Source organism: Ambystoma mexicanum, chromosome 13 (assembly GCF_040938575.1).
Source record: "Ambystoma mexicanum isolate Mex_15411 chromosome 13, UKY_AmexF1_1, whole genome shotgun sequence".
Lineage (NCBI taxonomy): Eukaryota > Metazoa > Chordata > Amphibia > Caudata > Ambystomatidae > Ambystoma > Ambystoma mexicanum.
Window position 1 is genome coordinate 779,638,462 of NC_090938.1, and position 288,358 is coordinate 779,926,819.

Here is a 288,358-nt window from a genome sequence, read left to right on the forward strand (position 1 = left end):
CCCAGGGGCCTGTAGATCAAGTGCATAGTTAGTGTGGCTGTGTGTGATAAATTAATTTTTGCTGAGAGTATTTCGCCCGAGTGGAACTCAGTGTTAGATTTCTCTCTAATGTTGAGGGTATTTTTAGCGATAATAGCTACTTCCCCTCCTTCGGCCGTGGGTCTGTCTGATCTGTAGATCATGTTGTTTTCTGGGACTGCCAGCGCAAGGGAGGGTCCTGCTGCAGGGTGAAGCCAAGTTTTGGTAATTGCCATAAAGTCCAGTTTCTCGGTTGTGATATGGTCTGCGATGTCTAGTGCATGTGCGGGGAGAGACCTGGTGTTAATGAGCGCTCCTCGTATTACCTGGTTCACTTTTCTGAGGTTATTGTGCTCCTGAACTTTGATGGTTGGGCTGGCGCGCCGAGTAAAGGTGTCAGATGGGTTAGGACTCGAGGAGGGGCATTGCGATTGGATGTTGGACGGGAGTTTGTCCTTAGACTTGGTGACGTTCGATTTGGTCATTTTAGTGGGGTTTCTAATGGTTCCATGGCTAAGGTAGTAGTTTATTTTGCTCGTTGTAGGGGTGACGGTTCGGGACGTGGCTTTGCTGAACCTGGTTCGCAGTGCTAGTGCGTGCACCATGAGCGAGTACAGACGAGTACTGTCAGCTGTCCTGCTGCAGACTCTGCTCGTCTCTGGATTGCTAAATTGCCGTCTTGTTTCATGGAAAAGTGAGCTTTGGCTTAGCTCTCTCCACGCCCTATCTGGACCTTGACCCTTGGCTCCGCCCCTTCATGTCACACGGAATTCCCATAAATCACAGTTCCTGCGCACACCAGCGCGCGAGTACAGACGAGTACTGTCAGCTGTCCTGCTGCAGACTCTGCCCTCGCTGGATTGCTGGATTGCCGTCTTGTTTCATGGAAATGTGAGCTTTGGATTAGCTCTCTCCACGCCCTATCTGGACCTTGACCCTTGGGTATATATACTGCATCTTTATACCTTAAATACTTTAAAATCATCTTTTCTGAACAGCGTTATACGCCTTAAAACAATATATTTTCTTTCCTTTTGTAGCTCCGCCCCTTCACGTCACACGGAATTCCCATAAATCACAGTTCCCGTGCGCAATAGCGCACGCGCACCACGAGTGAATACAGACGAGTACTGTCAGCTGTCTGCTGTACCGCTGTATCGCTGCTTGACTCTATAACGCTCCCCCGTTACCTGCTCCATTGTGTACAATCCCCCTGCTTTGCCAGGTGAGAGCGTCCTTTTGTTTGTCTGACGTTCGACTTGCTTGTTACATCCCATTTAACGAGCGCTGGCTCAACTAAGATATTGCCGACATTGCTGAAGTGCGCATACATATATTCTGCATGCTACATAGGTTGATTTATTAAAAAATATAATATATATTAAAAAAAGAGGACTTCTAAATACTTCCCTGAGCCCCACTCTTGAAGCATTGCTAAAATGATGAGACTTACCACAGGCATGCCTTCCTGCTACTCGTATCGCATGTCGGTAAATTAAAGGCTGGGATTTTACATTTCTGCCTCTATGGATCACTCAACGCGTTTTCCCGCTCCATGTTTTCCACTTTTACGTAATCAAGGAGCTCCTAATGTTCATTTCGTTGTTTCCTCCAATGAAGCTTCGCAAGCGCAATTTCTCTCAGATCACACTGTGCATGAATACGCTTTAGACCAAATATCTAGACCTGTAGATTTTGGCGCCCGCGCAGCTGAGGTTCCTCCTATACATTTATCTGACTCGGAGTCGGAGTCTGGAGCATCTCAGTCTATGATTCCTCCAACCCCTAACCCTTTGTACTCCCAGGTTCTGTCTGGATCTGTTCTTCCGATTAATCCCGGCAATTTAGGGGATGTGTCCTTACCTCAACATCATAAGTTACCGCAAATTACGAATGTTCCTTTAGCTCACTCTACGCAATTGCCGGGTGTTGTTCCCCTTCTCACTGCTGTGGACTCCTGTGCCCCTCTCAAGGATTCCAGACTTTCAATATCACCTGACCTTTATCCAACTGATGGTCCTGACAACATAATATCACCACCCGATTCAAGTGTCTCATCAGCTCCCTCTTTTGCCAAGCCAATGGCTCGTCCCTCTTTTGGATTCCCTTCGGTGAACAATCCTGCTCTGGAATCGGCTCTAACAGCCATTAACACTTCTATCTTTACCCTTACAAAATTATTTGAAATAATTGAAACCAGAGCCTCAACACAAGAAAATGTAACATCAATATTGACTAACAAACTTGATTGGCTGGTTTTAAATCTTCCTAATATACAAAAAAATGCACAACTCTGCTCATGTCATGACGTTGTTCCAAATGTACCCTCAGTGTCTTCTCTAGAAGCTGAGCAAATCACTGTGATTACTCCGTCTCCGATGACCAAAGAGAACAATGTTCCTGTGAATATTGCCCTTGAAAATAATATGCTACCTCTTAGTAGTCAGCATATGGAGGTTGTTATACCTGAGCCTCCTGTCCCTGAAGTCCAATTATATGACGTCTTTTGCCGTCCATCTCAAAACTCCTGCAGAAGAAGAAAAAGGAATAGAAAAAGGACCTCTGACCGGGGTATGGATCCTAATTCTTCCTCTGATCAGCCCAAACAGAAAAAAAACAAAAAATCTCCCTATTCCTAAAAAATACAAAAAAAAACAAATCTAAAACAAAAGCCTTTGTGGCTAACCTTTCTGATTTGAACCCTTTGCAGGACCCGTCACTTAATTGTGAAGCTGCAAAGAATTTGCATCCCATCTCGAGTGTGGAAAGCCCCTTGTCTCCTAGATTGGCCCTGCTGAAAGAGAAGACACTGGAAGGTCAGAGGCTTATCCCGGCTATTGTAAACCTTCTATCTGCTGTGTTTGATTCAGTAGACGACTCTGTCTCTAAAGAAGAACTGATGAACCTCTCTGTCTATTCTCATAATAATTCAACTATTCAGAATGCTATTTATCAAAGTTTACATGAAAATAACCCTGGCCTTCAACCTCAAAGTCCCAAGTTCTGCGTCAATTTAAATTATGATGGCTCCTCCTTTAGAACACCTGATCTCCTGCACCCAATCCCGATGATGGCAGCCTGAGTGTGCCTTTGCAGCCAGATCCAGTCCCGATTGCTGCTAGGGCATCTGTGTTAGAAGCTGCTTCTCTACCATCAATTGCTGACCCTAACTATCTGGAAAATTTGAAGGATGAAACATTAAGAATCACTATGGTAGACAGAGTGTTCTCCAACCCATTTCCTAGCAGAGCCACGCTTTTGGCAGTTTTTCAGCTCATTCCAGCCCTACGACATATCAACTCTAATGCTATCTTTAGGGTATCCTACCCTAAGCCAACCTATCAGGACATAGTTGATATTGTAATACCTTCACTAATAATTAAGAACTATGTCTGGCAACAGAGACACCTTCTGCGTGAGAAAGGCTTAGCTCTTGAAATTGTCGCCCCTCCGATAAAACCAGCTACTTCAACTGCGCCACCTATGCTGGCGGGACGTAAGGAATCCTCTGATCTGATATCTGCAAGGTAGAAACACATACGTGCTGCAACTGTAAATCTGTTCCTTCTATTCCCCCCCAAACTGTCCCTTCAAAATGGGCATGGTTAGCTCACAGTAAGAATGGGGTTGCCAATAATCACTAGCTCTCAGCCTCATTAAATTACCACGAGTGCTCCATGGTTTCTTGGAATACTCGTGGGTTTTCCCATTTAATAACATCCAAATCAAAACTGCTCAACCAGTATGACCTAGTATTGCTGCAAGAAACTTGGATGATGTCTCCTTGTTACAGACTTGATGGTCGTGCAGAGTAAGGATACCTCCGTCCCCAAGTACCGCACAGACAACACCAGAAATACTGCCTGTGTGGTCTTTGAGGCCACAGGTGAAGTGGTTCGTAGGCCTGGATTCGGGAACAGCCGGAAAAGGACCCCTCGAACGCTGTAAGGCAATAGGTTATAGGATAAGCACAGAGCTGTTGGCAAGAGTAGAACCCCAGGGAAATGATCCTAAATGGCTTACCTAATGTGTTGGCAAAGATGTTCAATGACAGCAGAGAGACGTTGGGAGTTCCCCAAGTGGTGGAGGGCAGATGGTGGGTATGCAGACAGGCAAGCGCCCAGCGTGAAGGCCAGAGGCCAAGAATCCAGGGCAAGAAACAAAATCCGTAAGGCAAACCAGGGACAGTCCAAGGGTCAGGCAGCGAGAAAACGGTTCCAAAACGAGGTAACAAGAGGCAAAGGCACTAGGAATCCAATGTAGCAAAGGTAGTCCGGCAACTGGTGATCCAATGTCAATACTTGGGCAAGGCAAAGGCAATCCGTGGTACAGAAAACGTGGTCGAGAAAATCCGTAGAGTCAGCAATAGAACGAGCGTCACGGAATCCAGGTGGAAACAGCTGTGAAGCGACGCTCATTGACTTCCGGACTCTTTTATCCAATGACGGCGTATCACGTGATGGGGAATGACAGAAATCACGTGATACGGAAGTATTGCTGCACTGGAGAGTCACGTGACGCGTGACGCGCGGATCCTCCGAGGTCCATTCAGGGCACCCTGGTGACATGGAAGCCTCCAGTGTAGCTGCCAGGAGCGGGAGGGAAGGTAAGTGCCAGGTGTATGAGTAAACCCCCGGGTATGATGACTGAATGGGCGCCTGAACATGCGTGCAATCGGATGTGTATGTGAGCGAGTGGGACGGCAAGAGGCCGTGGGTGGGGGTGTGGCACCCGCAGAGGGGTTGTTAGTTGTAAGAGACGTAACACTCCTCCTGTTTGGCCTGACCATCTGGTTGCCCTAGTTCCGGCCTCTAAGGCTGCATGGGGCAGACCTGCTGCTAATCGCGGTCCGTATCGATTCCCAAATATCCATTGATCAACTGTCGTCCCCTGATCATGGAATTCAACCTGTCATCATTCGAACTACAAACAAAAATCATCCTCTTTTTCCGATGTTGACGGTTTTGAATATCTACTGGAACCCTCTTTCACCAACCTAATCCCAGTTTATAAACAAAATTGAGACCTTACTAGATCAAACATTGCTAAATGTTAATAATGCAATTACCATTATTGCCGGGGCTTACAATATGAATTTAATTATAAACTCCTCTTCCAACTATAATCCTAGAGCTGACAATTGGACAATGCTAATGAAAATAAGGCAAGTTTCTTACTTGAATGGAACTCATAAAAGATTCCCCTCCCTAGGCCACCCGGTCTAGAGCTAACTCTCACTCTATTCTTGACTATGGGGGTCATTCCGAGTTGGGCGTTAAGGGAAAAACGATGCCGGTAAAGGATTACCGGCATCGTTTACCTTTACGGGCCATCCTGACCCTCTAGACCGTTATTTACGGTGCCGTAAAGTACAAGGCCGTAAATAGCAGTCTCGTGGCGCGCGCATGACACCCCATGCCAAAATTAGCGGCATGGCGTAAACCGGAGCTGATCCCAAGTCATGCGGACATGCAAAAAACGGCCTCTACAAGGCCGCAAAGTACCTTACCGGCATGGAGTAAATACCGGCATCGCCGAGAAGGTGTTAAGAACCCTGAGCAGTGTTTCCAAGAGGCACAGGTGCACTCAACCAGCACAGGTGGAGGTAATGGAGTCTGGCACAGCACAAAAGGAGCATACCCACTCACCACACCCCCTCCCACACCAAGATGATAACAATTGTAGCAGGATTACTGGAGCTGGAGGCCCTGCTTGCAAGGCAGCAACAACAACAACAACAACAACCACAGCCTCCACCACAGAGGATACACAGGAGGAGAAGGAGGGTGAGACACAAGGGACTACATATCCCTACCCTGGACACCCCAGGAGATATTGGATATATAAGTTGCCTACCATGCACTGGCAGGCATGCCAAATTGCATAGGTGCCCTCGACTGCACCCACGTGGAATTGGTCTTTCCACATGCAATGGAGGTGGCGTATCGCAACCGCAAGCAATACCACTCCATTGACGTCCAGATGGTATGAAATGCCAGTAAAGCCATCACACATTGCTGTGCCCGATACCCCCGATCAACACATGACCCCCTGGTCCTGCGGAACTCCATGCTACCACGCTATATGGAGCAACACACTGGACAACGTGCCTGGCTGCTTGGTGAGTCATCTGATTGGGCCATGGCAGCAGATTGGGGCCATGAGTAGGGTGGATGCATACCCCAACTTGGTGGGAAGGGGGGGTGCATACTACACCTGTGTGGGAATGTTGACGCTGGTGCACGATGTGCACCCACAGAACACCGTGCCCCAAGGCAATCGATATGGCACATGACTGCCTAACCTCACAGCGGTGCTAGAATGTAGAAAATACAACACTACTCGTCCAACAGGTAACCTGGCCCAATACCACAACACAAGCACCACTCATCGGCGGACCTCACACACCGTAAGGGCATCCTGCACCATGCACTGCATATGCACTATCTCGCAGCCTCCTGCATCCCACCACACAAGACAGACGTTCCTGGGAGTGCATAGAAGTGAGCCCAACAGGGATAGAGCAGCGTGTCACTTTTTCCGCACACCCATAGTAGTGGTGCAAGTCAACATGGTACTGATCAGTGCAGTAAGACAAGTATGCTACTGACTACAGTCAACACCCCCTGCCACCAAATCTCACAGAACCCAACACATCAATGAATTCAGGTCAACACTGCTGCACGCATATTCGGTGCACGTGCAACAAGATGTGAGTGCACACCATAAGCCATCTTGAAGAAGCTACCCCTCCATCATTCCATGGCACAGGACACATAGCCGGGCCAGTAATGGGGTTGATGCAACCAGGGACATGTGTGTATTGCCAGGAATCACCAGCTGCCATGCAAGATTGCTACAGTTCGCCACCATCAATGTACAAACACTTACCTTCATTCCCCTTCCATGCAGGTGATGGTGGCTACCCTTTGAAGCCGTGGCTCATGGCCCCTATCCGCAACCCACAGAACAGGCATGAGGAGGACTACAATCGAGCCCATACCCGTACACGGGTGGCCATAGAGCAGACATTTGGCCTGTTGAAGGCACCATTTTGTTGCCACAGCCGTTCGGGTGGAGCACTCATCAACAGCCACGAGAAGGTGGCCAGGATCACCATGGCATGTGTAAGGCTGCACAATATGTGCATCCGTCGGGACGTGCCACTGCCCCCTGACCTGGGACTGCTACCACCAGATGATGATGAGGGGGTGGATGAAGAATTGGCAGGACAGCATCACAGTGCAGATGCACAGGAGGGATGTGCCGTGTGGCAATCATTGATTGGACAATATTTCTGACACTCAAGTCAGCTGAGGGTGTCAGGATGACAGGGCATCGGGCACTGGTTGTGGGGATACATGTACACCATGCACTGTGAGTCATTAAAAGACACATGCACATTGATCTATGTCCACTCTGATATTTTTTATGCACAACCGGTGTATTGGATTAGTAGGTTCACATGTGTACAACAAAACCTCCACCCTCACCCCCCTCCCCCCAACTCCCATACACACCCTCACCCCCCTCCCCCCAAATCCCATACACACCCTCCCCCCCTCCCCCCAACTCCCATACACACCCTCACCCCCCTCCCCCCAACTCCCATACACACCATCACCCCCCTCCCCCCAACTCTGCAACATTAGTCCTGTGTGGCACATTGAGGCCACATGTGGCAGCATTGTCTATTGATCCATGCTCCCGGTGCCTGGGGGGGGGGGGGCATGTTCCTACGCCGCTGAGAACGCAGCAAGCGGGGTGGGGGGACTGGTTGTGGGGGTGTCCTCCTGCTGAGTCGCAGGAATGGGATGTGCTGCCACAAGGGCATCTGCAATGCGTCCAAGTGCCTCACACACACGGTTGGTGCTTTCCGTGAACACCTGACGCATTTGTCTGAGCTCCTCAAGTAACTCCAACCTGCCCTGGCAGTTTTCCTCATTGAAGTCAGTGATGAGGGCAGTGAGTTGTCCTGCACGTAGTGCTTCCTGGGATGGTGCATCATTCTGACTGGGGATTGGGTCGACTTGCCCTGACAGGGCCTCGAATGGGGTACTGGGCACGGGATCTGCGTCTCCCGGTGCATCACCACGTGCACTTCGGACTGGTGCGGCACCCTCCCCAGAGTCCATGCATGACACCTGGGGGACATTGCATGGCTCGGGGGTGTATAGAGTGGGGTAGGAGTCCTCCTCTGACGCCCCACAGATGGACGAGGGGCTGTCCAGGATTTGCAGAGGGGCCATGGCTGCCACCTCCCCAGAGATGCTGGACTCCTCTGACCTTGGTGTGGTGATTGTTGCAGGCGCTGATGCAGTGAGGGATGGGGGTGGTGCAACCTCAATAGGCCTTGGAGGAGCTGTGGTGGTTTTGTCCTTCCTGGCCGGTACGCGGTGGTCCCTGCCTTTGGCACTGGATGTGGTGGGACGGCTTCTCTCAGGCTCATCGCCCTCATGCTCACTGCCTGTGGGTGTAGAACAAAGGTACAACATGAGTGGTTGTGTGAGACGCTAATGTCATTAATGGCAGCATTCACATTTCAGTCATTTTGGATTGGTGGCATTTTGGCCGTTACTACATCACTGGTCACTACGGATGTGTTGGATATGTCCGCAGGTGTGGGAGTCACTAATCCTGGCCTGGTCATGTGCAGTCTGACTCGCACACTGCCAAGCCTGCTGCACAGTGTGCTTATTGGTATGTGCTAGTTACTGCACTGTGATTGGTGGGCATTATGTGGTAGCACTTGTCCCTTGGTGGCAGTTGTCTTGCCATTATCAGAATGGGTGGAGGGCAGTATGACAAGGTGCATTGGACGGGGCTTGGAAGTGTATTCAACATGTATTTGCCATTGGCGGTGTTGACTTTGGACACTCACCTCCATCAGCAGACGACGGAGCCCCACACTCCATTTCACCGACGCCCTCGATTGATTCTGTGCCAATCAATGCAGCGCAGGTCTCCTCCCATGGCGCTAGTTTCATTGGTGAACTTAGTCCACCTCCAGTCAGCAGTGCCTGGCTGCGGTTGGTTGCGAGGATGCTTCGCACCTTCAACCGCAAGTTGTCCCACCGCTTGCGGCAGTCCCTGCGGGTGCGGGGGGTGGTGCCTACTGCACTCACCCTTTCAGCAAGTTCTGCCCATATGTTTTTCTTCCGGGCCACTGCCTCTCTGCGCATGTCGCTGCTGAACACTACGTCTGCGTGCTCCTCCAGGTGGCCCACCATGGCCTGCAGCTCCTCGGGGCTGAAGCGCTGCTTGCGGAGGCGGTCCGCTGACTTTTTCGGGGCTTTGGGCATAGCTGGCGGTTGTGTAGGCCTTTTCCGAGGTTCAGGTTCATCCCAAGGGTGCTGCCTGGAGAGGATGGCAATGGATTGTGTTTTTAAAGATGGCTGCCAAGCTCCTTCCCGTTCCTGTGCGATGACGTAATTTCTGTATCCGTTAATTAGCGGTGACCGTAATTTACGGTATACGTAAATTACGGTCACTGCTAATTACGGACAGCGAAGCTTCGATGGCGGTGTTGTAAAGAACGTCTCGCTTCATGCCGCTAAGGGGTTTAACGGGCCCTTTAGCGGTATGCCGCTAGGGGATTTACCGGCATGGTGGAAAGCTCGTGCCCGCGAGGTCAGAATAGCCTGTAAATAGCGGCGTGGTACCAGATCGGACTCGCTCTTTCCGCCATGCCGGTAAAAACCAATACTTACCGCCAACCTCGGAATGATCCCCTATGTGTTCATCTCAAATCATGCTAACAAGCTTATCTCTGCCTTCAAAGTAATTCCTACACAAGGAAGTGATCACAACTTGCTTGAAGTTCGGTGGTTTCCTCATTTGGTCCATGCTGCTTCAAACTTTATAGGTGACTTTGAGGTAAATAATGGCCAAAATCGGATCAAATGGGATACAAAACAAATTTCTTGCTTACATCAGAAAGTTGGTCATTTGGTTGAAAATAACGAAAGCAATTCTCAAATATTTTGCAATGATTACATCCAGATCATTGCCCAATCATTTGGAAATGGTAAAAAGACATCTTTCTTTCATAAATATAAATGGAACTCAACGATTAATGATCTTAAAAAAGAATTATGTAGATCTCTTCGAAGAATCTCCAAAAGTGCGGACATGACACAAAAAAAGTCCTTGATAACGTTATATAGAAATCAAATTAAACAGATTGTTCACATTATGAAGCAGAGAGAGGCTGAAGCAATGCTCAAAGCTTTATTATCAAAATCTGCCAGTGAGATATAGAGAATAATAAACTCTGTCTCTAGTAATGCCCATAAATCAACTCAACTTAATGGCATTGACGAGATGGTGTGGAAAGCTCACTATCAAAAACTTCTTTTCAAACAAGAACTAAAACCCTTATCTATTTATTGTGAGCTATCAGATCTAACTCAATTTAAGTTTGATTCAACAGACATGTTAATAATAATTAAAAAGCTTAGCTCATTGCGGGCCCCGGGGCCTGATATGCTTACAAATTATATCCTTAAAACTCATCCTGAGGCTTGGGCTGAAGTTTTAAATTACATTTTTCAAATTGTTATTAAGACTAAGATAATCCCGCCCTCTTGGCATACTGCTATAATCATACCAATTTTTAAACAGGGTGATCGAGCTGATCCTTGCAACTACCGCCCAACTGCGCTTTTAGATGCCCCAGGCAAGATTTTAGCAAAACTTTGGCTTATTAAAGAAGACCTAATGGACCCACACCAATCTGGGTTTGTTGCTGGCATTGGCACTTCATTAAATCTAATTTTAATATCAGCCATCAAAACGCAAGCAATAACCGATAGACAACCAGTATACGTTGCGTTTGTGGATTTTAAACAAGCCTTTGATTCAGTTGAAAGAAACATCCTGTGGAACAAACTTTTAGCAGCCATTTGTCCCTCTTATATGATATTTTCAATTCATCAATTTTACTCTGACACATCAATTAAAATCAAACTTTCAACTAAAGGCCGTTTATCGGATTCCATTGATACAAATACAGGACTAAAACAAGGGTGCTCTTTTGCCTCTATTTTATTCAACTTTTATATTAGCGATTTTTACAATGCCTTGAAGAATCTCCGAACTTTTTCTCCCAGGTTGGGCTCCTATCATATTCTGTATTTACTTTATGCAGATGATTTGGTTCTTTTTGACATGACTCCGATCGGGCTTCAAAGAAAGTTAACGGCCCTGTCATCATTTGCTGAACAAAACAATCTAGAGATAAATACAAAAAGTCTAACATCCTAGTATTTAACCACGTCAACAAAAGATCCAAATATAGTTTCACTTGGATTCTTGCTAAACAGCCTCTAATTCATATAAATACTTATAAACACCTAGGAGTCAATCTGAATTCACATCCATTTGAGAAACCATATAATGAGGAACTTATATTGAGAATGAGAATGTTAGCAATTCAAGCCAAGATTCTCCAGAGAAAATATGGAAAATGTTCATTATTGCCTGCCCGTATGTACTACCTTCAAAAAGCAGTTCCCATTGTTACTTACGGAAGTCAAACTAAAATAATGGACAAACATGTTAAGTGGGATATCTTAGAAGGAATTTATTGGAAAGTGATCTTACCAGTCCCTGCAAGTATATCAATTTCCCTAATTCGCTATGAAATGGGACTGATATCCTTAGAAGCAGCAGTTCACTGGGCAATGTTAGCCCTCTACAGGAAAATTCATTTATCTACAAGTTTATCCAAAAACCTTTTCCCTGTTATAAAAGGTCTTTTAAAAAGCAGCTCTAATACTCCTTTTACAAAATGGAAAGCTCATTGTGAAACACTCCTGTCAGCTGCTGATATTACAATCGACCTTTTAATGCAATTTCCGGACAAAGCTAAACTGAAGCTACATAGGAACAACTGGATCACTACTGGAAATAGATGTTCTAGTTATAATGCGTACAAGGCAGGTTCCTTTTTATGTAAAGCACTGAATGTCATTCCTCGGTATATTCAACATTTTCCTGATAGGTTATATGCAGACACCGTTTTACGATTTCGTTTTAACCTCCTAGCAACAAAATCTAGAACTGCTCTATATTCTAAAGAACTCGGTTTGTCTACTGATTGTAGATTTTGCAAATCAGATAAACATCAAGAGACTACCGTTCACTTAATCACCGAATGTGTGGGGTTAACTGAATTGAGAAAACAGTATTTTATGAAACATTTTAAAGAAAGATCAATGCTAACGAAAGAACAAATGTGGCATGAGGTTTTTAATGCCTCTTTTGATTCATTGATAATTGCGACAGTACATTTTTTCTTAAAACTGAATCTATAATTAGGCATAAGTTTTCTTATGATTGCGCTATTAAAATTAAAGAAATGCTAGACCTTATGTTCTTTCATGGTATGAATAGTATATTGAAGTATGATGTAGAATATGTTTTTAATAGACATGGAATTAATGATTGATTAGTAGGAATTTTATGTTGATTAGCGGGGTTCACTCCCAAATGGACGGATTTTATAGGTAATCAATTTATATGATCTTGATGAAAGGGACCCTTTGTCTATTTTACTCTTATTTTATGGTGTAGTGTGAAATTTGATTATGAGAAGTCAAAGCAAATCTGTTGTATCTCCTTTGTTCAGTATTTTCTTTTTAAATGAAATCATGTCAAATTGTTTGTTTTACATGTAATTTTTTTATTTTTATATTTGTATTTTAATCCCAAAAAGATTTTTACAAAAAAGCAGAAGTAACAGAAGACATAAGAAAAAGTTTGTAGTCTCATTAATCTGGTCTTGAAGTCGCAAGAAGAGGTTAGCCATTCAAACTTTTAGGCGTAGAGTACTCTCATCTATGTACATCGGACCACGGTCATCAGTCATTTGTTGGTTCTTTTGGCGTAGGAAAAGAGTTTTGTATATGTTTTAGGATGTTATAAGTTGCCAGTAACCAAGATCTATTGTCTCCGATTATCATTTTGGACCAGCAAAGGTCTTCGTCTTGTAAAACGAAGTCCGAGACTAAGTGCCTAAAGTAATGACCTCTTATCTTCGAAAAGCTTGGACAGGCGAGAAGTAAATGTCAAACAGACTCCACCACATCAGGTAGACCACAAAATCGACAGCCGTTAGAAATGGATAACCCTCGAGTGGTTAAAATTTCGTTAGTATGAAGTAGGTTCAGTCTCACTCTTAGCAGCAGATTCCTTGCCTGTTTTGATGGAAACTGTTTTATGAAAGGTTGTAAGTCGTTTAATTTTCTCGGGACTAGAGGAAGATGGCGCATCAATTTATTAGCAGCTGCTGTTTCACCTGTCTTCATCCAATCCAGCTCTTATTTTGTTCAACACTTTCACAGGGTTTGTTTTAAGTGTCTCTGCGTCTAAGGCGACTTCGTGAAGAGTTTCCAGGTTCTGTTGAACCCACCTGTTTAGCATTTCGCAGCTTGAGTCCGAACTTTCTCGAGAAATGAGGTTGTATAAGGACGGATGTTCTGCCAACTGAAATTTGCGAAAGAGCATCAAGGAGTTGCATCTCACGGAGGCCGCTAGAGAAAGTAGGCTTAGTTCTTTTCTGATACAAGCTATTGCAGTGCTATTCGGTAATCCTAGCACTTTCCTCCAGAATCAGGCCTCTAGAATTGACCAGAGTGAGGTTGGGATGTTGGGCATGGCATCTGCGCCATAAATCAATGTCGGGACAACTTTCATCTTGTAAAAGTTTAGTACAGGAATTAAAGAAAATCAACCAAATTTTCTGTCAATTGCATGTCCTTGGGCCGTGAGTTTTTTTAGTTTTTTCTTTCAAAGATTTTTGCATAGCTGTTTTGTTCTTGGAGTTATCTAGTGTCACTCCTAAGTATTTGAATTCAGCGACGTTTTCAATCCGTCTTCCCTCCAGGACCAGGTTTATTTTTTCATTCCTTTTTGTACCTTTTGACACAGGCATAAATTTGGTTTTAGTTTCATTGATCTCCAAGTTGTTTTCTTTCATGTATGACTGTAGGTTGCTAAATTGGCGTTGCAATCCTATCGGTGTATAGTCTAGGAGTATCAAATCATCTGCATACAAAAGTCCATTTATTTGGGGTTTGCCAATTTTCGGTGGAAACATACGGAGCTCCATTTCAGAATTTTTAATGTCTCCAAGGAACGCAAGAAACAGTGCCGGTGCCAATGGGCATGCCTGTTTTACTCCTCATTGGGTCTGTATTTGTTCGGAGAGTGTGCCTTGTTGGTCTAGTCGCACTCTCATGGTTGTATCAGAGTACAGGGTTTTGATGGGTGCCAGGAGTGCTTGCAACTAACACAATTTATAAATAAAAAAAAATAATAATAATAATTTCTAGTGGTGAGTTGGCATGGTCTGTTAGGTGCTTGGAGGGATGTCAGTGTCGGGAATGGGTTGGTAGTTGTCTCCTTATGGGAGAGATAGGCTGTGATGTTTCTAGGTTGTAGTTGGTGCGAGTGGATGAGAGGTGTAAGGAAGCAGGTGGGTGTGATTGAATTGTAGTCCGGGAGTATGTGAGGCATAGATGGAAGGGCCATGCGAGTAGTGGAGATTTTAGTATGAGTGGGCATGTTAGTGGCATAGAACTGACCTGCACGGTGGTGAAGGTATAAGGTCAGGTGTAGAGGGCCACAATCATCTATAGCAGGGTCTATTACGTGTCGGGCATAAAGGTAGGTGGCGTGGAGATATCCAGGGGGAAGTAAGATAAGCGGTGTTGGAACCTTTAGGTTAGTCAACAAGGTGCCCACTATCACATTTGAGCCGTGGAGATCGTGCTGTTGTCTATTTCGCCATTGGGCATTCACTGAATCGGCCGAGGGGTGGTGCTGAGTCAGGTTCAGAAATCACAGGCTCGAGGAGGGATGCGGGCAGTTAATGTGGGCTAGTAGTCTCAATAGATCACAGGGGAGTCTGCAAGAGGTACCGTGGCGATATCAGTGCGGGCTCAGTGTAGGTGCTCAGACAATGGGCCAGAACAATAAAATGACATTGGTCATGTGTTGGGACACAGTGCAAAAGATTGGCAAGGACATTCACTAATAGGTAGGGCAGCAGGTAGGCAGTGTTAGCATGAAACAGTTCAATGTAATCAAGTAATAAAGTGGTCACTCAGGCAATAAAGCGGCACAGAATGTTATGGTTAATGTCATAGCACAGGTAATAAGACGGATCAGCAAAATGACGGCAATGGGGTACAAGAGGGAGATGGACGTTCAAGCTACACATTAGAAAAGCCAAATAGTGATGATTTCGTAGCACAGACAATCTAATGTAATGCCATCTAATCGCAGTTAATGCCTTGTATGTATGACAATGTCACTACATGTAAGTGCAACATCAAATACCCCAGTAATGTCAGGATCTGTGCCGCTTGTCTGTGCCAAATGTTCCTCCCTCGCGCCTTTAGTTCACAGTGGCTCCAGTTCCCAGTGCAAGCAATGCAGTTATGGCTCTGGCACCAACAATGTGATCGCCAGGTATGGATGACCCGCGCTCTTGCTGCAGGCTACTACTCTGCTTCCCGGACGCCATGTCTGCGACGTCAAGGAAATATGTAGCAAGATGGAGCCTTGTGCCTTCTCTAGAACTTCAACAACCATTAGAAACAGGGACAAGCAGCATGACTCCTTGTGCATCTCTATGACCTACACACACACACCCACGCGCAAACACACACACAAACATGCACACACACGCATTGAGCATCTACCTTCCTACACATGCACACTTACAAACCTGGAATGCACACTGCACTGAGTCCAATGAACCATGTCCAGGCTGGTAAATTGTGTCAACAAAACCAGCAGCTCAGAAGAAACTGTTTAGAAACCCCAGGATGGCTTTAAAGCGAGAGGACTGTAGGTCACCTTAAACGTTTTGGGTGACATTTTGCTTCCATTACTCAGACACTGGATAGGGGGTGGGTCAGTGTCTGATTTTGTGACCTGCAGCTTGGCATTGTTTGACCAGAAACTTCCCAGAAGGCTCAACTGATTCCTAGACTAGATAATGCAGCAACCTAACTCTTTCCTTGAATCACAGCTCAGGGTCTCTGTAAAATGGAAATCAACGTTTAGAACAATGTGGGATGACTATTTATCTTGTCCTCTTTCTCTTTCTCTCTCTAGGATGTGAAGAGTGTCTTGAGCAGGTATGTCTCCTCTTGCCTTGATGTGCCCTCAATGTGGACTCTCATTTATCCAGTGGATGTCCTCTGTTCCTCACATTTATTACAAACTACAGACCCCGGCTCCATCTTAACTCCTGGGAGATTTAGCATTTCTATGTGTGATTTAAAAATAGAGACTCTGGGTTTTACATCACCCCTTGCAAGCCTCTCACTCTCTCTCACAGTGCAGATCCCCTCCTTCTGTATAACCCTATATACCCCATGTAGACTCTTTACTATTACCCCTTGCAGGCCTCTCACTCCTCTCTCTAAGCTCACAGGGCAGGGCCCTTCCTTCAGTCTAACCCTATACACCCCATATAGACTCTGGGCCTCATTATGAGGCTTGCGCTCCCGTAATGAAGGGTGCCGGTACGGGACCGGCACCGTTCATTACGGGATGCGCAATTACAAGGTTCCCTTGCGGGACCCGGAACAGACGTCTGGTAAAACCAGACGTCATTTCCGGGTCCTGCGAGGGGACCAAGGAGCTAATAACGGGCCCGTTATTGATGGGCCCGTTATTAGCTCCATCCCCATTCCCATTGAGCCCTATGGGGGCTCAATGGGAATGGGGAATGGTTTTTTCCAATGAGGACTTACCGGGTCCTCCATGGTTGGAATAGCCCGGTAAGTCCTCATTGGAGGAACCCAGTACTGGAGCCCGGTATGGAGGCAGCCATGCCCTTGTTAAGGGCATGGCTGCCTCCATACTCGTAATGAGGCCCCCTGTGCCTTTATCCCGTGCAGGCCTCATACTCCTCTCTAAGCTCACAGTGCAGGGCCCCTCCTTCAGTCTAACCCTATATACCCCATATAGACTCTGTACTATTCCCCCTTGCAAGCCCCTCACTACTCCCTCTGAGCTCACAGTGCAGGACCCTTCCTTCTGTCTAACCCTATATACCCCATATAGACTCTGTAATATTACCCATTGCAAGCCTCTCACCCCTCTCTCTAGGCTCACAGTGCAGGGCCCCTCCTTCAGTTTAACCCTATATACCCCATATAGACTCTAATATTACCCATTGCAAGCCTCTCACCCCTCTCTCTAAGCTCACAGTGCAGGGTCCTCCCTTCAGTCTAACCCTAGGTACCCCATATAGACTCTCTACTATTACCCCTTGCCAGCCTCACTCCTCTCTCTAAGCTCACAGTACAGGGCCCTTCCTACTGTATAACCCTATATACACCATATATACTCTGTAATATTACCCATTGCAAGCCTCTCACCCCTCTCTCTAAGCTCACAGTGCAGGGCTCTTCATTTAGTCTAACCCTATATACCCCATATAGACTGTACTATTACCCCTTGCAGGCCTCTCACTCCTCTCACTAAGCTCACAGTGCAGGGCCCCACCTTCTGTATAACCCTATATACCCCATATAGACTCTGTACTATTACGCCTTGCAAGCCTCTCACCCCTCTAAGCTCACAGTGCAGGGCTCTTCATTTAGTCTAACCCTATATACCCCATATAGACTGTACTATTACCCCTTGCAGGCCTCTCACTCCTCTCACTAAGCTCACAGTGCAGGGCCCCACCTTCTGTATAACCCTATACACCCCATATAGACTCTGTACTATTCCCCCTTGCAAGCCTCTCACTTCTCTCTTTAAGCTCACAGTGCAGGGCCCGTCCTTTAGTCTAAGCCTATATACCCCATATAGACTGTGCAATTACCCCTTGCAAGCCTCTCACTTCTATAAGCTCACAGTGCAGGGCTATTCCTTCAGTTTAACCCTACATACCCCATACAGACTATGTACTATTACCCCTTGCCAGACACTCACTTCTCTCTCTAAGCTCACAGTGCAGGTCCCCTCCTTCTTATAACCCTATATGCCCCATATAGACTCTGTGCTATTACCCCTTGCAAGCAGCTCACTCCTCTCTCTAAGCTCAGTGCAGGGCCCTTCCTTCAGTCTAACCCTACATACCCCATATAGACCCTGTGCTATTCCCCCTTGCAGGCCTCTCACTCCTCTCTCTAAGCTCACAGTGCAGGGCCCCTCCTTCAGTCTAACCCTATATACCCCATATAGAATATGTGCTATTACCCCTTGAAAGCCACTCAGTACTCCCTCTAAGCTCACAGTGCAGGGCCCTTCCTTCAGTCTAACCCTATATACACCATATAGACTCTATGCTATTACACCTTGCAAGCCTCTAAGCTCACAGTACAGGGCCCTTCCTTCAGTCTAACCCTGTATACCCCATAAATACTCTGTACTGTTACCCCTTGCAGGCCTCTCACATTTCTCTCTAAGCTCACAGTGCAGGGTCCCTCCTTCAGTCTAACCCTATATACCCCATATAGAATATGTGCTATTACCCCTTGAAAGCCACTCAGTACTCCCTCTAAGCTCACAGTGCAGGGCCCTTCCTTCAGTCTAACCCTATATACCCCATATAGACTCTGTACTATTCCCCCTTGCAAGCCTCTACTCCCCCATGGAAGCTCACAGTGCAGGGCCCTTCCATCAGTCTAACCCCAGATACCCCATATAGACTCTGTACTATTAACCCTTGCAGGCCTCTCACTCCTCTCTAAGCTCACAGTGCAGCGGCCTTCCTTCAGTCTAACCCTATATGCCCCATATAGACTCTGTGCTATTACCCCTTGCAAGCCTCTCACTCCTATCTCTAAGCTCACAGTGCAGGGCCCATCCTTCAGTCTAAGCCTATATACCCCATATAGACTGTGCTATTACCCCTTGCAAGCCTCTCACTCCTCTCTAAGCTCACAGTGCAGCGGCCTTCCTTCGGTCTAACCCTATATGCCCCATATAGACTCTGTACTATTAACCCTTGCAAGCCTCTCACTCCTCTGTAAGCTCACAGTGCAGGGCCCTTCCTTCAGTCTAACCCTGTATACCCCATATAGACTCTGTGCTATTACCCCTTGCAAGCCTCTCGCTTCTCTGTCCAAGCTCACAGTGCAGGGCCCTTCCTTCAGTCTAACCCTATGTGGACTCAGTCTTTTACTGTCACCCCTGGGATGCTTCCCACTCCCTCTCTGAGCTCAGCATAGAGGTCCTTTCTCTCGTCCTAACCGCATGATAAGTGTTGTCCTTCCTCTTACCTCTCTCTTAGAAGCTCTCAGGTCCGTGCATTCCCTGGAAGAGCTTTCATTCTTCTCATGTACCTTTTGTTAGCCCCAGCAGTGGCCACCTCAGCCAATGAGAGTGCTCAGAACGCAGGCTGTATCTGGTGATAGTAGTCCGCATTCTGAGCAGTCTAAGAGTTGCTCACGCTTGATCACGACTCGCTCCCGTTGTTTTAAAAAAAAATCACAATCACATATAGCCAACATGCTAACTTTAGTTCTCGCTTTCACCACTCTTGACTGCCATGACAATAGAAAGAGGGCTTTTTTCTGTTTGAAAGAGACCTTCTTCTGTTTTCATGGCAGATTTTTCATAACATGTGTAGGTGCTCTGAGAGCGCTTTGCTCTGTGCTTGAAATTGTTTAACAGAAAATTAGGCACTGCTTTGACTTGAGCACCCGGAAGATGCTCGAGGGTAGGAATGGTGGTGATCACCGGCCACATGAGAGCATGATTGGTTTAGTTATGATTGAGCACGTCATGGATGCCTGCTTCCCTGGCTTGCATTAGCACTTAGCTAATTCCATCATCAGTGATCCAAGGGAACTAGCAAAGATGGCTGACTTGTGGGTCTCTCACAGAGTTAACCACAGTGATCAGGGGACAGGTATGGCAGGCCAACATTCTCCCTTCTTACAGGGCCTCAGAGTAGAAATCGGTAGACCCCTTGTGGGTGGGTCCAAAAAGAAGGATGGCACCGGTAACCCAACAGTGAGTGGTGGTTCCTCAGTAATTCCCAGACCCTCCTGCACCTGCTGGTACTGTGAAAAAACTGACCATCCCAGAGGTCTCCCTAGCTGTCCTAAAAAGACTGCTGAGCAGAGTGGCTAAAGCATGACCTCTGGTCACTGGGAGCCTTGCCCTTGTGCAGATATCCCAGAGATGTCTTCAGCTTTGCTTAATGTGGTAGGGTCAAGCCCCAGAAAGGGGACAGGAAGAGGGGTATTTCCCTCCAATACTTAGTATGTACATTCCATTATAGTGGACAGCCACCCTACCACTGGAATCAGAGACACCACTTCCAGTACCACTGTTATTGACAACACTTTCTTTGGGCCAGAGGGTCTAACAAATAGTCCTCTGCAGGCCACTAAGTTATCTAGTGCCCCCTTAAGACTTTCCCTGTCGCTAACATTTCACTTCAGATAGTTAATGGGAAGTTAGCTCTCCCTGTTAGTGTCCATGAAAATGTCCCTGGCAGCTTTTTCCTGGGAATGACTTGGAAGAGAGGGGTATCTTTAAAGGCACCGCTCTCATCCCAGGAATGTAGAGATTCCCGAGCCCACCCTCTCCTTCCCGGTGGTCTCTCATTCAGAAAGTAGAGATTTCCGAGCTCACCCTCTACTTCCCGGGGGTCTCTCATTCAGAATGTAGAGATTCCTGAGACCGCCCTCTCCTTCCTGGGGGTCTTTCTTTCAGAATGTATCAAGAATGTAGAAATTCCCAAGCCCACCCTCTCCTCACCGGGAGTCTGTCATTCAGAATGTAGAGATTCCCGAGCCCACCCTCTACTTCCCGGGGGTCTCTCATTCAGAATGTAGAGATTCCTGACCCCACCCTCTCTTCCCCGGGGATCTCTCATTCAGAATGTAGAGATTCCCGAGCCCACCCTCTACTCGCCGGGGGTCTCTCATTCAGAATGTAGAGATTCCTGAGCCCAACCCCTCCCCTGCCCGGGGGTCTCCCAGTCAGAATGTAGAAATGCCCAAGCCCATCCTCTCCTCCCCGGGGGTCTCCCAGTCAGAATGTAGAGATTCCCCAGCCCACCCTCTCCTCCCCGGGGGTCTCCCAGTCAGAATGTAGAGATTCCCCAGCCCACACTCTCCTCCCCAGTGGTCTCTCATTCAGAGTGTAGAGATTCCCCAGCCCACCCTCTCCTCCCCGGGGGTCTCCCATTCAGAATGTATCAGAATGTAGAGATTCCCGAGCCCACATGTGGAGATTCCCGAGGCCACCCTCTTCTCCCCGGGGGTCTCTCATTCGAAATATATCAGAATGTAGAAATTCCTGAACCCACCCTCTCCTCCCCGGGGGTCTCCCATTCAGAATGTATCAGAATGTAGAGATTCCCGAGCCCACATGTGGAGATTCCCGAGGCCACCCTCTTCTCCCCGGGGATCTCTCATTCGAAATATATCAGAATGTAGAAATTCCTGAACCCACCCTCTCCTCCCCAGGGGTCTCGCATTCAGAGTGTAGAGATTCCCCAGCCCACCCTCTCCTCCCCGGGGGTCTCCTAGTCAGAATATAGAGAATCCCCAGCCTACACTCTCCTCCCCGGGGGTCTCTCATTGAGAATGTGCCTCCCAGTAGTGACTCCTTTGTCCTTCCTCACTCGCCTGCCGGTCTCTTGTTTCTCATTTATCACACGTGTGGTGCTGTCTACCCCTCTGCTTTACGGGGGATGTGCCTCCCCTCCCTTTCATGCCTGTTGATTCAGAGCCTTCCTTTCCCATCTTTAGGAATGGGGTCTCTTTTTCCTCCCCCTTATCTCACCGTTTAGACCCCCTTTACTCTCACTTGTCACTGGAGGTCAGGGGTTATATACAGCATCTTTCTATAATTCTCAGGTGCAGTGAAGTGAAGGCTCTGAAGCCCCAGGAAGATGCCCCTGGAATGGAGACGCCGCTGCAGAGCATCAGACGCCATGCGCAGCTGCTCGCAGAATTAAAAGGTAGATATGAGTCCAGGCCCACCCAGGAGGTGATGCGGATCGGGAAGGCTATTCCAATCATCTCAACGCACTTTTCTTATTGAAATACATGTAAATATGCACAGCTCAATGAAAAACCAATATGTCGGCATTCTTGTACTTGTATCGGGCACAGGTAGATAGCAAGCAATGGAGAGCGTCACAATGGTTGAGTCCAGGTGAGGCCGAGAGCCGCATCCCCTGAATGCTATTACCTGCTGCACCGAGTGTTTAGAGAAATTCCTTATATAGCAAGGCCTTCTGTTTTTTTGTAAACTGCAGGCATAATGGTGCTGTGCAGAGGTGGGTTAGGATAGTATGCCCCAGTGCTGGCGCATAATGGGAGATCTTTCTCTTCCTGTGTTTTTTGCTTTTGGGCATTTATTTATTTCCAGTCTTGCAATGATGTGGCATCTGGAATTGCTCTGGCTTCCTAATTTGACCAGTTCCTTGGCTAGGTACAGGTGTGGCTGGGTTACCACAGCCTTGTATGTAATGTAGGCTATTTTAAAGATGTTTTGGGCCGTTAGAAAGGTTGGGGGAAATGCAGTCAAACTGTTTGATGCCGATGATTCGTGTGGTGCGAGGGTTGAGGGGGAGGGTCAGAGAGGAGTACGTTTCCACTTCCAGGTGGCCTAGAACTGGGGACTACTGGAGGCCTGAAACCCGAGGCTGGCCAGAAAGATTTGATTAGTCCTGCTAGTGGCTACCAAGCCCTCTGGGGATTTTTGTCACTTGGGGATAGCTTTGGCGTGAACTCCTCGAGGTCCATGTTAGCAAGTCATGATTGGATGAGTGTTTGATTGGATGAGTGTTTGATTGGATGAGTGTTTGATTGGATGAGCCATGATTGGCTGAGTGTTTGATTGGATGAGCCATGATTGGATGAGTGTTTGATTGGATGAGTGTTTGATTGGATGAGTGTTTGATTGGATGAGCCATGATTGGATGAGTGTTTGATTGGATGAGCCATGATTGGGTGAGTGTTTGATTGGATGATCCATGATTGGATGAGTGTTTGATTGGATGAGTGTTTGATAGCATTATTATTTGATTGGTGGGGTTCCCGAGAAGCAAAAACATGTTTTTGAGGGGTCGATTATAAGGAATGAACCGGTCATCCATGACTGGATGAACACACTAAAGGCATGTACATTTCACTGATAAAGCACTCGTTGAGTTGTAGAGAAAACTCATCAAATCTAGCAAACTGTAAATAATTGTTAGTAAGTCAAAATAACTCCTAAAAAGGGTAAATGGAAAGACGGACACAAATCATTAAAGAAGGGGAGGGGGAGAAAGGGGACAAAAAAAGGCTAACCAGTCTTTTACCATTTTACTTCAGAGAAGGGAGGAATACAACTTTAAAATAAATTAGAATGATATTAGAAGGCGACGTGCCAAAGCCTTTTTTCATCAAGAAAAATGTGTTGTAAAAATAAAGTTTATTTTGGTCAGAAGTATTGTGGTGATAAGTCAGATCGGGTAGGATATGTGTGGCTTGGACCCTCCCCTTCCTGCAGTGGAAACTGAGCGGTTCTGCAGGCACGGCTGCAAGGGCTGTAGTCGTCCTATATCATGTGTTGGAGGTCGTAATGACGCATGTACATATGTTTGTTGATAGTGTTTGTTTAGTACTTTTGCTTACTTGAAATTTTAATTGATAAGAGTTGGTTCACGGCATAATAGATATAATAATAATAATTAGGCATTTATATAGCGCTACGAGCCCTCAGGTATCTGAGCGCTGCTTATTATTACCCACGGTGTGTGGTGCTCATTTATCAACCTCGGAAGGAGGAAAGGCTGAGTTTGGCCCCGCCGGGTTTCGAACCTGGGTCAACAGGCTGCGCACAGATGTCAAAGCGAGCGCTCTACTTGCTGTGCAATCTGACGGGCTATATGAGTGCCTGTGTATAGATTCTGCCTCACTTGAGTTATTAGAGTGCTCTGTGTGTGCTTAATTGAACCCATCACCACCCACACTCTCCCAAGTCTAGGCCTTACTGCCCAGTCACACTACCTTGATAGAGTTTGGCTAGACATTAGTGTCGTCCTGGTCACCAGAGTAGGGGGGCCTCTCAGAATCTATCCATAGGGCTGAGTCTGAAGATCCATCTTTACCACCTCAGTAGACCATGTTTCCTGATTAGAGAACCCCAAAAGGCCAATAAAGACATTATTTATACCTGAGAGCGGTGCGTCAGGGACCCCTTGGCCTCTGAATAGTAGGTCATACTGTACTCGTGACACAACAGTCTGGCCAACAATGTCTCAGGCATATCGGCCTCCCAGACTTCTGGACTTGGACCTGCTCAGATGATAATTTAGCCTCACGGTCGGCTAGAGCCTGAAACTTAGCATTGACGCCTTTAGGGCTTGTGGTGTTGGGGTAATAGGGTACGTTTGTTCTAATGCATGAAGTTACTCTCCCAATGCAGTCAATTGCAATCGTTAGGATTTGAGAGATGCACAGGTAGGGGGTAATGCAATACCTCGGGGGTCACTTTTAAATCCCCCTGAAGTATTGCTTGCAAGGACACTGAGCCAGTATTGGGTTCAAAATAGGAGGTCCTTTATCAGATATAGTGGCATGATCTGCCTGATCCAATAAAGAGGCTCCATTACCTGTGATCTTAATGCCCTTTTCCCTGGTCCTTTACTGTGTGCTGAGAATGTTAAGCTCTGAAAGAGTGAGATCTGTGGGTGTGTGACCTGCCCTATGGGGTGCCGGGGAGGACAAGCCAACACATGACAATTGGACACACAGGGTGGTGGGGTGCAGTGATGGGAGCTGGAGGGGAGGCAGGGGAAGGGCAGGGAGTGGGGGTGCAGTGGTGGGAGCTAGAGGGGAGGCATTAGGGGAAGAGCAGGGAGTGGGGGTGCAGTGGTGGGAGCTGGAGCGGAGGCATTAGGGGAAGGGAAGGGATGCAGGGGTGCAGTGGTGGGAGCTGGAGGGTAGGCATTAGAGGAAGGGCAGCGACTGGGGGTGCAGTGGTGGAAGCTGGAGGGGAGGCATTAGGGGATGGGCAGGGAATGGGGGTGCAGTGGTGGGTGCTGGAGGGGAGGCAGGGGAAGGGCAGGGAGTGGGGGTGCCGTGGTGGGAGCTGGAGGGGAAGCATTAGAGGGAGAGCAGCGAGTGGGGGTGCAGTGGTGGGAGCTGGAGGGGAGGCATTAGGGGAAGGGCAGGGAGTGGGGGTGCAGCGGCGGGTGCTGGAGGGGAGGCAATAGGGGAAGGGCAGGGAGTGGGGGTTGCAGTGGTGGGAGCTGGAGGGGAGGCATTGGGGGAAGGGCAGGGAGTGGGGGTGTGATGGTGGGAGCTGGAGGAGAGGCATTACGGGAAGGGCGGGGAGTGGGGGTGCAGTGGTGGGAGCTGGAGGGGAGGCAATAGGGGAAGAGCAGGGAGTGGGGGTGCAGTGGTGGGAGCTGGAGGGGAGGCATTAGAGGAAGGGCAGGGAGTGGGGGTGCAGTGGTGGGAGCTGGAGGGGAGGCAATAGGGGAAGAGCAGGGAGTGGGGGTGCAGTGGTGGGAGCTGGAGGGGAGGCATTAGGGGAAGGGCAGGGAGTGCTGGGTTATGTTTTACAGTAAAAACGTTTGAGATCTAATACATCACTTGTTTTTCTTTTACTACAGAAACATTTCCTGCAGAAATGGGTAAGTTTCATAAATGGTAATAAATATATTATATTTAACATACTTCAATGTCTCGCTGTTTTTTTCTGATTTTACAAACCCTTCATTTTCTTCTTGCTTTCAGATTGGAGATATGTGAAATCCTGTGAACGTGAGTACTTGTGATTTACAAATCCCAAACTCTAACCCTCCATGGGGCCTCCTGGATCTCAGGAGTCACTGTGAGGTGAGGCAGCCTGTGTCCCCTGCAGTGGCACTCGGTCATAGCAAAGGAACATGATTCGCAGAGAGTCACCAGTAGGAGAGGCGGCATGAGTCCCATGCAGTGACACTCGGTCATAGGAGGGGAACATGAGTCACGGAGAGTCACCAGTAGGTAAGGCAGCATGATCCCCCTGCAGTGACACTCGGTCATAGGAAACGAACATGAGTCATGGAGAGTCACCAGTGGGTGAGGTGGTATGAGTCCCCTGCAGAGACACTCGGTCATAGGAAAGGAACATGAGTCACGGAGAGTCACCAGTGGGTGAGGTGGTATGAGTCCCCTGCAGAGACACTCGGTCATAGGAAAGGAACATGAGTCACGGAGAGTCACCAGTAGGTGAGGCAGCTTGAGTCCCCTGCAGTGACACTCGGTCATAGGAAATGAACATGAGTCACGGAGAGTCACCAGTAGGTGAGGTGGTATGAGTCCCCTGCAGAGACACTCGGTCACAGGAAAGGAACATGAGTCACGGAGAGTCACCAGTAGGTGAGGTGGCATGAGTCCCCTGCAGTGACACTCGGTCACAGGAAAAGAACATGAGTCACAGAGAGTCACCAGCAGGTGAGGTGGCATGCGATACTCAGGGCCTGATTCTGAGCCTGTGCTAAATGCCTCATAGTAATATGGCATTCCCCCCCTCCCCCCCCCCAAATCCTCCCACCTGCATTCTGAGGGTGATGGGGAAGAGTGGAGGAGAGATGTCGTGCAGCAGGCAAGAAAAAAACATGTAAAATATGTGCAGATGGAGCGCTGCAGGGTTACCATGCACAGCACCTCTGGCCAAAATACAAAAAGCAGACACATTTCTACAGTATAGAAAGTGTCGGCGAGTTTGAAGAGTCTCGGCAGCACTTTCTGTAACGCAGAAAATGTGGCGCTGACAGCTTGAAAAGAAAACTTCTTTCAGACAGTCCTAGAATGTTTTACAGAAAAACAAACACTTGGTAAGGAATGCCACCTCTTTTCATATCTAACGACACCTCCAGGGTGCCATTAATTAACGCCTCTTTAGGCTGGTGCAGAAAGGGTGCTCTAACCTTCAGAATACAGTCCTTGCCAGCCCCTTACACGTGAGGTGGTTGGCAAGGCTGTTGCTATGCAGTAAATCACGGCTTTGCAAGAGTGGCGTTTCATCTTCATGGGAAAGTGTCATTTGGGCACAAAAATACCCAGACTCGCTTTAATGGGACAGGCCACAGCTCACAAAAACGCTAACCTGGCTCCCTGACCTTACAGACTAACATATCCATTATAACAAATTGCCGAACAATTAAATAAATAAACAATTTCAATTCTCCCGCAGTTAAATAAATAAACCATTTACAATTCTTCCCTTCCTATGCCTTGCTCCCTCCCGTCCCCTTAAATTCCTCCCAACCTTCATTCCCGCTTTCTTCCATCTTCTCCCCGAGGTCACGCCCCCTCCTTCTTCACTACCTCTTCCCCCTCTTTGTACCCCCGGGGTAGTCTGTTGGTGCAAACAGCACCACCCCCCTCCTTTACCGTGCTAGTACCCCATTGTGCTTCCCCCATGCCACCTCCAAAGGGCCATGTCCCCGGCACCAGAAAAACCCTCCCCTGAGGTGTTCTTTCTGCCCCCACCCCCTCCTACCCCAGGTTCTCCTCTACTTCCAACTCTTCACGATGTCCTCCACCGCCAACCTAACACCCCCCAGGTAGTACATGTTCTCAAGTACCGAGAGATGCACTCCATCCTCCCGAAACACTGAAAAGTCCTTGTAAGTTATTTCCTGGTGCTCCAGCACTTGTACCCCCAAACATCCACAAAACGTCGCCATCTGCCTGTTAATCTTCTTTCTTGTCCTTTCCACTGCCCCTTCACTCACCGCTCCCCTTCATACTCTCCACGGCAATAACTTGGACCAAACCAGCCCTACCTTGGGCCATGTGTCCCTTAACCAGCTAAGGTCGCTGTTCATCTTCCTTAACAAGGATACCCCTGACTCTCTAGCTAGGTCATTCTCCCCTGCATGCAGAATTATTGCCGCCGGAACCCCATGGCGCCACCTTAAACCCACTGACATGGGCAGCAATTGGTCCCACCTAAGAGCCCTACCCCCATCCACCTCAATAAGGCAATGCTGTAACTTCAACCCAATTGTGTCCCAAAAATCCTTTTCGCTGCATCTTTCGCTGCCCGTTTTACAATTGAATGTCCACAAATCCATATCTGCAGCAACTCGCCACTCTTCTGTGTAAAAGAAAACATGTTTTGAGTCTCGCTCTACCACTGCCAACCCCCCCTTCCCCCACCCCCTGATCTTGTTCCAGTCCTAACCTGCCCCTTTTCCAAACTCTCCGATGTACCCCTTATACTTTCCCGATTTCCAGCGCCCCAAACTCTTGACCTCATCCTCCAATAGACCCATTCTGCTACCTTCCGATGCTGCCCCCATCCTGAAGAAATGAGTTCCAAAATCCTCTGCTCTCTCTCCCCAAGGCCAACAATGCCCTCCTGATGACCGCCAGAACTTGAGCTGCTATAACTGCCGATCCGTCCTCGTGCTGAAAAACCAACCCTTCTCATCCCCTACATGTCTCCCGCTAAGATAACCCCGTCCTCACTGGACACAACAACCTCTATCCAGAAGCACCCAAAAGCCCTTTCCTTTCTGATCGGTCTTTGATCTGCTGATCTTTATACCACACCTAATTCTGATAAATTAACATCTCCCCACCGTAGACCTCCTTCCCCTCTTCTCCCCCCCCCACCAGCTCTGACACCCTAAATGCCCCAAAGAACAATCAAGTGAAACAGGTTGAAAACATGTCCCTCTCCCATGATGACCAGCACACCCCCCTCAAAGCCTTGCACAACCTCACCAACAGGGCCGCTGAAACCGATCTTCTGTTATCCTTGCCCCTCCTGTTCTCCCTTGCCCACCCTTCCAACATTCTACATGCCATCTCCCTGCAACTGGCCCCAAAACCATTTCCTGTAAAACGCAAGGCCTGGCAGTTTCCCAGATATTGTTGCCCTCCACCAGCCCTTGTCCATACACTCCAGTATAAAGTTAACCACATCATCCCTTCTTCTCTCCTCCGTGTCCTTCATACCCTTCCAGCTGCACGCTCCCCCCTTTATAAATTCCAACCATGCCCTCTCTTATGCCGTCCTAGACGCTGGGGCTAGTGAACCCTCCACTAAGGACAGTGCTCTCAGTTTCCTAGCCGCCGCAGCTTAAGTCCGCTTCTGGTGCCATTCCATGGATTCTCTGCCACTGAAAACGAGATAATGCATCAGCCATGCCATTATCCTTCCCTGGCACATGCGTTGCTCTAAACACCTCATTCCACTTCATACATCGCAATACAACTTCCCTCATTAATCTAGCCACCCTCTGGTCTTTAGCCGACTGCCTGTTGACCACATTGACCACTGCCTCGTTATCGATATTAAAATTCACTTTCTTGTTCCCCAACTCTCCGCCCCACAACTCCATTGCCACCAGCAAAGGGAAACATTCCAAAAAGGCTATGCTTCTACCTCCTCTCTGCCACTGCTCCGCCCACCTTTCAGCACACCACTTAACTCCCCTACGAAAAAACCTGAACTTCTCACGAAACTGGATCACTCTGCAGCCACATGAACACCCCTTTGAACGCTTCCAGAAATCGTAGCCAAACCCTGCAGTCGACCTTGACCGCTCCTGACAACCTCACCCTGTGATTTTATTTTATTTATTTTATTTTCAAATATGTTTATTGGCATTTGGCTTGGTGATTACACAATTAACACATCAAATGCGCCATCTATTGCAGGATCCACAACGTTTCGCAACAAACAACAAAAGAAAGAGAAAGAAAAAACATTTGTAGAAAATTAACATAAGAACATTAACTGTCTCCTAGTCCGATTATCAACTCTTAGATCCCGGATGCTCATCAGCGCAGGGCGATGGGTGATGGAGGTTCATGAGTTCATGGGCTTTATTGGATCTTTAGGGGTCTCCCTTATGGGACAATGAGTTCCCACAACTCTATGTGGTCAATGTCATATTTGCTCATGGGGGTTTGTCGTCTGAGGGGTAGAATATAGTGCTGATTATCTCCTTCCATGCGTCCAGGGCTGCACTTGACTCATCGGTTGATCTGGTAACGCTGTCCTCCCACGCCCCTGTTTCTGCATTGGCCCACTTCTCTAGTTCATTGTACCATGCAATGTGTCTGGGTCCAGCAGGCTTTTTCCAGGACATGGCGATATGTCTTTTGGCCAGAATACACATTAAGTCCATTAGTTTCACCCAATGTTTAAGTTTAGCTGGTCTGGGGTATGTTCCCAAGAGACATTCTTCGGGGGACCAATTGTAGCTGGAGGTGCCCGCTCTTTCGTATGTCTGCTTGACTGTTGCCCATAGGGATTGGACACTGTCACATTCCCAGAACATGTGTATGAGGTCCGCCTTGTCTGCTTTACACCATGGGCAGGCGGGACTTGCTTGTTTGTAGAGCATCGTTAGCCTGTGTGGGGTCAGATATGTCCGGTGCAAAGCAGAATCTGTGGTTTCTGGACACGGCTTTGGGGAATGTTAGTGCCCTGCTCCATTCACCCTCCGACATTTCTCGTCCTACATCTGTTTCCAACTTGCTTTTCATTGCTTCTCCTTTTGGGTTGAGGGTGTCGTTGAGGTAGCTATAAACCTGGGAAACCAGTTTCCGTCCCTCGCCTAGATTATAACCTCACCCTGTGATGTGGGCACTTAACCCCTGCCATAGACCGCGCCATGTTTCGCCAGAAAGTGCGACCTGGGGCCAATACCCGACACGCGAAATTGAGATGCCTCACTAACCTCTGCATGTCCACCAATGTCATTTTGCGAGCCGCTATTGCCTTCTCAAGCAAACCTACCAGCCTACACCTTGTCGTGCGGTAAGCGTGAGGTCATGGCCACCAAATCCAACTCTATCCCTAGAAAGGTCAACACCACCGCCTGCTCCTCAGTTTTATCCTCAGCCAATGGCACTCCCGAATCCTGCATCAATGTCTGAAAAGTCTCCAGCATCCTCCAGCATCCTCCGACATTCTTGTTCTTTTCCCGCCCCACTAATGAAAAGAAAATCATCCAAATAATGCAACTCTCCTTCACAACCCGAACTGTAAGTAAAAACCCACTGCATAAAGGAGCTGAAACGCTCAAACAACGCACATGAAATTGCACAGCCCATAGCAACGCTTTGTCTACATACATTTGTCCTTCAAACTGCATCCCCAGCAGCCAAGAATCTTCCGGATGCACTGGTAACAAACGAAACGCCGCCTCGATGTCTCACTTGGCCATGAAAGCCCCACAACCTTCCTTCCTCACCAAACACACTGCTTGGTCCACACTGGCATAGGACACCCCGCAATCTTCCGGCGAAATAAAATCATTCACTGATATGCCCTCGGCCATGATAAATGGTGAATTAGTCTGAATTCTCCCGCAACCTTCTTAGACACGACCCCCAACGGGGACACCAGCAAGTCTCCCGGCAAATCCTTAAACGGCCCTACCACTCTCCCTGCTTCCACCTCCTTGTGAAGTTTCACCCTCACCAATTCCACATTCTCCCGTGCCGACTTCAAATTTTCTGCCCACCACTGCAACCTTGGACCCTGATAACCCAACCTAAAACCACTTCTCCAAAACTGCAACTTTGACTGGAGTATAGACCTTTCCCCACAACTCCCCTTCCTGCACCCCACGTCCTCCCTCTGTGCCCTTTTGAAAACATTGCCGTTCTGCGCATCTGCTACACTCTTGTCTATATTTGCACACTGTTCTCGTGCAGCTTTCTTTATTGAACGCCCAACATGCTGCTGATGGCTGCCCCCTGCCTCCTCTCCCCTCTCCTCCGAGGCGGGGCGACCATGAAAGGGCCAGTAAGGCACAGGTAAACCACTCACTGTATGCAGCGTTGGTGCTGGACGCGTAGGCGCCATCCATTGTAGTCATAGATCCATGTCAATATCTCCCCTTACTGTTAGGGAGAATTTTCCAAATGTGCTAATTTCCCTTACCTTTTGAGACCCCCAGCAACTTTGCTGGATTTCTAGGATTTAATTTTTTACCTGGGAAGAGTATGAGCCTTTTTTCCCACTCTTCCATGTATTTTGTGTGTGTTTTACTTTTGTGTTCTTTGGTTATGGAGTTTTAAAACAACTCCAGAGGCATCATCTTTTTCTGTGTGTCACACATCACCTTCAGTGCAGTGGCACAAGGGTGTCTTTTCAGACTCCCCCAAGGTTTAACTACCTTCCCTGAGAATGACTACTGTCTCTCAGGACATGTAAAGTTAAATTGACTTGACTAGTCTCTTTAAATGTACTGACCCAGCACACCCTATCTTACTATAGAATGCTGGAGGGGTTGCTTAGCTTCCCCTGAGTCTAAACACTCATGTAACCGTAACATGTTACATTTTCCTATTTTGGCTGGTGGCAGTGGTTTAGATCAACTACCATGATTTTTCACGACCGCTAACAACGGTAGCTCAAAATCACGGGTAGCCATGTTTTTTAATATGGCGCCCCAGACCTATCTGTAAAAACAGACTCTGGTCATCTTTTTACGCCATTTCCTTTAGGAAAAGCCCTTCTTGTGTTTGTCTCTGCGCGCCAAACCAGGCTTAGTCCCTTTGTTCGTGCCCTTTGGCGGGCTTCTGTACTGAAGCCCTCCTCTGGTGCCAGAGTGTCTGGGGTGGACAGGATGTGAGGGAGGTGCCCGAAACTCCCTGTGCTTAGTCTCCTAGGAGACCTGAATGCACTCTGGTGTGATTGGCCGGCTGGCTGTCCGGCAAGGACAGCCAATCTGCTGTGTGAGTGACTGCCAGGCTGAATGAATGGGGGAAAACTCTTTAAAAGCAGGCTTCGGGGACTTTGAAAGCAGAGTCAACCACTGGAACGAAAGAACCGCAGAGGAGAGAAAGGAAGAGGACTGCTGCAACTCCTGAATGACCAGTGAAGCCCTGCTGCAGGTCCGAATTGCCTGAAACTCCGACGACAGAGAAGCCCTTCAAGGTTAACTCCTTCCCTTGAGTTTGGTGGTAACAACCGACTCGCAAGCCACCTGGACACCCTCCTATTCTGGTCAAATTTTCAGCAGAGTGCTGTTGAAAACTGGATAGCCAGAGGGAAGGAAACCAGGGGGACTTTAATGCACTCAAACCTTAAAACGACGTCTTGCTACAGCTTTTGCCCTCTTCCCTGGGCAGTGCAGGAACCTCCTGAAGGCCTGCTTCATGTCCCCATGAATAAGCACAGGAACAGCGAGATCTGCTCGAACTGCCAGGAACAACTGCTTCATCTACAGCTTTCTTCATTTAAAAGGGTACTGTGCAAACGCAGACCGGAAATCTTTTCGGGCATCGAGAAAGTATGTGAAACTTTCCTCAACTACGAAGGCTTGTCCTTCCCTACGCATTCGTCAAACTTTTTGCCTAGCCTAATCCTTTAAAAATCTGTGGCAAAGACTTAACCGTTACTTACCAGAACTGTGCTATCCTATACAAAATACTCTGAACCATTGACTTTGGTCCAGGCCTGTTGAGAAGGATTGCTGGTTGTATTTAACTTGAACCCTTTGCCCTGCCTATGATTATATTTGGGCTGTCTCTTCTTATAACCTTGTCTTTTCCCTCCTTTTCTAAGTATCTAAAGTGCCATTTTGCTCATACTTCATTTTTGAGCTAAACTAGTTTAGTTACTTACCGGTTGGATTTTTGTGGTCTATTAGTGTGTGATATTGAGCTGATTGTGCTAGTTTTATAACTGATTGAGTAAATAAATGTATATTCTTTTACCAAGAAACCTTGAGTAAGTGTTTACTTGAATCACTGTAGTGGTTGGTCCTTTGTGTAACTTGTTCTACTGCTCACTTAAACTCTTGAGATAAGTCTGGCTGCTCAGCCATCGCTACTACTTTACTGTGTAGTACAGTTTGTACCAAAGGTGAAATTGTGCTTACACTTGTAGTCCTAATTGCCTGTCGTGTTCCCAAAGGGTACTGCAGGTGATTCTGCCTAACACTGGTGTGCAGCAGTGAGGATAAAGTATACTTGTTACGTTTAGAGTGCTACTTTTACTTTTGTTCAAATAATCCTCCCAAGGCAAAGCAACACTAGTAAAGCAATTGTTTTATCATGACTGATAGGGAAAGCTACAGACAGGAGACCCTAGTGACTTTAACTGTTGATCAATTGAGAGATATCTGTAAAGCTAGGAATCTCACTGTAAAAGGCAAAAAGGTTGAATTGATAGAAAAGTTGTTAGAATACCAAAGTCTGAGGAGTGGGTCTGAATCCCCCACACCTGCAGCAAATGTGGAAAATGTTGATGAGGATGATAATGTTTCTGAGAGTAACTCAAATGTTATGGATGAGTTAAATAAGGAAGAAGAGTCTTCAAATGTAGGCCCTATTTTACCTCAACCTGTTCAAAGGCCTCAACCCCTGACCACAGGGACCCCACCAGGTCCAACATTAAGTCTTGAATTTGTCTCTTTAGAAAGAATGAGACTTGAGTTAGAGTTTAAAAGAATCCAAGCTCAAACTGGGTGCAAACATCAAGAACTTAAACTCAGAGAGATGGAATTGAGCCATGCACTAGAGATGAAAATGTTGTCTGTTGAAACTGGTTCTCTCCCAGAGTCTTCTAGGTCTTCCAATCCTAAGAGGCCTTTTCATGCCCAAAGATACAGTAAGTATGTATGAGGTTAAGCTTGATATTTTGGATTGGTTGGCTGCTTTTGAATATAACCATGTGATTCAAGACATTTCAGAGAATCAGTTGATTCCTTGGTTTTTTTCTAGGCTACCCCCTGTTGCAACTGATGTGGTAATGGAGTTGGGGGATGTAGACAGAAATGAGTATGAAACTGTGAAGCTAGCTTTGATAGCTATATTTGGGAAGACCCCCTTCTCAGTATTTTAAGAGGTTTAGAACCCTCAAAAATCATGATGGTACCCCTTGGGCTACCTGGGTGACTGAATGTTTGAAAAACTTAGATGGTTGGGTTAAGTGGTGCAGAGTGAAAACTTATGAAGGTATGAGAAATCTGTTCATGTTGGAGTCTATTTATGATGCCTGCTCTCCTGAGCTGAGACGGCACTTGGCTGACTCTAAGGAAATTGATCCCAAGAAGTTAGCAAAGGCTGCTGACTTGTGGGTTGCCAACATGGCTACTCACAAGTATTCTGGGGCAGCTCAGAAAAAGGATGAGGGGAAGCAGCACAAGAAAGACAACAAGGAGGATTCTAATACCTCCAATCCAAATCAGGGCCACAAACATAACAAGGGTAAGCCACAGGGAAAACCGAATCAGGCTAGAGTACCTTCTGGGGACAAACCAGAAGAAGGTCAGAACAAACCCCCATTCATCAAAACATTTGGTAAATGTTATGCTTGTGGATCAACTGACCATGTGAAAGGGGATCCCAGATGCAAGGGTAAACCTCTCTGCACTGTCTCCTTAGCCTTCTCCCCAGTGGATGAAGTCCCAATGGCAAGTGGAAACTTTCACTTACTGGCTGAGGAACCCATGAAAGTCTCAGCCAGTGTCTCTTTAGTGTCCCTGGGTCTGTGGGAACAACAGAATTTAGATGTGTACAACTCTATCCCAGATAATACTACAGAGTATTACAAAGACAGTGTTCTTGTCAATGGTCAGGAGACCCCTGCCATTCGAGACACTGCAGCCAGCATAACTGTAGTTGATGAATCATTTTTCAAGGAAGAGGATGTTGCTAAGCCACCCAAAATCTTAACTAAGCTTGCTGGAGGCCCTGTCCAAATGCTTCCACAGTTACCAGCTCTAATCCAGTGTAATGATATGACTGTCAAGACACCTGTAAGTGTGCAGAGTGAAGTACCTGGGAGAGTCCTGTTGGGGAATTACTTAAAAACTCTTGGCGTTGTATCAAGCACCCCCAGGCCTCCCAGCAAAAGGAAACAGGAGCAGACAAGGAAGGCCAGAGAGAGTACCTTAAAGGGCTCTCCAGAGGAGATTATAGAGGAAACTATAACTCCCAGTCCACAGGACGTACTGACTGCAATTTCTACGAAGAAGGAGGAAAAGGGGCAACCTAAAACCTCCAGGAAGAAACCAGCCAGCACTCCTGTGCTACCAGCAAGGACATCCCCGAGAGGGCTGTCCAAGATCACACCTGTGTCCCTCCACCAGCTGAGGCTGAGTGTGTGGAGCAACCTTGTGTGGTTGAATCAGCTGCTGAAGAATCAGAGCTGGAAGAGGACCTTGCTCCTGTTGGAGATATGGATCCTGCAAACCATCCTGAGCTGCAGTCTTTAATGGCAGAAGGTGGACCCTGTAGGTCAGACTTCAGCAGAGGTCAAAGAGAGTGTACTACTCTTGAAGGTCTTCACCAACAGGCAGCTTCCCAGCTGGACGGGCAAGAGCCAGGGAAGCATAGGTTATACTGGGAAGATGACCTCTTCTACAGTGAACCGGATGAGTCTATCCCAGGGGACTACAGAAGACTTGTAGTGCCTCTTGAAAGCAGACTCCAGTTCCTATAGTTAGCCCATGAGATACCTTTGGCTGGTCACTTAAGCTTTAAGAAGACCAAGGAAAGGCTCTCTTTATATTTCTACTGGCCTAAGTTAGGGTCTGATGTAGATACATTCTGTAGGAGCTGTCACAATTGCCAAACCTCTGGCAAGAGTGGAGCCAAGAATGTGGCACCCTTGGTGCCTCTCCCAGTGGTGGGAGATCCTTTTGAGAGGGTAGGAATCGACATTGTTGGTCCCTTAGACCCTCCCACATCTTCAGGAAACAGGCTTATCCTGGTTTGTATTTGTATTTATTTATTTATATTGCGCACCTTGCCCAGAGGTGGTTGTGGTAGACCATGCTACTAGGTATCCTGAAGCCATACCTATGAGGACTGTTACAGCTCAGGCTGTTGCTAAGGCCCTACTTGGTATTTTTACCAGAGTAGGTTTTCCCAAGGAAGTTATCTCTGACGGGGGATCCAATTTTATGTCCCACTACATGCAGGACATGTGGAAAAACTGTGGAGTAACTTATAAGTTCTCAACGGATTACCATCCTCAGACAAATGGATCGGTAGAGGGGTTCAACCGTACAATGAAGAGCATGATAGGTGCTTTGGAGGAAGCCCTTAGAAGAAAGTGGGACCTTCTACTGCCATGCCATCTATTTGCATATAGAGAAGTCCCTCAGGAGGGAGTTGGATTTAGTCCCTCTGAACTTCTTTATGGCCATCCAGTAAGAGGCCCCTTGGCCCTAATTAAGGAGGGGTTGGAGAGTGCTCCTTCCCCCAAGCCAGTGAGAGTCACTGACTATGTGATAGGTCTCCAGACGAGAATTTCACACATGATGGCAGAAGCATCAGATAACGTAAAAGCAGGTCAGGTTCTGGTCAAACATTGGCAGGACCAGAAGGCCAACATGGTTGAGTTTACTCAAGACCAGCAAGTTTTGGTTATGGTACCTACAAAGCAGAGGGCCTTACAGGACAAATGGATAGGACCCTTCAAGGTTGTGGGTAAACCTGGAGAGGTCAACTATCTGGTGGATTTAGGCAATCCTAAGGAGGCTCCCAGAGTCTTTTACACCAACCGTTTAAAGTCTTATGTCTCTAGACCAGAAGTGGGAGCTTTGCTTCTAGCTTCAGCTCAAGAGGAGGAGGAGAGTGAACCTCTACCTGAACTACTCAGAGGCCAACCTTTAGATGAGAAAGTAGAAGGAGTTAATCTCTCTTCTAACTTGACATCTGAACAACAGGAGGAGTGCAAGTTTCTGTTAAATCAGTTTGCCTCCCTGTTTTCACTATCAGCAGGCTTAACCCCTTGGGGCCAGCATGATATTCAAACTGGTGACTGTTTACCTGTCACAAACAGAGGTTACAGGATGTCGGATCATGTAAGATCCCACATAAAGGAGGAGGTCAACAAGAAGCTTGATATCGGGGTAATAGAACCCTCTACCAGTCCATGGTCTAATCCAGTTGTTCTAGTACCAAAGGCAGGATCCATGGAGTTGAGATTCTGTGTGGACTATAGAGCTCTTAATGCAATCACTAAGACTGATGCCCACCCTTTACCAAGGACAGATGAACTGGTGGATAAACTTGGTTCAGGCAAGTACCTCAGTACATTTGATCTAACTTCAGGCTATTGGCAAATAGCACTGACAGACCATGCCAAGGGAAAACTGCATTCGTAACCCCAGCAGGCCTCTACCAGTTTAAGGTAATGCCTTTTGGATTAAAGAATGCACCTGCTACATTCCAAAGGATGGTTAATCACGTTCTGAATGGGATGGAGGACTTCTGCATGGCATACTTGGATGACATTGCAGTGTTCAGCCCTACTTGGAAAGAACATGTTGAGCACTTAGGATATGTTTTGCAGGCTCTTGAACAGGCCCATCTGACCATAAAGGCTAGTAAATGTCAAATTGGTCAGAGTAAAGTGGTCTACATTGGACATGAGGTAGGAGGAGGTGAAATCAGGCCATTACCTAGCAAAGTACAAGCTGTACAAAACTGGGCCACCCCTACTACTCAAACCCAAGTGAGAGCCTTCCTAGGCCGCACTGGTTACTATGGGAACTTAATTGAGAACTATGGGACCATAGCTTCTCCCTTGAATGTAGTCTCCTCTCCCAAATTCCCTAAAAAGGTCAGGTGGAATGAGGAGTGCAATCAAGCCTTTGAAGGTCTAAAGAAAGCCCTTTGTCAAGCTCCTGCCTATAACCAAACCTTCATTGTGCAGACAGATGCTTCAAATACAGGTATAGGTGCAGTCCTTACTGGATGAGAAAGATAGGGAGCACCCCACATGCTTCATCAGCAGGAAGCTGAAGGAACCAGAAACAAGGTGGGCAACCATTGAGGCTGAATGATTTGCTATTGTGTGGTCATTGAAGAAGTTTATACCATACTTGTATGGATCTACTTTTGTGATTTAAACTGACCACCAACCCTTGAGATGGTTAATGCAAAAGAAAGGGGAAACCCCAAAACTACTGAGATGGTCAATCAGCCTGCAAGGGTTTGATTTTACCATTGAACACAGGTCATGGTGTCACCACCGAAATGCTGATGGTCTCTCCAGGATGTTTGACTGACTGGAGTAAGGAGATTCATCCAGGAGTGGATTAAATCCTCCTGTCCCTTAGTCTGGGGGGGGCGGGTGTTAGGGAGAATTCTCCAAATGTGCTAATTTCCCTTACCTTTTGAGACCCCCAGCAACTTTGCTGGATTTCTAGGATTTAATTTTTTACCTGGGAAGAGTATGAGCCTTTTTTCCCACTCTTCCATGTATTTTGTGTGTGTTTTACTTTTGTGTTCTTTGGTTATGGAGTTTTAAAACAACTCCAGAGGCATCATCTTTTTCTGTGTGTCACACATCACCTTCAGTGCAGTGGCACAAGGGTGTCTTTTCAGACTCCCCCAAGGTTTAATTACCTTCCCTGAGAATGACTACTGTCTCTCAGGACATGTAAAGTTAAATTGACTTTACTAGTCTCTTTAAATGTACTGACCCAGCACACCCTATCTTACTATAGAATGCTGGAGGGGTTGCTTAGCTTCCCCTGAGTCTAAACACTCATGCAACCGTAACATGTTACATTTTCCTATTCTATTTTAAATGGCTGGTGGCAGTGGTTTAGATCAACTACCGTGATTTTCCACGACCGCTAACAACGGTAGCTCAAAATCAGGGGTAGCCATGTTTTTCAATATGGCGCCCCAGACCTATCTATAAAAACAGACTCCAGTCATCTTTTTTCACCATTTCTTTTAGGAAAAGCCCTTCTTGTGTTTGTCTCTGCGCGCCAAACCAGGTTTAGTCCCTTTGTTTGTGCCCTTTGGCGTGCTTCTGTGCTGAAGCCCTCCACTGATGCCAGAGAGTCTGGGGTGGACAGGATGTGAGGGAGGTGCCCGGAACTCCCTGTGCTTAGTCTCCTAGGAGACCTGAATGCACTCTGGTGTGATTGGCCGGCTGGCTGTCTGGCAAGGACAGCCACCCTGCTGTGTGAGTGACAGCCAAGCTGAATGAATGGGGGAAAACTGTTTATAAGCAGGCTTCTGGGACTTGAAAAGCAGAGTCGACCACTGGAACGAAAGAACCAAAGAGGAGAGGAAGGAAGAGGACTGCTGCAACTCCTGGACGACCGGTGAAGCCCTGCAGCAGATCCAAATTGCCTGAAACTTGGACGACAGAGAAGCCATTCAAGGTTAACTACTTCCTTTGAGTTTGGTGGGAACCACCAACTCGCCAGCCACCTGGACACCGTCCTATTCTGGTCGAATTTTTAGCAGAGTGCTGTTGAAAACCGGATAGCCAGAGGGAAGGAAACCAGGGGGACTTTAAGGCACTCAAACCTTAAACCAACGTCTTGCCACAGCTTTTGGCCTCTTCCCTGGGCCGTGCAGGAACCTCCTGATGTCGTCCTTCTTGTCCCCACGACTGAAGCACAGGAACAGTGAGATCTGCTCGAATTGCCATGAACAATTGCCTCAGCTACAGCTTTCTTCATTTAAAAAGGTACTGTGCAAATGCGGTCCGGAAATCTTTTGGCCATCGAGAAAGTGTGTGAAACTTTCCTCAACTATGAAGGCTTGTCCTTCCCTACACATTCGTCAAACTTTTCAGCTAGCCAAATCCTTTAAAAATCTGTGAAAAGACTTAACCGTTACTTACCAGAACTGTGCTATCCTATACAAAAGACTCTGAACCATTGACTTTGGACCAGGCCTGTTGAGAAGAATTGCTAGTTGTATTTAACTTGAACCCATTACCCTGCCTATGATTGTATTTGGGTTGTCTATTCTTATAACCTTGTCTTTTCCCTCCTTTTCTAAGTATCTAAAGTGCCATTTTGCTCACACTTCATTTTTGAGCTAAACCTATTTAGTTACTTACCGGTTGGATTTTTGTGGTGTATTAGTGTGTGATATTTAGCTGCTTGTGCTAGTGTTATGTTTTATAACTGATTGAGTAAATAAATGTATATTCTTTTACCAATAAACCTTGAGTAAGTGTGTACTTGAATCACTGTATTGGTTGGTCTTTTCTGTAACTTGTTCTACTGCTCACTTAAACTCTTGAGATAAGTCTGGCTGCTCAGCCATTGCTACCACTTTACTGTGTAGTACAGGCTTGTACCAAAGGTGAAATTGTGCTTACACTTGTAGTCCTAATTGCCTGTAGTGTTCCCAAAGGGTACTGCGGGTGATTCTGCCTAACACTTACTGCTTGGCTATCCTCCGCCATCCTTGACCTAAATTCTTCATCGTATCTCACCCATGTGAAACCCCCCAAACTCGTAAACGCCTTCCTTATCATGTCCATGTATTTCAGTAACGGTACACACCTCTCGGGAAACTTCTCGCAATAAACACTTGCATATATAATAAATGCTGACGTCCAATTGTCAATTGTGACCAGCACCTTTGGTCTTGCGGCCAACTCCCGCTCTTCCTACTTGGATGCTTCTTTCGCTCTCACCTCCCTGTGCAGGAGTTTAAAAACATCCACAAACTCACCTGCCCTTTTTTTTTCTTTTGTCGCCCCCATCAAATGCGCACCCAGCGGCTTAGTAATGCCCATATAAGGCATCCTTTTATCCTTCCTTGCACCCTCCGCAGTCCTCTCCTTAGAAACCTCAATCACCCCCTGGGCTGCAGGCTCTGCCACCTTGTCAGTTTGTACTTCCACAGAGGAGATTATCCTTCCACTCGCCCTCTCCAGGGCCCCCACGGTCAAAGTCTCCATTTCCCCACCTGTCCCCTGTGCCCCAGCTCCCTCCCTGCATCCCCCCACCTCGTACCCAACCTGACCCATGCCGCCGACCACTCCTGTTCTGTGGAATTGATGAAATGAGATGCCTGGAATTGTTATCTTTAGAAGAATCATAAACACCCATTAGAGGAATCATAAGTACTATCTGTAGAGAACCATTAACCATTACTTGACTCACTGTTAGAGTATCATTAGAATCACCATTACCCAATCACATATTAGACCATCACCTTTGTATGCATTTGCAATTTGCTTATAGATTGACATATTAGGCATGTGAAGAGATAGGCCCTGTTATATGAAGGGTCTTCTTATAGATCGATATGTTTGCATGTAGCGCTTGCCATTTATGAGAGAAACATGCTGCCACTTTGCACTTTGCCATTTGAAATAGAATGACACTTGCGCCATATCTGAAGTGCCATGTAGGGTTTTAGAGACACCGTATATTTGACATGTAGAGAATGATATGCTGTGCATTTATGCTTGCATTAGAAATAGCGCTTACGCTGAGAGAAACGAATTAGGCCTGGAATGACACACACTGTCATATTTGGAAATGCACGTAGAGACATTTAGAGTGCACATGTATGCTTTGTAGAGACACATGTAGAGACTGTCATGTATGTATGTATGTATGTATGTATGTATGTTGAGTCACTTAGAATGAGTTTGCATTTTGTTAGTGCTTGCATTGCGAGAATAGTGTAAACGTTAGAAAGCATTAGGCTGGCATTTGAATCCATTCTGATGGAGCAGAAGTTGCCTGCGCCACTGGGCTCAGTGCGGAGAATTGTCTTGTAAACATTGGCAGAGAGAGAGAGATAATATGACTCTTGTCCGAGAAGGGAAGCTTATCAGCTTGGCTGGTGTGCTTCGCTGAGACAACCCAAGGGTGGGGGCTGCGCTGAGGAGCGAGATAGACACATGGAGGGAGTGCTTTTGCATGAGAGGGACGGGGCCTAAGAGCATTTATGTAATGTAGAAAGTGCCAACAGTGAAGGAGAGAATGGGGATGAGAGACCAGACTCAGAAGGCCGAGGAAGAAAGATATGATGTTCAGAGGTCACGCTGACAGCACATGAAGTGACAGGACATGCCGTGAAAGTACACGAGACAAGAACACATAACACAGACAGACAGGCAGGCATTTTGTTAAACGCTGAGGGAGAGACATTCTTACAGAGATATGTGCGTCATTGGGGACTATAACCAGGAGGGCTGGAGGTAGTTGGGGGACTACACCAGAGATCGAGAGTTGGCCAGAGAGATCGGGAGAGCCACAGAGCGAGTTGGCTGGAGATGGTGCTTGGTGCAGCAGACTGATGGACCTTGATGAGATCGATGAGGCAGAGAGAGAGCTTGAGAGAGCTTGGCAGTTGGCAGTCTTGAGGCCTGCCACTGACTGATTGACCTGGCAAAGACAGAGATGGAAGACAGCAGAATGGGAAGTATGGTTTTGGCCTACACTAAATTGATTGATTAGGACAGACACTCACATAAGGGTGAAGGGTGAAGGGGAAAACCAGACAGGGGATTGTCTAGAGTGAGAGTGTGGATTGGTGTGGAATGGAGGTGTTGGATGCTTGAAGCTTGCATTAGACTGCATGCATTAGAACCACACATTAGGCAGAACAGGCTTATAGTCACTGCATGGTAGCTTTGCACCAGAAGTATAAAAGGTGCAAATTAGACATAGCATTAGAACTGCCTGCATTGTCATGCATTATACTTAGCTGTGTGATCATAAATAAATGTATCCCGTTGTTTAATTGAATCGATTCATGTGTTTTCTTGTGTCTTGTGTTTTGCCTTCATAGAAATAAGATAGGTGTATTTTACACAGTGCACATAGGGCCCTGATACGAATGCAGGGGGGGCGTATAGTGATCCACACCCCCAATAGGAGATTGTCAAAGACTGTCTGGAGACCAGCGGAGCGTGTTTGCCCAGGGGGGGGGGGGCAACACGACGGTTAGGGGTTTGGGTTTTTCAGACTGACAGTTCCTGTTCACCTCTTTCTGCCCCGCCGTCACCCAGCCGCTGCCTCCTGGCCTCCACTCCGACATTCCCCCTCTTCTTTCTCACCGGGCTCCTGCTGCAGGGACAAAAAACATCAGCAGAGTCCCCCAGCCAATTTCTCTGCCGTCCTCTTGTGCTTCTGCTCCCCCCCAATCCCAGCGTCCCCTTCAAACCTTAGACCCTCCTCACCCTAGTTTTCCCCTGCAACCCTTCTTGCTCCTCATCCCTCCACTGTACACCGCTCTCCTCTTCCCATTCATCCTCCCCAGTGAAATACATTGTTGTTACGAGCGCACGCTTGGGCCGGGCAGCTCCTCCTCGGGTGAGCCCGGGGCATCCATCCCATCACTCCAGTGACGTCTTCTCAGTGGGTCGCGCCAACCACTTCCTGTTCCTCTCTTCTTGGGCGAGGCGGTCTCTCCTCCCCCTGTGTGCAGCCATTTTAGGGGCCATGCTGCACCCTCTAGTCTGTTCTCTACTGCCTTCTGGAGGGGCTGCCCCCAATCCCTCTCCTTCCACTTCATCAGAAACCACAGGGGCCGTACTACGCCCTCTGCCTACCACCCTACCAGGCGGGGAGGTTGTGCCCCACCTTCTCCTTTCTTCACTAACCGACGGGGTTAGAGCCCTCCTAAGCCCACCTGCACTATTTTGCAGGTGTTTTCCTCCTCTGCCCCTCTGCACAGTCGCCCCACTTGGGTCCGAGCTGACCCTAACCTCGCCCCTACCCTGTCATGTGCCCACCTCCACCCCTGTTTCTGCTCCGCTAGTGGCCTTCACGGCCCTTTAGCTCCCGTCCCACTACCCAACCCTTCACTGTCTGCTCCCCCACTCCTGGCTGCTCTCCTAGGTAACTCCCTCCTGCTGTGTCTGGTCCCTCTGTCCCATACCTCCCCCCTTCCTGCTGAGGGGCTGCAAGCCACCACCGCTGCAAGGGCCCCATCTGATGCCGCTCTGCGCTGTGGTCTCCCCTCCTCCCTTCTCCCCCATAGCTTCCAATACTGCCCTCTCTAGCTAGGCTTTAGATGCCGTGCTAATAATACCCAGGGCCTCTCTCAATGCCTGGGCGTCCACCAGACCCTTAGCTCCAGCTCCATGCCCTGCCATCCTACTAATTAACTGGTTAATACACTTTACAACGACCAAACCCCAAACGCCACCCAAGCAGCTGGCCCCCAAGCCTGCAACATATATGGCTCCTTGCGGGCCTAACTGTAATCTGTAATATCAGTGGAAGTGATACATGACTTCCTCAAAATAACCTGCTAAATTCCCCCCGCCTACCTGGAAGTAATTGCTCCAAACAATTAGCCTGCGGCAGGCAAAACGTACCGCCAGTAGAAAATGCCACCCAAACTACTAAATACCAAAGTATTATTCTTTCTAGAATTTCTTTATTTTTTTTATTTTTTATACTACCCCCATCCTAACACGGGACCGCCCGCGGGGCCACTTGGAGCGTGGCAAAGAAAACCAATGTCCCAAAACAGTGCGAGCATCAACTGGCTGCACACTGCTCCCACGTGGCTACCAGCTGCACCTGCAGGCCTTTGGGTGCCTTGCCAGAGGGGCCTGCGCACTGCCCCCCCATCTCGCCGGCACGCACTCTCCAAGCCTGCAGACGGGGCTACGGTGATCCCCCCAAGACTGGCACGCTCCTCAGCCTCTGACGCCCATGGACCCCCCAGCCAGACAGACCTGACGGGAGGTGCCTGGGACCGCCGAAGCCGCCCTGCCCTCAAAATTCCCCTCAAGCCAACGACACCCCCAGGGAGATGCGAGGCGGGCTCGCCGTGCCGGGAGGTGGCTCCCCCAACGTAAGGCGGGAGGTGCTTTATTTACAGCCCTCCCTCCAAATGTGCCGTTATGGCTGCAAATCCTGTCGTAATGAATTTTCTTTTTTTCCTTTTTTTTATATGTCCCACCCACTGCACTAAAATCACTAACCACTGCCGAAAACCTACACCCTACCTCTAGCCACCGCCACCAACCAGGCCCAACGCAGGGAAGGCTCAGGAGCAGCGACCAGGACAAACGCCAAGTCCTAACCATCGCCTGCTCCCAAACCTTCCCTGCCCCCTTAAATACCCCTAAAACGGCGCTCTATGTGCAGGCCAGCCCGCTGGTCCATGCAGCGCCCACAATAACCCCGGGGGAAACGCTTGCGCATTCCCCCCGGCCCCCCACTTCTACTGAGACACAGTGTGGCGTTGCCCCTTTAAGGGTACGCACGCGACGGAGTGACGTCAACTCCGTCGCGTGCCTGTTTAAATAAACGGGGCGGCTCCTGGTGACGTCAGTTCACCGGGGAGCCCACACCGACAACATCCACGTCTCCGTGTCTCTGTTCTACAGGGGGTGGGGGGCTCACGGAGGCGGCCCACACGAGACCGCCAACAGTGGCGACGAGACCGGGATCGCTTCCATGAAATGCGGGGGAGTTCCGACGCGACGCAGATGATCGATTGTGAGCGCGCGACGAACTCCGAACACCGCAGAGAAGGAAGCGACGCACGCGGCCGGCGGCCATTTTGATGAATAGGCCTTGGAGACTCACGGCTTCGTAACGAAGCGTCGGTGAGCCATCCGGGTTTAATTTTTGGACATTTCAGCGGCGGATGATCGCTGGACACAGCACATGTCAATTTCATGGAAAAATTTTGACAATTTATGCTAATTTCGTCGAGCAGAGGCTGAGAGACTCCGTGGGAGGCCTGCTGGTTAGATAGGGGTCTCTTCCTCTACTCAATTTTTGGACACATCATTGTCGGCAGGCTGGCTGAGGTGATACCTCCGCAAAAGTCACGGCTGGTGGTGAGTTACGGCCCCCTTTTTTCTTGTCAATCTTTTGGGGTGCCTGTGCGCTCTCCACTATGGACCCTGCTGCTGCTGCTGCTGCTGCTGCTGCTGCTGCTGCTGCTGCTGCTCCTCCTGCTGTTGTGGGTCAGGCACCGCCTGTGCTTCCACCTGTCCCTCCGCCGAAACCACCGGGATCCCTGCAACCAATGCCTGAGTTTGATATCTCAGGTGCTCCATCTGACCTTGGACAGAGGTGGAAGATGTGGATGGATAGACTGGAAATGTATTTCAGGGCCACAATGGAAACAACGGACGACGGCAAGCTGGCCACCCTACTGTACTCCGCTGGCCCGGCGGTGCATGAGGTATTTATGTCCCTACAGCCGGTGGATGGATCGTTTGCGGCGGCCAAAGAGGCGCTCCATAATCATTTTCTGCCAATGGCCAATGTGGACTATGAACGCTTCCTTATGGGTACGGCCCGCCAAAAAGATGACGAGACTCTGGATGTATTCTTTGGGCGGCTGCGGCGTCTGGCAGCACCGTGTGCCTGGAATGACCCCGATGTCATGATCAGGAACCAACTCATTCAGGGATGCAGCTCGGGGAAGCTGAGACGCCAGATCCTGCGCGAGCCGGGCATCACCCTCCCTCGCATCCTAGAACTGGGGAGGTGCCACGAAGTCTCTGAACTGCGTGCAACCAGGATGGAAGCGGGGGTTCGCCCAGCCAAGTTGGAAGAGATCTGCGCGGTCGGAAGAGGCCGCGGGTCAAGGCGCCCTTTGAACAATCAGAGTCAGCGCGCACAGGGGTCGAATGTCCCGTGCTCGAAGTGTGGCTATGATCTCCCACACCCCGCAGAGTGTCCGGCCACGGGTGTCAAATGTGGCAGATGTGCGGGCCCTGACCATTTCGCAAGAATGTGCAAATCGGCCGCGCCCAAGGTAGTGCCAAGAGGACCAGTTCGAGCCGGTTTCTTCTGCCCCCAGAGGGCCTCCAACGTTGCCCAAGTGGACCAAGGGGACGAAGGAGCCCCCCAGGAGGACGAGGAGGAGGACGATGATGAGGAGAACGTGTTTTTCGTGTCCAGCGTGAGCATGCTTAAGTCCCGCTCCAAGAGACAACCCAGGTGCAATGTGCTGGTGAATGGAGACTCTGTGCCGATGCTAGTGGACACTGGCGCATCTGTAAATGTAATGGCCCGCCAGCATTACAAGACCATGCTGGCCCCGCCTGCGCTGGCGGCGCCAAGGGCACGCATATTCGCTTTCGGCGGGGACCGGCCTTTACCTCTGGATGGTGTTTTCGTGGCCGGTGTGCAGTATGGGGACTCACACATACGGGCTCGATTCTACGTGACACCGGTGAGCGATAACACCCTGCTCTGCTGTGCCGCGGCGGAGGCACTGGGTATCGTCACATTCGCCTATGCAGTATACTTGGAGGACATCCAGGTCCTCCTGGCCAAACATGGGTCCCTGTTTGAGGGCATTGGACAGCTGGTGGGTGAGCCGGTCCGGCTCCATATCGACGAATCCATACAACCAGTGGCGCTGAAGCACCGACGGGTTCCGTTCCATCTCAGGGACCTGGTGGATCGTGAGCTTGACAATCTCGTGGGGTTGGACATAATCGAAAAGGTTGATGGACCCACCCCCTGGGTGTCCCCCATCGTCATTGCCCGCAAGCCTAAACAACCCGATGCTGTGAGAATCTGTGTGGACATGCGACTGCCCAATAAGGCCATAAAGAGGGAGAGACACCTCACCCCCACCATCGATGACATCATTGCAGAGCTGCAGGGTGCAAGATTTTTCTCCAAACTCGACCTGAGATCGGGCTATCATCAGGTGGTCTTGCACCCCGAATCCAGATACATCACTACCTTTACCACACATCGGGGGCTCTACCGATATAAAAGACTAAGCTTTGGGGTGTCCTCGGCAGCGGAGGTCTTTCAAAACATAATAAGAGGTGCACTGGCGGATCTGGAGGGTGTCCTCAATATCAGCGATGATATCCTGGTGTACGCCAAGTCCGAAACAGAGCACCTGGCACGCCTGTCCAGGACTTTTGAACGGCTACGTCTGCTGGGTCTCACTTTGCATAAGGACAAATGCGAATTTCTGAAGACGGAGATCGAATTCTTTGGGTTCGTGTTCAAGGCTGATGGGGTGTCACCAGATCCCCGCAAAGTGAGAGACATCAAGGAGGCGCGCCCGCCTGAAAATGTTGCGGAGGTGAGGAGTTTTCTGGGGATGGTCACTTACTGCGGCCGGTTCATCAGAAATCTCGCATCCCGCTCTGAGCCCCTGAGGTCGCTCACCAAGAAGGACACCCCCTGGCAGTGGGGCCCTCTGGAACAGGCGGCGTTTGACGACATTCGGGGGGCATTGGCGGCGCATGACACTATGGCATTCTTTGACCCATGCCTGCAGACAGAGATCGTGGTAGACGCCAGCCCATATGGGCTAGGGGCGGTGCTCACACAAGTGGGAAAAGACCAGGAGGTCCGGCCGATAGCTTACGCCAGTAAGGCCCTGTCTGACACTGAACAACGATACTCTCAAATCGAGAGGGAGGCCCTGGCGGTGCTGTGGGGCTGTCGACACTTCCGCCTATACATTCTGGGGCGTCCCGTGACCGTGGTCACGGACCACAAGCCGCTGTTGCCGATCATGGCGGGCTCGTCATCTCGCCCGCCAGTAAGGATTGAGCGGTGGATGCTCGCCCTGCTGGAGTACGGGGTATCATTGACTTATCGTCCCGGCGCCAACAATGCGGCGGACTACCTATCTCGTCACCCCAGGAACGACTCGCAGGAGTCGGCGTCGGCGGAGGAAGCTGACGAACACGTCTGCCTAGTTGTAGAGACTGCGACACCCAACTCCATGCAGGTGGAAGAACTAGAGGCGGCGTCGAAAAATGACGAGTGTTTCTCCATCTTGAGGGAGGCCATGCAGAAGGGTGCCTGGAAGACAGTGCTGGAGGCGGTGGAGCGAAGAACGTGTGAGGCCCGGGTCACTCTCGAGCAGTTGTGGAGAGTGAGAGAGGAGCTAACATTCTCCGAGTCCGGGCTGCTACTAAGAGGGGAAAGGATTGTGGTGCCCCAGGCCAAAGTGGCGCAGGTCATCGCGCTAGCACACCAGGGTCATCAAGGGGCTCCCAAGACCAAAGCTCGCCTCCGGCAGAAGGTGTGGTTTCCTGAGCTGGAGCGGAAGGTGGAGGCGTTCGTGGCCTCTTGTGTGTGGTGTCAGGCGGCGGCCCCGGCACTGAAAGAACCGTCCATTGAAACAATGCCCCGCGGGACTCGGCCGTGGGAGGTGGTGCACGCCGACTCGGGGTCTACCTCCAGAGGCACGCATTTTCTTGTGGTGGTAGACGAGTGGTCGAGGTACCCGGAAGTTGAGTTCATAGACTCAGTGGCGTTTGAGAACGTGGTGGTGGCGCTGGAAAAGATCTTTGCCACTCATGGCCTCCCCTCTGTGCTGTGCTCGGACAACGGAGCCCCGTTCCAGGGGGAGAGCTTCGCAGAGCTCATGAAAGAGTATGGCATTCAACACCGACGGGTCACCCCACTGTGGCCCCGTGCCAACGGGGAGGCCGAGCGAATGATGCGCACCCTCAACAAGGTGTTCCGCATTGCCCATGGAAAAGGGGAGTGTCTGAAGAGGGCTCTGTACGTATTTCTACGAGGCTATCGCACCACCCCTCACTCGTCTACGGGGGTGGCCCCGGCCGAAGCACTATTCCAGCGGTGCCCGAGAGATGTCATACCGGAACTGGGGGACCGGGACCCCGCCGTCATCAACAATGAGCAGGTGGAAGAGGACAGACAGGTCAGGATGCAGATGGAGAACATCCGGAGGGGGCTCAGACCCCCACACATTGCTCTTGGGGATGAGGTGCTGGTGAGAAATCGCCATCCCCATGGAAAATTGTCACTCACATACGAGCCCGCTCCCCTGGACGTGGTGGCAGTCAAGGGGTCAATGGTGACTGCATCAGATGGAACGTCATCAGTAACCAGGAATGCGTCCTTCTTCAGGAAGATTGGTGAATCCCGAGTGGACGACCCGGACAGCCGAGAGAGTGAAGGCGTTTTGGATGAAGGTGGGGGAGAAAGCGCCGTAGTGGAATCGCCGGCTCGAGGCGGACCCACCCCCGGAACACCAGCCCGAGACGGCGGCAGGAGGTACCCCCTGAGATCAGGGCGTGGGAAACCTGCCCGTCTCAGTGACTATGTTACGGACTGAGCGGGGAGGCTGACCGGGGACGAATGGTCAGGCCATGACAGGCACACACGGGGGATCCGGGGTGGCTGTCAATAAATGGGGGTTTTGTTGAAACTTATAGAGTGTTATGTGTTCTAGATGTGTGCTAGTTATGTACTCCTATTTCCAATTTGTTGTTATGGAAAAGGAGGAGTGTGGCGTTGCCCCTTTAAGGGTACGCACGCGACGGAGTGACGTCAACTCCGTCGCGTGCCTGTTTAAATAAACGGGGCGGCTCCTGGTGACGTCAGTTCACCGGGGAGCCCACACCGACAACATCCACGTCTCCGTGTCTCTGTTCTACAGGGGGTGGGGGGCTCACGGAGGCGGCCCACACGAGACCGCCAACACACGGCACGTTTCCATATTAACATGCACCTCTGAATCAGGCCCAGAGACACAGCACTTTTCCATTGGTACATGCACCTCTGATTCCGGCCCTGAGACACACCACTTTTCCATTTTAGCATGCACCTCTGAATCAGGCCCAGTGACACAGCACTTTTCCATTTTAACATGCACCTCTGAATCAGGCCATGAGACACCATTTTTTCATTTTAACATGCACCTTTGAATCAGGCCCAGAGACACTGCACTTTTTTTCCATTTTAACATGCACCTCTGAATCAGGCCCACTTCTGCAATGCAGCTAGCAGGAAAGCGGTGCTGCGGTTGATTAAGGCCTCTACAGTGCAAGTGGCTTGTGAATCTAATTCGAGATCAGTGATCAAGCAAACGGCCTTATCAATATTACCTGGATTCCAGCTCACCCTTGGTTTATAGTAATGTTGCTGATGGGGTCACTATCATGAGCCGGCTCAGTGTCATTTATATAGGAGCGGAGGGGAACGTGGTCACTTTCTGTTCTTGTTAAGACCTTCATATCTGGGTACATGTTGATGTTTACAAAGACCTACTCGATAGTCGATGCACTGTTGTCAGTCACTCTGGTATATTACTCTGGCGATACACCTGGGCAAAGACCGTTTACCATGATAAAGCCTCGGGAATAAATCATAAATGTTGATGATTAATAGAGAAGTTGTATGGCCACACTTCGGGGCCCAATTAATAATAGTAGCAAGCACTCGCCGGAAGTGCTAATCTTGGTGATTTGACGTAGTCCATAGGGAATCCATTGGGTTTTTGCCAGCATGGAATTGTGTGCTGGTGTTAGACCATGTGCAGTTTTGGGGTGCATCAAAGATATAGGATGGACAGTGCTATTCTGTTCAGTGCCCCCAGTCTCCTCAAAACAAAAAGAAAATTCCACACATTGGAAAAAAGACAAGATTTTATGTGTAATGCCCGTCTTTACACTTTTTACCCATCCAGGGTTTGGCAAAATGACCTGCTGTCTTTGTTCCCTACTCTCTCTCTCGCTTTCATTCTCTTCGTCCTCCCTTTTTCATTCCTCTTTCCAACATTTCCATTGCTGCTTTTTCTTGATGTCCATATTCTCCCATGACTCGCTCTACTTTCTCTGCTTGTTACTCCCGGTCTGTCATCTCTGCTCGTTTCTTCCAGGCTCTCATCTCTACTTGTTTCTCCCGGTCTCCCTGTCTTTCATCGCTGCTTGTTGCTCCCTGTCTCTCATCTCTACTTGTTTCTCCTGGTCTCTCTGTCTCTCATCTCTGCTTGTTTCTCCCTGTCTCTCATCTATGCTTGTTTCTCCTTGTCTCTCTGTCCGTCATCTCTACTTGTTTCTCCCTGTCTCTCATCTCTGCTTGTTTCTCCCTGTCTCTCATCTCTACATGTTTCTCCCTGTCTCTCATCTCTGCTTGTTTCTCCCTGTCTCTCATCTCTGCTTGTTTCTCCTTGTCTCTCTGTCCGTCATCTCTGCTTGTTTCTCCCGGTCTCCCTGTCTCTCATCTCTGCTTGTTTCTCCCTGTCTCTCATCTCTACTTGTTTCTCCCTGTCTCTCATCTCTGCTTGTTTCTCCCTGTCTCTCATCTCTGCTTGTTTCTCCTTGTCTCTCTGTCCGTCATCTCTGCTTGTTTCTCCCGGTCTCTCTGTCTTTCATCTCTGCTTGTTTTTCCCGGTCTCTCTGACTCTCATCTCTACTTTTTTATTTACTTGGTTTAATTGAATTTACAATTTTTACAAGAATATGTACATAATCTCTTCCCCGTTGCCAATCTCTCCCTCCAATTCACAATCACATTTCTTGTTTGCCTCCTTCAGTCTAGGAATTTTATCATCTTGTGATCATGTGTCCTTCTTCTTTGTATATCTCTGTATTTTAAATAAAAGTCTCCCAGGTAGGTGTCTCTAGCCTCAGCTGTTCCATGACACGATAATAGCAAATGTCTGATTGTTTCAACTTGATCTTCTTTTTTGCTGTAGCGGCACTTAATACTACTAGCTTTGCCTCTTATTGCTAATATCTCATTAGTGTTTAGGAGGTTTATGCGAGCTCGCATAAAGGTGTCTCGTAGGCCTCTATGTGGGAATTTTTCCAAGTACCCCAAGGATTGATTCCCCTTTTTTGTGTTTATCGGAAGATTCATGGTTGATTTATATTTGGATGCCACCTCTAGGGTTTTTATCCAATCCCATTCTTCCAGTCTGGTTTTCACTTTAGTTGGGTTTCTCATAAGCTCATCTTCAGTGCTTCCTATCGCCTCCAGATTTTCTTTGTTCATCTTTGACCGATTTGTCAGCCTGTTGTGTTTGCCTCCTGTGATTTCCCTGTGGATAATCTCAAGGATTTTTGTATGTGAGGGCAGTAGAATCTTCCTATACAACATTAGGACATTTCGATCTACGATTTCTTTTAATGATGTTAAAGCTCTTGTCGGATCAGAGCTATGGGAGTTGATGATGGAAGGTTCAACACTTTCCGCCAAAAGTGGCTTTCTAACTTTTGCCAAATTTTTGCCAGTAGATTTGGCATTGCCTCTGCTCTGTAGGTTACTGCTGGTGTCACTTTTACTTTGTAGAAGTTCAGAATTGGTCTGAGTGAGAATCTCCCAAACTTCCTGTCAACCACCTTTGACTGGGAGGTTAATGCATTGATTTTTTCTAAGAGTGTTACCTGCATTTCATTTTCCCGTGGGCTGTTGTTCAATGTCACGCCCAGGTGAAATGTCTCACCGTTTCCAGCTGAACTCCTTCTGAGTACCATTTCTGTTTTCCGGTGTTCTTTCTTGTTTTTTCAAAGGCCATTATTTTAGTTGGTTCTTTGTTTAGCTCTAAATTGTTCTTCCTTATATACTCTGATAAATTATCTAGTTGACGCTGTAGAACAATCTCCATTTGGTCTACTAAGATAATATCATCGGCGTATAAGAGTAGCGAAAGTTTTGTACCACCTATAGTTGGCGGGAAGGACCTTATCTTTGTTCTTCTTCTTTGAAGTCTCCCATGTAAGCATTATACAATGATGGCGGCAGCGGGCACCCCTGCTTCACTCCTCTGGCTGTGATAATCTCCTTAGACAGTAAGCCTGCGTTATTCAATCTCACTCTCATCGATGTTTCTGAGTATAAGTCTATTATGGGCACCAAGATTGATTTCAGGCAATTCCACCTTCTCAGTTTCTTCCATAGTAATTCCCAGTTGACCTGGTCAAAAGCTTGGACCAGGTCAATGAATGCCATGAAAACTCTTGGGCTGCATTCCTTGATGTTAGCTTTCAAAGTGCTCAGTAGGAGGATGTTTGCTGTTGTGCCCAGATTTTTAACAAAACCCGCCTGAAAGGGGTCTGTTCAGTCGGCCCCTCTAGCCCAATGTTGAAAATGTTCTAGTATTAGAGATCCAAATATTTTTCCAATGACGTCCAGCAGGGCAATTGGACGATAATTCTTTGGCTTCTCTTTTCTGCCCCTTTTGTAAATTGGCACCACATTTGCGGTTTTCCAGGATGGAGGTATGCTTCTTGATTGAATACATCTGTGCAATACTTTGCTGATATGAGTCCATTCCTCTGGGTGGGTTTTTAGATCGCTATCGGTGATACCATCAGGGCCGGGGGCCCTAAGAGCAATTTAAGTGCGAGATGTTCCTTAGGATCGACTCCACATCACGTGGAATCCCCCAGCTGGTTGAAGATTGGGCCCCAGTTTCCTGTACATCGTCATCTGGCTTTTTATATAGATTCGTGGTCCACCCATCTCTGTTGTCCCACATTATTTTGTAGTGCTTCATTTGTGTCCTTTTGTGTAGATTTTATTAGAGACCAGACTTCTCTTTGTTTTTTCCCAGCCACTGCTCGAAGCATGGCTTCTGAGTCATCCTGGTACATTTGTATCCTGTGATTTCCAAACCAGTTGTTATATACACTTTTGCTGTCGTCACATTTTCCAGGGAAGGCTTCTTCTTTGCAGTCTGCTGTAGTTGTCGAGTATTTTTCTCTTTCCTACCAAAGTTGTGTTATATGTGTGAGTTTTGGGATTCTTACTTTTGGTGTTGGTCCGCCTTTTGGATCTATAGGTTGTGAGTAGTGTCTGATACTCCACTTGTGGTCATTCCCCGATGTTATCATTCGGGTTCCATTTTTCAGTGTATAACTTTGGGATATTAGTGATTGCTTCTTTGGTCTTTCTGAGGCGGGTACCACCATTGCATTCTTCGACCTGCAGCCTCATTGAAGGTCTTAAAGATGTCACAGTTTCCCACTCTGTGATCAGTATGTTATGGTCACTGTGTTTTGTTCTTGTCACTTTAAATGTGCAAATAGCAGGGAGCAGGTCTCTTGAGACGTATATGTGATCTATTATTGCTCCTCGACCTTCTCGTTCCCAGGTTGACACTTGAGGTTTACACTTGTCTGCCATTAGGTGGAGATTATGGAAATCTCTTACATCCATTAGCGCTGTCCTTTGGTTGCCTCTTTCTGCTGAAGATGACAATGTTGTTTTCAGACTTTGTTGTTTGACCAGTTTTGGGCATGTCGCATTTAAGTCTCCACATTTGCATTGTTTATTTGGTGTATAGTGTTAGCCTCGTCTAAAATGTCTGTTATCTTTTTTAAAAAGGTCTCATTCGATATTGCCTGGGGATTCCAATAGCAATTAATTAACAATATGACTCTATCTGCATCTTCTTTTGATGTGTGCTGTGGTCTTTGCCAATTGATCAACACAGCTTGTATAAGAGTGGTTGAGGTTAGCGTTGCTATCAAGCTTAGGTCACTTCCAGAGCGGATGGCTAGTAATAGTCCGGACTTCAGGCGTCCTTTTGGGCCCTTTGAAGCAGCTGCAATGGTTATCTCATATCCATCTATAGTTGATCTTTCTGTCAGCCAGGTCTCTTGGAGACACAACAGGTCGAAATCTCCCAGGTTTACATCACCGTGGGTTGTCAGGTGGCCAAATCCCCTGGTGTTCCAAGAGGCTATGCTCAATTGGCTATTTCTTCTCTGGTTGAGAGTGGTTCCCTCCCTTTGCAGCTGATTTTGAGACAAGTTTTTTTTTGGTGGCTAGTTATTCATTTGTTTGGATAAGGACTCTGGGATCCAGTCCCACTTCTGGTTTGCCACTTCCTTTTCTTCTTGCTTATTGTCCTGGTGTCTTCCTCTCGCTGTAATGTTGACAGATCTTGGTCAAAGGTTATCTATAAATTCAGTAGCGGCCCCAACGGCTCTCTGCCTATGTTTAAAGGGTCACTGTATTTTCATATTCTTTCCGTTGAAGTATTTCTAAAAGTACATTCAGGCTCATCTCTTATGTTATTGATGATTGTTGAGGAATATGTCTGGTCTATCTGACTTTCATTCTTTTCCCAAGCTCTTGACGGATATGTTTTTACGAACTTTACATTTTTGATGTTATAATCTTTACGTTTGTCTGGCGCCAGTCTGCAGGCGATGTTCTATTTTCATATGTTTTTTGACTTCACCCTCGATATTTTTCACCTCTTTCGTCTGCCTTGGTCTCTCTCAGGTTGTAACCTAGTATCAGTAGGATTCCTGCTGCCACTAGAAGCATTCTCTTCACGACTGTTGATTCTATGTGAAGGAACACGTTATCAGTTCGGCCTTTCTGTCCCAATTCTACGATCTTTAGATCATTGGATTCCAATCTTCTTAGATTTGGTATATGATTAAACAGCTTGATTATTGTTTTTCTATTCAGAATCAGGTTGTCCCCGTTATCCAGTATCCTTTCCAACTTATAAGTGCGTGTACTTGTTAACTGGGGACGCCTCTGCCCGTGTTTTCCAATGCTTTTCGTGGGTGCTAGAGGCTGAAAGTTGTGCTCCATCATAGCGTTCCGACAATTGCCCTTTTTCTTCTCTTCTGATGTTCTGTCGAGTTGGCGATTTCTGGCGACTTGAGCGTCTACTTCTATTGTAGGTCAACTGTTGGGTGCTTTTTTCACCCTTAGATTTGGATCTTTGTTCCCGGTGTCAATGGTTTTCCCTTGAATGTCTTTCCCTGCGTGAGTTTTGTGGGTTTTCCAGCTGCCTTACATCTGCTTTCGTTTTCCCTAATCTTTGTCGTTTTTCATCCAGTGTAAGAAATGGTGGCGAGTCTGTTTTTTTCTTTTGTTCTGAAAGTAGCGAATCTTGCTTGTTTGCAGTAACTTTCCTCTTTTGCTGTGGCTTGTTGAAAAGTTCAGATTCAGATTCCTCCACAGTATATTGGGTCAGCAAAAGCAAATCTATGGTTGTCTCTGAATCCTCAATAGAGATAGTGTGATGCTGGAAATGCATCAGAGGGACAGGGCCTCTGAATCCTTGTCCTTTTATCGTGTGTTCTGTGTGTTTTCCGCACAGGAGTCCATGTGGGACTCCTGGCGGTGCAGCTCTCTCTTTTGGTTTGGTGTACAGACCCATGGGATACCCTTATGGCACCCATGGGTGGGGGTACAACCCTGTGCACCTAGTGTATGTTTTTGGGCACCTGTGGGTGGCCCACAGAGCAGGATATGGGCTGGTGGCAGCTCCATGCTGAATTTGACAGGTGCTCTGGGTGTCCTCCATTTTGGGACACCCAGGCCCTGCCATCGGAATCAGTTGATTCCTGATAGGAAACAAGATGGCCCCTGTGGCCTCTTGCTTTCTATTGCCTGTTACCTTGTTTTCCCAAAGTCCTGGGAAGCCCTGACTCTGTCCCTTCCCCCTGACTGGCTGTGGGGTGGAAGTTCCATATATGGTGTTGTGAAGGCCGGGCCAGACTAGCTGGAGCCTTCCCAGTGACTGTATGTTGTGGGTACCTTCTGTGGGTGGGTCCTGGGTGAATGGAGTGTGTGACCAATATGCACTTCTTGTTGTGGCTGTCTGGTTTCTGGCATGAGAGACAAAGACTGAGACAGCCCTGCCCGAAACTGGCCTGAATGCAGTGTGTAGTGTTGAATGGCTGGGTACTTGTCCCAATCCACATTCCTTGTTGTGAGTGTCTGAGAGGGAGGAGGTTGGCCTGAATGCACTGTATGCCTGATTGGCTGACTGCCTGCATGAATGCCCTTCTGTATGATTGGCTGCTGAGTGTGACCCAGCAGTGTGGATGAGAGACAGAATAGTATATCTGGGGACCTCTCACCACTGGAAATTGTTCAGAAGCTGAGTCTCCACTTGAAGAGTAACTGGAACTGCTGACCCTCGACGTCCAGCTGGAAGAAGAAGACTTGCTGTTGCATTTGCTTCTACCCGATCCAAAGGCTGCCGTGTTCGACGAGGACTGACCCAAGAGAGGACCTGGTAAAGCGCCCTCTTCCCGTGCTCCGAAGGATCATCGAGCATCGCTACACTATCGCCGAAGCTCCCTGGACGCCAGACCCTCGAAAGGCTGCCGACCGGAGAAGGGGACTGCCGAGGAGATCGAAGTGAAGCACCCGGACATCGCTGCTGTCGAAGTCCATTGCCGTCGACCAGGGTTCGCAGGTTTGTGTAACCGCTGGAGGCCCGTCGAAGCTGTGTCGTCCCCGAAGAGGGAATCGCTTGACGCCGTGCCGCCGACAACCGGAGCCGCCCGCTCCTTTGTCTAAGAACATTTGAATCGAAGGACTCCCTGGTCCGCATGGTCGACCGCTTTGTCCTACCGGAGAAAGTCGAGGACGACCAACGCGTCGAGGAGAATCCGCTGGTGGGTTTCCCGCCACCCGAAGACCACAAAGACTCGAATGACTCGACACCCTTGCCGGGCCACAGTTCTTCCAACTCTTTGCGGTCCAAAACTAGTGTCACCGAGGTGCCCCGCACGCCTCTTCCTTGCAGGACGCCAACGCTCCATCATCGACGAACACCGCTCGGATTGAAGCTGCCGCCTCATCGACGCCGTTCTACCCTGTTTGCTGTCGGACGTTCGACGACCCGTGACTCCTGCTTTAAAGGGAGGGCACTCAAGAAGGGCCGTCGATTCCCCGATGCCGAACAACGAGTTCTCGACACCTCTCGACGATCCGTGACTCCTGCTTTAAAGGGGGTCACTTCAGAAGCATCTGTCGACACCTCTTCGACGAACTCGACTCCACCAGGTACATTGGGGTGTAAAAACATTATAGGAGAGAATAAGACTATTAAACAATATGTGGACTGGGCTTGTGTTATATATCTTTATTTTACAGGTTGCCCAGGTGGGGGGGATCTCCACACATAATCTGCTTTCCCTCCTCTCTCTATTGCTGGTTTGCTTCTTATTGATCTGTGTGACATTGCTACCTTACAGTTAATGCACTTTAATGATATCTAATATTAGTAGTACCACTTTACAATTGTAGATATTTAACATTGTTGATTTTCCTGAGCACAAAGTGCGTTATTGTGATAAGTGTACATAACCTTGAATATTAATTATATAAAGACTGTGTTTTCAGTAATACAGTGTGTAGGCATTCCTTTGTGGGAGCTTGGGGACTACACTGTACTTAAGAACCAGCCTGCATCACCTCCTGAGAAGCTAGGCCTTGATTGCTCGACCACGTACCAATAATAGAGAATCCTGGCTGGTGTGGTGTTTGCAGGGTAGTGCCAGGGGCCCCAGCCGTCATTCACACGTGCGCTCACACACACGCACAATGAGCCCTGCCGGAGACGTGTGACTTGCTCGGGTCCCCGGCGGCAACTGCCAGCGGACCGTCTTTATTATCAACTGCGCATGCGCGAGCCTCGATCCCGCCCGCGCATGCGTACATTGGCGTATTCACTACGCAACATCCCTCCCTTTTCCCTTGAACAACAAACATTATCAAACCTTAGAATTAACAGTGTTCTATTCATCTACAACTGACAGTGTCTCACTGGTTATGAGGCAGGGTCCATGATAAAGTCTTGAAACCTCTGCGGCGGCTTGCGCCCCGACCAGCTCGGGTACCTGCGTGCCTCAACATTGGGCGTCTCTGGTGCCCCAGGAGTCTCTGGCGGTCCATCGTTTCCTTGTGGCACTTCTGCATCCGGATCTGGGCCTTGCGTGACGATTTCTTCCGTGTTCGCCGACCCTATTCGCTTGAAGAATGATAAGTTCCGGGTGAGTGTCTCTTGTGTATTGGCGGCCGTGATCATAGACCCCTTGACGTGCGTCACTCCCAGAGGTTGTGTTTCGTAGGGCAGTGACAGCTTTCCTTCAGGTCTCCTATTCTGCACCAGCACGATGTCTCCCATCGCACTCTCTTTCTCTGGTAATCCTCGCCGTATTGTCTCTCTCTCGTTCTGAGCGGCCTTCTCCGTTCGCACGTGGTTGTTGTCGATCTCCCCCGGACGTCGCCCTTCCACTTCAGGTAACAGTCCTCTTGGTACCCGGCTGAAGAGGGCCTCTGCAGGAGCGACTCCCACGGACTGGTGCGGTGTCATGCGGTATTCTCGGAGAAAGTCAAATAGGTTGCGTCGGAGCTCTTCCCCCCCTGGTCATCGATATGCGGAACACTTTGTTGAGCGGTCGCATGAAGCGTTCGACTTCTCCATTCGCTCTTGGCCAAAGCGGGGTGACTTTGCGATGTTTTATCCCCCTTTCTTCACAGTAACAAGCGAATTGCTGTCCTTTGAACGGTGCTCCGTTGTCCGAGCATATCTCCAGGGTAAAACCATGGGTGGCGAACATCTTCTCCATGGCTAAGATGGTGTGGTCACTGGCCGTGGATTCAACCAGCTCCTCCTCTGGATATCGCGACCACTGGTCTGTCACCACCAGGAAGTGTGTTCCTCTGCCCGTGGATCCGAAATCGGCCTGCACCGTCCCCCATGGGCGGTCACACCGTTCCATTGCCTGAATGGGTGGCCCCCTCTCCACGGGACTTGCTGCCTGGCAGGGAATGCAGGCCCTCACGAATTCTTCAACCCTTCTTTCCAGATCAGGAAACCAGACCTTCAACCTGAGCTGTGCTTTCGTCTTAGCCATCCCCTGGTGGCCTTTGTGGGCGAGCTGCAGGACTTTGTTCACCAGTGTTCTGGGTAGCACGATCTGGTGGCCTCTCAGCAGGAGACCGTCATCTGCAACCGACAGCTCATGGCGCGCCTTCCAGAGCGCTTGTAGGTCCTTCTGCGCTCCTACATTCCTCCGGGAGTTGTTCTGGAGGACTTCCCGCCACTCCCCACTGGCAACAGCTTCTTTTATTACGATGAATGCCTCGTCAGTGTTGGATTCGTCTGCAATCTCGTGGCGCGCTAGGGCTACAGGCAGTGCCGACTCTACCACCAGGTGTATAGCCTCTATGCAGTCAGCCACTTCCTGCGAGTCTCTGGGTCGTCCGGTACCCGGATGGTGGGACAGATAGTCAGCCGGGTTGTGTGTCCCTGGGCGGTAGAGTAGCTTGACCCCATATTCCATGAGCGAGAGCATCCATCTTTCTATGCGAGGTGGAGGTTTGGACGATGTACCCGACAGAATCGGGATGAGAGGTTTGTGATCTGTCACCACGAAAACTGGCTTCCCTAGGATGTAGATCCGGAAGTGTTTGCACCCCCACAATATGGCCAAGACCTCACGTTCAATCTGAGAATATCTCCTCTCCGTCTCTGTGAGCGCCTTGCTCGTGTAGACGATCGGTCACATGGTCCCCTGATGGTCTGCATGCATGAGGACTGCGCGCAGCCCCACCGGGCTGGCGTCGACCACGATCTCCGACTCGCGGTCTGGGTTGAAATAGGCCATGGTCTCTTGTCCGGACAGGGCATTCTTGATGGCTGTGAACGCCCTCTGTTCATTTCCGGTCCAGGTCCACGCAACGTTGTTTCTGGTCAGAGCCCTCAGGGGTTCCGACAAAGAGGCTAGGTCGCGAATGAATCATCCGCAATAGTTGACCATCCCCAGGAAGCTTCTGATTTCAGCTGGGGACGTTGGCGGAGCTGCCTCTCGAATGTCTTTCACCTTTCGGGATATGGGGAGATGCCTCCAGCGTGGAATATGAGTCCAAAAAATTCCAGCCTGTCCTTCAGGAATTCACACTTTTCTTTATGCAGAGTCAGACCGAGGCTGCGAAGTCTCTCGAGGGCGTTTTCCAGGCGCTTTAAATGTTCTGCCTCCGAGCATGCGAAGACCAGAATGTCGTCCGACATGTTTATGACTCCCTTGAGTCCTGACAGGGCCCCCCTGATGGCATTTTGGAAGACCTCTGCTGCGGACGAGACCCCGAAACTGAGCCTTTTGTACTGGTATAGCCCCTCGTGAGTTGTAAAAGTGGTAATGTACCTCGACTCGGGGTGGAGCTCTAGCTGGTGATAACCAGATCTCAAGTCCAGTTTCGAGAAGACCTTCGCTCCCTGAAGTTCGCCAACAATGTCATCCAGGGTGGGCGTAAGGTGGCGTTCTCTTGATGGCTACATTGGGTAACCTCATATCCACACATATGCGTACAGCGCCCGGCTCTTTGGGTTTTGGGGCCACCACAATTGGGGAGACCCACAGGGTAGATCCTTCCACTCTTTCGATAACATCTAAGTCAACCAGTGACTGTAGCTCTTTTTCTACCTGAGCCCGCAGATGGAACGGGATGCAGCGGTGCTTGAGCGCTGTCGGTCTCACTGATCCATCGATGCGCAAACGTATGGGGTCGGCCTTTAGTTTCCCTATGTCGTCGAAGATCATCTCAAAGCGCTGCAGCAGGCGTTCCAGATCGGCATGATATACCGCTAACGTGAAATGCACAATGTTCAGCGCTTCTGACGCGGCACAACTTAAAAGGGAATGTGGGCTTACGCTGGTGACGAAGAACCATGCTTTAATTCAGTTCTGTCCATGAGATACTGGAGCCACGAACACTCCTTGGATGGGAAGGGGTGCATCTCCTCCAAATGCGTATATCCTTGATGTGGACTCAGTCAAACTTGGCGGGCCTGGGAGTGCATTGTAGTGTTCGGTAGCTAACACACATACAGATGCCCCGGTGCCTATGAGGACCGGAGTAGGGACTTCTCCAATGAGTACTGTATATTTTGGTTGTCGACTTTCGCCAGGGCCCTTGGCAATGCTGGAGATGAAGAAAATGTCCTCTTCTTCCTCTTCTGCGAGGTTGAGGTCTTGCATACCCTGTTCGATAGCAGATACACCCCTCACTCTCCGAGCGTTGCTCCTGCCAGCTCTCTCTGGCCCCCTCGAGGCCGCTACTGGTGTCGCTGCCCTGCACACCTTAGCGTAGTGTCCTGGTGTGCCACACCGGCCACAGACCCTTGATTTAGCTGGGCACTCACCCATGTGCGGCAGGTCATACCTGCAGTAGGAGCACGACGGAGCAGTGCTTGGAGTCATGGAGCCTTCCCCACTCCTCAGTGTCCATCTCGCTCTCCCTGGACCAGAACGTCCGATTGCAAATGCCTCTTCCTCCTTTCTCAAGTGCGTGGCTGCATCCATCTTTGCCCCCCTGGGCTCAGCAAGTTCGTAGGCTCTCCCCGTGTCCAAACTCTGCTACAGCGTCAGCCCAGGTTCTCTCAGGACTTGTCTCCTCAGCTTCCCGGAACTGCACCCTTGCAGCAGCTGGTTACGAAACATTTCTGGATGTAATAGACTATGATGGTCTGAGGATGTTGTCTATAAATTTAACCAATATCTTTCAGAAACAACTGAGCAAAACTCTAGTATTATGAACAACCCGTGTATTCAATATAGTAATACTATGCAGTTCTTTCATGATACAAGAACTAAGGTCAGATCAAAAACTATACATCCGCATATATTTGACCAAGTTATGAGGACAAAGAAAACCGAAAAACGTGCCCAGTTGAGATTGGCTATGAAGTATCCTCCGGCTGTCAGAGTTCTATTGATTGCGAAAATAAAGTCAAAATATACTAACTGGGTAAAAAGTCGTTGTGCAATTCTGTTCCAACAAGATGGTGCAGGAATGCTGTCAATATTAGCAACTAAAAACACTGCTAAAATGTGGGCTTTCATTAATTGTGCTGCAGGGTCTTCACAACTTGCAGCACAATCAAATGCTGTGTCAGAACAAGCTTGGACACAGCATTTTCTTGACTTATATTCAGTTCCAGAAGGTGCCGCCCCTTTTCAACCCAGTGTCTTGAATGGTCAATTTAAACTTGATTTTGATTATGAGGATATTTGTACTCTCATTAAAACTTCATCTAACTCTAAAGCAGCTGGGCCTGATGGTTTATCGAATTATACTTTAAAGCTGCACCCGGAATTATGGGCATCAATATTGTATAACATCTTTACTGCAGTCAATGTAGCCCAGGCTATCCCTGAAACTTGGACGCACTCCATCACTGTCCCGATATTCAAGAAGGGGGATCGGCAGGCACCCAGTAGCTATCGGCCAATCTCCCTTCTTGATGTACCAGGTAAAATCTTTGGTAGACTGCTATTGAATAGATTCAATGCGTGGACCATGTCGGCACAAGTAAGAGACAGCTTCCAATCTGGCTTTCTCTCAGGTTTGGGTACTATCCCAAATATAATGTGCCTAAATTTAATCAAAATGCATTATGCTGTCAGGGGCCAGTCAGTGTACTTAGCGTTCATAGATTTTCGGGCGGCGTTTGACTCTATTGACCGGGAATTGCTCTACAAAAAATGAAATAGATATAACTGCCCTAACTCCTTAATGAATATGTTGATGCTATTGCATTCTCCTACCACAATGCAGGTACGCCTAACGCTTGAAGGCTTACTATCTGCCTCTATTGATACCTTGAGAGGCCTAAAGCAAGGGTGCCCATTGGCTGCAAGCTTATTCTATTTTTTCATCTATGACATGGGCGCAATTTTCAGCTCCACCTGTTGTGACCCTCCGAAAGTGGGTACCAGTAAAGTCAGCTATTTATTATATGCTGATGATCTGGTACTATTGTCATTAACACCATATGGCCTCCAGCTTATGCTAAATAGATTAAATCAGTACACGATCTCTAACCATCTGGAAATAAATGCATCAACATCTCAAGTATTAGTTTGCCATAATACAGGTAAACGAAAGACTAAGAAATATGCTTGGACAACACAGGGAAAGGAACTTTTGGTTGTTAATCATTATAAATATCTGGGTGTTATTATTTCCAATTCTGTTACACCGAAAATTGAAAATTGGGAAATAAATAACAAACTACAGACTCTGATCTCCCAGACAAGAATTCTTGTTGCAAAATATGGTAAATGTAGCTTCAAACATGCATTGTCTTTTTACCAAATGAAGGCTGTACCAATATTGTTGTATGGTGCTGAGTCAGGAAGCCCGCAAAATCAGCTGTACTGGGACAAATTAGAGGGTAAATACTGGAGGAAGGTACTGCAATTGCCTAACTGTACTCCTCTACCTATGATACGCTTTGAGTTGGGGTATTATCACTCTATTCCCGAATACTTTGGAAAATGTCAGCTTTCCTGAGGAAATGTTTGCTAAATCTTAATGTGTCAAATGTATTGGGCATAGTAGCACAGTACCTACTTGTCAACACCTCGGGATTTCCTCTTAAGTGGCGCACGCTTTTGTTTACCGAAATGGCCCTGGCTGCTGTAACTATTGAAATCCTACTTACTAATCCAGATTTAGCAAAGAAAAAGATCTTTGAATATGACTGGATTAAAAACTGTGCAGCTTGTAAGACCTACAAGGACTTTGATAGCGCAGTCTTTGGTTTGAAAAAATACAAGGTCCTGGCGGAATACTTAAATAAATGTCCATCTCCGCATATACGACGACAATATATGAGAGTCAGATTTAATTTGTGGCACACCTGTGATGTTTTACAGAGGCGAAAACAAATTGCCCCGCATGAGAATTTTTGTCGTTATTGACTAAATGTACAACAGAATGAAACTCTTCAACACTTAGTTGTGGCGTGCCCTGGCCTGTATTCTCTGCGCATGAAACTGTTTCAAAATGTACTTGTCTTCTTTTCTGAGCCGGATGAGGGAACACTTTGGAAATCTCTCTTTACAAGTCCTAGATTGGCTGTGAAGGTAGCTATTGTACATTTTTTAGAGACAACTGTCCCAGATATTTCTTCTGTATAAATGTATAAAACATCTAAGAAAAGCTGAGAAGTGAGATGCATTTTAGAAAAATAATTGTGTGTAAATGTATTATTTTATTGATTCTGAAACAATTGTTCAATATTTGAAAAGTTGTTTGTAACAGCTAAACAAATAAAAAAAATAAAAAAAAAGAAACATTTCTTCTTCATTTGCCCACTGGCAGGAGCTCGCTAGGTGCCGCAGCCTCGCACAAAACTGGTCTAACGACTCTTCTTCCAGTTGTTTTCCGGCGCTCATGACAAACCTGTCAAAGTCTACGTTTGCCATGGGAAGGAAATGGTCTCTGAGCGCTTGTTTTACAGCGTCATATGTGACTACTGGGATAGTGAGCGAGTCATATATCCTGTGGACCTCCGTCCCTGCTGAGTATACCATGATGGCTCTCTTCGCCTCATCCTCTGTTTCCCCCGAGGCCCTGAAGAACATTTCTAATTATTTGACCCACAGGAGCCATTTCGGTCCTAATATGGATGGAGGGCCTGTGGTGTCGAATTCGGACATGGGAGACAAAGTACTGTGCATCCTGCGTGGGACCGGGGCCATGGCTCCCTCTTGTTCCCCCTCCTCACCCATTGTGATGAGTGGTACTCACAGGGGAAACGTAGTCTTTCGTGGGTGTCGAGGTGGTCTGACCAGGCGGGCCTATTTGCGACACAATATCCTTCTCCGACACGCCTCCTCGACTGGTTCACTTTACTTCAATGCCACAGTCCTGTGGGCGCACAGGCTGTGTAAGTTCCACAACTTGGTCACCAAACGATAGATGAAATGCAGCTGGCGCACGAGCACCCTCGCGGGCCGCAACCACTGTGATCTGCGTGTGGAACCAAATGACGGCCGGCCGTGCGCATGGATCCATGCCGACACAAAGCGACGATTTTCCCTCCAAAGCCGTCGGAGTGGAGAAATGCTCCGGAGTCGTCCTCGTCGCCAATGTTGTGTTTGCAGGGTAGTGCCAGGGGCCCCAGCCGTCATTCACATGTGCGCTCACACACTCGCACAATGAGCCACGCCAGAGACCTGTGACTTGCTCGGGTCCCCGGCGGCAACTGCCAGCGGACCGTCTTTATTATTAATTGCGCATGCGCGAGCCTCGATCCCGCCCGTGCATGCATACAGTGGCATATTCACTATGCAAGAGCTGGGGTCCTCTGTGCCTCTCCTCTACCATATAGAGAGCAGAAGTACAGACCACCCCCTACCAATCTTTACATTGGTGGCAGCAGTGGGATGCTTATGGTTTTAAGAATCAGTGTATAACCGTACCAATTACAAAATATCTGCACTTTATTAAATTAAGGTTTAGTTGTGTACCAAATAACCGCATTACAAGCAATGGAGTCCATTGCAAATGGTAAATTGACTAGGATGAGCTTAGAGGCTCTCCAGAGTGCTTGTGAAGCCAGGGAGTTAGACTTTGTGGATAAGTCTAGGGCTGAGCTGATAGCTGCCCTGGTGGACTACCAGACTGATGGTGAAACTCTTGATGAAGGGGGGAATGCAACCAATGAGGATTCTGCCTCTGGGGTTTCTGCAGAATCTGCTTCTGGGAATGCCACCATTCCTGCTGCCTCTGTTCCAAACCCCAGCACTGCTCTCCAGGGGGAAGCCCTGAAGATTGAACTTCTAAGATTGGAGCAACAACGGGAACAGTTAGCCTTTCAATACAAAAAGTTGGCAACAGAAGCTGAGTTGAAGAAAGAGGAGTTGGCACAGCAAGTAATACTCAAAGATAGGAACCAGGAGCACCAAAGAATCCAGCTAGAGAAAGCTAGAGTGGAGACTTCAGCTAAACCAGTTGAGAGTGGCAGGTCCCCAGCCACCAAGTTTATGAAAGATTTGGTTGGTGCGTTTATGGAGGGTTCTGATATCCTCCAATGGATTGAAGCGTTTGAAATGGCTTGTGCAATTCATGATGTTGATAAAAGAGATTGGGCTAAGTGTTTGTTAAGCAGAGTGCCTCAAACTGGATATGACTGTATTCTGAAGCTGAGTGTGGAAGAAAGGGGTCGGTATGAGTGTATGAAGTCTGCTTTGATTGCCAAGTTTGGCAAGACACCTACCCAATACCTTAAAAGGTTCAGGGATTTTAAGAAAAGAGAGAATGTGTCTTGGGTTGACTGGATGAGTGCTGCGCACATGAACATGATGGGGTGGATTGATGGTTACAAGGTGAAAACCTTTGATGAATTGTCCCACCTATTGTTTTTTGAGCATTTTTCTGAAGCCTGTTCACCAGAGCTGCGTCAGTATGTTGCTGACCAGAACATTTTGGATCCCTTTAAGCTAGCTAGGTTGGCTGACAAGTGGGTCTCCCACCGGGTGTCCCCTAAGGACTCCAGTGGGAAGGACAAGGACAAAGAAAAGGGGGCCTCTCAGAAAGGTGAGGAGTCCCAAAAGCAGTCACAGTCGAGTAAACCTAAACCGTCCTCTCCTAAGACCCAAAAATCTAGTGGGGATAAGTCATCTGTGGGTGGGAATAAGAGAAGTGGTCCGCCTGCTGCAAAGCAGGGTCTTCGTGGTTCCAGTACCGTACCTCGCACGCCCGGCACATGTTGGAATTGTGAGGCTCTGGATCACAGGAGGGGTGACCCCAAGTGTAAAGGTAAGGCACTTGGAGTCCAGGCTGCCAGCCTGGCTTACCCCTACTCCGTACCCAAGGTGGAGGCCACTGTCTTCCCCTCCTCTACTGGAATCACATTTGGTGCTCCTGTAGAGATTTCCTTAGTGTCCCTTGGGGCCTGGGACCAGTACGCAGAAGTACTGGCGACTATTCCACAGAACACCCGTAGGTTTTTGAGAAGTGTCCTCTTGAATGGCCAGCCTTCTACTGGTTTGAGAGACACTGGGGCAAGCATGACAGTGGTGGACAGGACCCTGCTCAAGCCAGAGGACTATGTAGGTGCTCCTCTGAGAACCACCAGGTTAGCTGGTGGGCCCCCCAAATTATCGCCTGTAGCCTTAGTCACACTCATAATTGGAGACAAGACAGCAAAGCTTCCTGTCCTGGTTCAGGACAATGTCCCTGCTAACATTCTGTTAGGTAATGATCTAGTGGAGTTGGGGTTGATCTCGGATGGTCTTCCCATGACTGCTGCTGCAGTCACTAGGTCACAGGTGACACAGGGTCTGGGTGTGAGTCAGGTACCCAAGCCAAAGGCGAGGCCTAAGGCAAGAAGAAGGAAGACCAAGAAGGCCACCTCTGTGGAGGGAGCTCCTTCTCTTCCTGCTGTTCCTACAGCACCCTTTGGGATCCATGCTCCGGACGGGCTGGGTCCAGTGGCAAACCCAAACTCAACTCCTGTGAGAGAAGAGCCAGAAGACTCTCCTGTGGGAGATGTTCTCACACGGAGGATCATCCCGACCTTCAATGCTTGTTAGCTGAAGGGGGACCCTCCCGGGCAGACTTCTGTAAAGGACAGAGAGAGTGCCACTCTCTCGAGGGTCTGAGGAAACAGGCCCTGTCCCAGGCACAAGGAGAAGTGCCTAGGACATTCAAGATTTATTTGGAGGATGAGCTCCTTGTTAGTGAGCCCACTAGGCCTGAACCCGGTGCCCTTAAGAGGTTGGTGGCATTCCAGGTTTACAGGCCCTTCCTACTGCAGTTGGCGCATGAGCTGCCCTTAGCTGGTCATCTTGGTACCAAGAAGACTAAGCAGAGGCTCTCTGCCCATTTCTACTGGCCTCGGATAGGAGTAGAAGTGGAGTCCCACTGCAGGACCTGCCCAACTTGTCAGTTGTCTGGCAAGACTGGAGGCAGTGTCATTGCCCCACTGCAGCCATTACCAGTGGTTGGCACACCATTTGAGAGGGTGGGCATCGACATTGTCGGTCCCCTTGACCCTCCCACTTCAGGTGGTCATCGGTTCATCCTGGTCTTGGTAGATCATGCCACCAGGTACCCTGAGGCTATACGCCTTTGGACTGTAACTGCCAAGGTGGTTGCCAGGGCTCTCCTGGGTATTTTCACCCGTGTTGGATTCCCTAAGGAGGTTGTCTCTGACAGAGGATCCAACTTCATGTCTAGTTACATGAAAACCATGTGGAAAGAGTGCGGAGTAACCTACAAGTTCTCCACCTCTTACCACCCCCAGACCAATGGTCTGGTTGAGAGATTTAATAAAACTCTCAAGGGCATGCTAGGTGCTTTGGAAGAGCCCCTAAGGAGGAAATGGGATCTCCTCCTGCCATGCCTGCTGCTCGTTTACAGAGAGGTACCTCAAGAGGGTGTTGGTTTCAGCCCCTTTGAGTTACTCTTTGGACATCCCGTGAGGGGGCCCCTTGCCTTGATCAGAGAAGGTTTGGAAACCACCCCTCCAGGTCCCGCCAAGCAAGTGGGGGACTATGTGTTAGGCCTCAGACGGAGGATGACACAGATGATGGGTCAGGCAACAGCGAATCTCAAGGCCAGCCAGGAATTGAATAAGTACTGGCATGACCTTAAAGCCTTGCAAGTGGATTGGACTCCGGGACAGGAAATCCTTGTGATGGAGCCTACCAAGCCTAGAGCTTTGGCAGACAAGTAGACTGGACCCTTCAGGATAATCTCCAAATTGGGCGAAGTCAATTATCTGGTTGACCTGGGAACCCCTGGGGTAGCCCCTCAGGTATTCCATGTCAACAGACTCAAGCCTTTCCACAAGCGAGCAGACGTCTCATGTCTCTTGCTAGCTTCAGAGCAAGAAGAGGATGAGAGTGAGCCCCTTCTTGATTTGCTGCATAGCAACCCTCAGGATGGCTCAGTGGAGGGAGTGCATCTCTCTCCAGATTTGACGACAGAGCAGCAGAGGGCCTGCAGGGCTTTGCTCCAACAGTATGCCTCTCTGTTTTCACCAATGCCAGGCCTTACACTGTGGTGTAGGCACAAGATTGACACTGGTGACAGTGTACCTGTCAAAAGCAGGTGCTACCATATGTCAGATACTGTTAAGAACCACATCCAAGCTGAGGTTGCCAAGATGTTGGATCTGGGTGTTATTGAACCATCAACCACTCCCTGGTCCAGTCCCGTGGTCCTTGTCCCCAAGGCAAGTTCCCAAGCCGGTACCAAGGATTGGAGGTTCTGTGTGGACTACAGAGGAGTCAATGCCGTCACTAAAACTGACGCGCACCCTTTGCTCTGGGCTGATGAGCTCGTGGACACCATAGGTGCTGCCAAATTTGTGAGCACCTTTGACCTTACCTCAGGCTATTGGCAAATAGCTCTGATGGACCAGGCCAAGGAAAAGATGGCGTTCTCAACACCAGAGGGAGTCTACTGGTTTAGGGTCATGCCTTTTGGGTTGAAGAATGCCCCTGCCACCTTCCAGAGGTTGCTCAATCATGCGCTCAGTGGGCTGGAGGCCTTCTGCGTGGCCTACCTAGACATTGCCGTCTACAGTTCCACCTGGGAAGAGCATTTGACACACCTGGATAAGGCGTTGCAGGCGTTGAAAAGGGCTAACCTCACTATCAAGGCCACCAAGTGCCAGATAGCTCAGGGGAAAGTTACCTATCTTGGTCATGAGGTAGGAGGGGGTCAAATCCAACCTCTCCCCAGTAAGGTACAGGATGTACAGGATTGGGAGACTCCCACTACTCAAACCCAGGTGAGAGCCTTTTTGGGTCTCAGGGTATTATCGCAATTTCATGGCAGACTATGGAACCATAGCTGCAGCCCTGACAGCTCTGACTTCGCCCAAACAACCGAGGAAGGTTAATTGGACCGAGGACTGTCAGAGGGCCTTTGATGGCTTGAAAGAAAGTCTGTGTAGGGCACCTGTGTTGTGTGCGCCTGACTACAGCCGACCCTTTATCGTCCAGACGGATGCCTGCGACACCGGAATAGGAGCTGTCTTGTCCCAGTTAGATGACAAAGGGAGAGAACATCTTATCATATTCATCAGTAGACAACTCAAGGGTAGAGAGCTTAGGTGGGCTACTGTTGAAAAGGAATGTTTTAGTATAGTTTGGACCCTTAGGCGTTTTAGGCCCTACCTTACGGGGTCTACCTTCAAGGTCCAAACAGATCATAAGCCCCTGAAGTGGCTTATGCAGATGAAGGGTGAGAACCTGAAACTGCTCAGGTGGTCCATTAGCTTGCAAGGGCTAGACTTCACCATAGAGCACAGACCAGGGAAGAGTCACGATAATGCAGATGGCCTTTCCAGAAGGTATGTTGACCGTCTGGATGAGGGTGTCTATCCCGTGGGAGATTAGGCACCCTCCACCTCAGTCTGGGGTGGGGGGGGTGCAGCTCTCTTTTGGTTTGGTGTATAGACCCATGGGATACCCTTATGGCACCCATGGGTGGGGGTACAACCCTGTGCCCCTAATGTATGTTTTTGGGCACCTGTGGGTGGCCCACAGAGCAGGGTATGGGCTGGTGGCAGCTCCATGCTGAATTTGACAGGTGCTCTGGGTGTCCTCCATTTTGGGACACCCACGCCCTGCCATTGGAATCAGTTGATTCCTGATAGGAAACAAGATGGCCCCTGTGGCCTCTTGCTTTCTATTGCCTGTTACCTTGTTTTCCCAAAGTCCTGGGAAGTCCTGACTCTGTCCCTTCCCCCTGACTGGCTGTGGGGTGGAAGTTCCATATATGGTGTTGTTGTGAAGGCCCGGCCAGACTAGCTGGAGCCTTCCCAGTGACTGCATGTTGTGGGTACCCCCTGTGGGTGGGACCTGGGTGAATGGAGTGTGTGACCAATATGCACTTCTTGTTGTGGTTGTCTGGTTTCTGGCATGAGAGACAAAGACTGACACAGCCCTGCCCGAAACTGGCCTGAATGCAGTGTGTAGTGTTGAATGGCTGGGTACTTGTCCCAATCCACATTCCTTGTTGTGAGTGTCTGCGAGGGAGGTGGATGACCTGAATGCACTGTATGCCTGATTGGCTGACTGACTGCATGAATGCCCTTCTGTGTGATTGGCTGCTGAGTGTGACCCAGCAGTGTGGATGAGAGACAGAATAGTATATCTGGGGACCTCTCACCACTGGAAATTGTCCAGAAGCTGAGTCTCCACTTGAAGAGTAACTGGAACTGCTGACCCTCGACGCCCAGCTGGAAGAAGACTTGCTGTTGCATTTGCTTCTACCCGACCCGAACGCTGCCATGTTCGTCGAGGACTGACCCGAGAGAGGACCTGGTAAGGCGCCCTCTTCCCGTGCTCCGAGGGATCATCGAGCATAGCTACACTATCGCCGAAGCTCCCTGGATGCCAGAGCCTTGAAAGGCTGCCAACCGGAGAAGGGGACCGCCGAGGAGATCGAAGTGAAGCACCCGGACATCGCCGCTGCCGAAGTCCATTGCCGTCGACCAAGGTTTGTAGGTTTGTGTAACCGCTGGAGGTCCGTCGAAGCCGTGTCGTCCAAGAAGAGGGAACCTCTTGACGCCGTGCCGCCGACGACTGGAGCTGCCCGCTCCTTTGCCTAAGAACATTTGAATCGAAGGACTCCCTCGTCCACACCGTCGACCGCTTTGTACTACCGGAGAAAGTCGAGGACGACCAACGCGCCGAGGAGAATCCGCCGGTGGGTTATGCCGCAACCCAAAGACCACAAAGACTCGAACGACTCAACGCCCTTGCCAGGCCACAGTTCTTCCAACTCTTCGCGGTCCAGAACTAGTGTCACCGAGGTGCCCCGCACGCCTCTTCCTTGCAGAACGGCAACGCTCCGTCGTCGACGAGCACCGCTCGGATCGAAGCTGCCGCCTCATCGCCGCCGTTCTACCCTGTTCACTGTCGGACGTTCGACGACCCGTGACTCCTGCTTTAAAGGGAGGGTACTCAAGAAGGATCTGTCGACGCCTCTTCGATGAACTCGACTCCACCAGGTACATTTGGGGTAAAAACATTATAGGAGAGAATAAGACTATTGAACAATATATGGACTGGGCTTGTGTTATATATCTTTATTTTGCAGGTTGCCCAGGTAGGAGGATCTCCACACAGAACTGTGCCTAGTGGTAGGGGCCAGTATTCTGCCTATTGTTCCAACCATCTGCTTTCCCTCCTCTCTCTATTGCTGGTTTCCTTCTTATTCATCTGTGTGACATGTCTACCTTATAGTTAATGCACTTTAATGAGATCTAATATTAGTAGCACCACTTTAGAATTGTAGATATTTACCATTGTTGATTTTCCTGAGCACAAAGTGCGTTATTGTGATAAGTGTACATAACCTTGAATATTAATTATATAAAGACTGTGTTTTCAGTAATACAGTGTGTGGACATTTCTTTGTGGGGGCTTGGGGACTACACTGTACTTAAGAACCAGCCTGCATCACCTCCTGAGAAGCTAGGCCTTGATTGCTCGGCCACCTATCAGTAATAGAGAATCTTGGCTGGGGTCCTCTGTGCCTCTCCTCTACCATATAGAGGTCAGAAGTACATACCACCCCCTACCAGTCTTTACAGATAGCTGACTTCGTATTTTTGTTTTCTTTGTCAACAGTTGATGGCATCTTTTGAACTTCAACTTTTCTGTTTCCATTATTTGTTTTCCGCTGATCACCAGCGCCTTCGTTGTTCGTGTCAAATCGATTCTCTGTTTGTAGACAGACTGAGATTATTTTCCGGCCTCTCCTTCTGATTTGATGTATTGATGTTATCGGGCCTTACATTTTATTTCTGTTAAAAGATACCATATCTTTGGCTTGAATTATCTTTATGTTAACTTGGCCTGCCTTAGCTGGAACATGATCGTTTGATGTCATTTTTAGCAACTTTTGATTTTTTTCTTTCATAATGCATCCGTTTGTCTTTCTAACTCGCAGTGTTTCCGTATCCTCCAAAGTTATTTTCTTTTGTTGACCCAAAAGTGGGTCCTCTTGTTTTGCGTGACTCAAAGCTGATGTCGTCCACTCACTTGGCTCTAATTTATCTGGTTGATTCGATAGGTTATTCTTAGGTCGCTCTTTTAAGTGTCTTTCACAATGTTTGGAGGTTCTGTTTGTGTTTTTTCTACTCTCGTTGTTTGAGTGGCGTTTGTATTTGTGTTTATCTTTGTCAGGTCTGCCTCATGATTGTTTTCTTTTCGTGTTGATGTATTTTGACCTTGATCTCTAGAAGTGGGCTTTTTTGCATCCATCACCTTTATGTACCCTTCCAGAGAGGTCAGTTTGGTATTCATCAGGGCCGTAATTGTAGTGTGGTCTTTTAAAGTGCCACTTAGTGCTTCATACAGCTTGCTGAATGGGGCCAATGCTATTGTTACTATTCACATGATTGAAAACAGATCTATTTTCTTATTTGGGGTTTCTTTCCCAACGTATCGGGGAATTTCACTCAAACGTCTATTCGGGGTGGGGTTGTAATCTCATTATTTGATGTTTGTGTTGAAGCTGAATTGGACTTGTTCGTTGAAGGCCGCACACTGTCACCTGTTTTGTCTTTATTCTGGATTTGTGGGTGATTTACGATCTCTTGTCCTATTTTTTCAAGGGGCTGTGATTTTTCAATCGTTCGTTGCGGTCAAGTTCCTTTGTTTCTTCATGTTCAGCTCTTGGCATTGGGAGTTCTACTATTAACATGTTCAGCTCCTTATTATTTGTCTTAGTTTGTGCCGTTGGTTTTGTCACTTTCCTCTCTTTTTCTTGTGCTTTTCTTGTCATTGAAGTGCATTGTTGTGACTCCTTTATAGCGCTAAAGACCATTGGTAGCGAATCCGGAGTCCTCATCGGGTGCTTTCCAAAGTGCCAACGTATTGGCGTTGATGTTTTTTCCCTAACCCCTGTGGGGTCGCAATTCTGCTTCTGTTCTATTTTCTCTTCCACGCTTTCTAAAATCTCTGCATCCGAAAGTTCATTTAGGGAGATTAGTTCTCTTGTCCCTTGTTTGCTAAAGTAATTCACCAACGAGTTGATTGAGGGGAGTCTTAGAGAGTTTATTTTCCTGTATGTGCGAGGTGGATTCAAAGGTTTTTGCACTTTTTTGTCATTTCTATGTTGTCCTTTTTTCTCCTGAGAGAAGGTCTTCACAGCTTGTCTCGACCCTTTTTTCCCAGACTTCTCGGTTTTCTGTCGGGTGGCAGAGAGGATGTGACCCTGTTTTGTTGAGTTCTCATTCTTTAGAGTATACCTTGTTTTTTTGGTGTTCTTTATGGAGTCTGCCTCGCACTGGTTTCCTTCGAGGGGTACTTCGGCAGTCTCGTTCAGACTGTCATTTGTTGAAGCAGATAAGTTAGCCTCTTTATCTGCCATTAGCGAGGTGTCCGTTTCAGTCGCTATCGGCAGGATATCGGGTTGGATATCGTTAGGAGTTATCAGGTCTCCGCCATCCTGCGTTATGTGTATATCTGCTTCAGTTGTAAATGTTGTTTTTCTCACTTGTATAATTTGGTTCCCACTTAACTGCACATTGTTACCGAGTGCGCCTACAGATATCTCCTGACAATTTTGGTTTTGTTTAGAGTCATAGGCCTTTAGGCTTAAACTAGAGCTTCCCTCTTTGTCCATCTCCCCACCGTCTTCGGCATCTGATATTCCGCGCTCGTCAGGTAGATCTAGGTGAGGGGGCGTGGCCTTGTACGTTCTGGGTGATTGCGCCTGAGGACTGTTTGTGTTACCATTTGGCCCCTCTGTTATAAATTCCTCTGGGGGGGGCTGTGTTGTCAGTAGCTGTCGTCCCCTCCCAATTCAAATCTCCTGCTAAGCCCCCGGGCCCTAAGGTCCTGTGTGTCGAGCGCAGCTCTTGACTTTGTTTAAGGGTGTGGGGCAGGTTGGGAGCTCCTGTGCATGATGTATACTTTGCAGGCAAGTCCTACCTGTCACGTCCTGGTCTCCCTCTGGCAGTCTCGAGTGCGGGGACAGGATAGAATGATGGTGCATCGTAGGCACAGGTATTTCGAGAAATGTATTATTTTTTTTAAAAAGATTTATTTATTTGTTTTGGTTTATTATAAACCTTTACAAAATACAGACAATGTCAATACGTCAAATGCTTTCAGAGCATCAAAGAAACAATACAAACAGCTAAAATAAATTATCCATTCTATACTGCGCATGGCGCTAAATACTTTAAGAACAAGGTTTTAGTAAGAACCTCCCATTCAATCTTACACTTAAATCTCAATATCTCATTCAAAATAAATTTATATTTAGCACAAATCACAAACATTTCTCAGAAAAGACGTTACACGTATAATTAGAATAATTGAGTTCTCGTGCAGCATTCTATGCCAAATAAATTCCCTGTTAACTGATTCAGTTGATCTTACAAATTGTGCAAAATAGGCAATCCTTTGACTCAGAAGGGCTGGACTAATAAGTAGAATGTGTTGAAGTGTTTCCACCACCCCCTCAACTTTACAATATCTACACCATTGCCAGCCTTCGAAACATTTACTTCTAATACTCTTCATTTGTTTGGTTTGTATCACATTAAACCTAAAAAGCATAAAGTTGTTACATAGCTTCTTACACGGATACTTCTTCAGGTATCCTTCCATTGCTGGTGCCAGTTTCCATATCGTACAAGCCTGATTATACAATTTTGTCTATGAAATTCTATTCACAGTATTCTGCCAATCAAAACCCATAAGGCTTACTTTTAGATTAACTGGTTTGTTAAGCATTGTTGCGACAGACATTCCCAGATTTCTCAGGCATTTAATCGTCTCGTTATACAAGATGTTTATGAAATGGATAGCAGTTTCATTTGCCGCACACACATATAGATCCCCCTCTCTTGATATTTTACATTTTCTCCACAGATACATTATTTTCCAAATTACCAAGGTTTTAAGAGATTGCAAACCAAATTTGTTGCGTATGAGTTCAATCGGTATGCATTTTGGTAAAATAAAAACACATTCCTCCAGATTTTCCCCTCCAGAATCTTCAAATAATCCATGAACTCAACTGCAAACAATCCTAAACCATAAACGAGCCTCGGCACAACCTTCATGATGTAAAATTTCCTCAAGGGTGCCATGGAAAATCTACTAAATTTCATTTCTAAGAAACGCATTTGTCTTATCGCAACTTCCGCTTTTAACTTTAATTGGTTTTTAATTAAAGTAGTTGAACCAAACCCCGAGAAGCAATAGCCCAAATATTTGAAAGCAGGTTGAGATTTGATCGATTTGCCTTCACAAAACCAGGTAAAAGCACTTTGCCGCTTATTGGGTTTACCAAAACGAACAATAATTGTCTTTGCCGGGTTAACTTTTAGTGATAGATTAGATATAAACATTTCAAACTCCTTAATTAAACATTGGAGACCCACCTTTGTGTCATCCATCAATAAAAAATTGTCTGCGTAGGCCATCCATGAGAAGCTAGTATTGCTAAGTTTGGGAGAGACTAGACCTTTGTTAGCCAGCGCAACCTATGCACCACTAATGTACAGGTTAAATATCATTGGGGCTAACATGCACCCTTGGCGTAGAACGTTGGTAATTATAAATTCTGGTGAAAGTCGCCCTTCAGAGTTTAATCGAACATTTAACCTGGAATCAGAATAGAGGGCAATCACAATGTCAAGGAGGTGCCTTGGCATATCAAGATCTCTAAGCCGTTGCCATAAAGTATGTCTATCAACAATATCAAAGGCCATACTTCGTTCCATGTTCCCATTTTCATTGATTTGTCTGATAGACATCTTAAAATTAATCCCCAGAAATCCGTACCAATGTTCTTCCTAAAACCAATTTGTTTTGGATCCAAAATTTGGTTGGTCAGAGTCCATTTCTGAATGTCTAACAACACCAAAGAAGCAAACAGTTTAGACTCAGGGTCAGCTATTGCAATTGGCCTATAACTCGAGGAACACAGACGAGACCCCTTTTTAAAAACGGTGAACACAATGGAAACCCTCCAAGATTGGGGAATATGTTTGGTACACAAGATGTTATCAAAAGGAAAGTACAGTATTCTGCCCCATAACAACGGATTTAGCTTTAGCATTTTATTAGATAAAGTGTTAGGACCTGGTGCTCCCGGGTTTTTAGATCTTTTAATTAGACCCACAATACCAGAGTGTGCCAAAGACCACTTTATTCTATCATCTACCCCAATCCCCTCCTTCTGTTCCCCGTTTTTGTAGAGACTAGAGAAGTGGCAGAACCAAACATCTTCAGTAATAGGATTTGGACTTATATCTTTCTGTGGCCGTTCCAAACCATTGATCAAATTCCAAAAATTAGAGGAGTTGACCCCCCTCAGAGATTGCAACATAGCTTCACCATCCAGTTGAGCTCTACGCTCTCTGTGGTTGATCATCCAGTTTGTATAGCTTTGTTTGATTCTTTTTTCATAATCAGCATATTGGTTTCAGATAGCCCTGATTTGTGTAAGTGTCGTAATTCTTTCCTTAGATGGATTTTACGGTCATGCACCTCGGTATCTGTGTAGTGGTTTTGGACTCTATTACCCCCTTGGCCTTTTGAATGAATTAGCCTCCAGCTTCTGTATATTTGCTGTTATATATTGTGTAAAATGTATCGCTGAATAGCTGCCAGCACGCTGATATAGGGATAGCAAATCGGAATCTCTAACCATGGTCGAGAAGAATTTTACAATTTTTTTATAGGTCCATTTAATTTTGTTACCCTTGGTATTTGACATCGCCCCTTCATTGTAAACATTGGCCACCGTGTGCTGAAAATTCACAGCTATTTCAAGAGTAAGCATGCAGTGATCGCTACAAACGAACTCTGTAACTTCAAATTTCACCAGATGTATACCCAACTCTCCAGTGAGAAAGATATAATCTATTATCGATTCACATCCCCTCGCTTTCCAAATGAAGTGGTCATTGTGCAATAAATTGAGCCCCCATAACTCTCCAAAGTGGATCTATAACCTCCCTCTCAGTTTGGCGTTCCCACCCACTCTGGTCTGGGTACCCGTATTGGAATATATCGCATCACCTATTACACGCTCAACCGAGCAGTCGGCATTCATATCACCTGCAATAACAAGTTGCCCCCCTGGATTCTCGTGAATCCATGCTTCGATTGTAACCCCTAAGTTAATTAACTCATTCTCCAGTTGTTGATCCGTCTGTTCACTAGGGTTCCAGTACACATTCACTATTAGTAGAGGCAGGCCCCCCACCCCGAAAGACACAGCCAAAAAGAAATGTGATAAACCCCATTCCCCCATTATAACCACTAGACTAGAGTCTTTGGACGCTATAATGAGCCCACCCTTCCCAACACAGTTTCGCTCAGGCCCGAGATTCTTGAATTAGAACAAGGTCAAACAGAGCCAATTCCATCATCAGCTTCCCATTGTTCAGTAAATTGTAGCACCCACGCGAGTTCCAGCTTAACAACTTCAAACAATTCAGTGAGCTAAAGAGGTTTGCCCAACTGTTTCAGCGTGTCAATAGATTCACGCAGAGACAGAGCTAACCACCTCCAATCTTGTTTTTCAGAGTTGGGTTCCTGGTTGGGGTTCAACCTCTCATTGTTCGCTTCATAGCTACCCCATTCACCCTTCCTTGCCCTTGTTCATTTAATTGACCAGAAGGAATCTTAGGGTTATGTACAAGGATATCAAAGCCTCTACATTGTAGCACTTCTGCTTCTTTCAAAAGTAGTGCCCTCACTACTAGGGAGGGTATAACCAAACGTACATAGTCATATCTGAATTTGTGGATAAAATCTACCAGGTATATATCCGCTGAGGTGATTTGGCTCAGTTCAGGGATTGAAGCAAAGAAAGACAATGTGTACGGTCGGTTCAAAGAAATATTGCCACCATCATTGAATAAAGATCTGAGAATGAGACCAGGTAAATCCGGGTTTCTGGGCTTTCTCAGATCTAACTCGTAATTCGTTGAAGTCATCTGCGCACGGCCCTCACCAACTACATTCACAACCTCATGTAAACCAGTAAGCTTGTGCCGAATGTCCTCTTGGCCTTCATTTTTGCTTTCGTTGCTGTCTATAGGTAGGTTTGCCGGGCCCTTAGCCACAGAGTCAGACATCTCCTCTGATGGATTAAGACTTTCTGCAAGCACCTTGAGAACCATACGCCGAAGAGCATCTTCCTTAATCTGTGACCCAGCCTTATTGTGACCTTTGAGCACTTCCATTACTTCAGTTGGAGTCAATATAGCTCCACTTGGTTCTTGACTGGTTACTTGATCAGACCCCGTGGTAAAATTAATATAGGCCTTGGTCTTCGAGTCTTTCCACTCCTTGTGACCAAGACCTGTATTAACTGTAATTCTCTCTTCACTCTTATGTGGGCCATATGGGTCGCGTGTATTAGGAATAGATTGTATCACCATGACCTTCGAGTCTGAGGCCATCAGGGGAACTTTGCCACCTGTTGGCCCCCAATCGTTGGTGGGGTCGGTTATCTCAGGACCATTGGAGGTTAAGGTCGAATTTTTGAAAATCTTGAAGACGTCGCCTCTTTTCTTTTTCATTACGTCGAAGAGCGCATAATCCCCCTCCGAGTATACGCTCTGCGAGGCTTGATCCGTGGTTTTCTTGTTAGGAGGAGGTAGACCAGGGGCAGTCTTAGCCCTGGGTGACCTTCCACATGGTCTTTCCAGTGCCACCTCCCCATTGGCAGCTTCTTGTATAATGTGTTTGAAATATGAGTCCCTCAAAAATTTCCTTGACGATTTTTTATTTAGCTCAGTTTTTCTTTTCTGTTTAGCTAATTTTTCTCCTGTTTTTTTGACATTTTGATTTGATAGTTATCATCCGCATCAACCTGCTTCTGGTTTCCTTCCTCCCCCATCTTCTGGTTTCCTTCCTCCACCATCTCCTTGTTCACTACCCCTGAGCTCCTTCCAGTCGGTGGAGCAGTCGGGACCCCTTCCCCTCCCTGTGTTTCGGGAATTATAATAAATTCCCCTGTTTTCCGCTGTCCCCACCTGCCCATTAGGCGTCTTTGCATTCGTCCCATCCCCCTTCTTTATGGGCATCTTTACTGGTTCAATCGTTTTTGCCAAAATCTGCAGTGCTTCTCCCATTCTAGATGGCAGCGCCACCACATCACTTGTTGATTTAGCTAGTAATGCCGCCTGCTTGCGTAGTTCAAGCAGGATCAATCTATTAAAGATTCCCAACATAGTTGAAATGTCCGACCCTCCTGATAGCTGGTTTAACTCTGCTGATGGTACATTGGTATTAAATTCAGTGGGGTACTCCTCCGACAAGAAGATACTGGGAGTGTCGAAGAGATAATCATTATTAGTAGTGGTCATAGGTTTACATGAGTCTTCCAATGTTGGTCCCCTGTCAAATGTATCTTTAGTATGCCCTGTTGACACCTCCTCCACAAACAGTGATTGGGGAGGATCACCCGCATCCCCCATCATTGTTTCTGCAAGTGAGCAATCCTGCGCACATCGCAGCGGTGCATCCTCCTCTTCATTCGACTCCGGGAAGGGCAGAGCCGCTGCCCTAGCAAGACTCGCCCGCCTCGTGCCGCTGCCCTAGCAAGACTCGCCCGCCTCGTGCCGCTGCCCTAGCAAGACTCGCCCGCCTCGTGCCGCTGCCCTAGCAAGACTCGCCTACCTCGTGCTTACCGCAGCAAGACTCGCCCGCCTCGTGCCGCTGCCCTAGCAAGACTCGCCCGCCTCGTGCCGCTGCCCTAGCAAGACTCGCCCGCCTCATGCCGCTGCCCTAGCAAGACTCGCCCGCCTCGTGCTTACCGCAGCAAGACTCGCCCGCCTCGTGCCGCTGCCCTAGCAAGACTCGCCCGCCTCGTGCCGCTGCCCTAGCAAGACTCGCCCGCCTCATGCCGCTGCCCTAGCAAGACTCGCCCGCCTCGTGCTTACCGCAGCAAGAAAGTCCGCTCCCGGTTCTTTCCTGAGCGGAGGGATTTGGTTCTTCCTGATGATGAACTAGGCCCGAGTCAAGCCGTGCAAGTAACCTCGTTCCACTACTACCACGCCGAGTGTAGCTAGCACGAGAACCTCAGGGGGTTGTATTCAAAAGGTGGACTACTCACATCAACAATAGTTCTTAACAGGTAGTGCCCACCCGACACCACCAGCCGAACAGCCGACACACTTGCGATGCACACTTCGGGTGCGTGCGCACGAGTGTGCGTGGGTTGCGCTGATGTAGCTGCTGGGCATGGGTTGTGGGCGGGGCCAAAACGACTTAACGTGGTCGTCACAAGCAATGAGAATATTACTTAATTCGGTCCTTCGCTGTTACGGCTGTATGGGGAAACCTAGCCATCCTCTTGCACATGTAGCCACTCCAGCAATGCATTGCACCAAGTAAATCCAAAGCAACACAGATGCCTGATACCAAACAGCGAGCCAGTAAGCCTCACCCAGCCCAACAGCCGACACACTTGCGATGCACACTTCATTTCTCTTTGCTGGTCTTGCAGTCCAGTTTCCTCTCTCTGCATACGCGAGCTACGCAGGCAACGGCCCTCCTCTTCAATATGCCACTTGCTCGCCTCCGCAGCCATAGACTGCCAAAGAAGACTGCACCAACTCTGCAGCCGCTCCGTGGCCAAAGGCAGTATTAAGGTCCTCCCACCTAGCGATAAACACTGCAGACAGACTGTCAAGGATCTGGAAACCAACATAGTAGAGTTGCCAAAGACTGCACCAACTCTGCAGCAACTCTGCGGTTGCTCTGCGGCCAAAGGCAGTGTAAAGGTCCTCCCACCTAGCGATAAACACTGCAGACAGACTGTCAAGGATCTGGAAACCAACATAGTAGAGTTGCCAAAGACTGCAGCAACTCTGCGTCCGCTCTGCGGCCAAAGGCAGTGTAAAGGTCCTCCCACCTAGCGATAAACACTGCAGACAGACTGCAAGGATCTGGAAACCAACATAGTAGAGTTGCCAAAGACTGCACCAACTCTGCAGCAACTCTGCGGTTGCTCTGCGGCCAAAGGCAGTGTAAAGGTCCTCCCACCTAGCGATAAACACTGCAGACAGACTGTCAAGGATCTGGAAACCAACGTAGTAGAGTTGCCAAAGACTGCACAAACTCTGCGGCTGAAGGCAGTATTTAGGTCCTCCCACGTAGCGATAAACACTGCAGACAGACTGTCAAGGATCTCCCTGTCTCTCATTTCTGTTTGTTTCTCCCGGTCTCTCTAGTCTGTCATCTCTGCTTGTTGCTCCCTGTCTCTTTGTCTCTCATCTCTGCTTGTTTCTCCAGGTCTCACTGTCTTTCTTCTACGATTGTTTCTCCTGGACTCTCCGTCTCTGATCTCTACTTGTTTCTCCCTGTCTCTCATCTCTGCCTGTTTCTCCCGGTCTCTGTCTCCCATCCTGGCTTGTTTCTCCCTGCCTCTCATCTCTGTTTGTTTCTCCTGTTCTCTCTGTCTCTCATCTCTACTTGTTTCTCCCTGTCTCATCTCTGCTTGTTTCTCCCGGTCTCACTGTCTTTCTTCTCCGATTGTTTCTCCCAGACTCTCTGTCTCGGATCTCTACTTGTTTCTCCCTGTCTCTCATCTCTGCCTGTTTCTCCCGGTCTCTGTCTCCCATCTCGGGTTGTTTCTCCCTGTCTCTCATCTCTGCTTGTTTCTCCCGGTCTCTTTTGCCAAAGACTGCACAAACTCTGCAGCAACTCTGCGCTGCTCTGCGGCTGAAGGCAGTATTTACGTCCTCCCACGTAGCGATAAACACTGCAGACAGACTGTCAAGGATCTCCCTGTCTCTCATTTCTGTTTGTTTCTCCCAGTCTCTCTAGTCTGTCATCTCTGCTTGTTGCTCCCTGTCTCTTTGTCTCTCATCTCTGCTTGTTTCTCCCGGTCTCACTGTCTTTCTTCTCCGATTGTTTCTCCCGGACTCTCTGTCTCGGATCTCTACTTGTTTCTCCCTGTCTCTCATCTCTGCCTGTTTCTCCCGGTCTCTGTCTCCCATCCTGGCTTGTTTCTCCCTGCCTCTCATCTCTGTTTGTTTCTCCTGTTCTCTCTGTCTCTCATCTCTACTTGTTTCTCCCCTGTCTCTCATCTCTGCTTGTTTCTCCCGGTCTCACTGTCTTTCTTCTCCGATTGTTTTTCACGGTCTCTGTCTCCCATCTCTGCTTGTTTCTCCTTGTCTCTCATCTCTGCTTGTTTCTCCCGGACTCTCTGTCTCGGATCTCTACTTGTTTCTCCCTGTCTCTCATCTCTGCCTGTTTCTCCCAGTCTCTGTCTCCCATCTTGGCTTGTTTCTCCCTGTCTCTCATCTCTGCTTGTTTCTCCCTGTCTCTCTGTCGCTCATCTCTACTTGTTTCTTCCCTTTCTCTCATCTCTGCTTGTTTCTCCTTGTCACTCTGTCGCTCATCGCTGCTTGATGCTCCCGGTCCCACTTGTTCCTCTTCCTCTTGTTCCTCCTATTACTTTGTTTATCCTACCCGCCTCTCTTTCGATTCTGTCTGCTTCTTTCTCCCTGTGTCTCTGTCTCTCCTCTGCTTCTCCCCTGTCTCTCTGCTCTGTCTCCCCATCTCTGCTCCCTGCATTTTGCTTTTGGTCACTCTGTTACTACCTCTCTCATAGCTGCCTCTCCCTCCACTCTGCCTCTGTGTCTCCTCTCTGCCTCTTGCTCATGTTGCCCCATCTCTCTCTCTCTTTCCTATCTGCCTCTCTCTACACTCTGCCTGCTTCTTCCTCTCTGTCCTCGTTGCCTACTGCTTTCTCTCTCTTCCACTCACTCTTTCTCTTCACTTTTCCCTCTCACTCTCCCCACTCATCTGTTTCTTTGTACTGTCTCCTGCTGTTTCTCTCGTACCACCTGTGTATTGTGCTCTGTTTCTTCCTCTCCTCGCTCTGCTTGTCTTTCTCTCTGTCTAGTTTTCTCTCCCTCTCTTTGTCTCTTCTTTTCTTTCTTGCTGTTTTCTTTCTATCTCTTTCCTCCTGTCTCAACCCTTTCCATCTCGATCTGCCTGTCTCTTTCTCTCACCCTTCTTGTCTCCATAGCTCCTCCTTGCCTGTTGCTCTCTTTATTCCTGCCTATCTTTCTTTTTGCTGTTTTTCTGTTCCTACCTGTGTTTCTTTCTTGCTGTGTTTCTCACTGACTGTCTTTCTTTCTTGCTGGGTTTCTGCCTCTTTCATTATCGCTGTGTTTCTCTCTGCCTGCCTTTATTCATTATTGCTGCTTCTCTCTACCTGTCTCTCTTTCGTGTTGTGCTTCTCTCTGCCTGTCTTTCTTTCTTGCTGTGTTTCTTTCTGCCTGTCTTTCATTATCGCAGTGTTTCTCTCTGCCTGCCTTTACTTGATTATTGCTGTTTCAATCTGCCTGTCTCACTTGCTTGCTGTGTTTCTCTCTGACTGTCTTTCTTTCTTGCTGTGTTTCTCTCTGTCTCTTTCTCTCTTGCTGTGTTTCTCTGCCTGCTGATAGTTCTTTCTTGCTGTGTTTCTCTCTGCCTGTCTTGTTTTCTTGCTGTGTTTCTCTGCCTGCAAATCTTTCTTTCTTGCTGTGTTTCTCTCTTATCTCTGCCAGTCTCTTTCTTGCTGTGTTTTTCTGTCCGTCTTTCATTATCGCTGTGTTTCTCTATGCCCGTCTTTCCCTCATTATTGCCGATTCTCTCTGTCTGTCTCTCTTTCGTGTTGTGCTTCTCTCTGCCTGTCTTTCTTTCTTGCTGTTTCTCTCTGCCCGCCTTGCCTTCATTATTTCAGTTTCTCTCTGCTTGTCTTTCTTGCTTGCTATGATTCTCTCTGCCTGTCTTTCTTTCTTGCTGTGTATCTCTGCCTGCTAATAGTTATTTGTTGTTGTGTTTCCCTCTTTGCATTGCTCCCTTTCTTTTTTGCTGAGTTTCCCTCTTTGCATCTCTCCCTGTCTTTCTTGCTGTGTTTCTCTCTGTCTGTCTTCCTCTCTTGCTGTGTTTCTCTGCCTGCTAATCTTTCTTCTTGCTGTGTTTCTCTCTCTGCCCCTCTGGGTTTATTTCATATTTTCATCCAATCCCTCACATTTGGAATCTCAAGCAATATCCAGCATTTGCATAAAAAACACAAGAGAAGCGACTGTGTGTGGGGATGAGGGGGGTGGGGGGGTTGCAAGGCGCGGGGCCCTTTCATGGACACCCCTGCCTTTAGTTCTTTATTTCTCTCCCTCGAAGGTTTTCTATCTCCTTCCCTCTCTCCTTCCTGCCTCTCCCCCTCTGCTGGGATTTCTATCTCCCTTGCTGTCTGCCTATTGATCACCAGCTCCCCTATTTCCTCTCTGTGTGTCTTTTTTTCTGCCTTTTCCTATTATCCCTCTCTATTTCCCTTTGATACTCCCCACTCTCTGCCCCTTCTATCTTCCTTTCCCGCTCACCTTCTCTCCATCTCTTCTGTCTCTGCTTCTCTTGTGTCCATGTTCTCTTTTTTTCCGCCTCCTCTGTCTTTTCCTAGCATCTCTCCCCTTTGCAGGCCTGTATTCTCTCCTCTGTCTCAGTTTCTCTCTCTCTCTCTCTCTCCTGTATGCCTGTCTCTGTCTTTCCATTTGTGTCTTCCTGTTTAAGTTTCTATCCATGCTCCTCTGTCACTCACCAGGTCTCCCTCTGTCGCTCTCTTCTTGTCGCCTCTTTCTCTTTGCCTGTATTTCTCTGGCTTCCTCTGTTAGTTTCTCACCCGACTTCTCCCTTGTTCTCCCGTCACTACATGTCTTTCTTTCTCCCTTTTCTCCTCTGCGTGATATTTTGTCTGTCTGTCTTGCATGTCTCCTCTTCTTTCTATGTCCCTTTTCACCTCGCTCTACTGTGCCTCGTCTTCCCCTCCCAGTCTCGGGAGGATAGCTCAGCGGTAACGTGCTCGCCTTGGAAGCAAGACGACACGGAGCAACACAGCTTCGATCCCAGGGTCCGCGCTTAGAAACCTCTGGGTATTAGGCGTGTTATAAATAACCTATCATATCTCATATCCACTCTGCTTATCGGCCTCACTCTCTCTCCTCTAGTCTATATCTTTCCTGTTTGTCTGTGTTAGTCTGTCTATCTCTTTCCTGTTTCTCTGTTAGTCTCTCTCTTTCCTGTTGTTTCTCTAAGTCTGTCTTTCTCTTGCCTGTTTCTCTGTGTTAGTCGGTCTCTATCTTTCCTGTTTCTCTGTGTTAATCTGTCTCTCTGTCCTGTTGTTTCCCTGTTACTCTATCTCTCTTGAATAATATGAGAGGGATTATAAGTGTCTCTCTCTATTCCACCACCTCTGTCTCCCGTTCACTGTCTCTTCTCTCTTCCTCTCTCTGCTTCTCATCATGTCCATGTTGCTCTCTCCCTCCTCACGTGTCTCTCTCCCACTCATCCTTTCCTCCATGTTCCACTCTCTCTGCATCTTCGGCGGTTCCCTCTCGTGTCTCTCACTCTGTCGTTATTGCTCTCTCTTTTCTGTCTTTAATCTGCAATATTTCTTTATTTCTATCCGACATTCACATTCGATCTCCTCTCTGCATGTTGTTCAGTCTACCTTTCTGAGTCTCTCTCTACTGTCTGTCTCTCCGTTCGGTCAGTGTTTCCTCTCTGCTTCTCTTCTCTGCTGTCTCGTCTCTCCCTCTCTTCTCTGTAGATCTCGTGTAACCGCCTCCCTCTCGGCACTGCCTGTCTCTCTTGTGTCCCTCTCCCTCCCACTCTCCTCTCTTCTCTGCTGTCTCATCTCTCCCTCTCTTCTCTGCAGATCTCTTGTACCCGCCTCTCTCTGCTCTCTGCCTGCATCTTCTGTGTCCCTCTCCCTCCCACCCTCCTCTCAGCTTCTCTTCTCTGCTGTCTCGTCTCCCCCTCTCTTCTCACTGTCTCTTCTCTGTCTGCCTCTCTTTTGTGTCCCTCTCCCTCCCACTCTCCTCTCTGCTGTCTCGTCTCTTCCTCTCTTCTCTGCAGCTCTCTTGTATCCGCCTCTCTCTCCTCTCTGCCTGCCTCTCTTCTATGTCCCTCTCCCTCCCACTCTCCTCGCAGATTCTCTTCTCTGCTGTCTCATCTCTCCCTCTCTTCTCACTCTCTGCTCTCTGCCTGCCTCTCTTCTGTGTCCCTCTCCCTCCCACTCTCCTCTCTGCTGTCTCGTCTCTCCCTCTCCCTCCCACTCTCCTCTCAGCTTCTCTTCTCTGCTGTCTCGTCTCTCCCGCTCTTCTCTGCAGATATCTTGCACCCGCAACACTGTCTCCTCTCTGCCTGACTCTCTTCTGTGTCCCTCTCCCTCCCACTCTCCTCTCAGCTTCTCTTCTCTGCTGTCTCGTCTCCCCCTCTCTTCTCACTGTCTCCTCTCTGCCTGCCTCTCTTCTGTGCCCCTCTCCCTCCCACTCTCCTCTCAGCTTCTCGTCTCTGCTGTCTCATCTCTCCCTCTCTTCTCACTCTCTCCTCTCTGCCTGCCTCTCTTCTGTGTCCCTCTCCCTCCCACTCTCCTCTCAGCTTCTCTTCTCTGCTGTCTCTTCTCTGCTGTCTCATCTCTCCCTCTCTTCTCACTCTCTCCTCTCTGCCTGCCTCTCTTCTGTGTCCCTCTCACTCTCCTCTCTTCTCTGCAGCTCTCTTGTATCTGCCTCTCTCTCCTCTCTGCCTGCCTCTCTTCTGTGTCCCTTTCCCTGCCACTCTCCTCTTAGCTTCTCTTCTCTGCTGTCTCGTCTCTCCCTCTCTTCTCACTGTCTCCTCTCTGCCTGCATCTCTTCGGTGGCCCTCTCCCAAGACTCCCTCCCACTCTCCTCTCTGCTGTCTCGTCTCACCCCTTTTCCCTGCAGATCTCTCCCGGTTCTGTCTGGATTTTGGGGGTCACTTGGGGTTTCATTGAAGAATGGAGGAACAGCCCCATTCCCCCTGGGCTGTGGGCGGGGTCTGCAGGTGTCTGGTGACAGGAGGCTGTGATTGGCTGAGCTCTCGCTGTTGCTGTGATTGACAGGCTGCTGGCGCCCTGTGATTGGCTGGTTTCTGAGCCGGGCTTCTCTCTTGCAGGTGAGGTGACTCTGGATTCTGGCACCGCTCATCCCCGGCTCATCGTGTCCGCGGACGGGAGAAGCGTGAGATGGGAACCCCGAACCCAGGACCTGCCCCACACCCCCCAGAGATTCACTCATCACTGCTGTGTCCTGGGGAGGGAGGGGCTGAGCTCCGGGGGGCATTACTGGGAGGTGGAGGTGGGGGGCAGCAGGGGCTGGATCCTGGGGGTGTGTGATGAGTCTGTGCCCAGGAAGGAGCAGCTCAGAGTATCACCTGCGCGAGGATTCTGGACAGTGAAGCTCCTCTGGAATGGTGAATACGAGGCTCTCACCTCCCCTGGGACCCCCCTGACGCCCCGCACTCCCCCCAGGGTCCTGGGCTTCTTCCTGGACTATGAGGCGGGCAGGTTCTCGGTCTACGATGCTCAGGACCGGGCTCTGCTCTTCACCTTCCCCGGGGCCTCCTTCCCCCGCACCCTGCGGCCCTACTTCGAGACATGGAGGACCGAGGGGGGGCTGCGGATCCTCCCGAGGGCAGGAGGGGACTGAGAGCAGCGGAGCCCGGCAGCAGGTAAGAGGGGGGGGGGGGTGGCTGCAGGTAAGGGGGGGGGCTGTGTCTGAGAGGTCAGCGAAGGGGGGGCTGCAGGTCAAAGGGTGCGTTGTGTCTGGGGGGTGCAGCTAAAGGGGGCGCTGTGTCTGTGAGGGGGAACTGCAGTGGAGTCTGGCAGCAGGTAAGGGGGCTGTGTCTTGGGGGCTGTAGGTAAGGGGGACTGTGTCTGGGGGGGGCACTGGTGGGGGCTGCAAGTGCGAGGGGCACTGTGTCTGTGAGGGTGGGGCACTGGGGGGGGGGCTGTGTCTGTGGGGGGGATTGGGAGCCCTGGCCAGCGGTATATAAAGGTAAGGGGGAGCTGTGGGGGCAGTGGCTAGTCTTTATTGGGGGGGCACTGCTCGCTCTTGCAGTGTCCGTTGTAGGGGGGCTCAGCTGTCAGTTTACTTCTGCAGGGGGGGGCGTAGACATGACTGAAGTTCTTGCAAAGGGGGGGGGGCAATTACTTCTTTCGGGCGCTGTCCTGGGATGTTTAAGAAGTGGGGGAGAGAAATGAGGGACGGGGGCGGGAACTGTTCTCTGTTTTTGGGGGGGGCGGGGGGGCTGGGGTTACTGTCCTGTATCTGAAAGGGAGGGGTGGCACTGTTATCTTGATCCAGGTGATATATATTTGGGGTGGGGGGGGTTAAGGGTTTCGGCGGGAGCCTCGTTTGAGCGGTGTCTGGGGTTTTGCAGATGTAATTTGGCGTCTACACTGAAGTAGAGGGGGCTGGGAGGCACAGTGGGGTCTCCTGTTAATTGATTTAGACCACCCCCACTACACCCCCATATATGCGGCTCTCACATTTATATTGCAAAACTGTAGCAGCAGCTTTTCTCATCCGTGACCCGCTTCCGCACAAGAAGGGCTTTTCAATGTTAGTTTTATGTGCAATAGTTATTATATAATGTCCTGCTATAGGCGCTTGGTGTGGAGTCATTTCTTCAGTGATATTTCCTGCCCTTTGGAGTTTCACTTATATTTTACGGCTCATCTCTATGGCAGAAAAGCCGCTTTACTTGGTTCTGAATCGCCATCTTTCTCGGTAACTGCTTGTCTCCCATTCCCTAGCCAACACTGGCCCCTAGTGGCACATTTAGGAAGGGGGTTATTTACATCCCTTGGTAGGTCTCTTTCTCGCTACTATTGCTTTCTCGGTAACTGCAAGTCTCCCATTCCCTGACCAACACTGACCCCTAGTGGCACATTTAGGAAGGGTTTATTTACATCCATTGGTAGGTCTTAAGTAATGTTACTATTTATTTAAACACTGTTTTATGGTTTTCTTTTTGCTGTTCTCTTTCTTTGTGACATCTTTTCAAACCACGTGGTCTTCAGCTCTTTATTAGTTTTATTTTATCCCGTTACACAGCTGCACTAACTACATACACATGCATGTGTGCACTGATATGTTCCTTTCTATGCTTGCATTGTAATAATGTCTCACTTTTGACTCATGGCAACAAATCATTATAATATTTTTCTGAGAGTTTTACTAACTACTCGCACTTACCTCTGACCATCTCTAAACATTTGCACAACACTTGGATATTTTTTCTCTGCTCCTTATGTCCATTAGCACTTACTCTTATCATCTGTCCTGTGACCTTTGATATCAGCTTGTCTGCCTCCCCCCTTCCCAGCTTGTCTTCTCCTCCCACCCCCAGCACTATTCTGAATCACCCTTTGACCTACTATGATAGTTGCTTGTTTTGTTCCTCTATATTTCTCCTCGCTTCATACCCCCCTCACCCTCCCTCCTCTCATTATACTCATGCATGACATTGATTGTCGTCAGGCATAGTAATGTTACTGCTTGTCTTGTCTCATACCCCCCTCCTCTCATTATACTCATGCACTACATCAATTGTCGTCAGGCATAGTAATGTTACTGCTTGTCTTGTCTCATACCCCCCTCTCCCTCCTCTCGTTATACTCGTGCACTACATCAATTGTCGTCAGACATAGTAATGTTACTGCCTGTCTTGTCTCATACCCCCTCCCCCTCCTCTCGTTATACTCATGCACTACATCAATTGTCGTCAGGTATAGTAATGTTACTGCTTGTCTTGTCTCATACCCCCTCCCCCTCCTCTCGTTATACTCGTGCACTACATCGATTGTCGTCAGGCATAGTAATGTTACTGCTTGTCTTGTCTCATACCCCCCTCTCCCTCCTCTCGTTCTACTCCTGCACTACATCGATTGTCGTCAGGCATGGTAATGTTACTGCTTGTCTTGTCTCATGCCCCTCTCCCCCTCCTCTCGTTATACTCATGCACTACATCAATTGTCATCAGGCATAGTAATGTTACTGCTTGTCTGGTCTCGTACCCCCCTTGTCCCCTGACCTCGTTATACTCGTGCACTACATCAATTGTCATCAGGCATAGTAATGTTACTACTTGTCTAGTCTCATACCGCCCTCCCCCTCCTCTCGTTATACTCGTGCACTACATCAATTGTCGTCAGGCATAGTAATGTTACTGCTTGTCTTGTCTCATACCCCCTCCCCCTCCTCTCGTTATACTCGTGCACTACATCAATTGTCGTCAGGCATAGTAATGTTAATGCTTGTCTTGTCTCATACCCCCCTCTCCCTCCTCTCGTTATACTCGTGCACTACATCAATTGTCGTCAGGTATAGTAATGTTACTGCTTGTCTTGTCTCATACCCCCTCCCCCTCCTCTCGTTATACTCCTGCACTACATCGATTGTCGTCAGGCATGGTAATGTTACTGCTTGTCTTGTCTCATGCCCCTCTCCCTCTCCTCTCGTTATACTCGTGCACTAAATCAATTGTCGTCAGGCATAGTAATGTTACTGCTTGTCTTGTCTCATGCCCCTCTCCCCCTCCTCTCGTTATACTCGTGCACTACATCAATTGTCGTCAGGCATAGTAATGTTACTGCTAGTCTTGTCTCGTACCCCCCTTGTCCCCTGACCTCGTTATACTCGTGCACTACATCAATTGTCATCAGGCATAGTAATGTTACTGCTTGTCTTGTCTCATACCCCCCCCTCCTCTCGTTATACTTGTGCACTACATCAATTGTCGTCAGGCATAGTAATGTTACTGCTTGTCTTGTCTCATACCCCCCTCCCCCTCCTCTCATTATACTCATGCACTACTTCGATTGTCGTCAGGCATGGTAATGTTACTGCTTGTCTTGTCTCATACCGCCCTCCCCCTCCTCTCGTTATACTCGTGCACTACATCAATTGTCGTCAGGCAGTGCAATGTTACTGCTTGTCTTGTCTCATACCCCCTCCCCCTCCTCTCGTTATACTCGTGCACTACATCAATTGTCGTCAGGCATAGTAATGTTACTGCTTGTCTTGTCCCATACCCCCCTCTCCCTCCTCTCGTTATACTCCTGCACTACATCGATTGTCGTCAGGCATGGTAATGTTACTGCTTGTCTTGTCTCATGCCCCTCTCCCCCTCCTCTCGTTATACTCATGCACTACATCAATTGTCGTCAGGCATAGTAATGTTACTGCATGTCTTGTCTCATACCCCCCTCCCCCTCTCGTTATACTCATGCACTACATCGATTGTCGTCAGGCATAGTAATGTTACTGCTTGTCTTGTCTCATACCCCTCTCCCCCTCCTCTCGTTATACTCGAGCACTACATCAAGTGTCGTCAGGCATAGTAATGTTACTGCTTGTCTTGTCTCATACCCCCCCCTCCCCCTCCTCTCGTTATACTCGTGCACTACATCAAGTGTCGTCAGGCATAGTAATGTTACTGCTTGTCTTGTCTCATACCCCTCTCCCCTCCTCTCGTTATACTCGTGCACTACATCAATTGTTGTCAGGCATAGTAATGTTACTGCTTGTCTTGTCTCACACCCCTCTCCCCCTCCTCTCGTTATACTCGTGCACTACATCAATTGTTGTCAGGCATGGTAATGTTACTGCTTGTCTTGTCTCATGCCCCTCTCCCCCTCCTCTCGTTATACTCGTGCACTACATCAATTGTCGTCAGGCATAGTAATGTTACTGCTTGTCTTGTCTCATACCCCTCTCCCCCTCCTCTCGTTATACTCATGCACTACATCAATTGTCGTCAGGCATAGTAATGTTACTGCTTGTCTTGTCTCATGCCCCCCTCCCCCTCTCGTTATACTCATGCACTACATCGATTGTCGTCAGGCATAGTAATGTTACTGCTTGTCTTGTCTCATACCCCTCTCCCCCTCCTCTCGTTATACTCAAGCACTACATCAAGTGTCGTCAGGCATAGTAATGTTACTGCTTGTCTTGTCTCATACCCCCCCTCCCCCTCCTCTCGTTATACTCGTGCACTACATCAAGTGTCGTCAGGCATAGTAATGTTACTGCTTGTCTTGTCTCATACCCCTCTCCCCTCCTCTCGTTATACTCGTGCACTACATCAATTGTTGTCAGGCATAGTAATGTTACTGCTTGTCTTGTCTCATGCCCCTCTCCCCCTCCTCTCGTTATACTCGTGCACTACATCAATTGTCGTCAGGCATAGTAATGTTACTGCTTGTCTTGTCTCATGCCCCTCTCCCCCTCCTCTCGTTATACTCGTGCACTACATCAATTGTCGTCAGGCATAGTAATGTTACTGCTTGTCTTGTCTCGTACCCCCCTTGTCCCCTGACCTCGTTATACTCGTGCACTACATCAATTGTCATCAGGCATAGTAATGTTACTACTTGTCTTGTCTCATACCCCCTCCCTCTCCTCTCGTTATACTCGTGCACTACATCAATTGTCGTCAGGTATAGTAATGTTACTGCTTGTCTTGTCTCATACCCCCCTCCCCCTCCTCTCATTATACTCATGCACTACTTCGATTGTCGTCAGGCATGGTAATGTTACTGCTTGTCTTGTCTCATACCGCCCTCCCCCTCCTCTCGTTATACTCGTGCACTACATCAATTGTCGTCAGGCATAGTAATGTTACTGCTTGTCTTGTCTCATACCCCCTCCCCCTCCTCTCGTTATACTCGTGCACTACATCAATTGTCGTCAGGCATAGTAATGTTACTGCTTGTCTTGTCTCATACCCTCCCCCCTCCTCTTGTTATACTCATGCACTACATCAATGGTCGTCAGGCATAGTAATGTTACTGCTTGTCTTGTCTCATACCCTCCCCCTCCTCTCGTTATATTCATGCACTACATCGATTGTCGTCAGGCATAGTTATTTTACTGCTTGTCTTGTCTCATACCCCCCTCCCCCTCCTCTCGTTATACTCATGCACTACATTCACTGTCGTCAGGCATAGTAATGTTACTGCTTGTCTTATCTCATACCCCCCTCCCTCTCCTCTCGTTATACTTGTGCACTACATCAATTGTCGTCAGGCATAGTAATGTTACTGCTTGTCTTGTCTCATACCCCCCCTCCCCCTCCTCTCGTTATACTCATGCACTACATCCATTGTCGTCAGGCATAGTAATGTTACTGCTTGTCTTGTCTCATACCCTCCCCCCTCCTCTCGTTATACTCATGCACTACATCCATTGTCGTCAGGCATAGTAATGTTACTGCTTGTCTTGTCTCATACCACCCTCCTCCTCCTCTCGTTATACTCATGCACTACATCAATTGTCGTCAGGCATAGTAATGTCACTGCTTGTCTTGTCTTATACTCCCCTCCCCCTCTCGTTATACTCATGCACTACATCGATTGTTGTCAGTCATAGCAATGGTACTGCTTGTCTTGTCTCATACCCCTCTCCCCCTCCTCTCGTTATACTCAAGCACTACATCAAGTGTCGTCAGGCATAGTAATGTTACTGCTTGTCTTGTCTCATACCCCCTCCTCTCGTTATACTTGTGCACTACATCAATTGTCGTCAGGCATAGTAATGTTACTGCTTGTCTTGTCTCATACCCCCCTCCCCCTCCTCTCGTTATACTCATGCACTACATCCATTGTCGTCAGGCATAGTAATGTTACTGCTTGTCTTGTCTCATACCCTCCCCCCTCCTCTCGTTATACTCATGCACTACATCCATTGTCGTCAGGCATAGTAATGTTACTGCTTGTCTTGTCTCATACCACCCTCCCCCTCCTCTCGTTATACTCATGCACTACATCGATTGTCGTCAGGCATAGTAATGTTACTGCTCGTCTTGTCTCCTACCCCCCTCCCCCTCCTCTCGTTATACTCATGCACTACATCCATTGTCGTCAGGCATAGTAATGTTACTGCTTGTCTTGTCTCATACCACCCTCCCCCTCCTCTCGTTATACTCATGCACTACATCAATTGTCGTCAGGCATAGTAATGTCACTGCTTGTCTTGTCTCATACTCCCCTCCCCCTCTCGTTATACTCATGCACTACATCGATTGTCGTCAGTCATAGCAATGGTACTGCTTGTCTTGTCTCATACCCCTCTCCCCCTCCTCTCGTTATACTCAAGCACTACATCAAGTGTCGTCAGGCATAGTAATGTTACTGCTTGTCTTGTCTCATACCCCCTCCTCTCATTATACTTGTGCACTACATCAATTGTCGTCAGGCATAGTAATGTTACTGCTTGTCTTGTCTCATACCCCCCTCCCCCTCCTCTCGTTATACTCATGCACTACATCCATTGTCGTCAGGCATAGTAATGTTACTGCTTGTCTTGTCTCATACCCTCCCCCCTCCTCTCGTTATACTCATGCACTACATCCATTGTCGTCAGGCATAGTAATGTTACTGCTTGTCTTGTCTCATACCACCCTCCCCCTCCTCTCGTTATACTCATGCACTACATCGATTGTCGTCAGGCATAGTAATGTTACTGCTTGTCTTGTCTCATACCACCCTCCCCCTCCTCTCGTTATACTCATGCACTACATCGATTGTCGTCAGGCATAGTAATGTTACTGCTTGTCTTGTCTCATACCCCCCTCCCCCTCCTCTCGTTATACTCCTGCACTACATCGATTGTCGTCAGGCATGGTAATGTTACTGTTTGTCTTGTCTCATGCCCCTCTCCCCCTCCTCTCGTTATACTCGTGCACTACATCAATTGTCGTCAGGCATAGTAATGTTACTGCTTCTCTTGTCTCATGCCCCTCTCCCCCTCCTCTCGTTATTCTCGTGCACTACATCAATTGTCGTCAGGCATAGTAATGTTACTGCTGGTCTTGTCTCGTACCCCCCTTGTCCCCTGACCTCGTTATACTCGTGCACTACATCAATTGTCATCAGGCATAGTAATGTTACTACTTGTCTTGTCTCATACCCCCTCCCCCTCCTCTCATTATACTCGTGCACTACATCAATTGTCGTCAGGCATAGTAATGTTACTGCTTGTCTTGTCTCATACCCACCTCCCCCTCCTCTCATTATACTCATGCACTACTTCGATTGTCGTCAGGCATGGTAATGTTACTGCTTGTCTTGTCTCATACCGCCCTCCCCCTCCTCTCGTTATACTCGTGCACTACATCAATTGTCGTCAGGCATAGTAATGTTACTGCTTGTCTTGTCTCATACCCCCTCCCCCTCCTCTCGTTATACTCTTGCACTACATCAATTGTCGTCGGGCATAGTAATGTTACTGCTTGTTTTGTCTCATACCCCCCCTCTACCTCCTCTCGTTATACTCGTGCACTACATCAATTGTCGTCAGGTATAGTAATGTTACTGCTTGTCTTGTCTCATACCCCCTCCCCCTCCTCTCGTTATACACGTGCACTACATCGATTGTCGTCAGGCATAGTAATGTTACTGCTTGTCTTGTCTCATACCCCCCTCTCCCTCCTCTCGTTATACTCGTGCACTACATCAATTGTCGTCAGGCATAGTAATGTTACTGCTTGTCTTGTCTCGTACCCCCCTTGTCCCCTGACCTCGTTATACTCATGCACTACATCAATTGTCATCAGGCATAGTAATGTTACTACTTGTCTTGTCTCATACCCCCTCCCCCTCCTCTCATTATACTCGTGCACTACATCAATTGTCGTCAGGCATAGTAATGTTACTGCTTGTCTTGTCTCATACCCACCTCCCCCTCCTCTCATTATACTCGTGCACTACTTCGATTGTCGTCAGGCATGGTAATGTTACTGCTTGTCTTGTCTCATACCGCCCTCCCCCTCCTCTCGTTATACTCGTGCACTACATCAATTGTCGTCAGGCATAGTAATGTTACTGCTTGTCTTGTCTCATACCCCCTCCCCCTCCTCTCGTTATACTCGTGCACTACATCAATTGTCGTCAGGCATAGTAATGTTACTGCTTGTCTTGTCTCATACCCCCCTCTACCTCCTCTCGTTATACTCGTACACTACATCAATTGTCGTCAGGTATAGTAATGTTACTGCTTGTCTTGTCTCATAACCCCTCCCCCTCCTCTCGTTATACTCGTGCACTACATCGATTGTCGTCAGGCATAGTAATGTTACTGCTTGTCTTGTCTCATACCCCCCTCTCCCTCCTCTCGTTATACTCGTGCACTACATCAAGTGTCGTCAGGCATAGTAATGTTACTGCTTGTCTTGTCTCATACCCCCTCCTCTCGTTATACTTGTGCACTACATCAATTGTCGTCAGGCATAGTAATGTTACTGCTTGTCTTGTCTCATACCCCCCTCCCCCTCCTCTCATTATACTCATGCACTACATCCATTGTCGTCAGGCATAGTAATGTTACTGCTTGTCTTGTCTCATACCACCCTCCCCCTCCTCTCGTTATACTCATGCACTACATCAATTGTCGTCAGGCATAGTAATGTTACTGCTTGTCTTGTCTCATACCCCGCTCGCCCTCTCATTATACTCATGCACTACATCGATTGTCGTCAGTCATAGCAATGGTACTGCTTGTCTTGTCTCATACCCCTCTCCCCCTCCTCTCGTTATACTCAAGCACTACATCAATTGTCGTCAGGCATAGTAATGTTACTGCTTGTCTTGTCTCATACCCTCCCCCCTCCTCTTGTTATACTCATGCACTACATCAATGGTCGTCAGGCATAGTAATGTTACTGCTTGCCTTGTCTCATACCCTCCCCCTCCTCTCGTTATATTCATGCACTACATCGATTGTCGTCAGGCATAGTAAGGTTACTGCTTGTCTTATCTCATACCCCCTCCCCCTCCTCTCGTTATACTCGTGCACTACATCAATTGTCGTCAGGCATAGTAATGTTACTGCTTGTCTTGTCTCATACCCCCCTCCTCTCGTTATACTCATGCACTACATTCACTGTCGTCAGGCATAGTAATGTTACTGCTTGTCTTGTCTCATACCCTCCCCCCTCCTCTTGTTATACTCATGCACTACATCCATTGTCGTCAGGCATAGTAATGTTACTGCTTGTCTTATCTCATACCCCCCTCCCTCTCCTCTCGTTATACTTGTGCACTACATCAATTGTCGTCAGGCATAGTAATGTTACTGCTTGTCTTGTCTCATACCCCCCTCCCCCTCCTCTCGTTATACTCATGCACTATATCCATTGTCGTCAGGCATAGTAATGTTACTGCTTGTCTTGTCTCATACCCTCCCCCCTCCTCTCGTTATACTCATGCACTACATCCATTGTCGTCAGGCATAGTAATGTTACTGCTTGTCTTGTCTCATACCACCCTCCCCCTCCTCTCGTTATACTCATGCACTACATCAATTGTCGTCAGGAATAGTAATGTCACTGCTTGTCTTGTCTCATACTCCCCTCCCCCTCTCGTTATACTCATGCACTACATCGATTGTTGTCAGTCATAGCAATGGTACTGCTTGTCTTGTCTCATACCCCTCTCCCCCTCCTCTCGTTATACTCAAGCACTACATCAAGTGTCGTCAGGCATAGTAATGTTACTGCTTGTCTTGTCTCATACCCCCTCCTCTCGTTATTCTTGTGCACTACATCAATTGTCGTCCGGCATAGTAATGTTACTGCTTGTCTTGTCTCATACCCCCCTCCCCCTCCTCTCGTTATACTCATGCACTACATCCATTGTCGTCAGGCATAGTAATCTTACTGTTTGTCTTGTCTCATACCCTCCCCCCTCCTCTCGTTATACTCATGCACTACATCCATTGTCGTCAGGCATAGTAATGTTACTGCTTGTCTTGTCTCATACCACCCTCCCCCTCCTCTCGTTATACTCATGCACTACATCGATTGTCGTCAGGCATAGTAATGTTACTGCTTGTCTTGTCTCATACCCCCCTCCCCCTCCTCTCGTTATACTCGTGCACTACATCCATTGTCGTCAGGCATAGTAATGTTACTGCTTGTCTTGTCTCATACCCTCCCCCCTCCTCTCGTTATACTCCTGCACTACATCGATTGTCGTCAGGCATGGTAATGTTACTGCTTGTCTTGTCTCATGCCCCTCTCCCCCTCCTCTCGTTACACTCGTGCACTACATCAATTGTCGTCAGGCATAGTAATGTTACTGCTTGTCTTGTCTCATACCCCCTCCCGCTCCTCTCGTTATACTCGTGCACTACATCAATTGTCGTCAGGTATAGTAATGTTACTGCTTGTCTTGTCTCAGACGCCCTCCCCCTCCTCTCGTTATACTCGTGCACTACATCGATTGTCGTCAGGCATAGTAATGTTACTGCTTGTCTTGTCTCATACTCCCCTCCCCCTCTCGTTATACTCCTGCACTACATCGATTGTCGTCAGGCATGGTAATGTTACTGCTTGTCTTGTCTCATGCCCCTCTCCCTCTCCTCTCGTTATACTTGTGCACTACATCAATTGTCGTCAGGCATAGTAATGTTACTGCTTGTCTTGTCTCATGCCCCTCTCCCCCTCCTCTCGTTATACTCGTGCACTACATCAATTGTCGTCAGGCATAGTAATGTTACTGCTTGTCTTGTCTCGTACCCCCCTTGTCCCCTGACCTCGTTATACTCGTGCACTACATCAATTGTCATCAGGCATAGTAATGTTACTGCTTGTATTGTCTCATACCCCCTCCCCCTCCTCTCGTTCTACTCGTGCACTACATCAATTGTCGTCAGGCATAGTAATGTTACTGCTTGTCTTGTCTCATACCCCCTCCCCCTCCTCTCGTTATACTCGTGCACTACATCAATTGTCGTCAGGCATAGTAATGTTACTGCTTGTCTTGTCCCATACCCCCATCTCCCTCCTCTCGTTATACTCGTGCACTACATCAATTGTCGTCAGGCATAGTAATGTTACTGCTTGTCTTGTCTCATACCCCCCTCTACCTCCTCTCGTTATACTCGTGCACTACATCAATTGTCGTCACGTATAGTAATGTTACTGCTTGTCTTGTCTCATACGCCCTCCCCCTCCTCTCGTTATACTCGTGCACTACATCGATTGTCGTCAGGCATAGTAATGTTACTGCTTGTCTTGTCTCATACTCCCCTCCCCCTCTCGTTATACTCCTGCACTACATCGATTGTCGTCAGGCATGGTAATGTTACTGCTTGTCTTGTCTCATGTCCCTCTCCCTCTCCTCTCGTTATACTCGTGCACTACATCGATTGTCGTCAGGCATGGTAATGTTACTGCTTGTCTTGTCTCATGCCCCTCTCCCCCTCCTCTCGTTATACTCGTGCACTACATCAATTGTCGTCAGGCATAGTAATGTTACTGCTTGTCTTGTCTCGTACCCCCCTTGTCCCCTGACCTCGTTATACTCGTGCACTACATCAATTGTCATCAGGCATAGTAATGTTACTGCTTGTCTTGTCTCATACCCCCTCCCCCTCCTCTCGTTATACTCGTGCACTACATCAATTGTCGTCAGGCATAGTAATGTTACGGCTTGTCTTGTCTCATGCCCCTCTCCCCCTGCTCTCGTTATACTCGTGCACTACATCAATTGTCGTCAGGCATAGTAATGTTACTGCTTGTCTTGTCTCATACCCCCCTCCCCCGCCTCTCGTTATACTCGTGCACTACATCAATTGCCGTCAGGCATAGTAATTTTACTGCTTGTCTTTTCTCATACCCCTCTCCCCTCCTCTCGTTATACTCGTGCACTACATCAATTGTTGTCAGGCATAGTAATGTTACTGCTTGTCTTGTCTCATACCCCTCTCCCCCTCCTCTCGTTATACTCAAGCACTACATCAAGTGTCGTCAGGCATAGTAATGTTACTGCTTGTCTTGTCTCATACCCCCCCTCCCCCTCCTCTCGTTATACTCGTGCACTACATCAAGTGTCGTCAGGCATAGTAATGTTACTGCTTGTCTTGTCTCATACCCCTCTCCCCTCCTCTCGTTATACTTGTGCACTACATCAATTGTTGTCAGGCATAGTAATGTTACTGTTTGTCTTGTCTCATACCCCTCTCCCCCTCCTCTCGTTATACTCGTGCACTACATCAATTGTCGTCAGGCATAGTAATGTTACTGCTTGTCTTGTCTCGTACCCCCCTCGTCCCCTGACCTCGTTATACTCGTGCACTACATCAATTGTCGTCAGGCATAGTAATGTTACTGCTTGTCTTGTCTCATGCCCCTCTCCCCCTCCTCTCGTTATACTCGTGCACTACATCAATTGTCGTCAGGCATAGTAATGTTACTGCTTGTCTTGTCTCATACCCCCCTTGTCCCCTGACCTCGTTATACTCGTGCACTACATCAATTGTCATCAGGCATAGTAATGTTACTACTTGTCTTGTCTCATACCCCCTCCCTCTCCTCTCGTTATACTCGTGCACTACATCAATTGTCGTCAGGCATAGTAATGTTACTGCTTGTCTTGTCTCATACCCCCCTCCCCCTCCTCTCATTATACTCATGCACTACTTCGATTGTCGTCAGGCATGGTAATGTTACTGCTTGTCTTGTCTCATACCGCCCTCCCCCTCCTCTCGTTATACTCGTGCACTACATCAATTGTCGTCAGGCATAGTAATGTTACTGCTTGTCTTGTCTCATACCCCCTCCCCCTCCTCTCGTTATACTCGTGCACTACATCAATTGTCGTCAGGCATAGTAATGTTACTGCTTGTCTTGTCTCATACCCCGCTCCCCCTCTCGTTATACTCGTGCACTACATCGATTGTCGTCAGTCATAGCAATGGTACTGCTTGTCTTGTCTCATACCCCTCTCCCCCTCCCCTCGTTATACTCAAGCACTACATCAATTGTCGTCAGGCATAGTAATGTTACTGCTTGTCTTGTCTCATACCCCCCTCCCCCTCCTCTCGTTATACTCAAGCACTACATTCAATGTCGTCAGGCATAGTAATGTTACTGCTTGTCTTGTCTCATACCCCCCTCCCTCTCCTCTCGTTATACTTGTGCACTACATCAATTGTCGTCAGGCATAGTAATGTTACTGCTTGTCTTGTCTCATACACTCCCCCCTCCTCTTGTTATACTCATGCACTACATCAATGGTCGTCAGGCATAGTAATGTTACTGCTTGTCTTGTCTCATACCATCCCCCTCCTCTCGTTATATTCATGCACTACATCGATTGTCGTCAGGCATAGTCATTTTACTGCTTGTCTTGTCTCATACCCCCTCCCCCTCCTCTCGTTATACTCATGCACTACATTCACTGTCGTCAGGCATAGTAATGTTACTGCTTGTCTTATCTCATACCCCCCTCCCTCTCCTCTCATTATACTTGTGCACTACATCCATTGTCGTCAGGCATAGTAATGTTACTGCTTGTCTTGTCTCATACCCTCCCCCCTCCTCTCGTTATACTCATGCACTACATCCATTGTCGTCAGGCATAGTAATGTTACTGCTTGTCTTGTCTCATACCACCCTCCTCCTCCTCTCGTTATACTCATGCACTACATCAATTGTCGTCAGGCATAGTAATGTCACTGCTTGTCTTGTCTTATACTCCCCTCCCCCTCTCGTTATACTCATGCACTACATCGATTGTTGTCAGTCATAGCAATGGCACTGCTTGTCTTGTCTCATACCCCTCTCCCCCTCCTCTCGTTATACTCAAGCACTACATCAAGTGTCGTCAGGCATAGTAATGTTACTGCTTGTCTTGTCTCATACCCCCTCCTCTCGTTATACTTGTGCACTACATCAATTGTCGTCAGGCATAGTAATGTTACTGCTTGTCTTGTCTCATACCCCCCTCCCCCTCCTCTCGTTATACTCATGCACTACATCCATTGTCGTCAGGCATAGTAATGTTACTGCTTGTCTTGTCTCATACCCTCCCCCCTCCTCTCGTTATACTCATGCACTACATCCATTGTCGTCAGGCATAGTAATGTTACTGCTTGTCTTGTCTCATACCACCCTCCCCCTCCTCTCGTTATACTCATGCACTACATCGATTGTCGTCAGGCATAGTAATGTTACTGCTCGTCTTGTCTCATACCCCCCTCCCCCTCCTCTCGTTATACTAATGCACTACATCCATTGTCGTCAGGCATAGTAATGTTACTGCTTGTCATGTCTCATACCACCCTCCCCCTCCTCTCGTTATACTCATGCACTACATCAATTGTCGTCAGGCATAGTAATGTCACTGCTTGTCTTGTCTCATACTCCCCTCCCCCTCTCGTTATACTCATGCACTACATCGATTGTCGTCAGTCATAGCAATGGTACTGCTTGTCTTGTCTCATACCCCTCTCCCCCTCCTCTCGTTATACTCAAGCACTACATCAAGTGTCGTCAGGCATAGTAATGTTACTGCTTGTCTTGTCTCATACCCCCTCCTCTCATTATACTTGTGCACTACATCAATTGTCGTCAGGCATAGTAATGTTACTGCTTGTCTTGTCTCATACCCCCCTCCCCCCGTTATACTCATGCACTACATCCATTGTCGTCAGGCATAGTAATGTTACTGCTTGTCTTGTCTCATACCCTCCCCCCTCCTCTCGTTATACTCATGCACTACATCCATTGTCGTCAGGCATAGTAATGTTACTGCTTGTCTTGTCTCATACCACCCTCCCCCTCCTCTCGTTATACTCATGCACTACATCGATTGTCGTCAGGCATAGTAATGTTACTGCTTGTCTTGTCTCATACCACCCTCCCCCTCCTCTCGTTATATTCATGCACTACATCGATTGTCGTCAGGCATAGTAATGTTACTGCTTGTCTTATCTCATACCCCCTCCCCCTCCTCTCGTTATACTCGTGCACTACATCAATTGTCGTCAGGCATAGTAATGTTACTGCTTGTCTTGTCTCATACCCCCCTCCTCTCGTTATACTCATGCACTACATTCACTGTCGTCAGGCATAGTAATGTTACTGCTTGTCTTGTCTCATACCCTCCCCCCTCCTCTTGTTATACTCATGCACTACATCCATTGTCGTCAGGCATAGTAATGTTACTGCTTGTCTTATCTCATACCCCCCTCCCTCTCCTCTCGTTATACTTGTGCACTACATCAATTGTCGTCAGGCATAGTAATGTTACTGCTTGTCTTGTCTCATACCCCCCTCCCCCTCCTCTCGTTATACTCATGCACTATATCCATTGTCGTCAGGCATAGTAATGTTACTGCTTGTCTTGTCTCATACCCTCCCCCCTCCTCTCGTTATACTCATGCACTACATCCATTGTCGTCAGGCATAGTAATGTTACTGCTTGTCTTGTCTCATACCACCCTCCCCCTCCTCTCGTTATACTCATGCACTACATCAATTGTCGTCAGGAATAGTAATGTCACTGCTTGTCTTGTCTCATACTCCCCTCCCCCTCTCGTTATACTCATGCACTACATCGATTGTTGTCAGTCATAGCAATGGTACTGCTTGTCTTGTCTCATACCCCTCTCCCCCTCCTCTCGTTATACTCAAGCACTACATCAAGTGTCGTCAGGCATAGTAATGTTACTGCTTGTCTTGTCTCATACCCCCTCCTCTCGTTATTCTTGTGCACTACATCAATTGTCGTCAGGCATAGTAATGTTACTGCTTGTCTTGTCTCATACCCCCCTCCCCCTCCTCTCGTTATACTCATGCACTACATCCATTGTCGTCAGGCATAGTAATCTTACTGTTTGTCTTGTCTCATACCCTCCCCCCTCCTCTCGTTATACTCATGCACTACATCCATTGTCGTCAGGCATAGTAATGTTACTGCTTGTCTTGTCTCATACCACCCTCCCCCTCCTCTCGTTATACTCATGCACTACATCGATTGTCGTCAGGCATAGTAATGTTACTGCTTGTCTTGTCTCATACCCCCCTCCCCCTCATCTCGTTATACTCATGCACTACATCCATTGTCGTCAGGCATAGTAATGTTACTGCTTGTCTTGTCTCATACCCTCCCCCCTCCTCTCGTTATACTCCTGCACTACATCGATTGTCGTCAGGCATGGTAATGTTACTGCTTGTCTTGTCTCATGCCCCTCTCCCCCTCCTCTCGTTACACTCGTGCACTACATCAATTGTCGTCAGGCATAGTAATGTTACTGCTTGTCTTGTCTCATACCCCCTCCCGCTCCTCTCGTTATACTCGTGCACTACATCAATTGTCGTCAGGTATAGTAATGTTACTGCTTGTCTTGTCTCAGACGCCCTCCCCCTCCTCTCGTTATACTCGTGCACTACATCGATTGTCGTCAGGCATAGTAATGTTACTGCTTGTCTTGTCTCATACTCCCCTCCCCCTCTCGTTATACTCCTGCACTACATCGATTGTCGTCAGGCATGGTAATGTTACTGCTTGTCTTGTCTCATGCCCCTCTCCCTCTCCTCTCGTTATACTTGTGCACTACATCAATTGTCGTCAGGCATAGTAATGTTACTGCTTGTCTTGTCTCATGCCCCTCTCCCCCTCCTCTCGTTATACTCTGCACTACATCAATTGTCGTCAGGCATAGTAATGTTACTGCTTGTCTTGTCTCGTACCCCCCTTGTCCCCTGACCTCGTTATACTCGTGCACTACATCAATTGTCATCAGGCATAGTAATGTTACTGCTTGTATTGTCTCATACCCCCTCCCCCTCCTCTCGTTCTACTCGTGCACTACATCAATTGTCGTCAGGCATAGTAATGTTACTGCTTGTCTTGTCTCATACCCCCTCTCCCTCCTCTCGTTATACTCGTGCACTACATCAATTGTCGTCAGGCATAGTAATGTTACTGCTTGTCTTGTCCCATACCCCCATCTCCCTCCTCTCGTTATACTCGTGCACTACATCAATTGTCGTCAGGCATAGTAATGTTACTGCTTGTCTTGTCTCATACCCCCCTCTACCTCCTCTCGTTATACTCGTGCACTACATCGATTGTCGTCAGGCATGGTAATGTTACTGCTTGTCTTGTCTCATGTCCCTCTCCCTCTCCTCTCGTTATACTCGTGCACTACATCGATTGTCGTCAGGCATGGTAATGTTACTGCTTGTCTTGTCTCATGCCCCCCTCCCCCTCCTCTCGTTCTACTCGTGCACTACATCAATTGTCGTCAGGCATAGTAATGTTACTGCTTGTCTTGTCTCATACCCCCTCTCCCTCCTCTCGTTATACTCGTGCACTACATCAATTGTCGTCAGGTATAGTAATGTTACTGCTTGTCTTGTCTCATACGCCCTCCCCCTCCTCTCGTTATACTCGTGCACTACATCGATTGTCGTCAGGCATAGTAATGTTACTGCTTGTCTTGTCTCATACTCCCCTCCCCCTCTCGTTATACTCCTGCACTACATCGATTGTCGTCAGGCATGGTAATGTTACTGCTTGTCTTGTCTCATGTCCCTCTCCCTCTCCTCTCGTTATACTCGTGCACTACATCGATTGTCGTCAGGCATGGTAATGTTACTGCTTGTCTTGTCTCATGCCCCTCTCCCCCTCCTCTCGTTATACTCGTGCACTACATCAATTGTCGTCAGGCATAGTAATGTTACTGCTTGTCTTGTCTCGTACCCCCCTTGTCCCCTGACCTCGTTATACTCGTGCACTACATCAATTGTCATCAGGCATAGTAATGTTACTGCTTGTCTTGTCTCATACCCCCTCCCCCTCCTCTCGTTATACTCGTGCACTACATCAATTGTCGTCAGGCATAGTAATGTTACTGCTTGTCTTGTCTCATGCCCCTCTCCCCTGCTCTCGTTATACTTGTGCACTACATCAATTGTCGTCAGGCATAGTAATGTTACTGCTTGTCTTGTCTCATACCGCCCCCTCTCGTTATACTCATGCACTACATCAATTGTCGTCAGGCATAGTAATGTTACTGCTTGTCTTGTCTCGTACCCCCCTCGTCCCCTGACCTCGTTATACTCGTGCACTACATCAATTGTCGTCAGGCATAGTAATGTTACTGCTTGTCTTGTCTCATACCCCCTCCCCCTCCTCTCGTTATACTCGTGCACTACATCAATTGTCGTCAGGCATAGTAATGTTACTGCTTGTCTTGTCTCATACCCCCCTCCCCCGCCTCTCGTTATACTCGTGCACTACATCAATTGCCGTCAGGCATAGTAATTTTACTGCTTGTCTTGTCTCATACCCCTCTCCCCTCCTCTCGTTATACTCGTGCACTACATCAATTGTTGTCAGGCATAGTAATGTTACTGCTTGTCTTGTCTCATACCCCTCTCCCCCTCCTCTCGTTATACTCAAGCACTACATCAAGTGTCGTCAGGCATAGTAATGTTACTGCTTGTCTTGTCTCATACCCCTCTCCCCTCCTCTCGTTATACTCGTGCACTACATCAATTGTTGTCAGGCATAGTAATGTTACTTTTTGTCTTGTCTCATACCCCTCTCCCCCTCCTCTCGTTATACTCGTGCACTACATCAATTGTCGTCAGGCATAGTAATGTTACTGCTTGTCTTGTCTCGTACCCCCCTCGTCCCCTCCTCTCGTTATACTCGTGCACTACATCAATTGTTGTCAGGCATAGTAATGTTACTGCTTGTCTTGTCTCATACCCCCCCTCCCCCTCCTCTCGTTATACTCGTGCACTACATCAAGTGTCGTCAGGCATAGTAATGTTACTGCTTGTCTTGTCTCATACCCCTCTCCCCTCCTCTCGTTATACTCGTGCACTACATCAATTGTTGTCAGGCATAGTAATGTTACTGTTTGTCTTGTCTCATACCCCTCTCCCCCTCCTCTCGTTATACTCGTGCACTACATCAATTGTCGTCAGGCATAGTAATGTTACTGCTTGTCTTGTCTCGTACCCCCCTCGTCCCCTGACCTCGTTATACTCGTGCACTACATCAATTGTCGTCAGGCATAGTAATGTTACTGCTTGTCTTGTCTCATGCCCCTCTCCCCATCCTCTCGTTATACTCGTGCACTACATCAATTGTCGTCAGGCATAGTAATGTTACTGCTTGTCTTGTCTCGTACCCCCCTTGTCCCCTGACCTCGTTATACTCGTGCACTACATCAATTGTCATCAGGCATAGTAATGTTACTACTTGTCTTGTCTCATACCCCCTCCCTCTCCTCTCGTTATACTCGTGCACTACATCAATTGTCGTCAGGCATAGTAATGTTACTGCTTGTCTTGTCTCATACCCCCCTCCCCCTCCTCTCATTATACTCATGCACTACTTCGATTGTCGTCAGGCATGGTAATGTTACTGCTTGTCTTGTCTCATACCGCCCTCCCCCTCCTCTCGTTATACTCGTGCACTACATCAATTGTCGTCAGGCATAGTAATGTTACTGCTTGTCTTGTCTCATACCCCCTCCCCTTCCTCTCGTTATACTCGTGCACTACATCAATTGTCGTCAGGCATAGTAATGTTACTGCTTGTCTTGTCTCATACCCCGCTCCCCCTCTCGTTATACTCGTGCACTACATCGATTGTCGTCAGTCATAGCAATGGTACTGCTTGTCTTGTCTCATACCCCTCTCCCCCTCCCCTCGTTATACTCAAGCACTACATCAATTGTCGTCAGGCATAGTAATGTTACTGCTTGTCTTGTCTCATACCCCCCTCCCCCTCCTCTCGTTATACTCATGCACTACATTCACTGTCGTCAGGCATAGTAATGTTACTGCTTGTCTTGTCTCATACCCCCCTCCCTCTCCTCTCGTTATACTTGTGCACTACATCAATTGTCGTCAGGCATAGTAATGTTACTGCTTGTCTTGTCTCATACCCTCCCCCTCCTCTCGTTATATTCATGCACTACATCGATTGTCGTCAGGCATAGTCATTTTACTGCTTGTCTTGTCTCATACCCCCCTCCCCCTCCTCTCGTTATACTCATGCACTACATTCACTGTCGTCAGGCATAGTAATGTTACTGCTTGTCTTGTCTCATACCCCCCTCCCTCTCCTCTCGTTATACTTGTGCACTACATCAATTGTCGTCAGGCATAGTAATGTTACTGCTTGTCTTGTCTCATACCCCCCTCCCCCTCCTCTCGTTATACTCATGCACTACATCCATTGTCGTCAGGCATAGTAATGTTACTGCTTGTCTTGTCTCATACCCTCCCCCCTCCTCTCGTTATACTCATGCACTACATCCATTGTCGTCAGGCATAGTAATGTTACTGCTTGTCTTGTCTCATACCACCCTCCCCCTCCTCTCGTTATACTCATGCACTACATCGATTGTCGTCAGGCATAGTAATGTTACTGCTCGTCTTGTCTCATACCCCCTCCCCCTCCTCTCGTTATACTCATGCACTACATCCATTGTCATCAGGCATAGTAATGTTACTGCTTGTCATGTCTCATACCACCCTCCCCCTCCTCTCGTTATACTCATGCACTACATCAATTGTCGTCAGGCATAGTAATGTCACTGCTTGTCTTGTCTCATACTCCCCTCCCCCTCTCGTTATACTCATGCACTACATCGATTGTCGTCAGTCATAGCAATGGTACTGCTTGTCTTGTCTCATACCCCTCTCCCCCTCCTCTCGTTATACTCAAGCACTACATCAAGTGTCGTCAGGCATAGTAATGTTACTGCTTGTCTTGTCTCATACCCCCTCCTCTCATTATACTTGTGCACTACATCAATTGTCGTCAGGCATAGTAATGTTACTGCTTGTCTTGTCTCATACCCCCCTCCCCCTCCTCTCGTTATACTCCTGCACTACATCGATTGTCGTCAGGCATGGTAATGTTACTGCTTGTCTTGTCTCATGCCCCTCTCCCCCTCCTCTCGTTATACTCGTGCACTACATCAATTGTCGTCAGGCATAGTAATGTTACTGCTTCTCTTGTCTCATGCCCCTCTCCCACTCCTCTCGTTATACTCGTGCACTACATCAATTGTCGTCAGGCATAGTAATGTTACTGCTGGTCTTGTCTCGTACCCCCCTTGTCCCCTGACCTCGTTATACTCGTGCACTACATCAATTGTCATCAGGCATAGTAATGTTACTACTTGTCTTGTCTCATACCCCCTCCCCCTCCTCTCATTATACTCGTGCACTACATCAATTGTCGTCAGGCATAGTAATGTTACTGCTTGTCTTGTCTCATACCCACCTCCCCCTCCTCTCATTATACTCATGCACTACTTCGATTGTCGTCAGGCATGGTAATGTTACTGCTTGTCTTGTCTCATACCCCCTCCCCCTCCTCTCGTTATACTCTTGCACTACATCAATTGTCGTCGGGCATAGTAATGTTACTGCTTGTCTTGTCTCATTACCCCCCTCTACCTCCTCTCGTTATACTCGTGCACTACATCAATTGTCGTCAGGTATAGTAATGTTACTGCTTGTCTTGTCTCATACCCCTCCCCCTCCTCTCGTTATACTCGTGCACTACATCGATTGTCGTCAGGCATAGTAATGTTACTGCTTGTCTTGTCTCATACCCCCCTCTCCCTCCTCTCGTTATACTCGTGCACTACATCAATTGTCGTCAGGCATAGTAATGTTACTGCTTGTCTTGTCTCGTACCCCCCTTGTCCCCTGACCTCGTTATACTCGTGCACTACATCAATTGTCATCAGGCATAGTAATGTTACTACTTGTCTTGTCTCATACCCCCTCCCCCTCCTCTCATTATACTCGTGCACTACATCAATTGTCGTCAGGCATAGTAATGTTACTGCTTGTCTTGTCTCATACCCACCTCCCCCTCCTCTCATTATACTCGTGCACTACTTCGATTGTCGTCAGGCATGGTAATGTTACTGCTTGTCTTGTCTCATACCGCCCTCCCCCTCCTCTCGTTATACTCGTGCACTACATCAATTGTCGTCAGGCATAGTAATGTTACTGCTTGTCTTGTCTCATACCCCCTCCCCCTCCTCTCGTTATACTCGTGGACTACATCAATTGTCGTCAGGCATAGTAATGTTACTGCTTGTCTTGTCTCATACCCCCCTCTACCTCCTCTCGTTATACTCGTACACTACATCAATTGTCGTCAGGTATAGTAATGTTACTGCTTGTCTTGTCTCATACCCCCTCCCCCTCCTCTCGTTATACTCGTGCACTACATCGATTGTCGTCAGGCATAGTAATGTTACTGCTTGTCTTGTCTCATACCCCCCTCTCCCTCCTCTCGTTATACTCGTGCACTACATCAAGTGTCGTCAGGCATAGTAATGTTACTGCTTGTCTTGTCTCATACCCCCTCCTCTCGTTATACTTGTGCACTACATCAATTGTCGTCAGGCATAGTAATGTTACTGCTTGTCTTGTCTCATACCCCCCTCCCCCTCCTCTCATTATACTCATGCACTACATCCATTGTCGTCAGGCATAGTAATGTTACTGCTTGTCTTGTCTCATACCACCCTCCCCCTCCTCTCGTTATACTCATGCACTACATCAATTGTCGTCAGGCATAGTAATGTTACTGCTTGTCTTGTCTCATACCCCGCTCCCCCTCTCATTATACTCATGCACTACATCGATTGTCGTCAGTCATAGCAATGGTACTGCTTGTCTTGTCTCATACCCCTCTCCCCCTCCTCTCGTTATACTCAAGCACTACATCAATTGTCGTCAGGCATAGTAATGTTACTGCTTGTCTTGTCTCATACCCCCCTCCCCCTCCTCTCGTTATACTCATGCACTACATTCACTGTCGTCAGGCATAGTAATGTTACTGCTTGTCTTGTCTCATACCCCCCTCCCTCTCCTCTCGTTATACTTGTGCACTACATCAATTGTCGTCAGGCATAGTAATGTTACTGCTTGTCTTGTCTCATACCCTCCCCCCTCCTCTTGTTATACTCATGCACTACATCAATGGTCGTCAGGCATAGTAATGTTACTGCTTGTCTTGTCTCATACCCTCCCCCTCCTCTCGTTATATTCATGCACTACATCGATTGTCGTCAGGCATAGTAATGTTACTGCTTGTCTTATCTCATACCCCCTCCCCCTCCTCTCGTTATACTCGTGCACTACATCAATTGTCGTCAGGCATAGTAATGTTATTGCTTGTCTTGTCTCATACCCCCCTCCTCTCGTTATACTCATGCACTACATTCACTGTCGTCAGGCATAGTAATGTTACTGCTTGTCTTGTCTCATACCCTCCCCCCTCCTCTTGTTATACTCATGCACTACATCCATTGTCGTCAGGCATAGTAATGTTACTGCTTGTCTTATCTCATACCCCCTCCCTCTCCTCTCGTTATACTTGTGCACTACATCAATTGTCATCAGGCATAGTAATGTTACTGCTTGTCTTGTCTCATACCCCCCTCCCCCTCCTCTCGTTATACTCATGCACTATATCCATTGTCGTCAGGCATAGTAATGTTACTGCTTGTCTTGTCTCATACCCTCCCCCCTCCTCTCGTTATACTCATGCACTACATCCATTGTCGTCAGGCATAGTAATGTTACTGCTTGTCTTGTCTCATACCACCCTCCCCCTCCTCTCGTTATACTCATGCACTACATCAATTGTCGTCAGGAATAGTAATGTCACTGCTTGTCTTGTCTCATACTCCCCTCCCCCTCTCGTTATACTCATGCACTACATCGATTGTTGTCAGTCATAGCAATGGTACTGCTTGTCTTGTCTCATACCCCTCTCCCCCTCCTCTCGTTATACTCCAGCACTACATCAAGTGTCGTCAGGCATAGTAATGTTACTGCTTGTCTTGTCTCATACCCCCTCCTCTCGTTATTCTTGTGCACTACATCAATTGTCGTCAGGCATAGTAATGTTACTGCTTGTCTTGTCTCATACCCCCCTCCCCCTCCTCTCGTTATACTCATGCACTACATCCATTGTCGTCAGGCATAGTAATCTTACTGTTTGTCTTGTCTCATACCCTCCCCCCTCCTCTCGTTATACTCATGCACTACATCCATTGTCGTCAGGCATAGTAATGTTACTGCTTGTCTTGTCTCATACCACCCTCCCCCTCCTCTCGTTATACTCATGCACTACATCGATTGTCGTCAGGCATAGTAATGTTACTGCTTGTCTTGTCTCATACCCCCCTCCCCCTCCTCTCGTTATACTCATGCACTACATCCATTGTCGTCAGGCATAGTAATGTTACTGCTTGTCTTGTCTCATACCCTCCCCCCTCCTCTCGTTATACTCCTGCACTACATCGATTGTCGTCAGGCATGGTAATGTTACTGCTTGTCTTGTCTCAGACGCCCTCCCCCTCCTCTCGTTATACTCGTGCATTACATCGATTGTCGTCAGGCATAGTAATGTTACTGCTTGTCTTGTCTCATACTCCCCTCCCCCTCTCGTTATACTCCTGCACTACATCGATTGTCGTCAGGCATGGTAATGTTACTGCTTGTCTTGTCTCATGCCCCTCTCCCTCTCCTCTCGTTATACTTGTGCACTACATCAATTGTCGTCAGGCATAGTAATGTTACTGCTTGTCTTGTCTCATGCCCCTCTCCCCCTCCTCTCGTTATACTCGTGCACTACATCAATTGTCGTCAGGCATAGTAATGTTACTGCTTGTCTTGTCTCGTACCCCCCTTGTCCCCTGACCTCGTTATACTCGTGCACTACATCAATTGTCATCAGGCATAGTAATGTTACTGCTTGTATTGTCTCATACCCCCTCCCCCTCCTCTCGTTCTACTCGTGCACTACATCAATTGTCATCAGGCATAGTAATGTTACTGCTTGTCTTGTCTCATACCCCCTCCCCCTCCTCTCGTTATACTCGTGCACTACATCAATTGTCGTCAGGCATAGTAATGTTACTGCTTGTCTTGTCCCATACCCCCATCTCCCTCCTCTCGTTATACTCGTGCACTACATCAATTGTCGTCAGGCATAGTAATGTTACTGCTTGTCTTGTCTCATACCCCCCTCTACCTCCTCTCGTTATACTCGTGCACTACATCAATTGTCGTCAGGTATAGTAATGTTACTGCTTGTCTTGTCTCATACGCCCTCCCCCTCCTCTCGTTATACTCCTGCACTACATCGATTGTCGTCAGGCATGGTCATGTGACTGCTTGTCTTGTCTCATGTCCCTCTCCCTCTCCTCTCGTTATACTCGTGCACTACATCGATTGTCGTCAGGCATGGTAATGTTACTGCTTGTCTTGTCTCATGCCCCTCTCCCCCTCCTCTCGTTATACTCGTGCACTACATCAATTGTCGTCAGGCATAGTAATGTTACTGCTTGTCTTGTCTCGTACCCCCCTTGTCCCCTGACCTCGTTATACTCGTGCACTACATCAATTGTCATCAGGCATAGTAATGTTACTGCTTGTCTTGTCTCATACCCCCTCCCCCTCCTCTCGTTATACTCGTGCACTACATCAATTGTCGTCAGGCATAGTAATGTTACTGCTTGTCTTGTCTCATGCCCCTCTCCCCCTGCTCTCGTTATACTCGTGCACTACATCAATTGTCGTCAGGCATAGTAATGTTACTGCTTGTCTTGTCTCATACCGCCTCCTCTCGTTATACTCATGCACTACATCAATTGTCGGCAGGCATAGTAATGTTACTGCTTGTCTTGTCTCGTACCCCCCTCGTCCCCTGACCTCGTTATACTCGTGCACTACATCAATTGTCGTCAGGCATAGTAATGTTACTGCTTGTCTTGTCTCATACCCCCTCCCCCTCCTCTCGTTATACTCGTGCACTACATCAATTGTCGTCAGGCATAGTAATGTTACTGCTTGTCTTGTCTCATACCCCCCTCCCCCGCCTCTCGTTATACTCGTGCACTACATCAATTGTCGTCAGGCATAGTAATTTTACTGCTTGTCTTGTCTCATACCCCTCTCCCCTCCTCTCATTATACTCGTGCACTACATCAATTGTTGTCAGGCATAGTAATGTTACTGCTTGTCTTGTCTCATACCCCTCTCCCCCTCCTCTCGTTATACTCATGCACTACATCAATTGTCGTCAGGCATAGTAATGTTACTGCTTGTCTTGTCTCATACCCCACTCCCCCTCTCGTTATACTCATGCACTACATCGATTGTCGTCAGGCATAGTAATGTTACTGCTTGTCTTGTCTCATACCCCTCTCCCCCTCCTCTCGTTATACTCAAGCACTACATCAAGTGTCGTCAGGCATAGTAATGTTACTGCTTGTCTTGTCTCATACCCCCCCTCCCCCTCCTCTCGTTATACTCGTGCACTACATCAATTGTCGTCAGGCATAGTAATGTTACTGCTTGTATTGTCTCATACCCCCCTCTCCCTCCTCTCGTTATACTCGTGCACTACATCAATTGTCGTCAGGCATAGTAATGTTACTGCTTGTCTTGTCTCATACCCCCTCCCCCTCCTCTCGTTATACTCGTGCACTACATCGATTGTCGTCCGGCATAGTAATGTTACTGCTTGTCTTGTCTCATACCCCCCTCTCCCTCCTCTCGTTATACTCCTGCACTACATCGATTGTCGTCAGGCATGGTAATGTTACTGCTTGTCTTGTCTCATGCCTCTCTCCCTCTCCTCTCGTTATACTCGTGCACTACATCAATTGTCGTCAGGCATAGTAATGTTACTGCTTGTCTTGTCTCATGCCCCTCTCCCCCTCCTCTCGTTATACTCGTGCACTACATCAATTGTCGTCAGGCATAGTAATGTTACTGCTTGTCTTGTCTCGTACCCCCCCTTGTCCCCTGACCTCGTTATACTCGTGCACTACATCAATTGTCATCAGGCATAGTAATGTTACTGCTTGTCTTGTCTCATACCCCCTCCCCCTCCTCTCGTTATACTCGTGCACTACATCAATTGTCGTCAGGCATAGTAATGTCACTGCTTGTCTTGTCTCATACCCCCCTCCCCCTCCTCTCATTATACTCATGCACTACTTCGATTGTCGTCAGGCATAGTAATGTTACTGCTTGTCTTGTCTCATACCCCCCCTCCCCCTCCTCTCATACTCGTGCATTACATCAATTGTCGTCAGGCATAGTAATGTTACTGCTTGTCTTGTCTCATACCCTCCCCCCTCCTCTTGTTATACTCATGCACTACATCAATGGTCGTCAGGCATAGTAATGTTACTGCTTGTCTTGTCTCATACCCTCCCCCTCCTCTCGTTATATTCATGCACTACATCGATTGTCGTCAGGCATAGTAATGTTACTGCTTGTCTTGTCTCATACCCCCCTCCTCTCGTTATACTCATGCACTACATTCACTGTCGTCAGGCATAGTAATGTTACTGCTTGTCTTGTCTCATACCCTCCCCCCTCCTCTTGTTATACTCATGCACTACATCCATTGTCGTCAGGCATAGTAATGTTACTGCTTGTCTTATCTCATACCCCCCTCCCTCTCCTCTCGTTATACTTGTGCACTACATCAATTGTCGTCAGGCATAGTAATGTTACTGCTTGTCTTGTCTCATACCCCCCTCCCCCTCCTCTCGTTATACTCATGCACTACATCCATTGTCGTCAGGCATAGTAATGTTACTGCTTGTCTTGTCTCATACCCTCCCCCCTCCTCTCGTTATACTCATGCACTACATCCATTGTCGTCAGGCATAGTAATGTTACTGCTTGTCTTGTCTCATACCACCCTCCCCCTCCTCTCGTTATACTCATGCACTACATCAATTGTCGTCAGGAATAGTAATGTCACTGCTTGTCTTGTCTCATACTCCCCTCCCCCTCTCGTTATACTCATGCACTACATCGATTGTTGTCAGTCATAGCAATGGTACTGCTTGTCTTGTCTCATACCCCTCTCCCCCTCCTCTCGTTATACTCAAGCACTACATCAAGTGTCGTCAGGCATAGTAATGTTACTGCTTGTCTTGTCTCATACCCCCTCCTCTCGTTATACTTGTGCACTACATCAATTGTCGTCAGGCATAGTAATGTTACTGCTTGTCTTGTCTCATACCCCCCTCCCCCTCCTCTCGTTATACTCATGCACTACATCCATTGTCGTCAGGCATAGTAATGTTACTGTTTGTCTTGTCTCATACCCTCCCCCCTCCTCTCGTTATACTCATGCACTACATCCATTGTCGTCAGGCATAGTAATGTTACTGCTTGTCTTGTCTCATACCACCCTCCCCCTCCTCTCGTTATACTCATGCACTACATCGATTGTCGTCAGGCATAGTAATGTTACTGCTTGTCTTGTCTCATTCCCCCCCCCCCCTCCTCTCGTTATACTCATGCACTACATCCATTGTCGTCAGGCATAGTAATGTTACTGCTTGTCTTGTCTCATACCCTCCCCCCTCCTCTCGTTATACTCCTGCACTACATCGATTGTCGTCAGGCATGGTAATGTTACTGCTTGTCTTGTCTCATGCCCCTCTCCCCTTCCTCTCGTTATACTCGTGCACTACATCAATTGTCGTCAGGCATAGTAATGTTACTGCTTGTCTTGTCTCATACCCCCTCCCCCTCCTCTCGTTATACTCGTGCACTACATCAATTGTCGTCAGGCATAGTAATGTTACTGCTTGTCTTGTCTCATACCCCCCTCTACCTCCTCTCGTTATACTCGTGCACTACATCAATTGTCGTCAGGTATAGTAATGTTACTGCTTGTCTTGTCTCATACGCCCTCCCCCTCCTCTCGTTATACTCGTGCACTACATCGATTGTCGTCAGGCATAGTAATGTTACTGCTTGTCTTGTCTCATACTCCCCTCCCCCTCTCGTTATACTCCTGCACTACATCGATTGTCGTCAGGCATGGTAATGTTACTGCTTGTCTTGTCTCATGCCCCTCTCCCTCTCCTCTCGTTATACTCGTGCACTACATCAATTGTCGTCAGGCATAGTAATGTTACTGCTTGTCTTGTCTCATGCCCCTCTCCCCCTCCTCTCGTTATACTCGTGCACTACATCAATTGTCGTCAGGCATAGTAATGTTACTGCTTGTCTTGTCTCGTACCCCCCTTGTCCCCTGACCTCGTTATACTCGTGCACTACATCAATTGTCATCAGTTATAGTAATGTTACTGCTTGTATTGTCTCATACCCCCTCCCCCTCCTCTCGTTCTACTCGTGCACTACATCAATTGTCGTCAGGCATAGTAATGTTACTGCTTGTCTTGTCTCATACCCCCTCCCCCTCCTCTCGTTATACTCGTGCACTACATCAATTGTCGTCAGGCATAGTAATGTTACTGCTTGTCTTGTCCCATACCCCCCTCTCCCTCCTCTCGTTATACTCGTGCCCTACATCAATTGTCGTCAGGCATAGTAATGTTACTGCTTGTCTTGTCTCATACCCCCCTCTACCTCCTCTCGTTATACTCGTGCACTACATCAATTGTCGTCAGGTATAGTAATGTTACTGCTTGTCTTGTCTCATACGCCCTCCCCCTCCTCTCGTTATACTCGTGCACTACATCGATTGTCGTCAGGCATAGTAATGTTACTGCTTGTCTTTTCTCATACTCCCCTCCCCCTCTCGTTATACTCCTGCACTACATCAATTGTCGTCAGGCATGGTAATGTTACTGCTTGTCTTGTCTCATGCCCCTCTCCCTCTCCTCTCGTTATACTCGTGCACTACATCGATTGTCGTCAGGCATGGTAATGTTACTGCTTGTCTTGTCTCATGCCCCTCTCCCCCTCCTCTCGTTATACTCGTGCACTACATCAATTGTCGTCAGGCATAGTAATGTTACTGCTTGTCTTGTCTCATACCCCCTCCCCCTCCTCTCGTTATACTCGTGCACTACATCAATTGTCGTCAGGCATAGTAATGTTACTGCTTGTCTTGTCTCATGCCCCTCTCCCCCTGCTCTCGTTATACTCGTGCACTACATCAATTGTCGTCAGGCATAGTAATGTTACTGCTTGTCTTGTCTCATACCGCCTCCTCTCGTTATACTCATGCACTACATCAATTGTCGTCAGGCATAGTAATGTTACTGCTTGTTTTGTCTCGTACCCCCCTCGTCCCCTGACCTCGTTATACTCGTGCACTACATCAATTGTCGTCAGGCATAGTAATGTTACTGCTTGTCTTGTCTCATACCCCCTCCCCCTCCTCTCGTTATACTCGTGCACTACATCAATTGTCGTCAGGCATAGTAATGTTACTGCTTGTCTTGTCTCGTACCCCCCTTGTCCCCTGACCTCGTTATACTCGTGCACTACATCAATTGTCATCAGGCATAGTAATGTTACTGCTTGTCTTGTCTCATACCCCCTCCCCCTCCTCTCGTTATACTCGTGCACTACATCAATTGTCGTCAGGCATAGTAATGTTACTGCTTGTCTTGTCTCATGCCCCTCTCCCCCTGCTCTCGTTATACTCGTGCACTACATCAATTGTCGTCAGGCATAGTAATGTTACTGCTTGTCTTGTCTCATACCGCCTCCTCTCGTTATACTCATGCACTACATCAATTGTCGTCAGGCATAGTAATGTTACTGCTTGTCTTGTCTCGTACCCCCCTCGTCCCCTGACCTCGTTATACTCGTGCACTACATCAATTGTCGTCAGGCATAGTAATGTTACTGCTTGTCTTGTCTCATACCCCCTCCCCCTCCTCTCGTTATACTCGTGCACTACATCAATTGTCGCCAGGCATAGTAATGTTACTGCTTGTCTTGTCTCATACCCCCCTCCCCCGCCTCTCGTTATACTCGTGCACTACATCAATTGTCGTCAGGCATAGTAATTTTACTGCTTGTCTTGTCTCATACCCCTCTCCCCTCCTCTCGTTATACTCGTGCACTACATCAATTGTTGTCAGGCATAGTAATGTTACTGCTTGTCTTGTCTCATACCCCTCTCCCCCTCCTCTCGTTATACTCATGCACTACATCAATTGTCGTCAGGCATAGTAATGTTACTGCTTGTCTTGTCTCATACCCCCCTCCCCCTCTGGTTATACTCATGCACTACATCGATTGTCGTCAGGCATAGTAATGTTACTGCTTGTCTTGTCTCATACCCCTCTCCCCCTCCTCTCGTTATACTCAAGCACTACATCAAGTGTCCTCAGGCATAGTAATGTTACTGCTTGTCTTGTCTCATACCCCCCCCTCCCCCTCCTCTCGTTATACTCGTGCACTACATCAATTGTCGTCAGGCATAGTAATGTTACTGCTTGTCTTGTCTCATACCCCCCTCTCCCTTCTCTCGTTATACTCGTGCACTACATCAATTGTCGTCAGGTATAGTAATGTTACTGCTTGTCTTGTCTCAGACGCCCTCCCCCTCCTCTCGTTATACTCGTGCATTACATCGATTGTCGTCAGGCATAGTAATGTTACTGCTTGTCTTGTCTCATACTCCCCTCCCCCTCTCGTTATACTCCTGCACTACATCGATTGTCGTCAGGCATGGTAATGTTACTGCTTGTCTTGTCTCATGCCCCTCTCCCTCTCCTCTCGTTATACTTGTGCACTACATCAATTGTCGTCAGGCATAGTAATGTTACTGCTTGTCTTGTCTCATGCCCCTCTCCCCCTCCTCTCGTTATACTCGTGCACTACATCAATTGTCGTCAGGCATAGTAATGTTACTGCTTGTCTTGTCTCGTACCCCCCTTGTCCCCTGACCTCGTTATACTCGTGCACTACATCAATTGTCATCAGGCATAGTAATGTTACTGCTTGTATTGTCTCATACCCCCTCCCCCTCCTCTCGTTCTACTCGTGCACTACATCAATTGTCGTCAGGCATAGTAATGTTACTGCTTGTCTTGTCTCATACCCCCTCCCCCTCGTCTCGTTATACTCGTGCACTACATCAATTGTCGTCAGGCATAGTAATGTTACTGCTTGTCTTGTCCCATACCCCCATCTCCCTCCTCTCGTTATACTCGTGCACTACATCAATTGTCGTCAGGCATAGTAATGTTACTGCTTGTCTTGTCTCATACCCCCCTCTACCTCCTCTCGTTATACTCGTGCACTACATCAATTGTCGTCAGGTATAGTAATGTTACTGCTTGTCTTGTCTCATACGCCCTCCCCCTCCTCTCGTTATACTCGTGCACTACATCGATTGTCGTCAGGCATAGTAATGTTACTGCTTGTCTTGTCTCATACTCCCCTCCCCCTCTCGTTATACTCCTGCACTACATCGATTGTCGTCAGGCATGGTAATGTGACTGCTTGTCTTGTCTCATGTCCCTCTCCCTCTCCTCTCGTTATACTCGTGCACTACATCGATTGTCGTCAGGCATGGTAATGTTACTGCTTGTCTTGTCTCATGCCCCTCTCCCCCTCCTCTCGTTATACTCGTGCACTACATCAATTGTCGTCAGGCATAGTAATGTTACTGCTTGTCTTGTCTCGTACCCCCCTTGTCCCCTGACCTCGTTATACTCGTGCACTACATCAATTGTCATCAGGCATAGTAATGTTACTGCTTGTCTTGTCTCATACCCCCTCCCCCTCCTCTCGTTATACTCGTGCACTACATCAATTGTCGTCAGGCATAGTAATGTTACTGCTTGTCTTGTCTCATGCCCCTCTCCCCCTGCTCTCGTTATACTCGTGCACTACATCAATTGTCGTCAGGCATAGTAATGTTACTGCTTGTCTTGTCTCATACCGCCTCCTCTCGTTATACTCATGCACTACATCAATTGTCGTCAGGCATAGTAATGTTACTGCTTGTCTTGTCTCGTACCCCCCTCGTCCCCTGACCTCGTTATACTCGTGCACTACATCAATTGTCGTCAGGCATAGTAATGTTACTGCTTGTCTTGTCTCATACCCCCTCCCCCTCCTCTCGTTATACTCGTGCACTACATCAATTGTCGTCAGGCATAGTAATGTTACTGCTTGTCTTGTCTCATACCCCCCTCCCCCGCCTCTCGTTATACTCGTGCACTACATCAATTGTCGTCAGGCATAGTAATTTTACTGCTTGTCTTGTCTCATACCCCTCTCCCCTCCTCTCATTATACTCGTGCACTACATCAATTGTTGTCAGGCATAGTAATGTTACTGCTTGTCTTGTCTCATACCCCTCTCCCCCTCCTCTCGTTATACTCATGCACTACATCAATTGTCGTCAGGCATAGTAATGTTACTGCTTGTCTTGTCTCATACCCCCCTCCCCCTCTCGTTATACTCATGCACTACATCAAGTGTCGTCAGGCATAGTAATGTTACTGCTTGTCTTGTCTCATACCCCCCTCCCCCTCCTCTCGTTATACTCGTGCACTACATCAATTGTCGTCAGGCATAGTAATGTTACTGCTTGTATTGTCTCATACCCCCCTCTCCCTCCTCTCGTTATACTCGTGCACTACATCAATTGTCGTCAGGCATAGTAATGTTACTGCTTGTCTTGTCTCATACCCCCTCCCCCTCCTCTCGTTATACTCGTGCACTACATCGATTGTCGTCCGGCATAGTAATGTTACTGCTTGTCTTGTCTCATACCCCCCTCTCCCTCCTCTCGTTATACTCCTGCACTACATCGATTGTCGTCAGGCATGGTAATGTTACTGCTTGTCTTGTCTCATACCCCTCTCCCTCTCCTCTCGTTATACTCGTGCACTACATCAATTGTCGTCAGGCATAGTAATGTTACTGCTTGTCTTGTCTCGTACCCCCCCTTGTCCCCTGACCTCGTTATACTCGTGCACTACATCAATTGTCATCAGGCATAGTAATGTTACTGCTTGTCTTGTCTCATACCCCCTCCCCCTCCTCTCGTTATACTCGTGCACTACATCAATTGTCGTCAGGCATAGTAATGTCACTGCTTGTCTTGTCTCATACTCCCCTCCCCCTCCTCTCATTATACTCATGCACTACTTCGATTGTCGTCAGGCATAGTAATGTTACTGCTTGTCTTGTCTCATACCCCCCCTCCCCCTCCTCTCATACTCGTGCATTACATCAATTGTCGTCAGGCATAGTAATGTTACTGCTTGTCTTGTCTCATACCCTCCCCCCTCCTCTTGTTATACTCATGCACTACATCAATGGTCGTCAGGCATAGTAATGTTACTGCTTGTCTTGTCTCATACCCTCCCCCTCCTCTCGTTATATTCATGCACTACATCGATTGTCGTCAGGCATAGTAATGTTACTGCTTGTCTTGTCTCATACCCCCCTCCTCTCGTTATACTCATGCACTACATTCACTGTCGTCAGGCATAGTAATGTTACTGCTTGTCTTGTCTCATACCCTCCCCCTCCTCTTGTTATACTCATGCACTACATCCATTGTCGTCAGGCATAGTAATGTTACTGCTTGTCTTATCTCATACCCCCCTCCCTCTCCTCTCGTTATACTTGTGCACTACATCAATTGTCGTCAGGCATAGTAATGTTACTGCTTGTCTTGTCTCATACCCCCCTCCCCCTCCTCTCGTTATACTCATGCACTACATCCATTGTCGTCAGGCATAGTAATGTTACTGCTTGTCTTGTCTCATACCCTCCCCCCTCCTCTCGTTATACTCATGCACTACATCCATTGTCGTCAGGCATAGTAATGTTACTGCTTGTCTTGTCTCATACCACCCTCCCCCTCCTCTCGTTATACTCATGCACTACATCAATTGTCGTCAGGAATAGTAATGTCACTGCTTGTCTTGTCTCATACTCCCCTCCCCCTCTCGTTATACTCATGCACTACATCGATTGTTGTCAGTCATAGCAATGGTACTGCTTGTCTTGTCTCATACCCCTCTCCCCCTCCTCTCGTTATACTCAAGCACTACATCAAGTGTCGCCAGGCATAGTAATGTTACTGCTTGTCTTGTCTCATACCCCCTCCTCTCGTTATACTTGTGCACTACATCAATTGTCGTCAGGCATAGTAATGTTACTGCTTGTCTTGTCTCATACCCCCCTCCCCCTCCTCTCGTTATACTCATGCACTACATCCATTGTCGTCAGGCATAGTAATGTTACTGTTTGTCTTGTCTCATACCCTCCCCCCTCCTCTCGTTATACTCATGCACTACATCCATTGTCGTCAGGCATAGTAATGTTACTGCTTGTCTTGTCTCATACCACCCTCCCCCTCCTCTCGTTATACTCATGCACTACATCGATTGTCATCAGGCATAGTAATGTTACTGCTTGTCTTGTCTCATACCCCCCTACCCCTCCTCTCGTTATACTCATGCACTACATCCATTGTCGTCAGGCATAGTAATGTAACTGCTTGTCTTGTCTCATACCCTCCCCCCTCCTCTCGTTATACTTCTGCACTACATCGATTGTCGTCAGGCATGGTAATGTTACTGCTTGTCTTGTCTCATGCCCCTCTCCCCTTCCTCTCGTTATACTCGTGCACTACATCAATTGTCGTCAGGCATAGTAATGTTACTGCTTGTCTTGTCTCATACCCCCTCCCCCTCCTCTCGTTATACTCGTGCACTACATCAATTGTCGTCAGGCATAGTAATGTTACTGCTTGTCTTGTCTCATACCCCCCTCTACCTCCTCTCGTTATACTCGTGCACTACATCAATTGTCGTCAGGTATAGTAATGTTACTGCTTGTCTTGTCTCATACGCCCTCCCCCTCCTCTCGTTATACTCGTGCACTACATCGATTGTCGTCAGGCATAGTAATGTTACTGCTTGTCTTGTCTCATACTCCCCTCCCCCTCTCGTTATACTCCTGCACTACATCGATTGTCGTCAGGCATGGTAATGTTACTGCTTGTCTTGTCTCATGCCCCTCTCCCTCTCCTCTCGTTATACTCGTGCACTACATCAATTGTCGTCAGGCATAGTAATGTTACTGCTTGTCTTGTCTCATGCCCCTCTCCCCCTCCTCTCGTTATACTCGTGCACTACATCAATTGTCGTCAGGCATAGTAATGTTACTGCTTGTCTTGTCTCGTACCCCCCTTGTCCCCTGACCTCGTTATACTCGTGCACTACATCAATTGTCATCAGGCATAGTAATGTTACTGCTTGTATTGTCTCATACCCCCTCCCCCTCCTCTCGTTCTACTCGTGCACTACATCAATTGTCGTCAGGCATAGTAATGTTACTGCTTGTCTTGTCTCATACCCCCTCCCCCTCCTCTCGTTATACTCGTGCACTACATCAATTGTCGTCAGGCATAGTAATGTTACTGCTTGTCTTGTCCCATACCCCCCTCTCCCTCCTCTCGTTATACTCGTGCCCTACATCAATTGTCGTCAGGCATAGTAATGTTACTGCTTGTCTTGTCTCATACCCCCCTCTACCTCCTCTCGTTATACTCGTGCACTACATCAATTGTCGTCAGGTATAGTAATGTTACTGCTTGTCTTGTCTCATACGCCCTCCCCCTCCTCTCGTTATACTCGTGCACTACATCGATTGTCGTCAGGCATAGTAATGTTACTGCTTGTCTTGTCTCATACTCCCCTCCCCCTCTCGTTATACTCCTGCACTACATCGATTGTCGTCAGGCATGGTAATGTTACTGCTTGTCTTGTCTCATGCCCCTCTCCCTCTCCTCTCGTTATACTCGTGCACTACATCGATTGTCGTCAGGCATGGTAATGTTACTGCTTGTCTTGTCTCATGCCCCTCTCCCCCTCCTCTCGTTATACTCGTGCACTACATCAATTGTCGTCAGGCATAGTAATGTTACTGCATGTCTTGTCTCGTACCCCCCTTGTCCCCTGACCTCGTTATACTCGTGCACTACATCAATTGTCATCAGGCATAGTAATGTTACTGCTTGTCTTGTCTCATACCCCCTCCCCCTCCTCTCGTTATACTCGTGCACTACATCAATTGTCGTCAGGCATAGTAATGTTACTGCTTGTCTTGTCTCATGCCCCTCTCCCCCTGCTCTCGTTATACTCGTGCACTACATCAATTGTCGTCAGGCATAGTAATGTTACTGCTTGTCTTGTCTCATACCGCCTCCTCTCGTTATACTCATGCACTACATCAATTGTCGTCAGGCATAGTAATGTTACTGCTTGTCTTGTCTCGTACCCCCCTCGTCCCCTGACCTCGTTATACTCGTGCACTACATCAATTGTCGTCAGGCATAGTAATGTTACTGCTTGTCTTGTCTCATACCCCCTCCCCCTCCTCTCGTTATACTCGTGCACTACATCAATTGTCGTCAGGCATAGTAATGTTACTGCTTGTCTTGTCTCATACCCCCCTCCCCCGCCTCTCGTTATACTCGTGCACTACATCAATTGTCGTCAGGCATAGTAATTTTACTGCTTGTCTTGTCTCATACCCCTCTCCCCTCCTCTCGTTATACTCCTGCACTACATCGATTGTCGTCAGGCATGGTAATGTTACTGCTTGTCTTGTCTCATGCCCCTCTCCCTCTCCTCTCGTTATACTCGTGCACTACATCGATTGTCGTCAGGCATGGTAATGTTACTGCTTGTCTTGTCTCATGCCCCTCTCCCCCTCCTCTCGTTATACTCGTGCACTACATCAATTGTCGTCAGGCATAGTAATGTTACTGCTTGTCTTGTCTCGTACCCCCCTTGTCCCCTGACCTCGTTATACTCGTGCACTACATCAATTGTCATCAGGCATAGTAATGTTACTGCTTGTCTTGTCTCGTACCCCCCTTGTCCCCTGACCTCGTTATACTCGTGCACTACATCAATTGTCATCAGGCATAGTAATGTTACTGCTTGTCTTGTCTCATGCCCCTCTCCCCCTGCTCTCGTTATACTCGTGCACTACATCAATTGTCGTCAGGCATAGTAATGTTACTGCTTGTCTTGTCTCATACCGCCTCCTCTCGTTATACTCATGCACTACATCAATTGTCGTCAGGCATAGTAATGTTACTGCTTGTCTTGTCTCGTACCCCCCTCGTCCCCTGACCTCGTTATACTCGTGCACTACATCAATTGTCGTCAGGCATAGTAATGTTACTGCTTGTCTTGTCTCATACCCCCTCCCCCTCCTCTCGTTATACTCGTGCACTACATCAATTGTCGTCAGGCATAGTAATGTTACTGCTTGTCTTGTCTCATACCCCCCTCCCCCGCCTCTCGTTATACTCGTGCACTACATCAATTGTCGTCAGGCATAGTAATTTTACTGCTTGTCTTGTCTCATACCCCTCTCCCCTCCTCTCGTTATACTCGTGCACTACATCAATTGTTGTCAGGCATAGTAATGTTACTGCTTGTCTTGTCTCATACCCCTCTCCCCCTCCTCTCGTTATACTCATGCACTACATCAATTGTCGTCAGGCATAGTAATGTTACTGCTTGTCTTGTCTCATACCCCCCTCCCCCTCTCGTTATACTCATGCACTACATCGATTGTCGTCAGGCATAGTAATGTTACTGCTTGTCTTGTCTCATACCCCTCTCCCCCTCCTCTCGTTATACTCGTGCACTACATCAAGTGTCGTCAGGCATAGTAATGTTACTGCTTGTCTTGTCTCATACCCCCCCTCCCCCTCCTCTCGTTATACTCGTGCACTACATCAATTGTCGTCAGGCATAGTAATGTTACTGCTTGTCTTGTCTCATACCCCCCTCTCCCTTCTCTCGTTATACTCGTGCACTACATCAATTGTCGTCAGGCATAGTAATGTTACTGCTTGTCTTGTCTCATACCCCCTCCCCCTCCTCTCGTTATACTCGTGCACTACATCGATTGTCGTCCGGCATAGTAATGTTACTGCTTGTCTTGTCTCATACCCCCCTCTCCCTCCTCTCGTTATACTCCTGCACTACATCGATTGTCGTCAGGCATGGTAATGTTACTGCTTGTCTTGTCTCATGCCTCTCTCCCTCTCCTCTCGTTATACTCGTGCACTACATCAATTGTCGTCAGGCATAGTAATGTTACTGCTTGTCTTGTCTCATGCCCCTCTCCCCCTCCTCTCGTTATACTCGTGCACTACATCAATTGTCGTCAGGCATAGTAATGTTACTGCTTGTCTTGTCTCGTACCCCCCCTTGTCCCCTGACCTCGTTATACTCGTGCACTACATCAATTGTCATCAGGCATAGTAATGTTACTGCTTGTCTTGTCTCATACCCCCTCCCCCTCCTCTCGTTATACTCGTGCACTACATCAATTGTCGTCAGGCATAGTAATGTCACTGCTTGTCTTGTCTCATACCCCCCTCCCCCTCCTCTCATTATACTCATGCACTACTTCGATTGTCGTCAGGCATGGTAATGTTACTGCTTGTCTTGTCTCATACCGCCCTCCCCCTCCTCTCGTTATACTCGTGCACTACATCAATTGTCGTCAGGCATAGTAATGTTACTGCTTGTCTTGTCTCATACCCCCTCCCCCTCCTCTCGTTATACTCGTGCACTACATCAATTGTCATCAGGCATAGTAATGTTACTGCTTGTCTTGTCCCATACCCCCCTCTCCCTCCTCTCGTTATACTCCTGCACTACATCGATTGTCGTCAGGCATGGTAATGTTACTGCTTGTCTTGTCTCATGCCCCTCTCCCCCTCCTCTTGTTATACTCGTGCACTACATCAATTGTCGTCAGGCATAGTAATGTTACTGCTTGTCTTGTCTCATACCCCCCTCCTCTCGTTATACTCATGCACTACATCAATTGTCGTCAGGCATAGTAATGTTACTGCTTGTCTTGTCTCGTACCCCCCTCGTCCCCTGACCTCGTTATACTCGTGCACTACATCAATTGTCGTCAGGCATAGTAATGTTACTGCTTGTCTTGTCTCATACCCCCCCTCCCCCTCCTCTCATACTCGTGCATTACATCAATTGTTGGCAGGCATAGTAATGTTACTGCTTGTCTTGTCTCATACCCCTCTCCCCCTCTTCTCGTTATACTCATGCACTACATCAATTGTCGTCAGGCATAGTAATGTTACTGCTTGTCTTGTCTCATACCCCCCTCCCCCTCTCGTTATACTCATGCACTACATCCATTGTCGTCAGTCATAGCAATGGTACTGCTTGTCTTGTCTCATACCCCTCTCCCCCTCCTCTCGTTATACTCAAGCACTACATCAAGTGTCGTCAGGCATAGTAATGTTACTGCTTGTCTTGTCTCATACCCCCTCCTCTCTTATACTTGTGCACTACATCAATTGTCGTCAGGCATAGTAATGTTACTGCTTGTCTTGTCTCATACCCCCCTCCCCCTCCTCTCGTTATACTCATGCACTACATTCATTGTCGTCAGGCATAGTAATGTTACTGCTTGTCTTGTCTCATACCCTCCCCTCTCCTCTCGTTATACTCATGCACTACATCCATTGTCGTCAGGCATAGTAATGTTACTGCTTGTCTTGTCTCATACCCTCCCCCCTCCTCTTGTTATACTCATGCACTACATCAATGGTCGTCAGGCATAGTAATGTTACTGCTTGTCTTGTCTCATACCCTCCCCCCTCCTCTCGTTATATTCATGCACTACATCGATTGTCGTCAGGCATAGTCATTTTACTGCTTGTCTTGTCTCATACCCTCCCCCCTCCTCTCGTTATATTCATGCACTACATCGATTGTCGTCAGGCATAGTAATTTTACTGCTTGTCTTGTCTCATACCCCTCTCCTCCCTCCTCTCGTTATACTCATGCACTACATCCATTGTCATCAGGCATAGTAATGTTACTGCTTGTCTTATCTCATACCCCCCTCCCTCATCCTCTCGTTATACTTGTGCACTACATCAATTGTCGTCAGGCATAGTAATGTTACTGCTTGTCTTGTCTCATACCCCCCTCCCCCTCCTCTCGTTATACTCATGCACTACATCCATTGTCGTCAGGCATAGTAATGTTACTGCTTGTCTTGTCTCATACCCTCCCCCCTCCTCTCGTTATACTCATGCACTACATCCATTGTCGTCAGGCATAGTAATGTTACTGCTTGTCTTGTCTCATACCACCCTCCCCCTCCTCTCGTTATACTCATGCACTACATCAATTGTCGTCAGGCATAGTAATGTCACTGCTTGTCTTGTCTCATACCCCCCTCCCCCTCTCGTTATACTCATGCACTACATCGATTGTCGTCAGTCATAGCAATGGTACTGCTTGTCTTGTCTCATACCCCTCTCCCCCTCCTCTCGTTATACTCAAGCACTACATCAAGTGTCGTCAGGCATAGTAATGTTACTGCTTGTCTTGTCTCATACCCCCTCCTCTCGTTATACTTGTGCACTACATCAATTGTTGTCAGGCATAGTAATGTTACTGCTTGTCTTGTCTCATACCCCCCTCCTCTCGTTATACTCATGCACTACATCCATTGTCGTCAGGCATAGTAATGTTACTGCTTGTCTTGTCTCATACCCTCCCCCCTCCCCTCGTTATACTCATGCACTACATCCATTGTCGTCAGGCATAGTAATGTTACTGCTTGTCTTGTCTCATACCACCCTCCCCCTCCTCTTGTTATACTCATGCACTGCATCGATTGTCGTCAGGCATAGTAATGTTACTGCTTGTCTTGTCTCATACCCCCCTCCCCCCCCTCTCGTTATACTCATGCACTACATCCATTGTCGTCAGGCATAGTAATTTTACTGCTTGTCTTGTCTCATACCCTCCCCCCTCCTCTCGTTATACTCATGCACTACATCAATGGTCGTCAGGCATAGTAATGTTACTGCTTGTCTTGTCTCATATCCTCCCCCCCTCCTCTCGTTATATTCATGCACTACATCGATTGTCATCAGGCATAGTAATTTTACTGCTTGTCTTGTCTCATACCCTCCCCCCTCCTCTCGTTCTATTCATGCACTACATCGATTGTCGTCAGGCATAGTAATGTTACTGCTTGTCTTGTCTCATACCCCTCTCCCCCTCCTCTCGTTATACTCATGCACTACATCAATTGTCGTCAGGCATAGTAATGTTACTGCTTGTCTTGTCTCATACCCCCCTCCCCCTCTCGTTATACTCATGCACTACATCCATTGTCGTCAGTCATAGCAATGGTACTGCTTGTCTTGTCTCATACCCCTCTCCCCCTCCTCTCGTTATACTCAAGCACTACATCAAGTGTCGTCAGGCATAGTAATGTTACTGCTTGTCTTGTCTCATACCCCCTCCTCTCTTATACTTGTGCACTACATCAATTGTCGTCAGGCATAGTAATGTTACTGCTTGTCTTGTCTCATACCCCCCTCCCCTCCTCTCGTTATACTCATGCACTACATTCATTGTCGTCAGGCATAGTAATGTTACTGCTTGTCTTGTCTCATACCCTCCCCTCTCCTCTCGTTATACTCATGCACTACATCCATTGTCGTCAGGCATAGTAATGTTACTGCTTGTCTTGTCTCATACCCTCCCCCCTCCTCTTGTTATACTCATGCACTACATCAATGGTCGTCAGGCATAGTAATGTTACTGCTTGTCTTGTCTCATACCCTCCCCCCTCCTCTCGTTATATTCATGCACTACATCGATTGTCGTCAGGCATAGTCATTTTACTGCTTGTCTTGTCTCATACCCTCCCCCCTCCTCTCGTTATATTCATGCACTACATCGATTGTCGTCAGGCATAGTAATTTTACTGCTTGTCTTGTCTCATACCCCTCTCCTCCCTCCTCTCGTTATACTCATGCACTACATCCATTGTCATCAGGCATAGTAATGTTACTGCTTGTCTTATCTCATACCCCCCTCCCTCATCCTCTCGTTATACTTGTGCACTACATCAATTGTCGTCAGGCATAGTAATGTTACTGCTTGTCTTGTCTCATACCCCCCTCCCCCTCCTCTCGTTATACTCATGCACTACATCCATTGTCGTCAGGCATAGTAATGTTACTGCTTGTCTTGTCTCATACCCTCCCCCCTCCTCTCGTTATACTCATGCACTACATCCATTGTCGTCAGGCATAGTAATGTTACTGCTTGTCTTGTCTCATACCACCCTCCCCCTCCTCTCGTTATACTCATGCACTACATCAATTGTCGTCAGGCATAGTAATGTCACTGCTTGTCTTGTCTCATACCCCCCTCCCCCTCTCGTTATACTCATGCACTACATCGATTGTCGTCAGTCATAGCAATGGTACTGCTTGTCTTGTCTCATACCCCTCTCCCCCTCCTCTCGTTATACTCAAGCACTACATCAAGTGTCGTCAGGCATAGTAATGTTACTGCTTGTCTTGTCTCATACCCCCTCCTCTCGTTATACTTGTGCACTACATCAATTGTCGTCAGGCATAGTAATGTTACTGCTTGTCTTGTCTCATACCCCCCTCCCCCTCCTCTCGTTATACTCATGCACTACATCCATTGTCGTCAGGCATAGTAATGTTACTGCTTGTCTTGTCTCATACCCTCCCCCCTCCTCTCGTTATACTCATGCACTACATCCATTGTCGTCAGGCATAGTAATGTTACTGCTTGTCTTGTCTCATACCACCCTCCCCCTCCTCTTGTTATACTCATGCACTGCATCGATTGTCGTCAGGCATAGTAATGTTACTGCTTGTCTTGTCTCATACCCCCCTCCCCCTCCTCTCGTTATACTCATGCACTACATCCATTGTCGTCAGGCATAGTAATGTTACTGCTTGTCTTGTCTCATACCCTCCCCCCTCCTCTTGTTATACTCATGCACTACATCAATGGTCGTCAGGCATAGTAATGTTACTGCTTGTCTTGTCTCATACCCTCCCCCCTCCTCTCGTTATATTCATGCACTACATCGATTGTCGTCAGGCATAGTCATTTTACTGCTTGTCTTGTCTCATACCCTCCCCCCTCCTCTCGTTATATTCATGCACTACATCGATTGTCGTCAGGCATAGTAATTTTACTGCTTGTCTTGTCTCATACCCCTCTCCTCCCTCCTCTCGTTATACTCATGCACTACATCCATTGTCATCAGGCATAGTAATGTTACTGCTTGTCTTATCTCATACCCCCCTCCCTCATCCTCTCGTTATACTTGTGCACTACATCAATTGTCGTCAGTCATAGTAATGTTACTGCTTGTCTTGTCTCATACCCCCCTCCCCCTCCTCTCGTTATACTCATGCACTACATCCATTGTCGTCAGGCATAGTAATGTTACTGCTTGTCTTGTCTCATACCCTCCCCCCTCCTCTCGTTATACTCATGCACTACATCCATTGTCGTCAGGCATAGTAATGTTACTGCTTGTCTTGTCTCATACCACCCTCCCCCTCCTCTCGTTATACTCATGCACTACATCAATTGTCGTCAGGCATAGTAATGTCACTGCTTGTCTTGTCTCATACCCCCCTCCCCCTCTCGTTATACTCATGCACTACATCGATTGTCGTCAGTCATAGCAATGGTACTGCTTGTCTTGTCTCATACCCCTCTCCCCCTCCTCTCGTTATACTCAAGCACTACATCAAGTGTCGTCAGGCATAGTAATGTTACTGCTTGTCTTGTCTCATACCCCCTCCTCTCGTTATACTTGTGCACTACATCAATTGTCGTCAGGCATAGTAATGTTACTGCTTGTCTTGTCTCATACCCCCCTCCCCCTCCTCTCGTTATACTCATGCACTACATCCATTGTCGTCAGGCATAGTAATGTTACTGCTTGTCTTGTCTCATACCCTCCCCCCTCCTCTCGTTATACTCATGCACTACATCCATTGTCGTCAGGCATAGTAATGTTACTGCTTGTCTTGTCTCATACCACCCTCCCCCTCCTCTTGTTATACTCATGCACTGCATCGATTGTCGTCAGGCATAGTAATGTTACTGCTTGTCTTGTCTCATACCCCCCTCCCCCTCCTCTCGTTATACTCATGCACTACATCCATTGTCGTCAGGCATAGTAATTTTACTGCTTGTCTTGTCTCATACCCTCCCCCCTCCTCTCGTTATACTCATGCACTACATCAATGGTCGTCAGGCATAGTAATGTTACTGCTTGTCTTGTCTCATATCCTCCCCCCCTCCTCTCGTTATATTCATGCACTACATCGATTGTCATCAGGCATAGTAATTTTACTGCTTGTCTTGTCTCATACCCTCCCCCCTCCTCTCGTTCTATTCATGCACTACATCGATTGTCGTCAGGCATAGTAATTTTACGTCTTGTCTCATACCCCTCTCCCCCCTCCTCTCGTTATACTCATGCACTACATCCATTGTCGTCAGGCATAGTAATGTTACTGCCTGTCTTGTCTCATTCTTTCCCTTCTCCTTCATAATTGTTCCTTGCACTTGCACTATCTGAAATGTCGCCTGGCTGATTATGAAAGTTATTTCACATTCTGAATTGTTTCAAGGACCTTTAAGAATGTAATTGTACTCCACCATGTTCCCTCCCTCTTTGAAGCGCTTTGAAAAACATTGTGTTTAGGCGCTATACAAATAATTAATCAATCAATTAACACTGTGCATGATTTATTCAGTGAAGAAAACATTAAAGGGACGTCATGGTTTAATTGCGCCAAAAAAAAACGTTTTGAATCTCACAAAATCAACGTTAAAGGAACTTGTACCACACAACCCTTCCTCGGTGACATTTACTGTGTGTGTTGGGAAATTTGGGTAGAGGTGTATTAGTAAACAGCTAGAAGTAACTTTAAGCAGAATCGGTCATATATAGTGGACACATAATGTGTATCTCATGTGGAAGTTGGATTAGTGGGAAGCTGTGTAATAGCTCCTAGTTCCCAGAGGCAGCTCCTTTTCACTGTTTGATGCTTGACTGCTCCTGCTCTTCACATCTTTATTCCAATCCCTTCCTCACCCTCCTTGTCATCTTCATTACTGTGTGGGGTCCATGGCATTACCCATGTTCTGTGTGATGCTTGGCAATACCCCATCTCCAGACCGAGTTCACCCTCCTCCAAACACCTGTAGCATAGGATTTCGCTCCCAAACCTTCATGATATTCTGGCAACCCAAACTAGCTTCTACAGCATTATTGAGACCGCTAGGATGAAAGGTGAGTCTTTTTAAAACGGGTAGATCTGTCCAGCATCATACATTCTCCGTGATGATGTTCATGTTATCGTGCAAGGTTCAGCATCATACAGTCTCTGTGATCATGTTATGGTGCAAGGTCCAGCATCATACAGTCTCTGTGATCATGTTATGGTGCAAGGTCCAGCATCATACAGTCTCAGTGATCATGTTATGGTGCAAGGTCCATCATCATACAGTCTCTGTGATCATGTTATGGAGCAAGGTCCAGCATTATACAGTCTCTGTGATCATGTTATGGTGCAAGGTCCAGTATCATACAGTCTCCGTGATCATGTTATGGAGCAAGGTCCAGCATCATACAGTCTCAGTGATCATGTTATGGTGCAAGGTCTAACATCATACAGTCTCTGTGATCATGTTATGGTGCAAGGTCCAGCATCATACAGTCTCAGTGATCATGTTATGGTGCAAGGTCTAACATCATACAGTCTCTGTGATCATGTTATGGTGCAAGGTCCAGCATCATACAGTCTCTGTGATCATGTTATGGAGCAAGGTCCAGCATTATACAGTCTCTGTGATCATGTTATGGTGCAAGAGACAGCATCATACAGTCTCCGTGATCATGTTATGGAGCAAGGTCCATCTTCATACAGTCTCTGTGATCATGTTATGGGGCAGGGTCCAGCATTATACAGTCTCTGTGATCATGTTCATGTTATGGTGCAAGGTTCAGCATCATACAGTCTCTGTGATCATGTTATGGTGCAAGGTCCAGCATCATACAGTCTCTGTGATCATGTTATGGTGCAAGGTCCAGCATCATACAGTCTCCGTGATCATGTTATGGTGCAAGGTCCAGCATCATACAGTCTCTGTGATCATGTTATGGAGCAGGGTCCAGCATTAGACAGTCTCTGTGATCATGGGCAAGACCCCAGCAGCCAGTGACTGAACCCCATCAGCCAAGAGAAATGGCCCTATTAGAGTATAGCTACTGGCAGCGGGGTTGAGCCAGAAAGAACCAGTTCCAGACATTGTGCTAAACTCCTCTGAACTCCCCTAAGCCTTTAAATCAGGAGGAGCTATATCTGGACAACAGTGGAGTCCAACGTGCAGTGTGTTTTGGGTGGTAAGGCCGGGCAAGGACACACGCCACTTGCTGGTTATTAGTGGACATTTGATGGTTTGTTTTTGTATTTAAACACCTATAGGTATAGGGGATGACCTACAAATGGGGATTGTCCTAAAGCAAACGGCACACAGGGTGTACCTACACAAGTGGGGGTTTTTGTCCAGGTGTTCAACTGTTTAGTTGATTCTGGTTCAAATCATAAAGTTCTTAACTTATTCTTACAAGTTCTTGTCTCTACTTGAGACGCTCTAACCTCCTATGTAAAGTCTCAAAATAGTTGGCAAACAAAATGTTCCAGCGCCTAATCTTCAAAAGTCTTTTAACCCCCTGGTTCCCCTAAACTAGTAGAACAAATGTTCCAAGGTTTTGGCCCAATGTAAAGGCTTCACAAACCTGTTCTTCAAAGTCCAACTCTATTATCTAGAAGTTCTCCTCTGAGAATGTTCTTGTAGTAGTTAATCACTCTGGTCAATCCTTTCGGTCTCTCTGTTTTCACCTTTTGTCTCAATATCTCTTCCAGGTTTCAAGCTTCATGGTTCTCTCTCCTTCAGGCCGTTCCTCTGCCTTGCAACAGCCTCTTGTAGACTTCTCCCAGCCCTTGCATTAATCAGGATTTACAGTACGTCCCTCCCAGTCTTTGGGTTTGTCAGGATTCACAAAGGGTCTCTCCCAGACCTTGGGTTTGTCAGGATTCCCAATGGGTCTCTCCCAGACCTTGAGTTTTCTTTCTGCATTTATAGCAGCAGTAATGGGTGCCATCCCTCCTCCCCCCCAATGTATGGAACTTGCGAGGCAGCCAATCTAGATTCTTTAGTATTGGTAGATGTAGTCAAGCAATCAAGGCCTAGCTTCTCAGGAGGTGATGCAAGCTGGTTCTTAAGTACAGTGTAGTCCCCAAGCACCCACAAAGGAATGTCCACACACTGTATCGGTAAAAACACAGTCTTTATATAATTAATATTCAAGGTCATATACACGATCATGATAACTCACTTTGTACTCCGAAAATCAACACTGGTAAATATGTACAATTCTAAAGTGGTACCACTAACATTATTAGAACTCATTAAAGTGCATATGATCAGAATGACACACAGATCAAAATAAAGAGGAAACCAGCTGTAGAGAGAGGAAGTAAATCAAGCTGGTTGAGCAATAGGCAGAATACTGGTAACTATTGTTAACCACAGTTTTGTGTGGAGATTCCCCCCCCCCCCAACCTGGGCAACCTGTAGAAGAAAGATAAAAGCCCAGTCCATATATTGTTCACACTAGACTTTCCAATAGTTCTGCAACCCCAAAGTACCTTGCGTTGTAGCGTTTCACGTCAGGGAATTGGCGGCCCTTCTTGAGTGTCCTCCCTTTCAGGCAGGAGTCATGGGTCGTCGAACGTCCGACGGAGAACAGGTCGAGCTACGACGGTGAAGTGGCTGAGTCGTTCCTAGCGGTGCTCGTTGACGGGGAAGCATAAACGTCCTGCAAGGAAGAGGTGTTCGGGGCACCTTGAGGTCGATTGTTCTGGACCGCAAAGAGTTGAAGAACTGTGGCCCAGCAAGGACGTTGAGTCTTCGGCGTGTCTGTGGTCTTCGGGTGGCGGGAAACCACCGGTGGATGCTCCTCGGCGTGTCGACAGTCGGGCCTTCTCTGGCAGGATACAGCGGTGACGATGCAGACGAGAGCGTCCTTGGATCAATGAAGTTCTTAGGCAATGGGAGCATGGCGGCTCCAGTCGGCGACGGCGGTCGTCGACAGTGGTGGTCAACAGTCCGGGTGCTTCTCCTTGGAATTCTGCCGCAATCCCTGTATCGGGTCGGCAGCCTGTCGAAGGTCTGTCTACCAGGGAGCTTAGGCAAAGATCAGCTGTGCACGATGGTCCCTCATAGCTTGGGAAGAGGGCGCCTTACCAGGTCCTCTCCGGGTCAGTCCTTGAGGCACAGCAGCTTTCAGATTGCGAAGGAGAGCAACAGCAATTCTTCTCGTCCAGCAGGGCTCAAGGTTAAGCTTCAGTTACTCGTCATAGTGGACTTCAGCTTCTGAACACGATTCCTAGCAGTGAGAGGTCCCCAGATATACTGTTGATCTCCCATTCATTCCGCTGGGAATCACACTCAAGCATCCAATCACGACTACGGGCATTCAGGCAGGCATGCAGCCAATCAGGCACACAGTGCATTCTGTCACGACCCTCAGCTCTGATCCCCACTGGCAAGCCCATTGGCCAGGTGGGATCAGAACTTAGATCGCTAATAAGGCCTGGCATCCACTTCTCAGGCCCTCTTGGGGCCAGTCCTGGCGCCTTTGGCGCCAGGCTCATCAGTAATGGAAGACATCTGCTTGAGGAACTACTTTATTTAGGCTTTCAGCCAACATGGAGGCATCCACATAGCTTGATTCCTAGAACCAAGCTATGCGGTCTAGTGTTTTGGGTGTGGTGGCCTAGGGACTACTTTACAGTGACTATTTAAACCACACCCGAACAAGACAACACGTGTCGCGTTACTTTGCTGCTAGCACCGTGACGCTCACCGTGTCCAGCTTTCTCACGAGCCTGACGAATTCCGGACCTGCAGAAAAAAACAAAGAACATCGTTAGCAGCAGAATCTTACCTGCAATCTCCATCCTTCACTGCTTGCAGCTCCGTTGGAAGAGTTCGCGGCCCGGATCGACAGACCTCAGAAAGGGAGAAAGACATCATTAAAGGAGGTAGTACAGACATTACATCCACAAAGCGCTTAGAGACTTACCTGGCTGGTTGCTTTTCGACCGGCACAGCTCCGGAACTCCATCCGCGCTGGGAACACAATGCGACCTACGAAAAAGAGAAAAGCACAGGTCCGTGAGGACAAGACATTGCTGTGCTGCGCAAAGCGCCATCCTTACCGCATCATAGCGCTATTGTGCGCCATTGTTTACCGGCGAGAACCAGCCTACCCATTTCACCAAGAGGACACTCCGCGCACCTAAGGGAGATAAAAAGAGACATTTTAGAACAGAGAAAAGACATGCAAGAATAACAACGCCATCAATCGCAATAAGACCTACCTGAAAGACATTACTAGGCCCGCAGTCAGTGAAGTAACTGGACCGCACGCGCCCACAAAAGACAACGCGCCCCTGCACAGAGAGCAGGACGGAGAACCCACCAATTCCGACAACCAGGTGAGAAGAGAACCCAGAGGGGCTGAAATCACAAGGGAGGTGGGGGAAAACTTACCTTGGTCGTCCAGTCCTAATATGGTCTTCATTTCCAGGCGGAGTCCCATCAACACTGAGACCCACACCTGGGAATCATTGAGAAGGGCACCAACGACCAACTGGCTGGGTGGCGTCCCCGTGGATACCAGGTGAGCATAACAGAACGCAAAGCCTCACATAAATAATCCACCTGGGCGCCATGGAAACATCGGAAATTGACCAATTAGCCCAATTGTTGGGGGACTTTCGTGCTGAGGTTCTTTCAGCTCGACAAGAGACTAATGCACTCCGAAGAGAAAAAAATAGTGACCAAGGAGCGCACCGACGAAATTGGCAGACAGTTCTTGCAATCACAGGCAGGTCAGACTCCTCTGCCTGGAGAAAATCCACTGATCCTATCTCACCATCTTATACCCCCACACCAGTACAGATCACGCTGCCTGGAACAGTTCCCCTGGCACCACCAGAAAGGTTTTCGGGTGACCCACGGAAGTATGCAGCATTCATAAATCAGTGTCACCTTCATTTCCTTTGTCGCCCGGGGGCATTTCCAAATGAGGGGCATTTGCAGCTTGTTCCAGCCTGTGTACACTTTCACTAGTCCGACTTCTGTTTCTACACAACTGCAATCATTTGTACAGTCTAACCCGTGCAGGAGGGTCCTTCGTTCCACTTGGAACGTCCCCTGCCTAGCAACGGTCTCTAACAAACGCTCAAGTACCTTCGACCTGGAAGGAAGACGCTTTGCCGCGATCTGCCTCGCAAAGACTGATGAACACTGTTCACGACCGCACACCGCGGCTTCAATAGTAAGTTGCCTCACTTCCCACACTATGCCTGGCTAGTGTTGCGGTTTACTTCAAAACTCGTCATGATTAATCTAAAGCTCCTCTGGTCTTTTCTTACAGACGCTTAGAGCGTGCCGCATCCTGCACTGGATCGTGCCATCATTATATTCCTGGGACTGGGTTCTTCGGAATCCATTGGACCTGTCTGAAAAATCACCCCGCCAGGGTGAGTCCTTACCTTTTCCAACACTTAATTAAGCAATGCAGCTTTTGTTAACCTAATTTCAGTACCGTGCATCCATGCACAACTCTCACTGCCCGTATTGTTGTTTTCAGCATCTGGGACCCACGTTGCATTTTTTGATTTGTTGATTTCTTCATGATTGATTGAAGAATACTTGCCCATAGGCACATCTAACACAATAGGACACAGGATCCTTACACATAAGATGAGCGCTTGCCTGATCTGGATTTTGTAGTTGTATTTAGACACAGGGCTGTATACTTTCTCCGTTGCATTGATGATTACTCTGTTATTATACATTGGAGCCACTGGCGTCTGGGTTGCTTGTGGCTTTGGATACTAATCAAATGAGTGTCTGTATAAGCACTAAATTGGATTCTGTCCTTTCTTGAGGGTATACAATCTGGGACATCCAGCCCAATGCTCACATGTAATTGTGCAATTGTGCAAAAGTACCACAGTATGTAGTATGCCTCTTGAACTACAATACCCTGCTCATATACATACTTTTTCAACATTTTTTTATTTCAGTTCATTTGTATGACCTTTGGCTCAGGAAGAAGAGAATTTACTTCTCGAACGCGTCAGCCGTCCACAATGAATGAAACTTTCTCTGTTATTTGCGTTTGGAATAAATTACGCATGTTCTTATATTCACACCATTGATTGCTTAATTATTAATGACTAAATCTGCTTTCTAATTGAATATTTTGATTTTGAAATACAAAAAAGTTTTTTTAACTAATGTTTAGGCGTCTTTTTGACGCAATTTATAGGTGTGCAGGGGACGGGAGGGTTCCAGTTTGGATCCTCTTTTCTCTCTTCTATATATTTATGCAGCCCTGTGCTAGGGCTGCTTTTCCTCCCCCGCACCCAAAAGACCTTTAAACCCTTGGTCTAATAACCTTTAATCCCTAATATTTCAGGACTGAGAGTGTGCACCTTTTATCCCTTCCTGCATTTCCCAATGACCAAGCTCGGGTAGCTTTCATCCTATCATACTTGAGTGGAAGTGCAGCGGATTGGTCGGTGCCATTGGTGACCCATAATGATCCATTGTTACAGGATTATGGGGGGTTCCAGAGAGAAATGGAAAAAATGTTTGTCCGCAACACCCAGGAACAAGCAGTGGATAACAAACTCTTATCCCTCCGGCAGCGGAACCAAGACTTGTTAACATACATTGCTACTTTCAATAGACTGGTTGCTGAAGCCAGGTGGCCAGAAAACAAAAGAACCACGTTATTCCATCGAGCTTACGAGGCGAATTAAAGGACGTCTTGGCCCAGGTAGTTGATTCCCCCCCGCTCCCCCAGAGACTGTACCGAATTCATAAATCTGGTCGTGCAGCTAGACCATCGGTTGCAGGACCGAAAAGCAGAAAGGTCCAAAGCAGACTCTCAAGTAGTTTATGTTGGGCCTAGAGACAACGCACGCGGGTGCCAGATAACGCCGTAGAACCAATGCAGATCGGAGGGATACAACCGCCATTAACAAAACAAGAGCGGGATAAAAGAAGACAACAGAAACTTTGTTTGTATTGTGGAAAACCAGGACATTTCCTGAAAGACTGCCCGGTAAAACCCCCAAGGAGGACAGTCGGGGCCACAGAAAAGGATGAAGTTAAGGAATCGTAAAACTACCAAGCTCGGCAACCATAGAGGTCAGTTTGTCGAGTGATGAGAAAGAGCCACTGACCTCACACTTTGCGATACCCGTGATCTTAATAAACCACCAACAATCGTCAAAGATGCATGCCGTAGAAGCGTACAGACAGCGGAGCAGTTGGAAACTATTTAGATCAAGAGTTGGCAGCAGAGATGGGGCTCCCGTTGTGTTCTAAGTCTACTAGGGACAAGGTGACTACCGTGGATGGGACAGAAATTGCCTCTGGACCAGTAACCCAGTGCACAGCTGCAGTAACCTTGCTGTGCCAGGATGGACATCGGAAGTGTATTTCGTTCGATCTTATTAAGGCACCTCAGTTCCGGTTCATACTAGGGATGCCATGGTTGGTTGCTCACAACCCTTTGATTGACTGGCGGGCCGGAAATTAACCTTCTCTGGCAACTGCTCCCTGGCATGCTACTCCCCGAACCGGAACCCGACTCCTGTATCTCCAAGACTTCCAATACTGTAGCTTCTACCCTAGGAGTAACTAATTCTTTGCCAGATGAATATCATGACTTTCAGGACGTATTCCAAAAAGACCAGGCTAACACATTGCCGCTGCATAGGCCTTATGATTGTCAAATTGACTTCATTCCTGGGGCACAAATCCCTTGCGGCAGGATCTCCGCTCTCACCGAACCAGAAAACCTTCACCTGAAATCCTATTTTACCAGTACCTTGCAAACAGATTTATCCGCCCATCTAAGTCCCCAGCAGCCAGTCCTTTGTTCTTCGTACTGAAAAAGGAAGGGGACTTGAAGACCTGTATTGATTACCGCGCAATAAACCAGATCACCGTGAAGAACCGCTACTCCTTGCCTCTTATCCCAGAAATGCTAGACCAAGTCAAAATGCCCAGATCTATACCAAATTAGACCTTCGTGGAGCATACCATCTGGTCTGAGTCAGAAGCGGAGATGAGTGGAAAACTGCTTTCTGTACCAAATATGGCTTGTTTGAATATCAAGTCATGCCTTTTGGCTTATGCAACGCTCCCGCAGCGTTTCAATATTTCATGAATGATGTCTTGAGAGAACTGATTGACATTTGCGCCTCAGTGTACATATATGACATCTTGGTCTACTCAGCCTCAAAACAAGATCATATCAGGCACATTCGTTCAGTCCTCACCAAGCTCCGCCAACATCGTTTGTATGCAAAGCTGGAGAAATGTTTTTTTTCACGTCACCGAAGTAGAATTTCTTGGTTTCATCCTTTGCCAAAAGGCATCAGAATGGACGTACATAAGGTTGACGCTATTCTAAAATGGCTGTATCGCTTACCTCTGGGGCCCAGCAGGAGTGCCTGGTCCGGTCTGTCGATGGGTTCTGGTCCAGTCTGTGGTTCTCGCAGTTGCCCAAAACACTCCTCCTCACTCTGCCCACTGCAGGTTTAGTCACCCAATGGACAGAATGTGGGGGAGTGATCCAGATTGAGCAATGAGGTTCCAGGTTCCTCGGAGCTGCTGGATCCTTGGATGGTTATGAGTCTTTAATGTCCTGCCCAGTTTCTTCACTGGGTTTTAGGTGGTGGTGCAGTTCTGCCCAGTTCCTTCACTGGGTCCAGGTGGGCCAGGCCTGCTGTGAGGCACCCAACTGCCTTGTATATATCCTTTGCTGCAATGCACGGTTCTGTGCTGATTAAATCTTACAATGGAAGTGTTCAATATACCATGTGGCTCAACTAGGTTCTGGGGAGCCTTCAAATGTCTGTCACTTAACTAAGTATCATACTTCTTCTCTCTTGCAGGTCGGTGGACCGCCTGAGCCCTGCAGTAGTGAAGAGCCCTTTGAGAGTAGGAGCGGACCAAGGTAAGTTCACTGGATGGGGAGGGGCGTGGTGGTTAATGACTGTCTCCTACCCTTCCCCGTATGCTTTATATTGCAGGCAGAAGAATGGAGCTGCAGCGTGGGCGAGCCGACGAGGGAGAGATCAGCTGGTGCCTGCCCTCTGCGCTGCTGACGAGTAGAAGAAATGAGCTGCAACGTGGGCGAGGCGACGAGGGAAAGATCAGCTGGTGCCTGCCTTCTGCATTACTGACGAGTGACAGCTGTTCCCCTCTGCAATGCCAATGAGAGATCAGCTGTTTGCAGTGATGCGAACGGACCCGCCGAGTAACCTGCTGCTTCTTCTGCGTTGCTGGGATCGAGGAACCCAGATGACTGGAGCCGCGGGATGAGCGTGGAGTCAGACCGTGACAGGCAGCGTCACGCTTCTGCAGAGCCGGGGAGAACGCTATGCGCTGGCTGTGGCTCAGGGCGGGGATTATATAGCCCTGAGCCCACCCAGCACTACTAGGTCACCATGGATGTTTCCACAGTAGGCCCTCTAGGGGCCATGTTGGATTACATTGATCGGTCCCAACCCGGGGGCCATTTTGGAAGGGGCATTTCCTAAAGCAGTGGCAAAAGCCAGTTTTCTGCGCCATGTTCTTAGACCAGATGCCGCCACTGCTACTGACTGGAGTCTGGGGGGTCTTGACGGCACTCCCCCATAAGGGCCCCCCAAGGAGAGGCAATGGACCTGGACATTCTGGGTGTTCACGGTGGTATCGAGCCAAGAGACGTGGAGCATGCATGTGTTCAGCTGGTTCCCAGGTCCGATCTAAAACTCCATACCCTTTCCAGTCCACCAAATAATAGAGTTTTTTCTGCACTATCTTGGAGTCCATGATATTTCTGACTTCGTATTCCGCTTCTCCCTGTACTATCACGGGGGGAGGCCTTTTAAGGGTGTCACGAGTGCCAGGATGTACAGGCTTCAATAAAAAGACGTGGAACACCGGGTGCATGCGAAGTACCGGTGGGAGTTCTAGTTCCATGGCCACAGGGTTGACTATGTTCTTTATCGGGTATGGCCCAATGTATCTGGGGTGAAATTTCTTGGGTCCTTTCAGCTGAATATGCTTTGTGGATAACCAGACTTTGTCGCCAACCTGGTACTGAGGTTCTGGGGTTCTTTTCCTGTCTGTGAAACGCTTGTGGTTGGCTTTTGCTACCTGCAGGGCTTGGGTAGCCTTTTTCAATGTTTCCTTAATGTTGGTGTGTAGGGTTCTCACTGCTGGCATGTCCAAAGGTGCTGGTGGGTCTAAGGCTGATGTTGGTGGATCTCGCCCATGCAGGAAGAAGAAAGGCGAAATGCCAGTGGAACTATGAATTGTGTTATTGTATGCGTATTCCGCTGCCCAGAGTAGTTCCTCCCAATTAAATTATGTCTGTGTAAGCATGCACCGAAGGTACTGCTCGAGCGATTGATTTGTCCTCTCGGTCTGCCCATCGGTCTGTGGATGGTGACTGGTAGACAGGCGGACCTCGGTCTGAGCCTTAGCACAACATGCCCTCCAGAATTTGGACACAAACTGGCTCCCTCGATCCGATATAACTACCGAAGGGAAGCCATGTAGTCTAACAATGTTGGTGAGAAAGATTTGAGCTAAAGTTCCTGCACTGGGTATGCCTTTCAAAGCGATGAAGTGTGCCATCTTGGTTAGGAGATCGACGACGACCAGTATGGTATTAAAACCTCCACAGGGGGGTAGTTCAGTGATGAAGTCCAATGAGATTGTATGCTACGTGATCGGTGGAATTGACAAGGGACGGAGTAATCCCTGTGGCTTGGTCCTTGGTGTTTTGCTTCTGGCACAGATGTCACAAGATTTCACATGCTGTGCTATATCTTTCCGCCATGTAGGCCACCAGAAATACCGTTGGATTTTTGCCATGGTCTTGGCTATACCAGGGTTTCCTGCTGTAAGTGCATCATTGTAGGTGTTCATGACCTGTTCCTGCATTGCCAGGTGTGGCAAGAAAAGCCGATTTCGGTAATATGGGAGTTCGTTAACTTGAGTTTGTTGCGAACCTTGTGAAATCCATGTACGCACTTGTGCTGGGGTCATGGCTTCCTTGATCTGTTCATGTAGGGTCTCCAGTGTAGGCATAGGAGTACCGGTGATTCCTAACAGCTTTTCTTCCGGAATGATGAGCTGTGGAGGAGGGCTTGCATATGCATCGTCCTTTTCTGTTCTCCAGCCGATTCGTGCCAACGCATCAGCTTTTCCGTTTCTTACCCCGGGGCGATAGCTGACAGTGAAGTCATACTCTGAAAAGAACTGGGCCCATCGCAAATGTCGGGGTGTTTGGGCTCCGGCCGTCCGCAGAAATTGCAAGTTGCGGTGGTCGGTAAGTACTGCTACCGGATGTCATGCTCCTAAGAGATGGTGCCTCCATTCCTTGAACGCTGCCTTTATGGCGAGAAGTTCTTTGTCGGTCACCGCGTAATTAAGTTCTCCTGGGTTGAACTTTCGAGACCAAAAGGCTACCGGGTGTAATTGATTGGTTTTTGGGTCCCTCTGGGATAGCACTGCCCCCATAGCCACGTTGGAAGCATCTGTTTCCACCAAGAATGGAAGGTCTGGATTTGGGTGTTTGAGAGTAGGTGCTGTAGTGAACCGTTTTTTCAGTTGCTGGAAAGCCCTCTCGGGCTCGGCAGTCCATTGAAATGTGTGGTTCTTATGGAGTAATGATGTTATGGGATGGACGATCTCTGAGAAATCAGCGATGAACCTTCTATAGAAATTCGCAAAGCCTAGGAAACTCTGGACCGTCTTGATTGAGGTGGGAGAAGGCCATTGTAATATTGCTTCCACCTTGCGATTATCCATCTGGATACCCTGAGGGCTAAGAATGTATCCGAGAAACTCCACAGTGGTGACATGAAATGCACATTTCTCAAGTTTTGCAAATAAGCAGTGCTGACATAGTTTTTCAAAGACTGCTCTTACGTGGTGCACGTGTTCTTGGACAGATTAAGAGTAGATCAAGTTATCATCTGTGTACACCATCGCGCAGACATCCAATAATTCCCTTAACACATCTGTCATAACGTATTGGAATGCAGCTGGCGCGTTGCATAGTCCGAAGGACATAACGTTATACTCGAACAACCCAAATTTGGTGCGGAAGGCCGTCTTCCATTCGTCCCTGGCCTTCACGCGAACCAGGTGGTAGGCCCCCGGAGGTCCAGTTTCATATAGATCCTTGCTCCCTTAACTTGATCTAAGAGTACAGGAATCAGGGGCAAGGGATATTGATTCTTTATGGTAATTTTGTTAAGCCCTCTCTAGTCTATACAAGTTCTGAGGTCTCCCTCTTTCTTGAGGACGAAGAAGAGAGCTGAGGAAACAGGAGACTTGGATGGCTGAATGAATCCGTTGGCCAGGTATTGATCTAGATATTCACGTAGATGTTGGTTCTCTTTTTCCGTGAGGGCGTAGATATGACTACATGGAGGTTGTACTCCAGGAATTAGATCAATTTGGCAGTCGTAGGGCCTGTGGGGTTTCAAGGAGTTAGCCTGATCCTTGTGAAAGACGTCTTGGAAATCGTCATACTCTGGAGGTAGCTGCCCTATGATTCCAAGCACGGTTCCTGGTGACTTTGTTACATGTGCAGGGTTCTCGTGGACTGTGGTTGAAGCAGGATAACAGGTACGAGTACACGCGGTTGAAAATGTCAGGGAATGAGTACGCCAATCTATGACCGGATTATGGTACATCAACCAGGGCATTCCCAAGATCAATTGGAACTGGGGAGCATTGATGAGATCGAAGGTAATCTGTTCCTGATGGCCATCATGGCATAGCAATACAACCTTTCCAGTACTTTGGGTCACCGGCCCTGACGACAACGGAGTTCCATCCACTGACAGGATGTTATCCACTCTGTCCCGTTTCTGTATAGACACACCTATCCGTAGGGCCACTGTGATGTCCATGTAATTGCCTACTTCTCCGCAGTCGATGTAAGCTTCCAGAGCATGCATCCATTGTGGCTGCTGGGGGCATAGTGGGATAACTGGTGTTGTAAAATGCGAGACCGCAGGCGTCTCTTTTCCCGACAAGCCGGTCTCTACTCTTGTCGAGCCATGTAGTTTCCCGGTAACTCTGGCGGCTCTGTCGCGGTTTCCATGACTCCCAGTGATTTTCGGGGTGTCTTATTCGGGCAGTCCTTCAAGAAATGTCCTGCTTTACCGCAGTACAAACATAACTGTTGTTTCCTGCGTCGTTCTCTTTCCTCCTTGGTTAGTGGGCCTCTTATACTCCCCAATTGCATTGGTTCTGGCGTGCTTTCGGTAGTTCGAGGTGTGTCCCGGGGACGAAGGGGCGATTCTCAAAACGGGATTGGTCAGACTTCCTTTCTTGCAGACGATTATCTAACTGTATCACCAGATCTATGTAGTCCGTACAGCGATCCCGTGGATTCATAACTGGAGCTAGAACGTCTTTTAGTTCGCTTTGCAGACCCTGATAGAACAGGGTGGTTTGTTTCTCTTCCGGCCAACGGGTCTCGGCTACCAGCCGATTAAATGTTGTGATGTATGCCAGCAAGTCCTTGGACCCCTGTCGGAGGGCCAACAGCTCCCCATCCAAGGCAGGTCCCCGGGTACGGCGAGAAAACGGCTTGTCCATCTCCTGTTGGAAATTAACGAAATTGTGTAGGACCGGGTCATCCCGTCAACTAAGGGCACCGACCAGCTAGCGGCATGTCCCCCTATGTAGGACAAGATGAAGGCTACCTTAGTTTGGTCCATTGGGAATGCTCCCGGACGACACAAGAAATGGAGCCTACACTGGGTCATAAACACCCTGTACTTTTGAGGGTCCCCCGTGAACCTTTCAGGTGGAGCCAATGGGACTGTGACAGGGGTGGTTACCTGTGTCTGAGGCGCTGCTGCTGGTGCTCCATCAACTGCGCCAGGCAGTGGGGTTTTTCCAGCCTGAGTCCTGGTAAGGCGTTTTGCCAACTCCTCTGTTCCTTCCCTGTTCACAACCAGCTCCTTCCTCATGGCGTTGGTTTCCGAGCATGCAGCGTGCACTTCGGCCCTCAACTCGCCCAGCAGGGCAGCTAGTTGGTCGATCTCTGATGCCATGGCACTTGGGCAAGGCGGTAACGTGGGCTTAGCATTCTGTAACGCTTACCTCTTGGGCCCAGCAGGAGTGCCTGGTCCGCTCTGTCGACGGGTTCTGGTCCGGTCTGTGGTTCTCGCAGTTGCCCAAAACACTCCTCCTCACTCTGCCCACTGCAGGTTTAGTCACCCAATGGACGGAATGTGGGGGAGTAATCAGGATTGAGGAATGAGGTTCCAGGTTCCTCGGAGCTGCTGGATCCTTGGATGGTTATGAGTCTTTAATGTCCTGCCCAGTTTCTTCACTGGGTTTTAGGCGGTGTTGCAGTTCTGCCCAGTTCCTTCACTGGGTCCAGGTGGCCCAGGCCTGCTGCGGCGCACCCAACCACCTTCTATATAACCTTTGCTGCAATGCACAGTTCTGTGCTGATAAAGTCTTACAATGCAAGTGTTCAATATACCATGTGGCTCAACTAGGTTCTGGGGAGCGTTCAAATGTCTGTCACTTAACTAAGTATCATACTTCTTCTGTCTTGCAGGTCGGAGGACCGCCTGAGCCCTGCGGTAGTGAAGAGCCCTTTGGGAGTAGGAGCGGACCAAGGTAAGTTCACTGGATGGGGAGGGGTGTGGTGGTTAATGACTGTCTCTTACCCTTCCCCGTATGCTTTATATTGCAGGCAGAAGAATGGAGCTGCAGCGTGGGCGAGCCGACAAGGGAGAGATCAGCTGGTGCCTGCCTTCTGCGTTGCTGACGAGTAGAAGAAATGAGCTGCAACGTGGGCGAGGCGACGAGGGAGAGATCAGCTGGTACCTGCCTTCTGCGTTACTGACGAGTGACAGCTGTTCCCCTCTGCGATGCCGACGAGAGATGAGCTGTTTGCAGTGATGTGAACGGACCCGGCGAGTAACCTGCTGCTTCTTCTGCGTTGCTGGGATCGAGGAACCCAGATGACTGGAGCCACGGGATGAGAGCAGAGTCAGACTGTGACAGGCAGCGTCACGCTTCTGCAGAGCCGGGGAGAACGTTAAGCGCTGGGTGTGGCTCAGGGCAGGGTTTATATAGCCCTGAGCCCACCCAGCACCACTAGGTCACCATGGATGTTTCCACAGTAGGCCCTCTAGGGGCCATGTTGGATTACATTGATCGGTCCCAACCCGGGGGCCATTTGGAAGGGTCATTGCCTAAAGCAGTGGCAAAAGCCCTTTTTCTGCGCCATGTCGCCATGTTCTTAGACCAGATGCCGCCAATGCTACTGACTGGAGTCTTGGGGGTCATGACAATGGCCATCACCAACATCTCTGAAGGGGATACAGAGCATGCTAGGCTTTGCGAACTTTTACCGCCGATTTATCCCAGACTTCTCTCAGGTTGTGCACCCGATCACAGTACTGCTACAAAAAAGCAATAAAAAGTTTGCTTGGACCGAGGAAGCTGAAAGAGCCTTTCAGGAACTGAAACGAAGGTTCACCTCTACTCCAATCCTGCGGCTCCCTCGTCCAGACCTCCCTTATGTCGTAGAAACTGATGCTTCCAGTATGGCAATGGGAGCGGTCCTTTCACAGATGGACCCAGAAACTGGCCAGCTGCATTCTGTGGCCTTCTGGTTAAAAAAGTTTTCACCCCCGGAAATTAATTGCACTATCACGGACAAAGAACTCCTAGCCATCAAGTCCGGTTTCAAGGTGTGGCGACACTATCTTCTGGGAGCTAGACACACCATTACAGTGATCACAGAGCACCGGAACCTGCAATATCTCAAAACAGTCAAAGCCCAGTCTTCATGCCAGTTACGGTGGGCCCTCTTCTTCGCCGAATATGACTATGTGATCACCTTTCGACCAGGGGTCAAGAATGGAAAAGCTGACGCCTTATCTCAAATGAGCATTGATGAAACGGTGTGTACAACTCCAGACCCGGTACCCATCATACCAGAAGATAAACTCTTGGGTATCACAACAACCTTATCACAAGCCGAATTGCGAAATGAAATTCGACAGTCGATGAAACCGGATGCTTTCCTCGCATGGCAAACTCAAGGAGAACAATATTGCATCAAGGATCAGTTACCCCTTTTTAGGGACCGGTTATATGTACCCAAGAAGGAGTTACAACAGCATATCATTTCAGGTTATCATGACTCTCTGATCGAAGGACACCCTGGAATCGCTAAAACCTTCATCAAGGTGAAAAAGAACTTTTGGTGGCCTACCTAGCGTAAGGACATTGTCCAGTATGTTCAGTCCTGCGGCGTCTGTGCACAAAATAAATCACAGAAACCATCGGGTCTCCTACAACCACTGGACATCCCTCCCGCTCCATGGCACACTCTTTCCCTTCACTTTATCACTGATCTGCCACCGAGTCAAGGCTTTAACACCATTCTTGTAGTCGTGGATTTGTTCTCTAAAATGGCACATTTTATTCCTCTCAAGGGCCTCCTGGACACATCCACCCTAGCAGAAGTATTTCTGGAAAACATTGTCAAGCTACATGGTTTCCCATCAGTTCTGGTCTCCGATCGAGGCAGCCAGATTGTATCCAATATTTGGAGAAAAGTTGTGCAATGGCACAGATTGATGTCCGGCTATCAACCGGTCACCACCCCCCAAACGGACAGCCAAACCGAGAGGACCAACCAGACCCTCGAACAGTATTTACGGTGCATGTTGCACCATGAATTGAGAGATTGGAAGGACTTACTTGGGATAGCCGAGTACGCATATAACAATTCCGTACATTCTAGCACAGGACAAACACCTTTTTACACCCTGTATGGCAGACATCCACGTACCTCAGAACTCGACCTTCCTGCTAGCCTGGAAATGCCTGCAGTAAAGACTCTTCACACAACCATCACTCAGGCATTCTGAAAGGCAAAGGGACATCTTATTCATGCTAAAGAAAAACAAAAGTACTTCGCCGACCAGCATCGGAAAAAGGCCCCAGACTATCAAGTGGGAGACCAGGTTTGGTTAGCCGCCAAATATGTACCCATCAAAGGGACCTGGACCTTCCATCCTCGATATTTGGGACCCTATATCAAGGCAATTATCAACCCGGCAGCCGTCAAATTGGAATTACCACCTAATCTACAAATCCATCCGGTATTCCATGTGTCCCTCTTAAAACCAATGCAACCCGGTACACAAATCAAGACACCACCTCAACCCATACTAATTGATGGAGAACCAGAATTCGTAGTCAAGGGCATCCTGGACTCTAAATACTCTAGAGCCAAGTTATATTATCTCGTCGACTGGAAGGGATTTGGGCCTCAAGATAGATCCTGGGAACCCAGTGAGAACATCCATGCACCACGTCTGATCAAGAAGTTTCATCAGAACTTCCCAACTAAACCTGGACCAGACAGGAGACACACCATGGGAGGGGCCTTGCGGGGGGTGCTGTCATGACTCTCAGCCCTGATTCCCCACTGGCAAGCCCTTTGGCCAGGTGGGATCACAACTCGGATCGCTAATAAAGCCTGGCATCCACTTCTCAGGCCCTCTTGGGGCCCGTCCTGGCACCTTTGGCGCCAGGCTCATAAACAAGGAAAGACATCTGCTTGAGGAACTACTTTATTTTTTAGGCTTTCAGCCAACATGGAGGCATCCACATAGCTTGATTCCTAGAACCAAGCTATGCGGTCTAGTGTTTTGGGTGTGGTGGCCTAGGGGCTACTTTATCTGGACTACTTTGCAGTGGCTATTTAAACCACACCCGAACAAGACAACACGCTTCACGTTACTTTGCTACTAGCAACGTGACGCTCACCGTGTCAAGCTTTCTCACGAGCCTGACGAATTCCGGACCTGCAGAAAAAAAAAGAACATTGTTAGCAGCAGAATCTTACCTGCAATCTCCATCCTTCACTGCTCGCAGCTCCTGGGCAGCTCTGTTGGAAGAGTTTGCGGCCCGGATCGATGGACCTGAGAAAGGGAGAAAGACATCATTAAAGGAGGTAGTAGAGACATTACAACCACGATGCGCTAAGAGACTTACCTGGCGGGTTGCTTTTCGACCGGCATAGCTCCGGAACTTCATCCACGCTGGGAACACACCGCGACCTACGAAAAAGAGAAAAGCACAGGTCAGTGAGGACAAGACATCACTGTGCTGCGCAAAGCGCCATCCTTACCGCATCATAGCGCTATTGTGCACCATCGTTTACCGGCGAGAACCAGCCTACCCAGTTCACCAAGCGGACACTCCGCGCACCTAAGGGAGATAAAAAGAGACATTTTGGAACAGAGAAAAGGCATGCAAGAATAACAACGCCATCAATCGCAATAAGACCTACCTGAAAGACATTAGTAGGCCCGCAATCAGTGAAGTAACTGGACCGCACGTGCCCACAAAAGACAACGCGCCCATGCCCAGAGAGCAGGACGGAGAGCCCACCAATTCCAACAACCAGGTGAGAAGAGAACCCACGGAGGGGCTGAAATCACAAGGGAGGTGGGGGAAATCTTACCTTGGTCGTCCAGTCCTAATATAGTCTTCATTTCCAGGCAGAGTTTCATCGACACCGAGAATCACACCAGGGAATCATTGAGAAGGGCACCAACGACCAACTGGCTGGGTGGCGTCACCGTGGATACCAGGTGAGCGTAACACATTCAGGCCATTCACTTCTCTCCAGACACTCACAACAAGATATGCGTATTGGGACAAGTACCGTTCCATTCAACACTCCAAGCTGCATTCATACCGGTTTCGGGCAGGGCTGTCTCAACCATTGTGTCAAACACCAGATACCAGACAGCCACAACATAGAATGCATATTCGTCACACACTCCATTCACCCAGGTCCCACCCACAGGTGTACCCACAACATACGGTCATTGAGAAGGCTCCAGCCAGTCTGGTCGGACACTTCCCCACACTACCATATATGGAACTTCCACCCCACAGCCAGTCAGGGGGAAGGGACAGAGGCAGGGCTTCCCGAGACTTCGGGAAGATCAAGGTAACAGGCGATGGAAGGCAAGAGGCCATGGGGGCCATTTTGTCTCCATCAGGAATCTACCGATTCCAATGACAGGGCCTGGGCATCCCAAAATGGAGGACGCTCATGGCACCAGTCATTTCAGCACAGAGCTGCTACCAGCCCGTACCCTGCTCTGTGGGTCACACACAGGTGCCCAAAAACATACACTAGGGGTACAGGGTTGCACCCCTACCCATGGGTGACATAAGGGTATCCCATGGGTCTGTTCACCAAACCAAAAGAGAGAGAGCTGCAACGCTATGAGTCCCACATGAACTCCTGCGAGGAAAACACGACAGAACACACGATAAAAAGCAGTAAAGGACAAGGATACAGAGGCCCTGTCCCTCCGATGCATTTCCAGCATCACAGTGGCCCCCCCCAGACTGAGGTTAGGGTGCCTAATCTCCCACGGGATAGGCACCCTCATCCAGACGGTCAACATACCTTCTGGAAAGGCCATCTGCATTATCGTGACTCTTCCCTGGTCTGTGCTCAATGGTAAAGTCTATCCCTTGCAGACTAATGGACCACCTGAGCAGTTTCGGGTTCTCACCCTTCATCTGCATAAGCCACTTAAGGGGCTTATGATCGGTTTGGACCTTGAAGGTAGACCCGGTAAGGTAGGGTCTAAAGCGCCTAAGGCTCCAAACTATACCAAAACATTCCTTTTCAACAGTAGCCCACCTAAGATCCCTACCCTTAAGTTGTCTACTGATGAATATGATCAGATGTTGAAGTATCTTTCACACGGAGGCGTATTACGGTAAGTTAAGTATTTATTATGTATATATATATCGAGTAAAGGGGATCAGTAGTTAAGTGGTAACAGGCTCCACCGGCTGACGACTCTTTCCGTTAGCATTTCAAAGTCGCCTCCGCTCGCTCCACTCGATGCGTCCTCTGCACTATGACGTGCTTCAATGGATCACCTCTCGTGCTTGCCTGGTCACAAGCTCTGCGTTTAGCTGGATTATTTATACTACACATCTCCCCTTCTTACTATACGAAACATAACAAAACTGTCTCTTTACAAATTGTATTTGGGTTCATTGTTCACACACAAAGTCTTTCAATCTGCAGGGATGATGAATGACTCTCCCTCTTCTTGATGTGCGTGAGATATCTGTTCTTGGTTTTGGCAAGGAAATCATTGATGGGTCTTCCTCTTGTGTTACAACCCTCTGACATCTCTCAACATCACTGGTACTATTTGCATTCGTCCCCTCTCTTGACTTCCCTCGACTACTATGCATTGGTGCATTCTCTACGGGAGTATCCCACACACACACTCTCTTCATATTCCAGACTCTTCCATCTTCAACCCTCACTGCATGTTTAAAGACTTCAATGACCCCAACTGGCTTGGACCATTTACATGGACCATTTCTCAATACAGGCGGAAGTTTGATTCTCACTCGTCCTCCAACCATCAACGTTGGACTCCCTTTTTTTTTTAGTACTTACATACACATCATGAGCTCTCTTGTTTCTTAATTGCATATTTCTGATGTTCTGACATGCATCTCCGAAATCCTTCCTTATCACAGTCATTCTTTTTAACCAGGATGGTGTTAGCTTAGTGTTAGCTTTCCTACCTCTACTCATTTCAAATGGCGACAGGCCAGTCGTACAGTGTGTTGTGAAACGGTGTGCATTAATCTTTTGTTTAACAGCTTCTTCCCATTTCACACCGTTTGCCCAAGCCCATCTCACAGCATCTTTAAGCACTCTGTTAAAACGCTCAACCATCCCGTTAGTCTGTGGGTGATATATGGCGCTTCTTTTATGTACAATGGAATTTTCCACACAAAATTTTTCCATTTCTCTTGAACGGAATTGAACTCCATTGTCTGTTAGTATGCTTTTGGGTAAACCTTCCCTTCCACATACTTCTTTTAAGAAATCAACTACCATTTTTGCAGTCATGCATGGTTTAATCATGACTTCAACCCATCTAGTCAAAAGATCAATAATCACTACACAATACTGTTGTTTTCCCTCACTGTAAATTGGACCTATTATGTCCATACCTAGATCTTCCCATATGTTACTTGGAAGTTCAGTAATTACCATGGGGTATTTCTCACTCACACATCCTCTATCACTCTCTTTGCAAAGGATACAGTCACGTATGACTCTCTCAGCCTGTAGATCATATCCCGGCCACCAGAATTCATCTCGTATTCTTCTCTTCGTCTTTACAATTCCTTGGTGACCTTCATGACTTAACTCCATGATCTTCCGACGTAGGCTTACAGGTGGAACAATTCTGTCACTCCTCATAATTCTGTTATTTTCCACCTTCAGTTCATTCGCAACCTTCCAAACTTCCAATAGTCCATTTTCTTCATATTTGGCCTTGGTCAATGCATCACCACTTATAATGATGTGTTTCAATTTATTGAATGTATCATCCAACTCCTCTGCTTCGTTCCATTCTTTTTCCGATATAGATAATTCTTCAATATTTAACACAACCTCAGATTCCACATCTTCAATGTCATCTACTTCCAAGACATTAGTGAGTCTTGATAAACAATCAGCAGCACGATTTTTTATGCCTGGTACATATTTTACTGTACTATTGTACTCTTGCAGAAGTATGACCCATCTTTTCATACGATTCGAGACATTGTCCAAACCTTTACTCATTATGACATGGACTAATGGTTTGTGATCTGTGCGAAACTCCACTTCTGTTCCCCAAATAAAATTTCGAAATTTCTCTGCCGCCCATTTAATGGCCAACATCTCTTTTTCAATGGCTGCATATGTTTTTTCAGCTCCCTTCAGCAATCTGGATGCAAAGGCTATCAATCTCTCTTTGCCATCACTTTCCTGTGTGATAACTGCACCAAGTCCTACGTTGCTGGCATCTGTTGTGATAACGGTTTTCTTACCACTCTTGAAATTTCTCAATGATGGTGCTTTATTCAGTTCGTGTTTTATCCACTTAAATTCTTCTTCACATTCTGTATCCCATGCAAATGTTTTCTTCTTCAATAATTCACGTAGAGGAACGGTATGTGTAGCAAAATCACGCATGAATTTTGAATAGTATTCAGCCATGCCGATAAATGTACTTACTTCCTCTTTAGATTTGGGCCTTGGCATATTTTCTATTGCTTCTACCAGTTGTTTCTTGGGTCTCACTCCCTCTGCTGATATGGTATGTCCTAAATATTCAATCTCACCACAATTTATCTTGCATTTTTCCCTACTAAGGGTCATTCCAGCTTCGTACAATTTCTTGAATACTTGTCGTATTTTCTCATCATGTGTTTCCTGGTCAGTAGCATGTATCAAAATATCATCCTGGAACCATATAACACCATGATCTCCTTCAAACAGTTTATGCATGACCTTCTGGAAAACAGATGCAGCTGATATTAGCCCAAACGGTAGTCTCCTATACTGATATAGACCATCCGGCGTAATAAATGCTGTCATACATCTGGATTCCTTGTGTAGATTCACCTGATGGTATGCCGAAGTTAAATCAAGGGTGGAGAAATGCTTCGATGGACCAATCGTGGAAACTATTTCATGAATGTTTGGAAGTGGGTGTCTGTCGGGAATTACACATTTATTCAGCTCACGCATGTCAACACATATCCTCAATTTCCCAGATTTCTTCCTTAAGACAACCAACGGGGATACCCATTCGCTGGCATCAATACTTTCTATGACTCCTTGCTCAACCAAATTTTTTATTTCTTTCTTGACTTCTTCTCTCATAGAAAGAGGAATATTCCGTAATTTCTGCGCCACCGGAATACATCCTGGTTTCATTCTGATTTTATGTGAATACCCACGTAAACACCCAATTTCATTCTTGAACACCTTCTTCATTATTTCTTCTATTTTCTCATGTGTTAAACGTTTTCTTGTTTCATCATTTTCAATATTCATCACTGACTCTTCAGCATTGGCGTCCAATCTCACTCTGAGTTTGCTCTGATGAGTCCAGCTCAATAAAGGAATTCTCCCAGACTTTGTAATGTAAATCTTCCCATTCACCTTCCTGTTTTTAAATTTGAGTGAACCCCAAAACCATCCAATGATATCTATTTTAATGCCACCATAGGCTCTAGGTCGAATGTCAGGTTCATGCAAATATTCATGTTTCTTTCTGTCCCACATCTCTTGTGGTATTAATGTATATTTGGCACCAGAATCAACCATCATGTGCATATTCACTCCATCTATACACACCATGGCTTTAGGGCTTTCTATTTCTTCTTCCTGTTCTTCATCAGATATAGCAAAAACACATTCATCATCATCAATATTACTGTCATTATCACTACCAATCCAATTCATGGAAGTATTTGAGGCTTTGCAACATCTGGCATAGTGGCCCTTGCCCTTGCATTTGCCACATATAATCTTCAAAGCAGGGCATTCAGGATTATCAGCCCAATGGTCCGTGCTATCACACCTAAAACATCTTCCCTCATTTCTTCTTCTTGGATTGCCTCCTTGTCTGCGTGGACTTCTTCTTTTCTCATTTACTCTGGTTGCACCTCTGCCCGTTTTATTTCCATTCCACGATGAATTACGAAGTCTTCCTGATTTGTCTCTGCTGCTAGTTACATCCATCACTTGGGTTATTGATTCAGTGCCTTTATTTGTGTTCATAGTGTTGTTACTCTTTGGAGTTTCCTGTTTAATCTACACAGACTGCATCCTGTTTTCTAGTTCCTGAACACATTTTTCCGTATGTTCAACTTCTTTGGCTATCCTCAGAACGGTGTCAAGGGGTGGGTCATCTTCAGCCCATAACTTTTCTCTCACCTTGCCGCTTCTGCACTCTAACATGAATTGGTCACGTAGCCTCTCATCCAATTGTGCATTGAATTTACATGTTCTGGCTAATTTTCTTAAATTAGTTATGTATTGTTCAACACTTTCGCCCTCTTCTTGAATTTTCTTTCCAAATTTATACCGTTCTAGTATAGTGCTTAATTTCTTTTCATAATGTTTACTCATTTTCTTCACAGAACATTCATAATCGTTTAAATCTGCACTCTCTTCTGGTAATAGTTCTGGTAGGTCTTCAAACTTTTCTTGTCCAGCTGGCCCTAAACAGTGTAACAGAAGAGATTTTCTTTTCTCTATACTACAACACACTACTCCTGCATAGTGTTCAAAAGCCTTGATCCATCTCTTCCACGGTATTGAGGGTTCCCCCACATCCGTCAAAAAAAACATGGGAGGTGGAACACCACTGAATGCCATTTTGAATGTCCTATTAAGACTTGGCCTAAAAAAATAGTGCACACAATATTGGCAGAGTACTTCTGTGGTAACTCAAAATCCGGTTCACATTCACTTTTCAATATCAGTGTTTCCCATTACAATGCATTTCACACCGTTTGAATATCATTCATGTCCTGCTATTAAAAGTGGGTTGCTAACCAGAGTTCACTTTCTCATCTATAACGTGGTGTACAATTTTACTTCTATCTTTCCCTGCTATTAAAGGTATTTTGTTAGCCAGAGTTCACTTGCTCATCTATAACGTGGTGTACGGTATACAATTTCGTGTACACACTGTGGCTTGGTTGAGTGGGCGGGGTGTTCTCCTGAACTGTTTCCGATTTGAAATAGGAAAGCACTTACGTGATGATGTGGTCTTCGCATTATAAGGTGGCCGCTGCTACGTTCACGGGAACGGAGCGGCCATGCTCATCATTGGGCCACTGCCACGCTCGGGAAGCAGAGCGGAGCGGCCCGGGTTCCCCTTGAAATGTTCTCCGGAATATGAACGCACAGGCGGAAGGAGGCGGTGGAGCCCGATTCCTCGTCGCCACTTGAAGTATCTTTCACACGGAGGCGTATTACGGTAAGTTAAGTATTTATTATGTATATATATATATATATCGAGTAAAGGGGATCAGTAGTTAAGTGGTAACAGGCTCCACCGGCTGACGACTCTTTCCGTTAGCATTTTAAAGTCGCCTCCGCTCGCTCCACTCGATGGGTCCTCTGCACTATGACGTGCTTCAATGGATCACCTCTCGTGCTTGCCTGGTCACAAGCTCTGCGTTTAGCTGGATTATTTATACTACAGATGTTCTCTTCCTTTGTCATCCAACTGGGACAAGACAGCTCCAATTCCGGTGTCGCAGGCGTCAGTTTGAACGACAAAGGGCTTGCTGTAATCAGGCACACACAGCACGGGTGCCCTACACAGACTTTCTTTCAAGCCATCAAAGGCCCTCTGACTGTCTACGGTCTAATTAACCTTCCTCGGTTGTTTGGGCGACGTCAGAGCCATCGGGGGTGCAGCTATGGTTCCATAGTCTGCCATGAAATTGCGATAATACCCAGTGAGGCCCAAAAAGGCTCTCACCTGGGTTTGAGTAGTGGGAGTCTCCCAGTCATGTACGTCCTGTATTTTACTGGGGAGAGGTTGGATTTGACCCCCTCCTACCACATGACCAAGATACGTGACTTTCCCCTGAGCTATCTGGCACTTGGTGGCCTTGATGGTGAGGTTAGCCCTTTTTAACGCCTGCAACACTTTATCCAGATGCGTCAAATGCTCTTCCCAAGTGGAACTGTAGACGGCAATGTCGTCTAAGGAAGCCACACAAAGGGCTTCCAGCCCACTAAGCGCATGGTTGACTAATCTCTGGAAAGTGGCAAGGGCGTTCTTCAACCCGAAACGCATGACTCTAAACTGGTAGAGTCCCTCTGGTGTTGAGAACACCATCTTTTCCTTGGCATGGTCTGTCAGAACTATTTGCCAATAGCCTGAGGTAAGGTCGAAGGTGCTCACAAATTTGGCAGCACCTATCGTGTCCACGAGCTCATCAGCCTGGGGCAATGGGTACGCGTTGGTTTTGGTGACGGCATTGACTCCTCGGTAGTCCACACAGAACCTCCAATCCTTGGTACCTGCCTGGGAACTTGCCTTGGGGACAAGGACCACGGGACTGGACCAGGGACTGGTTGAGGGTTCAATTACACCCAGATCCAACATCTTGGCTACCTCAACCTGGATGTGGTTCTTGACGGTATCCGACGTACGGTAGCACCTGCTTTTGACAGGCACACTGTCACCAGTGTCAATCTCATGCCTACACCACGGTGTAAGGCCTGGTGTCAGTGAAAACAGAGAGGCGTACTGCCGGAGCAAAGCCCTGCAGGCCCTCTGTTACTCTGCTGTCATATCGGGAGAGAGATGTACTCCCTCCAGGGAGCCACCCTGAGGGTTGCTATGTAGCAAATCAGGAAGGGGCTCACTCTCATCCTCTTCTTGCCCTGAAGCTAGCAAGAGACATGAAACTTCGGCTCGCTTGTGGAAAGGCTTGAGCCTGTTGACATGGAATACCTGAGGGGCGACCCTCGAGGCTCCCATGTCAACCAGATAATTGACTTCGCCCATTTTGGCGATGATCCTGAAGGGTCCAGTCCATTTATCTGCCAAAGCCCGAGGCTTGGTATGCTCCATCACAAGGACCTCCTGTACCGGAGTTCAATCCACTTGCGATGCTTTAAGGTCATGCCAGTATTTATTAAATTCCTGGCTGGCCTTAAAATACGCTGTTGCCTGATCCATCATCTGTGTCATCCTCCATCTGAGGCCTAACACATAGTCCCCCTCTTGCTTGGCGGGACCTGGAGGAGTGGCCTCCCAACCTTCTTGGATCAAGGCAAGGGCCCCCCTCACGGGATGTCCAAAGAGTAACTCAAAGGGGCTGAAACCAACACCCTCTTGAGGTACCTCTCTGTAAGCAAACAGCAGGCATGGCAGGAGAAGATCTCACTTCTTCCTGAGGGGCTCTTCCAAAGCGCCTAACATGCCCTTGAGAGTTTTGTTAAATCTCTCAATTAGACCGTTGGTCTGGGGTGGTAAGAAGTGGAGAATTTGTAAGTTACTCTGCATTATTTCCACATGGTTTTCATGTAACTCGACGTGAAGTTTGATCCTCTATCAGAGACAACCTCCTTAGGGAATCCAACATGGGTGAAAATGCCCAGGAGAGCCCTGGCAACCACCTTGGCCGTAACCGTCCGAAGGGGTATAGCCTCAGGGTACCTGGTGGCATGATCGACCAAGACCAGGATGAACCGATGTCCACCCGATGTGGGAGGGTCAAGGGGACCGATGATGTCGATGCCAACCCTCTCAGACGGTGTGCCAACCCCTGGCAATGGTTGCAGTGGGGCGATGACTCTGCCTCCAGTCTTGCCAGACAACTGACAAGTTGGGCAGGTCCTGCAGTGGGACTCCACTTCTACTCCCATCCGTGGCCAGTAGAAATGTGCAGAGGGCCTCTGCTTAGTCTTCTTGGTCCCAAGATGACCAGCCAAAGGCATCTCATGCGCCAACTGCAGCAGGAAGGGCCTGTAAACCTGGGGTACCAACAACCTCTTGAGGGCGCCAGGTTCAGGCTTAGTGGGCTCACTAACAAGGAGCTCACCCTCCCAGTAAATCTGAAATTTCCTAGGCACTTCTCCTTGTGCCTGGGACAGGGCCTGCGTCCACAGACCCTCGAGAGAGTGGCACTCTCTCTGTCCCTTACAGAAGTCCGCCCAGAAGGGTCCCCCTTCAGCTAACAAGCATTGAAGATCAGGATGATCCTCCGGGTTACGAGCCTCTCCCACAGGAAAGTCTTCTGGCTCGTCTCCCACAGGAGTTGAGACGGGATTCACCACTGGACCCAGCCCGTCCGGAGCATGGATCCCAATGGGGGCTGTCGAAACAGTGGGAAGAGCACAGGCTCCTCCACAGAGGCGGCCTCCTTACTTTTCCGTTTCCTTCGTGCCTTGGGTTTCCCCATCGGCGAGGGTGCCGGGCTCTCAGCCGGACCCTGTGTGACCTGCGATCGGGTGACCGCCACAGCAGCCATGGGTAAACCATCCGTGATCATCCCTAACTCGACCAAATCGTTTCCCAACAAAATGTTTGCAGGCACGTTGTCCTGAACCAGGACCGGAAGCTTTGCTGACTTGTCTCCAATCGTAATGTTGTCTAAGGCTACAAGCGATAATTTTGGAGGCCCACCAGATAACCTGGTGGTTCTCGGAGGAGCACCTATATAGTCCTCTGGCTTGAGCTGGGTCCTGCCCACCACTGTCATGCTTGCCCCAGTGTCTCTCAAACCATTAGAAGGCTGGACATTCAAGAGGACACTTCTCAAAAACCTATGAGTGTTTTGTGGGATAGTCACCTGTACTTCTGCATACTTTTTCCAGGCCCCAAGGGACACTAAGGAAATCTCTACGGGAGCACCGAAGGTGATTCCAGTAGAGGAGTGGAGGACAGTGGCCTCCACCTCAGGTGCGGAGTAGGGGTAGGACAGGCTGGCAGCCTGGTCTCCAAGTGCCTTACCCTTACACTTGGGGTCACCCCTTCAGTGGTCCAGGGCCCCACAATCCCAACAAGTGCCAGGAGTAAGGGGTACGGTACTGAAGCCACTGGGACCCTGCTTTGCAGCAGGCGGACCACTACTCTTACTCCCACCCACAACAGACTTATAACCACTAGGTTTTTGGGTCTTCAGAGAGGAAGGTTTTGGTTTACCCGACTGTGACTGCTTTTGGGACTCCTCAGCTTTCTGAGAGGCCCCCTTTTCTTTGTCCTTGTCCTTCCCACTGGAGTCCTTATGGGACACCCGGTGGGAGACCCACTTGTCAGCCAACCTAGCCAGCTTAAAGGGGTCCAAAATGTTCTGGTCAGCAACATACTGACGCAGCTCTGGTGAACAAGCTTCCGAAAAATGCTCAAAAAACAAGAGGTGGGGCAATTCAACAAACGTTTTCACTTTGTAACCATCAATCCATCCCATCATGTTCATGTGCGCAGCACTCACCCAGTCAACCCAAGACACATTCTCTCGTTTCTTAAAATCCCTGAACCGTTTAAGATATTGGGTAGGCGTCTTGCCAAACTTGGCAATTAAAGCAGACTTCATGCACTCATACTGACCCCTTTCTTCCACACTCAGTTTCAGAATAAGGTCATATTCAGTTTGAGGCACTCTGCTTAACAAACACTTAGCCCAATCTCTCTTATCAACATCATGAATTGCACAAGCCATCGCAAACTCTTCAATCCATTGGAGGATATCAGAACCCTCTGCATACACACCAACCAAATCTTTCATAAACTTGGTTGCTGGAGACCTGACACTCTTAACTGGTTTCGCTGAAGTCTCCACTCGAGCTTTCTCCAACTGGACTCGCTGACATTCAGTGTCATTGTCTTTGAGTTCCAGATCCCTATTCTTGAGTTCCACTTGCTGTGCCAACTCCTCTTTCTTAAGCTAAGCATCTATTTCCAACTTGCGATATTCATAGGCCAACTTCATCTTTAATAACTCAAGCTCTAAAGAACTGCTGGGGTTTGGAACAGAGGCAGCAGGAATTGTGGCATTCCCAGAATCAGATTCAGCGACAACCCCCGGGGTAGAGTCCTCATTGGTTGCATTCCCCCCCTTCAAGAGTTTCACAATCGATCTGGTAGTCCACCAGGGCAGCTATTAACTCAGCCCTAGACTTATCCACAAAGTCTAATACCCTGGCTTCACAAGCACTCTGGAGAGCCTCTAAGCTCATCCGAGTCAATTTACCATTCGCAATAGATTGCATTGCTTGTAATGCAGTTATCTTGTACACGACTAAACCTTAATTTAACAAAGTGCAGATTTCCTTCGTAAGTGGGACAGTTATACACTGAGTCTTAAAACCATAAGCATCCCACCGCTGCCACCAGCTGTAAAGACCGGTGGGGGGGGTCTGTACTTCCGATCTCTGTTTGGTAGAGGAGAGACGCAGAGAGCCCTGCCAAGATTCTCTAGTATTGGTAGACGTAGTCGAGCAATCAAGGCCTAGCTTCTCAGGAGGTGATGCGAGCTGGTTCTTAAGTACAGTGTAGTCCCCAAGCACCCACAAAGGAATGTCCACACACTGTATCAGTAAAAACACAGTCTTCATATTATTAATATTCAAGGTCATATACACAATCATGATAACTCACTTTGTACTCCGTAAATCAACACTGGTAAATATGTACAATTCTAAAGTGGTACCACTAACGTTATTAGATCTCATTAAAGTGCATACGGTCAGAATGACACACTTGTCAAAATAAAGAGGAAACCAGCAGTAGAGAGAGGAAGGAAAGAAAGCTGGTTGAGCAATAGGCAGAATACTGGTAACTACCGTTAAACACAGGTCTGTGTGGAGATCCCCCCCCACCTCGGGCACCTGTAGAAGAAAGATACAAGCCTAGTCCATATATTGTTCACACTAGACTTTCCAATAGTTCTGCAACCCCGAAATACCTTGGCATTGTTGCGTTCCGCGTCGGGGATCGACGGCCCTTCTTGAGTGTCCTCCCTTTCAGGCAGGGGTCACGGGTCATCGAACGTCCGACGGAGAACAGGTCGAGCTACGACGGTGAAGTGGCCGCGTCATTCCTAACGGTGCTCGTTGACGGGGAAGCGTAAACGTCCTGCAAGGAAGAGGCGTGCGGGGCACCACGAGGTCGATAGTTCTGGAACACAAAGAGTTGAAGAAGTGTGGCCCAGCAAGGGCGTTGAGTCGTCGCCGTCTCTGTGGTCTTTGGGTGGCGGGAATCCCACCGGTGGATGCTCCTAGGCGCGTCGACGGTCATGCCTTCGCCGGCAGGATACAGCGGCGACGAATCGGAAGAGAGCGTCCTTGGATCAATTAAGTTCTTAGGCACCGGGAGCACAGCTGCTCCAGTCAGCGATGGTGGTCGTCGACAGTGGTGGACAACAGTCCGGGCGCTTCTCCTTGGAGTTCCACAGCAATCCCCGAATCGGGTAGGCAGCCTGTCGAAGGTCTGTCTACCAGGGAGCTTAGGCAAAGATCAGCTGTGCACGATGGTCCCTCATAGCTCGGGAAGAGGGCACCTTACCAGGTCCTCTCTGGGTCAGTACTTGAGGCACAGCAGCTTTCAGATTGCAAAGGAGAGCAACAGCACTTCTTCTCATCCAGCAGGGCTCAAGGTTAAGCTTCAGTTACTCCAGTTACTCGTCGTAATGGACTTCAGCTTCTGAACACAATTCCTATCAGTGAGAGGTCCCCAGATATACTGTTGATCTCCCATTCATTCCGCTGGGTCACACTCAAGCATCCAATCATGACTACGGGCATTCAGGCAGGCAGGCAGCCAATCAGGCACACGGTGCATTCAGGCCATTCACTTCTCTCCAGACACTCACAACAAGTTATGCGTATTGGGACAAGTACCGAGCCATTCAACACTCCAAGCTGCATTCATACCGGTTTCGGGCAGGGCTGTCTAAACCATTGTGTCAAACACCAGATACCAGACAGCCACAACATAGAATGCATATTTGTCACACACTCCATTCACCCAGGTCCCACATACAGGCGTACCCACAACATACGGTTGTTGAGAAGGCTCCAGCCAGTCTGGTCGGCACTTCCGCACAATACCATATATGGAACTTCCACCCCACAGCCAGTCAGGGGGAAGGGACGGAGGAAGGGCTTCCTGGGACTTCGGGAAGATCAAGGTAACAGGCGATGGAAGGTAAGAGGCCATGGGGGCCATTTTGTCTCCATCAGGAATCTACCGATTCCAATGACGGAGCCTGGGCATCCCAAAATGGAGGACGCTCAGGGCACCAGTCATTTCAGCATGGCGCTGCCACCAGCCCATACCCTGCTCTGTGGGTCACACACAGGTGCCCATAAACATACACTAGGGGCACAGGGTTGCACCCCTACCCATGGGTGCCATAAGGGTATCCCATGGGTCTGTTCACCGAACCAAAAGAGAGAGAGCTGCACCGCCAGGAGTCCCACATGAACTCCTGCACGGAAAACACAACAGAACACACGATAAAAAGCAGTAAAGGACAAGGATACAGAGGCCCTGTCCCTCCGATGCATTTCCAGCATCACAGACATCCTCAGTCTGTCAATTCCCTGGAGGTTTGGAAGATGTTTTTTCCAGCATCTCTGAGTTTCCTCCATATTATCACTTCCTTTAGGCAGTATTCTTTTCCTGGTTCCTTGCTCCCCAAGGGGTCTCCATGCTCCAGGGGGGTCGCTTTGTGTCGAGGGAGTGCAAGTAAGCATGTCTGCTTCGTCTGACATTCTCTCCTTCGCTGAACTTTCCCAGTCCCTTTAATATTCCCTTGACTGGGGCTTGGCATCCAGTGGTGTTCCTGCTAGTTTGTTCCTCATGTTTGAAATCTCAAATCTGATTGGTTAATCCCTCATTAGACTTCTTAGCTATATTACTGGCCAAGCTTTTGTATTATTATCTGATAGTTTTTATTGTTGTTAAATAATGGCTGGTGAGGTTTTCAAGGTGTTTCTGGTGCCATCTTGGAATCCCTGTCTGCATGGTGAATGGTTCCTCCACTCTACCGAGGATGAGGCAGCACTGGGAGTGCTGGAGCACAGAGTATGCATGCCTTACCTGGGTGAGTCCTGGAGCACAGAGTATCCATGCCTTCCCTGGGTGAGTCCTGGAGCACAAAGTATCCATGCCTTCCCTGGGTGAGTCCTGGAGCACAGACTATGCATGCCTTCCCTGGGTGAGTCCTGGAGCACAGAGTATCCATGCCTTCCCTGGGTGAGTGCTGGAGCACAGAGTATCCATGCCTTCCCTGGGTGAGGGCTGGGGCACAGAGTATCCATGCCTTCCCTGGGTGAGTGCTAGAGCACAGAGTATCCATGCCTTCCCTGGGGGAGTGCTGGAGCACCTTCCCTTGGTGAGTGCTGGAGCACAGAGTATGCATGCCTTCCCTGAGTGAGTCCTGGAGCACAGAGTATCCATGCCTTCCCTGGGGGAGTGCTGGAGCACCTTCCCTGGGTGAGTGCTGGAGCACGGAGTATGCATGCCTTCACTGGGTGAGTGCTGGAGCACAGAGTATCCATGCCTTCCCTGGTTGAGTGCTGGAGCACAGAGTATCCATGCCTTCCCTGGGTGAGTGCTGGAGCACAGGGTATCCATGCCTTCCTTGGGTGAATGCAGGGGCACAGAGTATCCATGCCTTCCCTGGGTGAGTGCTGGAGCACAGGGTATCCATGCCTTCCCTGGGTGAGTGCAGGGGCACAGAGTAACCATGCCTTCCCTGGGGGAGTGCTGGAGCACCTTCCCTGGGTGAGTGCTGGAGCACGGAGTATCCATGCCTTCCCTGGGTGAGTGCTGGAGCACAGAGTATCCATGCCTTCCCTGGGTGAGGGCCGGGGCACAGAGTATCCATGCCTTCCCTGGGTGAGTGCAGGGGCACAGAGTATCCATGCCTTCCCTGGGTGAGTGCTGGAGCAAAGAGTATCCATGCCTTCCCTGGGTGAGTGCTGGAGCACAGGGTATCCATGCCTTCCTTGGGTGAATGCAGGGGCATGAGTATCCATGCCTTCCCTGGGTGAGTGCTGGAGCACAGGGTATCCATGCCTTCCCTGGGTGAGTGCAGGGGCACAGAGTATCCATGCCTTCCCTGGGTGAATGCTAGAGCACAGAGTATCCATGCCTTCCCTGGGTGAGTGCTGGAGCACAGAGTATCCATGCCTTCCCTGGCTCACTCTCTTTTAGGTAAGGTTCATAAACTGTTCTCCATCCCTCCCAAACACCACAGGTTCACGGAACCCATGCTTTTCTCAATGACATGGCTGTCGCTTCAGTCCCCGGGCTGTGGGCGCCCATTGCAAGGCTTTTTGGTACTTGTAGTTCAACTGGCCTACATCCCACAATGTAACCCCTGATGTTGTATTACCGTGCCTCTGGGTGGGCAGCAAGCTGGCAGGATCCCTCCTCATTAAACCTCTGGGAGGCACATTAGGTAACAACCAGGTCAGCCCAGTCTTTGGTGACTTGTTCCTGCACATAGTAGGATGGGGACTTCAGAAAACTCACCTCATTTGTTAAAGTGCCTCCGGTGGCAACTGGGAGAATGCCATCCTATATGCTTTTGTAAAAGTGCAGCATATCTCATTAGGAGATTCATTAAAATTCCACTAATCAGAAAAAGGCACAAGGCTCTCTGTCCAGGTTTAGTTTGTGTCCCAGGTATGATCTAGATTACTATGGGGTCTGAGTGAAGCTGGATAAAAGAAGGAGCAGGTGTGGTTTAAAGCTGCACAGAACTGTAGGATTAGGAGGGAGAGAAGGGACCCTCGGGCGGCTTCTGTTCTTCAGTCTCAGCCTCCACTTCAGACCATCCATTCTGTGCTGTTGGTGGGAATTTCATCATAATTCATTGTTCAGCCTTAGGCTATTTAGGAGAGTCTGAATGGGGGAAGTAGTTCCCTGTTTGCAGGACTCTGCTGTGAGTGCAGGATGTTGGGCCATTGACTTCCTGGCTCATTTCTAGGATCATCATTTGCTTGGACTAGTTCAAACTTCTCAGTTCTACCCACCCCCTCCTCCCATCTCCAGGGCTACCAAGATAGAAAAGCTTTGCCTGGCTGTCTGAGATAGGTGGGGTGATGTTGGGTGGGGGGCACAGGACTTTAAGGTAAGGGTGTCTTAATGAGGAGACTGGCCAGGAGGTGACATATTGTGGGCTATAAACATATATTGAGGTTTGCAAAAACCTATCTATCGCTATCTCTGCAGGGGTTTCCCAGCCTCAACCTAAAACTAAAGGAAAGTCAGAATGTCCGTCACCTGAAAGTTGACCGTCCTGTGTCAAGAATCTGAATATATCCCTTACACTACATCCAACGAGTTCTAATAAATGTAGTAAAGTGCTCACACCAGGAGAATGACTCCCTTCCCCTGGTGAATGTTGCAGGTTCTTGTGAAGAAAAGAGGATATCATGGTTTCTTTGAAAATATGGTATCAAAACGTCCTTGGAAAAAAGTCTATTAAACCAAAGGGCTGGGCAAGGAGGAAGGACTCCCTTCCCCTGGCTGTTTAGTTTTTCCACAGGCAAAGTGTCACACTCTGGTGGACAAGGAGAATGACTCCCTTCCCCCTGACTGGCTTGAATGTTAATATTCACTCTGTGAGCCCGGAGGAATGACCCCCCTTCTCCTGGCATCCTTTTTGGCATACCCTCAGTAATTCAACTACCAGGAGAATGACTCCCTTCTCCTTGCCGCTATTTACTGTTCAGAAGGTTCATCAATTCTAAACCAGGGGGAATGACTCAGTTCCTCTGGTTTCTGATACAACAACTGTATGGCTCTTGAATCTTGCCAATTTTGTACTTTATTTTCTAGAGAGTTACAGACCCTTCTCTGGTAACTTCTAGACCAGGGGGAATGACCCCCTTCCCCTGGTTCTCCTTCTGTATTTGCTTCACACTGCATGGGGTCCTAGACCCTTCTTTGTGCCTCAATGGTCCCCTAGACACCACTGCGACGAGGATGCACACTTCTGATGTACTCTTCATATACTGTAGAGTCCCAAACCCTTTTCTGTATGTTGGTGTTCTTGGGTATGCCGCTCGGACGAGGAATTCCTCCTTGGATGCACTCTTCATATACTGTAGGGTCCCACACCCTTTTATGTATGTCATTGGTCTTCGGTATGCAACTTGGATGAAGAAGTCCTCCTCGGATGCACTCTTCATTTGCTGTAGGGTCTCAGACCCATCTTGGCCCCTCACTGGGCCTCAGTGATTCCGGTGCTTCTCAAAGACCCCCTTTCATTCCCCACATCTCTTCCGGCCAGCCCATATCACCCGTTACCTTCTACGGCTTTGTCATACGGCGGTGGCTCTTCCCAGGACTGGAGCTGGTCTTCGTTTCCCCTTCCGTAACAGTCTGCTTCTTCTCTCCATTCTTGGCGGCTTTGCGTCTTGTGGCTCCTTGCAATGTCGGTACAGTTAGCGAGCTGCATGGGCCACCTCCTTCTGGAGGTCGTACCACTGCCTCGCCGGTGTCTGTCTGGTCCCATCAACGTCAAGTCCCAGAGTGGTACGTTCTGCTTTCCGCGGCTTCCTGGTCTTTGCCACTTCTCTGCTCCCAGCTCCACAGCTTCCTCCCCTGCTGCTGCTCCGGGGCTGGTTTGCCCACCATGTAAGTCCCTTCTCAGTTGTGATACCCGTTGGCATATTTGAGGTCCTTTTAAAGTCCTTTGTTATTTTCCATGACTCACTCTTGATGCTTTCGCACATCTTCTTCAGCCAGTACTTGGGTCAGGCGTAATCTTCATGTTGCTACAAACCTTCTTCGTCTCAGTAGGTGTAGTCGTTATAATATTACAATAACACCTGGAGGTGCTAGTCAGAGGGGGCTAAGGGAAGATGGTACAGGTCCTGGGAAGGTTTGGGTAGGGGTGTTATGCCGACTATCACCCAGCTGGCCTTCCATATTCCCAGGAGGGGAGTGCCTCCCCATGAGACCCTCCCGCATTAAGCCCCCAGGGGATTATATTGGGTAGCGGCTGCACATCCCTAGCCTCATGGGAAAGGTCGTCCCCCATGGGGCAAAGTGACAACACCTAGTGACTCATCACAGTATGAATGTTTCTGGAGCTTGTGGATCTGCTTAGATCACATGCTCTGCATAGTCCGACATCTAGTGGAAGTCGCAGAGTATTACAAGATTTGTTTTCGAAACTCGAAAACGGACGTCGACAGGGCATGTTTAGTAATACTATCCCTAGTATGACGTGTACTGCACCCATGGTCCTTCACGCGTCGAGGTCCCTCAGATTGTTTTTTTCCACCATCGAAGTCTTCGCAAATGCAGAGTTCTCATCCAGGCTGATGCCTTTGATTAACTAAAGTTGTACTTGTAGACTTTCTTCCTTTCCTATGTTGTTCGCCTCGCCGCACGACTGCTTAACCACTCGATGGCTCCAGACAAACACCCACATCGACGACGAGTGATGATTGATGACCAGACACAGCCTTTACGGCTGCATCAGGCATCGGCCCACTACAGTAGGGAGAGAGGGGGAAGGTTCTTTATACTGATCTCTTTCAGAGAATGTTTATTCCATCATTCCCTTTCTTCTATTTTTGGCCTTATGCCCTTTTAATTTTCCGTGGAAGGACGCGCACTGAGTGTGCAATCACTGTCTCCCAAGGGATCACACCGAAAAGCATTGTAAATCCTGTCAGCTTTTCCGGCCTAAAACCCTAAAGGATCGGTGGCCGAAACGCTGAGCCACTTACGCCATTTAGGCCGAAGCCTCCATAGACGTAACAGAATACTCCAGCGAGGGCAGTGTCGGGGTCATGAGTGAGGCCAAGGGCCAACGGGGCCTGTCGGAACCCCAAGTGTGGGCCCCTGACTCGGATAAGCAGGCCGGCGGTCCTGTGCTGCAGAAGACACCCAGCGCCCAAGGCACACGCAAACACACTTAAGGGCATACCCCCCAGCGGACTTTCGACGACATCGTTGAGCGTCAAGGCCCATGAAGTGACCAGGGATACAGCCTCATGTTCCTCACTGTCCTTTAGGCCACCGCACATGCTTTTGCCTCATGGCAGTTCCCAAAAACCGATAACGAAGGTCGATTCTGACACCGCATATGAAAAGGCCCTCCTTTCGTGCGCTGAAGAACAGGCGGCGATAGGCATTTCGGCATCTCCAAAGAAAAGGCTGTAAATACAAGCCATAATTAAGAAACACATCAGTGCTTCACTACTTAAAGCAAAGTCGACTCCCTTGGCCCTAAAGGACACCCAAAACAGTTTTTTAACCCCATAGACACCCTCTCTGGGGCTATGCGCAATAAGGCTACCATTCCCTCCCAGCCCACCCATGTTGAGGATGTCACTCCCCCCCCCCCCGGTCCCCGGTCATTTCGGGCTTCCCGCCCTTTTGCCGTTTTACACCAGAACAATTTAATAACATTGTAGGGAGAATGTCCTGTTTCATGGAATTCATGGACAAACACCCCGACCAACTGACAGTTCTTAGAGATGCCTCACAGCCAGGGGCTCACCAGATCCACCCCCTGCCAAAAAGTCTCACCTTGAGCCACAGCCAAGCACCTCTGCTCTAGGCAATCCGGCCTCGGCATTCCAAAACACCTCTCAATACCAACACCCCTCTCTGGACTCATATTATGATCACCAAGCAGACCCAGGGTCTCAGGGTGACCTCTATGGCCAAGACCAAGACCAAGACCAGTTTTATGACAATGACGACATTTACATTATTCAGTCGTCAGACCATCACGACCAGCCGGTAGCAGATTTGCTGGTTGACAATCAACTCCAGTACATCGAACTGCTACTAAAAACGGCAAAACATTTCTATATCGACACTCAAGAAACACAGGTCGACAAGGACTTGGTGGAGGATATCCTGGGGGACAAAAGTTTATACCTCTCCTGCAGTCAGTACCGAGACGTCTCCGGCCATCACTACTAATGCCTTCTCTTACGTGGGCGGTCAACCCGAGAATCGAAAAGCTATACAGACCCGTGCCCACCAACCCCCTGTATATTAGGGGTCAGCTCAAAGCAGATTCCCTAGTGGTCACTACAACCAGAAAAAGGGCAGGCACTCCCCTGGCATCGGCAGAATCCCTGCCAGACCAGGAACGCAAGAAAATATACACGTTTGGGACAAAGGTCGCCTCATCTGCAGCATACCAGACAATAATCACTAACAATAATAAACTGTCAGCTAGTTACGGCTGCCACAAATGGGATGAGCTGGAACGCCAAATAAAACCGTCCCAGAACCACTAAAGGCTCAACTGCTTAAAACTATTTCAGAGGGCAAGCAAATCTCTGCATCCTGAAGAACAATCTTGATGCAGCGGATAACGCAGGACGCATCATAACAGAGGGAACACTCATTAAGCGCCATGCCTGGCTTAGGCAGTCAGGGTTTAAGCCAGAGACTCAAGCAACCTTCTTAAACATGCCAGTGGAGCCAAATGTATTATTTGGGAATGCTGTAGAACAAGAGTGCCAAGGAGGAGTATGACACTCTTAAATCCCTTGGGCAGTTAACTAACAAATCCTATTCCCAACAGGGTTCCCCAAACTCTACGAGATTTCAGGGCCAGGGTGCACAACACTCCTCAGGTTACTCTCAAGGGGGAGAGGTAGGGTCAGCCCCTCACCTGGTTGGGGCTCAACCCCTCCCAAACAATGACATGCCACTTCAGGTCCCCTCACATGCCACGCCAGTAGGAAGCCGCATCTCCCAATTCATCCACGCATGGGAGAGGATAACATCGGACAAGTGGGTGTTGTCCACCGTGACAGGAGGCTATTGTATAGAGCTGGTACAAAGACCACCCTACCGCCCACCGAGACAAAAGAAACTAACAGCAGAAGAGCAAAAGATACTGCTGGAAGAAATAAGGGTGCTACTCGACAAGGACACTATAGAGATTGTCCCGGTAAACAAGGGTATTTATTCAACATACTTCCTTGTGCCAAAGAAAGACCATACCATGCGCCCAATACTACATCTGCGCCCTGTGAACAAATATGTCAAACCACAAAAGTTCTGTATGACCACGCTCCAGGAGGTGATTCCACTCCTGGAATGGGGGGACTACATGGCAACGTTGTATATGAAAGATGTCTACTTTCATATTTCAATGCACCCTGCTCACAGAAAGTACCTGCATTTCAGGATGGTGGGAGTACACTACCAGTTCAAAGTACTCCCATTCGGCATCACCTCAGTACCAAGAGAGTTCACAAAGGTGCTTGCAGTAGTGGCAGCACACCTGCCCAGAAAGTCCATCCCAGTATACCCTTATCTGGACGACTGGCTAATCACCGGGGAGTCTCCTCAAATTTGCAGATTAAATACGCAATCATCTTCGTAGTATCATGGTCCTTCACGCGTCAAGTCCCTCCGATTGTTTTTAATCCTGCCACAGTGGACGGTCACAAGTTGCGGAGCTCGTGACTTGTAGTCCCTATTATTTATATTGTTAATACTTAAATTTAATATTGCGATCGATGACCGCGGTTATTTCTCCTCGACTGAACTTTCGGCAGACGAACATCATAGAGAGCCTCCTGATAGACTGCTGTCACGGCTTCGGCCTACCTCAGGCCTTTGGCCTACATAGTAGAGAGAGGGGGGGTTGTCATATTCCACATATCTCTTAGAGGATGCCTACCTTTTCTCTTTCCCGCTTTTCTACCTACACTTTTACAAGTTTCCTTTATCATGGCGAACATTACTTTAAAATTCTGCCCCTCCTGTCATAAGAACTATTCCTGAAAGAACACCCATTAGGTGTGCAATCGGTGACTTCCACGGGATCACTCGGAAAATGCTGTGCTGCCTGCCAGCTTTTTCAACCTAGGACTCTAAAGGAGCGGCGTACTAAATGTTGGGCGGCCCACGCCTTGCAGGCCGAGGCTTCCATAGAGGCACCAGCAGGCGCACAAGAGTCAGAGGAGGAGGAGGAATTCAGCACACAAAATGACGCCAAAGAGAAAATGGGAACAGCAGCATTTTGGGTACCAAAAATATATGGACTGGATTAAACCTCCACCTGCACGCACACTTTTTATCAACTTCAGGTTGGGTTCTTGGAAGGTGGCAACATGTACCGCCTCATGGAGGCCAGGAAACACGAGCAGTGCCCCCTGTGTAAAGCAAGTGAGGAAACAGTCACACACTTCATGTTCTTCTGCCCCGTCACCCATAAATTAGGAAAACTATATCTAAAATCTCTGATGAGACAAGCTGTCACCGAAGCCTTGGACCTATGCAATACAACTGATGACCCAGGAAGGGTCTATAAAATATCAAAATTCATACTTAGGGCCTGGCTGCTGAGGCAAACAAGTGTGTGTCACCACCTTTATGATTAATGATGACCCTGTGTTTGACCCAAGGAAGCCGCAAGCTTCCAACCCTGTTCACTATTACTGTCTGGTTCACCCCCCATGAGCACACATAATGCCAGGTCCTATAAATGAAATGCAGGGGTTAAATGAAACATAGCATGACTTCATGGGCAGTATAAGGTTTCAAATATGAGCAGTGCTTTTAGTTACAGATGATTCCAAATCCTTTGCTTTGCAGGCTGCGACTTCTAAAATTCTATGATCTGCTACTACAATCTCCCTTCCCTAAAAACATAGAATCATCAGATTGTATTGATTGTTTTTAGAATTTAAATGAATTGAGCTCTGTTTCTCCTTGAAGTCATGCTAGGTTATACAGTTGATCTGCTGGTGTATAATGAAATGGGGAACGATGCCGTGGACATCACAAGGTTAAGTTATGAGCTGTTGTTTTAGTTACAGATGACTAATATTAGCCGCCTGGGAGGGAGGCTGCGAGATCTAAAGTTTATGATGTGTCAACAGAATCACTCCCCCCCTCCCCACTTAAAACATAGTGCCATTAGATTACATTAATTGTATATTTTTGTAAATGACTGTTTTTAGAATTTGAAAATATTGAATGTCATTCCATCTTGATGTATGAACTTGTATGGAATGTTTTGATGTGTAATAATGTAATGTGAGGGTATTCTTTAATGGTTCAATAACGGAACAAAAGATTTTAAAAGTCACAAAAGTCTGTTTCCATGAGAGCGGGAGAGCCCCCAGTATAAACCCCCCGGGTAGAGAGAGTCATTAATATTGATGAGGGTGCAGATGATGATGATGATGGTTTCATTGAGGATCAAGGTACAATGTACGATGACCCAGATGATTACTTGCTGCAATCACCCGATGTCCCAGATGAACCCGTTGCAAACTCCCCCATACATGACCAAATCGTATTCAATGATCTGCTGAAAAAGCCGCAGACCTTGCACGAGTCTGAAGAAGATGCAGACTTGGTAGATGATTTGCAAACATGAAAAGGGGCTGTGGGGCAATAGATCCCTTTATCAATAAAAGAAATCAGGTTTACCATCTTTAATGACTCTCCCTCTGACTAGAGCCATCAATCCTAGAATTGAAAAAAGCTTTAAACCTGCACCTACTGACTCTTACGGGGCATTTAAAACTAGACTCCCGGGTTGTCCCTACAACATGGAAGAGAGCTGTTACCCAGTTGTCAACAGCGGAAGCTCCCCCGCATATAGCTCTATGCTTCAGGTTAAAAAGTCGCAACCTCGGGGGGGATACCAAACTAGAATAGCCAACAACATAACGTTAATTGCCAGCTACAATAGAGTCCAATGGGATATTATTCAAGAACAATTAGATTCCGTATCCAAGAACATCGCAATCCCATTTTGGGCAGAGATCTACATCCTCCCAGTGGTACTCCTCTCAGGCACAGACCACGCCCTTTCAGTTCTCCTTTCAAAGGGGTTGTAGATGGGGGGGGGGGTGGGGGAAGGTTGGGGTAGAAGTGCAGCCTCTGGAGGCTCTTTAGCGCCTTCTAAGCAATGACACATACATTCAAGTTCCCTCCCATGTTTTCCCCAGTAGGGTTCAAGGTAGGGTCCACTCACTACCAGTTCAAAGTGCTACCCTTCGGCATTGCCTCAGCACTTCCAGGTATACACAAAAGTACTGGCAGTGGTGGCAACCCACTTAGGCAGGAAATACATCCCAGTGTACCCTTATCTAGACAACTAGCTCATAACAGGAGACACACCACAAATATGTCAGCAGCACACTGGAGACACAATCAACCTTCTGTTTCAGTTGGGGTTTTCAATCAACGAAAAGAAGTCCAGTTCATCCCCAGCCAAGTAAAACAATTCCTGGGTGCAATAATTCGAACAGAAGATGCCTTAGTCGTCCCCTTCAACGAGAGGGTACAAAACATGCTACTTTAAGTTCCTCATTATACAGCCGGCCGTCAGATAACTGTTTGATAGGCAATGCGCCGTCTCGAAATAGCTTCCTGTATCTTTCTAGTGCCACATGCAAGGTTGCGTATACGTCCAGTACAAGAGTGGCTGGCGAACCATTGGTTTCAAGCAAACGGTAACTGGGGAGATCTAGTGGTCGTTTTGCAAGCTGTAGTCCAGGTACTTCAGTGGTGGTCCATAGAAAAATGACTAAACATTTTATCAACCCTGCAGTGGAAGCCACTCTAACAACAGACACATCAGTTTCTGGATGGGGAGCACATTATCTCCATCAGAAGGTGCATGGTGTGTGCACACAATTGATGTCAATACAGCATATCACCTTCTAGAATTGCTAGTGGTATTCAAAGACCTACAAGTATTTCAACGGCAACCGTCAGGGAAGACCATTTTAGTCCTCACAGACAGCACAACAGCCATGTTTTACCTAAACAAACAGGGCGGAACACACTCTCCAGGTCTGTCCAAACTAGCTTAGAAGATTTGGAATTGATCGCTCAAGAGCATCTTCCTCCTATCACAACATGTTCCAGGGGAACGCAACTGTCTAGTAGACGTGTTAAGCAGAAACATGCAGCTTCCCACAGAACACGAATGGGAGTAACACTCAAACATTCTACACAATGGCCCTCATTACAACCCTGGCGTTAAGGGTTAACGACGGCGTTAACCCTTAACGCCGGATTCCCACTTTAACGCCTGCTTTTGGCAGGCGTTAAAGTCCATGGCGCTAACCCGCCATGGTGCTAATTACGCCGCCGTAATTTACGGCGGCGTAATTAGCGCCTTCCCCACTCCCATTATTCCCTATGGGGCAAAAATGGGAATGGGGAAGGGAAAATGGAAAATGGGGATTTACCGCCCCACTCACCTTGGAATGGGGCGGTAAATCCGCCATCCACCATGGTGTAAACATAGTTTACACCATGGTGGTAAAGTTGGTGCACTTAGCACCAAGGCTGTAATGACCTCCAATATCTTCAAAGACTGGGGGCATCCAGACATAGATCTCTTCACAACACAACAGAATGTAAAATGACACGATTACGCATTCAGGTTTCCCCAGACGGAGTCCAAGGGGAATGCACTGTGGATCAGTTGGTCAGGGAAATGTGAGTACGCTTTACTCCCCCCCCCCCTAAAGCCCTAACACCTCTTCCCAACAAAATAATCCACAAGATGCACCAGGAACATCTCACAATGATCCTAATAGCTCTAATGTGGGCACGTCAAACATGGTTCTCACACCTGCTCAAAATGTCCCTTTGCCCACCAGCCAAACTGCTGACCCCGTTCAATCATTATTTTATTGTACTCGTTTATTTTAGAACTACGTTTTTTTAACTTGATTGTTTATATTACTTGTGTTCTTAATAATATTTCTTCTAGTGAAGCTACAAAGTCCTTGTCATTGCAGTTATTAGTTTGGCTACTAGGAGCCAGCTTACTACCTCTTGACGAACGAAAAGTGCGATTAGAAACAGAGGAGCTCAGATCACGCTGCTGAGGTTGTAACCATTTGAAGATAATAATATCGATATCTGTGCGGTATCGGAAACCTGGAGCTCTGATGCTGCAGGCTCTAGTTTAAACCTGAAAATACCCAAGGGATACGTCATGAAACGTAAAGATAGACCGGAAGGCAGAGTGGGAGGGGTAGCCTTCATATAGCTTCCCTTTCTATATGGGAGGTTCCATTAGAGAATAACAAAGAAATCGATGTGTTATATATCAAGATCGGTATGAATGCAGAGGCCACAGTTTTTCTTTTTTTTTTTTTTTGAACAATTTTTATTTTTTAAACAAACAACACTCCAAACATTACAACCAATTAGGACATACGTAAACAATAATAAAGTGTTTCAATATAAAATGCACTTTACTGTCCCCCCCGTTAACTTGAGCCATTTCACCCTTGTCATCCACTTGAGGCTCTCCATGTGTCTCTGTTATCATCTCCTCCCAATCATCTACTTCGTGATCGGCCTGGTGGGAGTTGACCATTGAGCTCAACATTTGCCTCCAGGCTATCAGGGGTCCCACCTCCTCCTCCCCACCTCTGATGACCGCTTCATGCCAAGCCGCAGTTTCTGCCTCTGCCCATTTCAGGAGGTCTACCCACCACATCTCCAAGCTAGGCCGGCGGGCCACCTTCCAGCACATCGCAATTCTACGCTTGGCCAAAATATAAGCTAAGTCCTTCATCTTGCAAATATGCTTTAGGTTACGTGGCCTGGGAAAGCTCCCTGGCATGCATGCCCAAGCAGATCCAACATCAAGCACCACTCCTCTGCTAGCCAATCTTGTTTTCAGTTCTATCCAGAATCTGTTCACTTCCGGACAGGCCCAGAACATGTGTAGCAGCCCAGCCTCCTCCTCCCTGCACCTGGGGCATTTCTGTGCAACCAAACCCCCAAACCTGGCTATTCTGCCAGGGGTCAAATACACCCTATGGGTGACGTATAGCTGGATCTGCTGAAGTCTCGCATTTCGGGACACCTTCTTATGGTACCTTTGGGCTCTATCCCATTCTCCGTCCGTCATGGGTTCTTTCACCTCCTCCTCCCAGTCATGCCTCAGCTAAAGCAGCTCTATCCCCGCATTAGTGCTCAATAACTCATATATCCGTGATATTTTGTGCCCGCCCTCCGAGACATCGTACATCATTTCTATGGTGGCATCAGGTTGTTCTGCGAGTACTGTTTCGGGCCACCTTTCCCTTACCCGTTTCATGATTCTGGAATAAGTAATATCTTGGCCTTTGTGCACCCCAGTCTCCTCCATTAATCTCTGGAATCCCAATGCCTCCCTCTCCTGCCATATGTCACCAAGGGTGGCCAGGCCCACCGGTTCCCAGTATCTGTGGACCCCTTTAATCAGTTGGGGGTCTCCCCCACATAACACCACCAGCAGGACCTGCTGACAGAGCGGGTCCGGGTCACCCACAGTTCGCCATGCTCTACGCCAGACCTCCCAGCCCAGCACCAGCAGCCTCCCCTTTCCGGACACTTTCGCCTTAGGCAACCACGCTGTCTCTTTCAGAAAGTACGAGGCAGAGTCACACCGCAAAAGCCTGGCCTCCGCCGAGTCATCTTCAGACAACCATCTAGCTACATATAATAGCTGTCCCTCCAGATAATATAATTCAAAATTCGGCAGCTTTATACCCCCTTGTCACACGAATTTTGTAGTTTCCAGAAGGACACCCTGTTACTAGAGTTGTGCCATATGAAGCCCCTGCACAGGCTATTGAGTGTGACAAAAAAGCGTTTAGGAATCAAGTACGGGACATTCACAAAAAGTGTAGCAGTCTGGGAAGAACAACCATCTGGAGCAAGGCTGCCCTCCCCAACATGGCTAGGGGCAGCCTGGACCAGAATACCATGCTGTGTTTGATACCTTCAATCACTTGCTCAGTGTTGTATTTATGCTCCGCCTCTATCCTGTGGTATATATTTATGCCTAGGTATCGGAACATCTCGGTCTGCCAGGGTATCTGCAGAATAGGCAGCTTATCTGGCGGAATTCCGTTGTATCTCCCTAAGGGGAACACGCTGGACTTCCCTGGGTTTACCGATATGCCCGAGAGGGTGGCGTAACGTTCCATCACCTCCAGGACGTATTGCAGGTTCTCTTCCGGGTAGCGCAGGAAGAGGAGGATGTCATCGGCATACAATGAAATCAAATGTGTACCTCCCACAGTATGATCCCCACCTCCCCATATTGTTGCCTAAGGCATGCTGCCAACGGCTGCAGTGCAAGAATATATAACATGGGCGACCAAGGGCATCCCTGTCTGGTCCCCCTGCTGAGTTGCCACTTATCTGAGATTATGGCACCTGTTTTGACCCTAGTGATCGGGGAGCTGTAGAACATCTTGACCCATCTCATGTACCACAGTCCCATCCCAAACCCTTTCAGGGTCGCTATCAACCATGGCCACCTCACTGAGTCGAAGGCCTTGACCGCGTCCAACGACACAATGGCCATTTCACCCGGGTCTTTTTCTGTTTGGTCAATAATGTGGTGTAGCCTCCTATGATTCTCTGTGATGTTTCTACCGGGGACGTAGCCTGTTTTGAATTTGGTGTTTTTTTGGTGTTTCACAGATTAGTTGGTGACTAGATATAAGGGTGTTTGAATGTTGGTTCATTAAGCCATTAAGGTGTTGTAATTTTGTTCATTTAGTTGGTGCTTATAGTTATGTTTTGGTATTCTAGAATTTTTGAAACTACACCATCTTGCTGATGACTGCAGGAGTCTCCGCAGGGATCCTGGTTTCTGTGCACGCTGTACACAGACGTACCTTTAATATTCTTTGGCAATATTACAATTTGAAGGTACACATGAATGCTTTGTTTGGATTTAATTCACTTTGAGGTTTTATTTTTGGAGTCACACCAGTTGCACCACTGTGAATATACAACCACTTGACAAGATTTTGTATAAACGTTTGTGTATTTATATGTAGACATTACAATTAATGAACAACCTTTGTAGAATTTGTTGAGGTAGTTGAAATTTTGAGTGAATTGTGAGATGTTTTTTAATTGTGTATATATCTATATTTGCAGATCTTCTGCTCCTGTAGAAGGGGTCATTCCCCGAAACGCGTAGAGCTTGAAGCTGTATTTCAAAATTGGGAGTTTACTTTTTTTTCTGTTTTGATTTGTTTTTCATGCTGGCCATATGTGAAGCCAGTTGACATCTGTTTCTCTTGATACAAGGAAATATATGCTGTTATTCATGTTCTGACTTGATATGTTTGCTTATAAAGTTTAAATTCTATGAAAATTGACTGATTTATTTCAGCTTGTAAGGTGTGCAGGGGACGGGAGTGTCTTTAAGTTTAGACACTTTTTGTTTTATGTTTGACGTAGCCTGTTTGGTCAGGGTGTATCAGTCTGCCAATTACTCGCTTGAGCCTATTGGCAAGCACCGCTGTGGGTATTTTGCTATCCTGGTTGAGCATAGATAAGGGTCTGTACGACCCGCAGTCTGCGTCCGGCTTGCCCGGTTTCAGGAGCGGAATGATCACCGCTTCTTGCAGGGTCTGTGGCAACTCCCCCCGTTCATAGGCCTCGTTGAACATGGCCAGCAGCGGCTGGAGCAACTCCTGCCTGTACGCGTTATAGAATTTGCTGGGTAACACATCTGACCCAGGCGCTTTACACGTGGGCAGGTGTTGGATCACTGCATCCAGTTTGTCTGCGGTGATTGGGGCCTCTAGGTCTGCTCGTTCCAGGTCATCTAAAGTCGGCAGGCCTATGTCTTCTAATGTTTCCTGAATTTCTTGACCCATGTCTTCCCCTGTGTCCTCATACAGGCGTTTATAATACCTGAGGTACTCCTCATTCACACCTTCCTGGGTATCGCATATCTGTCCCCCCCTCTCCCCTGATTTCTTTAATCACTGATCGGGGTGTCTCATTTTTATATAACTAGGCCAGCAACCTGCCTGGCTTGTCTCACCCCGCATGTTGCTGTTCTACATATTTTTAATAATTCAACTTACACAGCCTGTCCCAGAGCTCGCCTCTAGCACCTTGCAGCTCCCCAGTCTTTGCACCGTCTTCCCGAGTGTTCCCCTCCTTGCGCATCAAGTCCTCTAGCTCCCTTTCCGTTTCCTGCAAATCCCGTTCTATACCCCCTTGGTGCTCCCTGGATTTTGATATAGCTACCCCTCGCACCACCACTTTGAATGCCTCCCATACTGTTCCCACTGATTGCACGCTATCAGTGTTAATGTCGAAGTATTCCGTGATGGCCTCTCTTAGGTCCTCTCGGAATCCTGAATCCTGTAGGGCCTCTGCTCTAAGCCTCCATGTCGGAATATGCGCCCTAGGGGGATGGTATCGCCACTCCAAGACCAAAGGGAAGTGGTCCGAGAGCACCCTAGCCTTATACTCTGCTCCCACCATTTCTCCCGCTATTTCAGCGGCAGCAAACACATAGTCCAACCTAGTGTGCAGGTCATGTGGCGCTGCGTAGTGTGAGTACTGCCTATCCGTTGGGTGCAACCGTCTCCACACATCCTCCATTTTAAAGTCTGTCAGCAGTGCCCACAGCGCTTTGGCTGCCGGGGTTGGTTTTTCCAGCTTACTATCTGACCTGTCCATCTTGGGGTTCAGGGTGCAATTGAAATCGCCTCCCCACAGAATCGCTCTGCGCAGAAGGGGGCTGATTTTACTGTATAAAGACCTAAAGTAAGCCGCTGTGTCCTGGTTAGGAGCATATAGGTTTATAATGTTCACTTCTCGATTCTCCTGGAGCCCCTCCACTACCACCATTCGACCTTCCGGATCTATTATCGACCGGAGCAGCCGAAACGGCACATGCGGTGCCACCCATATGATGACCCCTCTTGCATACGCTGAGTATGTGGCTCCCGTGACTTTTCCCTTCCATTTTCTTTTGACCACCTCCAGGTGGGTTTCTTGTAATAGAGCTATGTCGATCCTCATCTTCCTCAGATACATCATTACTTTATTTCGTTTTAGGTAACTATTGAGGCCCCGCACGTTCCAGGTCACCACCCTGAGACTACGCGACGCCATTAACATGGTGTCCTGCCTCTCTCCTTAGTTTCCCATTTCTCTTCTGATAACACTGAGTCTGGCTCTTTTCCCTCCCAACCCCAACAACCTCCCCTTCCCTCCCTTCCCCAACTATGACCCACTGCACATAACCCTTACCCTCCCCCCTCCCCGCCCCAACAAATGCCCATCTCCATCCCTGGATCTCAGGCCCACCCGCGTTTGGTCCCTCCTTAGAATACCGGAGGACAGGAACCCAGCAGGGTGTCACCGGACTACCAGTGACCTAACTAAGCTTAATGCTGTGGGGGTACAAGGGTTGGCTCCCAGGTGCTCCCGCCTACGTGTGTAAGATTATTCAGTTCAAGCGGATCCTGCATGCATGTACATCCTGAGCAGCACATTCCCTGTCTATATTCCAGTCCCAGTGTCTTGCACGATGTCACCCTGGGTGGCATTGCCTCATATTACTTATCCTCTCCAATTCCTGTCTGGATGCCCGATTCCTGGGGGCAGCTCTGCATGTCCAGCCACCCCATGGCGTCTTCCAGAGTATCAAAAAACAAGGTTCTGTTCTTGTGGAACACCTTCAGTTTGGCCAGGTAAAGCAGCATATACTTGTGGCCTGTTTCTGGCAGTCTTCTTTTCACTGCTCCAAAGTTCATCCTGTTGCGCTGCACTTGCAGGGTGTAGTCTGGGTATGCAGTTATCTTCACTGCCCCCTTTTCAATTTTTCTACCCTTCCGGAAGAATTCAAGTATCCTTCCTCGATCCCGGTAATTCAGGATCTTTGGGATCAGTGGCCTCGGAGGGTTCCCCGGTGGCGGCTTCCTCATCAGGGCCCTGTGCGCTCTCTCAGCAGCAAACCCCTGGGTGAGCACCCCTCTGGTTATTTCCTGCAATAACATAGTTTCAACGTATTCCGTTGGGTTGGGCCCTTCAGTTCCCTCCCGCAGACCGATAATGCAGATGTTATTCCGTCGGGCACGTCCTTCTGCTTCTTCCGCCCTGCTTTCTAGGTTGCCCACTCGCTGCACCAGGGCGTGAAGTTCCGATTTGTGGGCGGCACAATCCGCTGTGTTCGGGGCCATCTCTTTTTCCAGGTCTCCGGTGCGCTCCGCCAATGTCCTAACATCTTGTCTGAGGAGGTTCACCTCTTCCTGGACAGCTCCAACCTTGAGGTCCAGTGCCACTGAGTTCGTTCATGGCCAGTCCCAACTTGGTTTCCCAAGCAATTTTCAGGTCCGCAATCGTGGCGAGCACCTCCTGGATTGTGCCCGGCGCCTCTGCGCTCCCAGTGGTAGTTTTATCTTTGCTCCTGGCCCCTTCTGTCCCTGGTGATGTCTTGGCATAGTCATCCAGCGTGGGCTGCTTGCTCTTCAGTTTTACGCTCTTGTTGGCCTTCGTGCTGTACTGGCAGGGCGTGGGCCTACGCGACAGCCCCTCCTCTGCAGGCCTACCCCGTGTTGGATGGTTCCCTGTGTTTGGGCCCAATTCAGCCGCATCGGGGGTGTGTGCCGACTGCCAGTTACACTCCTGGAGTGGGCTGTGTCCTCCCACGTATCCGTCCTGGCCCCATCCACTTTTACAGGTGTACGCTGTAGCTCCCGCTGTCACCGGTGGTCAGGCGTATCCACTGGTTTCACACCCGTCTGATCCGAGCCTCAGCAGGATCTTATAGCTCCCCGACCAGCAGTGGTGTCGTTAGCGCATCCACCGTGCCCCGTGCCAGTATAGGCTGTCTCCTGCGTGCTCTCTCGTGTGCGGCGTATGCCCTGGATCAAACTGGGCTCGTCTGCCCCTTTCTATGGGCAACAGTGTTTCACTTGGACCCTGCCAGGGCTGTCACCTAGTCTCTCTTTCTGTCGTGGACACTCGCGTGGCCTCTGATGAATGTTCCCGGCCCTAGTGCATTCCTCGTGTGTCATTTGGCCCAGGCGCTCAGGTTCCTCCTCCCCGGCCTGTGCGTTGCATTGGCAACCGCTCAATTGTCACGGGTGCTGGACTAGACTGGAGGCCAGTCTCCACACCCACGTTCCAGGGCTGGGAGTCCGCTCCAGTGTGCTTGATAAGTGTTTCACTGAAGCTCCACAGGGCGCCACCTCCAAGGCACTCCGATCTTGTGTCCCCCAGTGCCCGGGGATTATACTGATTCATGTACCCTGGCTCAGTTACTCGGTGCGGCAGGTCGCAGCTCGGTCAGCCCGAGCACCCGCTGGGTCCAGCCGGCACAGGTCTCTGTTTCGCCACGCAGGAAGGGCTTCGGCACCCCCTCCCCGGAGGTCCGGGTCACCGAGGGCCAGCTTCTCCAGTGCTGTTCGACCCGGTCTGGTCCCGCAACCCTGCAGGGACCTCCGCTTGCTGGGTGCCCAAGCTCCAGCCCCGGTGTCCAGATCGCACAGCGCCGGCCGTCCCGCTGCCCTGTGCGTTGTGGCAGCAGTGCTGCCAGGAGCAACCCCCCCGGCCCTACGCTGAGTCCGACTATCAGTGTCGGCAAAGTCCTCCTTTCTCACCTGCACACACGCAGGCTCTGGCACTCGCTCCTGGATCCGGCAGGGCTCCCCTGTCGGGTCCTTCGATCTGCTTGCAGGCTGGGCTGCGCTCTGGCACCCTCCTCCCCCGGCAGTCCGGGTCACTTAGGGCCAGCGTCTCTGGCCCTGCTCGGCCCCTTCCGGGCCCACGACCTTGCGGGGGCCTCCGTTTAACCGGGTGCACGGTCTCCAGCCCCGATGTCCCGAGCGCACAGTGCCACTCGTCCCGTTGTCCTGTGCGCTGTGGCATCAGCGCCGCCAGGAGCGACCCCCTCCGGTCCTGCGCTGTGTCCGGCAACCAGTGTCGGCAAAGTCCTTCTGCCTCTCCTGCACTCGTTGCGGGCTCGGGTGCTCGCTCCTCAATCCGGCAGGGCTCCCGAGTCGGGTCCCTGGATCTGCTTGCAGGCTGGGCAGCACAAGTCCCCTAAAGTCGTAGCAGGCTTGACCTCGGCCGCACTAGCTTGCAATTTCGGCCGTGCCCTGTGGTCAGTTTATGGCCCTTTGTCCTTGGTCCGCCATCTTGCCTGCCCTCAGGTCTCGGGCACCTCACTGCACTTCGATGGCTGTATCTTCCTTTCTCCGCCACCAATCGGACCCCTCGGGCGCCCGATATGTGCACAAATCATTCCCATATCCATGGGTGCGCTGCCAGCATGCATTATCTCCTGAATGCCACGTTTTTCTGCAGGATCAATGTCTGATCTGCGGGAGCTCCTCTAGGGCACGTCCTTACACGTGGCCATTTAGCCACGCCCCCCTGAGGCCACAGTTAATATTATTCTCCTATATCGTCCCCCATCCCTAAAGAACAGTTGGATAGAGTTTCTTACCAACCAGGTGCTTCCAAGGCTCAAACCACTATCGCAATTTATAATAATGGGTGTGCTCTGATCTTGATGGTCGTGCAGATTAATGAATACCTCCGTCCCCAAGTACCACACAGGCAGAATGACCAATCACTGCCTGTGCAATCTTTGAGGCCACTGGTGTGGTGAGCCGTCAATCTGGAACCAGGAACGCCAGAAGGACCCCCTGACCACTGTAAGGCAATAGGTGGTTATCAAACAAGATGCAATGTGGATAATGCAATATGGAAACAAGTCGTAATAGGGCTTACTTAAGTGTAATGTCAACAAGGCAGCAAAGAATGGTAAGTAGCAGGGAACCAACAGCAGAGTCAATGGGTCGGGTATCCAGTGAGGCTTGGATAACAGTTCAACACCTGAGCCAAGATGAGTTTGCACAAGAGGAAATTCGCAGCAGTCCAGAATACAAAAAGGTCAAAAAACCAGTGGTTTCAAAAGCCAAAAGTTCCAGGCAAAGGGCAGGAGAGGAGAGTGTCTCAAGTTCCATCAGGCAGAAATGTTGGCACACCTCGGATTCAAAAGTGACCTGACCAGTTCCCCAATTGATCAACGGGTTATGTTGTCTCAACCAAGGAATGCCCAGAATGTGGGGTGGTGATAAGATCAAACACCATTATTTCCTTATGCCTGTCCTGGATTACCACCTCCATAGGGGCAGTTTGATACATGATGGGGCCAGAAGCAAGGGAGGTGCCATCAACTGCCTGCACCGGTTCTAGGTGTTCCTTCTTAATCAGGGGTAAGTTGAGATTGTGGGCTAACGTAATGTCGATGAAGCAGCCAGTGGCTCCGGAATCAATCACTATTTGTACAGGGTGTGTAAGCTCCCTAGCAGGTCTCAATGATGCCTGAACCACAATAGGTCGGATGGGACCGAAGACAGGTTCAGTGGGGGTCATGGAAGTGCTCGCCCGTACCCCCGGTCTCAAGGGCGAGCCTTCTGAAAACCCGGATTCTTGTTTTTTGGGCGACGGGGGCATTCTTTCACATAATGCCCATTGATACCACAGTAAAACAGGCATTATCCATTCTTCTGCGTTCCCGTTCAGCCTGAATGATGGGACTCTGAATCCCACCGATTTGCATGGGTTCAGTATTAGTGGTCGCCAAAGCTGGGGATGACTGATTGGAAAAACCGGACTCTGCCTTACGCTCGGATCGGCGAGCATCTACCTGCGGTGTGAGGTCCACTAGATCTGAATAAACAGAGGGAAGGGCCGGAACCACTGAGAGGGCAACTTTCATAGCATTACATTGACCTCTGTAAAACACGATGGCCTTTTTCTCCTCCGGCCATGAGGTCTCTGCAGCAAGTTGGTTGAAACGTGTTATATATTCGATAAGTGTTTGCCTGCCTTGTGTGAGATCTAATAGTTCCAGATCTCGAGATTGTGCCTTATACCTAGTATCAAATACCTTAGCCATTTCAGTTACTAGAAGGTCGAAATCATATAAAGCCGGATGGTCATTTTCCAATAACGGGTTCGCCCAGATAGCCGCCACACCTGATAAGTGGAAAAGAAGAAAAGCAGCCTTGGTGACGGAATCAGGGAAAGCCTGGGGTCAACATAAGAAGTGAAGTTTACACTGATTCAACAATGTGCGGTACTTTCTGGGATCACCCTGAAATCGTTCTGGGGCAGCAAGAGGAAATGAGGTAGGGAGTACCAAAGGAGTCGTGGATGGAACGGGAGGAGACTGGGCTTGAGTAGTGGTGTCTCCGAACTCGGCATCAGTGGGTAAGGGGTGGCGTGAGCTCTGTAAGGCATCGAGACGGTGGTGGATTGCCATTGTGGCTGCGGCCATGTCGGTCCTAAGGGCCGCAACTGCCTGCATTAAGGCGGTCACAGGGTCCCCGGTGGAGGGATTCATAATCAGGACGACCAGGAAGGCTTCTCAGTCTGTTTTGATCTTGATGGTCGTGCAGATTAATGAATACCTCCGTCCCCAAGTACCACACAGGCAGAATGACCAATCACTGCCTGTGCAATCTTTGAGGCCACTGGTGTGGTGAGCCGTCAATCTGGAACCAGGAAAGCCGGAAGGACCCCCTGACCACTGTAAGGCAATAGGTGGTTATCAAACAAGGTGCAATGTGGATAATGCAATATGGAAACAAGTCGTAATAGGGCTTACCTAAGTGTAATGTCAACAAGGCAGCAAAGGATGGTAAGTAGCAGGGGACCAACAGCAGAGTCAATGGGTCGGGTATCCAGTGAGGCTTGTATAACAGTTCAACACCTGAGCCAAGATGAGTTTGCTCAAGAGGAAATTCGCAGCAGTCCAGAATACAAAAAGGTCAAAAAAACAGTTGTTTCAAAAGCCAAAAGTTCCAGGCAAAGGGCAGTCCGCTAGGCAGTCCGTTGAGCAGATCCGAGGTCAAATACCAGTAGAAGCAATAACAAGATCCAGGGCAATGGTAACAGATGCAGGGAGAAGGACGAAGACAATCTGTGAAGCGATCCGTGGTCGTAGTGCCGTATCCAAGGAAAACAAAACGCCAAACAGTCCTTCCAAGAAGCAGCTGAGAAGCACTGCTTTCGTGGCTTCCAATGCTTTTAACTGCTAGCTACAGTCACATGATGCGCATCACAGAAGCGTGAGGAAAGTCACGTGATCACAGATGATGAATGTGATTGGTAGTAATTCACCTCACGTGATGCGTGAATCTCCGTGTTCCTCAGCGATGATGCAATGTATGCGGAAGTTTCCATGGAAGTTGCCACAGCAATGAGGGTTGGAAAACTCCCGGAGTGCCAGTCAGCGCTCTCAATTGTCGGGCGGAATGTCGCCTCTCTGCGCCCTGATGAGAGGTGACTGTTGTGCCAGGTAGGTGCAGGCTGGTCTGTGTAATTGTGGATTGCTTAATAGTGCTGAGAGACGTGACAGGGTGATTTCAATCACTGGCTAGGCGATCCTGAAGATCCATACGCCTCACAGGTTCATATGACTCTTTCAGTACTAGGTTTTGAGCAACATGTGACTAAACCTACCCACATTCTAGGGCACACACTTGATTGGATCGCGACTACCAACATCTTGTGTCATGATTTGAACATCATTCCATGACCCTGGTCCGACCATTCACTTATTTATTTCTCCATTACAGTTCCATTTCCTACAAAACTCAAAAATGTGTCCAACGTACACGGGTTGTCACGCAACCGTAAACATCTCACAGCGGACATCATTCCGCCTTTATTAGAGCTCAACACTAACTTCTCGCTACATTTGACTTTATTGACCATGTCATTAAATCTTGCTTCTGATATGGCCTACATTTCTGAAATTCTAGCCCCTCTAAAATGTAAGAAACAGAAGAATCTAGAACAAAAAAGCCAACCTTGGTTCTTGACTGACATCAGGAAGCTTAAGGCCACAGCTCTTAAGGCTTTTTACCTTTGGAAATCTGCGCCGTCATGAAGCTTGTTATCAGCATATAAAAATTTAGCAAAAACATACAAATCAGCATCCCTATTGGCAAAACAAAACTATTACAATCAAAGAATAGATAAAGCAGTCTCAAATACTAAGGAAATCTTTAAAATCTTAAAAGAACAAGAGTCCGTCCCATCACCAGCTGACCAATTAGAAATTCGGGACGCTCCCTGGTGCCAGAAAATTCAGGAAGGCATGCACAACAAACTCTTGGGAATTATATCCGGTATGCGGGAAAGAAAGAAGAATTTCCCAGTAAATCCCCCAAGTGAATCTCTGAACCCTTGTAAATGTCAACCGACCATTCCCCAATTTCATTTCCACCCTATAACAGAGGAGGCACTACAAGAAGTCATTGAGAAATTGAAACCGTCTCAATGTAAAGGCGACGCTTGTGCCTCTGTGATCATAAAAACATGTGCCTCTATCCTCACAAAAGCAATACGCAAACGAATCACTGGACAAAGGGATGGTTCCCGATAATGTGAAACAAAACTATGGTTACACCCATTCTAAAGAAAATAGGACTAGACAGGAACAATCCCTTGAACTGTCGCCCTATTTTGAATACACCCTTTCTTTTAAAGATTTTAGACAAAGTGGTTTACGGACAAATATCAGACCACTTGAATCTGTATCCCATTTTGAATGAACACCAATCAGGCTTCAGAACTGGTTTTGGGACTCAAACCTCACTTCTTGAAATAAAATCCAACTTGCTCAAGAGACTGGACAAAGGCTTGCTATCCCTGTTAGTCTCGTTGGATCAATCGACTGCGTTCCATTTAGTCGATCATTCTATTTTGAAGCCTAGACTAACAGATGTTGCCAACTTTTCTCCCCTGGCTGTCTCTTGGATTGTCTCTTTTTGGAAATCAGAGTTAGCAGAGTTTGCTCTAATATAGCAGAAGCCTCGCCAATACCAGTACATTTCGGAGTCCTCAGTAGGTGCCAGTATGTCTCCTTGCATCTATAACATGTTTGTGACACTGTTTTTTTCTGAACTGGAATCGGAGGGCATAATGTTTTGTAATTATGCTGATGACACACAATGTGTCGTTCCACTTTCCGGTACCCACACGCAGGATGAACAAGAACTGAATAGAATCTTTAGTATCATTGAGAACGGGATGCTCAATAATAACTTAGCACTTAACAAAAGCAAAACAGAGCTCATGATAGTGGAGAGCTCAGCAGCGATAAAAAAACTAGATAGTAATTACGGCTTGTTCAGACTCGGAACCGACATTATTGCCCCTGTACCGAAACTCAAAATCTTGGGAGTTACGCTGGACCAATCATTAACCATGGAATCTCAAGTCTCGAGTATAAGAGCTTCCTCTACATACTACATTAAACTCTTGCATCATCTCAAACCACTCATCACCCAAGAAAGCACAGAGATCATCGCCAGAGCCATAATTGGTGCCAAGATAGACTACTGTGGTAGTCTGCTAGCGGGAATCAATAAACACCAATTGCATAGGCTCCAAATAATACAGAACAGAGCGGTTAGAGCAGTTTTGGGTCTCTCTAGAAGAGACCATGTAACGAGTGCCAGACGTTCACTTCACTGGCTTCCAGTTGAAGCGCATGTAGATTTCAGGCTACTTACTATAACCTTCAAGTGCAGGTTAGGCAACATGCCTGCCTGTTTGCAGAATTCCATCATCGACAAACCGTTGGGTAGGAGTCTCAGATCCAATGGTCAAAACTTTCTTACTCAGCCCAGATGTAGAAATGTCAAAGCCGAGAAGGGGGCTTTCTTTTCATCGGCTCCTCAACTCTGGAACAATTTACCAAAAGAGCTAAGACTTCTTGATACCTTACGTACCTTTAAGAAAGCGCTAAAAACCCATCTTTTTGAATAATCTCATCTTCCACCGGCCCCTCTTGCTCAACCTTATATGTTACATGTTTGTCCACCTGTCAGCGCCTTTATGCCCGAGGGTCCACAATGCGCTCAACAAATGTTGTAAAGTAAAAGTAACATGTTGTCCCAGCATCAGGGAACAAACCTCCATACACAGCCTCAAGCACTGTACTTGGCTGCTTGGCTCCTGAGGTCATAGAGCTTGGATATTTAAAACTACCTCAAAGATGCATGGACATCTTAAAGGAAGCACGTAAACCGAACACAAGGCATTGTAATTTCAACAAATGTTAACACTTTGTGTTATGGTGCAAAAGAAGTAATGTCAACCCCATTGACTGGTCACCTTCTAAAATAATACACTACCTGCTGTACGTATTGGATTCAGGGTTAGTGTTTAACTCTCTTAAAGTCCATCTACCCGCACTCTTAGCATAAACCACCTCACACAGCAAGGTATCTTGGTGGAGGTTTTCCGTGGTTAAAGGTTTCATGTAGGAGGTCAAAAGACTACATCCCTCAATTTCAACGCCACCCCTACAGGGATCAAATTGAGGATTTGATGAGCCAGAGCTAAAAGCAGCTCATGGGTATCCAGCATTGACCAGGAGCTACCACTGAGGAACCAGGAGCTAACGCATAGCGTTCTGCAAATCAAACGTACACATAAGCCGCAAAAATTTCACTTTGTCATTTTTTTTATGACCCATTATGCTTTAAATGATGTATAGATATGTCCAAATGCTTATTTATAGATCGTCACAAACTCAGAGTTAAATCGACATAGGTGTGCGTGATGGCCTGAGTACTGAGGAGGAGACCGTAGGAAGCATGGAACCCAATACTGAGGATGGGGGCGTGAGTACTGTGGAGGGGGCCGTAGGAAACATGGAGTCCACATGGTGGGATGCAGACATAGGCACTGATAGTACCATGTTGAACATGAGCTCGGACGATGGCGTTTTAAACGTTCATCGGGAACAGATGCCGACACGGAGCGCTGGCCCACGCAATGAGGGGAGGGGACAGATGCCGACATGGAGTACTGGACCACGCGGGGAGGAGAGGGCTATTCAAGCTGGCAACAACGTGGTTGTGGCTGCGGCCTGGCCACGGGAGAAACGTGAATGCGGCCAGCGGATGCTCTTTGCCCGGCAGGGTGAAGAATGTACAGGTGTGGTTCGGCCGGGATGCTGCAGTGAGGCCGCGTCTCGGGGAAGGGCGAAAAGACCATATGAGCTGCCGCACGAACGGCCGTTGTCAATACGGAAAGCGGGTACTCCGGACACAAATGGTAGGGATATCAGGAGCTTTTGTGTCTTACCTATCGTTGAGGGCTCCAAAGGCAGAAACCCCAGTCTTCACCTCACGGCACAAGGCTGGATTACATCATGGCAACCGGTGTTACAGAAGGAAGGGGGTGGGGCTTGTGTTTTTATTTTCAAGCCTAAAATGGGTGGAGGGCCCGGATTGGTCCAGGGGTATCCAGCCCCTATTTAAGGCAGACAGAGAAGAGGGACTGAGTGTGAATTCTCCTCTTTCTTGCAGAATCGAATTGGATGCGAAGAGACAGGAGCCACATACCGCTGGGCTTATGAGGATTAAACCCAGGTTTCTACCTTACCCTCCAAGGAAACCTACAACTACTTCAAACTTGGACTTTATTAAGAGGAATTGAAATCTTGATTGATCATTTTTTTTTTCCTTCTAAGTCAATAAAGACTGACCTTTGTTGAATTAAACTACCTCGCCTGAGTGGTCCATCACAGTGTGTTTGTTTGGCATCAGTTGGCCTGTGGAGTCAAAAGTAGCTTCTGGTAGCTGTTGGCGTGAAGCTAGCCAGGCTCTTCTAGGCCACAAGCAGGAGCTAAATAGCTCCCAGCTCCCCTCAATCTCAAACCCTGCCCTAGGGTGGGGCTTAAATGTAATCCTTACTAAGCTTCTGGGTCCCCCTTTGAACCTATGCATAAAGCTCGTCTTAAGCATCTCACCTTTAAGACTGATTTTATAATAGCCGTCACTTCAATAAGAAGAGTCAGTGAAATGCAAGCTCTTTCAGTTCAAGATCCATTTGCAACCATTCATAAAGACAAAGTTTTGTTAAGAACACATCCGTGATTCCCACCTAATAACACTTTGCCGTTTACACCCAGAGCACGCTCAACTCAAGGTACCAGTGCTACTCTGGCTTTCATTGAAAATGTGCTATTAGAGGCTATTTGCAAACAAGTAACCTGGAGTTAAGTTCACACTTTCAGGCAACATTGCTGTGTGGATACTCGTACAAGGAGTGATTCTCAGGTGGGGTAAGCGGTCTACGCAACGTATGTGATTCTAAGCAGATCCATAAGCCTCAAAAGACAAATATTACAAACCTGTAATCGTCTTTCTGATGCTTGTATCTTCTTAGATTCACATGCGCCCACCCTTCCTACCCTCTTAGTAGTTGAAGGTACATAGACATCTTACACCTTTCTTTACCTTCCTGTTCTCACATACACACCTCATGCTGTCAATGTCCCTTTTCGAACTTCGAAAACAAGTCATGCAATACTCCACACTAACCACTAGATGTCGGTCTATGCAAATCATGTGAATCGAAGCAGATACAAGCATCAGAAAGACTATTACACTATTACACAGGCATGCAATATTTGTCATATATATACATTTCTGAGGCTTGTGGATCTGCTTAGATCACATGTGATGCATAGGCTGACATCTAGTGGTAGCCGCAGAGTATCAAAGGGATGTTGACAGGGCGTGCCAGTAATACTATGCCTAGTGTGACGTCCACTGTACCCATGGTCCTTCATGTGTCGAGGTTCCTCAGATTGTTTTTTTCCGCCATCGTTTTCGGATGCATATCGCAGAGTTCCTTCTTGGCTGTCGCCATTACGTAGAAAAAGTTTAAAGGTAGACTTTCTTTCTGTCCTTTCGACAATCGTACACCCCAAGATCTCAAGCAACTGCTTTCGAGGACAAGACCATTCATCGACGACAACGACTCCTGTCTCAACGAACTTTGTCTGCGTCCTATCTAGGCCCCAACGGGCCTCGGCCCTGTACAGTAGGGAGAGCTGGGGGAGGTTCATATTCCATCTCCCTTAGAGAATGCAAATTCCCCTATATTTCCTTGTATTCAGCCAGGCTGCCATCTTTTTACACTTTGGAAAATACTCCTTTTAAATTCTGTCCTTCCTGTAACAGGAAGTTTCCTTGGAAGGATTCACACTGAGTGTGTAACCTTTGCCTCCCTAGGAACCACGCCATAAAAACAGTGCAAGTCTTGCAAACTGTTTAGGCCAAAAACTTTAAAGGACCAAAAGACTAAATGCTGGACCCACCACGCCATGCAGGCCGAGGCCTCCATGCACAGCGAGGAAGCCTCCAGCGATGTCGGCGTCCTAAGTGACGCCGACGGCATTCGGGATCCAATGGTTTCCCTGTGCAAGCCCCAGACTCCAACAGACAGGCCGGCCGGCGGTTCTGATATGGCGACGACACTCGGCGGCTCAAGCACCTCCATTACACGCCACACCAAGCACATCCCCCATAGTTGACCATGTCGTCAACCGATAAGCCACACACAGTGTTGAAGGGAAGGTCAGAACATTCCCTGTCCTCTGAGCCATCGCGGGCGCGATCACCACATGACAGGCCACCGAAACAGACGCCAAAGTCCATTTCCGACACCGCGTCCAAATATGCAGTCCTCGGGTTCTGGCGGCGTGTGTGTCGAAAGACGCATCAACTGCACTGCAAAAAGCTAAAAAATGAGCAACTTAATTAAAAAAAACACATATCTAGCACCCTACGGAATGCCAGAACGAACGTCAAAAAAGTACTCAACGCTGCGTGACTCGAAATAACAAGATTGAAAGAGATGGGATTATTCTACCCCTGAGGACACCCTTTCAGCGTCAATGCATCTCAAACAGCCCCCTGCTCCAGAGCTTCTGCCTACACCTGCCCCCTCAGTGTTGCCAAGCTCCTCCCATTGGACCCCGGAACAATTTGATAGGGTCATGAGGAGAATTTGCAGTTTTGTACATTTCTTTGACCAACACCCTGATAGGGCCCCCTCAAGGTGAAGCAGCTAGCAAGCAGCCCGATAACAAAAGATCCAGTCTGGAAGCTACACATACTAATACTTCGTCATATCAGGACGTGGCTCAGGACACGTATTATTTTGACACTCAAGGCTCACAAGACCCAGGCTAATTTTCAGACCTAGAAGACCAAGGGGACACAGGGGACTTAGACCAATACTATGATGATGATGATGATGTATACATCATCCCAGACCATACTGACCAACCAGTGGCTGATTCCTCAGTGGCCAACCAGCTGCAATACAATGACTTGCTCTTAAAGGCTGCAGAACACTTTATATACCCAGGAAGCTCAAGTCGATAAAGACTTTGTAGAAGACATCCTCGGGGATAAGAGATCTGCAGCACAGGTCATCCCACTGCTTCAATCTGTCCAGAGGCGTATTCAGCCTTCTCTACTAACCCCCAATCTGACATGGGCGGTCAACCCACGCATTGAAAAGATGTTTAGACCAGCCCCATCGGACCCATTATACATTACGGGGCAGCTAAAGCCTGACTCTCTAGTAGTCCCCACCACTAGGAAGAGAACTCGAACACCTTTAGCCTCTGCCGAAGCCCCTCCTGACAAGGAGAGTAAGTATTTCTACATACACCCTAGGCAGGAAAGTAGCTTCCTCGGCTGCCTATCAAGTCAGAAAAGCTAACGCCACTATGCTGTTATCCAGCTATAATTGCCACATGTGGGATGAGGTCACACAACAAATAGACTCTGTTCCAGAGCCCCTAAAGACACAGCTCTTACAGAATATTGCTGAAGGGAGACAAGTAGCAAGCTGCATTCTTAAAAACAACTTAGACGCAGCAGACCATGCGGGCTGAATTATGGCAGAAGCTGCCCTTATCAAATGCCATGCCGATCATGCCACGTCAATCAGGTTTCAAATTGGCGACGCAGGCTACCCTTTTAAACATGCCCATAACGCCCAATGATTTATTCGGGAAAGCGGTTCAGGGCGCACTAAAAAGTGCAAAAGAGGAATACGACACCCTCAAATCCCTGGGACAACTCAATAACAAACCCTTCCTGCAGAGAGGAAGTTCAAATACATGCCGGTTTAGAGGACAAAACACCCAGCGGTCCTCCAATTACAACCAGGGTGGGCAACGTTCATCCTGGGGTTCTCCACAGGGGCAGTCCTCCCAACAGTACTTTCAAAGGGGCCAAAGAAGGTCCAGAAGTAGGGGCAGATCATCCTCAACAGGGGGCTCCACCCCTCCTACGCAATGACCACCCGCTACAGGTTCCCTCCCATGCCTCTCCAATAGGAGGTTGTATTTCTCATTTTGCCCACGTGTGGGAGGGGATTGTTAGGGTGAATTCTCCTTCTAGGGCTAATTTCCCTCACCTAGTGAGTCCCCCAGCAGCTTTGCTGGATTTCTGGAGTTTATTTCTTCCACCTGGTAAGAGTGTACATCCTTTTTTCACTCTTACATGTGTTTTGGCCTATGTGTTTTTACTCATTGTGTGATCTTGGCCACACCACTCCAAGTGCCCCTGTTCTTGTATGGGTTACACAGCACCTTCAGTGTAGTAACCCAGGGTTGTCTTTAAGACTGCCCTCTGACTCCATTTTCGCTGGGGCTGACTACTGTCCCCCAGTGAAAGGTAAAGTAGCCATTTACTTTACATCGTCACTTTTACCACAGACCCAGTACACCCCATCTTACATGGAGTACTGGAAAGGGCTAATTTGTACCCCTTTTCTGTCTGTACCTCCCTGAGCATTGTTTCGCTCTTTTAACATTTAGACTTGGCTGGTGGCAGTGGTATCTACCCTAACTTTTCTACCGCAATTATATTAGATAAACGTGGTAATGCTTTTGGCTATTTTAGCAGCCTTAAGCATAAACCCGCTTGACCTAATCATCTTTCTTTTGGCTCCGGTTGGGTTTATTCGCCATTTCTTTTTGTTAAAGTCCTTCTTGTGTTTTACTTTGAGTGGCAAACTAGGTTCGCCTTCTTTGTTCACCGTCTTTTGGCGGGCTTCTACAGGGAAGTCCTCCTTTTGGCGCCTGGGTGTCTAGGTAGACTGAATGTGGGGAAGGGGTGTAGTCACCCCCTGCACAGGGTATCCTAGGAAACCCCAAGTCGCACTTTGCCATGATTGGCTGAGGTGGTTGTCCCGGTTGGACAACCCCCTTGCTGCGTGATTGACAGCCAGGCTTTGTGAATGGGGGTTTTGCGCTTAAAAGGCAGATCTCTTGGGCTAGAAGTCAGTCGCCTCTGGAACTGCAAGGAACCGAAGAGAAGCAGAGAGAACGACGGCTGCTGCAACTACCCCGTCCCGGTGAAGCCCTGCTGCAGTCCTGAGCTATCTACCCTTCAACGACTAAGAGAAGATCCAGTCCGGAGTCTTCTTCCCTTGAGCCTGGTGGGGATAACCAGCTCATCTTCTTCAGACAGAGATCTCCGTCGTGGTCAAAATCGCTGCACACTGCTGTAGTGGTCCGGATAGCCACCTGCCGAGCCTCTCCTGTTTTTAAGGAGCGCACCTTTTATTCGTTGTCGCTGCTGCCGGCTTCATCCCTGTGTGGTGCAGACCCCTTCAGAGGTCCTCCTTCACAACGAAGCTCCAGGAATCGTGGGTCTGCGGGAAACCAACAGGAACAACCGCCAGGGCACCAGCTGCACCATTGGAATAAGGTACTGTGTTCTGCTCGAGGAAACTGGGTGAACCCATTTTCTTCATCTTCAAGGCTTGCCCTTGTACTTCCCTCCTTATAACTTTTACTTCCGAACATTGACAATATCAAAGTACTTTTGGGCTACGCTGAATCGTGAACTGTCTAATGGTGTGATCTTCGGCAACAGGTCTACGGTGTCACTTGACCCTGGCTCCGGCCCTTTGACATTTGAACTCCTGTTTCTGAGTGTTTCTCAATGCTGTCTGCCTAACCTAAATATTGCCTGTGATTTTTGCCTCCAACTCCCTCTGGATATCTCAGGTGCTAAGTGTGTTTTTGCCCCGGTAGCATTTCATGTCACGGATCCGCGTTTATTTTAGTAGACCGAACTGTCCAAAAGTGATCGCAACCATATCAACGGTATTGTGTTTTGTTCATAACAACGGTTCATTCAAACACAGGGGCCCTCATTACAACACCGGCGCTAAACCATGGCGCTATTAGCACCATGGTTGGTGCCGGTGTTGTAACGGGTCTGCCATGGTTCAATGGGGAATTAACACCCCATTCCAAGGTTGGCGGGGCGGTAATTCCCCATTGAACCATGGCCCTTCCCCATTCCCATTTTCGCCTCATAGGGCTCTATGGGAATGGGGAAGGCGCTAAGTACGGTACCGTAAATTGCGGTACCGTACTTAGCACCAAGGTCCCTTTGCGGGTCCCTACTTTAACGGCTGGTGTAGACCAGCCGTTAAGGTCGGGTTCCGCAAAGGGACCTCGTAGTAAGGCGCTAAGTGTTTAACGGCGCCGCAGCCTTTTACGGCGCCGTTAAACATTTAGCGCCAGGGTCGTAATGAGGCCCAGGGTATTTTACTCTATACTGCTGAGGTTCTTAGAACCATGTGTAGAGATAAGAATCTCTCTGATAAAAGGAAAGAAACCTGAACTGGTGTTTTGTTCATAACACTGGTTCATTCAAACACAGGGTACTTACCTTGAGACATACTGTACAAAGTGAATTGGTTAGTTGTAGTATATTTAACGTGTGGTTTTGTTTAAAAGAAGTGTTGTGTTTATAACTGATGGTTTATTTTGTACCTGAAACCTTGAGTCAGTATTTGCTTGAGTCACAGTAATTGTGGTCCCTTTGTGTAATCTCTGCTACTGCTCATATACTCTTGAGATAAGCCTGGCTGCTCTGCTACTGCTACCACTATAACTTAGTAGTACAGGCTTGTACCAAAGGTAAAACTTGTATTGTCACCTGTGGTCTTAATTGTGTGTAGTGGTCCTTAAGGGCACTGCACAGGATTCTGCCGAACAGGGATCACGTCGGACAAGTGGGTACTTTCCACCATGGTGGAGGGCTATCGCATAGAGCTAAAACTAACACCAGTCAACCACCCGCCAAGACAAAGACAAACTACACAGGAAAAATAATGCATCCTGTTGGAAGAAGTCAAAGCACTGCTACTAAAGAACACCATAGAAATCGTCCCGGCAAACCAGGTAAACAAGGGTATTTATTCAATGTACTTCCTTGTGCCGAAATAAGACCTAACAATGTGCTCTGTCCTAGACATGCGCCCTGCGAACACCAATGTCAAGCCACAAAAATTCTGCATGACAACGCTACAAGAAGTAATCCCACTGCTAAAACAGGGAGACTACATGGCAACCTTGGACATGAAAGATGCATACTTTCATATTTCAATGTTGCCAGTGCACAGAAGATTCATGTGCTTCAAAATGGCAAACCAACACTACCAATTCAAGGTGCTACCCTCCGGCGTAGCCTCCGCTCCAAGGGTATTCACCAAGGCACTAGTGGTAGTGGCAGCGCACCTATGCAGAGAATCAATCCCAGCTTTCCCGTATCTGGACGACTGGCTGATAATAGGGGAATCCCCCCCCCAAATTTGCAAGCAAAATGCCCAGAGAACAATCAATCTTCTGTTCCAATTGGGATTCTCAATCAACGAGAAAACATCAAGTCTTGTTCCAAGCAAAACAAAACTTAGGAGCTGTCATAAAGGCAGAAGAGGGTCTAGTCTTTCCATCAAACGAAAGAGTGCAGAACATACTGCTGCAAATACCTCAGTATCTAGCCGGTTGCCAAATAACCGTACGCAAAGCAATGCGCTTGTTTGGGATGATGGCTTCATGCATTTACCTGGTCCCGCACGCCCGGTTGCGCATGTGCCCAATGCGGTTAGCGAAACAGTCGTCTCAGGCAAGCGGTCAGTGGGACGATCTAGTGGTTGTTTCGCTAACCCGAGTTCAAGCGCTAAGCTGGTGGACGAAGGAAAATCTGTTGAAGGGGAAACCTTTTCACAACCATGCAGTGCAAGCGATTGTCACAACAGGCGCATCACTCACGGGGTGGGGAGCCCATTACCTTCACCACACAGCGCATGGCCTGTGGACCCATATCACAGCCCAGAATCACATAAATCTTTTAGAGCTACTAGCATTGCTCAAAGTCCTGCACGCTTTTCAGGTGCATCTATCAGGCCAAACAGTAAGTCCTCACAGACAGCACCACTGCTATGTTTTACATAAACAAGCAGGGAGGCACAGACTCTCCAAGGGCCTCATTACGACCCAGGCGGTAAGTTACCGCCTGTGTCGTACCTTTACCACCATGGCGTAAACTACATTTACGCCATGGTGGTTGGCGGACTTACCGCCCCATTCCGAGGTGAGTGGGGCGGTAAGTCCCCATTAACCCATTTACCCTTCCCCATTCCCATTTTTGCCCCATAGGGCATAATGGGAGTGGGGAAGGGGTTAATTACGCCACCGTAAATTACGGTGGCGTAATTAACAACAAGGTCCCTTAGCGCCATAGATTTTAACACCTGCTAAAAGCAGGTGTTAAAACCTCCATGGCGCTAAGGGACCTCGGAATCAGGCGGTAAGGGTCGGCGCTGTTTACGCCGCCGTAAACCCCTTACCGCCTGGGTCCTAATGAGGCCCCAAGTCTGTCCAGGCTAGCCCAAATAACTTTGAAGTGGGCACTCAAGCGGAACATGTTCCTAGTGTTGCACCACGCTCCAGGGGAACTCCATTCTCTGGCAGACTCACTCAGCAGAGATCCTCTACCCGAAGAGCACAAGTGGCAGTTCAGCAAACAAATTTCAGACGACATATTTTCCCTCTGGGGCTATCCTCAGTTAGACCTGTTCGCCACAAGCCTCAGCACTCAATGTCCAGACTTCGCATCCAGGTTTCCCCAAACCAGATCCAAGGGAAACGCCCTGTGGATGAGTTGGTCAGGGAAATTTGCCTACACTTTTCCCCCACCACTGCTACTGAGCAGAATAGTGAACAAGATGTACCAGGAACAAGTGATGCTTATCCTGGTTGCTCCTATGTGGGCGAGACAACCTTGTTTTTTCTGCATCTGCGCAAACTGGCGATGTGCGATCCAATCAAACTCTTGTGCCCCTCCAACATGCTCACCCAACACGGGGGGACAACGTTACACCCACATCCTCAATCCATGAACTTGGCAGCTAGGCTCCTGAAGTCATAGAGTTTGGCCATTTAAAACGACCTCATAGGTGTATGGAAATCCTCAAGGAGGCACGAAAACCAAACACCAGACACTGTTATTTTAACAAATGGAAAGGATTTGTAATATGGTGCCAGTCGAAAAAGGTAAACCAGATCGAATGTACGCCATCACAAATTCTTCATTACATGCTCCACTTACTAGACTCAGGGCTAGTATTTAACTCAATCAAGGTTCACCTAGCGGCTCTATCCACGTACACCACTTCTCAGAGTAAGGTGTCCGAGTGGAAGATCCCCAGTCATCAAGGCATTCATGGAGGGAGTAAAAAGACTCCACCCTCCCATTTCAAACCTGCCCCCATGGTGGGACCCAAATGTTGTACTTGCAAAGCTCATACGCACAAGTCCAGCCTTAAACACCTCACACATAAAACGGCTTTTATGGGGGCTATCGCCTCCAGAAGGAGAGTCAGTGAACTACAAGCTTTGTCAGTGCAAAACCCTTTCTTTGTTATCCACAAAGTTAAATTGGTATTAAGAACGCAACCTAGGTTTTCACCGAAGTTCATTTCTAATTTCCCTGTCAATCAGTCTATCGAACTACTAGCTTTCTTTCAAAACCCTTCAAGCTCAGCTGTGAAAAACCTCCATACACTAGATGTAAGGAGGGCGGTTCTTTACTATGTAAACAAGACAAAACCGCTACGAAAAATTTGTCTCCATCGCAGCTGGCTGGGAAGGTGACCATGCTTCATAAAATGCCATCTCCAACTGGATAATGAAATGCATACAGCTCTACTATCAGGGGTTCAGGAGCTACCTTGGCCTTTATTGCAAACATCCCCCTGGACGCCATTTGCAAAGCAGCTACATGGAGCTCTATACATACTTTTACTCAGCACTACTGCATTGGCACACATTCTAAAGCAGATTCGCAGGTGGGGCAAGCGGTGCTGTAGAGGAGGTCCCAAACACGATTCGCACCCCCACCGCCCACTTTGAGGTGCCAGGAATGTTCACGCCAAAATATGTGACGTATGATGAGCAAATAAACCAGCAGAGACCAACAACGGGGCTCTGCCCAGTACCTATCAGACTGACAGCACCTATTGAAGTACCTGCACCTAAGAAACCTTGGACAGTAAGGTACCCATTGAGAAAACCATATCGACAAGTGAGACAGAATGGCGATTGTCAAAATGCAATACCGGAAGACGCCAAGAAAGTGTTAAAAGAAGACGAATAGTGACATCACAAGAACCCGGACTGACTCACATATAAAAGATATGACGACCTATGAATGATGAAAAGAGACGAAACACCATGGATAAGTGACATCCTGAGTTTAAAGCGAAATAACAATGTCAAATGTTCGATGCTTATGCCATAAGCGTGATGCAGATATTCAGCCAGCTTACACGTGTACGTATGCAATGAACCACAAGAAGCTAACAAAATCGTGAGGCTTGCTAAAGCTTAATAGTAAAATAGAGTGCAGCAAGAGCCACCTATAGATATCGACCTCAAGAAAAGAACTGTATTTAAGTATACTTCCACTACGCACAAGAGCAGAACTGACCAAAGGTTACTTAAGGTCTCACGAGGAGAGCTTTGCAGCAGAAAAATCGAGAATTACGGACAGACAGAAACTCAGACGAAGACAAGTCATGCCAAGAAGCCAAGGTTGTACCAGCTGAAGTAGGCCAATAGTAGATACATTTAATGAAGAGAAGAACAGAGTATCCTATTCTGAAAGGTCCCCCATGGAGTTGAAGGTGCATAGGTGTTTTCTGGCTTATCTACTCTTATCTGCTTTATTACATCTGTACTCGTGCTACACCTCATGCTACCTCATGTTAGAAACAAAAGAATCTGAGGGACATCGACGCATGAAGGACCATGGGTATAGTGGACGTCACACTAGGGATAGTATAACTGTCGCGCCCCGTCGATGTCCCTTTTTCGAGTTACGAAAACAAAAAATGTAATACTCTGGGGCTACCACTAGATGTCGGCCTATGCATAGCATGTGAATCTAAGCAGATACTCTCATCAGAAATATGATTACGGTGAGTAATGTATCCCATATATGTTGTAGCAAATCAAGACCACTCTTTTTGTGTTTATACCCAGGAACTAAGAACACTCGAAGGGTTGTATTGCTTTTTAATGTAGTCTGTCTCCAGTGTCTATGGTTGTTTAGAGGAGTTTTTGTGAGGTTTAATGTTGGCTAAATCATCGGCCTAACAGCAACATCTGGACCTTTGTACCTCTTATGCGGGGGTGAAATAGTTTACCTGTAAAGCCTGCACATGTGCATGCCATGAGAACCCAGCAATGACTGGCACACCTATGTGCACTTTCCCTGAAAAAGAATCAAATATGGGGTACACAGTTATGCATAGGGGATAAACGCTCTTAGCCAAATGTTCCTGCCTATTAATCCAGCTGTTCATTTTATCATCTTTGATTTGATGATCCATTAATTTTAGCCCATTCAATTAAATTAAAAAAGAAACTCCTTAATGGCGTCCATAGTATATCATGCCACTATCGGTACATGTTTCGGTCCCCTTGACCATCTTCCTGTGGCTTAAATAAAACCTATGTACATCATTGACATGTTTTTTGATACATTCCAACTTTCAAGATTTCTTAATTTGGTCATAGCCATGTTTGTAGTTCAAAAATGCCAAAGACTATAGAATTCACCCTTGTAGCGTAAGCACAGAGTGTACACCCCATTCTCATGTGAATGTGCTAATTGCTTCCTGTGCTACAAGTAACGATATCTGAATCTCTGTTCCTCATGTCAATCCACTTCCCTCTTTCTCTTTCCATCGTTCCACCGTGCGCACTTCTGTGACGCTCATGAAATGAACGTTTCCTGTGGCAATTTCAATGTCTGAGCCCCTGCACTAGAGCGGGCAAGCTCGATTCCAGATAGGCTGAAGAGGTCACATGATATTCTCAGACATCTTTTATGTCTATGTCTCAATAGACAGCTGAAGTTCCCATATTATGTTATAAAACCATGCAAATGATCATGCAGAATCGTCTTACAGTCCTTGCTTTGGATATCTTTATGTTCATCGTTCCAAAGAAGCTAGGGACGTCATCTCTGTTATCCAGGTGGCCAATGAGATGTGATTATCGTATAAGTATCTTATAACATCTTGGATGTACTGATGTTGCAGGAAATGCATTTACAACACTTTGCCTAGAATGGGTTGGAACGCATCTCCATAGTGTGCATTAGCAAAGTATTAGAGCCCCGACTATCCTCATTCACAAGAAACATACATCTATATTTTTGAGGCAATGCGCTTCTTAACGTGCATAACTAGAATGGAAATATTCTAAAAGTAGGCAAGAAAGTATCAAGATGTGTTCTTTCCACTGCTTCACTGATCCTAAAATGGGTGCATTTTGTCTTTAATATTCCTCAGCAGAGAACAAGGCCTCCATGATGAGGAAACTTGACGTCCATGGCGACGGAGGTGGGTGCCACATCCCGGGAGAACATGCCTTACCATTCTGCGAGAGGAGGTTCTCCATCAAAGAGAAAACATGCTGTCCTGATCAAATCGATTTTCCAAGACATTTACCCTCTTCAGGGAGACCAGATTTTCAATTTCATAGAGAATATTTTGGGGGAAATGAAGAAAAGATCACAATAATTGAGAGAGACAAGTCTGCAGAGCAGTATGAAAGAAGCTGGAGATGACAAATTCAGCCTCTTCTAACTATTATTCTATCCTGGTATATACGATTATTAAAAATGATTAACATTGCCCTGCTTTCCTATGTTAGATGTTTAATGGCAATATGTGAAATTCAAACAAAGAGCTAATAAATAAATATTCTTTTGATTGGACGAAAGCAATCACATGGTTTCATCAATTTTTTACAATATTGAAAGCTATAAGCAGCAACAGGGGCATATTTTGAATGGGGTAAAAGAAGCAATGTCTAAAATGGCCGACACCTTTCTGAGCCTGATGATACAGTGAGTATTGTCACTGCAGTGCCATCTCAATGTTGCATAGTTACATTTGAGTTGCAAATTCATTTCTACATGGGAAATTCTCTTTTCTACCACCTTTTTGTCCGTCTTTTGATTTGTGAAATCACCAGAGAAGGGTGGGGGCGGTTAGGGGCTGAATTCTGTCTTGGGCGGATAGACCTGTTATAATTTCAGCTGACGCCTTAACTGAAGACATGGTGCACGTTATCATTGCCCGCCATTTCTCTGTGGAAATGGGTGCAGGAAGGAGAGGTTTGTGGGTGTGTGTGGGATTTCTAGTGCTTACAGATCAGCACTCCTCTAAACTACATACATACAGACATGATTTCGGGTTCTTTCTTGTCAAAAGCAGTGTTTTCTTCAGGAATTATAAAGCAGAGATGAGCCATAAGGCTTGGCTCATCTCTGCTCCTTTCTCACTGTTGCCGGTGAGATGGTACTCACAGATTGCTCAATTTTACTTGATCTCGCACAGGTTACACTCTTGGGTTCATCACCACCTTCCTCACACCTGCCTCTGTAGCACTTTCGCAAGTTTACAGGACTAGAGTATATCCCGGGCAGTGTATACAATGAATCATATTACCATGGAATAAAACGAGAAATAAGGCACTTCCCATGACCCTTGAGCTTCTGATGGCAAGAAATTCTAGAGTTACCAAACTGCCCCCAGTGCTTTGTGCCGTTTTTTTATGAGAGAGTGTGTGGTGTGCTTGTGTGTGTCCCTGTCTCGCCATGTCTGTGTCTCTGTCTACGTATGTGTGTCGCTCCTTTTGTGCCTCTCTCTATGTCTGTGTCTCTTTACTGCTCTGTGTTTCTTTCTGAGACTGTCCCTCTGTCTCACGCTCACTCCCTGTCTTTCTCTCCACCCCCTCTTTCTCTCCACCCACTCTCTCTCATGAGCCACACTGTCTGTAGTGTGCAATGTATTGTCTCTTTCCTCTCTCCCCTTCTCCCTTTTGAGTCTGTGCATTGAGTAGGAGTCTCTTTCGCTGTCTCTCAAGTACTCTCTCACCTAATCCCTCTTGAGCCTGTCCACTGAGACAAAGTCTCTCTCCCTAGTCTCTCTCATCCGCCTCCCAAGATCACTCTTACTTAGGGTGACCAGATGCCCAGGTTTTGTTGGGACTGTCCTGGAATTGAGTGTTCTGTCCCTGCCCCCGCCCTTAGAGTACTTTATATTTGTAAACTCTGTCCTGAAGAGGTCAACGGGGTCTTGAGTAGCTGCCAGCCAGCAAGAATGCACAATCTCACACATAAACATGGGTTGCAATGTGCTCACAAGTCAAGATAGTATTTTGCATTCCAATAAATGTTATAATTGACTTTACAGGTTGGTCTTGAACCACCAGTCTTTTAGTTACCAGTTGTAGCACTGTTGAGTTGCATGCTGTAGCCTGTTGGGAGTAGTATATATCCAGGATGTGTGAGGAGGTGGGGGTGAACCATGTCTCTGTGATAAAATGTGCATCTAAGTTGGGTGGTGATGAGGTCAGCAATGTCTGCTGCATTTGGTACCACAGAATGAGCATTGATGAGCATGAGGGTGCATGTGTGTTTTGGAGGTGGTATGTGGGTGGTGATGAGGGCTGTGGTTGAGGTTCTGTGAGTTGGATGTGCATGGGAGCAGGACTGAGTGTTTTAATGGTAGGATTGGATGATAAGGGGTGAGTGAGATGTGATGCACCTGCTGCTTGTTTACCTGGGAGTGCGCAGAGCAGGGGATCCATCCCTTTCCAGGCCCTAACAATGGAAATGGGCTGCCCAGAGGGTGTGGGGAATAAGCATCAGAGGGAGAGGAGAAGGCGTTGGACAGGATCCCCAGAGTAGCGGATTTGTGAGCCTCACAGCCTGTAATTATTGTAAGCAGGAGGGTCACTGGAAAAATGAGTGCCCTAACAGGCCCCAAAGGAACTTTCCACCCCCTAATACTAAATCCACCTGATTCCCTAATCTGGATGTGCCATGATTTACCCCGAGCAATGTACGGCCTGCTGCCCCAGATGAGGATCAGAACCTGGACAGCACAAGAGAAAACCTCATCATGAATCCATTGATGCCTGTAGATCAGGAAAGTCCCTCTGTAAAGTGTACTATTGAAGGGCAAACCATTGCATGTATGGTAGATACGGGATAGTAAGTCTGCCTAATGATCCAATTGTTTTCCCGTTGTCCCTCTGCCATCTGCTATGATTAATGCAGTGGGTATTTCCAACACTCCAATCCCACAACATGTTACTGAACCAGTATCAATTACCTTAGGTCCTATCACGGGCAAGCATGCTTTCTTGCAAAGTCCTTCTGCAACTGTTGGTTGTTCTGGCATAGACCTCCTTTGCAAACTGAAATATGCTATCTATTACACTGCAGGCAGAGTATTCCTGGACATCTCTGACAGTATCACCAGGGCTGTTTTAGGTGCACTTCAGGGGGTCCCGTCCCAAGACTCAGACCCAAAGGAAGGTATGTCTCTAGATCGCACTGAATCGTTATCCCAGGTCCCTTACTGCTTAGGGTCAGTGCACAATAATGAAGTGGGATGTATTCAGGACACAGAGCCCCTCTAAACTCGCCTTTCTTCACCTTGCTCGTATTGCTTTCTCCTGCTCCACCTTTTATCCCTGTGGGGAAAGGAAAGAGTTGTTAGGTGTGGGTGATTCTGGTTAATTGCCTGACTTTTCTACTGGGACATGTTAAATAAACCGTTTTTATCAGTCTGCTGTCTTGCGGATATTGCTTGAGATATTAAGGGGGAAAATGTAACTCCTATTTTCTATTCCAAGGGTGGAAAGGGAGTTGTCATGCTTCCATTGGTTTCTCACCCTTGAGGGCAAAAGAATTTTGATAGGGTTGGTCTGAGGATTGCAGAGGGGTATGAAGGTTTATATTTGGGGTTTCTTCATGAAAGTGGGTTCTCCAACTATTATCAATTGGCCCATATCCCACTACTGACAACATATGTGAGAAACTCATGGTGACCAAAAGTAAGACAGACAGAAGTGATCACAGTTCAGGGGTGTTTATTGAACAATAAAGAGAGTATGCAGATTGGAAAAAAATCTAAGCCTAAATCTAAGATGGGGACAGGAGTCGACCATCAAATGAAAATAAGGCAATCCTAGTGATGTCAAGTCAAATAAAAAGGCCTGTACTAAGAAAACCTATTCCCAAACCTTACAACTACTACAAAAGGGGGTGTGGGATAGTTTTCAAGAAAGAAAGAAGTGTTTGTAAATGATAAGTCAGTAGGCAATGGCTTGGGTCTCCCCTCCCCATGTTTCAAGCACAGGGTAAGGTTGGAGCTTGGAGCACAGTATGCTTTCAGGCTTCACCAGCCCGAGACAGTTCCAATGGTAGTTCTCAAGATGTCAATGGCCAAGTCTCGTTTCCTTAGAAATTCTCTTGCCTTCGGGTTTGAGGTGTTCAAACAATTTATACAAAAGTTCCTTTAACAAATGAAAAGTGTGTTCCCAATATTCGTTGGGTGATGAGTCCACCCTAGGTCCCCCTCTTCTGGGCTGACCTCTCAATTGTAAATTACAGTTCACACAGGGTGACGACTTCACCCCTGGGTCCCCCTCTTCTGGGCTGACCCCTTTCTCAATATTATTTCTCCACAATATCTCAGATAGGGCGACAGTCTCACCTTTAGGTCCCCCCTCTTCTGGTGCTGACCTTTGCACAATAGAACCTTTGGACCATATCTTAACTTCGGATCTCCTAGTTCGGACTCAGATCTCTGTTGACTTCGAGCCCTTGAGTGACGGCTTCACCGCTGGATCTCCCTCGCTCGGGCTTGGACCTCTCTTGACTGTCGGTGTTGAGTTTAGCGTCACCCCGGATCTCCCTCGTCCAGACTCAGTCCCTTTTCATTTCAAATGTTAACGGAAATCACGTCCCTTCTCCTTATTTACTACATGGTATTCACTTCCCTCACTTCGTTGCCCATTCACGGATCAAAGTCTTTCGAACGAACAGGGCTTTTGCTCAACCCTCTGGTATGACCACTTTGCATTCCTTTGGCAGCCTTCATATGGCCCTCTGGTTTCTGTAGTTTATCAATATGGGGTTCAACCAGAGTCTCTTAAATTGACACCCACGTGTGGTGTCAATTTCCCTCTGTCACTGATTCCCCCTTCGTACTTCACAGTTCACTTCAAGTTCATTACTTTAGTTTCAAAACTTGCCACTTTGCGATTCTCATTCAACACCTCCTGGCTTCTTTCGATTCTCCCCTCAACTCATTGGGTGTCCTTAATCGCCTTGCTTTCTGTTTCACTGTGGAGTCAAGGCTGGTACCAGGGGTGCGGAAGCTTCCTCTGCTCTGCTTTATCAGCATAGGCTGGCCCTGTGTACCATTGACATCTGCAGCATGACACTGGGGCTATTGTCTGCGGTCTTAGATGCTCCTCACTGAAGGTTCTGCGTGTCTTGGACGAAAAGGGCAAGGTTCTTTCTGTCCTCGCCTCCCTCTCTCTTCCCGCCGCCTTTCTCCTTCATCTGAACTGCCGCCTTGGTTTAGCCGTCTCATTGTGTTGTCCGCTATGCTCCCCTTGCTCGTATTGCTTTCTCCTGCTCCACCCATTATCCCTATGGGGAAAGGAAAGGGTTGTCAGGTGTGGGTTATTCAAGTTAATTGCCTGACTCTCCTATTGGGACACGTTAAATAAACAGTTGTATCAGTCTGCTGTCTTGCATGAGGCAAGACAGTTTTCGCGTTAGAAAGTTAAAGGGTTGAAGTGTCAGAATATCTTACAGGACAGGGAAGGTTTGTGAAATAAGCAGGAGGGTTTGTGAGAATTTAGGAAAATGATAATCAAAGGGACGACCTTGGTAGGTTTTGCGGGGTAAACCGATAGTTGGGATCGTGACCTGAACAATCGTGGGAATCGTAGTATTTTACCTGAGCAAATGGGACGTGTGGAATATACGGACTAGAGGGGCGTGGAAAAGCATGGCCGGGAGTTTGCAGGTAGGGAAGAGGGAAACACAGGTTCTGGGAGATGCGATTTTGAGATGCCACTGGGTTTGGACTTCTATTTGGTTTATTAGAGGTGTAGGGTCGATAGAACTTGACTAAGGGATCTTCTATGGATGGAAGGGAGGTAGAAATGGAATAACCAAAGAAAACCACAGGTAGTTCGTCCCCCTCTTCTTCCCTCTCGGTAGAATACTGCATCTCAACTTGGGTTTCCCCCGAGCATTACCCCAGGTTCCCCTACCCAGGTGATCCTCCCCAACTGGTCCACCCCAGGAACTGGATCCAACAACGATGGCCATGTCCTAGCCACCCGAATAAGGGAGTCTCGAGGTCTTACTGGGAGAATACCCTCCGGTTTCTCAGTCCGGAGAACATATATCCCTCTCTAAAGAAGAATACTGCATTTCACCCTGCGGAATCTCCCCACTTCCCTGGGCCTGTGCCCCACCACGGTGGTCCTCCCGCAGTACACCACCCCCAGGGTTGGGATCTGGAGGCATCTGCCCTCTCCTGGCCACCTGGGAGGAGACTCTAGGCAGGGTTTAGTGAGGGATCCACAGGATTCTCCACAGCATCCAGATGCCACTGACATTTCACTGACTGATGCCCACTGTGCAGCATTTCAATAAAAAGAAAAGCTATTAGTCCCCTCAATATCTGTAACACCTGTGAGGTTCCAGAAGGATGTCTCTCAGGAATCCAGAGGATATGTCACAACTACTAAAAGAAGCACGTCCCCTCCTGCACGAGAGAGAACGGGGTATAGGGATGGCCCCCTCCGCCTGGCAGTAGCGACTTATGTAATGCGCCCCCTGATTACAATGGAAGCAGCTCCCTTGTCTATAGTTTACCTGCTTTTTAGTGTACTTTGTTTTCTGAACCACATGTTTGCAGCAATGTCTTATCTTGGCTGTTACTAGTGCACTGGGTTTCATGAACCACGTATTCGCAGAGTTGGCAGCGGCTTTTTCTCTTGTTCTCTTGTGAATGAGTAGTGCACTGAGTTTTTTTAACTGTGTATTCACTGAGTTAGCAGCACCGTCTACCTTTCCTATGACTAAAGCTTTATTGCTAGTATGCTAACTTTCCACATTTGTGTGGCAACTTTCTTTGGCCAAGTCCCTGATACCTGTTCTGGTTCTTGGTCCAAGATTTCCTCTCTGCCAGCATTCATGTGTGCCTTCTAAGTAGTGCTTGCATAGCTTCCGCCTACAGCCTCTGTCTACAGTTTCTGCTCTTTGCTTCTTTTCTCTGCCTATCCTGTACTTGGTTATTTCTAGCCACTCTACTTTTCAGTCTTGATTACAAATTGGGCCACTGTTGTGTCTCAGCTCTGTATCCGTATACAGTGGGACCCCTGCATTGGTCTCCATTAAGATCAGATAAGGAGAAGACTTTGGTTGCCTTAGTCTAGTTTGTTCAAGTCTTACCTGTCTCAGTATATGGTCTCCAGCTTTACCCTTACACTGAGTACAACCATCTCATCAGCACGTCTTACCCATGACGCTGCTGCATGATTGTTAAGAGTAATCTGCTGGTACCTATCCCAAGGGCTTTCCTTAATCTCATGGAGACCCCATATCATATTCCAGTTCATCCTTTATTATGATCAATCCGTGTTACCCAGTATATTTGCCTCCCATCTCTGTCTCTCTGTGTCACTTGGCTTTGAGCCCGCTCCTGCCCCTACAGTTCCTGTGACTACCTGTCACCACAAAGATCAGCCTGGTATGTACCCGTTTCTGTTATATGCTAAGTGTTACCCCCCGAGTGGCCCCAAAACTACAGTGTGTACTGTGAGAAACCTGAGGGTATCCTCACTCCTACTCCCCCAGGATCCTCTTCTCAGGTGGCCAGGGAAAGGCCCTGAACCTGGGGGTGGAGAAGCAAGGGAGGATCACCTGGGTGGAAAGACCTTGGGGATTGGGAATGGGGTGCCCACAGGCATGGTATCACCCTTTCCCTGTTGTGAACCAACCTAATCCTCCCCTGGCCTTTATAGGCTATTGTAAAGCAGCTCCCCTCATTTCTCCACATTTAACCTTTGGCCTTACTGAGACGAGGAAGAGGCGACAGAGTAATGAATACTCAAACTTTATTTCACCACTTTGGTACTGGGACGAGGAAGAAGCCTGCAGAGTACTGTGAGGGTCATGCATGTCCCTTTAATTATGGTCAGGCAAATCGAATTGGAAGTCCACACCTGTAATCTGTTGAGTGGTTGCAGGTGTATAAAGGGAGACCAGTGCAACAGCAGTGGAACAGCAGGGAGAGCAACAGGGAGGCCTGCATGGGAGCGACCAGTAGGGGACCTGTGTCATGAGGAGGCAGCCGTGGTGGGGTCTGCAAGAAATTCAGGATGCCAGCCGATGCCCAGAGAACCTGTGGAGCCCCAGGCAAGTCGGGCCGTTAGGCTACCAAAGGTGTGGGAGCCAGCGTATTGGGAAGCAAGTAGATACATCTGCGAGCAAGCATGGAAGAAGAAGGAACGACGTCCGCATCCGTGCAGAGGAAGCAGACTTGCCGGGGTGCGCCTGAGAGCCCGGGCTCGCAGAAGCTGACTTGCCAACCGGTGAAGCAGGAAGAAGCCAGTTGGAGCTGACAGAGAAGACGCCAAAGGACCAGTGAGTGTCGGGTAAGCCACTCAAAGTCAGGGTTTATTGTCACAGTGCCAGGCAAATGCCTATGTAACAATGCCTCTGCAGGAGCTAAAACTGTTGGTTTTGCAAATGGTGTTTGAACAGAAATTCAGTGCATTGAACAGAGGCTAGGACGCACATGTTGCTTATAAATCAAGTGGCTGAAGGCACACTTGGTTAGGGCATTTGTATTACAGGAGGACTGATTTACAGGTGGAATTAAGTCCTTACCTTTACCTTTCAGACGACTGATTAGAAATAACAATATCCTGGGGATGTGTTTTGGTTGCAGCGGGGCAGATATTGGGAGGGAAAGGCTATAGGGACTAGCATGGCCTTGGTCATTCAATAGGTGGATAAAAAGTCAAACAACATCTACAGGATTTGTGTCCCCCTCACATCCCACCCCTCTCCTATCTTCACTTCCCATGACAATGGTTTCGGTTTAGAGGCACTGCTTAAAGCGCCACCTAAGAGCCAAAACTATAATGTGGATTTATTCTGTTACAGGAGAGTTAGGGTCCCTGTAACAAGCGTGTTGAGGCCATACTAATGGGATAAAGGCGCTATACAAATGACAAACTACTAGTACTACTTCTAAACCACCCATGATGTCATTACCTTCAGTCACAGTTATCAGTGAGCATGCAAACCCTGTCGGCAGCCGGGGGTGCGAGGGGCCGGACTCAGTAGAACCCAGCGATCATAACCATGTTTTATACTTACAGAATAAATCTGCATTTTTGGTTTCGGCTCTTAGGGTCCAGCGAAGGGTATAACTTGGCTGCAAACTTTATCAGCCTAACGATTAATGGGTAGCACTGCAGACTTCCATTCACAAATAATCTTTAAAGTTCAGTGTTTTGCAAGTCCTTGCATCATGGGAAGGGTGGATAACCTGTACATAGCAAGTTTTCCATGATATGTTATGCATCTTTTTTCGGGGCATTATCAGAATCTCTTCCCCCATGTTTGCCCATCCTTCACACTAATAGAATTGCCTTAGCCCCTATGGTGTCATTTCTCAGACTTCTTAATGTCCCCCTGAATGGAGGGCACGCCGGGGATATATATATATATATATAATGCTAATAGCAGAAATATGTTCAGGAAAAAAATCATAATACAGGATCCAGCTTCAACTTTGCAAAAATGCTTTTTGTTAATCGTGTGTGCTGGACCATCCTTGTGGGGACTTATTTCATTATTCCGATTTGGAATTGAATTGACTCATATGCACATGGTTACATGTTTCTTTCACAGCAATCTTTGCACATTATGCAATTGTATTCCTCTATATGAGTAGCTACCATCATCCTTGGGATGCACAGCAATCTTTGCACATTATGCAATTGTATTCCTCTTTATGAGTAGCTGCCATCCTCCTTGGGATGCACTGCAATCTTTGCACATTATGCAATTGTATTCCTCTATATGAGCAGCTGCCATCCTCCTTGGGATGCACTGCAATCTTTGCACATTATGCAATTGTATTCCTCTATATGAGCAGCTGCCATCCTCCTTGGGATGCACTGCAATCTTTGCACATTATGCAATTGTATTCCTCTATATGAGTAGCTGCCATCATTCTTGGGATGCACTGCAATCTTTGCACATTATGCAATTGTAGTCCTCTATATGAGTAGCTGCCATCATCCGTGGGATGCACATCAATCTTTGCACATTATGCAATTGTATTCCTCTATATGAGTAGCTGCCATCATCCTTGGGATGCACTGCAATCTTTGCACATTATGCAATTGTATTGTTCTATATGAGTAGCTGCCATCATCCTTGGGATGCACTGCAATCTTTGCACATTATGCAATTGTAGTCCTCTATATTAGTAGCTGCCATCATCCGTGGGATGCACATCAATCTTTGCACATTATGCAATTGTATTCCTCTATATGAGTAGCTGCCATCATCCTTGGGATGCACTGCAATCTTTGCACATTATGCAATTGTATTCCTCTACATGAGTAGCTGCCATCATCCTTGGGATGCACTGCAATCTTTGCACATTATGCAATTGTATTCCTCTATATGAGTAGCTGCCATCATCCATGGGATGCACATCGCATGGATGCCAATGGTATGGCATTGCCCATAAAATATGCACACAAAAGCCTCCAAATGTGTCGGAAACGAGGACTGGGGCACAGAAGGTTGACATGAATGACCCATAATCACACACTGCAGCTGGGGGAGGGGAGGCAGTGATTAGAATTGATGTTTCATTCTTTCGCAATCACCATCTTGCCCACAGGACCATACCCACTATCCAGGATTGACGCGATGATAAAGATGTACTGTTTACTTTGAGGCTGTGGTTTGATAGGGAAATTAATTTCCCATTTGGGATGGTGCAAGTTTATCTCAAAGGGTAAGTACCCACAAAGGCTGTGTGTGATAATAATGTTATTCAAGTCCCACAGAGAGAGGGTGTGATCATAGTGATGCTAAAGTCCCCACAGAGAGGGTGTGTGATTATAATGATGCTAAAGTCCTCACAGAGAGGGTGTGTGATCATAGTGATGCTAAAGTCCTCACAGAGATGGTGTGTGATTATAATGATGCTAAAGTCCTCACAGGGAGGGTGTGTGATCATAGTGATGCTAAAGTCCTCACAGAGATGGTGTGTGATTATAATGATGCTAAAGTCCTCACAGGGAGGGTGTGTGATTATAATGATGCTAAAGTCCTCACAGAGAGGGTGTGTGATTATGAGGATGCTAATGTCCTCACAGAGAGGGTGTGTGATTATAATGATGCTAAAGTCCTCACAGAGAGGGTGTGTGATTATAATGATGCTAAAGTCCCCACAGAGAGGGTGTGTGATTATGAGGATGCTAAAGTCCTCACAGCGATGGTGTGTGATTATAATGATGCTAAAGTCCTCACAGGGAGGGTGTGTGATTATGAGGATGCTAAAGTCCCCACAGAGAGGGTGTGTGATTATGAGGATGCTAAAGTCCTCACAGAGAGGGTGTGTGATTATATTGATGCTAAAGTCCTCACAGAGATGGTGTGTGATTATAATGATGCTAAAGTCCCCACAGAGAGGGTGTGTGATTATGAGGATGCTAAAGTCCTCACAGCGATGGTGTGTGATTATAATGATGCTAAAGTCCTCACAGGGAGGGTGTGTGATTATGAGGATGCTAAAGTCCCCACAGAGAGGGTGTGTGATTATGAGGATGCTAAAGTCCTCACAGAGAGGGTGTGTGATTATATTGATGCTAAAGTCCTCACAGAGAGGGTGTGTGATTATGAGGATGCTAAAGTCCCCACAGAGAGGGTGTGTGATTATGAGGATGCTAAAGTCCTCACAGAGAGGGTGTGTGATTATAATGATGCTAAAGTCCTCACAGAGAGGGTGTGTGATAACAGTAATGATAAAGTGTGTCACTGAGAGAGTGTGTGATAATAATGAGGGTACATTCCCTAAAGGTATGGTGTGTGATAATAATGACATTAAGGATGCCACAGACATGGTTCATGATTATGATGATTGTAAAGTCCCTGCACACATTGCATGAGAAGTTGGTGAAGTTGAGATAATAAGGATATAAGAGTAGTTACAAAGATGTGCTGTAATTGTGATGTTAAAGTCCCCACAGAGAGGATGTGTGATGATAATGGCGATCAGATGCCATGAAATGCGTGTGATGGTGGTAGGGTCAAAGTAATTGCAAATATGGTGTTTAAAGATGGTAAAATTAGGGATGGCAAAGCGCCTTCTCTCCTGACCAGTTCAGCTCGAGCAATTCAAAGCATTTGGATCTGAAGCTCAAGATGCTTCAGAGCTTTTCAACAGGAATTTGAGCCGCTCCTCTAGGTGCGAGTATTTGATGGTTCAGCTCAGGTCAAATAATACTTTATTGTATTAGGGAATTCTGGGATGCTGGTGGGTAAGGAAGTGATGCAGTGAGGCCATTATTTCCTGCCTGGAGCCATTCCATTGCAGAGAGAGCATGGAGACAGACCTCTATGCCTCGTACCTTTCATCCAGTGGTGTCCTCTCTTAACATCCACGTCTAGCACAAAAGCTGCCCGTTGAGTTTGTGATGATAAAGGTGTTAGTGTTTACTTTGAGTCTGTGTTATGACAGTGAAGTTAATTTCCCAATAGGGTGGGCGCATGATTATGGTGACGGGAAAGTCCCCACAAAGATTGTTCCTGAAAATGATACTATTGATGTCCCCAGGAAGATGGTGTGTGTGATGGTGCGTGACAATGAATGATGCTCAAGTACTCGCAGATAGATGTTAAAGTCTCTCAACGAGATACTGTGTGATATTAATGATAACCGGATAAATGCTTCAGGGCAACCCCAACTCTGGCCGGGGCCAGGGTACTATCAATGATAAACAAAGGAAATTGCCCCGCCAGGAATAATATAAATTAAGAGAAATTAATGAATTGCATTTTGGTCATATGTGATGGAGGCGGGAGTATATAACAATACCCTGCTGAGTACCACCCTGCCAATTCATGCGGCAAACTGACTCCAGAATGCCGCTTAATTACTCAAAGCCAATTATTTTATGAACAATTAATAAATTCCTTTTTTTGTTTTTGAAACCCTGTGGTTCACAGGTAAGATATTTGTTTTATTTTACAGAAATAAAATCACTTTCATATCTTTTCAATAAGTCAATGATTTACAGACATATCAATGCAAGAAAATTAATACATGCATCCAATAAAACATACAATATAAACATTTGGTCATGAATGGTTGTAATTGCTTAATTGAAGAAAAACAGGGAAAATATTAGAGAGAAAGGACAAGAAAATATGGGTAGACACAACTGATAGGGAATTTACAAATGGCGTATCAATATCACAGTCCTTACTATCTGACTAGTTTCAAAAGAGACCAATACTAGATCTTCGACCACCTAATCATGAACCAGGGGTCTACGTAGAGCTACAGCTATGTGTTTAGTAACTGTAGAGCCTCATTCCTATGTGCCATATATGCTTCAAAGGGGGCTTTACATTTTGGGGGCAGAAAAATCCATGTGCCACCTTCCTCGGGACCAAAGTACAGCGACCCCTAATGATTGAGGGAGAAGAAGCTTGTTTGTGCGTGAGCTCCCCGGGGAGGTAATGGGCCTCATTACGAGTCAGGCGGTAAGGGGTTTACGGCGGCGTAAACAGCGCCGACCCTTACCGCCTGATTCCGAGGTCCCTTAGCGCCATGGAGGACTTAACACCTGCTTTTAGCAGGTGTTAAAATCCATGGCGCTAAGGGACCTTGTTGTTAATTACGCCACCGTAATTTATGGTGGCGTAATTAACGCCTTCCCCACTCTCATTATGCCCTATGGGGCAAAAATGGGAATGGGGAAGGGTAAATGGGGATTGGGGACTTACCGCCCCGCCAACCTCGGAATGGGGCGGTAAGTCCGCCAACCACCATGGCGTAAACGCAGTTTACGCCATGGTGGTAAAGGTACGACCCAGGCGGTAACTTACCGCTTGGGTCGTAATGAGGCCCAATGTCTCAGTACAGAAGCACTCTGGTGAAGTCACTGGGCCCATTAACTTTGCCAAGCATGCAGTGCCTCCCTGAGGCGGGGCACACAGGATGCAGGATCTAGCTAATATGGGTCCTACCCACGGGCGAGTAGGAGACTTGCAATGGGATAGCAAGCGTGAGAGCGAGTCAACGTTGAAAATGCATTGTCATTGAAACCTAAGTCAGCGTTCTCATGCAGGTGTTTGAAATTGCCGGTCAGCTCAGCGTGTGTATTCCCTGCTGTCTGTCTGAAAGCCAAGTAGCCGCGTCTGTGTGTGATAACGTCTCTACAGAGTTGGTGTGTGATAATAAAGATGTTAAAGACAGCACAGAGATGTCGTATGGTAAGAACGATATTAAAGCTCCCTTAGAGATGGTGTGTGATTATCATGATGTTAAAGGCCCATGGACATTGTGTGCGATGTGGAGAAGCTCCCATAGAGATGGTGTGTGATTATCATGATGTTAAAGGCCCATGGACATTGTGTGTGATGTTGAAAAGCTCCCATAGAGATGGGGTGTGATTTTCACGATGTTAAAGGCCCATGGACATTGTGTGTGATGTTGAGAAGCTCCCATAGAGATGGTGTGTGATTATCATGATGTTTAAGACAGCACAGAGCAGGGGCGCTGACTATGTGGGTGCTCCAGGGCCGGGGCCCCCGCCGGGAGAATGAATTCAGGGCTAAGCCCCCTCTGGCATGGCGAGAAGACACAGTATGGATGGCCCTTTGTGTTGGGCTCCATACTGTGCCTCTCTCTCTATCTACGGCCTGTGGCACACCGGGAGTGTCACCTAAGCGCTCTCCACCAGGCCCCCTATTGGTGGTTAAGCCTAGAGGGGAGGGCTTAGGGGCAGGCCATTGGAATTTCTTGCACCTTCTGTGTCGCGCACGGTGCAGCAGCAGGCAGTTCTGCCTCCAGTAGGCCCACGCAGATACAATGCCAGCTGGCCTGATGGCCCATGCAGGTACAATGCCAGCTGGCCTGATGGCCCACGCAGATACAATGCCAGCTGGCCTGATGGCCCACGCAGATACAATGCCAGCCGGCCTGATAGCCCATGCAGATACAATGCCAGCCGGCCTGATAGCCCATGCAAATACATTGCCAGCCGGCCTGATAGCCCATGCAGATACAATGCCAGCCGGCCTGATAGCCCACGCAGGTACAATACCAGCCGGCCTGATAGCCCATGCAAATACATTGCCAGCCGGCCTAATAGCCCACGCAGATACAATGCCAGCCGGCCTGATGGCCCATGCAGATACAATGCCAGCTGGCCTGATAGCCCACGCAGGTACAATGCCAGCCGGCCTGATGGCCCATGCAGATACATTGCCAGCTGGCCTGATGGCCCACGCAGATACAATGCCAGCTGGCCTGATGGCCCATGCAGATACAATGCCAGCTGGCCTGATGGCCCATGCAGATACAATGCCAGCCGGCCTGATAGCCCATGCAGATACAGTGCCAGCCGGCCTGATGGCCCATGCAGATACAATGCCAGCTGGCCTGATGGCCCATGCAGATACAGTGCCAGCCGGCCTGATGGCCCATGCAGATACAGTGCCAGCCGGCCTGATGGTCCATGCAGATACAATGCCAGCCGGCCTGATGGCCCATGCAGATACAATGCCAGCTGGCCTGATGGCCTACGCAGGTACAATACCAGCCGGCCTGATAGCTCATGCAGATACAATGCCAGCCGGCCTGATAACTCGAGGAGGAGGAGGTGCATTTTTATTTTTCTCGTCATTTTGGCCCACTCCTTCCTTCCTCCCCTACTTTCCTTCTCCCTCTACTATCTCCCACACGGACCTCTGCTCTCTACAGCCCCATTTTATTGTTTTTCCCGGTCCCTCAACACCTCTAGGCCCTGGCCTTTCCACACTTCACTCGCCCTCCCACTCCCACCTGCTCAATCAACATCACTCCTCCCACCCCAAGGTGGTATCCAGCATTGCAAGAGTAGGGTGGGAGGGCGAGTCACGAAAAAAGTTTGCCTACTCCCCCCCCCCCCCCAAGTGCAGTGCGTGCGATTCCATACGTCTAATTCTTGCCCCCCTCTGCTCCCCCCCAAATCAACATTTTTGGTAACATTAGTGGCAGATGGCAGTTTAACAAAACACATAACAAAAAAAATAAAACCGCAGGTCCATTACAGATGCAGGAAACCCATCTATTATAGCTCTGTTCAGGCTCTGTGGGGCAAAATGCCTGCAAACCTCCTCATTTGCATATGTTTTACACTGCATACATCATCATAGAAATATGAGCAATAAGAGTATAGCTTTAGTTTTATTCTCCCCATCCTGCATGCAAAGTCACAATAGCATCATGCAGATTAATGTGAGCCTAACCAATCCCCCTTGGGTTTTAAAGCTATAGCAATTATTTTAAAATATCCTGCATTTTGCACCCATCTCAGTTCTGATCACCCCCATTCACATTTCTTAAGGGGAAAAAGTACCTGATAATAGTTCCCCCTCCCTCCCATCAGTCCCTAATGGCTCGCATTATAGTGCTTTGATGAAACACAGAGCAAAGTGTCAGGTCCCGGGACAGCTGCTCTGCTGCCTGAGCTCTGCGGGACAGTGTCCGGGCAGAGGGACACCTCCCCCGTTTGGCACCCTCATTGAAAATGAAGTTGCCGAATGGGAAATGTGTCCTGCTGCCAGGACAATGAGTACTGAGCAGCAACACTGTGCTATGATATGATATGATATGGCATTTGTAACGCGCCTATACACAAGTGTTTCAAGGCGCGACGAGGCAGGGAGGGGGGAACATGGGGAGACAGACAGTGCTACTCGGCACCCTCATTGCTCCGCAGGGTGGCCTGCCTGAGGGGCCGAACGGGAGTGGTGTCCCACTGCCAAATGTCCTGGTCTGGCTATTGAAAGAGCCACTGGGGGGCGGGGGGCAAGCTCCCACACAGAGACCTGCCTACATTTGGAAATCAAAAACCCTGACGTTTGTGGTCCGCAGTGTGTGCCCTCCTTGCGGCACCTATAAGTACTATAAACTATGCCCTTGCCTCCTCGCCATGAAGCTCTCTGGGAACCCTAACTACCCTGCATGATGTGGGCACCCTGTAATGGACCTCTCTGTAATGGGGTGGCCTGCAGCAGGGACCCGATGAGGCTAGAGTGTAAAATCTGGCAACAAATCCTGACTAAAACGCAACCGAATGCCCAATAACCAGGAGTCTAGGAGTTCAATCGGAAAGTGCTGCTAGGCAACACAGACACATGCACAGGGAACGGGAAATGCGAGGGTTGGCTGTATGGGGCGGGGGAGATCTCCTTCATGATGGCGTATGGAGGACATTCCTCGAATTGGGGAACCAACATGGTGGATGATTCCTGTTGTATGTAGGAATTATGTGCAGAGCCAGAGGACACTGGCAATTGCTGCCAGAGTAATTAACATTAGGCACTTTTCTGATGACTATGCCCAAAACAGGAGACTGAGGGAGGCTTATTCCCACAATTTTGGGGGTACGGGGGGCATGTGCCAAACTCTGGTTTGAGGTTGGAGTCAGTACCGGGTTGAAACACAGGCCGAACTGTGCTTGCTTGTGAAATAACACATTTTTGTTTTCTTTTAAAAACACACATCCACCCGATGCTATGAGACAGTGAGTGGGATTGATCTTGATGCTATGAGACAGTGACTGGGATTGATCTTGATGCTCGAGACAGTGACTTGGATTGATCTTGATGCTATGAGACAGTGACTGGGATTGATCTTGATGCTATGAGACAGTGACTGGGATTGATCTTGATGCTATGAGACAGTGACTGGGACTGATCTTGATGCTATGAGACAGTGACTGGGATTGATCTTGATGCTATGAGACAGTGACTGGGACTGATCTTGATGCTATGAGACAGTGACTGGGATTGATCTTGATGCTATGAGACAGTGACTGGGATTGATCTTGATGCTCGAGACAGTGACTTGGATTGATCTTGATGCTACGAGACAGTGACTTGGATTGATCTTGATGCTACGTGACAGTGACTGGGATTGATCTTGATGCTACGAGACAGTGACTGGGATTGATCTTGGAGGCACTTACTGCAGAGTTTAGAAATGACGTGGAAGTGTTTTTGACCCGACTGCTACTCGGGTACTGTTGCCAGGGGAAGGGGGGGGGCTCGACTGAGAACCAAAGAACCAAAAGAGGCCCAAAATCTCAACCCTTTTCCTATGAGATCATTTGGAAATAAAATAGGTTATCATACAAAAGAGGCCCAGGGTGTATAGGCCTACTGGGAAATCTCCAGAGTTCCCTACAGGCCAGTCCACCCCCGAGTCTGTTGCCGTGTATGTCGGGGTCTTTTTCCTTCATAAGATAAGTGTGGTAAACCCATGATAGTTGGTCATGTATTCTGGTGGTGTGCTAAAGAGTGATTTACTGAAACCATAGGGAAGAAACAGCATCTAATGTTTATCACACACACAACACAAGGGTAATAAGCATAATACATATATGCACACAGACGGTGGACCCAAAACAATATTGCTGTCCAATAGTAAGTCTGCCCGGTTCTCAGGGGTAGTAGTTTCTCTTGCAACAGAGCGCAGTGACCCAACGTTTTCCATAGGCTTTCTGCTGCCACAGCAATACGGTCTAGTGCAAAACCTGCCACAGCTTCAGGTGGGCATTTAGACCACCCTTGGGGTGAAGGTTATGTTCTGGTACTCATGGTATGATGCAGATCATGACAAAGCAACGTTGCCCTTTTCAACAAGAAATGTCTTTACTTATTCTTGTTTTCCCTTGAATGCCAGGCGTTTTTTGGTGGCGTGGTACTTCTTGCAGCTGAACCTTCTGTTGAGCGATCATGCCGTTCTCTCGTTTTCCCATCCTAGTGGCATTGCTCCACCGTTTGAGGGCTGCTGCAACCTGGATGATTATAGAGGGTAGAGTAGGGGCAGTTATGGCTTACTAGAATGCAACTGGAAGGCGTGCCTCTCCTTCCTCCTTGACTTTAGCATATGCAGAACATGCTTGCCAATGTTTCCACTGTTCTGCGCCCCTCCCTTTCACCAAGTTGGCGACTGGGTACAAATGTGGTGATATCACTGCCGGCGATGTCACTTCCTTCTATCTGGGCACCCCCTGGAAATTCATAAATTGGCTCCCCTGGCACAGAGATGTCGTATGGTAAGAACGATATTAAAGCTCCCATAGAGATGGTGTGTGATTATCATGATGTTAAGGCCCATGGACATTGTGTGTGATGTTGAGAAGCTCCCATAGAGATGGTGTGTGATTATCATGATGTTAAAGGCCCATGGACATTGTGTGTGACGTTGAGGTCTCCATAGAGATTGTGTGTCATGATACTGATATTCAGGTTCTCACAGATGTGTTTGATGATTATGTTAAAGTCCCCACAGAGATGTTGTGTGATAATGATGATTTTAAAGTCCCCCTCTGAGCTAGTGTGTATGATGATGTTAAAATCACCAAAGTGATGGTGTTTTGTCATGATGATGCTACAGTACCCACAGAGATGGTGTGTGCATATATGATGATGGTATGATCCCCACAGAGATGGTGTGTGCATACATGATGATGCTACAGTACCCACATAGATGGTGTGCGCATATATGATGATGGTACGATCCCCACAGAGATGGTGTGTGCATATATGATGATGCTACAGTACCCACATAGATGGTGTGTGCATATATGCTGATGGTACGATCCCCACAGAGATGGTGTGTGCATATATGATGATGGTATGATCCCCACAGAGATGGTGTGTGCATATATGATGATGGTACGATCCCCACAGAGATGGTGTGTGCATATATGATGATGGTACGATCTCCACAGAGATGGTGTGTGCATATATGATGATGCTACAGTCCCCACAGAGATGGTGTGTGCATATATGATGATGGTATGATCCCCACAGAGATGGTGTGTGCATATATGATGATGGTATGATCCCCACAGAGATGGTGTGCGCATATATGATGATGGTACGATCCCCACAGAGATGGTGTGTGCATATATGCTGATGGTACGATCCCCACAGAGATGGTGTGTGCATATATGCTGATGGTACGATCCCCACAGAGATGGTGTGTGCATATATGCTGATGGTACGATCCACACAGAGATGGTGTGTGATAATAATGATGTTAAAGTCCCCATGTAGATTTCGTGTAATAATGATCTGAGTGTCTTTATAGAGATGATGTGTGATAGTGGTGATGTATAAGTCCTCACAGAGATCATGTGTGATCAGGTTCCCACATGCATGGTATGTGATGATGTTAATGTCAAAATCATTGCAAATACGGTGCTTCAGAATGGTAAAATTAGGGGTGCGTGATCTGGCTGGAATCGGATACGAGTCTATATAAACAATAGGAGTTTGAATCGGCGCAGACGATTGAAACCATTTGGAGCTTAAGCTCGAGATGGTTCAAAACTTTAAACAGGATTTCGAGCTGCTCTTATAGACATGAGTATTTGATGGTTCTATTTGGCTCAAATAATACTCTTTGGTAGTATTGAATTCTGGGGTACTGGTGGCTAAGGACATGATGCAATAGAGACATCATTTCCTGCCGGCAGGAATTCTATTGCAGAGAGAGGAGAGGGACAGACCTTGGGATGGTTCTGCTTCATCTAAACTTATCCATTCCTAAAATCCACATCTATCTGAAAAGCTGCACTTTATGTTTCTAGTTACAGCCTTTTCTTTAAAGAAAAACTGTACTTTAGTTTACTTTCGGTTTACTTTATTTTATAGAAGGGAACCAGAAATCTGGCACAGATATTTGGGGCTCATTAGGAGTTTGTTGGTATTTTTGGTGAAATGCTTAATTTCAGAATATTGTTCATAACAGGCATTTTTTCTGCTTTAAGTTAATCACAGACTCAATATAGTTTCAATCAATATTTTCCTGTGGTTGGAAAATACTAAACTAATTTGAATCGATATATGTACATTTTTCAGAAAAGCTTTAACCCATTTTGAACGATAGTGAGCAATTGGCTGGAATTGGTTAGAGCCGATTCAATATTCATGTAAGTCGAACTGGACATTTACTGACTCAATTTCACTCACAGGCCATTTCTATGGCGACTCAAATGACTCGAGTCAAATCAAACTGTTTTTTGCACTGTTCAAAGTGGCATTCGAGTCCAGCACTTTAAGGCTTGACCATCCTTGGGTAACATTAAATTCCGATATCATGATGTTAAACTTGTCACAAAGATTTTGTGCGACAAAAAATCGAGTATGCTAGATTAGCAGACATGTTTCAGTAATCAGCACTCACTGAATCAGCATGAAGACCATGTCTTCTGCACAGCATGTGTTTCAGGACAGTTGTGCTTTTGTCTACATTGACTTGTGTGTTGATCCTGAGGTTACATTTTAAACATAGATAGTGTGATATGGTAATGACGTTAAAGGTCCCACAGAGATTGTCTGTGGCGATACGGATGTTAAGACCTGAACTCATGTGGCAGAGAGAGTGCTTTTATTCGTTATCCCTGGCACTGATTTATATTTGTGCTGATAGTGATGTTAAAGGTCCAAAGAGAAAGCACACTTCTTCACCTACCATGGGGCCAATCCTTAAGTCCGTACAGTTGGATTTTAGGGGATCGCGCACCCTGCTTGTCCAGCGTCTCACCCCGGTTGCCCCTGCAGCACCACTAGTCGGTAGGTAATTCAGTTTTCTGGTTCACCTTCTGTAATCGCTGCTCTGCCTCTGCCAGGGATAATGGGTATAGTTACAGCTTCTCTTCTCGGGGCCTCCATTACTTGCATGTGGTCAATGAATGGTGGCTTGGGGCACATATCTGATGCTATGCCTTATTCTCATGTTCCTCCTCTTTACTGCTCTTCTGGTCCCTCCTCCTACTGTGAGCTTCATCCCTTCACACCTGCCCCAGAACTGGTGTTTCAGTTCTGCTTTCTCCGCTTTCTGTTGTTTGCCTCTAAACACCTCCTGCTCTTCACCTCCAGCCACCACCCACCCACCTAATTCTATAGAAATTCAACCACATCCCACTGTCCACCTCCAACTACATCCCTCTGTTCACCTTCAGCTGCCTCCTAACCTTCACCTCCAACCACCACCCACCTAATGTTCTACAACTTCAGCCACATCCCACTGTCCACCTCCAACTACATCCCTCTGTTTACCTTCAGCTTCCTCCAAACCTTCACCTTCAAACACCACCCAAAACCTAATGTTATACAACTTCAACCACATCCCACTGTCCAACTACATCCCTCTGTTCACCTTCAGCTTCCTCCTAACCTTCACCTCCAGCCACCACCTACCCACCTAATGTTATACAACTTCAACCACATCCCACTGTCCACCTCTGAGTATCCTCCATTCTGGGATACCCAGGCTCTGCCATTGGAATCAGTTGATTCCTGATAAAGGACAAGATGGCCCCTGTGGCCTCTTGCTTTCTATTGCCTGTTACCTTGTTTTCCCAAAATCCTGGGAAGCCCTTCTGTGTCCCTTCCCCCTGACTGGCTGTTGGGTGGAAGTTCCATATATGGTATTGTGGGGAAGTACTGAAGGCTGTCTGGAGCCTTCCCAGTGACTGTATGTTGTGGGTACACCCTTGGTGTGGGACCTGGGTGAATGGAGTGTGTGACCAATATGCACTTCATGTAATGGGTGTCTGGTTTCTGGTGTGTAATACAATGAATGAGACAGCTCTCTCTGAAACAAGTATGAATGCAGTGTGCAGCGCTGAATGGCTGGGTACTTGTCCCAATACACATTCTTTGTTGTGAGTGTCTGGAGGGAGGAGAATGGCCTGAATGCACTGTGAGCCTGATTGGCTGCCTGGCTGCCCTTCTGAGTGAGTGGTTGCCGGAGTGTGACCCAGCACAGTGAATGAGAGACAGAACAGTATATCTGGGGGCCTCTGACTGCTAGAATTCGTTCAGAAGCTGAAGACGAAACTGATACTTAATCTCGAAGCCAAGCCGGAAGAAGTTTGACTGCTGTTACCTTCATCACAATCTGAAAGCTGATGTGTCTTCAAGAACTGATCCAAGAGAGGACATGGTTAGGTGCCCTCTTCCCGAGCTATGAGGTACCATCGGGTACTGCTAACCTTCGCCAAAGCACCCTGCAAGCTAACCCTCGAAAGACTGTCAACTGGAGACGGTACTGCCGAGGAGAAAAAGAAGCACCGGACAGCCGTCCACCATCGTCGACCAGGGTTCGCAGGTTTGCTATAACCACTGGAGGCCTGTCGAAGCGAGTTGCCCAGAAGCAGGGACTGATCGGCGCCGTGCCGACGACAACTGGAGCCGCAAAGCTCCATTGATTAAGAATTGTGAATTCAAGGACGATCTCGCTTGCACTGTCGAAAGCTTTGTCCCGCTGGAGAAAGTTGAGGCTACCGACGCGCCGAGGAGGATCCGCTGGTGGGTTTCCCACCACCCAAAGACTGCAGAGACGACAATGACTTGACGCACTTGCTGGGCCAAAGTTCTTCATAGACTCTTTGCGGCAACGAACTATCGTCGTCGAGATGTCCCCAACCAATCGTTAACAAGCTCTGCCAAGACCGAAGCTGCGGCCTCAATGCCAAGGTCGCCTTCTTCGTGGACTATCGACGTGGCTCCTGTCTTAAAGGGGGCGCTCAAGAAGGATCTGTCGATGACTAGACGTTGAACTCTGCTATTCCAGGTACATTGGGGTAGTAGAACTATTATAGAAGGAAATAAGACTCATGTAAACAATATATGGACTGGGCTTGTAAGATATCTTTATTTACAGGTTGCCCAGGTGGGGGGATCCTCACACAGAACTGTGTCTAGGTGATGGGGCCGGTATTCTGCCTATTGTTTTAACCAACCTGCTTTCCTCCTACGTCTATCGTTGGTTCACTTTAGCTACCGATTTTTATGACATTTGAACTGAGTACAGTTAATGCATTTTAATGGAATCAAAGCATAATTGTGGTAGCACATAGAAAACTGTATATATTTGCCATTGTAGATTAACTGGAGCACAAAGTGTGTTATTGTGATTGAGTACATAACTTGAATCTTATTTATATAAAGAACTGTGTTTTGACTAACATAGTGTGTGGACATTCCTTTGTGGGTGTGTGGGGGCTACACTGTACTTAAGAACCAGCCCGCATCACCTCCTGAGAAGCTAGGCCTTGATTGCTCGTCCATTGCTACCAACAATAGAGAATCTTGGCTGGGGTGCTCTGTGCCTCTACTCTGCCATATAGAGAGCAGGAGTACAGACAACCCCCCTCCAGTCTTTACACCGGCCTACTCCTCTCTCCCAACTCATGTTTTTCCAAATTCTCACTACCATCTCCTTCAATGCTTGCCATCTTGCTCCAACTGCCTCCCACAACCTCCTTCTCCAAACACCCACAGGCTTTTACTGAGCAGTTGGTTTTTCATATCCCAGGGTAACCTCTGCTAGGCTGCCTGCAGTGGTCTGTGCCTGTCAGGGTATATGGCTGTAGCCTAGTCAGTGGGCGTTGCTAAATAATTACCCGAGTCAAATGGGGGAACTTAAAGTCTAGACATCGGTATATGCCTAAACTGCCATCTTGAATTCCAACCCCAAACCCTGAGTAATCAGGACTCTCCTGCCCACCTCCTTGGTGTGTCTGCTCTCTGGTGACCAGTTCCATGAACAATGGGAGGGTGCATTAGCGGTAAGAAACAACAAACACATTGTGAACATGGCGCTGGTTCCCCATGCATGTTCGGCAACTCTTCTTTGAAGGGAACCGAGCATGGGGACCCTTGAGTGAGCGGGCTTATGCGCAGACGTCAATGGAAACTGTAGCTTGTTTCTGTTTACTTTATTGGCCTACAAACCGAGCAGCATAGGGAGGCGCGCTCTGCTCGCTTATCCTGCATGGCCACGGGGTGCAGAGTCGGGAAATAGTTTCTGCTAATCTGATGTCTATGTGAGCCTGCAGCATGCCGCGCATAGAAACTGTGAATGTGTCTCTGAGATTCAAGCAGGGCTCTGTGATTTATATCATAGAAGCACATTTGTATTTAGTATTTTTATTTATTTGAAAAACAGATGTCAATTTCGATCAGAAATGACTTACAGCAACACATTTTCAGATGGTGCAAGCATTCCCATGAAGGGTGCCTGTGCAGTAGCATTAAGATGAGAACCAGTAAAGAGCCAATTTATGAAGGTGTCAAAAAGAATAGGACATATACGAGGGACAAAACAAAACAAACAGAAACAAAATATAATATATAAGAGAACAGATGACTTACAAAAGGTAACATTATCCAAAGGGGGCAAATGCTTTGGTTCCAGGTGTTCTTTCTTAACGAAATAGGAAATAACGAAAAATTTTAATAAAAAATAAATAACAAAAAAAGACAGATTTTTTATTTTTTTATTTGGGGGGGGTCTCCCCGAAACCCCATGTTTCCCTACGATTCTTATCCCACCCCAACTACTGCACTACCTGTTTTAACTCCTTACCCCACCCCTCATATAGACTTACCTTTAATTTTGGGTATTTATGTTTTGTTGAAAAAGTTATTTGTTATTTTCTATTAGTTAATTTCACTGTATAGCAAGTGCTTCAAACTAAAGTGGAGTACTTATTAAATATACAGAATTACATTAATGTAATGTAATAGCATTTATAAAGCGCAGACTGCAGCCAGAAGGCATCTAGGCCCTAAGAAACAGCCTGTGGGAGAGTCCACTCGGGAAATCTACAGAGTGGTAAGAAACTAGAAGAGAGATGCCTTAAGAGCTTTTCCCAATGCTAAACGATCATCAATGCTTCGCACGTGATTTGGTAGTGAGTTCCACAGACCAGGTGCGAGGGTGGAGAAAGCACGACCACCGACCCGTGCTCTTTGGAAGCGAAGGACCATCAGATGTTTCTGAGACTCTGAATGGAGCCGCCTTGAGGGAGTGTAAGGAATGAGTTTCATCGGCAGATACTCAGCACCCAGCTGATAGAAGGCCCGATGACTATCTCCTCACCCGCATATTTACTCTCCTATAATGTGATATGGAGCATAAACTACATCTACCAGCAGCCCTTGCAAATGTGACATCATGCAATGTGACCCAATACAGAGTCGCGGCCACATTTTTCTCAAATTTCTCTATTTCCATCCCCGCGATATTTCGTGCCGATATGCAACAACTCTTTAGACATCCCCAGAGACGAACAACGTTCATGTCTGACGTGGTTGATGCTAGCCTGACCTACTCACGTGACCTTAATAATGTGACCTAACATGAATGCCCTCTTTAACCCGGTACCTGTGCAGCGTCCATCTAGTCAGAGACCGGGACGCCACCAACACGCCCTCACGTTGGGACGAACCGCAAAAAGGAAGCAGCTATAACTCACAAAGGTCAGTTTCATAAATCTCAGATGACACGGTTCTGTTAACCTTAACTGACTCACAGAGCCCGTTCTAAGAACGTGTGCTAACACTTAGACTCTTCTTTTCTAACCATCTCCTGCACAGCACGCCTTAAAAACCAAACAGGAACGCTACCAGCATAACACCATGATGGAGCGGATCTCACACGTTACTAAGGTTAGATTTCTAGTTGATTACAATGTATCCTCACGCCAGCTGATTTGTTCATTTGTATCTTTAGAGCTGGTTATGCATGATTAAGTCTCTACACACACCCCTCTGTATACGCCAGAGAGTCTTTTCCCTGTGTGTGTATAGGGTACAGCACCCCTGTGTTCCGAATTACTTGGCTAGAATACATATGTTCTCCATGAACATATTTTGAACTGCTAAAAACTATATCATTATTGTCATAGAAGTGTTAACCTAGACTAACAAAAACCATATGTGTTTTCCGTTTAGGTTACCTCGCATGTGGCTGAGTAGTGTCAGCGCCTGCTGCGAGACTGAAGTTACCCAGTTCCAGAGAAGGACCACCTTGTTAAGGGAGGATACCTTTTTAAGGGTAAGACTTGACATCACCCGTATGGCTTCACTAACAGACGTTTCCGTCTTAGGCCTAACTTGGAGTTTACTTATCTCTCCTCGTCTTTCCTCCCCACCCGCTTTGTATCCTCTGCAGGCGGGTCCTCATAAACAAACAGCCCGATCAAGCTGCAATCAAAAATACTAACAGCAGCATACCACTTATTACCAGATGTTCAAGCCCTGATGAAAGTGGTCTCAATACCACTGAAACCGGTCGGCTCATCTCTACACTGTATCTGTGCAATGAAATTGGACTAAAACACCCACGCCAGACTACAGTTTGATCTCTCCACAGGATATAGGAAAGATCAAGATTTAGGAACTTTGTTTGCGCTCGAAGGTCAGGAGAATCAAATGACACTTAACGCATGAGGATAGAAAAAAATCTTCATTAGAACTCTGGTCCATGAGTTTTATCAACACCCACCTACATACACCATGGTCGCATGGTATGAATATTATGACACCAACCACGGACACGTGGGTTTTTAAAGGAAATCTGCCCTCCATAGAAACCGAATAAAGTTACGAATTGTTTCACTTGGAGGACAGTCTTTTATGACAAAAAAGTAATAATACATTACCAAATAGCGGTCTTTCGGCAAATGACTTGAGAACAAAATCATCTGAATCACAATGTGGGACATCTACTTCAGTCCTACCACAGGTGGACTTTAGTAAAACTCCCTAACAGTCCACCCTGGGCATCAAGGGGCAGGAAAAGCTAAAGCTGGACTGAGGGAGGAAGTCTGGTCCCCAGACATGGAAATAGACAAGGGACTTGGCTCCTGCGCTGGAGTCAAGCATCCAACGTAGCGCAGCAGCTGCCCCCTGTTGGGTATAATTCCAGAAGCCCTTCAACTGCTGCAGAAGTGTTTATCCCAACAATTAAACAAGAACTGTTTAAAGCAGATGGGATACCCACAAAAATTAGATCAGGAATCGGACCCCCGCACACACACCCATTCTACTGAAAGGAATTTAAAAAATGTGTGGCCTGCTGTGGAGCGCAACACCAGCACATCACGCCATACAGGCCGCGTGCCAATGCAGGTGTCGAGATATCTATGCAGACTTTGGCCCAGGCATTCAGGATTACACAGGGAAAAGGTGAGCCACAGGAAGAAGCTCTCGCTCCCTTCCCAAAGGCATGAAGGATGACGCCACGCACCTCCCACTGGTGTGCCGCCGGCTGAACCTCCCACTGGTGCGCCGGCAGCTACACCCCCCACTGGTGTGCCGCCAGCTGCACCTCCCACTGGTGTGCCGCCGCCAGCTGCACCTCCCACTGGTGTGCCACCGGCTGCACCTCCCACTGGTGCGCCGCCAGCTGCGGCGTTCCTAAATCAAAACTTCGGAGAAGTCGATCAACCCAGAGCAGCCCTCGAGGCAAGCACGAAACATCGAAACGTGATTGGTCGGACAGCAAAAAATGAGAGACAGTGTGAAAAAAGTTAGAGAAGGGAATGCTGTTGCATGAAGTTTCAGTCCTGGCCACCAGATGGCAGCCAGAGAGCGTGATATTCAGTTGCCAGTAAGCTCCATGCAGAAGTAGGTAGCTGTGTCACGAATGTTATGTTTGCGGGATACAGCGACCTATTTCTGCATGGAGCGTGCACTCACAGTGAAGCTCCATGTGCTGAGCGGCTACGGTTTGCTTAAATGTACTTTCAACCAAAGCACTGCATATTTCCCTGGTTTGGGACACAATGTATTTAAGCAAACATAAATATCTTGGCGCCCAGGTCTCTGCACCCTGCTGGCCGCAGCCAATGGGGCGCACCTAAAAGGGACCTGCGCCCATCGTGCCGCGCTGAAAGCAGTGCGCCGGAATGTCCGGCTTTGCTGTGCGCCGGACGCCCAGGGGCGTCCGTGTTGTACATGGCGTGTTGCTCCAGTCCAGTCAAGTTGGGAGGGGTTGCCGCTGAGAGGGATGTTGAGGGCACTGGTGAAATTGGAGGTTGAGGGTCACGAAATATTGATTTGGAGTGATTGGAGGTATCAGGGAGAAGGTGGGGAGCAGCGGGTGCTGGTGAATTTTTCAAGTCAAGGGGTGTAAATATTTCACGCAGATATGCCATAGCGACCAAGCATGGCGAGGGAGCCCAAACCAATTTAGGTGGGTTTGGGATTTTCTTTTTAAATAATGGGTTAACATGATGCTTTTTAGAGCACACTTTTTTTAGAAACATTGGGTGAAATGCCAATTTAATTGGTCTTATAGGGTAACGCATGAAAAAATCCAATAGATGCAAGTCAACAATAGTGCACAGGAACATTTATCCAACACATTTTCATGATGTCTTTGCCCACAATATATGCCAGTATAAAAACATGTTCATGCTGGCTGTGCCCATACATTTCCATGCTGGCTGCATCAATATGTGCCAGTATTTTTTACGCTCACCTGGCTCCCACAGGGGCGTTGATCTGAACTGGACAGCTGCGGTCTCCACCAACGTGACGCGTAGTGTCGAGATGACAGACTGGACTGGCCCACCCAGCTTCGTTTGCTTGGCCCGTAGGAGTATTCTTCTGCAAATGGAGAAAGAGAATTAACCACCTGTGGAGTTGAGTGTTAACCCACACCCCCGCTGTTCTCCCCACTGATCACCTCTAATGTCCCTTCTTATAGTCTCACCTGATGGTTTAGAAGGATGAGCTCTCCATCCTGCATCGAGCGCAGGGGCGCGTAGATAACCAGTTGCTTCACTGGTTCGAAGGAATTGGTGAGTTCCAGAACAATATTGACTCTGAGATTTCCGGTGAGACGCTGTAAGAATATAGTTTGTAAGAGTTCAAATGTCTGACTTTCACTCTTGACCGATTCCTTGCAGTTTGCAGCTTGACCCAAGCGAAGAGTTCCTCGTGGTAGCCGACGACTTTCTGGTAAGGATTTGTATTATCCAACACAGTTCAATGAAATAATGCCAGTATGTAACCTGTTGCTTTCTCCGTTATTCAGGTGCGGAGAGAAATTATGAAGTCTCGGGGAATAATGCCTCCCCCGGTAAAATTAGGTAAGTCTATTGTGGTGAGAAGGATTCCCCTTGTTTGTCCCTTTGTCTCACCTTGTTGTCCTTTTGTTCCCCTTAGGGGTCGGGTTACGGCGAGGATGCGATGGAGACTGCACCGACCCGTGAAGAGGAATAGTACCCCTGGCGGTAAAATCAGGTAAGTCTATGGGGGTAGCTAATATTGCCTCTTGTTTATTCCCTTGGTTTACCTTGCTGTTCTTGTGTTCCCCTTAGGTGCCGGAGTGCGGCAGGAACATGCAGAAGGATGCGGTGGATCGCGAAGATGCTGCGAAGGCCGCTGAGTTCAGCGCGGCGCTGCAGCGGGCGAGGCACGCGCGTAAAATAACTTCTTTCTTCCAGCTCGAAGGCGCGGTGGATCCGGAATTCAGGTAAGGATCAAAGGTATTGCTCTTGTTCTAACTTTTTCTCCTTCTTTCCCCCTTTTTCTAGGAGCTTCAGACTCGAGGTGGGCGTGGCAGAAGACGGGATGCAGACTTGCAAGCACGGTGAGCGTTACGGTGCTGGATGCAGAATAACGCGAAGCGTGTGCTGCTCTTCGGGCGTGGTTTAAATAGCTCCAAAGTAGTCCCAGGTAAGTATTCCTCCCCAGCCCCACCCGAGTGAAAAAATAGTTCCTAGGTAAAATAGTCCCTTCCAAGCCTCATTTGGCTTGGAGCTCTTGCAGCATGGTCTGCATCAGGTAAGTTGGCAGCATGGTCTGCATCAGGTAAGTTTTAATCTATGAGCCTGGCGCCTATGGCGCCAGGACTGACTCTCCATATGAGCCTGGCCGCACCCAAATAGCCCCTAGCAGGGGTTGCTGGGCTTGCTTGGAATAACTTGATGCCTGCTTCCGGGGTTGCTGGACCTGGTCTGGATCCCCGGGGGTAGGCATCATGACAGTATTCCCCACATAAGAGCATACTACTGTTTGCTTTACCATAGATTAAACAACATTATAAAAGCCAAATAAACTAGAGGGTGGAACAAAGCAAAGCAGATACGACACTGGGGCCTAGAGGCTGAGGATGGCAACGCTCGTGAAGGGCCAGTAGTAGCACTCCAGGCAGTAGGAACCACACTGGGGCCTAGAGTTCCAGGATGGCAAAGCTTGTGGCGGGCCAGTATTAGCGCTCTATGCAGTGGGCACCACACTGGGGCCTAGAGTTGAAGGATGGCAATGCTCGCGGCGGGCCAGTAGTAGCACTCTAGGCAGTGGGCACCCCACTGGGGCCTAGAGTTCCAGGATGGCAAAGCTCGTGGTGGCCAGTAGTAGCGCTCTATGCAGTGGGCACCACACTGGGGCCTAGAGCTCAAGGATGGCAACGCTCGTGGGGGCCAGTAGTAGCACTCTAGGCAGTGGTCACCACACTGGGGCCTAGAGTTCCAGGATGACAAAGCTTGTGGCGGGCCAGTAGTAGCGCTCTAGGCAGTGGGAACCACACTGGGGCCTAGAGTTGAAGGATGGCAACGCTCGTGGTGGCCAGTAGTAGCACTCTAGGCAGTGGGCACCAGACTGGGGTGTAGAGGTCAAGGATGGCAAAGCTCGTGGCGGCCAGTAGTAGCACTCTAGGCAGTGGGCACCACACTGGGGTGTAGAGGTCAAGGATGGCAAAGCTCGTGGCGGGCCAGTAGTAGAGCTCTAGGCACTGGGCACCACACTGGGGTGTAGAGGTCAAGGATGGCAACGCTCGGGGTGGGCCAGTAGTAGCACACTAAGCAGTGGGCAACGCACTAGGGGTTGTGTGACTTACTGTAGAACTGTCCCAAAATATTAAAACATTTCCATATTCTGTCATTGCTTTTATGGGGCAAAGCAACTTGCAGTCCTACATCAAAAACAGGTGTGAACAATGTGCTACGCGAACGTAGACAGCACTGCGAGCTTCCTGATCAAATAAACAGAACATATTCTGCAGGGCCAGTTCTGATTTAGGAAGGTGGGGAGCAGGAGGGGATGATGGGAGCAGGAGGAGATTCTGGGAGCAGGAGGGGGTGCTGGGTGCAGGAGGGGATACTGGGAGCAGGAAGGGATGCTGGGAGCAGGAGGGGATGCTGGGTGCAGGAGGGGATACTGGGAGCGCGAGGGGATGCTGGGAGCAGGAGGGGAAGCTGGGAGCAGGAGGGGATGCTGGGAGCGGGAGGGGATGCTGGGAGCGGGAGGGGATACTGGGAGAGAGGGGATGCCATTCTACATGGCCAGTTCTGATTTAGGAAGGTGGGGAGCAGGAGGGGATGCTGGGAGCAGGAGGAGATTCTGGGAGCAGGAGGGGGTGCTGGGTGCAGGAGGGGGTGCTGGGTGCAGGAAGGGATGCTGGGAGCAGGAAGGGATGCTAGGAGCAGGAAGGGATGCTGGGAGCAGGAGGGGATGCTGTGAGAGAGGGGATACTGGGAGCAGGAAGGGATGCTGGGAGCAGGAAGGGATGCTGGGAGCAGGAGGGGATACTGGGAGCAGGAAGGGATGCTGGGAGCGTGAGGGGATGCTGGGAGCGTGAGGGGATACTGGGAGCGTGAGGAGATGCTGGGAGAGAGGGGATGCCATTCTACATGGCCAGTTCTGATTTAGGAAGGTGGGGAGCAGGAGGGGATGCTGGGAGGGGATGCTGGAAGCGGGAGGGGATACTGGGAGCAGGAGGGGATACTGGGAGCAGGAGGGGATACTGGGAGCAGGAAACACCCAGCAGATAGATGTTATCATTTTACAGTTTTGTCATATAATGGGGGTTGACATGGGCGCAGATATTTGTGCGTTGCAAAGGCCATTCATCAACAGCAGACCCTGAGAGCGCTGTTGGACTGGGACTACATGCATTAGGTGCTGGCAGGAGCTGATGTGAAGATCAGCAGTAAGCATTCCAAAGTCATTGACGCTGACTAGGATCCCCCCTCCCTCCCCCACTGCCCCCATGCTCTCTAGTACACACATCTTTACTTACTTTACTGGTCGGAATCGGAGGACTCGGGGTCTACAAGTTGAACGCAACGCAAGGCCGCACCGCGTGCATGTGGCATGGCGGGGGCTGCCTGGCTCAGGCCTAGCCGCATCGTGTGTACGTGGCATGGCGGGGGCTGCTGGGCCGCACCATGCGCACGTGGCATGGCGGGGGCTGTCTGGCTCAGGGAAGGGACGAACCGTGTGCACGTGGCATGGCGGGGGCTGTCTGGCTCAGGGAAGGGACGAACCGTGTGCATGTGGCATGGCGGGGGCTGCCTGGCTCAGGCCTAGCCGCATCGTGTGTACGTGGCATGGCGGGGGCTGCTGGGCCGCACCATGCGCACGTGGCATGGCGGGGGCTGTCTGGCTCAGGGAAGGGACGAACCGTGTGCACGTGGCATGGCGGGGGCTGTCTGGCTCAGGGAAGGGACGAACCGTGTGCACGTGGCATGGCGGGGGCTGTCTGGCTCAGGGAAGGGACGAACCGTGTGCACGTGGCATGGCGGGGGCTGTCTGGCTCAGGGAAGGGACGAACCGTGTGCACGTGGCATGGCGGGGGCTGTCTGGCTCAGGGAAGGGACGAACCGTGTGCACGTGGCATGGCGGGGGCTGTCTGGCTCAGGGAAGGGACGAACCGTGTGCACGTGGCATGGCAGGGTCTGTCTGGTTCAGGGAAGGGACGAACCGTGTGCACGTGGCATGGCAGGGGGCTGTCTGGCTCAGGGAAGGGACGAACCGTGTGCACGTGGCGTGGCATGGCAGGGGGCTGTCTGGCTCAGGGAAGGCCGCACTGTGTGTACGTGGCATGGCGGGGGCTGCTGGGCCGCACCGTGCGCACGTGGCATGGCGTTGGCTGTCTGGCACAGGGAAGGGACGAACCGTGTGCACATGGCATGGCGGGGGCTGCCTGGCTCAGGCGACTAGGCCACGCCGTGTGCACGTGGCATGGCGGGGGCTGCTGAGCCGCACCGCGCACGTGGCATAGCAGTGGCTGTCTGGCTCAGGCCTAGCCGCACCCTGTGTACGTGGCATGGCGGGGGCTGTCTGGCTCAGGGAAGGGACGAACCGTGTGCACGTGGCATGGCAGGGGGCTGTCTGCCTCAGGCCTAGCCGCACCGTGTGTACGTGGCATGGCGGGGGCTGTCTGCCTCAGGGAAGGCCGCACCGTGCGCACCTGGCATGGGGGGGCGGGCGGAGCTGCAGGCGGGCGGCTAGGCCGCACCGCCCTACTCTACAACAACTGCCGTGCGTGCGCCCGCCGACCCACGTGACCCCATCCACACTCATAACGAATTTAATTGGCTGACACACAGCCAATGAAAGGAAGTAACCTCTGTTGCTATGCCGCAGATCCTTACACTGCGCTGTTTGCGCGTACATGAATACTGGGGGGCCGGGGCCATGTCGCCAGCGCCGCCAGCCTCCTGCATAATGGGTTACGCTAACTGCACCCCCATCTCCGCCCTGAATAAGCAGCCGCCACTGGCGGGGAGTCAAGGGGGGGAACACCAGTAGGGAGTGTTTAGAGATTTGGGAGGGAGGAGTTTGCTTTTGGTGACTGAGGCGGCTGGGTACTGACATTCACTGGAGGCTGAGCAGAGCCTATTGGCTAACCACATTCCAGGACACACACTCGATGGGTCGAGGGTATAGTCTTCAGGGTGTGCAGATGTGTGTGAGGAGAGCTGGGCAGTTACTGGACAATAATGCACGGAAGGCGAGGCACTCATGCCAAAGTGACCCGCTCCATTCAGGAGCTGTTGAGCCAGGCCTGACTTTCCTTTGCTTTCTGGGACTTGAAGCCCTGGACGTGTAATAGGGAAATCCAAGTCACGAAACGCAAAGTACTACGTCTGGCATCCTATCGACCCATACTATGTCTGGCATCTTAACCCCCCCCCTGCCCCCTCCCCAAGGGGGAATGGGGCATGTGTGGTCGTATGCGCAAACCCTGCACTACCATCCCTCCCGAGCCGTATAACATTCTATTTATTTGTTAGTTGCCTTTGGTGTATTGCAGACCTTTTAACATTTATTTCATCCAGTATAGATAACATTTTAAAACCAATTTCCAAATAAAAATCCAGTATGAAAATACCATTTCTACTGTAAAATGTCTTTCTTGTATAAAATACACTCTAAAAATGTCCCAGTAGCTAAAACCAATGACATCATTTCTCCACCAACAAGAATAGCCCGCCATTCATCAGGCATTAAAGTGCTGAACCTATCTAGAACATTAAAGTGCTGAACCTATCTAGAACATTAAAGTGCTTAATCTGTCTAGAACATTAAAGTGCTGAACCTATCTAGAACATTAAAGTGCTGAACCTATCTAGAACGTGTTTAAAGTGCTGAACCTATCTAGACCGTGTTTAAAGTGCTGAATCTATCTAGAACGTGTTTAAAGTGCCTTGTCTTTAGATCGGTTAAACTTGTGCAAAAAGCTAAATATGATATAAGTTTCGGCCACGCCCTCTTTACTACAAAATCTACATTTCGTGTCTCTCGGCCGGGTCCTTAACCTGGTAGATTATAGCTCTTTAGTCTGTAATACATTCAGCCGCAGTCTCATAAATGGATTCCTATAATGGTTGAAGGATTTGGGAAGTGTGCCATAGGCCCTCGCCTCGTGGCTCACATGTTGGAAGAGTTTGACCGTGTTTGCTTCTTCCAATGTATTGATCCAGTCTGATCTCCAAAGCTCCAATGTAACCGTGTTTGGATTTCCTCTTAAATCCTCCTCTGAGACGCAGCCCGTAGTCAATGCTTCTCTACCGGAGTCTCCCCGGGGCTTCAACGTGGCATCTCCGCCCTTATCCGTCTCTGTTTCCAGAATCTGAAAGATGGCAGGGGGATTTACTGCAACACGTTTCCTAAACAGGGCAGCTTCTTCCATTGGACCATAGCTTCTAGGGAGAGTGGGCCGAGCTCACGCCCTACCATGGGAATGGGTGTTGATCTGGGCATGCCCAGAACTCTTTTCCAGCACAGGCCATAGTGTTTCCGGTAGGAACAGCAGGGATTCTGAGCCATATGGTAGTGCGGCAGACACTTTTAGTAATACTGCAACAAAGGGAGTGTTGAAAATGTGCAGAATTTTCTGGCCAATATTTGTGCCTGTCTTGCCGGCATCTTTGCTTTATTCCTTAAGATGTGTTCACTGTGAGCCTCGACCTCACACAAATGCCCAAATATTTCAATGCCTCTACCTGCTCAATCCGTGCCACGCTCAACCGCCACACAAAGGGCGATCTTCACCTCCTGTAGTTTTTTTGTGTATTAATCACAAGATGGTTTTCCTCAACATACTCATCCAGTTTGGCTAGCTGCCGCTGCCGTCCCATTGTGGTTTGGTCCATCAGGACCCAATCGTCTGCATACAGCAGCCAGCCAATCAGTTTCCCCCCTAAGCGTGGAGGAAAGCTTTTTGCCTGATTTAATGTAACCCCCAAGTCTGATATGAAAAGATTGAAAAGCGCAGGTGCTAGAGGGCAACCTGTTCATGCTCCCTAAATGTACATATCCCTTCAGATCACAGCCCCTAAATGTACATATCCCTTCAGATCACAGCCCCTAAATGTACATATCCCTCCAGATCGCAGCCCTCTAAATGTACATATCCCTCCAGATCGCAGCCCCCTAAATGTACATATCCCTCCAGATCGCAGCCCCTAAATGTACATATCCCTTCAGATCGCAGCCCCCTAAATGTACATATCCCTCCAGATCGCAGCCCCTAAATGTACATATCCCTCCAGATCGCAGCCCCCTAAATGTACATATCCCTTCAGATCGCAGCCCCCTAAATGTACATATCCCTTCAGATCGCAGCCCCCTAAATGTACATGTCCCTTTAGATCGCAGCCCCCTAAATGTACATGTCCCTTCAGATCGCAGCCCCCTAAATGTACATATCCCTTCAGATCGCAGCCCCCTAAATGTACATATCCCTTCAGATCACAGCCCCTAAATGTACATATCCCTTCAGATCACAGCCCCTAAATGTACATGTCCCTTCAGATCGCAGCCCCCTAAATGTACATATCCCTTCAGATCACAGCCCCTAAATGTACATATCCCTTCAGATCACAGCCCCTAAATGTACATGTCCCTTCAGATCGCAGCCCCCTAAATGTACATGTCCCTTTAGATCGCAGCCCCCTAAATGTACAGCCCCCTAAATGTACATATCCCTTCAGATCGCAGCCCCTAAATGTACATATCCCTTCAGATCACACCCCCTAAATGTACATATCCCTTCAGATCACACCCCCTAAATGTATATATCCCTTCAGATCGCAGCCCCCTAAATGTACATATCCCTCCAGATCGCAGCCCCGTAAATGTACATATCCCTCCAGATTGCAGCCCCTAAATGTACATATCCCTCCAGATCGCAGCCCCCTAAATGTACATGTCCCTTCAGATCGCAGTCCCCTAAATGTATATATCCCTTTAGATCGCAGCCCCTAAATGTACTTATCCCTTCAGATCACACCCCCCTAAATGTACATATCCCTTCAGATCACAGCCCCCTAAATGTACATATCCCTTCAGATCAAAGCCCCCTAAATGTACTTATCCCTTCAGATCGCAGCCCCCTGAATGTACATATCCCTTCAGATCGCAGCCCCTAAATGTACATATCCCTTCAGATCGCAGCCCCCTAAATATACATATCCCTTCAGATCGCAGCCCCTAAATGTACATATCCCTCCAGATCACAGCCCCCTAAATGTACATATCCCTCCAGATCACAGCCCCCTAAATGTACATATCCCTTCAGATCGCAGCCCCTAAATGTACATATCCCTCCAGATCACAGCCCCCTAAATGTACATATCCCTCCAGATCACAGCCCCCTAAATGTACATATCCCTTCAGATCACACCCCCTAAATGTACATATCCCTTCAGATCGCAGCCCCTAAATGTACATATCCCTTCAGATCGCAGCCCCTAAATGTACATGTCCCTTCAGATCACAGCCCCCTAAATGTACATATCCCTCCAGATCGCAGCCCTCTAAATGTACATATCCCTCCAGATCGCAGCCCCCTAAATGTACATATCCCTCCAGATCGCAGCCCCTAAATGTACATATCCCTTCAGATCGCAGCCCCCTAAATGTACATATCCCTCCAGATCACAGCCCCCTAAATGTACATATCCCTTCAGATCGCATCCCCTAAATGTACATATCCCTTCAGATCGCAGCCCCTAAATGTACATATCCCTTCAGATCGCAGCCCCCTAAATGTACATATCCCTTCAGATCGCAGCCCCTAAATGTACATATCCCTCCAGATCACAGCCCCCTAAATGTACATATCCCTCCAGATCACAGCCCCCTAAATGTACACATCCCTTCAGATCACACCCCCTAAATGTACATATCCCTTCAGATCGCAGCCCCTAAATGTACATGTCCCTTCAGATCACAGCCCCCTAAATGTACATATCCCTCCAGATCGCAGCCCTCTAAATGTACATATCCCTCCAGATCGCAGCCCCCTAAATGTACATATCCCTCCAGATCGCAGCCCCTATATGTACATATCCCTTCAGATCGCAGCCCCCTAAATGTACATATCCCTCCAGATCGCAGCCCCTAAATGTACATATCCCTCCAGATCGCAGCCCCCTAAATGTACATATCCCTTCAGATCACAGCCCCTAAATGTATATATTCCTTCAGATCGCAGCCCCCTAAATGTACATATCCCTTCAGATCGCAGCCCCCTAAATGTACATGTCCCTTTAGATCGCAGCCCCCTAAATGTACAGCCCCCTAAATGTACCTGTCCCTTCAGATCGCAGCCCCCTAAATGTACATATCCCTTCAGATCACAGCCCCTAAATGTACATATCCCTTCAGATCACAGCCCCTAAATGTACATGTCCCTTCAGATCGCAGCCCCCTAAATGTACATATCCCTTCAGATCGCAGCCCCCTAAATGTACATATCCCTTCAGATCACAGCCCCTAAATGTACATATCCCTTCAGATCGCATCCCCTAAATGTACATATCCCTTCAGATCGCAGCCCCCTAAATGTACATATCCCTTCAGATCGCAGCCCCCTAAATGTACATATCCCTTCAGATCACACCCCCTAAATGTACATATCCCTTCAGATCGCAGCCCCTAAATGTACATACCCCTTCAGATCGCAGCCCCCTGAATGTACATATCCCTTCAGATCACACCCCCTAAATGTACATATCCCTTCAGATCACAGCCCCCTAAATGTACTTATCCCTTCAGATCGCAGCCCCCTGAATGTACATACCCCTTCAGATCACAGCCCCCTAAATGTGCATATCCCTTCAGATCGCAGCCCCTAAATGTACATGTCCCTTCAGATCGCAGCCCCCTGAATGTACATATCCCTTCAGATCGCAGCCCCCTGAATGTGCATATCCCTTCAGATCGCAGCCACCTAAATGTACATATCCCTTCAGATCGCAGCCCCCTAAATGTACATATCCCTTCAGATCGCAGCCCCCTAAATGTACATATCCCTTCAGATCACACCCCCTAAATGTACATATCCCTTCAGATCACACCCCCTAAATGTACTTATCCCTTAGGATCGCAGCCCCCTGAATGTACATGTCCCTTCAGATTGCAGCCCCCTAAATGTACATGTCCCTTCAGATCACACCCCCTAAATGTACATATCCCTTCAGATCACAGCCCCCTAAATGTACATATCCCTTCAAATCGCAGCCCCCTGAATGTACATGTCCCTTCAGATTGCAGCCCCCTAAATGTACATATCCCTTCAGATCGCAGCCCCTTAAATGTGCATATCCCTTCAGATCGCAGCCCCCTAAATGTACATATCCCTTCAGATCACAGCCCCCTAAATGTACTTATCCCTTCAGATCACAGCCCCCTAAATGTACATATCCCTTCAGATCGCAGCCCCCTAAATGTACTTATCCCTTCAGATCGCAGCCCCCTAAATGTACTTATCCCTTCAGATCGCAGCCCCCTAAATGTACATGTCCCTTCAGATCGCAGCCCCTAAATGTACATATCCCTTCAGATCGCAGCCCCCTAAATGTACATATCCCTTCAGATCGCAGCCCCTAAATGTACATATCCCTTCAGATCGCAGCCCCCTAAATGTACATATCCCTTCAGATCGCAGCCCCCTAAATGTACATATCCCTTCAGATCGCAGCCCCTAAATGTACATATCCCTTCAGATCACAGCCCCCTAAATGTACATATCCCTTCAGATCGCAGCCCCTAAATGTACATATCCCTTCAGATCGCAGCCCCCTAAATGTACATATCCCTTCATATCGCAGCCCCCTGAATGTACATATCCCTTCAGATCGCAGCCCCCTAAATGTACATATCCCTTCAGATCGCAGCCCCCTAAATGTACATATCCCTTCAGATCGCAGCCCCCTAAATGTACATATCCCTTCAGATCACAGCCCCCTAAATGTACATATCCCTTCATATCGCAGCCCCCTAAATGTACATATCCCTTCAGATCACAACCCCTAAATGTACATATCCCTTCAGATCACAACCCCTAAATGTACATATCCCTTCAGATCGCAGCCCCCTAAATGTACATATCCCTTCAGATCACAACCCCTAAATGTACATATCCCTTCAGATCACAGCCCCCTAAATGTACTTATCCCTTCAGATCGCAGCCCCCTGAATGTACATGTCCCTTCAGATCACACCCCCTAAATGTACATATCCCTTCAGATCGCAGCCCCCTAAATGTACATACCCTTCAGATCGCAGCCCCCTAAATGTACATATCCCTTCAGATCGCAGCCCCCTAAATGTACAGCCCCCTAAATGTACATGTCCCTTCAGATCGCAGCCCCCTAAATGTACTTATCCCTTCAGATCGCAGCCCCCTAAATGTACATACCACTTCAGATCGCAGCCCCCTAAATGTACATATCCCTTCAGATCACAACCCCTAAATGTACTTATCCCTTCAGATCACACCCCTTAAATGTACATATCCCTTCAGATCACAACCCCTAAATGTACATGTCCCTTCAGATCGCAGCCCCTAAATGTACATATCCCTTCAGATCGCAGCCCCCTAAATGTACATATCCCTTCAGATCACCCCCCTAAATGTACATATCCCTTCAGATCACAGCCCCCTAAATGTACATATCCCTTCAGATTGCAACCCCCTGAATGTACATGTCCCTTCAGATCACAACCCCTAAATGTACATATCCCTTCAGATCACAACCCCTAAATGTACATATCCCTTCAGATCACAACCCCTAAATGTACATATCCCTTCAGATCGCAGCCCCTAAATGTACATATCCCTTCAGATCACAACCCCTAAATGTACATATCCCTTCAGATTGCAACCCCCTGAATGTACATATCCCTTCAGATCGCAGCCCCCTGAATGTACATATCCCTTCAGATTGCAACCCCCTGAATGTACATGTCCCTTTAGATCGCAGCCCCCTAAATGTACATGTCCCTTCAGATCACAACCCCTAAATGTACATATCCCTTCAGATCACAACCCCTAAATGTACATATCCCTTCAGATCGCAGCCCCTAAATGTACATATCCCTTCAGATCACAACCCCTAAATGTACATATCCCTTCAGATCGCAGCCCCCTAAATGTACATATCCCTTCAGATCACACCCCCTAAATATACAATTCCCTTCAGATCGCAGCCCCCTAAATGTACATATCCCTTCAGATCGCAGCCCCCTAAATGGACATATCCCTTCAGATCACACCCCCTTAATGTATATATCCCTTCAGATCGCAGCCCCTAAATGTACATATCCCTCCAGATCGCAGCCCCCTAAATGTACATATCCCTTCAGATCGCAGCCCCCTAAATGTATATATCCCTTCAGATCGCAGCCCCCTAAATGTACATATCCCTTCAGATCGCAGCCCCCTGAATGTACATATCCCTTCAGATCACAACCCCTAAATGTACATATCCCTTCAGATCGCAGCCCCCTGAATGTACATATCCCTTCAGATCACAACCCCTAAATGTACATATCCCTTCAGATCGCAGCCCCCTGAATGTACATATCCCTTCAGATCACAACCCCTTAATGTACATATCCCTTCAGATCGCAGCCCCCTAAATGTACATATCCCTTTAGATCGCAGCCCCTAAATGTACATATCCCTTCAGATCACAACCCCTTAATGTACATATCCCTTCAGATCACAACCCCTAAATGTATATATCCCTTCAGATCGCAGCCCCCTAAATGTACATATCCCTTCAGATCGCAGCCCCCTAAATGTACTTATCCCTTCAGATCGCAGCCCCCTGAATGTACATATCCCTTCAGATCACAACCCCTAAATGTACATATCCCTTCAGATCGCAGCCCCCTAAATGTACATGTCCCTTTAGATCGCAGCCCCCTAAATGTACAGGCCCCTAAATGTACATATCCCTTTAGATCGCAACCCCTAAATGTACATATCCTTTCAGATCACAACCCCTTAATGTACATATCCCTTCAGATCACAACCCCTAAATGTACATATCCCTTCAGATCACAACCCCTAAATGTACATATCCTTTCAGATCACAACCCCTTAATGTACATATCCCTTCAGATCACAACCCCTAAATGTACATGTCCCTTCAGATCGCAGCCCCGCTGGATTTAATCTGATCCTCATGCTTGTTGCAGTGTGTAATCCCCTCAGGGGCTCTATTAATCTTCAGGACACTTCCACTTGGCCAATTTCCCCCACAGTCTGGTCCTATCGAGACTGTCGAAGGCCTGTACCAGATCTACGAAGGCAACATATGTTCTGGACTTTCCCTCTAAAGCTCTACCTTTCAGTAGGTTTAGGAAAGTGATGTTCAAACTCGTTCGTAGTCCACTTACAAACCCTGCTTGAAAGGTATCGTTATGACCCGTCCTCGAGGACCTCTCATTCAGCCTGTTTAATACCAATGCCCCACATTTGTTTCCAATAACTTCCAGAGCAATAGGGCGACAGTTTTTTGCATCGTCCCTATGGTCCCTTTTTGAATATTGGGACTATGGTAGCCTTCCTCCATGAAGCGGGTATGTCACCATTTGATCACATAGAATATGCAGGCAATGTGCTCGACGCTCCGGTTCCTGCTTCCACATTTCCTTTGTTAGACCTTCAGGTCCCGGAGCTCGGGGTCCAGTGGGCTTCTTAATCAGGGCCAGAACATCTCCCTCACTGTGTGGAATTGACCATGTCACTGGCCCACTAATTCCAGGCTTGCTGACTGCCTCTCTTTTTTCTGAGAAGAGATTTGTCAAGCGCTCCCCCAATTCTTCTCTGAACCCCTGTTTGTTTGTACTGCCCTCTGGGGCGTAGCATTGCTCTTTATTCGCTCCCAGACCTCACCGGGACTATTGTTGCCGATCATTCTCTGCATCTCTTCTGCATTTTGCTGCAGCGTTGTAGCCTTGGGCCATTTTAGCCAATTTCTATATGATTGTTTAATGTTTTTTGCCGTTTTGATGGATGCGGATTTCAAAAGATTCTCTGTTCGTCTCAAATCCCTCCTCATCTCTTTCCGTTTTTCATGCACAACCCTATCGAAGAACTGGCGATGCCGGAATAGGCCACCTCCCAAGCCCTGCTTGGCCCCCACAAAGCTTTGCCGGGTTGGGATGTAATCCAGAATCTGTATGGGGTCTTCCCCATTCCATGTGTCCATCACCTAGAGCATTGGGCTATCGGGCTCGCAGTGTTTTTCCGTGACATTTTAATGTCCCTTTCTTCCCTGAGATACCTCCACAATAGAATTTAACACAGGGCCCTGCCTTACTTCCCCACCCGGCCAACACATTCTCACAAGATGATGGCCACTTTGGTGAGTGGGCACAACCTGGAAGTTCTTAATGTCTTTTAATAGGTCCCTTGAAACGAAAACGTAATAAAGTATTGCTACTTGATCCCCACATGGCCATGTCAGACACCCCGGTTTATCTCCCTCTAGTTGACCAAGGAAGGATAGCTCAGGGGCAACGCGTTTGTCTTGGAAGCAAGGCAGCGCAACTCAGGTTCAAATCCCGATCCCGCGCTTAGAAACCACTCCTGGTATTAAGCGTTTTATAAATTAACAATTAAAAATCCCTTGATTTCGTAAGTGCTAGCCGTGCCAAGCTTCTTCTTTCTGGCGGCTTAATTCGTAAGGACTCTTCCCTAATCAAGTCCTTCATCTTATTAAAACATGTGATATTTACCTCCGCAGATAATATCATCGATCCGGTTCCTCTTTATTATATATTTCATCCATTATATCCATCACCTCCTCAATAAAGTCTCGATCAGCCATCGCTGCCGGGTTCCAGTGCAGATTCATAATGGTTACGTCTTTCCTTTGATCTTTTCTGGAAGCAAGGGGGGGGGGACACCCATCTCAATGCCACTCGCTGTATCCAAGGGTTTCTGTTTTCCAAATGAATCATCTCTAGGCCATTTCCATTGTTCATGGCCAAGAGTAGCCCAGATGTTGGTCTCCCCCTTGGACCACCCTTGGTAGGATTACATATTACTGTAAAGCCGTCCAAAGTTGGTTCCCGTCATAGCCAGGTCTCCTGTAGGCACATCAAGTCACAATCCTCGGCTGGTGTTGAGGGACAGCACTACGGTCGGGGAGGATTGGATAACTATATTTGGTGTCGTAAGTCGAGGAGAAGCTTGAGATGGGAAGTTACTGAGGGGCTTCATCTGGCACTAAAGGGCCATTCCTGACTTTCAGGAGGTGATTGGTAGCAGCAGAAAGTCATCCATTGTTTAGTCTGGTGGTGTTTTTGTCAAAAACATCCTTCCAAGGTGTTGGCTGTCCTGGGAGCCTGGCTCTGCAGGTGGACAGCTCTGGGCCTTGAAGAAGTTTGCGGTCAGTCTCAACCGCAGTGGCTGATGGTGGATTGGTGGCAGTGGGACTGGTGCAGTGTTGTACAGGAGAATTGGGCATTGGTTCTTGCCCAGGGGTGGACTGGGAACCAAAAGAGACCCTGGAAATCATTGTCAAAGTGTCCCCACATTACACATTTTCAGCCAGCCCAACCCTTTTCATATGAGAACATTTGGAAATACTCCACAAAAGAGGGTGCAGAGGCCTACCGGGAAATCTCCAGAGTTCCCTATAGGCCAGTCCACCCCTGCCCAGGGTGCAGAGGCCTACCAGAAAATCTAAAGAGTTCCCTATAGGCCAGTCCACCCCTTCGCAGTGTGCAGAGGCCTACCAGAAAATCTCCAGAGTTCCCTATAGGTCCGTCCATCCCTGCGCAGGGTGCAGAGGCATACCTGGGAATCTCCAGAGTTCCCTATAGGCCAGTCCACCCCTTCCCAGGGTGCGGAGGCCTCCCGGGAAATCTCCAGAGTTCCCTATAGGCCAGTCCACCCCTGCCCAGGGTGCGGAATCCTACCTGGAAATCTCCAGAGTTCCCTATAGGCCAGTCCACCCTTGTCCAGGGTGCGGAGGCCAACTGGGAAATCTCCAGCGTTCCCTATAGGACACTCCACCCCTACCCAGGGTGCAGAGGCCTACCTGGAAATCTCCAGAGTTCCCTATAGGCCAGTCCATCCCTGTTCTTGCCTCTCTCCTCAGAAATCAGATGCGTGCCGCTCTCAGGGGAGATCTTTCCGGAGTTTGGGGTGTCCTGGAAACAGATTTTGGACCTGGTGTCTGTTTGAAGTTGTGATGTGTTCTCTGCACTGCCAAAGAACTGTAAGCTTAACGTTTCCAATATGACTCAGAACAATTCAGTGACACCATGAGAAGGGGGGTGTGGGGTGGCAGTCATGCCACCTACCTTCCCTTTGGAGTATTTACAAGCCAACCATTTTGGCTTTCCTCTATGAAAAAAATGTGTGCGTGTATAGATTACAATCTTTCGCAAAGCCTCACAAAACAATGAAGAACATGTGTGTACTACTACCAAACATTCTAATAGGTACAAAATCAAAACGAGGCAGCGAGTACTTTGTTGCAGGGCTCTGTGCTGCTGTGCTGTCTTTCTTAGACTGCAAGTGTCAGAAAACACGCTTCTTAAAATGTTTTATGACGTAAGGAGCTGCTTGCTCGCATTAGTAACACATTTGGCACAACTCTGTTTGCAGCAGAAAGGGCTCCGCCTGATGGGTTCAGACAACACAGAGAAGGGGCCCCTGGGTAAACTGCAGGTGTGTGTGTACCCCTCCGCAAGCCACAGGAAAAAGTCCCAAGCGCATTTAGTCTTTCTATACCAATAGGCTGCTCCCCCAGAGGCGGCTAGAACGGCCTCCATGACCAAAACTGAAAAAAGAAAAAAAAGTCAGCGGCCCGAATATTACTCCATAAGAAACCCTGGCTGCAGCTATTCACAGCACTCAGTGATACATAAATGCAGTACTCTCCCCAAAAACCCCACCTGATCTATTGCAGGTCTATACGCGTGCTGGCTGAGCTAGGGGTGACTAGTGAGGGGGCCTGGCCTGGTGAGGATATGGTCATGCTCGTAAGGGGTGGTACCGCAGGTGATTTGTGCATTGGCGACCTGCTGATAGCCTCTGGGGTAACCTGGTGCTACAGTTTGCATGCAACAGGTGTCTCGATCTGCCTCTGCAGGGCAGGCCGCCGTGGCCACAATGATTGGCCATTGTGTTGCCTAGACGCCCTAGCTTCAAGACTCCCTCTTGTCATTGGCGGGGGTGAGCAGGTGGGACAATGATTGCCCATTGTGTTGCCTAGACGCCCTAGCTTCAAGACTCCCTCTTGTCATTGGCGGGGGTGAGCAGGTGGGACAATGATTGGCCATTGTGTTGCCTAGACGCCCTAGCTTCAAGATTCCCTCTTGTCATTGGCGGGGATGAGCAGGTGGGACAATGATTGGCCATTGTGTTGCCTAGACGCCCTAGCTTCAAGACTCCCTCTTGTCATTGGCGGGGGTGAGCAGGTGGGACAATGATTGGCCATTGTGTTGCCTAGACGCCCTAGCTTCAAGACTCCCTCTTGTCATTGGCGGGGGTGAGCAGGTGGCACAATGATTGGCCATTGTGTTGCCTAGACGCCCTCGCTTCAAGACTCCCTCTTGTCATTGGCGGGGGTGAGCAGGTGGGACAATGATTGGACATTGTGTTGCCTAGACGCCCTCGCTTCAAGACTCCCTCTTGTCATTGGCGGGGGTGAGCAGGTGGGACAATGATTGGCCATTGTGTTGCCTAGACGCCCTAGTTTCAAGACTCCCTCTTGTCATTGGCGGGAGTGAGCAGGTGGCACAATGATTGGCCATTGTGTTGCCTACACGCTCTAGCTTCAAGACTCCCTCTTGTCATAGGCGGGAGTGAGCAGGTGGCACAATGATTGGCCATTGTGTTGCCTACACGCTCTAGCTTCAAGACTCCCTCTTGTCATAGGTGGGGGTGAGCAGGTGGCACAATGATTGGCCATTGTGTTGCCTAGACGCCCTCGCTTCAAGACTTCCTCTTGTCATTGGCGGGGGTGAGCAGGTGGGACAATGATTGCCCATTGTGTTGCCTAGACGCCCTAGCTTCAAGACTCCCTCTTGTCATTGGCGGGGGTGAGCAGGTGGCACAATGATTGGCCATTGTGTTGCCTAGACGCCCTCGCTTCAAGACTCCCTCTTGTCATTGGCGGGGTGAGCAGGTGGGACAATGATTGGCCATTGTGTTGCCTAGACGCCCTAGCTTCAAGACTCCCTCTTGTCATTGGCGGGGGTGAGCAGGTGGCACAATGATTGGCCATTGTGTTGCCTACACGCTCTAGCTTCAAGACTCCTTCTGGTCATTGGCGGGGGTGAGCAGGTGGCACAATGATTGGCCATTGTGTTGCCTAGACGCCCTCGCTTCAAGACTCCCTCTTGTCATTGGCGGGGGTGAGCAGGTGGGACAATGATTGGCCATTGTGTTGCCTAGACGCCCTAGCTTCAAGACTCCCTCTTGTCATTGGCGGGAGTAAGCACGTGGCACAATGATTGGCCATTGTGTTGCCTACACGCTCTAGCTTCAAGACTCCCTCTGGTCATTGGCGGGGGTGAGCAGGTGGCGCAATGATTGGCCATTGTGTTTCCTAGACGGCCTCGCTTCAAGACTCCCTCTTGTCATTGGCGGGAGTGAGCAGGTGGCGCAATGATTGGCCATTGTGTTGCCTAGACGCCCTAGCTTCAAGACTCCCTCTTGTCATTGGCGGGGGTGAGCAGGTGGTGCAATGATTGGCTTGTGTTGCCTAGACACCCTAGCTTCAAGACTCCCTCTTGTCATTGGCGGGGGTGAGCAGGTGGTGCAATGATTGGCCATTGTGTTGCCTAGGCGCCCTAGCTTCAAGACTCCCTCTTGTCATTGGCGGGGGTGAGCAGGTGGCACAATGATTGGCCATTGTGTTGCCTAGGCGCCCTAGCTTCAAGACTCCCTCTGGTCTTGGTGGGGGTGAGCAGGGGGCACAATGATTGGCCATTGTGTTGCCTAGATGCCCTAGCTTCAAGACTCCCTCTTGTCATTGGCGGGGGTGAGCAGGTGGCGCAATGATTGGCCATTGTGTTGCCTAGACGCCCTAGCTTCAGGACTCCCTCTTGTCATTGGCGGGGGTGAGCAGGTGACACAGTAATTGGCTTGTGTTGCCTAGACGCCCTAGCTTCAAGACTCCCTATTGTCATTGGCGGGGGTGAGCAGGTGGCGCAATGATTGGCCATTGTGTTGCCTAGACGCCCTAGCTTCAAGACTCCCTCTTGTCATTGGGGAGGGTGAGCAGGTGGCGCAATGATTGGCCATTGTGTTGCCTAGACGCCCTACCTTCAAGACTCCCTCTTGTCATTGGCGGGAGTGAGCAGGTGGCACAATGATTGGCCATTGTGTTGCCTAGACGCCCTAGCTTCAAGACTCCCTCTTGTCATTGGCGGGGGTGAGCAGGTGGGACAATGATTGGCCATTGTGTTGCCTAGACGACCTCGCTTCAAGACTCCCTCTTGTCATTGGCGGGGGTGAGCAGGTGGGACAATGATTGGCCATTGTGTTGCCTAGACGCCCTAGCTTCAAGACACTCTCTCTTGTCATTGGCGGGAGTGAGCAGGTGGGACAATGATTGACCATTGTGTTGCCTAGACGCCCTCGCTTCAAGACTCCCTCTTGTCATTGGCGGGGGTGAGCAGGTGGCGCAATGATTGGCCATTGTGTTGCCTAGACGCCCTAGCTTCAAGACTCCCTCTTGTCATTGGCGGGAGTGAGCAGGTGGGACAATGATTGGCCATTGTGTTGCCTAGACGCCCTCGCTTCAAGACTCCCTCTTGTCATTGGCGGGGGTGAGCAGGTGGCGCAATGATTGGCCATTGTGTTGCCTAGACGCCCTAGCTTCAAGACTCCCTCTTGTCGTTGGCGGGAGTGAGCAGGTGGCACAATGATTGGCCATTGTGTTGCCTAGACGCCCTAGCTTCAAGACTCCCTCTTGTCATTGGCGGGGGTGAGCAGGTGGGACAATGATTGGCCATTGTGTTGCCTAGACGCCCTCGCTTCAAGACTCCCTCTTGTCATTGGCGGGGGTGAGCAGGTGGCGCAATGATTGGCCATTGTGTTGCCTAGACGCCCTAGCTTCAAGACTCCCTCTTGTCATTGGGGAGGGTGAGCAGGTGGCGCAATGATTGGCAATTGTGTTGCCTAGACGCCCTACCTTCAAGACTCCCTCTTGTCATTGGCGGGAGTGAGCAGGTGGCACAATGATTGGCCATTGTGTTGCCTAGACGCCCTAGCTTCAAGACTCCCTCTTGTCATTGGCGGGGGTGAGCAGGTGGGACAATGATTGGCCATTGTGTTGCCTAGACGACCTCGCTTCAAGACTCCCTCTTGTCATTGGCGGGGGTGAGCAGGTGGGACAATGATTGGCCATTGTGTTGCCTAGACGCCCTAGCTTCAAGACACTCTCTCTTGTCATTGGCGGGAGTGAGCAGGTGGGACAATGATTGACCATTGTGTTGCCTAGACGCCCTCGCTTCAAGACTCCCTCTTGTCATTGGCGGGGGTGAGCAGGTGGCGCAATGATTGGCCATTGTGTTGCCTAGACGCCCTAGCTTCAAGACTCCCTCTTGTCATTGGCGGGAGTGAGCAGGTGGGACAATGATTGGCCATTGTGTTGCCTAGACGCCCTCGCTTCAAGACTCCCTCTTGTCATTGGCGGGGGTGAGCAGGTGGCGCAATGATTGGCCATTGTGTTGCCTAGACGCCCTAGCTTCAAGACTCCCTCTTGTCATTGGCGGGAGTGAGCAGGTGGCACAATGATTGGCCATTGTGTTGCCTAGACGCCCTAGCTTCAAGACTCCCTCTTGTCATTGGCGGGGGTGAGCAGGTGGGACAATGAATGGCCATTGTGTTGCCTAGACGCCCTCGCTTCAAGACTCCCTCTTGTCATTGGCGGGGGTGAGCAGGTGGCGCAATGATTGGCCATTGTGTTGCCTAGACGCCCTAGCTTCAGGACTCCCTCTTGTCATTGGCGGGGGTGAGCAGGTGACACAGTAATTTGCTTGTGTTGCCTAGACGCCCTAGCTTCAAGACTCCCTCTTGTCATTGGCCGGGGTGAGCAGGTGGCGCAATGATTGGCCATTGTGTTGCCTAGACGCCCTAGCTTCAGGACTCCCTCTTGTCATTGGCGGGAGTGAGCAGGTGGCGCAATGATTGGCCATTGTGTTGCCTAGATGCCCTAGCTTCAGGACTCCCTCTTGTCATTGGCGGGGGTGAGCAGGTGACACAGTAATTGGCTTGTGTTGCCTAGACGCCCTTGCTTCAAGACTCCCTCTTGTCATTGGCGGGGGTGAGCAGGTGGGACAATGATTGGCCATTGTGTTGCCTAGACGCCCTAGCTTCAAGACTCCATCTTGTCATTGGCGGGGGTGAGCAGGTGGCACAGTCAATGGCCATTGTGTTGCCTAGACGCCCTAGCTTCAAGACTCCCTCTGGTCATTGGTGGGGCTGAGCAGGTGATAGGTGGAGGGTCTCTCTCATCTGACTGTCTGGCAGCATTAATAATTGCCCTCCTAGCACCCAGTGAGGAGTAGTAGTGAGGTCTGGCTGCCACCTCTGTGCAAGCCTTTACCAGCTGTTGTTCACCTATCACTTGTGTGCCCTCTTCATGGGTTGGACTGTTGCACACTCGTCTTAGTCTAACGCCCACCTTTCCTCTTCCAGGCACTAGGAGTCTTTCTCCTCCACCACCCACCTGCAGATCATTCACTGAAGTTCATGGCTGGATGATAGACCACTTGGCACAGAGGCAAGTCTAGCCTGGGCGGGCGAGACATGGTTGGCGCATCGCCCCATCTTCTCGTTCTGGACACCTGGTAGTATGGCGCGATCCATGTGCCCGGGCTGGTTTGGCGACTCGTGATGTGACGTGAGCTGCCTGGAAGGCTGGTGGCACGGTTCCCGTAACCTCACTTCCGTGCCACCGGCTGCTTCCCTGTGTCCTATAGTACGCTGCGCGTGGGCGGGAAGCGGAGAGCAGCTATGCCTGTTGTTTATTTCTCTCACCACATAACAGAATCCCACAGTGCCAGGATCCCATGGTTTGCACAGCCTTATCCCATGACGGTGACTCTTCAACCGTATCCATGGAAGGTTTTGTTCTGTGTATTTTTTATTTTTTTTAATGGCAGTAGGTGTTATTGTTTTATCTGGCTTGTCTTGAATGATGCTAAATACCCCTACCACAATCACGCTGCCCGTAAATGCACATCAAGTCCGCAAGCTTACCCAACCCCTTTTTTTAAAAAACTATTTTATTAATTTTCAGCAAAGTAGCTTACAGACTTACATATCAATTCACACTGCAATCTGTGTCAAATATGTCTGTCTATTCACCCTTCCCCCCCAACTTCCCTCTCCCCAAATCCCAGCCTACTTCACCTGTTACACATTGTCACATTGCAACTGACTGTATACAGTGACTGCGTTAGCCACCATTTCTAACTATTTCCTGCGTGCTCGCCAACCGCGGTCTCACTATATCCAGTGGTTACTATATCAGACACCATCAGTTTCCAAGCGTCCAAATCTACGTTCCTCTCATCCTGGCCCGATAGGTTGCCTCTTGCCATCCTGAAGTTTCTGCATGTATCCATTTTTGAAGGTCCCCCCACCATAAACTCCCCTCCGGACCCTTGTGTGCTTTCCACCCTATCGCTATTCTGCGTTTCGCCAGTATGTATGCCAGATCTTTTAACTTACTCACATGCCTCACCCGCTGCGATCTTGCAAAGCCTCCCAACAGGGCCCTGGGAGATCCCGTATCCAGTGTAATACCCGCCCGCGCTAAAGCTTGGGTTATCTCCTGCCAGTAATGTCTTCTCTTCGTGCAGGCCCAGAACATGTGCACTAGGTCAGCATTAATTAATCTGCATCTCGGTCAGGATTGTTCTGGTGCGTTATTGAACTTTGCTATTTTATACGTGGTTAGATGCGCCCTGTGGGTCAAGTACAACTGGATCAGCTGTAACCTTGTGTTCCTGGACACCTTTTTGTGATAGGCCTTCGCTCTGCCCCATACCTCATCTGACATTTGCTCTGTTAAATCTGCTTCCCAGCTACGCCTGGTCTGCTCTAGCGAATCTCCTGGCCTTTCCATCAGTAACTTGTATATTCTCGACGCTCCGTGCCTGCCATCTGAAATAGTATAAAACGTCTCTATCGTCTCATCTTCCTGAAGTGCCTCTTTTATACTTGCCCATTTCTACCTTAAGCTAGTAAGCAGACTGGTGTGTAATATGTGGGGTCAGTTGTACCCCCGTATCTGACACAATTTCCTAAAATTCTTTGGTCTCCCTTTACTTAACGCATCTCTCACTGTCACCACTCTCATTGGTTCCCAGTACCTTCTTACATTTAGTCTCAACTGTGCTTCCTCCCCTCTAAGTGTCACCAGTGGGATCTGGGGGGAATATGGTGTTACCTTCCCCAGCAGCGGGAAAGCCCTGCGCCACATTGCCCTGCCTAGCTTCAGCAACAAAGAAGGCCATGAGCCTCTCACTGCGACTGTCCATATCACTTCTCTCTAAAAGAATGGGACACATGCTGTCTCTAGAAGCTGTGTCTCTTGGGTCTTCTCGTCGGACAGCCATTCAGCCACGAACTGAAGCACTTTTATACCGTCTTGTTCGTACAGGTTCTGAGGTTTCTTGAGTGCCACACTGCACCGCGAGTTATGTCACAGAAAGCTCAGGCATATACCATCCAATCTCTTAAAAAATGCTTTTGTGATATCATATGGGACATTGGCAAAGAAATTAAGTAGTCTTGGGAGCACCACCATCTTCAACAGTGGGGCACGCCCCATCAATGACACCGGCAACCGAACCCAGAAGGTCATAGAGTTCTCAATCCTGTCTACTCCCTTTAGTGTATTATGTATGTGTTCAGTCCTGGGGTCGTGAAAAATGTCTACTCCCAAGTATCTAAATGTATGCAATTCCCAAGATAGCTCAGCGGGTTGTGTGCTCGCTGCTGCGATCTGAGCGTGATCTGCAGGTCGCAGGTTCGGATCCCAGTAAGGCCAACTCAGCCTTTCATCCTTCCGAGGTCGATAAATGAGTAGCAATTTCGGTTGGGTGATATTGTATGTAAATATGTGCTCTGTAAAGTGCTTTGGATTAAGGCGCTATATAAATAACACATCATTATCATTAATATATTCACGGGTTTACCCCTGTATCCCGCCAGGGGGAACAAACACAACTTCTGTGCATTAATTGTTATGCCTTATCGGCATAGCGCTCCAACACCTCCAGAATATATTGTAAATTGGTTTTGGGATGTTGTAGGTACGGGAGCATATCGTCCACTTATAGGGAAATCAGGGGCTGCGGCGTATCTATACCCGCTTCTAGATATTCTTTCCGCAGGTACCCTGCCAGTGGCTCCAATGCCAGGATGAAGAGCATCAGGGACCATGGACAGCCCTGTCTTGTGCCTTTGCTTAACCGCTACTGTTCTGAGATAATTGTGCCCGTTTTGACCCACGCCGTCGATTTGCTATATAGCAACCGTACCCATTTGATATTTGTGGGCCCCATACCAAATCTTTCCAATACTGCTATCAACCGTGGCCCTCTGACATAGTCAAATGCCTTTACTGCATTGAGCGAGGCCACCGCCAATTGTTGTATGCTCCCTTGGGTATAATCTATTATGTGGTGTAATATTTCTATTAAGGTTGCTTGTGATATTTCTATGTGGAACATATCCCGATTGATCTGGGTGTATAAGCTTGGCAATAACCGGCTTAAGTCTGTTGGCCATTAGGGCTGTGAGAATTTTACTGTCTTGGTTGAGCAGTGAGAGGGGTCTGTACGACCCACAATCACTGTCAGGCTTGTTGGGCTTCAGTAGAGGGATAATTATTGACTCAGAGTCCCGGGCAGTATGCTTGTGTCTAACGCCTCATTAAACATAGCTAGCAATGGGGGCATGACCTCTGTCATATATTCTTTGTCAAATTCGCCGGGCAACCCGTCAGCCTCCGGGGCTTTGCCCGTCGGCAACTCCTGTTTGATGCGTTCCAATTCTTCTAGAGTTATGGGGCCCTCCAACGTACTGGCCTCCTCTGCGTCTAGCTTGGGGAGATCTATCTGTAAGAGTGCCTCCTCCATCTCCGACATTTGACATTCTGAGGTTTCTGCGTATAGCTCCCTGTAATAGTTGTAAAAACATTTATTCACCCCTTCCTGCCTGCTTCTCACACATCACCCCCTCCCTATCCGCAACCGTACGTATCATATCTCGCTTAGTTTCACTCTTGTAGAACCTGGCCAGCAAACGTCCAGCTTTATCACCTTCTGCATGTTGTCTCTTGACATATTCCCTATAACTCAGCAGGATTAGCCTATTTCAGTGTGCCAGACACTCTTGCTGTAGACGGGAAACCTCACAGGCCTTTTCTTTAGACCTTTCCCCCGTTCAAAAGTTTCCAGTTTAGAATCTGTTTCTTGTAGGTCTCGCTTTGTAGTGTTTTGTATTCCTTTTGTTTTCGCTATTGCCGTCCCTCTAACCACAACTTTAAAGGCCTCCCACACTGTGCCTCCCGATTTCATGCTACCTTGTTATATATGAAGTATTCTTTCACCCGATCTCTCAGATGTTCCCGGAACACTGCGTCTTTTAGTGATTTGCCTCTGAGCCTCCATGTCGGGATCCTAGCCCGGGGGGAAAGAAACTGCCACGTGACCACCAAAGGGGCATGGTCCGAAAGTACCCTCGCTTTGATTTCCACCTCCTTGAATTCACCCAGGATCTCATCTCCTACAAACACATAAACCAACCTTGTGTAGAGATCCTTAGGAGCAGTGTAATGTGAGTATACCCTATTGTGCGGGTGCAGCGCCCTCCATATATCGGACAATTTGAAGGCGCGCAACAGCGTATTTAGGGCTTTCGCTGGAGGGGCCGGATGTGTAAATTTGTCATCTGATCTATCCATTGCCGGGTTAAGTGTGCAGTTAAAATCTCCACCCCATATTAGTGTGCCGTCCCTTTATGAACTAATCTTAGGATATAATGACTGAAAATAGGCTGCTCTATCCTGATTCAGTGCATACATGTTAATAACACAGATTTCCCTCTGCTCCACCAGTCCCTGTATTACGATCCTAATACCCTCCGTTTCTAGGAAGGTCTTGAGTACTCTGAATGGAACGGACGGTGCCACGCATATCAGAACCTCTCTGGCATATGACGAATATGCTGAGCCTTGAGTTGTAACCCCCCACTTTTTCGCTAAGGTGTCCTGCTTCTCTCTAGTGAGGTGGGTCTCCTGCAGGGGAGCAATATCAAACTTCTGGCACCTCAGGTAAGCCATTATTCTGTTCCGTTTCATATAGCTGTTTAAACCCCAGGCATTCCAGGACACTATTTTAAGTTCACCCATCTCGCATAGAGTTGCTAGCATAGTTTACCCGTCTGTTGCATGTACTATATCTTCCCTGTGCGGCTCTGTAGGCTAACCCCCTTCTAACTAACCCAACTCCCCTCTCCCAACAATTGCCCAGCTCAATACTTTGTGCTCAGGCATGCCCGCGTCCCACTCCTGCTCCAGATGCTTGTCTGGATGCTTGGAGTGGGGCAGGAGGATACGTAACCACTAGTATCCTAAAGGAAACAAATCTAGTCTCAGGTGTAGGAAGCTTCACTTTTAGTGTGTACCCAACTGGGTACTACACTGATGGTCCCTGCATTTTACCAAAAAACAGAGAGTTAAAGCCTAAAATGAAACATATTAGCGCTTGGTTTTGTGACCCTGTTGCACATGTTTGCAGTCCGTTGGCTGTTCTTCGTGGTTGTGCAGTGACTACCCCGCACTCTCGGGTTTGTCACTTCCGATATACCCTCTGGTTGACCGGAATATTCCCATGTTCCTCAGCTTGTGGTGGCTCATGCTACTGTAGCGGTTGCTGTTTCTGTAGCCCTTCTTCTTAGTTGGGCCCCACATACACTGCTCCGGTTCTCCACTAGTGCACAGTATGTGCAGTCCCAGCAATAGGGCTGTCCGTCCCTGTTCTTGCACACCTCTTATTTGGACCATCTGGGCTCTTCGGGGCTTGTGTTTGCCTTTTCGCGCCCTACAGCTTTGGTTCACGGCCTTCGTGTACCCGAGGCCTTCGCCAAACGTCCTGCCTCTGGGTTGTGGGTACACGCCTACGCACTACTTTGCTTGTTTCCGGTATCTTCTGGGTCGTATTTGTCACAATACTCACTTTAGCTCCTGTGATATTCTTGCAACCCTTCAGGTTGCTGCCTCTGTGGTCCAGATACTACTCAGTCGTTGGACCATACTGGTCGCCGTGCAACTCCTCTTGGGAATCCCCACCCTTCTTGTCATGCAATGGTGTTTGAGTGTGCTACCACCTCAGCAGTGTGTTCCTTGTGTCCCGGTGTGCTCCCCTTTTATTGTCTCCACTCTGTGTTTAATGTTTCCTCTTGCAGCTTCCCTCCTCCTTGAGCCTTCAACCCTGAATTCGGGCACTATTAGGTGCAGACCGGCCCCTATTCATAACTTTCTGTGTCATTCCATTGTTACTGCCTGCACCACTCATCAGCCTCCCAGCCCTTTTGGCACACCTCAGGGGCGCTTGCACTCCATGACCCACCTCCGCCACTTAGCGCGATTAGGGCCGTGCTCACCTTATATCAATGCTGTCACGTCAGCTATGAAACACCTTATTTCATCCTGGGCCTTGTTGTCGTTTGGGGCAAGTGGCTTCTTCCTCAGGTGACGCAGGATTGTGTTGTGCAGTCAGCGATGGTAAACTCCACACACCGTGCTGCATGGTGTGCAGTTCAGTTCAGCGCCCGGTTCCTTAAGTAGGGTGCCCCGTCACTTGCATGTACTGGTCGGGTGGGAGTCCTTACTTGTCCAAACAATTATCCCACCATATTAGTGCTTCTGAAGAACCATCAGCAGCGAGCCCCTGCTTATTTGCACTCTTGCTCTTTTCCTCTGTTCATGTCCATGCGTTCCAGGTTTGCCACAACTGTACTGCTGGAACGTACCCACTGTAATGTGGGATTACTACTGTGTATCCCGTTTTTCGGGCCTCAGTGCCGTGCTTGGTTCCTCCCGAATCCTTCTTCTGGACTGTCACTAGTTTCCCTCGTGCCTCCTCACTCAATGCACCAGTGTCCGGGATCCGCGCCGGGGAGTGTTGCCTCTGGTGCACAACCGTGCAAGGCAGTATGTGCCGCCCACTCTCGCACCAACCACATCCAGCAGCAGTCTTTACCAGCATGTCCCTTTGACTGGTCCCTCTGTGTTCCAGCACTCAGGATCTGCATCTGTATCGGCTGGCAATGGTGTTCGCTCCAACGCCGGTTTTCACTCCCTCAACGATGTGAGACTCTCCAGCCCCCCAACAGTGTTGCATCCGCAACGACTGCGGTATACTTGTAGTCGTACTGCCCTGCTCCAGGCACCTCAGTACCTCTGGTGTCTTCCTCTGGAGTGGGGGTCCTTGCTGCACGCCTCCCTGTGGGTTCTCTGGCGGGATCGCTGCAGATGCAGCATAAATACAGATCCTATTGACTTGCCACCGTCAACGGTCCAGCAAGCATGGATCCGGCTACTGTCCCGCTCGTGGATTCCGGCAGGTCGCACTCAGCCTGCAGCAACTTGCGGCCATCTCACTGTGCCGCAGTGCCCTGCCTTTGTTCTGCCCTTTGTCTCCCGGCGGCCGCCATCTTTCTTTCTCCTCCTCTTATCGGGCCTCGAACTTCCAACGGCTCTTTTTCAGTTATATCTCCACCATACAGTCCACAGCTTGTTCAAGTAGATGCACAACCATTTCATGTGCCTGGTTGATAGTTTGTGTGCATAAACGCACACTATTTCCTCTGTTTCTTCAAAGGAACAATGTGGATCAGGGATCACGTCCTACGTACTGCATGGCTACTTAGCCACACCCCGAGCTTGCCCAACCCTTGTTCAAATATCTATGCTCCCACGTGAAGGCCCAACATTAAATCCCCTAACACCCCCCATGCCTAAAGACCATTCTCTGCAGCTTTGTGTAGCCCAGGCATTTTGGAACCATGGCCCATCGGCTTGGCCATTGCCACAAGGCCAGCGTGGGGCCACTCTACACCCCCTCACAGACAGTCCAGCCACAAAGGAAGAGAGTCTTGGGCAAACTGCTCACAGGAGGGGCTACAGTCCTGAGCTCCCCCAGATTACATCACTACCCACCACCACATACAGGGTTTGAAATTGAGGGGAGCTGGGAGCTATTTAGCTCCTGCTTCTAGCATAGTAGAGCCTGGTTAGCTTGGCACCAACAGCTACCAGGAGCTAATTTTGGCTCCCCAAGCCAACTAATGCTGAACAGACACACTTGTGTGAATTTAACTCTGTGTGTGTTTGGAACATCTACAAACATTAGGGCTCATCTATAGGACATTTCAAGGATGAGGGGACATAAATAATGGACAAAATGACACATTTTCATCTTATTGTATTGTATTGTATTGTATTCGTCATTTATATAACGCCCTTTTCCCATTTGCATAGCCTCAATGCGTTTTGTGGCTGGAACGCCCTCAGGGACCATACTCCCTGTGTGGAAGATTCAAAGAGTTCATTTATAAGATGTGTGTGTGCATTTTGCCGGGTTAGGGCTTGAGTGGGCTGGCTACACTCTAGTAAGCAGCCCAGAGGTCAGGCCTGTGGGTGAGCGCTGATGGTGGTTTAGGATAGAGTGCTTGTGCCGGAGACTCGATGTGTGCCCAGTTAGACTGACATTCTTCGTAGGTTGTCGCTGTATACTAGTGGCAGAGGTGTTGAGGCACGTCAGGGGTTTCAGTGTAGACGGCTATGTGTGCTGCTAGACCAGAATGGCATAGCCATTGCTGCATTGCATAGTGCATGGATGGGTGGCCATGCCTGCAGCCGGTGTCCACAAACGTGGTGCAAGGTATACATACCTAAAACTCGGATGGAGCTCATCTTCAATGTCGTCTTTCTAGGTCCAGCGCGATTGGCTAGTCTCGCCAGCTGTTGTCTCCCTAGATTGAAAGTCTGAAAAGTGGGAGAGGGGCCCGGAGGGACAGGGGAGTGATGGACGATCGATAATCTGTGAGTGAGGGAGAGAAGGGGGGGTGAATTTATCACGGTGTGCCGCTGCAAATGCTACTGGCATCGGTGGAGGTTTGGGTGGGAAAGGTGTGTTGTTGGGTTTGGCCCTGTGTTTCTGTGCATTTATCGACAGTGTAGAGTGCGAGAAGGTTTCAAGAGGAGGAAGGGAAGAGCCAGGTTTTGAGGGCCTTTCTGAATGCCAAGTGATTGTCAATTTGCAGCTGTTACAGCTGTTATTTCGTTTTTACATCTGTGCCTTTATACAGTTAAGTCTGTCTAGTGTGCATTATAAATAACCAAAATCAAATGGTGTGGATGTGCAGGGGCAGAGAGTTCCAGATGATTGGTGCTTGGATGGAGAAGGAGGATCCGCCCAGTCTGGTGCAGTTGCAATGTGGGACCACTAGGAGAGATGCTGTGCCAGATCTGAGTGTCCTGCAGGGGTGGTAGTGAGTGATTTTGTCTTTAGAGGAATTCCGGGCCGGTTTTGTGGAGTGCACGGTGAGTGATGTAAATGGCTTTAGAGGTAGTGCGTCGGCCAATAGGGAGCCAATGGAGGAATGTTAGCGAATGCCTGATGTTTTCTCTGGGAGAGAGGCCAATTAGCATGCTCCCCGCAGCGGTTTGGATTCTTTGCAGTTTCCTTAGCTGAAACGCTGGTGTGCCTAGGCAAAGGCAATTTGCATAGTCTAAGCTGGAGAGGATGATGGAGATGATGGCAGAGAAATGTCCGCATAGGTGAGGTATGGGAAGATACGCCTGAGGATGCGTAGATGGAAGAAACAGGTTCTGAGTACGGAGTTGATGTGTTGGGAGAGGAATAAATCTGTGTCCCGTGTGCATCCAAGGGTTTTCACTGAATGGAGGTTTCTGTGGGAGGGTAGGGGGACCTAGGGATTGAGGCGAGGGAATAGGTTGGAGAAGGAGCGCTGTTTTCCCACAGACTAGGATTTCTGTTTTCCCAGGATTGAGGATGAGGTGGTTGGTTGTCATCGAGTAGTCAATATCCGTAGGCATGATGACAGATTTGGATGCACGGTTGGAGCCTGGTGATTTGGGGATTTTAAGGATGATTTAGGTGTTGTCTGTGAAGTTGTAGCAGGTGAGATAGTGGGAGCGGATGAGTGCGGGGAGAGTGTTCAGATAGGTGTTTAAGACGAGGGGAGATAGGGATGCTCCCTGTGGGACCCCTTTTGTTACTGGTCATGAGGTGGAGGTGAAAGGCTGGAGGAGCTTGATCTGTGAGCAATTGGATATGTCTTTGATTCCTAAAGAGAGTAGCCTGTCTAGGAGGATGCTGTGGTCAATCGTATCAAAGGTGGTAGAGAGGTCAAGGAGAATGAGTACAGTGCATCCTTCCATGTCAGCTGTTCTTTTTAGGTCCTCCAAAATGGATGGGCAGGGTCAAGGAGGTTGTTAACTTCAGTGAAATGGCCGAGTTGTTTGTATGCTGTGCAGTCCATGCGTTTGGCCATGAAGCCAGTGTTGGAAATGGGCCTGTAGTTCTGGGGGAGGATAGGGTCTGATGTAGGAGGTTTTTAAGGCTTCCCAGGAAGGTTACCGACATTAGTGAGTGTTTAAGGATTGGGCGTGCGATACTGGTTGAGGAGGGTGGGCGGGCAAGGGTTTTCAGAGGAACCTGATGGGTCGGCTTTATGCAAGGAGCGAGAGGAACTCCTGGTGTGAGATCGGAGAGAAAGAGGCAAAGGTTTGTATCAGGAGGGAGTATGGACGAGGAATGGGCGTGGGCATTGTTTCTAATTTAGAGATAATGGCAGAGTGTCTGTCGATAGCGATGTTGTGGAAGTATTTTAATAAGGCATCACACAGGGATTGAGAGTAGGGTGGAGGGGGGTAGAGCAGCCCAGAGAATTGAATTCAGAAATAATTCTATGCAGTTCCTTGCTTGGGTTGCGAGAGTTTAAGATTCGGTACCCATAGAATGCTTTCTTGGTTTTTATGATTTCCAATCTGTAGGCCCTTGTTATTCTCTCTAGAGTGGTGTTGTTTTGGGTGGTTGGGTCGGTTCTCCAGGTCCTTTCTAGACAGTGCTTGAGGGTTTTATGTGATTTGCGGGTGGCAGTGTTCTGGGTGGGGGGCCTGATCTCTGAGAGAGCCATTTTGTAGGGGCTTGGGGTCTGAGGGTGTTAGAGAGCCAGTGGTCAAAGAGTTTGATGGGGGGGGGCATACTAGCTGAGGTGTCCTTGATAAGCAGAGGAAATTGGTGTTTGTGTAGTATCACAAGACCCCCACCCCTTCTTGATTTGTTCCGAACAACAAGGTTGTAACCAGGTGGGAAGGCCATGTGTGCAGTGGGCTTGTAATCATCAGCAACCAAGTCTTTGTGATGAAAAGAACGTCTGGGTTTTCGTCTGAGATAAGGTCAAAGATGTTAAATTTGTTTTTAGAGACTGACCTGGCATTGATGAGAATGGAAGAGACTTGGTGGGGTTTGTTTGCAAGTGCTGGACGGGTCAATATGGAGATTGTTGGAGGAGACGGCGAGGAGGAGGGGGTGGTGGCGGTGGGTTGAGGGAGGAGGTGGCATGTTGAAGTTAGATTTGCGGCACGCTATGTACTAGCTGCTCGTTCCCCAGTGGTAGTTCCTGGTCACTGGTTAATGCTGGATACCCAGGAGCTGCTTTTAGCTGCTGGTTATTCTGAGAAACCTGAGGGTATTCTCTTGAGTAAATGCCGGCAATCCCTTATTCAGGTGGCCAGGGAAGAGCTGGCCCTCTCAAATCCAAACCGTAGGGATGAGCGAGGGAGGTTCACCTGGGTAGGGGAACCCATGGTTATGCTCAGGGGAATGCCCCAAGTGAGACGCTGTACTATGCCGAAGAAGGAGAGGTGGATGAAACACCTGAAAACTTTATAGGCTATAATACATCTGCCTCACTTCCTCCCATTAAATCTCTCTGGCCTAGATCCAACAACCCTGCCGTAAAAAAGCACTCCCCTAAGATCTCAAACCAGGTTCAATCAATCAATCAATCAATCAATCAATCAGCTATTTGTATGGAGCACTGTCGCCAAAGGCATCATGATGCTTTTCACAGATATCGCACGGAGAGACCAAGAGACAACCTCACAAGAAGAGACTGGTTTTGAGTTTTTGCTTAAAGGGTAGAAAATCATCTGTCGTCCTTAATTGGTAAGGAAGGGAGTTCCAAAGCTTGAGGCCTGCCACGGAGAAAGCACGGCCACCCAGCCACTCTTTCCTAGCGCCATGGTTCTCCGCCATCCGTGTAATGAGGCCCAATGTGTCTGGTATTTTAACACCCAGGTATCAAACCACTCTGGCTGGTTCTGGCAGAGGACCAAGCGATGATGGCCAGAAATCATCAGTCCATCCTCTAGCCATCTCAGGAGGGCCGAGGATCAGGGCCTCTGCCTTCCTGCCATTTAACTTGGCCAATTTGCCTCCTTTCAGCCACGGACGGAGTCCATGCAATTTTTTATTCTTGTGCTCACATCAGCCTGTTTTGGATCCAGTCTAAATAAGATCTGGGTGTCATCAGCATAGGAGAAAACCCTGAACCCAAACGAGTGAATAAGTGCCATCAGTGGCCTGATGTATACATTGAAAAGTAAGGGGGACAACGCAGAGCCCTGTGGGACTCTACATGTAACTGCCTCTGAGGGCGCTCAATAGGGATAGAGAGAAACTGTTTGCAAAAGTGAACTTAGAAATGGACAGAACCAATCTAGAACTGCCCCCATGAACCCTGCTTCCTGGAACCTAGATATCAGAATCCCATGATCAATCATGTCGAAGGCAGCCAACAGGTCCAGTAAAATAAGGCCCTCTGAGCCCCCCTCGTCTCTGGTCATGGTAAGGTCATCAACTACTGATACCAGGACAGATTCGGTACCCATCCGTGGGCAAAAGCCCATTTGGCAGCTATCCAAGATGTTCTGTCCTTCGAGGAAGGCCCGCAATTGCAGCGTAACCACTGCTTCTAGTACCTTCATGAGGAAGGGAAGCAGTGAATTGGGGTAAAAATTTGCCAGGATGAGGCATCAAGGGGTAGCTTCTTCAGTAGAGGTATTACCAAATCCTCTTTTAATTTATTAGGAATTTGACCCCAGGTCAGAGACTAATTCACTGCTGCGGCCAGAGTCCCATAGAAATCCTCAGGTGCCAGTTTTAGTAGGTGCAGGGGATGTCATCAAGAGGAGATGCAGACTTTATTCCTGCTACCGTCTTACTCATTTCCTCCTTATTTGTTAATACAAAGGTTGAGAAACAAGCAGCGGTGTTAGCTACAATGAGCGATGTCACTAACCCACTTAGGGAGGTCTTATCATTACGTTGTTCAATATTCCCTTTCTCCATAATGTCCTTCCTGATCCATTTGATTTTGGTTGTACCCAAAGACTATATATCCCAGAATCACTGTTTTCCTGCGTCCAACCCGAACACTCCTGAACATTCTTTTCCACATCCCTCTAGTTATTCTTTTCCGAGCACCCAGTCCACTTGGACTAAGCACTACCGTTCCCCCCCAATTCACCCTGTTCCGTGCATGACAACAATCCCGGTCATTCCAGGTTGTCTCACCCTTCTAAGTTTATTAAACATCCTGGTATGAGGGTTGTAATCCCATATAGCTCTTTTTCCCCAGCCTACCACGTAGGACAATCAGATGCGTTAACCTCTCCCCTTTCCGACACAACAACCCTGTCTTACCCCATGATAAAAACCGGACTAATGTTAAAAATGTTTACCTGACGTATCCCAACACAAGGGTCAGGCAGAGTCAGCCAATTAACTCAAATCACAGGCACCTGACGGCCCTTTCCTTTCCCCACAGGGATAAAAAGTGGAGCCCGACAGCACAGTATGAGCAAGGCAGACAGCACGACATAAGAGCTAACTCAGCACAGCAGATCAAGTGGAGGAGAAAGACGGCACAGAAAGAGAGGGTGACAAGGAGAGAGTCGACCTTCCCCTTTCCGACCAAGGCCTGTGAAGCTTCTGCCAATGGAACGATAAGTCAGCGAACAATAGCCAGCGTGTATTGCACCAGATGTCAATGGTACACCTCCTCTGCTGATTGCCAAGCCGGGGAGAGACGCTTGTCACCATGTACCAACCTTAACTCCGAGGCAAAGGAAAGCCAAGCCGTTCATCAAAGATGGTGAGTCAAGGGGAGTGTCAACAAGAAACCGACCTGTCTTGAATGAAAAGTAGCCGAAGGCTAAATTGAACTTTGAAAAGCAAAAGAATACTATTAAAGAAGGAGGGGGAAAACCAGATACAGAGGAGTCCGGCACCACGTGGGTGCTCACGCAGGAAACTCTGGCCAATTATCCAATGGTAAACACTACCGTAACAGAAGGCCTTGGGAAGAGGTGAAGAATGGTCAAAGTGGTCATACAGGGGTCTTGTAAAATCCTCTTTACCGTCGAAGGTCTTTGGCCGACAGATGATTTTTAAAAGCTAAGTGAAGTGATTCCTGCTTGGTGAAAATTAGCACATGAACTGTGTTTTGTGAAGATTAGCAACCGTAAACCCGGCCGAGGGATCCCAATGAAAAGGGGAAGAGTCTAAAAGTCCCATGAGGAATTGTTGGTAAAGGCTGGCAAGAGTGAGCCCGGCAACGCCAATTCAGAATAGTGTGTGGAACGAAGTGAGCCCTTCCAAGGCGTGTTTAGATGAAAAGTGTGTTACAAAAGTCAGCGAGAGTGAACCCAGCAGAGGGAAGCTGATAACCAAAAGTCAGCAAGAGTTAACCCGGCAGAGGGAAGCCCTCAACCAGGGGCAAACTCCGAAAACATGTTTAAAAAGACATTAAGATTTGTGAAAGCAAGAAGTATTGTGAGACAAGGGGAAGGGAAGTGTCCCCCTTCTCATCTACGGTCCGAGCCCGGCCAGGGGAGATCCAGGGGCAGAAAGTTATCACCCAAAGTTCACTGAGAAAGCAACTGTCTTATTAATTTGCTGAATACGACTTCTGAAGGGTCTGTGCCCCGAAGAGAGGGACCCAGGGGTGAAGCCAAATCCCAAAGTATACGTAGAACAGAACTTTATGTTGTTTGTTGAGAGCATCAGGCTTCGAAGGCAAGAGACTTTTCATTACAAAGAGACTTAACCATCGAAGAACCTGATAGCTGATACAGAACTGTCGGCTCGTGCTGGTAAAGCTCAAGCGTGTGCTGTGCTCCAAAGTCCCAGCTTGTCCCGTGCTAAAAACCTGGGGAAGGGAGACATCGAGGCAATCACATCCTGACTTATCATTTGTGAACACTTTTCTTCTTTATTTTGAATATCCTATCCAACACTCTTTCTGTAAATAGTTGTGAGAAGGCAATCGTTATTTTTTAGCATAGGCCTTTTTACTTTGACAAGACGCCACTAGGACTGCCTTATTTTTCATTTGCTGGTCGACGCCTGCTCCCATCTTAGATTTAGGTTTAGGTTAGGCATTTTTCTACCCTGCATTTACAGTGCAGTAAACCCCCTTGATCTGTGATCACTTGTGTCTCTCTTTACATTTGTCACCATGAGTTCCTTACATATGGTGTCAGGTGGGGATATGGGTCAAATGAAATAAATTGGATACCCTACCACAATGGAGACCCGAGTTCTAAGGAAGCCAAAACTGAGGAAACTAACAGGCCTCACAAGAACCCCACCTTTAGACTTGGGGTTACCTTCTACCCTTTAAAGCCCCAGCCATTTTCCCTGACCAGAAAACAGTAGAGGGTAATGATTATTACCTTTGATGCCCACAAGACTATCTGATTCCCAGGAGAGATAAAATTGTAGTCTCTCTAGACATAAAGATGAGTCACTCTACCACTTCAGCCATCCATGTGGTACCTCACAGACAACTGGGTGTTGAGACATTTCCAATTCTATCTTGTGGCTATGAGCTGAAATTCGTTATCCTGAATTTCTCTCATGCTCCAAGACATATTCACCAAGGCGAAATACTGGGAACCCTCATATATGAGACCATGTGGCATTCCCCATTTAAGGGAACCACTCAGAACCCTATCAGGTTGAATGAGTCTCAGATAGATCATCCCTTCCTTTTCCCAGAAGACCCAAAACCCACAACATTGGAATTGGAAGACCTACCAAAAACCCATTACCCTTGGCATGGGATGCCTAAGACCCCTTCGCTAGAGATATTCCCCGCAAATTCATCCCAGGGGGGGAGAAAATGTGGAAAAGAAACCCCAGATTCCAACATCGTAAGGGTAAAGGTAGAAAATAAAACACCCAGGGAACCCAAGCTGAGCAAAAAACTGAAAGAAAACCCAATACATGAGAACAGGGGTGAGGGGGTAACATCTCTCAAAAATGCCAGGAGAAGACCTTAAACCCCTTTCTATCGAAAATGAAAGCCAGGGATCACAGCCTTACAACTCAGAAGGGAAAATAGAGGGCAAACAACTAAGGGAAGAGATAAAAAAACTCAAAGGGGAAAATGCAAGATCAAAAACTAGAGAGTCATAAAATCCTTTTTTTAGCCCCCTAAAGAAGGACAGCAGAGTGTCCATATCTACTGTATCTTTAGATGAGTCAGAAACCTCCCAAGTAGACCAGTGCTTATTTTGTGGAGAGTGGGGCCATCTTAAGGAGGTTTGCCCTGAAAGAAATAGAGGAAGAATTGATGGAAAATCAAGAAAGAGAAGGAGAAGTAAGAGAACTCTTGACAACATCTCCTCCGCAAGCCCTGATTTACCAAAAAAGAGTTCAGAGGTCCAGCAGTAACGATCCTAGTTATATGCTGGAAGGCTTGGATCAACAACCTGAGTGTTCCACCATAGACTGTCCAGATGAAACACAGTTGTCCAACCAGCATAGGGGAAGGGTATGTGAGAAACCTGAGGGTATCCTCTCGAGTACATCCGAGAATCCCTTATTCATTTGGCTAGGGAAGAACTAGCCCTCTCAGAACCCAACCCTGGAGGTAGAAGAGCGAGGGATGATCACCTGTGTTGGGAAACCCAGGGTTATGTTCAGGGCAATGCCCCAGGTGAGATGCTGTACTATGCCAAAGAAGAAGGAGAGGCGGATGAAACATCTGAAAACTTTATAGGCTGTAATACATCTGCCTCACTTCCTCCCATGAAATCTCTCCAGCCTACATCCAACAACCCCACCGTACAAAACCACTCCCCTAAGATCTCAATCCCTGTTCAATCTATCAGCTATTTGTATGGCGCACTGTCGCCAAAGGCATCAAGGTGCTTTTCACAGATACCAGACGGAGAGACCAAGAGACCACCTCACGAGAAGAGACTGGTTTTGAGCATTTGCTTAAAGGATAGAAAGTCAACTGTCGTCCTTAATTGGTAAGGACAGGAGTTCCAAAGCTTGGGGCCAGCCACGGAGAAAGCACGGCCACCCAGCTGCTCCTTGTTATATTTAGGTACGCACAGAAAAGCTGCATTGGAAGATCTTAGCTACCGGCCTGGGATATAAATCTGAAGCTTCTCCTGAATAGCTAGACATCCTTTGCCACTCAGTGACCAATGGATCATAGACAGGGCTTTAAATGTTAGCCTGGCCTCCATAGGCAGCCAGTGAAGAGATTGCTGTGCCTTGGTAACTCTTACTCCAAATCGAAGATGTTTCACCAGGTGCACTGCTGCATTTTGCAATACTTGCAGTTACTGCATAAGATACGATGGTTGTGCTAAATAGATAGCATTGCAATAGTCAATGCTACCATTGACGCACGCTGCCACTATCTGTACATGAACATTTTCTGGAACACAAGGGAGGACCTTCTTCTATTGCTTAAGTTTAAGGAAACCCAGTCCGCATACTGTGTTGACCTGGGCCTCCATAGAAATTTTTCTGGTATTTTAACCCCCAGGTTTCGAATCACTCTGGCTGGTTCTGGCAGAGGACCATGCGATGATGGCCAGAAATCGTCCGTCCATCCTCTAGCCGCCTCAGGAGGGCCGAGAATCAGGACCTCTGTCTTCCCGCCATTTAACTTGGCCAATTTGCCTCCATTCAGCCCCGGACAGAGTTAATGCTATTTTTTAATCTTGTGCTCATGTCAGCCTGTTTTGGGTCCAGTCTAAACAAGATCTGGGTGTCATCAGCAAAGGAGAAAACCCTCAACCCAAACGAGTGAATAAGTGCCATCAGTGGCATGATATATAAATTAAGGGGGACATGGCAGAGCCCTGTAGGACCCCGCAAGTAACTGCCACCGAGGGTGCTCAATAGGGATAGAGAGAAACTGTTTGCGAATGTGAACTCAGAAAAGCACAGAACCAATCCAGAACTGCCCCCGTGAACCCTGCTCCCTGTAACCTAGATATCAACATCCCATGATCAATCATGTCGAAGGCGGCCAACAGGTCCAGTAAAATAAGGCCCTCTGAGCCCCGCTCGTCTCTGGTCATGGTAAGGTCATCAACTACTGATATCAGGACTGATTCGGTACCCATCCGTGGGCAAAAGCCCATTTGGCAGCTATCCAAGATGTTCTGTCCTTCAAGGCGGCCCGCAATGTATTCATTTATTTATTACATTTGTTACACGCCCAGACCCTCAGGTGTCACAGCATGTAACCACTGCTTCTAGTACCTTCATGAGGAAGAGAAGCAGTGAAATGGGGCGATAATTTGCCAGGACTGAGGCATCAAGGGATGGCTTCTTCAGTAGAGGTATTACCAAAGCCTCTTTTAATTTATTAGGAATTTGACCCCAGGTCAGAGACTAATTCACCGCTGCGGCCAGAGTCCCATGGATATCCTCAGGTGCCAGTTTTAGTAGGTGCAGGGGGATGTCATCAAGAGGAGATGCAGACTTTATTCCTGCTACCGTCTTACTCATTTCCTCCTTATTTGTTAATACAAAGGTCGAGAAACAAGCGGCCGTGTCAGCTACAATGAGGGATGTCACTAACCCACTTTCGGAGGTCTTATCATTACTTTGTTCAATATTCCCTTTCTCTGTAATGTCCTTCCTGATCCATTTGATTTTGGTTGTCCCAAAAGACCATGGGCCACATTATAATTTTGCCGGTCCGGTAACAATGGTACTGGTAAGCTTGCTGAAACCGTTGTTAGCAGACTGGCAAACTGCCAGTTCTGCTCGTGGGTGCATTCCCGCCCGCCTGGTCAGACCTGGCGGGTGTACCAGCACCCGTAAGCCGAGCATGTCGGATGCACCGGCACCATTCTGAATGGTGCCGGTGCTTCCGACCTCCTCATTCCCATTGAGCCCTATTGGGGACGGGCCCTAATGTCCAAGTAATTTCCCATTCGCGGGTGCCAGAAGAAATTGCAGGTTTGGCGGCAGCCTGCTCGTTTTACCGACAAGGCTACGGCCAAACTTGTAATGAGGCCCTATCTATCCCAGAATCACTGTTTTCCTGCGTCCTACCCGAACACTCCTGAACATTCTTTTCCACATCCCTCAGGTTATTCTTTTCCGAGCACCCAGTCCACTTGGACTAAACACGACTGTGTCTCTAATTCCCCCTGTTCCGTTCACAACAACAATAGCGGTCATTCCTGCCTGTCTCACCCTTCTAAGTTTATCAAACATCCTGCTACGAGGATTGGAATCCCATATAGTACCTTTTCCCCAGCCTACAACGTAGGACAATCAGATACATTAACCTCTCCCCTTTCCGACATGAACCCTGTCTTACCCCACGATAAAAAATGGACTAATGTTAAAACTGTTTACCTGACATGTCCCAACCCAAGGGTCAGGCAGAGTCAGCTAATTAAATCGAATCACAGACACCTGACAGCTCTTTCCTTTCCCCACAGGGATAAAAGGTGGAGCCCGACAGCACAGTACAAGCAAGGCAGACAGCATGACGTAAGAGCTAACTCAGCACGGCAGATCAAGAGGAGGAGAAAGACGGCACAGACTGAGAGGGTGACAAGGAGAGAGTCGACCTTCCCCTTTCCGACTAAGGCATGTGAAGCGTCCGCCGAGGGAACGATAGGTCCACGAACAATAGCCAGCTTGTATTGCACCAGATGTCAATGGTACACAAGACCCTCCTCTGCTGATTGCCAAGCCGGGGAGAGACGATTGTCTCTGTGGTACCAACCTTGACTCTGAGGCGAAGGTAAGCGAAGCTGTTCATCAAAGTCCGTGAGTTGAGGGGAGTGTTGACAAGAAACGCAACTGTGTTGAATGAAAAGTAGCCGAAGGCTAAGTTGAACTTTGAAAAGCAAAAGAATACTATTAACGAAGGAGGGGGGAAACCAGATACAGAGGAGTCCGGCACCACGTGGGTGCTCACGCAGGAAACTCTGGCCAATTATCCAATGGTAAACACTACCGTAACCAGAAGGCCTTGGGAAGAGGTGAAGAATGGTCAAAGTGGTCATACAGGGGTCTTGTAAAATCCTCTTTACCGTCGAAGGTCTTTGGCCGACAGATGATTTTTAAAAGCTAAGTGAAGTGATTCCCGCTTGGTGAAAATTAGCACATGAACTGTGTTTTGTGAAGATTAGCAACCGTAAACCCGGCCGAGGGATCCCAATGAAAAGGGGAAGAGTCTAAAAGTCCCATGAGGAATTGTTGGTAAAGGCTGGCAAGAGTGAGCCCGGCAATGCCAATTCAGAATAGTGTGTGGAACGAAGTGAGCCCGTCCAAGGCGTGTTTAGATGAAAAGTGTGTTACAAAAGTCAGCGAGAGTGAACCCAGCAGAGGGAAGCTGATAACCAGGGGCAAAGGCTGAAAACATGTTTAAAAAGACATTAAGGAGACCACCAGGGGGCACGGAGCATGGCAGACGTGTAGCTCTCGCGCTCCTCCAGCACCGCCGGGCCTAGTGAGCATTCCAAATCCCCGGCCGGGATTAGTGTGTGGTGCAGGAGAGGACCTGAGCCCCGTGGGGGCTGCCAAGCGGTCTGAGGGCCCCTGGAGATCTAACAGGGACTGGTCCCGAATCAAATAACAAGGAGAGCACTGCCAGGAGAACATTGGCAGCGGGGCTCCCTACGGAGCAGAGCGTGGGGCGACGGACCGCCCCATGAAGCCGCCGGTCCCCTAAGAGGACTGCTGCGGGGCCAGAGTTGCAGGAGCCCGCCCTCCAGCATCCGCAGAAACAGGACCGTGGACCGGGGGTTGTGACCCCCCTCCACCAGCGCCCGAACATTTGTGCGTCCTCCGCTGCGGTCGAGTCCACAAAGGCCTGAGGGCAAATAAGGGCTCGGCTTGGACCCCCGGCACCTGGAGAGGATTCGGAGTGCCCCGCGGGAGGGGGGCGCCCGGTGGACGCCCACGGGACACCAGTTGGGCAGGCAACGGAGGCCCGACAATCCGCCTCCCACAGCGCCCAGAAGGAGGACCGCACGCACCAGGGCCCTCAGTGAGGGAGCCCGGGCCTGGTGCGCTGACCCAAGCGGACGGCGCAGAGGCGCGTCGGACCCCTTCGGGCCCAGGAGAAGTAGGACTGGGAGGGACCCCCTCCGGGGATGAGCCCTTGGACACAGCTCCCTCCACGGACCCACTGGTCCCCGCGGGGACCGCCGCGGAGCCGGGGGCACCGGGAATTCCTCCACCCCACACGCACCACGCACCACAGATCAGGATCAAGGAACAGTGGTGGGGCTCCCCCCTCACGCCCCGCCCCCAAGGCCTAGAGTGGGAGGGACCAGAATGCTTTCCCTGCCGAAGCTGCGCACCCTATAGGATCGGAGGGGAGGGAGAGTTCAGCTCGGACCGGCGGGGCCTGGGGGCCCCCCGGGGCGGTGCACAGCAGGGGGACTCTCTGTGGGTCCTCCGAGACCAGCAATTGGACAAGTGACTACACCACCCCCCACATATGCCAGATCAGGAACCGGCACACTCTGGGGCCAACAGTGGAGGAGCCCGGGCCTGGTGCATCCCAACAGGAGGCAGAAGAAGGTGAGGAGGGGGTGAGGGGCCTCTCTGCAGAGAGTTCAAGTCCCCCACCCCATGGAGCCCCAAGCGGGCCTGCAGGAGTTACCCGGCCTACAGGGAAGGTGGGTCGGGCCGTACTCGCACCTGGAGGGCCCACAAGCCTTCCCTCAGACTTGACAACGGAGGCTTGTCCTGGGAAGCTGACCCCAGCCCCTGGAACTGTGCCCCCCCTGGGAATCCAGGGCTCCCGCTGGGGCCCCCACCTATGGACATAGTATATTGGAAATAGGGAGGGACTGTGGCCATTTAGTAGGATACCGGGACCAGGCAAGACAGGTGCATATAGCACCCCCACGCCAAGGCACACCAAAGAGACAGAGTCCTGGAACGGACCCTGGCCGCCAGCGCAATCATCTCCCTCCAAAGTTTTCGCAGGTCACATACTGCCCCGAGCGAGGCACATAGAACCACCATGCCCACAAGCACCGACCCCCCCTCGGCAGTGCTAACGAAGGATGATCTCAAGGACATCCAACAAGAAATTAAAGCAATCCGAACGGACATTCAAGCCTCAATAGTGGATCTTAGGGGGAGAGTGGATACTCTGGAGGAAAAAATGGAAGGGATGGAAAACAACCACCTCCAGACAGATTTGCTGGACATGAAGTATGAGGCGAGGCTGACGGATTTAGAAATAAGAGAAGAGGACATGATCTTGAAGATGGATGACTTAGAGAACAGGGAACGCCGAAATAACCTGCGCATCATGGGCGTGGCACAGCAGAGAGGGGAGACAGCCGCCGACGTGGGAAGGAAAGTCCAGGGACTCATCAACCAACTCTTGACACTGGAGGGGGGCATGGAGGTCCAGCTGGAAAGAGCACATCGAGGAGGGGGGGCAGAGGGGGAGGCCCAAGGTCCATCGTTGTGCGCTTCCTCCGCTACAGAGAGAAAATGGAGGTGCTGGAGAAGGCGAAAAGACTGGAGAGTTTTATCTTCGAAGGTGACACAATCCGGATATATCAGGACCTCTCAACCCTCACACTCACCCGCAGAAGAGAGTGTCGGCTGCTCATCCAGTGGCTCACGGGCCAGGACATAAGATATAGGTGGTCTTTTCCTTTTGCTCGATCCTTTGAACGCGCTGGTGTAGACTACAGAGTTACTAGTGGCAAAGAAGCCTCGCAGGTGCTGCAGGTGCTTAAGGGCGACTTCCCGGAGGAAGGAATTGAGATGGACATACAAGCAACGCCAGACGCCAGGAGAGACCCAGAGGGCCCTTGGTACACAAAGAAGAAAATGAAGGGCAGGAGAAAATTCAAGAAACCAAATACCCCCACGGTAGACGCTGGAGATGACTAGGTGGATAAAACTCCCCTAATAAAGAATCTAAGGGCTCGAACTAAATACCCCCAGCCGGGGACACGGAGCTCATCGAGAGAACTGCGGTGGATGGATAGGTTTTCACCCTGGTGGCTTGCCCGTTGGCAGGCATCAAGAATAGGGGTGGGAGGGAGGAGGGGATAAGGGAGGGGGTTGGGGAAAGGGACTCTAGGACTCAACACCGATCCAACCGCTTATGGGAATGGAGCAGCCCAAACGGAACCGGGAAGAAGATACACTCACGACAAAGAATCAATGGCAGGCAATGAGAGGAAGGGCCGGGTCGAGACACTGAGGATAGGCTCACTTAACGCAAAGGGGCTAAATTCACCAGCGAAGCGCTCCCTCTTGGGGACGGAAATGAAGAACGCCGATTTGGACGTTCTCTTTGTCCAGGAAACCAGAATGGTGAAGGGGGAGGAGAGGGCCATCCCGGGATCGCAGGTGGGCCAGACCTTCTAGGCATCCGCACACATAAAGAGAGGCAGAGTCGGGATCCTTCTACACAAGAACCAGAGGCTCACTGAGGTAACTAAGTGGGGAAGGGAGGATGGGAGATCCCTGGTGGTATCAGGTAACTTGCACAACTCCAGAGTCACCTTAGCGGTCTTATACTGCTCCAATGCGGGCCAGATCGAATTCATCCAAGAGGCAATGTGGAAGATAATGACCAAGGCTGAAGGATTACTGTTACTGGGTGGGGACTTTAACATGTGGGCAAACCGGGAGCTGGATCATAGTGGAGAGGTCATTCCGCTGGGCGGCAGAGGGGGGCGACCACTTGGGAAATTTCTGGACCTGATGTGGGATCACAGGTTGGTAGACATGTGGAGGGAGCTACACCCGACCACAAAGGGGTACACCTTCTACTTTGCAGTCCACGGCACTAGGACTAAGATAGATTATCTCTTCACAGAATACCAGAACATGAGCAGAGTAGAGTCCTGTGATATCCGCCCGGTCAGTTGGTCGGATCACGATTTGGTCTGGTCAGACTTTAGTATCCTAGGCCTGAAACCCAGGGAATCCCTATGGAAATGCAATGACTTCCTACTCCGGGATGCGGTCTTTAAGGAGGAGATGGGTACGGAAATTACAGCATATTTTGAGCTGAACAATATGGGTGAGGTCTGCATAGAGACGCTGTGGGAGGCGGCAAAGGCAACATGGAGAGGCAGACTGATCGGGGAAGGGGCTTCCAAAAAACGGATAAGGACCCTCCTGACCCACAGACTGCGGTCAGAGATAATAGGGCTGGAGAGGGCCGAAGGGAAGGGGGAGGAGGAGAGGGAGAGGGACCTGGGTGAGGCAAGGGGGAAAAGACAAGAGCTGAGAGAACTTGAAATGGGCAAAATCGTAGCGAGCCTCCAACACCTGCGGCAAAGATATTATGAAAAAGGTGATAAGGCTGACACTATGTTGGCATCTAAGCTCCGAAGACAGAGGGCGGACAGGTGGGTGGCAGGAATTGTAGGCGGGGAAGAGGGGGTAGAAACAGACCCGGAAGGCATAGCAGATAAATTCGCTGGATTCTATGAGACCCTCTAAGGAAGGGAAGGGGAAGCAGATGAGGCTGCACTCAAGACATATCTTGATGGGGTCGCCCTTCCCGCCCTTGGTTCCCCGTAGGCGTTTGCCCTGGACTCCCCAATAACAGAAGAGGAGGTCCTCAAGGCAATATCGGGACAAAAGCTGGGAAAAGCCCCAAGGGAGGACGGGTTCATCGCAGGCTTTTACAAGGTTTTTTGAGGAAAACTGGCGGGGTTCCTGGCGGGCTTATTCTCTAGCATCATGACGACGGAGAGGGCACCCCTGTCCTTTGGCAAGGCACTAATCACAGTGATCCCCAAGGAGGATAAGGATCCGGCCGATTGCCGGTCCTACAGACCAATCTCCCTCCTAAATGTGGATGCAAAATTATTCACAAGGATAATTGCCACGAGACTTGATGGCCACATGCCGCGATTAATTCACTCCGATCAGATAGGCTTCATACAGGGAAGACAGGGGGCTGATACCCTCCGTAAAACCCTACACATTATGAGGGAAGCAGCTCCTAAGGAGGACAACCCGGTCCTGGTGGCCATCGACGCTGAAAAGGAGTTCGATCGAGTGGACTGGGGATTTTTATATGGAGTCCTAGTGAAGATGGGGTTCGGAGTGGGGATTAGGCGAGCCATCAAGGCCCTATACGTAGATCCGTCAGCGAGAGTTACGGTTAATGGGCATCTGTCACGAGCCTTCAGCCTTCAAAGAGGGACCAGGCAGGGCTGTCCCCTCTCCCCGCTCCTGTTTGCCATGACCATGGAAATACTTGCAGAATATCTCAGGCATTCCCTGTTAGTTCGCGGTATAGATGTGGGAGACCGGACCTTTAAACTGGGACTTTATGCAGACGATATTCTGTTGCATCTGAAGGAACCCGTTAGATCAGTCCCAGCTGCCCTACAGGTTATAGAACGTTATGGTCAGTTCTCAGGTTTCAGGGTAAATATAGGCAAGTCAATGATCTTCCCATTCGCGCAAGACACAGAAAGGAATTTGGACGAGCTGGCTCCCCTGGGACTCCAAATCTGCACTGAGGGGATAAAATACCTGGGGATTCTTATTGTTAGACCGTACGAGGATCTAAACCAGGTGAACTACCCCCCACTGTTTGACAAATTAAATAGAGAAATGGAGGGATGGGGGAAGGGGCAAATCTCGTGGATGGGAAGAATAAATGCCATAAAGATGAACCTCCTCCCCAGGGTCCTATACCTTTTCCAGATGCTCCCGTTAGAGGCCCTGGAAGCCCACCTCAAAGAAGCCCAGAAACGCATAATGAAATTCATATGGCAGGGCCAGAGACCTAGAATAGGATACAAAACCCTCACCCTCCCCAAAGAAGGAGGGGGGGTCTCTCTCCCAGACCTGCGCATATACCATAGAGTAGCCCAACTCAGGGCCCTGGCCTCACATCTTAGAGAGGACCCAGACAAACAATGGGTCTACCTCGAGAACTCTCTCCTGAGTCCAGTCACAGTCGGAGAATGGTTATGGGTCCCAATGAAAAAGCTTCCAAGAAGAATTAGGGATCACTCGATACTAGGCACAATGTGGAAGGCATTGGAAGGAAAGGGACACGGGAAGAAGGTGACCACATGTCCCTCTCCCCTGAGCCACATTTGGTCCACGCCAGTATTGGAGGAAATCCCAGGCCATGAACATTACCAGTCTTGGTTTGAGGCAGGTCTCTGTAGAGTCGGCCAGCTGGTGAGGGAGGACTCTTTTATAAGTATTCAAGAGCTCGAGGAGGCACTGGGAATCGGCAGGCTCTCCCCACTCCTTTATTTAAGGCTTAAGGGTATCCTAATGCAACAGAAACAGAAGCCCCACATCCAAAGAAAACTCACCCCAGTAGAGAAAATCCCAGACACCCACGTAGAAATGAAAGGGCTCATCTCACTGCTCTATGCTGCCCTCTTGCCCCCCCTGGGAGGGAACAACCAAAAGCCTCAGGAGAAAATGGGAGAAGGACCTGGGCTGTGGAATCGGGGACAATCTCTGGGGGAGACTCTGCAGCAGAGCATTTAAAACATCAATCTCCTGCCAATATAAGACACATGCCATCAAACTGCTTCATAGGTGGCAGTACGACACGATCACCCTCTCTAGGATGTTCCCAGATGTAGTTCCATTGTGCTGGATGTGGGGAAAGGGCCAACTATTGGCACATGTTGTGGTCATGTAGGAAGGTCCAAGCTTACTGGTCAAGATCCAATTCTGATACTATTTGGCTTGCAGCAGAATGATGATCACTGGGAAAAGTTACCAGACCCCACACATTCGCTACTGCTCGCAGCCAGAGCTGCTAGGGCAAGAACCTGGAAGAGGCCCACCCTTCCCACGAGAAGGGAATGGGTGGCAGTGGCTAAAGACATCTACTTTATGGAAAGACTTACCGCAGCAATACACGGCTCAGGTGCCCAGATAGAGACCGACTGGCTGCAATTCAACGAGGTGTTTGTTAACAGGGAGGACCCGCCCGAAGGCTCCCAGTTGCACTCGACCCGGTCCAAAACATGCCTTGGTAGCGAACAAACTGACTCAGAACCGGAAGAGTCGGTTAATCACTGACGGCCTGGAACCCGGTCGGAGCTGCCCCAGATAGCTCAACATGGACATGAGGATTGAGTCCCCGAGAAAATTCGTTAGGGGTGCGGGGGGAGGTTGGGAGAACACACCAAGGAACAGTGGCATATCGTTTTTTCTGGTTATTGGCTCTTGCCCAGAAGTTGTGTTTGAGTATGTTTGCTGTTGTCCTGAAAATCCAATAAAAATGTAATAAAAAAAAAGACATTAAGATTTGTGAAAGCGAGAAGTATTGTGAGACAAGGGGAAGGGAAGTGTCCCCCTTCTCATCTAGGGTCCGAGCCCGGCCAGGGGAGATCCAGGGGCAAAACGTTTTCACCCAAAGTTCATTGAGAAAGCAACTGTCTTATTAATTTGCTAAATACGACTTCTGAGGGGTCTGCGCCCAGAAGAGAGGGGCCGAGGGGTGAAGCCATCACCCAAAGTGTTCGTAGAACAGAATTGTATGTTGTTTGTTGAGAGCATCAGGCTTCAAAGGCAAGTGATTTTTCATTACAAAGAGACTTAACCATCGAAGAACCTGATAGCTGATACAGAACTGTCGGCTTGTTCTGGTAAAGCTCAAGCGTGTGCTGTGCTCCAAAGTCCCAGCTTGTCCCGTGCTAAAAACCTGGGGAAGGGAGACATCGAGGCAATCACATCCTGACTTATCATTTGTGAACACTTTTCTTCTTTATTTTGAATATCCTATCCAACACTCTTTCTGTAACAAGTTGTAAGGAGAAGGAAATCGCTTTTTTTTTTAGTATATGCCTTTTACTTTGACAAGGCGCCACAAGGACTGCCTTATTTTTCATTTGATGGTCGACTCTTGCTCCCATCTTAGATTTAGATTCAGCTTAGGCGTTTTTCCACCATGCACTTACAGTTTAATAAACACCCTTGAACTGTGATCACTTGTGTCTGTCTTTACTGTTGTCACCATGAGTTCCTTACATTATCCAATTTTAATTTCGATCCCTGCACATATGACACTAGAGACCAGGGAATGGACTTTTGGAGCCCCAAAGGGGTAGTTATCTGTTTGGTCTAACCAATAAACCAACATTGTAGAACTGTGAAGATTTCCTGTGCAACTCACCAACTTAGGACAAATGCTTCCCTGCAGGCCACCCCAAACTCCTAACACCATCTCTAAGCACTCAGATACTTTGTGTTAGGTGATAGGTCCTGGATGGCCCCTCCCACCAGTTTGAGCTTACAGCACGCCACCTGCTAACCCACCGGCCCCCTTGGCATAGACTATATTGCTTGCCCCCTACAGTCTTCATATACCCTCCTCAACCTGTGTCAACACCGCTATTTCATTACCCTCTTTATTGATGTGCATATATATACATATATCTGAAACAAGGAGGAAAATTGAACCGTACTCCCACGAGCCAAGAAACTCCAGAAAACATAAAGACAAAGAAACTCACATCATAGTAGATACAAGTTTTTAATGGTATAAAAAAGAAAAAAGACAGCAACAAACAGACAGGGGCAGGACGCCGTGGGGCAAGACCTGCAACACAACGCGTTTCGCGCTACACTGAGCGCTTGATCACGTACGGGGAAGTGGATTAACACAGCATAAATAACATGAAGTGTAGGCCTTCAACAATTTCGCCCACTCTCCCATCCAACTCTATCTCAAGGCAGTACGCTTGGTGGCCATGTTGGCATGGAGAAAGGTGTAAGTAGTGTAGATCATACTGGTATCCAGTCCAGCCAGCCCAAAAATGAAGGTGACCGGAGAAGCAGACAAAGTCTGTGCATAGTGCACATACATGTAATATTGCAGGTGGACCTCCTTACACTTCCAGCCGCACTCGCTTTCATTCAATGAAGGGGCCGACGCAGGAGCTGGGGTGCAACACCTCTTATCTTTATTAACTTCAGACACGAATTGCCGCTCTGCGCGGTAACCCCTCCCTTTCCTAATACGTGGGACGCAGCCCACTTGACAAGTGACAACAGAGAGAGGACTGTTCCTCTCCTCCACAATACAGTGACGACACCACACCCTCCCGTCACTAAACATTCAGTTACGTTCTCAATCTATTTCTTCGATGAGACGATTTGGTTTTCTTCTTGTTCTCTGTGGTCGGTAGTCCACTCTTGCAGATGGCTCCACCCAGGCATCAGGTGCCATGTCATTTTCAGAGTCTTCCCTATCTCCCTCATAGGGGGCGTCCCACTGAGAGAAAGTGTCACTCATGTTTGAGTCTCTTGCATGCTGGGTGCCAGGCATTTTCCTGAAATGAGAAGAGTTTCTTGTTATGGACCGGCGGTCCCCTTCTGCGGTGACGAGTGATCCTTTCCTTTTAACGATGATGAGTGGTTCTTCATTGAAAGGAGCTACGTTTTTGCGCTGTTGAGGTTTTCGGACCACTACCATGTCCCCTGGCGCCAGATCGCTATCCTTGGCTCTGCGCTTGATGTCGGCCGCTTGTTTCATGTGTTCTTTCATGAGAGAGTCTCTTGTTCTCATCTCAGCGTCGTCTTCATATTGGTCCTCGTTGTCTGCGGCATGAGGTAGCCGCGTTCTGATCATTCGTCCGAACATTACCTCTGATGGTGACTTCCCAGTGGTGCTGTGTGGGGTGTTCCTATAATCTTGCATGAGTTGGTACAG

General features: G+C 48.3%; 1 long non-coding RNA gene across 1 annotated transcript; it reads left to right on the forward strand.

Moving 5' to 3' along the window:
• The first annotated feature begins 89,929 nt into the window (after positions 1-89,929).
• On the forward strand, positions 89,930-208,539 carry LOC138520690 (uncharacterized). Its single transcript, XR_011282861.1, has 2 exons — positions 89,930-90,459; positions 208,103-208,539. It is a non-coding gene; the product is annotated as an uncharacterized lncRNA (long non-coding RNA).
• The last annotated feature ends 79,819 nt before the right edge of the window (positions 208,540-288,358 follow it).